The sequence below is a fragment of the Nelumbo nucifera genome, chromosome 8, assembly GCF_055504915.1.
Source record: "Nelumbo nucifera cultivar China Antique chromosome 8, China Antique-T2T, whole genome shotgun sequence".
Classification (NCBI taxonomy): domain Eukaryota; kingdom Viridiplantae; phylum Streptophyta; class Magnoliopsida; order Proteales; family Nelumbonaceae; genus Nelumbo; species Nelumbo nucifera.
The window spans coordinates 57,003,678-57,292,035 of record NC_142656.1 but is presented as its reverse complement, the minus strand read 5'-3'; the positions used below and the strand labels follow the sequence as shown (position 1 = coordinate 57,292,035).

The 288,358-nt window shown below is 38.9% G+C and overlaps 7 protein-coding genes, 1 long non-coding RNA gene and 1 pseudogene across 17 annotated transcripts; 1 reads left to right on the top strand and 8 right to left on the bottom strand.

Annotated features, from left to right (window-relative positions):
• Window positions 1-2,534: 2,534 nt before the first annotated feature.
• LOC148790051 (uncharacterized) lies at window positions 2,535-3,839 on the bottom strand. The gene is made up of 2 exons (XM_088893851.1): window positions 3,063-3,839; window positions 2,535-2,603 (listed from the first exon to the last, which is right to left on the bottom strand). The coding sequence occupies exons 1-2, from the start codon at window positions 3,837-3,839 to the stop codon at window positions 2,535-2,537; spliced, it is 846 nt and encodes a 281-aa protein (XP_088749977.1).
• Window positions 3,840-36,597: 32,758 nt separating this feature from the next.
• Window positions 36,598-37,422, bottom strand: LOC148790050 (uncharacterized). The gene is made up of 2 exons (XM_088893850.1): window positions 37,177-37,422; window positions 36,598-37,011 (listed from the first exon to the last, which is right to left on the bottom strand). Exons 1-2 carry the CDS (start codon window positions 37,420-37,422, stop codon window positions 36,598-36,600), a joined length of 660 nt encoding a protein of 219 aa, XP_088749976.1.
• Window positions 37,423-43,175: 5,753 nt separating this feature from the next.
• Window positions 43,176-47,972, bottom strand: LOC104612663 (small ribosomal subunit protein uS9c-like). Its single transcript, XM_010280185.3, has 2 exons — window positions 47,584-47,972; window positions 43,176-43,770 (listed from the first exon to the last, which is right to left on the bottom strand). Exons 1-2 carry the CDS (start codon window positions 47,926-47,928, stop codon window positions 43,483-43,485), a joined length of 633 nt encoding a protein of 210 aa, XP_010278487.1. The 5' UTR covers window positions 47,929-47,972; the 3' UTR covers window positions 43,176-43,482.
• Window positions 47,973-55,614: 7,642 nt separating this feature from the next.
• LOC148790049 (uncharacterized) lies at window positions 55,615-60,429 on the bottom strand. Of its 8 annotated transcripts, none has more exons than XR_016079219.1 (6): window positions 59,303-60,429; window positions 59,108-59,227; window positions 58,541-58,632; window positions 58,384-58,470; window positions 58,122-58,249; window positions 55,615-55,855 (listed from the first exon to the last, which is right to left on the bottom strand). It is a non-coding gene; the product is annotated as an uncharacterized LOC148790049 (long non-coding RNA). The 8 variants fall into 8 exon arrangements; XR_016079220.1 differs by having other exon boundaries at window positions 58,552-58,632; XR_016079216.1 differs by having other exon boundaries at window positions 58,552-59,227; window positions 59,303-59,673; window positions 60,103-60,429.
• A 13,407-nt stretch (window positions 60,430-73,836) lies between these two features.
• On the top strand, window positions 73,837-103,401 carry LOC104612664 (uncharacterized). Its single transcript, XM_010280186.3, has 10 exons — window positions 73,837-74,091; window positions 79,276-79,376; window positions 79,485-79,659; window positions 79,741-79,972; window positions 80,062-80,843; window positions 80,936-81,050; window positions 81,918-81,973; window positions 102,175-102,281; window positions 102,396-102,483; window positions 102,790-103,401. The coding sequence occupies exons 1-10, from the start codon at window positions 73,960-73,962 to the stop codon at window positions 103,057-103,059; spliced, it is 2,058 nt and encodes a 685-aa protein (XP_010278488.1). The 5' UTR covers window positions 73,837-73,959; the 3' UTR covers window positions 103,060-103,401.
• A 1,569-nt stretch (window positions 103,402-104,970) lies between these two features.
• On the bottom strand, window positions 104,971-235,733 carry LOC104612665 (uncharacterized). 3 transcript variants are annotated; one of them, XM_088893965.1, is made up of 17 exons: window positions 235,595-235,644; window positions 224,213-224,437; window positions 223,018-223,539; window positions 193,794-193,892; window positions 186,334-186,415; window positions 176,879-176,931; window positions 140,599-140,656; window positions 137,241-137,323; window positions 125,002-125,079; window positions 123,180-123,259; window positions 117,796-117,992; window positions 114,480-114,554; window positions 114,344-114,384; window positions 113,987-114,092; window positions 108,833-108,915; window positions 105,766-105,839; window positions 104,971-105,229 (listed from the first exon to the last, which is right to left on the bottom strand). In XM_088893965.1, exons 4-17 carry the CDS (start codon window positions 193,862-193,864, stop codon window positions 105,120-105,122), a joined length of 1,191 nt encoding a protein of 396 aa, XP_088750091.1. In that variant the 5' UTR covers window positions 193,865-193,892; window positions 223,018-223,539; window positions 224,213-224,437; window positions 235,595-235,644; the 3' UTR covers window positions 104,971-105,119. The 3 variants fall into 3 exon arrangements, 2 of the variants coding, with proteins under 2 accessions (XP_088750091.1, XP_088750090.1); XM_088893964.1 differs by lacking the exon at window positions 186,334-186,415 and having other exon boundaries at window positions 235,595-235,733; XR_016079833.1 differs by lacking the exons at window positions 108,833-108,915; window positions 186,334-186,415 and having other exon boundaries at window positions 235,595-235,733.
• Window positions 235,734-242,952: 7,219 nt separating this feature from the next.
• LOC104590294 (serine/threonine-protein kinase STY13) lies at window positions 242,953-250,998 on the bottom strand. The gene is made up of 3 exons (XM_010248901.3): window positions 250,803-250,998; window positions 249,275-250,379; window positions 242,953-243,654 (listed from the first exon to the last, which is right to left on the bottom strand). The coding sequence occupies exons 2-3, from the start codon at window positions 250,177-250,179 to the stop codon at window positions 243,315-243,317; spliced, it is 1,245 nt and encodes a 414-aa protein (XP_010247203.1). The 5' UTR covers window positions 250,180-250,379; window positions 250,803-250,998; the 3' UTR covers window positions 242,953-243,314.
• Window positions 250,999-263,253: 12,255 nt separating this feature from the next.
• LOC148790048 (small ribosomal subunit protein mL103 (rPPR7)-like) lies at window positions 263,254-264,025 on the bottom strand (annotated as a pseudogene).
• An 11,798-nt stretch (window positions 264,026-275,823) lies between these two features.
• On the bottom strand, window positions 275,824-277,675 carry LOC104590297 (anthocyanin 5-aromatic acyltransferase-like). The gene has a single exon (XM_010248904.2). It carries the CDS (start codon window positions 277,314-277,316, stop codon window positions 275,937-275,939), a length of 1,380 nt encoding a protein of 459 aa, XP_010247206.2. The 5' UTR covers window positions 277,317-277,675; the 3' UTR covers window positions 275,824-275,936.
• Window positions 277,676-288,358: the final 10,683 nt, after the last annotated feature.

Here is a 288,358-nt window from a genome sequence, read left to right as displayed (position 1 = left end):
ACCCCTCTCTTCTCATTTTTCTTGAAGAAGAGTCCATTTCCTGGTGTGCCTTTTAGATACTTAAGATTTCGATACACAACTTCAAGATGTTCTTCGTACGGGGAGTGCATAAATTGACTCACCATGCTCACAGCGATGGCAATGTCAGGATGTGTATGTGACAAGTAAATCAACCTTCCTACCAGCCTTTGGTACCTACCTGCATCTATTGGAACCCCATCTTTAACTTCTCCGAGTTTAGCCTTAACTTCTATCGGAGTGTCTGAAGGTTTGCATCCACTCATTCCAGTTTCTTTCAAGAGGTCTACAATATATTTTCGTTGCGAAACCACAATGCCCTTCTTTGATCTAGCCACTTCCATTCCAAGAAAGTACCTTAGCTGGCCTAAGTCTTCAATCTCGAATTCCTTGGCTAAGCTCTGCTTTAGTCTGCTCATCTCTTCAATATCATCTCCAGTCAAGATTATGTCATCAACATAGACAATCAGAATCGATACCTTGTCTTCGGTGGATCTTTTTGTGAAAATAGTATGATCAGATTGTCTATGACTATATCCTTGACTTTTAACGAACCTTGTGAATCTTTTAAACCAGGCTCTGGGAGACTGTTTAAGTCTATATAGAGACTTTTTTAGCTTGTATACCTTAGTTCCAAACTTCTCAGCGAAACCAGGTGGAGGCCCCATATATACTTCTTCCAAGTCTCCATTCAAAAAGGCATTCTTCACATCTAGCTGATTCAGTGGCCAGTCAAGGTTAGCTGCAACAGATAAGAGTACTCGAACTGTATTTAGTTTCGCCACTGGAGAAAAGGCCTCAGAGTTGTCCACTCCATACATCTGAGTAAAGCCTTTAGCTACTAGGCGAGCCTTATATCTCTCCAAGGATCCATTTGAGTTGTACTTCAGAGTGAACACCCATTTACAACCAACAACTGTCTTTCCATCCGGCAAATCCACTTTCTCCCAAGTAGCATTCTTTTCCAAAGCTCTCATCTCCTCAAAATCAACTTCTTTCCACTCAGGAACATTTAGAGCCTCATGGATACTGTTAGGAATGGAAACACTAGACACTTGTGAAATAAAGGCACAATATGAAGGTGAAATATTTTTGTAAGATACAAAATTTGACAGAGGATGTTTTGTACAAGACCTAACATCTTTCCTGAGGGCAATGGGAAGATCAAGTTGACTGGAAGAATTAGAATTACCTGGAAGAATATTTTCAGGTATTTTTGGAGAATTATCATGAATTTCATGATCCACCCTCAGATCAGATTCTTGTTGATGCTGTGGAATAGTGCCTCTCCTTTTCAGTGCTAGATGTTCCCTTGAATATACAAGGCCTTTATACTGTTTCGCACGCATCTCTGTTGTTTCAGCTTTTTTATTTTGAGATGGCATCACCGAAGGTTGTTCATTTTCAATATTTAATTCATTTGTTTCCACTGATTTTCTATTTTCTGCCTTACTTTCTTTCGGTGACTAGTTGTAAGGAACATCATTATGGACAAATTCAAACATTAATCCAAAACCATCTAAAAGACCATCTTCACTAGTGTTGCTCTCCCCCTGAAGATGGGAGTGTCTGTAGTAGGAGGTTCCTTCAAAGAATGTGACATCCATAGTCACAAACATCCATTTCAAAATTGGATCAAAGCATTTGTAACCTCTCTGATTAGTGGGATAGCCTACAAAAATATATTTATGTGCTTTTGGATCAAGTTTTCAACGTTTAGGATCGTGGTTATGAACAAAGGCCACACTTCCAAAAATTTTTAAGGGAATGTTTGTCACTAGCCGAGAGTTTGGAAAACAGTAAATGAAAACCTGTATGGGTGTTTTAAAATACAAAATTCGTGTAGGCAGTCTGTTAATCAAATAAGTGGCTGTTAAAACGGCTTCTCCCCAAAGATACTTAGGAACCTTAGTTTGAAAACTTAGGGCTCTAGCAACTTCAAGGAGATGTTTGTTTTTCCTTTTAGCCACCCCATTTTGTTGAGGTATATTATTACACGAACTTTGGTGTACAATTCCTTTCTCAGCAAAAAAATTCACTAACACATTGTTAAAAAATTCTTTTCCATTACCACTTCAAAAAATTTTAATCTGAGTCTGAAATTGTGTTTGAACCATTTTATAGAAAGTTTTAAACACAGTTTCAGCATCTAATTTCTCTTTTAAAAGGAAAACCCAAGTGACCCTAGTATGATCATCGATATAAGTAATGAATCAACGCTTTCCAGAAAGAGTTGTTACACTAGAAGGACCCCAAACATCACTATGAATCATAGTAATTGATTTTGATTTTTATATGGTTGGGACGGAAAAACAGGACGGTGATGTTTTACTAATTCACAAGATTCACACTTAAAACACGAATGATTTTTATTCATGAATAATTTGGGAAATAGATGTTTTAAATATTGAGAGCTAGGATGTCCTAACCGATAATGCCATAACAAAACTTCACTGTCACTAGAAACTGAGATAGAGCTGAAACAAGTCTGTCGTTCTTTGCCTTCCAAAGGTTGATCATTTATTAAAGAGGTAGAGGCCACCATCCAGTTTAGCACCCCCAATCATCTTCCCCGAGGTTAAATCCTGAAATTCACAACAAGAAGACCAAAAATTAACCCGACAATTATGATCAAGGGTTAGTTTGCTGACAGATAAGAGATTGTATGATAGATTAGGAACATGTAGAGCATCTTTAAGGTTTAGAGAAGGAGAAATAGACACAGTTCATTTTCCAGCAACGGTTGCAAAGGAACCATCGGAAATTTTAACCTTTTGATTCCCTACACAGGGTGTATATGAAGAGAAGAATTGTGAAGTGCTGGTCATATGATCAGTGGCACCTGAATCTAATATCCAGGAGCCATTAGATTTGGTACAAGCAATGGCTGCAGTGAACAAATTACCTGACTGGGCTAGAGAGTAGGATGGGTTAGAGTTTCTTAATGATTGAGATTGAAACATTTTATATAAGTGCTCTATTTGTTCCTTTGTGAAAGGAAGAGACTCTAAGGATGATTGTTGCCCTGGATCCGAATTGCTTACTTGAAGCACGCGGACATCTCCCCTTGACTTGTTGTCACTGTCTGATTTTTTCTTCCAACCTGCTGATTTCTTGTGCGGCTTCCAGCAGGTTTCCCAAGTATGCCATTGCTTTTTACAATGATCACACCAAGGCCTTTGCTTTCCTCCTCGTTTATCTCCGTCTATGTCTGCACCTCGGGCCACAAAAGTGGACCCTTCATTCTCAGTTTTTGTTTCATTAACATTCTTCAACATCACTTGCCGTCGTGCTTCTTCTCTACGCACTTCTGAAAAAACTCTTCTTATAGTAGGCAAGGGCTTTCGCCCTAAGATACGTCCCCGAACCTCATCGAGTTCTTTATTCAAACCAGCCAAGAAGACAAAGACCCGACCTCTTTCTATCTTCTTTTTGTACCGAGCACTGTCACTTGGACTTTCCCATTCTTCTTCTTCTTCAAATAAATCCAGCTCCTGCCAAACAGCCATCATCTCATTATAATAAGCAGTTACTTCACGCTTACCTTCCTGCATCTTCCACATTCGGGTATTCAGTTCGAACAGTTGTGAATGATTGTCCAGATTTGAATAGGTTTCCCTAACAGATTCCCACATATCACGAGTAGTCGGCAGGAACATGAATGGTTTTCCAACCACAGGATCAATAAAGTTGATCATCCAGGCAGTAACCATAGAATTTTCAGAACGCCACTGCCTGTACTTTGGATCATCAGTGGCTGGCGGTTTTACTTCGCCATTCAAATAGTTGAGTTTCCCTTTGCCATCGATCACCAACCACATGGACTGAGACCACTCAAGATAATTCTTTCCATTCAATTTGTGAATGGTAATTTGAAGAGAATTCTCAGAGAGAGATGGCCACTGACTGAATACCTCCCTCAAAAGATGTCACACCACTGGTAGCATCCAAAGAGGCTGAACCAGAGCCAAACATGGCGGCCTTAAAATTCATGATCGGACCCTAAAACTCTGATACCATGTGGAAAAATAAAGAAGAAAAGAAGAAGAAATGAAGAGGGAGAGAAGAAGAAATACTTCTGTATTGATAATGTGTTGATAAAACATGTTGAGCATACAACTTAAATAAGAAAAGATAGGAGAGACAAACTCCCAGGATCTCTCTCAATTACTCCTAGAATCTCTCTCAATTAGGGATTGATTAAATCTTTTCCTTAACCTAGGATATGACTTTCCTAATTTTGTTGAAATCTAATCTTTCCTAAATTTATTCAAATTTGTAATCAATCAAATCAAATCTTTCTAAATTTGCAGCAAATCATATCTTTCTTATTTTGCTGCAAATCATATCTTGTCGACAGAGTTCATAGAAGTTCCTCCATCTGCAACTCATGAGAGGCCAAGTTAGCCGAGATGAACCTTTTCTGATTTGGTTTCTTGTTATGTTCTTGTGCTGATTTCTTATTTAGGTCTTGTGCCCACTTCGGCTTGCCATGCAATTCCTAACATGTCTCCCGTGTGTGTCAGAATTTTTGACAATGAGAGCACCACAGTTTATCCTTATCATCAACCCTTTTCTGACCATCTCCCTTTTTTGCTGAATTGATATTACCTCTTGCGGCTAAGGCAATGGCCTCCCCTCGGGAGGATTCATGGCAGATTTCCTACTTTCCTCGGATTGAACCAGTGCATACGCCTCTTGGACAAAGGGAAGATCCTTGCTGCCCAAAATTTGAACTCAAGTGGGTTCATATATGGGATTAAGTCCTAACAGAAAAGAAAACACCCGCTGCTATGACACTAACTGTTTGTAGGCTTTGGCATCATTTTCACTATCCCAGTCAATATTTTGATAGTAATCTAACTCTTTCCAGATAGATGTGAGGGCAGAATAGTAGGTGGATAAGCTTCTTTCCCTTGTTTACACGTTGCAGACTTGGCTTGCAATTGATAGATTCTAGCATAGTGCCTCTGTTCGGAGTAAGTTGACCTTGCTTGTTCCCATATTTCCTTGGCTGTTTCAGCCCACATAAAGTTCTGCTTCACTGATGGTAGCATAGTAGTCAAGAGCCATGACATAATCATGCAGTTTTCCTGGTCCCACTTATCATATTCAGCCGTACCAGTCCTAAGTTCCTTCACTTTTCCATTGATATACCTTGCTTTACCCCGGGCTCTGATGTACAGCCGCATCTCCTTAGACCATGTTAAATAATTTCTGCCATCTAAGGGAGTAATAGTCGTTGGAAAGCTCATGGAGTCAATACTGTTGTTCATTCCTCCTTGGTTGAAAGAAGTTCCAGAGGTTGTTGAATCTTCAGAATTCATGACTGACACTTACTAAGACAACAACAATACCTTCACTTCAGTCAATACACACAAATGGACTACACAACCCTTACTTTAAGTGTTCTGACAGTTAGAACACAATTACAGCCCTTGCTGCAACACACTTTCACTGATCTAACAGGCCTCTCCAAGGCTAATATAAGCCACAAGCATTAGTACTCTGCTGCTGTACCAGCCATCTGAACAAGTTCACAGGTGTAACAGACTTCTCCAAGGCTAATATAAGCCACAAGCATCAGTACACTAATGCTGTAACAGTCAACCAAACCAGGTCACTCATGACCTACAACTAATTCCACAAGTTCACAAGTTTCTGGATCATCCGACCCACAAAGAAGGGGTTAAACTTCCCTTATACTATTCGGTCAAGGCAACCCTCAACCTGTTCTTGGTACCAGCACCAAGAACCAAAGAAAAAAAAGGTTTAAAAAACTGTCCGAGTTCAGTTCAAGTGGTTTCTGGATTTTCTAGTCCAATGATGATAAAAGAGAATAGAAAAAAGGAGCCGCCAACCTCTTGGAAGGACTCAACCAGTCATCAAGAATCTTCTGCAATCACTTCAATTGAGTTTCCGCCCAGAAGAGGAGAGGGAGATCCAGCCGATGAGTTCTTAGGTCCAGAACAATCTTCTGCAATCACTTCAGTTGAGTTTCCGCCCAGAACTGGAGAGGGAGATTCAGCTGGTCCAGAACTGACTTGGTTTCTTCGTTCTCAGTCAAGTGAACACAGAGGATGTCATCGACCAAAAAAAAAATTACAGAGCACCGACCTGTTCTGATACCATGATTTTGGCAAGGAAGAAAGATCTCGATCAATAGATGAGAGGAGGAGAAGAGAAGAAGGAAGAAGAAGAAGAGAGGAGAGAAGATTTCGACCAAAAACTAAAGCTGGCGGTGCCAGGATTTGCATTTATATGTTAGAGTGACTAAATAAGAATAAAAAGGCAAAAATGACAAAAGCACCCCTGCGGCACATAATTAAGATTACATCACAACTGAAAATATATTAAAAGAAACTCTAACTACTCAGAACAGAGCAGCAGAGCCCAAAATAGAATACAAAGGAGAATAATCGCTACTAAGAAACAACACCCCAGCACATACAATTTACAAATTACAACTCAGACCTGGGCAGACCCAAACTAAAGACTCTTTCCTCACCCCTGCTCTTGCTAAGGAGTCTGTCAATACATTTGTAGACCTAGGAACCCAATTGAATGAGGCATTCAACAAAGTTCCAATTGTTGTTGCCCCCCTCACCAGTTACCTAAATTCCCAGGGTAAATGATCTTGTGCTTTCATCCAACAAATTACAGTCTGACAGTCCCCTTCAACAATCACATCTCTCCCAACATTGTGGTTAAGCCGTGGCTCATTCCCAGAGATTCAAACAATGGGTCACATTGTATATGGGATTTTCTGATTACTGTGTCCCAAGCCTTTAAATTCATTCAAAGTTAAGTCAATATTCATAAAGAAACTGCAGAATTGATCCTAAAATCAACTAACTGGCATAAAAAAAGCATTTTGACAAAAAAAGTGGTTTGACTAACTAATCATAGTTGAGAACAACTACTTAGCCAAGTTTGCAACTTTCACAATAATAGATAAGAATGTTAGAGATGCATAAACATTTACCTATGAAAGCATATTTTTTGAATTACACATGCTGGTAAGAGAATCTGCTAGATTGTGAGCTTCATCTACAACCACAATTCTATTTTTCAAATTCAAGCCAAGTGATTCCTGAGAAGACTTCAAAAGAAGAGATTGTTAAGGAAGGACCACAATATTAGCTAATAGAGACCATGCTCCAGGAGCCATAGTATGGGCAAGTCCCAATCCTTTTGCCAAGATAGATCCCAATCCTTTTGTTGCCCCAAGATTAGCTAATAGAGATATCTTGCATCTACTAGTTCCCAAGGGGTGGTTCTCCTGGTGAAAGAAATATGGTGCAAGCCTACCCCACCAAAAATTCAAGCTTTCTATTGGACTCTTTTCCTTGGTAAGATAAATACATGTAATTTTCTGTAGAAAAGGAGGCCTTCCACCTGCCTCTCTCCTCATATGTGTTTTCTTTGTAGGGATAGTGGAGAGTCCCTCTCCCACTTATTGACCTCCTACTCCTTTGCGCTCCGTATTTGGGAATTTTTCTATTCTCTCTTTTGCTATAAGTGGGACCCTCTTCAAGAGGTGAAGGACACTTTAAATCCTAACTTCTTGAGGCAACAAAAGAAGAGAGGGAGAATAATGTGGAGAGCTACTAAGGTAGTTGTTGCTTGGGGAATATGGGAGGAAAGAAATAACAAAATTTTTGCTAGAAAATATGACTTTGGAAGAGGTCATCGACAACATAAAAGTGGAAGATTGCATTGTGGATAAAATCCTTAGACAGTCTTCAACTTTTCTCAGTAACTAATATCCTAAGGGCATGGAAGGAAATAACATAGTCTTGTAGAGAAAAGGAAATTCGAAGAGTTGAACTTTGCTTTTTGTAAGGCCAACAGTAAGTCTTGCTATCATTTATTAATCTCTTGCCTTTTTTTTTCAATTTGGGAATGGTTACTCTCTTTGTTTGGGTGTAGATGGAAACCCCCACCTATTGTTCAAAGCCTATTCTCCTCTACCTTCGTTAGATGATCAAATAAGAGGAGTAGAATTCTATGGCAATGCACAAGGACAGCAACTTGTTGGACACTATGGGACGAAAGGAATCAAAGAATATTCGTGGAAAAAGAAAGGAATAGGGAGGTGATGATAGAAGCCATATCCATCAAAGTGGTTCATTGGGTGAAGACCTTGAAGCTGTTTGAGGACATTCCAGCAAGTGGAAGGAAATTGTTGATTCTGCTCCTCTTAAGGTGGCTTATAGACTACACTGGTCCCCACCTTTAAGAGGTTTCACTAAGTTGAATTTTGATGGTAGCAGTGAAGGTAACCTGGGTCCATCTGGTATTGGATGTGTGTTTAGAAATGAGGAAGGAAAAACCGTTGCTTTGTTCTCTGGTCCAATAGGGATGGGTGATGCTCCAAGAGTTGAAATATTTGCTGTCATGGAAGGAATACAAAAAGCAAAAGACTGGAATATTCGTAAGCTTTCAATTGAGAGTGATTCAAAGTTGGTAATTAGATGGCTGCAAAAGAAAGGGGATAAGGGATGGTGGGAATATATTCATGAGAGGAGAATGATTAGAAGGCTGCTTCAAGGGATGGAGGTCACTTTACAATGGGTGAAAAGAGATGCTAATTCTTTTGCTGATTCTCTGGCAAAACAAGGGGTGGGAAGAAATCACTTATGGGCTTGTTTATCTCTCCCTTCTCTGCTATTTACCATTCTAACTTGTTTAATGAATATAATTTCTTATTGATAAAAAAAAAATCTAAGAGTTGAGTGCAAACCACCAAAGGCTAGCAAACTAAAACTGAATTTTGATGGAAGCTCTATGGGCAACCCAGGAATGACAGGAATAGGCAGAGAAATCGGGAATGTGGAATGTAAGATATTGGCTCTATATCCAAGGCCAATTGGCATTACAAATTCAACAAAGGCAAAGTTATTGGCTTTCCTATGGGGGCTCCAGCTGGCAAAACAATTGGGTTTTCAACAGGTGGAAATGGAAGGGGATTCAAAAATTGTTATATCTTGGGCAAGATGTAACAGACATATATCCCATGGCCTATTCAGGGAAGTGAAAAGATTAGCAAAGGATATAAATGCTGATTTCAGGTGGATCAAATGGATCAGGAGAAGTGCAAATGGATTAGTAGATACTTTAGCCAAACAAGAAGCCGCAAGGCAGCATCCATATTGGGCCTCTTTGTAACTCTGGTTGTAGTTCTTGGGGATGACATTTTGGTCATCAGGATGTACTTAATCCCATATATTTTTAATTAATGGATCAATCTTTGTTGAGGATTTTGTGCAGTTTTGTTAGTTACCTTTGTTTATTATTTGTTTATATAGGGAGTGGGGACCACAACACACTTGTTGGGACCCTTTGGAGTGGTGTTTTTTAAGTTTTTTTATTGAGTTTTTTTTTTGTGTTAGCCACCCTATAAGGGCATATTAGTCATTGTACTTATTTTTACTTAAAGTATAAATACCAACAGGAGAGGGCGGCCAGATCTGATTGCTCATTCTTTCTTAACCTCTTCTCGTCTCCTCTTCTTCCACAAGAAATGCTTCTTTCCTTTTCTTTCGTTACATATCTTTTTGGTTCAGCAAATTTCTACTTGGTATCAGTAGTCGATCAAGACTATCAGTCTTGAATCCCAACTGATTTCGGATTGAGAAAATAGAAGGAAGAGGAAGAAGAAAGGAGAAGCAGAAGTGCACAAGGGTTTTGAAAGGAGGGATAGATTGAATGAGTCTGCCATCGCCACTCTCTTAATATTTATAGGTTATGTTCACTACATGTAGGAAAGGACAGAACTGCCCTTAATACTTACATGGCAAATAAAACAAATAAAAGACTGAAATAAATAACAAACTGAAATAACAAGCTGTCTAAGATAACTACCAGCTAACACTGACATGACTAACAAAGGTTACACATATTGTCATACGAACACAACGGGGACCACAGCCGTGGGGCTTACATCAGTGTTCTCTACACTCCACCTCAAGTTGGGAATAAATATTTGTCATTCCCAACTTGAATAGGTCTGCCTCTAACTTCTTCCCTGGTATAGCCTTGGTGAGAAGATCTGCGAGCTGCATGTTGGAGGTGATATACGGGAGACACACTTCCTGTGATGAGACCCTCTCTCTGACAAAATGCCAATCAACTTTGATATGCTTAGTTCTGTCATGCTGCACCGGATTATGAGCTATATTAATAGCCGCCTGATTATCACAATACAGCATCAAGGGCTTCTCATAATCAATACCCAACTCTTCAAGTAGTGATTTCAGCCATAGGATTTCAGCAACTCCGTTAGCCATTGACCTGTATTCAGCTTCGGCACTAGAGCGGGAAACAACACTTTGTTTCTTACTCCTCCAAGAGACAAGGTTACCTCCCACAAGGGCACAATATCCAGAGGTAGACCTCCTGTCATTAGCACTCCCAGCCCAATCAGCATCTGTATAGACCTCCACCTTCATGTGATTATTGTTCTTGAACAGTATACCTCTACCTGGGCATCTCTTCAAGTATGCTAATATTCTCTCTGCTGCAAGAAGATGAGTAGTACAAGGGGAATGCATGTATTGGCTGACAACACTGACTGCATAACTGATATATGGCCGAGTGAGGCAGAGATATAGGAGTTTTCCAACCAACCGTTGGAACATAACTTTGTCTTCAAGAGACTCCCCACCCTCTGCATTGATCTTGTGATTTTGTTCAATGGGTGTATCGGCAGGCTTGACACCTAACATTCCAGTTTCCGCCAACAGATCTAGAACATTTTTCCTCTGGGAGATAAAAATCCCCTGTTTAGATCTAGCAACCTTAATACCCAAAAAATATCACAGTGCACCAAGATCTTTCACCTCAAACTCTTGATGAAGAAGCTGTTTGAGGGACTCAATCTCACTACTATTATTCCCTGTCACTACAATATCATCCACGTGTACAGCAAGCAGGGTCAAAGAAGAGTCCACCCTTTTAATGAACAGTGTATGATCTGACTGGGCCTGTACATAACCAAATTTTCCAAGGGCTAGTCTGAATCTGTCAAACCAAGCTCTAGGGGACTGCTTTAATCCATACAATGCCTTATTCAGTCGGCAAACCTTCTTACCTGTCTCTGTATCATAGAATCCAGGGGTAACTGCATGTAGATCTCTTCCTGTAATCTCCATTCAAAAAAGCATTTTTAACGTCCATATGGAACAAGGGCCAAAAATAACTTGCTGCAAGGGATAATAGTACTCGAATAGTGGTCATCTTGGCTAATGGGGCAAAGGTCACCAAGTAGTCTATACCATAAGTTTGAGTGAACCCTTCTGCAACCAACCGGGCTTTGTACCTTTCAATTGAGCCATCAGCATTATATTTCACAGTGAATACCCATCTACATCCAACTGGTTTCTTTCCTTTGGGTAGGTCAACTAGCTCCCAAGTATTATTTTTCAAAAGGGCATCCATTTCAACTTTCATTGCATCTTTCCACTCTGGAACAGATAAGGCTTCTTGCACTGTTCTGGGGATAGGGATATCAGCAATGAAAGTGAGATAGGACCTGTAAGAGGGAGACAGGCGATCATAGGATAGAAACTGGGAAATGCAGTGAGTTGTGGATGTGGTGCAGCGCTATTTTCCTTTACGCAATAGGGAGGTCAAGGTCATCCAAAAAAGGAGGGGAAGTAGCAACAGTGGAAGGTATCTCAGTGGGCCCTGGGACTGTAGTACCTGGATCTGGATCCGCAGAAGGAGCTGGGGCTGGTCTGGACTACTGATGACCGAGATCAACCTGCCTGCATCGCCTGTGATAGACTTTCAACTCCTGATCCCTCTGACAACCCTCACCAGTACAGCCTTCATCACTCAATGGAATGGGTAAAGGAACAACCTCAGATGAGTTAACCCCACTCTCATTGCACTCCCCCTGAAGAAAAAGACCCAAATTCTCATTCTCACTACTCTCCCCCTGAGGAGGAACCCTAGGATAATAGGGTGCCTCCTCAAAGAAGGTGACATCCATCGAGACAAATCTCCTCCTTGAAACAGGATCATAGCAGCAATAACCCTTTTGATTTGTGTATAACCGAGAAAAATGCATTTGGAGGCCTTAGGGTCAAATTTTGAATGATGAGCTCCAATAAGCTGAACAAAACAGGTGCACCCAAAGGTTTTAAAAGGAATAGGAAACTACTCCTCGTCTGGGTATAGAAGGGTAAACGGAGGGTTCATATCAAGAACCCGTGAAGGAACCCGATTAATGAGATACACTGCCATGAGGATAGCATCACCCCAGAAACGGATAGGCACATTGGAGGTAAACATAATGCTTCTAGCCACCTCCAAAATGTGTCTATTCTTCCTCTCGGCAACCCCATTCTGTTGTGGTGTATGAGGACAAGTGCTCTGGTGAATAACCCCATGATCAAAGAGATAAGAGGCCAGTGGCTTAGCAAAGTATTCTTTTGCATTATCAGATTTGAGGACTTTGATTTTGACCCCAAACTGGGTTAAAATCATTTGATGAAAGTTTTGGGTCAGAGCGGGAACCTCATCTCGAGAATGCATAAGGTAGACCCAAGAAAAACGGGTATGGTCATCAACAAACAACAGAAAATACCTGTACCCACCCATAGAAGGGATGTGATATGGCCCCCAAACATCGGTATGCACAATATCAAAAGAATCATTACTTCTTTTATTACTCAAGGAATAAGATGTTCTACAATGTTTGGCAAGCTCACAACTTTCACATTTCAAATTTGACATCTCAACAGACTCAAATAAAGTAGGAACCAGGCTCTTCAAAGACCGAAAAGATAAATGACCTAATCGATTATGCCAAAGCATAACCAGACTCACACACTGAGAAACAAAAGACTTCTTATCCACTGACTCTTTCCAATGAGGACTCTCTCTAAGCAGGTAGATCACATTCGTCTCACGGCCAGTCCCAATCACCTTCCTTGTCTCCAAGTCCTGAAAAACACATCGGTTAGGGAAAAAGGTTACTGAACAGTTTTGATGTTTGGTAATACTACTGACTGAAAGCAAATTAGTGTCAAGTTTAGGAACATGCAAGACAGAGGATAAAGAGATAGTATCAGATAACTTGATGTCACCCTTGCCAGAAATGGGAACAAGAGAGCCATCAGCAATGTATACTTTATCTCTACCAGAAGACAAGTGATAAGTAGTGAACAATGATGTCGAGCTAGTCATATGGTCAGATGCTCCTGAGTCTATTACCCAACAGTGTTCAGTATTACCTGGAGCTGAAGCATGGTAGGCTGAGGCCCGGGTACCTGAATGAGCAAATGCATATGTGGTAGAGGCTGATGGTGACTGAGATGACTGGGCCGAATTCTCAACCTCCTTTTCCAACTGTATCAGGGCAGCCTGAACAGCAACTAAGGTATCTAGGGGTGTGTCTTTTGTGCCTGACGAGGATGCAGAATTAGTACAGCCATATGAGCATTACCCCTTTTATTCCTCAGTTTTGCTGGGACTAAATGAGGGTGGAGCTTACAACATGCATCTTTCGTATGCTTGGGTTTCTTGCAATGTTCACATACCAGATCTCATTTGTCTTCCTTCTTCATGTCTCTTTCTGTATCACCCCTAGACTTAGGTTTAATTGCTGCCAGGGCTGGGGGAAAGGGCCGATGTTGCATCATAACCTTCCTCTTGGTCTCTTCACTATGCACCCAACGAGTATGCTTGAGAAAGGGTCACACTGTCTCTTGTCAGTATCACCCCTAGACTTAGGTTTAACTGCTGCTAGGGTTGTGGGAAAGGGCTGATGTTGCATCATAACCTTCCTCTTGGTCTCTTCACTATGCACCCAGAGAGTATGCTTGAGAAAGGGTCACACTGTCTCTTGTCAGTATCTGCTGTCTCACAATGTCATAATCTGAATTTAGGCCCGCCAGAAATTCAAACACCCTATTGGTCTCGACTTGCTTTCTATGGGTTTGTGCATCTTTTGGACTTTCCCACTCAAGAGTCTCAAGATGGTCAATTTCATGCCACAGTGATTTCAGTGTAGAGAAATACACAGAGACTGGTTTCTCTCATTGTTTAAGGTTATTCACTTCACACTTTAGTTCATAGGCCCTAGCAACATTAAGGGGTTGGGAGTAGGTCTCCTTCATGACATTCCATACCTCCTTGGCTGTCTTTGCCCACAAGTAATTTCGGCTGATATGTGGTTGCATCGAGTTGCACAGCCATGTCATAACCAAGTAGTTCTCTTGAACCCACTTGGGTTTTCCTTGGAAGTTTCTTTCACATCTCCCAATAGATAGCTAAGTTTTCCCCTTCCCCCAATAGCCATCATGGCTGATTGGGCCCATTCCAAGTAATTGGATCCATCAAATCTCACAGTTGTGATCTGAAACGCAGTCTCAGACATACTTTCAGAACTGTTGTTCCCAAACACACCTTCTCCCTGATTTTTGAACTCCATTCTTGGTCAAGAATCAGTAGTTAAGAACTATTAGGGTTTCCACACTAGAAAACAACACTGAAGCAATCGATGATAATCAGAAAACTATATGAAATCAGTTCAGATCTGATCTGAAACCAATCGGCAATCAGAATATATGCAGTATGATAACAATTCTCACTCTCAAACAGGCTCGGAAGCCAAAACCAGGTCTGAAACTCACTTAGAAAGCACTCTGTAGAGCTGAGGTAGAATTACGGTTTCAATCGTAGGGTTAGGAAGACCCTTGTGAGAACATAAACAGTGCTCTGCCGCACTTTCCAAGAGAATTCACAGTCAAGTCTAGCCGTAGGGTTAATGACAAACCCTAAAAAAAACTGATCACCTCTAAGTGAAAATAGGAGGGTTCGGCCGCTCTCCTCCTAGATAGGTCCAACCTATCTTGACTGACAGGAATCTCAAGGGAAAAATAAAGACTTACCCAGAGAATTCTGATCGCTACCTTCAATCGTGGCCTGAACCCTAACTTCCTTTGAATCTTCCTGATTACCAAAACACTCTGCAAGTCGCGACAAGTCTTCAAATAGCTGCTAAACTTTTCTGGTAACCTCCAAGAATCAGCCAACGAACAGTCCTTTGTAAACTTCCAGCCCTACATAGTTCTCATGTGGTCGGCTGGACTAGACTCACATGAGAAACCCTAGATAGGCTCTGATACCAAGTAGTCGATCAAGACTACAATCAGTCTTGAATCCTAACTGATTTCGGATTGAGAAAATAGAAGGAAGAGGAAGAAGAAAGGAGAAGAAGCAGAAATGCACAAGGGTTTTGAAAGGAGGGACAGATTGAATGAGTCTACCGCTGCCACTCTCTTAATATTTGTAGGTTATGTTCACTACATGTAGGAAAGGATAGAACTTTCCTTAATACTTACATGGCAAATAAAACAAATAAAAGACTGAAATAAATAACAAACTGAAATAACAAGCTGTCTAAGATAACTACCAACTAACACTGACATGACTAACAAAAGTTACACATGCTGTCATACGAACACTGTGGGGACCACAGCCGAGGGGCCCACATCAGTGTTCTCTACAGTATCAAAGCAAGGTTAGGGTTTCTTGGAGTTTGTTTATGCAGTCCTAGATCATCCAACTAAATGAGGAGGTAGAGGGCTGGTTGATCTACTTCAGATTGCCCAGTTCTTGGACTTTTTTTGGTGGGTTTCATTCATCAAGAAGGTGATCTCTAGTTTGGCATCAAAATCAGGAAGAACTGGAGTGTGGGGAAGAGTCCTAGTCAAGTTGGACTCTTCATTTTTACCTGGTGTTGGGTGCTCAGACTTTTTTGGACTTCTCTAAGTTTTTTATAAGGGGTGTGTTGGTTCGGCTGATATGTTGTTATTCTCTTGTCTGGGCTAGGTATTAGAGTCTCTAGTTAATGGGCCTTAGTAGCTGGGCCTAATTGTATCTTGTGTTTTATTAGACTGGGTGTCCCATCACTAATCAAGGGCATCCTGGTCCTTTCTTGTAAATTATGTATTGCTCTTATATTAGTGAACAGAGCCGACTGATGAACAGTGCCCATTCGAATACATCAAACTCTCCTCTCTTCTTCCTCTTCTTCTTCTTCTTAGTTGTCTCAACAGGTTCAGTTTGGCAAACATGGTATCAGAGCTCTAGGTCTGGTCGTAGAACACCTCTCTTGCCTGGTTACAGCAGCTGTCTCGCACTTCTCTCTCTATCTTGGTACTACAAAGAAACCCTAGGTCTTGTCATAGAACACAGCAGAATCTATACCTAGGGTTTCCCTTGGTTGTAGGGCCCAAGGGGAGTTAGCCCCAGTAGCTGATGCCCTAGGAGATACATAGAGCAAGGTGTAGCCATTCGGCTAAGTGAGATCTGTGTAAAATAGATCTAGAAGAGAGGACTGATTTCAGCAGTCCTAGAGCAGTTCGTGGGTGAAGGTTAACCTGCGATAGCAGTGATTGGTGTGTGGTAGAAGCCACAACAGCTAGGTCAGGGTTGCGGCAACAGTGGCCAAAGACAACAGAGTTTTTTTTTTTTTGGCTCGGCACTTCAACTGTAAGTGGCAGCTTGCGACAGCAGTGAGTGGAGCAGTACAACAGAGTGGGAAGGGTATTACAGCCCTAAAACAGACCCTCAGGTCTGAGATTACAGTGCTGCAAGGTCCGGAAGTCTGAAGAGGCTTCACATAACCTGTGTGACAGTTTTGGTACTCTTGCAAGTCGGAGAAGATGTCTTCCATATCTGGGGAAGTTTCTTCTAGAGATATTAGGACTAGTGGGAGGTCTCCTAATCTGGAGAACCCTAATTTGCACAGCCTACAGATAACAAGTGTGTTACTTGATGAATACAACTTTAGGGAATGGTTTGGTTTGGCCATGCTCTTTATCACATCCCAAGATCTTACAGGCTATTTGGACGGGCAGAAGAAAGAACCCGAAATAGGGAGTGCTGAATATGCTGTTTGGACAAGAGAGAATGCTATAGTCATGTCCTGGCTGCTTGCTTCAATGACTCCCAGGGTAGCTAGGACGGTTCAACACTTCTCCACAGCTGCCAAGATATGGGAGAAGGTGTCTAAGACCTATCGGCAGAAAAAGAATAATGCCCAAATCTATAGACTGAATCAAGATATTGCTGCCCTGAAGCAGGGAGACATGAGTGTTGCTACATACTTTGCTAGATTAGAAGGATTGTGGGAAGAGCTGGATCACCACCTCATCATAGACTGGGAGAATGCCAGAGATAAGGAGAAACACGACAAACAAGTTGAAGAGGGTAGAGCATTCAAATTTTTGGTTGGCCTAGATCCGGTATATGGGAACATAAGGTCCCAAATTCTGGGAAGAGATGAGATGCCTGATCTACATCATGTCTACTATCTTGTGAGAAATGAAGAGGTGAGAAGAAAGGAGATGCAAGTTGATGCCCAGACTAAACCAGTAGAGCAATCTATAGAACATTCAGCTCTCATTTCTACAAGCCAAAGGGGGAACAAGTTCTCTGACAAGAGACACCTGAGGTGTACTCACTGTGGGGGAGAAAAACATGTGAAAGAGAACTGTTGGGTTCTCTACCCTCATTTGAAACCAGCAGCATTGAGGAAAGAAAAGAAGCACCAGAAGGGCCATTCGGCAAGTGGGAACCTAGCAGCAAGTCACAGTGATGGAGGTTCCAAACACTCATCCACAGTTACTTCCTCTTCTTCGGGACAGACTACCAGTTCCCAAGGACATGGGCCTATGGATTTCACAGCTGATGAGGTAGAGGTACTTAGCCGGGCACTGGCCCGCCTAAGGAAAAATTCTCTTGCTTCCACCTCCCTTGCCAGATCAGGTATTGTTTCAGCCTTTAGTGCAACTAGTTCCATTGATCCAGCCTCCTGGATTATTGATTCCGGTGCAACTGACCACATGACTCACATGTCTTCCTTATGCTCTTCCTATCATTTAATGTCTGGTCAAGACAAGATGAAGGTTGTTGATGGTTCCCTCTACCATATCTGGGAAAGGAGTGGTTGACCTAAGCAAGGACATCTCCCTCAAATCTATCTTACATGTTCCCAATCTCCAAATCTTTTATCTGTTTCAAAACTTACCAAGAACTTGAATTGTAGCATAACCTTTTTTCCTACCCATTGTGTTTTTTAGGACAGTTTGACGAAGAGAACGATTGGGAGCGGTCATGAGCGAGGAGGCCTCTACTACCTAGGTGCAGACATCAGTTCAACCCTTCAAACATCTACTACTAGTGGTCAATCTAATGTGGAGTCATTATCTAAGATGCACCTGTGGCATGCTAGACTAGGTCATTAACAGTTCTTGTCATTGGAAATGTTGTTTCTGGAATTGTTTCAAGGTGTGTCAAGTCAAAAGTTAGTCTGTGAAGTCTGTCAATTATCAAAACATTGTGGAATTGTGTACTCAACTTCTAGTAATGAAATTCAAGCACCTTTTGACTTAGTGCATTCTGATGTTTGGGGTCCTTCTCCCATTGTTTCTGTGGATGGCTATCGATACTTTATCAGTTTTATTGACCACTATTCTCGATGCACATGGATCTACTTATTAAAGGCATGAGATGAAGTGTCGCGGGTAACCATGGCATTTTGCAAAATGATTGAAACACAATTTGGCAAGAAAATCAAGCAATTCAGGTCAGATAATGTTGCTTAATATTTCGAAAGATCCTTAAACTTGTTTATGGAGGATGCAGGAATGATTCATCAGTCATCTTGTGCTAGTACCCCCCAACAGAATGGGGTTGCTGAGCGCAAGAATAAACACTTATTGGAGACTACACGAGCTTTATTATTTCAGCACAAGGTTCCAAAAGGCTATTGGTCTCAGGCAATCCTTACTGCATCATATCTGATAAATCGAATGCCACCTAAGGTCTTGGGAATGAAGACTCCATTTTCGGTTCTTTGCCCTCATCTCCCTGTTTTTTCTCTTCCACCGAGGGTCTTTGGGTGTGTTTGTTTCGTACATGTCAAGGATCCAAAGAAGACAAAACTAGATCCTCGAGCTACAAAGGGAATCTTCTTGGGTTATTCTCCTACTCAGAAGGGATACAAGTGTTATGATCCAGTCACCAAGAAAAGATATGTCACAAAAGATGTGGTGTTCTTTGAGTCTCAATCCTACTTTCAATCTTCCTCGAATCCTCTTCGGGGGGAGACTAGTAGGATGGAAGAGGACCCTCCAGTTGATTCTTCTATTCCCCATTTCTTTGTGCCCCTCTCTGCCTCGGATCTTCCGTCTTCTCCTCTTGATCCTCCTAGTTGTGGTATCCCAGGTGAATCTAGTGAGGCTCCCATTGGCCCAGCTACTACTAGTGATGTGGAAAATGTTACTAAAGGCTCCAACAAGCAGCAGAAAGATATCAGAGTTACCTACAATAGAAGGAAGAAGAGCCCTCCAACTCATGACAGCAACCAATTTGACTCAGTTCAACCTGTCTCAGTAACTCAAGGTAATCCTATCAATTCCTCTGACTTGGATCTTCCAATTGCACTTCGTAAATCTACTCGTTCTTGTACTATCAGATACCCTATTGTGGATTTTGTGTCTTACTCACACTTGTCCCCTAGTTATTGTTCTTTTGTGTCTGCTCTCTCTTCTGTGCATATTCCTACTAGGTACTCTAAGGTTGTCTCTGACCCAAGGTGGAAAGAGGCTATGAATTAAGAAATGAAGGCCTTGATGAAAGCAGGGACTTGGGAACTAGTAGATCTACCATAAGGGAAAGGTACTGTTGGATGCAAGTGGGTGTTCACCGTGAAGCATATAGAGGACGGGTCCATTGAAAGATACAAGGCTAGACTCATGGCAAAGGGGTTTACTCAAAAGGAAGGAGTTGACTACAAAGAAACATTTGCTCCCGTAGCAAAACTCAACACTATTAGAGTCCTACTCTCATTAGCTGCAAACTTCTCGTGAGAGCTTCATCAGCTGGATGTGAAGAATGCTTTTTTAAATGGTGATCTACATGAGGAGGAGGTATTCATGGATCCTCCATCAGGTTATGAATTTGGCAGAAAAGTGTGTAGACTGAAAAAGGCACTATATGGCCTTAAACAGTCCCCTCGTGCCTAGTTTGAGAAGCTATGTGGAGCCATGAAGAAAGGTGGTTATACTCAAAGCGAGGCAGATCATACTCTATTTATAAAGAAGAGGAATGGGAAACTTACTGCTCTTATCGTCTATGTAGATGATATGGTAATTACTGGGGATGATAAGGAGGAGATCAACAGACTGAAGGAGGTCCTAGCTGCTGAATTTGAAATCAAAGACCTGCGTCAACTGAGGTACTTCCTAGGGATTGAAGTTGCTAGATCCAAAGAGGGCATCTATATATGTCAACGGAAATACATTCTTAACCTTCTACAAGAGACAGGCATGTTGGGGTGCAGGCCAGCAGATACTCCAATAGAACTGAATCATGGTCTACAGGAGTCAATGGGAGAGGGCTACCCTGATAAGGAGAGATTCCAGAAGTTAGTGGGGAAGTTAATTTACTTGTCCCTCACTCATCCCGACATTGCTTATGTCGTTCATGTTGTCAGTCAGTTTATGCACAATCCCAAAATTCCTCACATGAAGGTTGTAGAAAGAATTCTCAGATATTTGAAGTCTTGCCCTGGGAAAGGGATTCTGTTCAGAAAAAACAATAGAATTGAAGATGAAGGATATAATGATGCAGATTGGGTTGGTTCTGTGGGTGACAGAAAGTCGACTTCAGGTTACTGCACTTTTGTTGGGGGAAATCTAGTTACATGGAGAAGTAAAAAACAAAATGTTGTTGCAAGGTCTAGTGCAGAGGCAAAATATCGATCTATGGCTCATGGTGTTGCGGAACTGTTGTGGCTTAAAATTATTCTTGGTGAACTGGGAGTGAAGACTAAGTGTCCTCTCAAGTTGTACTACGACAACAAGGCTGCTATTGACATTGCAAATAACCCAGTGCAACATGATAGAACAAAACATATTGAGATAGAACACCATTTTGTTAGAGAAAGAATAGTCACAGGAGAACTCTGCATTCCTTACACTCCCTCAGAGATGCAAATTGCAGATGTTTTAACTAAAGGGCTAACCACAGTGAAATTTTTGGACTTACTGGGGAGTGTTGGTTCGGCTGATATGTTGTTATTCTCTTGTCTGGGTTGGGTATTAGAGTCTCTAGTTAATGGGCCTTAGTAACTGGGCCTAATTGTATCTTGTGTTTTATTAGACTAGGTGTCCCATCACTAATCAGGGGCATCCTGGTCCTTTCATGTAAATTATGCATTGCTCCTATTTTAGTGAACAGGGTCGGCTGATGAACAGTGCCCATTCGAATACATCAGACTCTCCTCTCTTCTTCTTCCTCTTCTTCTTCTCAGCTCTCTCAACAGGTTCAGTTCGGAAAACAGGGTGGTTCAATTTCTGGCCTTTTCTAAACTTCTTTGAGAGATCAATTCCTTTTTCTCTCTTCTCCCATAGCTTTCGGGAAGGAGTTTTCTCTTCGGGTAAGGTGTTCTCCCTCTGAAAAGGTTTTTCACCCTTGTTTATGAGATCGATCCGATCTTGGAGTATTTCTATGCAATTCTTTTTTTCTTAGACTGATTAAGTTGAAATGGAGGGTAGCAGAAGTCAACTGGTGACATAGGTCTAGGTGTAGGAAATATCAGTGATCCTTTTGGACCTGTCATTATTACCATAGTAAATTTGGATGGTAAAAATTATTTTGAATGGGCACAATCAGCTAAGATGGCTATTGGTGCTTGTGGTAAATTAGAGTATGTTAAGGATTTTGTATAGATTTTTTAGTTGTTTTTGTTTATTATTTCTTTAGATAGTAAGTGGGGACCACAACACTCTTGTTGGGACCCTTTGGAGTGATGTTGTTAAGTGTTTTATGCAGTATTATGAGTTAGCCACCCTATAAAGGCACATTAGTCATTGTACGTATTTTTTACTTAAAGTATAAATACCAATGGGAGAGGGCAGCGATCTGATTTGCTCTCTCTTTCTTTCTCAACTTCTTCTCTTCCCTTTCTCTTCTTTCACAAAATACTCTTATTTCCTTTGCAAGATTTTGATTCAGCAGATTTCTACTTGGTATTAGAGCAAGACTAGGGTTTCTTGGAGTTCGTCCATGCAGTCCTAGATCAACCGATTGCATGAGGAGATAAAGGGCTGATCGATCTACTTCAGACTGCCCAGTTCTTGGATTTTTTGATGGGTTTGAATCATCAAGAGGGTGATATGTGTTTTGGCATAAAAATCAGGAAGAACTAGAGTGTGGGGAAGAGTCCTAGTCAAGTTGGACTCTTCATTTTCAACCTGATACTAGGCAATCAGACTTTTCTGGACTTCTCTAAGTTTTCTATAGGGGGTGGTTCAGTTTCTAGTGATTTTAGAGCCCTTTGGAGAGACCAATTCACTTTTCTCTCTGGTGGGAGAAGGTGGGAAGAAAAAGACTTCTCTCTAGATATATTTTTCTTCCTCCGAAAAGTCCTTCTACCCTTGTGTGTGAGATCGATATATTTTTAGAAGATTTCTATCTGATTATTTCTTGTTTTTGACCTGATTGAAGTCAAAATGGAGAGTTAAAGTACTGAGCAGAAGTTCACTGATGACCTGGGTCTGGGTGTAGGAAGTACTAGTGACTCTTTTGGGTCTCAGTAAAATTGGATTGTACAAATTATTTAGATTGGGCACAATCAGCTAAGATGGCTATTGGTTCTCATGAGAAATTGGTACATCATTGGGGAGGAGAAGAAAACTGATACAGATTCCTCCCGGTGGATACATGAGAATTACATGGTGAAGTCCTGGCTTTGTAATTCTATGTTGTTAGAATGTTAGAGTGATGTTCAGCTGATAAGAGTTCTTATTAGCCCATTCTTATGTTTAACTTATCTTGTAACTGGGCTTGTGTTAATGGGCCTAATCCTGTTTAATGATTTAAGTCATCTGGGTGTCCCATCACTAATCAGGGGCATCCCAGTAATTTCTTGTACCTTGTACTATATTCATCTATAAATAAAGAACTGGTCGACTGGCTAGTACAGTTCGACATTTTCAGCATCTCTTCTTCTTCTCCTCTTCTCTGCTACTTCGACTACAGTGGTTCAGCTTTCATGGTATCAGAGCATTGAGCACTTTCCTGGTTACTGCTGACGCCATCTCATCTTTCTTGCTGTAGTTCACCTTTTTTTTATCTGGGTTGTTGCTGTGAAACCCTAGGGTTGCAGGAGAACAACACAAGGTTCGACCTAGGGTTTCCCTTGGTTGTAGGGCGCAAGGGAGGTAAGACCCTAAAGCTGGAGTCCTACTAGTTTCTAGTAGTTAGCAGCTATTCGGCTGCTAAGAAGAGGTCTGTATAGGACAGACCTAGTTGAGGACTGATTTCAGCAGTCCTAGTGTTGTCTGTAAGGAGGGGAACTCCCTTTACAGTAGCAGTACTCGAAGTGCAAAGTGGAGTCTACATAGCACAGGTCGGTTACCAGCCCAGAACACTTTTTGCTGCTGTAACAGAGCTGCTTCAGAACTGTGACAGTCTCGGCAAGTATGAAACTGTGTTGCGAGCTGTCAGGACCTGCTGAGGTTACTTTAGCTAATCAGAACCTGCATCAGAACTGGTTCAGAAAAACCTTTACAAGACTGTGGCGACTTCAGTTACTAATCATTTCCAGGTCGGTTACCAGCCCTACTCCAGCTCTGTGAACTGGTTCAGTTACAGAATTTTTTCTTGCTGCTGTACCCGAACTGGTTTAGTCCAAGTGAAGCCTATCCGGTGTGCTACCAGCACTGTGAACTCTGAGGTGAAGCCTATCTGTGTGCTATCAGCACTGTGAACTCTGTGACTACTTCGGCCAGCCCTAACCAGAACCACCAACAGTACTGTAAACAACTCCTTGACCGAAGTTAGGATGTCATCACTATCCAGTGAAGTTTCTTCTAAAGATAACAGACCTCTTATAAGGTCTTCAAACCTGGAGAACCCTAATCTGCATAGCTTGCAGATTACAAGTGTGCTATTGGATGAGTATAACTTTAGAGAGTGGTCTGTCTCAGCAAGACTGTTTATTACCTCTCGTGACCTCACTGGCTATTTGGATGGAGACAAGAAACAACCAGAAATTGGCAGTCCTGAATACACCGTGTGGCGTAAGGAAAATGCCACAGTCATGTCTTGGTTGCTGGCCTCTATGACTCCTAGGGTGGCTAGAACTGTTCATCACTTCCCCACAGCTGCTAAAATTTGGGAGAAAGTATCTAAGACATATGGCCAGAAAAAGAACAATGCTAGAATCTACAGGCTGAACCAAGACATTGCAGCCCTAAGGCAAGGAGACATGTCCGTGGCAACCTACTTTGCAACACTGGAAGGCCTCTGGGAAGAGCTTGACCACCATTTGATTTTGGATTGGGAAAATGCTAATGATAAGGGGAGGCATGATAAGCAGATTGAGGAGGGCAGAGCCTTCAAGTTTCTAGCGGGTCTTGACCCTGTATATGAAGGTATAAGGTCACAAATTCTAGGGAGAGATGAATTACCTGAGCTTCACCATGTCTACTACCTGGTGAGGAATGAAGAAGTAAGGAGAAAGGAGACGCAAGTTGACTCCCAGACACAGTCAACAGAACAACCCGGAGAGCATTCAGCCTTAGTCTCCACTAAGGGGAATAGATTTTCAGACAAGAAGTCCCTCAAGTGTACACATTGTGGTGGTGAGAAACACACAAAGGAGAAATGTTGGGTCCTGTACCCTCATCTGAAGCCAGCTGCTCTGAGAAAGGACAAAAGGCAACAGAAGGGCCACACAGCAAGTGGGAATCTTGCCACCAACAACAGTAGTGATAACTCACAGAGTATTCAGACAGTGTCATCTTCCACCGCAAGGCAGGCTGCCGACTCCTCTAGACCAAGTACTTTGGGCTTCACAGCTAGGGAGGTAGAGATTCTCAGTCGGGCATTAGCCCATCTGAAGAACAATTCTTTAGCTTCCACCTCTCTTGCCAAATTAGGTACAGCCTCTGCATTTAGTGCATCTAGTTCCATTAATTCTACCTCTTGGGTGATTGATTCCGGAGCCACTGACCATATGACACATATGTCCTCCTTATTCTCCACATATCATTTGTTGTCTGGCCAGGATAAGATGAGAGTAGCTGATGGGTCCCTCTCCACCATCTCTGGAAAGGGGGTGGTTGACCTAAGCAAGGATCTCTCTCTTAAATCAGTCCTACATGTTCCTAGTCTTACCTCAAATATGTTGTCTGTTTCAAAGCTTACAAAAAACTTGAACTGTAGTATAACTTTCTTTCCTTCTCATTGTGTCTTCCAGGACAGATTGACGAGGAGAACGATTGGGAGTGGTCATGAGTATGGGGGCCTCTACTACTTTGATGAAGATGTCAGCTCAGCCATGCAAGCTTCTACTACTAGTCCGGAGAGTGTGGAGTCAATAGCTAGGCTGCACTTGTAGCATGCTAGGCTAGGTCATTTGTCCTTTTCTTCCTTAGCAATGTTGTTTCCCGAATTATGTAAGGGCATTTCGAGTCAAAGTTTAATTTGTGATGTGTGTCAAATGTCAAAACAATGTAGATCAATGTATCCAATTTCTAGTAATGAAATTCAAGCCCCTTTTGACTTGGTTTATTCTGATGTTTGGGGTCCTTCACTCATTGTTTCCATTGATGGCTTCTGTTACTTCATCAGTTTTATTGACCATTATTCTCGGTGCACTTGGATTTATCTATTGAAAGGACATGAAGAAGTTCCCCGGATAACTATGATGTTTTGCAAGATGGTTGAAACACAATTTGATAAAAAGATCAAGCAATTCCGTTCAGACAATGCAGCTGAATACTTTGAAAGATCCCTGAACTCATTCATGGAAGATGCAGGCATGTTACATCAATCATCGTGTGCTTACACCCCTCAGCAAAATGGGGTCACTGAGCGCAAGAACAGACATCTATTGGAGACAGCTCGAGCCCTTCTTTTCCAGCACAATGTGCCCAAGCAATATTGGTCTCAAGCTGTTCTCACTGCATCATACCTGATAAATCGGATGCCATCTAAGGTACTGGGTATGAAGACCCCTTTCTCTGTTTTGTGTCTCACTCTTCCAGAATTTCCTCTTCCCCCGCGGGTTTTTGGTTGTACATGCTTCATACATGTGAAAGATCCAAAGAAGACCAAGCTGGATCCTAAGGCTACAAAGGGAATATTTTTGGGGTACTCTCCTACGCAGAAGGGGTGTAAGTGTTATGATCCTGTCTCCAAGAAAAAATATGTCACCAGGGATGTAGTCTTTTTTGAGTTTCAACCCTATTTCGAGTCTTCTCAGAATCCTCTTCAGGGGGAGAGTAGTGGGTTGGAAGAGGATTCTCATTCTCCCTTCCTTTTTGTTCCCATTTCAGCACCTTCCACTACTACTAGCTATAACATTCCGAGTCAACCTAGTTAGACTTCCACTGTGCCAGTTGCTTCTCCAGATTCGGCTGATACTTCTGAAGGTTCCAGTAAACAAGAGAAAGAGATACTTACATACAGTAGAAGGAAGAAGGCCCCTCAACCTCATGATTGCAACCAGTTGAACTCAGATCAATCTGTCTCTGCAATCCAAGGTAATTCTGATTCACTCAATTTAGATTTGGATCTTCCTATTGCTCTCCGTAAGCCTGTTCGTTCTTGTACCACTTGGCATCCCATAGCCGATTATGTTTTTTACTCACACTTATCCCCTGCCTATCATTCCTTTGTGTCTGCTCTTTCCTCTGTATGTGTCCCTTCCAGGTATTCAGAGGCGGCATCTGATCCAAGGTGGAAAGAAGCCATGAATGAGGAGATGAAAGCCCTAATGAAAGCAAGGACATGGGAATTGGTGGACCTGCCAGAAGGGAAAGGCACTGTTGGGTGCAAGTGGGTATTCACAGTAAAGCACAGGGAAGATGGGTCAGTTGAGAGGTACAAGGCCAGACTCGTGGCAAAGGGGTTTATACAAAAGGAAGGAATTGACTACAAGGAAACCTTTGCCCCAGTAGCAAAGCTCAACACAATCAGGGTTCTACTGTCACTAGCAGCAAAATTCTCTTGGGAACTTCATCAACTGGATGTGAAGAATGCCTTCCTAAATGGTGATCTTCATGAAGAGGTATTCATGGAACCCCCACCTGGATATGATGTTGGAAAGAAGGTATGTAAACTAAGGAAAGCATTATATGGTTTGAAGCAATCTCCCCGGGCATGGTTTGAGAGACTTTGTTTGGCCATGAAGAAAGTAGGGTACACTCAGAGCAGTGCAGATCATACATTGTTTACAAGGAGACAGGATGACAAACTTACAGCACTCATTGTGTATGTGGATGATATGGTGATTACTGAAAATGATGTGAGAGAGATGAAGAGGCTGAAGGAGTTCTTAGCTTCAGAGTTTGAGATCAAAGACCTGGGAAATCTGAGATACTTTCTTGGAATTGAAGTTGCTAGATCAAGAGAAGGAATCTACATATGTCAAAGAAAGTATGTGCTAGATCTCCTAGAGGAAACAGGCATGATGGGGTGTAGGCCAGCAGACACTCCAATAGAACCAAGCCATGGATTACAAGAATCAATGGGTGAGGAATACTGTGATAAGGAAAGGTACCAAAAGTTGGTAGGAAAACTGATATACTTATCCCTTACTCGGCCAGACATTGCCTATGCAGTGCATGTTGTCAGTCAATTCATGCACTCACCAAAGACCCCTCATATGAGAGCAGTGGAAAGAATCCTCAGATACTTGAAGACTTGCCCAGGGAAAGGAATTTTATTCAGAAAAAACAACAGACTTGAAATTGAAGCCTACACTGATGCTGATTGGGCTGGGTCTGTTGGAGACAGAAAATCAACCTCAGGTTACTGTACATTCTTGGGAGGAAACCTAGTCACATGGCGTAGTAAGAAGCAGAATGTTGTGGCTAGATCAAGTGCAGAAGCAGAATACCGGGCTATGGCACACGGGGTTGCTGAACTCTTATGGCTCAGGACTCTCCTTAATGAGCTTGGTATCAAGACAGAGGGTCCTCTCAAGCTGTATTGTGATAATAAAGCTGCTATCAACATTGCCAACAATCCTGTGTAGCATGACAGGACAAAACATATTGAAATTGATCAACACTTTGTCAGAGAGAGAATTATTTCAGGAGAACTCTGTGTGCCTTATACTCCATCAGAGATGTAGATTGCAGATGTATTAACTAAAGGGCTGGCATCAATGAAGTTCAGGGACATACTTGGCAAGCTAAACATGATTGATATCTATGCTTAGCTTGAGGGGGAGTGTTAGAATGTTAGAGTGATGTTCGGCTGATAAGAGTTCTTATTAGCCCATTCTTATGTTTAACTTATCTTGTAACTGGGCTTGTGTTAATGGGCCTAATCCTGTTTAATGATTTAAGTCATCTGGGTGTCCCATCACTAATCAGGGGCATCCCAGTAATTTCTTGTACCTTGTACTATATTCATCTATAAATAAAGAACTGGTCGACTGGCTAGTACAGTTCGACATTTTCAGCATCTCTTCTTCTTCTCCTCTTCTCTGCTACTTCGACTACAGTGGTTCAGCTTTCATATGTAACCTCACATTGGTAAAAATTTTTTGTGGGCTAATACTGCAAAGGAGATTTGGGATGGAGTGACTAAGACTTATTCCTAGAAACAAAGTGTAGCTAGAGCCTACCAGTTAAGGAATTAGGTGATTAATACAAAACAGGGAGATAAACCACTTGCTATGTATTTTTCCATGGGCAGAAAACTGGAGTCCTATACAAATGCAGATTTGGTAGGTTGTCTAAATGACAAGAGATTCACATCAAGGGTATGCACCTATGTGGGAGGAAATCTAGTTTCATGGAAGAGTAAGAAGTAGTCAATGGTGGCTAAGTCAAGTGCAAAGGCCAAATATAGATCTATGGCCCATGGTGTTTTCAGAATTACTTTGGGTTAGATCCTTGTTGAGTCAGATTAGGATAGATGCAGAGGAGCCCATTATGTTATATTATGACAATCAAGTTGCAATCAATTTTTCCCACAATCCAGTTCAGCACGATAGGACAAAGCACATTGAGGTAGATAGACACTTTATAAGAGAAAGGGTGACTACCGAAGATGTCTACTTGCCTTGTATCTCCTCTGAGTTATAGTTAGTTGATGTCTTCACCAAAGGGGTTACAAAGAACAAGCTTGAACATGACCTATACAATATGGACATGTGTGACATTTACTCCCAACTTGAGGGGGAGTATTGAGGATTTTGTGCAGATTTGTTAATTGTTTTTGTTTATTATTTGTCCAGATAGTAAGTGGGGGCTACAACGCTCTTGTAGGGACCCTTTGGGGTGACGTTTTTAAGTTTTTATGCAGTTTTTTGTGTCAACCGCCCTATAAGGGCATATTAGTCATCATACTTATTGTTTACTTAAAGTATAAATACTGGGAGAGAGTGGCCAGATCTGATTTGCTCTCTCTTTCTTTCTCAACTTCTTTTCTTCCCTTTCTCTTCTTCCACAAGAAACTCTTCTATTTTTTTGCAAGTTTTTGATTCAGTAGATTTCTACTAGGTACATCACTAGGTAGGAGAAGAAGCCTGATACAAATTTTTTTGGCTGTGTAATTCCATGTTACCTCACATTGGCAAAATTTTTTTGGACTAATACTGCAAAGGAGATTTTGGATAGAGTGACTAAGACCTATTCCAAAAAATAGAATGTAGCCAAAGCTTATAAGTTGAGGAATTAGGTGATTAATACAAAACAAGGAGATAAACCTCTTGCTATGTCTATGCTGAAAATACTTTGGCAGGAGATAGATCATTTAGAGATTGTGGTTTGGGAGAGTATGAAGGATGCAACAACCTATCAAAATTTGGTGGAGAAGAGTAGGGTCTTCGAGTTCTTAACTGGATCGAATTGTGAATTTGATATTGCCAAGCAACACATTCTTTCTAGAGAAAGTGTGACTCTCTCTCAAGCATATGCTTTTGTGTCTAGAGATAAGAGTAGGAGGAATGTCATGTTGAAACAATCCAGAGACATCTGTTGGAAGCTTCGCCCATATCTTATACAGCCCGGGTCAAGAATGAGAAGGGAAATGCAAATGTGGCAATTACTGGAGACTCATCAGGACCTCTTACCCAAGATGACTTAAAATCCATTGTAGTGGCAACAATCAAAACTAAATTGGAGAGGTATGGGCAACTTATGAGTAAGAAGGATTTGGCTGGTTCTAGTTCTTCAAGTGGGCAACAAAGTGCAAGAAATCCAAGAGTCAGTCACACTACTTCTTTTGCTTATATAGGTAGTTCCTATGTCATTGCAAATTATGCATCCATATCAAGTAAGGAGGGACCTCCTTGGACTATAGACTCAAGAGAATTTGAGCACATGACCAATATGTCTACCATTTTCACTTCTTATCAATTGGGTTCTGGTAGTGATAAAGTCTCTACAAAAGATGGTTCTTCTTTTCTTTCCAGAAAAGAGAGAAGAGAGAGAGGAGAGGAGAGAAGAGAGATATGAAGAGAAGAAGAAGAAAAAGTGTTTGAGAGTAAAAAACTAAAGCTTGTGGCTCCTAGCTTCCTATTTGTATTAACATGATGTAAAATAAAAGAAACAAAAATTACAAGTATGCCTCTGGTGGCCCACCCTAATAATAAGAACTTAAACAAAGAAAAGAACATGCTAACAACATCTTAGACTAATTAGCACCCTAACAGCAGAAATAAAAAAACTAATTCTAACAACACTCCCCCTCAAGTTGGGTTGAATATATCTATCATGCCCAACTTGTCACACAACTCATTATGCCACAAGTATGGAAGCCCTTTTGTGAGAACATCAGCTAGTTGCTCCTTGGAGTTGACATAAGGAGTACAAATTTCTCCCTTCTCCAGTTTTTCTCTTATGAAGTGCTTGTCCACTTCAATGTGCTTGTTCCTATTGTGTAGGACAGGATCGCTAGCAATATTTGTAGCAACCTTATTGTCACGGTAAAGAGACATAGGATTGTGAACAATTATCCCAAGTACTTCAGTGACCCCATGAGCCATTGCCCTATACTCCGCTTCAACACTTGACCTTGCAACTACACTTTGTTTTTTGCTTCTCCATGTCATTAGATTTCCTCCCACAAATGTGCAGTATCCACTTGTGGACTTTCTATCATCCACAACACTTGCCCAATCAGCATCTGTATAAACTTCCACCTTCAGATGATTATGTTTACTAAATAACAACCCTGTTCCTGGGTATTTCTTCAAATACCTAAGAATCCTCTCTGTTGCCTCCATGTGTGGTCTCTAAGGGGAATGCACAAACTGGCTTAGGACCCCAATTGAATAAGTAATGCTTGGATGTGTCATGGACAAATAGAGTAACCTTCCCACTAACCTTTGAAATTATTTCACATCTTTCAGAGGTTCACCATCACAATCACCCAATTTATGATCTACATCCATAGGAGTATCTGCTGGCTTTGCTCCTAACTTGCCTATGTCTTGTAACAAATTAAGAGTGTGAGACTATTTAGAATGGGCAACTTCAATTCTAAGAAAGTAGAAGAAAAACAGTCCTTGAGAGTGTGAGACTATTTAGAATAGATGCAGAAATCAAAAGAAATCGAAAAATAGCTGAAAATACTTTTTCTATGGAGTAGAAGGTGAAGAAGGAGATGGTGGCAATAAGGGTTTAGAGTATGAGAGTTTCAAACCTTACTCTCTCTCTAACACCCTAACACTATTTTATTAAGTTAAATTTGAATAATTACAAGGAGACCCTTAGTTGGGCAAGAAATTACAAAGAACATAACATAGAAATGATGGGCCTAGAATAAAGCCCATTACAGAAAGGAACATAAATAGTAAGAAAGGATAAACAACCTATGGGCCACAAGCTGAGCATAGATGTCAATCATGCCAAGCTTAAGAGTATCATGCTGAAGTTTTGCCTTGGGAGTGCCCTTGGTGAGAAAATCCGCTAATTGTCCTTCAGATGTGATGAAAGGAAGACATACTTCACCCGAAGAGACCCTTTCTCGAATAAAGTGTCTATCGACTTCAATATGCTAAGTTCTATCATGGTGCGCTGGGTTGTAAGCAATGTTGATGGCGGCCTGATTATCACAGTACAACATCATTGGCTTGTCATGCTCAACCCCTAGTTCCTCCATCAATGATTTTAGCCACAATAGTTCAAAAAGTCCATGTGCCATGGCCCTGTATTCTGCTTCTGCTGAAGATTGAACAACAACCGATTGTTTCTTGCTTCTCCAAGAAACAACATTACTAGCCATCAAGCTGCAATACCCAGAAGTAGATCTTCTGTCATCAATGTTTCCAGCCCAATCAGCATCAGTATAGGCTTCAAGTTTCATATGACCATGCCTTAAATTTTTCACATCACTTCTCAATTTATAGGCTCTAGCCACATTTAGTTTTTGAGAATAGGTTTCTGCAACACTGTCCCAAATTTCTTTTGTTGAATTCATCCATAGATAGTGTTGGCTAATTTGTGGCTGCATTGAGTTCACAAGCCACCCAATAACAGTGTAATTCTCTTGCATCCACTTCTCATAGGATGGATCATCCTCTAGGGAGCCTTCTTGCTCCTGGAGATAAAGCCCCACTTTCCTCTATTACATATATAAATCTTTACCGATTGTGACCATGCTAGATAATTAGTTCCATCCAGCCTGACTGTGGTCACAATCAATAAAGAATCAACTGGAGTCCCCTGAACTTGTCCAAATTCAGCAACATTCTTGTTTTCAATCTCTGAGGAGTCCATCATGTAAACACTTCAAATAGGATTTCAGCCAACTACTGAATGAGGATGGAGCAAGGACTGTGTTAAACTAGCCTCAAAACAGCAATACACAAAGCCAAACCACACTCGGAAGCTGTGAGAACCAAGTCTGAAGCAGCACCTTGTTGTCTACACGAGACACTAAACAGCTTGGTTCGGCCTTCAAGAAGTAATCAGAAAACCTCCAAGCACTGTGCACCCAGTCGAAGCTCCTTTTCTAATCAGAAATTCTAGGTACTCACCAAAAAGTACCCCAAAAAGAGAAAAGACCAGTCCGTATTGATGAAGAGGCCTTTTTACAAACACAGTGTGGGCAGCAGAGAAGACCCCACTGTCAAAGGTGAGAAACACCTCAGGAACAGTCCGTACAGGGCCCAAAAACAACCAAATAGAAGAAACAACTCGTAGCACTGAATCAAAGATGTTTCGGCAGTTTGAGAGTCTAGAAAAGGAATGAAAACAACCCAGAAATCTCTAGGTTAAACCAAATTAAAAACAGCCGAATAGCTGTACAGTTTTCAAAGAAACTTCGGACACTTCAACAGTCCAAAAACAGAAAAATAACCCAGAAATAACTGAGCACAACTTACAATCTCTGACTTAAGCTCCAAATCAGAAACCTAACTGTTCTTTTTCTCTGATTCTTCGTGGTCACTGAACCACTCTCCACGAGATTTGAGTCTTGGGCACCCTCCAATGGCCTCCAAGAATCAGACGACACAAGCTTAAGCTTCCAGCCCTAGAACACTCTCATGTAGTTGGCTGGACTACACCCACATGAGAGCCCAAGCCAAGTTCAGGCCTGCTCTGATACCAAGAATAAAAACAGTCCTTGAGAGTGTGGGACTGTTTAGAATAGATGCAGAAATCAAAAGAAATCGAACAACAGCAGAAAATACTTCTTCTATGGAGTAGAAGGTGAAGAAGGAGATGGTGGCAATAAGGGTTTAGAGTATGAGAGTTTCGAACCTTACTCTCTCTCTAACACCCTAACACTATTTTATTAAGTTAAATTTGAATAATTACAAGGAGACCCTTAGTTGGGCAAGAAATTACAAAGAACATAACATAGAAAGGATGGGCCCAAAATAAGGCCCATTACAGAAAGGAACATAAACAGTAAGAAAGGATAAACAGCCATAGCCTATGGGCCATTCGGCCCATCTTCTCTACAAAAGTACTTTAGTGGACCCAGATCTTTCATTTCAAATTTGGAGGCTAGGAACTTCTTCAACCTTTGTATTTCTGAGCACTAGTTTCCTGTAATGATGATATCATCCACATACACTATCAGTACAGCAACATGTTCCTGGCATCTCTTCACAAAGAGAGTGTGATTAGACTGACATTGTTTGAATCCTACTTACTGGACCACCATATGAAATTTCCTGAACCACGCCCTGGTAGATTGTTTTAAACCATAGAGAGACTTTCTTAGCTTGCACACCTTATTTTCACCATTTAAGAAGGCATTCTTTATATCCAACTAATGTAATTCCCAGTCAAGGTTTGCAGCCAATGATAGAAGAACCCGAATTGAGTTCATCTTACCTATTGGAGCAAACGTCTCATCATAATCAACACCATAGACTTGAGTGTACCCTTTTGCTACCAACCTTACTTTGTACCTTTCAACTGTCCCGTCCGCCTTGTGTTTCATTGTAAATACCCACTTGCACCCTACTAGGTCCTTCCCCCTTGGAAGATCCACCAACTCCCAAGTCTGATTCTTATGGAGGGCATTAATCTCCTCCTTCATAGCATCTATCCATTCAGGGTATTTTAAAGTCTCTGCAACATTTCTGGATATAGATATGTTATCAACTGCAGATAGGAAAGCACGATAAGAGGGGGGAAATGTGGTCATAGAAGACATATTGGGTAATGGGGTGTTTGGTAGTGCATGACCTGACTCCCTTTCTTTGAGCAATAGGAATGTCAAGGTCATCCACAACTAAAAAGGGAGATGAGGTATCAATTGGTGGGATAGTACCTAGTTCATTTGGACTTACCTCCTGGAAGTCTGAAGGTGTCGGTTGCTCAATGTTTGGTGGCTCCACATCTTTGTCACATTGCTGATCTCTACGACGTGTAGGTTGGAAGACACGAAAAGGAGTATGATCCAAAATAGAAGGAAGAAAGACTTGATGGACGTGGACTTGCTTCTCCTCTTCCACGCTACTCTCCCCCCAAGGGGAAGCAGGGAAGAATGGTTCAGACTCAAAAAAGGAGACATCCATAGAGACAAAGAACTTATGATCAATGGGATCAAAGCACCGGTAACCCTTTTGAGTAGAGGAGTACCCCAAAAAGATACATGGAATAAACCGAAGGTCTAACTTACCTTGAGATGGAGATAAATCATGGACAAAAGCACGACAATCAAATACTCTCATGGGAATGGAAAACAAAGGAGATTGGGGGAATAACAACTGATGAGGGGCCTTGTTGTCCAGCACTCTATAAGGCATGTGATTGATGACATAAGCAGCAATCAATACAACATCTATCCAAAAACGTTTTGGTACATTCATGTGTAACATCATCCCTCGTGCAACCTCAAGGAGGTGTCTACTTTTCCTCTCTACAACACTATTTTGTTGTAGTGTTCTTGCACATGAGCTCCTATGAATGGATCCATGGGAATCCAAGAACTCATTGAGTTCATCGTGGAAATACTCCTTTGCATTATCTAATTGAAAATTTTGAATTTCAACATGAAATTGTGTAAACACCATCCTCTGGAAATCCTGCACAACCTTTGGAACTTCGTCTCTATTACGCATGGGAAACACCTATGTATAACAGGAGAAGTCACCAATCAATGTGATAAAGTACTTATACCTGCCCTCCGAAGTTATAGTAATAGGCCCCCACACATCAAAATACACAATATGGAAAGGGAATTTTGATCTTTTATTACTTGAATGAAATGTTGTTCTACATTGCTTGCTCAACTGACATGTTTGACACTGGAAATCTGATACTGAACATGACTTAAATAAATGAGGAAACAAAGACTTCATTATTTCAAAAGACACATGACCTAACCGATTATGCCACAAAAAAATTTGACTCTTATTTGACTGACTATGTGACTCTGAAGATGACACTGAGAAACCAGCCTTATTGTCGAGAGTGTAGAGACCATCCACTAAGCTTCCTCTACCAATCACCCTCTCAGAAGTTAGATCCTAAAAAACACATGAACCAGGAAAAAAGGTGACACTGCAGTTTAAAGAGTTTGTGATACTACTAATGGAAAGCAGATTGATGGGAAGTTGAGGAACATACAAAACATTATTTAAGTACATAAGGAAGGGATATTGATCATTGGCCAGCAATGGAGGAGAACAATCCATCTGCAAGTCTCACCTTATCCCTTCCTGACAAAAAGGTTATAAGACTAAAAAAGATTTGGCTTACCGGTCATGTGGTTGGAGGCCCCTGATCTAGGGGGAATCAGGGGCAGTGGATACATGAAAGGCATAGGCTGCATTACCTGATGTAGACGCAAATGAAGTAGAAGGGTTACCAATGACTAAACTATCCATCTAGCGCAAGACCCTACCATATGATTCCAAGTGATTTAGGAAGGAATTCATGATATCTTCCTTGGGGTCAGAACTAGTGAAGTATTCACGAGCAGTACCAGTCAACACTCCACCAAACTGAATATCTTGGGTTGCCACATTTGCCACATTACGTGCTGTATTAGGCCTTTTCTGACCCTGCACCTTACCCTGTTCTTAGTTCTTTACAACCACTTTGGCCTCCCATGGAGCTCTTAATATGTGTCTCGTGTATGCCTTGAACGTCGGCAATGGCTACAGAACAACTTGTCCTTATCATCAACTTTCTTGGAGTCATTTTTCTTTCCCATATTATTACCACCCATTGCAGTTAATGCCACCTGTTGCTCCCCCTCGGTTGTAACCATCACACTCCTTCTTTCCTTAGATTGAACCAAGGCATAAACTTCTTGAACTGAAGGCAACTCCTTACTCCCTAAAATCTGAACTCTAAGAGGTTCATATACAGGGTTTAGTCCCAACAGGAAAGCAAAAACCCGTTGTTGAGAAACCAACTTCTTATAGGCATTAGTATCATCATCATGTTTCCATTCTATAGCTTGATAGTGGTCCAACTCCTTCCATACTAAAATAAGGTCTGAATAATAGGCCGATAAACTACGGTTCCCCTGTTTACAAGTTGAGGATTTAGCTTGTAACTGGTAAATCTTAGCATAGTGCCTCTTCTCAAAATAGGTGGTTTTGACTTGTTCTCATATTTCACTAGCAATGTCTACCCACATAAAGTTCTTCTTCACATCAGGTTCCATGGTTTCTAGAAGCTAGGACATCACCATATTGTTCTCTTGGTCCCATATATCATGTTTTGCTGTCCCATTCTCGGGTTCTTTCACTCTTCCATTTATGTACCCAGCTTTTCCCCTGGCTGTTATGTAAAATTTAACACCTTTAGCCCACTCTAGGTAGTTCAGGCCATTCAAAGGAATAATTGGCATAGGAAATATCATATTTTTAGCTCCCATACCAGTTGTACTATGGGTTGATGTAACCCCATATGAGGTAGAATCATAATTTGCCATTGACAGAAACAAAGACTACATGACAGAACTTAAACCACAGGTGCACAAGCCTAATCCCCAATCAACTACTAACTCTCACAGTTATAATTAAGGCACTAAACACTCAGAAATCTGCTTCTGAAACAAAGAACCAACAGCTGAAATCTAATGGCAGCCACTAAATAGTTCAAAAAACTGTCCAAAAACACTGTTGAAATCCTTTAGCAATAATCAAACCATCCAAAAACTGTTCAAACCATCCAGGAAATTGGACTTCAACCAAACAGTTCAAAAAACAGTCTAGAAATAACAAACTACACTACTGAAATCCTCTAGCAGCACTCAAACCGTCCAGGAATAGTCCAAAAAATTAGACTTTAGTTATCATTGGTCTATGCACAACACACATCAACCAATCACAGCACATACCTGTGACAAAAAAAAGGGAATCACGCATCCCTGTACAACACCTGTACGAAGGTGCAGTTCCAAGACTGAGTCTTCACAGCATCATCCAAAAGAAAGAGAGCCTTCACAGCATCGGCCCCCTCCTACTAGGGTTACCTTGGTGCTTCGACCAAGGAAGAACCCAAAAAAAAAACAGCAACAGTTGATGGTTCTGATCAGTCCCATTAGGGTTTCTGCCTTCACTATCCAAGAGTTAGAAAACTGGGTGGAAGATTTCTAGGTGAAAGAATGTGATTCGAAGGAGAAAAGAGATTCCTATCACCCAGAGTTATGCTCTGATACCATCTTTTCTTTCTAGAATAGAGAGAAGTGAGAGAGGAGAGGCGAGAAGAGAAGTGAGATACAAAGAGAAGATAAGAGGAAAAAGTGTTTGAGAGTCAAAAACTGACGCTGGTAGCTCCCAGCAATAAAAGAAACAAAAATTACAAGCATGCCCCTAGTAGCCCACCCTAATAATAAGAACTTAAATAAAGAAAAGAACATGCTGACAGCATCCTAGACTGACAATACCTTAACAGTAGAAATAAAAAAAAAAAAAAAAAAAAAAAAAAAAAAACTAATTCTAACAACAGTTCTCATATTCCCATTGCTAGGAGAGGGACGGTTAGGGTGACGGCATTACTTTGTCCTCTATTTTACATGTGTCCTAGACTTCACACTAATCTTTTTTCTATGAGTAGTCTGACAAAAAATTTGAACTCTTCAGTGACTTTTCTTTTAGGTACTTGTGTTTTGTAAGATCTAGAGTCAAAGAGGACAACTGGGAATGGTCGAGAGGTGAACGGTGTCTACCTTCTAGATGAACTTCCAAGACATCAGAGCCACCGTGTTAATAGCAGTAGTAGTGGGTCAGAGTTAGTGAGTTAGATTATGCTTTGGCATAATCATTTGGGTCATCTTTCCTTCAGTTCATTAAGATGTTTGTTTCTAAAATTGCTTGTCTGTTCGTTTATCTAGTCTTAAGTGTGAAAGTTGTCAGTTGGGAAAGTATTGTAAACATTCTTTTAAACCAAGTAATAAAAGAAGTTCTGCTTTTGATATTGTCGACACTAATGTATGGGGACCTTATCATATTTTTTCCCTAAATTCTATGTCTATACCTAAGGATGCTAGTGAGGCTCTCTCCAAACCTAAGTGGAGAACAACTATGCAAGAAGAGATGGAGGCTTTGATTAAGAATTAGACATGGGATATAGTTGATCATCTTGTAGAAAAAGAGACAGTTGGATGTAGATGGATGTTCACTATGAAGAACAGGGTTGAATGCAGCATAAAGAGGTACAAGGCAAGGTTGGCTGTAGAAGGGTATACACAAATCAATGGTATAGATTATCTGGAGACCTTTTGCACTAGTAGCTAAGATGAGTTCAATTTAGATCCTCTTGTCTCTAGCAGCTACTTACTCATGGCCACTCTTCTAGCTTGACGTTAAAAATGCTTTCCTTAATGGTGGTTTGCAGAAGGTGTATATGGATCTTCCAGTTATTTTCTATGATGATGTTGGTGAGGGAAAAACTTGCAAGTTGAAGAAATCATTATATGGTTTGAAACAGTCACCTAGGGCATGATTTGATAAGTTTAGATGGGCATTGATCCATTTTGGATACACAAAAACCCAATTAGAGATCACACTCTCTTTATGAAGAGGAGAAAATCACTTGTGTCAGTACTGATTGTGTATGTGAATGATATAGATGCTACCAAGGTTCAAAGTATCGATACGATACAAGTTTCGGTCGTATCGTATCGGTACTTAGAAACGGCCGAAACTATTTTTTTTTTAGGTTTTTTTTTCACATTTTGGTTTTTTGGGAAGCTTTTAGCATGCTTTTTATTATTAAAAAAATCGGGGGTCTAAAACCCTGGAAACAGGCATTTCGGACCGTATCAGGCGTATCGTATTGATACTTTGAAACCATGGTTGCTACCATGGTTTTAAAAGGCTATTGAGGCAAGGCCAAAGGCCTAAGCCTCAAAGAAAGGCTGACCAAAAAGGCCTAGCCTCAATAGCCTTTGTCTCCATTGCCAAGGCTTAGGCCTTGAGTTGTTAGAGGCCTGCGCCTTTAAGCCTTTAGCCTTGTGATGTGCAAGGCCCAAGGTTTAAATAAGGACATTTTTTTGGAAATATTGTTAACGGGAGTCACTATTAAATTATATATATATATATATATATATATATATATATATATATATATATATATATATATATATATATTGGTATTCCTTATTTTAAGGACTTATCTCCTTTTTGCAATTAAGTGCAAAAATGAGATAAGTCCTTAAAATAAGGAATGCCAAATGCAGCCATAGTAATCTACCAAACTTAAGTTTATGCCATTAAAGAGTCCACAACCTCCTTAAGAACTTATTCACTAAAAGACAAAGCAATAAGCTTTAACAATTCAACATATTGAACTATTATCAAATGACCCCTAAGTTACCTCATCCAAATAACTTCTTTGTGGACTATGTAGCTAAAATTAAAAGTCTAAAACAAACCAATGGAACTACAAATCAATTTATTTTATCTATAGTGGAGCTACAAAGAATAAACAAACCTCGGTGCTTTTAGACCACAATGAGAAAAAAACCAAGGAATAAAGTATTAGAGAAAATAATGAAAAAAGTAATAAGTTTGGCACTTTGTATATACTTCGTCCCTAGATCAAGTCAAATTCAGGTTGGGTTGGGTAATGTAAATCTAGAAAAAATAACTTATATTTCCTTCATTTGTTTTTTCTAATAATATAAATACATAGTTTTTATTTTTTTTTTCTTTTGTTCGAGGTTTACGCCTCAAAACGCCTTGAGGCTTAGGCCTCGCCCCTTTCACACCCAACCTCCTCGCCTCCGCCTTTAATCATTTAAAACCTTGGTTGTTACAAAGTGATCTGAGTGAGATTGATACACTCAAGAAGTCACTGCAGCAAGAATTTGAAATTAAGGATCTAGGTGAACAAAAATATTTTCTAGGGATTGAGGTTGCAAGATCCAAACATGAGATATTCATCTTTCAGAGGAAGTATGTATTGGACCTACTGTAGGAAACTTGGAAGCTATGAATTAAACTAACCGATACTCCTATTGATCCGAACCACAGGATTAATGCTTTATATGGCAAGTTGGTTAAGGATGTGAGGAGATATCAGAGGATGGTAGGTCAACTACTATATTTGTGCAACACGCCCAAACATTTCCTATGTTGTGAGTGTTGTGAGTCCGTATACGCATGCTCCTCAGGTTCAGCACTAGGAAGCCATTGATAGGATACTTGCATACCTAAAGAAACATTGCACCAAAGGAATTTTATTCACAAATAATGGGAATTTGAAACTAGAGTCCCATACAAATGCAGATCGGGTAGGTTGTCTAGATGATAGGATATCCACATCAGGGGTATGCACCTTTGTGGGAGGAAATCTAGTTTCATGAAAAAGTAAAAAATAGTTAGTGGTGGCATGATCAAGTGTAGAAGCCAAATATAGATCTATGGCCCATAGTGTTTCAGAATTACTTTGGGTTAGATCCTTGCTAAGTGAGATTGGGATAGATGCCGTTGAGTCCATGATGTTATATTGTGACAACCAAGTTGTAATCAATATTGCCCACAATTCAGTTTAGCATGACAGGACAAAGCACATTGAAGTTGATAAACACTTCATAAGAGTAAGGGTGATAGCCAGAGAGGTCTGTCTGCCTTATGTCTCCTCTGAATTATAGTTAGTTAATGTCTTCACCAAAGGGATTGCAAAGAACAAGCTTGAACATGACCTACGCAAGTTGGGAATGTGTGACTTTTACTCCCAACTTAAAGGGGAGTGTTGAGGATTTTGTGTAGTTTTGTGAGTTAATTTTGTTTACATAGGGAGTGGGGACCATAGCATACTTGTTGGAACCCTTTGGAGTGGTGTTTTTGAGTTTTTTTATTGAGCTTTTGCATTAGCTACCTTATAAGGGCATATTAGTCATTGTATTTATTTTTACTTATAACTCAACTATATTCTATAAGAACATAAGCACTGAAAATATATCAAAAGAAAATCCGAAAATATATTCAGACATTTTAAATTCAATCCCGTGAGCAAAAATTAAAAAAAAAAAAAAATATGCAAATATATCAAAAGAAAGTGAAAATAGTGATAATGGTGATGATAATCAGTCACATTAAGAGAGAGTGAGTGAGTGTGTGTGTGTGTGCACGTGCATGCGTTACCTGCTGCCAAGTGGTGAATAGGGTTTTTGTAAAGAGACTTCAAGAAGGAAAGTTTATAGAGTGTGTTACTTGCTACCGTAAGTGTGGAAAAGCAAAAGTTATAGAAGAAGAAGAGGCTACCCACATTAGATCAGGGGAGTTCACTTGCCGGCAGTGGACTTGCCTGTCAATGGAGGAGACCTCTCTTTCACCCCAAAACTCTTTTGTTTCCTTCCAGTGTGCGAGAGAAAGTAGCATCCGATGTTCGTTTTGTTTTTGGCTTCTCAAGACAATCGCAGAACAAATCCTAACCATTAATAATATTTTAATTCACCTTATTAAATATTATTTTATTTTTATTCTATGCAAGTGTCAGTAATCCATAGCGATGGATATAATTAACCGCTACCGCTGCTACAAGGACACATATAGAGGCATTTACTCAAGCACCGCTAAATCATTTGCTGCTATATGATACTTATAGCAACAAAATTGTATATCCACTGCAATTCCATTCTTAGCCAACTCATTGGCAATGGCATTCATCTTCCTCAAAATAGCCTCATCTAATTGAGCAAGTGGACTAACCTCCAAATCCCTCCCCAAGCTCCTCATCCATCAAATGCCATTGGTAGACAGGTGGAGATCCCTAGTTTCTACAGAGATGAGGTTTCTAGCAGTGGCATCTTCAACATAAACATGGAGCCCTAGACAGGTAGAGATCCAGCACACCAATTCAGCCTCCTCAAAGTCCTATTAGAATTCCCACACACCAATCATTTCTTCTGTAAATATTGAAAAATGTTGCTAAAGATGGCTTAAATCCATAACTCCGATTGGTGCAAATAGTAAACCATTTCTTGGATGGATTATAGCACCAGTCATTGTTTTCTGACTGATGCTTTTTTGGCTCTTCTAGTTTTTCTTGCTTACCATCCAAATAGTATAGCTCCACCAAGAAGCGGCCCAATGTTTGGATTTTCTGGATGAGTGAGCACTTTAGCCATGTCAACATAACAAGATTGAATGCAGTAAGGGGGGTGGTCTAGTAACCAACTAAAAGAGCAATTTTTTTTAATCAAGGTCTAACCGAAATGACAACAGAGAAGAAAAGTTGACAACCATTGCACATGATAATTTTATTTGATTCTACTATGCGTCCACATTAGTTTTTAATCCCATACCTGAGGCATGTTATGAGATTAAATAGAAAGTACCACAATTCTAGGTTTGAATCTTAAAATGAAAAAATTTTTACAGGTTGAACATAGAAAGAAGGTACATGGAAAGCCATGTTTCAATCTGAAACTACGAAAGCAAAAAAAAAAACTATGAATGATTAAAAATACATGCCTTCAAAGCCAAATAAACACAAGTAGGAGGGAAAATTCAAATAGCCTTGAATGTTCAAGGTTCTAAACTCAACGTTTTGAAAACTGTGGGGCTTTACGAGCCTTCTTGAGACCAGCTTTCTTCCTCTCAACAACTCTTGAGTCTCTGGTCAGAAGACCTTCTTTCCTAAGAGGCACCCTATGGTTCTCGCTCACTTTTAGCAAAGCACGAGCAATACCAAGAGAAATTGCTTGAGCCTGACCAGAGAGACCACCCCCATGAGCTTTAACAAACACATCATAGCTGCTTTCATAGCCTAAGGTTACCAAAGGGACTTTGACATATTGTAGCCATAAGGGATTCCCCTGAAGATATTCCTGCACAGCATCAGAAACCCAAGAATAAGTCTAAAGGAATACATTATCAAGTACATTTGATAAGCAAATGGCATATAGATTCCAGAAACCATGAAAGACAAATTCATTAACATGATTGTAAACGTAAATTCAAAAAGATGTTCAAATTTTAATCCTTAAAACATCAAATACTGGTTTAAAACCTGCCTCACTCACAATTTTATGATATAAGATTTGCCTCAATTCATTCAACACCAAATTTCCAACATAAAACATATAATGTGACATTAAGTGGGTAAAACCGAATCAGCACTTTAGTTACCTGGTTTGGTGATTTCAATTCAGGTTTGTGGTTCACAATTCATCAGTTTTTACAGAACCTAGTTCAATATTTTTTTATCAATAACAAAATTTTTCATTAAGAAAATAGGGAGTACAATGAAATCGGGGGAAAGGTAAACTTTCTTAACCCTCCCCTAGGAAAAACAAAAAACAAGATTACAACATAGCCCAAAACATTTGATCCCTTCCCACCCTTTGCTTAGCAAGAGTGTCCTCAAAGGAGTTCGCACTTCTCTTTACCCACTGCAACTGAATTTCCAACCCTTGTGCTAGCCGGTTGAACAATTTTTTTTTCATTAGCAAGCTTCCATAGACCATTCTCTTCTTTTTGCAACCAACCTATAACCATTTTTAAGTCCCCTTCAACAATGGGCTTACAACAGTTCAGCTCCTAAGCCTTTTCATCCCATCCATCACTGCCAAAATCACAGCCGGAGTGAGCCACCAACACCAATAGGATAGGAAAATAAAGCAATGACTCTCCCGCCTTCATCCCTAAAGGTTCCTCCAATGCCAAACGGCCCTGGATTACCTTCACTGCTGCCATCAAATTTCAGTTTGACAAAACTAGAAGTTGGTGGAGACCAAAGGGGGCTGATCTTGGTTATTGCAAGGTGTTGGGGGAAAACTTTTTAAGTATAATTTTTCACATAACATAATTCACCCAATTAGATTAATAACTGTTTTTTTTGTTATTTGGATAAGCCCCATTCAAAAAATCACGTAGATATTCCCTTAATTACATCTCTACTAGGGGCAGAGAAAACCTTTTGATTTTAATTCAGAAGTAAAGATGAATAGACTAAACTAAGTATCGTTTTTCTACAGAGGAAAATTCTGATATATGTTCCCTCTTTGTTTGAGAGAAAACCAACAAATATAAATAAACTTTCTGTACATAACAGGTAAATAGGTATCATAAATAGTCATGTTTCATAAATAAGGCTACAAATGGCCTTTAAATGGTGGTTATGTGCATTATCATGGTGTGAGAACCTTTTGATTGTAATTCAGAAGTACAAATGAATAGACTAAACTAAGTATCATTTTTCAACAGAGAAAAATTCTGGTATATGTCCCCTCTTTGTTTGAGAGAAAACTAACAAATATAAATAAACTTTCTATACATAACAAGTAAATAGGTATCATAAATAGTCATATTTCATAAATAAGGCTACAAATGGCCTTTAAATGGTGGTTATGTGCATTATCATGGTGTGAGGAACCATAATCAGCCAAGTTTCATGAACAAGGTTGTAGATGGTTTTCCCCCTCACACATAAGTTAATATGATGTAAGGAACCATAATCAGCCAAGTTTCATGAACAAGGTTGTAGATGGTTTTCCCCCTCACACATAAGTTAATATGATGTAAGGAACCATAATCAGCCAAGTTTCATGAACAAGGTTGTAGATGGTTTTCCCTATCACACATAGGTTAATATGCTGTGAGAAACCATAATCAGCCAAGTTTCATGAACAAGGTTGTAAATGGTTGTCTCCCTCACATATAATTAAAAGTGAGACAAGGAAAAAGAAAAATAATAATAACAATAAGGAAAGGAAGTGTGAAAGGAGTATAAGGAAAGACATAGGTCTAATAGAAGAAGTTGTAAGAGTATCAGAGGTGGAAGAGGAATACTGCAATCCCTACCTTCTTCTTTCTCCTCATTTTCCTTTTATTCCACACCCCAATCTTCTTTTCTTTCTCCTTTGGTTTGTCTCTTGTTGCTATAAATTCTATTAACTAAATAGCATTAGCCAACAAGATGGCATTAGCCCCTTCTCCTTGTAGGAGAGGGATTTATATAGAGGAGGGAGGTGATTAAGTAACTCCCCACCCCTCTCTTCTTAGGGTGTCAAGTGTCACCCCACTTAAAATAGGTTAAGGAGGGAAAAGAAAACTCCTCCTTCCTAACGGACAACTGTTGGTTAGAGGAGGAAAAATAACTCTCTCCCTTATGGTGACTTGTGTCCCTCTATTTCAAGTGGTTAAGGGAGGGAAAATAAATCCTTCTTCCTAGGGTGACATGTGTCCCCCCACTTAAAGTGGTTAGAGGAGGGAAAATAACTCTCTTCCCTAGGGTGACATGTGTCCACCCCCACTTCAAGTGGTTAAAGGAGGGAAAATAGCCCTCTTGTTAGAGTAGGACAAGTGGCATCCCCATTATAAATAAGTGGGACACCTCACAAAATTATTAATTAACAAAAATAATTTTTTTTAGGGCTTGTTGTCCCATTAAATGGGCTCTACTACAGGCCCATTAAATGCTTATTGCATTACAAATAAGACTCAATTAAGGCGGTGTTTTGTATGGCTTCTTTTTATTTGATAAACGGTGCCATGTCATCACCAAATCAGCATTTATCCCATCATGCCAATTCGTACTCATAGGTATTGATAAAAGTTGGCCTTGATTTATGTGTGCGCCAACCGTTAGGGGAAGCTTCATTTTAACGCTTCCCCCAACGGTTAAGCATTTATTCACTGTTCCACTAATGTGGTGCCTAGTTGTCAATAAACAGTTTATCAAGTACTTTTATTGGTTTTGAACACAAATCAAGTACAAACGTTTATTTAATAAATGGAAGATATACCAAACACATACTAACTTAGAGTCTATTGTTCACTAAACTAGATTGTAGGTCCCTTTCTTTCCTAAATTATTTCAGCTCATCCATAGGACTGATTGGCTTAAAAAGTTAGGTTGGAAAGAAAGCCCTTTTTTCTTTTTCTTTTTTTTTCTTTAAGCTATGACTAGGAGTAGCTCAATAACATGCTTCCGGTCCAGCAAAATTAAGGACTTAATAGAGGAGCTGAATCAGCCATTTCCTTCCAATTCCTTTTGGTCATCTCTTTAGAGATTCCTTCAAATATTTCCAGAGATTTCACCCACTGTACCACTCTAATAGTAATTGCTTCAATAATGGCATCCTTAATCCTTTCTTTGAAAAAAAAGAATCCTTGAGTTCCTTTCTTCCCAAATTGTCCAGCAAGTGGCAGCTCTCTCACATATGTTAGACATGATTAAAGTTGTTTGAGCTTAATTCTAAAAAAAAAAAAAAATAGGAAGCTATTTGACATCTTGAATAAGCATGCAGCTTCGCAGCTTCTTGTATTTTAGCATGATTCGGAGACTTTGAAGTCTCCAGACTTTAATTTAACCTTCGTAATAAGGGAACCCAAATGGGGAGTTGCATTTGAATTTATATTGAAGTCTTCCATTAACTCTCATGGTAAGAGAAGACAAATAAGGAGTGGTATTTACAAGGAGAAATTCATTTCGTGGGAGAAACAAATCCAATTGGCGATTAGAACTTGCTAACTGTTAGCCTCTTTAATAAACAAGCAGGAAAAAAAAAATACAAGAATGGCATTGATACAGAGAACACCACCACACGACTCTAATTTTCCGATAATACTATGAATTATAAGTCCAATGCCCAAACATTGGATCGACATCAAGCCTAATTTCGAGGAAGAGGTCGTACCTTGGCGTCGCGGTAGTTGATGAAAACTTTCCCGGTTCCTTCCTGGAGAACGACGCGAGCAATGGCACATTTTCGTCGACCAGTTCCAATGATCGTCTGTGCGGCGAAGCCACCGGGAAGTCTGGATTTGATGTACTTTTCAAGGTTTGTGGTCTCCAAATCGACTGGAGAAGTAACCGTAGCGGCCGATGCGGCAACAACCAGGGAATGGGGATTGACAAGGTAGGTGTTTGGAAAGGATTTTGCCCGAGAGAATGGTAGATTTTGAGATTTGGGAGCAATTTGGGAAGAAAACGAGAGAGAAGATAAGGCAGCCGTGAGAGAGGAAACTGAGATGGCCGCCATTTTCCTTTTTGCTGCTCCTCATGTGTCTCGTTGTGGGATATCATATAGCCTGTGTGGAATTTGAGCGGGTAAGAAACGGATAATGAATGTTGTTCAAATTACACAGATACCCCTTGATATTAGTAATATTATTAGTGTCATTTACTTAGACACCCCTGTAATTTTATGTATTTATTAAAATATATCCTTTAATTTGCATATTATTAAACTATGCATTGAACAAAACCTACTTCTTTTAGTTTGCATATGATTAAAACACCCCCTTTTGCAACCACTTTAGAAGTAGAAAAGTTAGTGCAAGATGCTAATAAGAGAAGTATTAGAGGTATTTTTGGAATATAAACCCCATGCCTTTCAATATTTGTTCCTTTGTTTGAGAGGTCACGTGATGAAAATACAAACCAGTTAACACACCAACGAGCCAGCTCTCGGTTGGTCTTCTTCTTGTAATGATAATGATAAAGATGTAAAAATAAAAGTTCCATGAATCCAAATTTCCTTCATAAAATCCTCCTCACACCCAATTCACAACACTAGGGAGATATTCCGATGTGCAACTGCAATTTGATGTGAGGGGAGTGTGAAGAGGATTTGTGAGTATGAAATCCAAACTCAAGTTTCTTTGAAAAATTAAGGCTCCGTTTAGGAATAGTGCAAATGCTGGTTCACTTTGGTTCTATTTTGCTAGTGTTTGGCAATAATGCATTTGTGTCCTTACAATAACAGAAAACATAGATTCCAAGACATAATTGCATTCAAAGTGAGAGTAAAGTTCGCATCCAAAAAATGGAATGGATGTAGAATTTTCATGTACAATCAGTTTGCAAGAAGAGAAAAGGGAGTTGACATAAACCCTCATAATTCAATAGTTTGGGACATTTATACTTTTCCAGACCTACCACTATGTTCTTAGAGGTTTAGTTTGACCTAGAGTCAAATCGGGCCCTAAGGTTATATTCTACTTCGACTTGGAATCTTTGACCTAAAGACCCACCTCGACCTGAAGCCTTCGGCCTAGGGGTCTAATTCAACCTGGTGACTTGGGCTCATATGCCCTAGACTTAGCCCACATAGGCCCACACATCATATACATATACATTCTTAGCTCGGTTACCCAATAAGCCCATGGAGAATACTCTACTCTAGACTTATTCATGGGTCGGGTCCCCGGACGGGCTTGAACAAAGATTTGAGCCCACAGGCTTCACCTCAGGCCTAAAAGCCTGGCTCGAATTCATTTTGGGTCAGGCTTAGGATTTGTCAAAATAGACCGGCCTGACCTTTAAGTTAAACTAAAAACCCTAACCCTAAAATCCTAACCCCTCTCTTCTCACTCGTCTCTTTCTTAGTCTTAGCTGAACCTCAGTTCTCTCTTCTCAGTTTTCAAAACCTCACATTCTCAGGTAGACAGAACCGGCGAACAATCACCGACACAACCAGTGAACTCCATGGACCGGCGGTGAGTCCTCTCTCTCTCTCTCTCTCTCTCTCTGACGCGAACTCACTTCTCCTTTTCACTGTCAAAATCTCAACTCAACTTTATCAACGCGAACTCAGCACCCACGACCATCTTTCTATTAGGTCGGGCTTCAGGCCCAAGTTGTAGGCCCATTGGTCGGGCTGGGCTCGGTTCTAACAAAATCCTGTTTATGAAGAGTAAAAGCCCAATCAGACCCATGAACAAGTCTACTCTACTCTTGTTGGTGAGGTTGAATCTACTTGTCTATCTTTTTACGTGAAAAAGTGGTGTGGAGGTCAAGGAGACATGCTCCAAAAATTAGTGCACATGATGATGAGAAGCTAGATGCATGCCAAGACGCCATGATGCCCCCATCTTATGTAAGTGCACAGGGTGACGAGATCTGCTCCTCACAAATGGGCACCTCACAAGCACATCCACTGTGCATTGGGAACATCTCCCGTGAATAATAACAAATAAGTACAAGAGATGTCCCCAATGCATGATAGGATATGCGTGTAAGGCACCAGTGTGAGGAGCAGATCCGGTCTCGTGCACAGGTTGGGGATCCCATCACTAATATGGCTGATATGGCAAGATGTTATTAGCCATGCAAATAATAAAATAATGGTTTTTACAGTATTTGTGATGCCCTAGAGGGTTAACATGACTCATGGGTAGTATGGGGCCTACAATGGGACATTCATTAGATATTGCATGAAAATATGTGTTGAAATGATCTCTTGAGTATTTCTTACTCTTCTTCAAAAACTCATTATGATCCATCACATCACATTTCATTTTATTTTCTAGAATATTATTTAATTTTATTTTTTTCTCCCCACACTATAAATGAGGGTGCATGGAAGGAGCACTTAGATTAGGATGTTGGCCATGTCTCTCTCACCACAAACCATTTTCTCATCTTTTCATTCCATTAAGGCCCTTTCATGGCCTAAGGTCCCTTCTTCTTCTTTTCCAACAACATTGTGAAGGCACTCAATAAACCATCCTATATCATGGCAACATCCACAAATTCCAAGTGGTGTGGTAGAAAAAGGACCCAGCAACTCTGATCAATGTTAAAAAGGTATATCCAGGATTAGTTTTTGCACCTATCACAACTAAAAATCATTTGGCAAGAAATCAAATTTATCAATGCAAAACTAAACCAACTTTGCATTTGCATGGACCAAAATGTACTCTACATGTTTGTATTTGCACTCTTCCCGAATGGAGCCTATGGCTCAATTTGAGAAGAGTACAAATATGGGCAATGCAAAACCTTGTATTTTGTATGCCTAGACCTTATATTTGAGCTATAGAATATATTTGTACTTGTATTTCCAAGACTAAGGCTCGGTTTGGGAAGAGTACAAATACAATTATGTAAAATGCAAATATAAGGTTTAAAAATACAATATATATAAGGTTGTACATGCATGCATATATAAATGTTTACATATATAGTACTTATACATACAAATATGAAGCTAAGTCAGGTTTTGGTTGGATTGTGTTGGCCAAGGCTTCAACCCTAAGTCCCTAACCCTAACTTAAACTTTATCATGACCCTCCCAGCAATAGGATTTGATCCCAAGTCTCCACTACAATCATCAAGAGACATTGTTTACATATTGTTTAAAGTACCGCCTAAGTTTTCTGATAAATGACATTATTGTTATATACTAATGAAATGCCAAATTTGTTTGCCACTATTCCTCAAATTTTCAAAATAGAACCTGGTAAAAAATGTGGTAAGAGCATTGAATTATCTTCGAGGGGCTCGAAACTTATTGGTAAAAGCTATTGGCACAAAAGTCTATATGGGACGAAGTATAAAATTGTGATTCTCTATAAACATCTTGTAATACCCTCGGCATCGCTTAGGTATCTATCCCTCTACTAGGTGTGTGGTTGGCGCATGATATACACCAGATGCTTTGCTATCACAACAAAACAAAACTACATAAAACAACTCTATGAATTTATTTCATCCACTTATCCTTGCCGCCACGGCACAAGATGGGTGGCTGACTTCGGGTTCTCTCTTCTTCGATTGTTGCATCCTGTGTGGTGAAAAAACAAATATTTACACCTCTTACATTCATATACTAATTGATGACGAAATTATTACTTACCATGAGAACATCCCCAAACTTAATCTTTTCCTCAAGGTGCATAGTGTGTGCATTAATAGTGGCTGCCGATACCTCACCTACAACAGTATGGTTTTTAAAAATGAATCAGTGACCGAACCGGTCAAGGGTTCTGATGAGGGTGGATTTGGCCCTCCAGTGACATTGTGACACCTGGTACCTCATGCCAACTAAGTGCAGCCTCTTGACCACCAGGCAGCTCGCCACAGGCTCACCCTCATGTAGCTTGGCACCTCAGAACAACTAGGTGACACCCGGGACCACTTTGGCAACAACTTGCCTTTGCTAAGTTGGTGGTGTCCCACCAGGCGTAGCCTAGCACAGGCGTGGCCTGGCATGAGCTGGCACAAGCTGCCAGCCTGGCCCTGGCACGAGCTGGCACAAGCTGCCAGCCTGGCCCTGATGCAACCTGGCCCTGGCCCTGGCACGAGCTGCCAACCTGGCCCTTGCACAACTTGGCAGCCTGGCCTTGGCACGAGCCGACAGCCTGGTCCTGGCATGAGCTGGCAGCCTGGCCTTGGCACGTGCTGGCGGCCTGGCCCTGGCACGAGCTGGCGGCCTGGCCCTGGCACGATCTGGCCCTGGCACGGGCTGGCGGCCTGGCCTAGGCACCGACCTGGCGGCCTGATGCAGGTGCCAACCTGACAACCTCGAGGAGCACACCTCCGTACTTTGTATCCCACAGGACCGTACTTTGTAACGGCTATATTAGTTCACCAACTCCCTAGTTCATATGGGAAGGGACAGCCTTACCAGTTGATGGCATTTTTCCCATCTAACACGAAAGCAGGTCCCATCACAACGGGAATCCAGGAACTGCTCCACCTAATCCACAAGGACTCCAGTATATAGAGAGGGATGAAAAGGATGGTAACCTCTGCTCTCTAGCTCTCTCATTCTCTAATATCATCTTCAAGCTCTCTACTATCAAAGTGCTAACTTAGCCATCGGAGTGACCTCGCCGGGTAAACACCCCCGGGTTCTCTGATTCAGTTCTTGCAAGTCCCTCAGCTCCCGCCGTCTACATGGATGAGCAAATCATATCCTGCAGGGAGGATGGGTCCCTCAGCTCCCATCATCTACAAAGATGATCTGATCATCTTCTGCGGGGAGCAGTCGGGTTTCACCACCAACCAGCTCATCAAGGTAGTTCGCCACCAGGTAGCTCACCACCAAGCAGCTCATCAAGGTAGCTCACCACAAGGCAGTTCGCCACCAAGTAGCTCACCACCAAGCAGCTCATCAAGGTAGTTCGCCACCAGATAGCTCACCACCAAGCAGCTCATCAAGGTAGCTTGCCACCAGGTAGCTCACCACCAAGCAGCTCATCAAGGTAGTTCGCCACCAAGCAGTCCACCACAAGGTAGCTCACCACCAGGCAGTTCGCCACTAGGTAGCTCGCCACTAGGGTGCTCCACTTCAGCCTCTGAGTCACAGGCCACTTGGGAGCAGACGTCATTGACGAGGTACTTAGCCAAAAAAATTGATACATCACGAAAAAACTGAGTCATAGGCCACATAAATGATGTAACCTATTCTGGTCACGTATCAGTTTTTTCGTGATGTATCAATTTTTTGGCTAAGTACCTCGTCAATGACGTCTGCTCCCAAGTGGCCTGTGACTCAGAGGCTGAAGTGGAGCTCTCTAGTGGCGAGCTACCTAGTGGCGAACTGCCTGGTGGTGAGCTACCTTGTGGTGGACTGCTTGGTGGCGAACTACCTTGATGAGCTGCTTGGTGGTAAGTTATCTGGTGGCGAACTACCTTGATGAGCTTCTTGGTGGTGAGCTACCTGGTAGCGAACTACCTTGATGAGCTTCTTGGTGGTGAGCTACCTGGTGGCGAACTGCCTTGTGGTGAGCTACCTTGATGAGCTGCTTGGTAGTGAGCTACCTTGATGAGCTGCTTGGTGGTGAGCTACCTGGTGGCGAACTACCTTGATGAGATGCTTGGTGATGAAACCCGACTGCTCCTTGCAGGAGATGATCAACTCATCTTTGTAGACGGCAAGAGCTGAGGGACCTATCCTCCCTACAGGAGATGATCTGCTTATCCATATAGACGGCGGGAGCTGAGGGACCTGCAAGAACTGAATCAGAGAACCCGGGGGTGTTTACCCGGCAAGGTCACTCCGATGGCTAAGTTAGCACTTTGATAGTAGAGAGCTTGAAGATGATATGGCTAAGTTAACTTTGCTAAGTTGATGGTCGTGCCAGGGCCAGGCTGGCAGCTCATGCTAGCTCGTGCCAGGCCATGCCTATGCCAGGCTACGCCTGGTGGGATACCATCAACTTAGCAAAGGCAAGTTGTTGCCAAAGTGGTCCCAGGTGTCACCTAGTTGTTCTGAGGTGCCAAGCTATATGAGGGTGAGCCTGTGGCGATCTGCCTGGTGGTCAAGAGGCTGCACTTAGTTGGCATGAGGTGCCAAGTGTCACAATGTCACTAGAGGGCCAAATCTGCCCTCATCAGAACCCCTGACCAGTTCGGTCACCGATTCGTTTTTAAAAACCATATTGTTGTAGGTGAGGTATCAGCAGCCACTATCAATGCACACACTATGCACCATGAGGACTTAGCTTTAAAAACCATACTGTTCAAGTAGACTCAGCTTCATAATACTTGGATCGAGCATCTCACAAACCTAATTGAAATTATAATAAAATATTTATTCTTCAATACATTGTTTTATTTATAAAATAAATAAATATTAATTTATCTGTAATATAAATAATATAATTAATAATCAAGCTTCATAATATATTTTTATTTATAATATTTTAAGTATTAATTTATTTATATTTTTTAATAGCAATTTATTTATAATTTGCTCAAGCCAAGTCGAGCTCAAGTAGCTCGCAAGTATCGAATTGAATTGAGTCGAGTTCAAGTATGAAACTCAAAACTTGATCGAGCTCGAATTGAGTTTCAAGCTCTGAGTTTTTTAGCCAAGCTCGAGCTCGAGCCACCTAGAACGTGACTCGACTTAGCTTGATTGCACTTTACACCCATATCTTGGACATAGATATCAAAAACTTCCAAATCCATCACTTCTCTCAAGAGTATGCCAAGGAAAACTTTATTACTAGTACCAATTGCATCTTATTGTACATTTCCACGACCCATCTTTTACATATTGTGTCCAAGTGGATTAGTTTCCATGCATTTGGGGTCTGTTGTCATTCTATACTATCATCATTACTAGTAAGTATAATAGTCAAAGTGTTAACCTATAAGTATTCATCCCAAACTTGTGATTCTACTTGTATATAGGTCATGTTTGGTTCAATTCTCATTTTTTCTCATTCTTACCCAAGTTGAATTCCAAAATGGACAAGAATGGGTAAAAATAGCTGAGAAAATATTGCTATGAGCCAAACGCTTTTTTCAAAAAAAAAATAATTCTTTTCAGACTAACAAGTGTCCTATGTAAAAGTACTTTTATAAAAGTGCCTGTAAAAATGTATTTTTAAAAGTAGTTTCATAAAAATACATTGATAAAAGTACTTTCATAAAAAATCTTTTATAAAAGTGCTTTCATATAAGTGTTTTTGTGTAAAATTACTTTTATAAAATTGCTTTCATAAAAGTATTTCCACAGTAGTGCGCTAGTAAACATCTATGGAATCAGTTTATAGGCATATTTTCCTCAATACAAGAAAATCCGGATTTAGCAATGGACAAAACCGTTGCTAAAACCCCAAAGGTATGGCTAAAACATTTAGCAACGGCTTTTTCACACCGTGGCTAAAAGTATGGATATAACCACGGTTGTGGCCGTTGCTAATTCCAAAAGTTTTTGCAACAGATCAACATGTACCGTTGCTATAGGTTTATATTAGCAACGGTTTATACCGTGGCTAAAAATCATATGAAGTTAATTGATTAATCGACAATACGGTTTTAAATAAACCGTTGCTAATATTGTATCATCAGCAATGTTGCCTTTTGTAACAACGGTTTTACAAAGCTGTTGCTAAAAGGTTTTTGTTCAAATTTGCATTTTATGTCATTCAGCATAATTATTTTGGAAACAAGCTTGTGAAACTGTAAAAATACTTGCCCTTACCTATACAAAGAAACATTGTGCCAATAATATATTTGAAATGATAAAACAATTCTCAAATAAACCTTGCCCCATCTTTTATATACAAAATATCCATATTTAATATGGTTCAATAATCAACATCAAATCTTTTTACTTGATTATTACAAAAGTAAAATAAAATATCTCCATCATTGCATCTGAAATCTACTCATATATATGTATAATGCGTCCCCAAGACCTTTGTTGTGGATCAGAAACTTCATATCTGTCAAAACCATCAAAAAAACTAAATAAGTATTGATTTCAAAAATTAATATATTAATTAATTAATATACAAATTCTATATACATTATACACATACCATTCAAATAATCCAAGCAATGTGAGATCCAAACCCCAAGGGTAATTATGTTTAATTACACTGATCTAACTCTATGCAAAGACTTATTTGTGAAAGAGTAATCATGTTATTGCATTTCCTCAATAACACTAACATGTGAAATTTTAACAGCATACTTGGGTGAGAGTGGGCTAGTTAGTTTAGGTTTCAAGGGGCCTAGAACTTGGGTTTAGGTTTCAAGTGTATAACTTAGGTAATTGTACAGAAAGACCTTTCCTACACCCCCACTAGGAACTATCAGCTTCAGAGTTGAGATCACCAGAAATCCAAAGCAAAAAAAAAAAAAAAAAAGGAAAGGAATTTAAAATGTCATTGATCTCATTTAGATAGTGCACAACATCGATGGCCCTAAATCCCTAAATTCTAGTGAGGATGTGATGGAGATATATAAACATCTTTAAGACTGTTGATTAGAGCAACAACCTTTTCTATCTTGATAATCCTAAATGTGCATTTTAAATGTAAATTCCAGTCCCACCACATTCAAGATTTTATTTTCTAACCATTTTACCCACCCCAAAATTAATCGAACAAGGTCAAAGTTTCCATCTCAACTTACCCATGTTAACAATTCACACTTTTACAAAAATATAAGTTACCACATGCCAATAAACCGATGTTAAGATATGTGAACTCAAGATATTGTTTAAGGAAGCATACAAAATGTAATTTTCATAGCTTCATAAGAGAGGAAGGCATTAAAAATTTGAAGGGAGAAACCAAATAATCAAATGAGCAATATAAACATATTTGATAAATTGTGTTTCATTTGATAAATCTACATCAGCTTTGGTGTAGAAAAAAAAAGGAAAATCAGGAAGAGAAATAATATCAGAAAAACTCAAAGCAATAATAAAAATTTTAATTATTTTCTAGAGAAACAAAGATGGGCCTTCTGAGAGCTTTGAGTCATCCATGTAACCAAAATAAGGCTGATGGGATAATGCTTTAGGTGCTAACTGCAATTCTAAGAGTTTCCTCTGAAGTTCAAGACCTTGTTCATGTTCTTCTATTATCTGCTTTCTGAGCATTCTGGAGTAATCAGGGTTTGGGCACTAGAAATATATGTATATCAGAATGACTGGAAAGGAATCGTGTAACCAACCCCAAATAGTTAGCTGTAAGTCCATTTGAGTTGAGTTGGGGTGAGACATAACCCTAAATGCTTCTAGTTTGAAGCAAACAGATGGGGGGAATAGACCATTTGATTTTGATTCCAATTCTAATTCTGATTCCAAATGCAAACCAAATGGACCATGCATCTCACTCATAAGTAGGGATGTCAATATGTTGGATTCAGCATAGGTTTGCCTCTACCCACCCTAACTGACCCTTCACTACCTCCACCTGAACCTACACCACCACAAGTTAAGAAGACACAAATTTTGAACCCACCCAACCCTATAAGGTTGAACCTGATACTGATCCACCTAACAGGTGCCAGATTTATTTAAACAAGATCATGAATACACAACAAGGAACAAAAAACCATAAACTTCGAACGTGAAAAGATATGAGATAACTGTGAGTATGATTCAATCATAGAAGTGCCTTAAGGGGCCATTTCTTGGTGCAATAATAAATTCCTAGGCTGACAAGCATGAGAACAGATGTTCAAGTCTGAGAGGGGCCACCTTGAACACACACAAAAAAAATGGCCAAAGGTTAGGTCCATATCCAGTCTATCCCTCCCATTACCCCAGGTGGCTGGGACTGTCATGGGTGTAATTTCCTTTTAGGAGTACAAATCTGCTACTGAAGCTTCAGCAGCAAAAATGGTGATGAAGCACCATGATTGATCGAGGCAGCTTTATGGGGCATTTCGGTAATCATCATCCGCAGGTTTATTGAACCACATTTTTAAATTTTCTTAGCTTCTATGCTGTGGAAAAGGGTTATTTAGAACTCCAATCTAACTTTGAATGCCAAGAGAATTATATTTGCATCAATTAAATCAGATATTTTCAGAATTCCATGAAATACTGTCATAAAAATTGTGCTGTGAGACAATAGGACTAAACCATTTTCAAAAACAGATCAGCCAAATGACCAGATGCCCTAATAAAGAATAAAGAAAGGAATTAAAAAGGAGTTACAAATCAAAGCATACAGTGAAGGGTGGATATCTCACTTTTGTACCTCTTGACCAATTTTGTAGAACAAAAGCAACTCCTAAGATGGAAATTTAAACAGTACCGGATTCCACATTGAAACATTGGGTTCTTCATCAGCTACAATAGGAGGGTACCAACAGCTGTCCTGTACAAAATAAGTCAATATGTTAAATCTGTAACAGAGTTACCATCCACTGCACTGTCCAAAAGTTCATTAAAAAAAGATCAGAATGAATGAGGAAAATAATGAATTTAGGAAGATCTGCGATTCTAATTAACCTTGTAAGTCTGCAGCCAAATTTTCATATCAGGGGCTCCCTCTACCGAACCACCAAAGTAAGCAACCAAAAAATGATCTCTTGCAACCTAAACAAATAAAATACATAAAAATCAAACAAAATTGATTGAAATTTAGAGAAGATAAGAATAAGGGCACCTGTTTATCACCACAACAATTGTAGAAGCATGGCAGCTACTGAAAGGAGCTGAATTAGTAGGAAAGGTGAACTCCAGTCTCAAGACCTGAACCTGCATTGTCACTCTTGTCAACCCAAGATTTTATAATTACACCAAGCAATGACCCCTATGGTCATTTTACAAACACTCTTACTAAGATCACATTTATCTCTCATCAATTCCACAACCATGTAGTTTCAACAGTCAACCTATACATGCTATCTTTCTACAAAAGAAATGATCAAAATAAGCTTGGTTTATTCCTACAGAATCGTATACATATAGCTTGGCAGTTTCAGCATTTAAATCCTTTTTAGGACCAATTTCCCACTTCTATTAAATCCAAATGCAATTATATTTCAAAGAGTCAACCACCCCAGCCACCAAAAAATGAAACAATGAAATGATAACTAGTAAATTTTGACATTTATTGCAATGAGGACTTTTGGGATTTTGGATACTTCTCAAAAAAATATCAATAGCCCATTACGGGATTTTGGATACTTCTCAAAAAAATATCAATAGCCCATTACGGGATTTTGGATACTTCTCAAAAAATAACTTCAGCTTAGCACTATGTCTTGTGTCCTCTGATGCTTCCATCTGATATGTGGACAATTTCTCATCCACCGCTTGTTGACTAGGGAGAATGCTTAGCCTTGCGTGCCTGCAAAGTAACGAGTATGGAGGGTTTTAGTTTCCACCCACTTTTCAAGTCTGAAATAGTTAAATTTAAACTCACTAATGTTTTCCCCGTGCAGCCCCACTAGCAGCACCGACCCTACCGAAAGCGGGAGGAGGGAGAGCCGGTTCAGCCTGATTGACAATGCTGGATAGGTCAGTCATTCCGAGGGCAACAAGTATGTTGATCGTCTCCTTGTCCGTCTCGATGACATCGGTCTTAATGGCAGATTCCCCTGGCACAAAATCCATACGCCACTTGTGTTATTCTTCTTGGAGCTTCAAAGATACTCCATGAACAGGGCCTCTCTGGATTCACTTCATGAGGTGGGTACAAAATCCGATGATCTTGTTGGGCAGGCGCTTCGAAGGAATAATGGCGACCTCCTCTAACATCTTCTTGTTGGTGTGGAAGTCGAAGGTCATCTGCCTCTAAACATTGAAATTCTAGTAGTGATTATATCAGGATCCTATAGTTGCTGAGCAAATCAACTTAACAAATGTTAGTCGATTGCTATTATGCATCCAGAAAACAAAAACCAAAACCCCTAGGAATGAATCCATCACACAAATAATAGCAAAACCACAAAAGCATAATCAAACCGTAATCAACTAAATAAACTTGTGAGGTGATGCTGGCATTGAAAAAAAAAATTGCAGAGAAACAGATTAATGGAAAGAATAGGACGATCGTAAGCCCTAGGTATTGTTGCTTTCGATTTGTAGAGAGATGGATCAGTGGTCTGGTCTTGCTGTTACAGATTTTCAACCATCTTCAATATGCACCCCTCTCATCGATTACTGAGCTCCCAACCCAAATCAAGGTCCATCAAATTTGTTTTATCAACAAAAAATTCTTACCGGTAGAGAAATCCACAAGGAAGAAGATCGACCTACTCTGATCCCACTCCTCCCAACCCAGATGACAATAGAACCCTGTATCCTACAAATCCTTGAACAACGAAACAACCAATATTTCAGAGCATGACAGCACACCAAAGAAGAAACAAGAAAGAGTCGGTGAACAAAAGAGAGACGCAGAAGAGAGAGAGAGATAGAATGGAAGATCAAAAGTACGAAGAGGAGAGCCAAGAGAGACGCAGGAGAAGTAAGGCATGCACGGGCAATTTGTTTTTTCACTTAGTTTCTAAGTGGCCAAAATTTTAGAAAATACCGCGCAATATAATAGTTACGGTTCCATTTCCAGGGATGATGTATTGCAACGGTTAACTTTATAACCGTCTTAATAAATTATATTTAAGCCACGGGGTATGAAGCCGTGGCAGGGCTGTATACGAGAAATGAATATATTGCCACGGATGACAAATTCCATTGCGGACAAAAACCGTGGCTAAAAATCATTTTTCTTGTAGTGAAACATGAAAATGAATAAGATGTGGTATGATTATTTTTCATGTTGCAAGCTATCTCAATTTTTATGTTATGAGTTGATTTTTCATTCTAAAAAGAATGTGGCTCATCATAACAATTTTCTAACCAAACACTAATGTTATTCATTATATCTTATTATTACCCAAAATGAATAAGAATTAAAAGAATGAGGCCCAAACAGCGAACCAAACATGGTCCTAATTTCTAGCCTCATTCCATCCAAATATAGAGGAGACTAAGCAATTCCTTTGCTTCCAAATAAAAGGGTTTCAGTATGTGTATCTTACTTCCAAATAGAAAATGCAAAAAATAAAATAAATTATAGAAAAAAAATTGCAAAAAGAATCATGGAATAAACATAGAAAATTAGGAAAATAACATAACTTACAATAAAACCAGATAAATACACGAAAAAATAACAAAAGTTACAAAAAATTAAAAAAACCATAAATTATAAAAAAAATTGAAATTGCATCATAATATAACAAAAATATATATAGAAGCATAGAAAATGAAGAAAAATAACATAAATTGCAAAAAAAACAAAGAAAACCATAATTACAAAAACAACAAAAATTGTAAAAGAATATAAAAAAGTATAAATGAAGAAATATAATAGAAATTACACAAAATATAAAAACACCAAAAAATGGAAGAGTGCAGAAAAAACAAAATTTGTAGAAAAAAGCACATAAATGAAAAAAAAGAACAACAAAATTACAAAAAAAAGAAATGCAATACATGAAGAAAAATAGCAAAGGTAACAAAAAAGTAGAAAAAAACTGAAAAATAGTATAAATTGCATTATATTATAGCAAAAATTATAGAAAACAAGAAAAACAAATTAGCTACAAAAATATCATATCATTGCATGCTTATATAAACAAAAATTAGTTTCAAAAGCATCTTTGGCTGCCAAACCATTGCAAAGGGATGGATAACGCAATTCTTCTTCCACAAATTAAAACTTTTAACAACTTTTCCCAACTCCCTTGCTTTGGTAATGGAAGTTTATAAAGGTTTTAAACTTTTCTACTATTGCATTTTCATCGTGTACTAAGGCTCTCCCTACTATTACCATTCCAAACTTTTTCTGTTGTTTCTTCTCATTAATTATGTCATTAACTCTCTCATCCAATAACTCATGCCACTAATTCTCTCTCCTCTCCATTAGTCCATTAAATTGCCTAAAATTTATTAATTTTTCTATATCCATATCCATTTCAACTTAACTATAATTTCATATACATTAGATATATTTATATTAAATTATAATTATTAAAAAAATAACTATATTGAAATAGAGATATTTAATGATATTATTATTAGGCTAAATAATTTACTTCCATTTAAAAGATAATTAATTATTAAGTTGAGTAATCAAGTAATTCGCATTTTACAATAAATAATTGTTACTTCACTCAACAAATAAAATCAATGTTTTTTAAAAAAATGACTTGGAGGTTAAATAATTTTTGCCTCTTGGTTATAGGTCAACGGTTAAACTGTATGTGTTAGATGAGACAAACCATGATACATCACCACTTGTATATGTATAATGTGATATAATATAAATACATCTTGTGTATATATATTATTTTAGGTCTAACTTTATTTTAGTTTATAATTTTTTATAACTAAAAAAGCCAAAAATTGAAATTTAAAGTTACAAAATAAGTTTTTCTGTATAATGGGGTTGCAAAGATCATGAAAAGTTATCCAAAATAAAACAAAGATCACCCCAATTAGACAACTAAGCAAAAAGTTAAGTACTCTAGAAATTTTCAATACATTATATATTGTACTCTGTAACCCAATGACTATGTTAGAAGGGTCAATAGTTCAACCACCTATGTCAAACGGGTTTTGACCAAATCAATGTTTTTTGACAAAATAGTAGGTTTTAGGAAGCCCATAACTAGAAATAAGTCCAAGTGATGGTTCGTATTGTTTAACTATTAAAGTCAATAGTGAGTTGAAAACATTGAAAATAATAAAAAATTAATTAATAGTAGTTAAAATAATTTATTAAATTACTTAAATAAAAATATTAATTATTATTTTTTGATACAAATATTTTATTACTATAATAAAAAATAAATACATTAATAAAAAGCAATAAGATAAATTAAAAACTAATATCCATTAAAAATTCATTTAAAATCAATATAAAACTAATAAAAAATTATCTAATAATTATTAGTTTTATGGTTAAACTTAATAAGGATTAATAAAATAAAAATTAATAAAAAATATTAATCTTATATATAATTTAATTAATTCAACAATACTATGAACCCCCCCCCCCGAAAAAACCTTCCATACTATTTTGAAAAAAGGTGCAATATCTTCCTTCTTAACATTTGAAATAGAAAATATTGATATAATGCATTAATTTTTTTAAAATACCAAATTTACTCTTAACCAAGTTCATTCAAATGTAAATTTACGAGAATACCTTGAAAAAAAAAAGATTTTCTTCCTTTTACTTCACTTCATCTTTTTTCATTATTTTGTCCAAGAAGAGTAGAGAGATTTATTCTTCCAAAGTTGTCAAGCAAAATAAAATAGTGGAGGGTAAAGTTAAAACTTTACCCATGGTAACACCTTAACAATGATAAAGGGTAATTCCGTAACTTCAGTGTCTTTGTTATTGAAAAGCTAATAGAAAGGATGTATTTGCATTTTTTTCCAAAACTATAGGGGTGAAAACATATGGATGGTTTATAGAATTGTTATAAGAGGAGGTTTTTATAACCAATAAATTTTAAAAATTAATAAAAAGATTAGCATTAAGATATAAAAAACAATACAAATTTATCTAGAGCATAGGAAGTTAACCACTCTCACTAAAGTGCAACTTGAATTGTGATCAAATAAATTAGATATACCCCCACCCCAGTGGAAAAAAATAATAATGCTTATAAGCAAAAATTTATCGTTGTTGGGATCAATACAACAAATGAGAGGTATCAAGACTTTGATGGCATTAGATTAACTTATTAGTGCTCCACCATTAGAGGAGGTGGAAGAGATGGTGGAGGATGAGATCAAAAGGTTGGCCTATTTCCTTTGATGGAAGAAGAAAGAAAATATTTACTTTGATTTTATTGAAGTAAACTTTCCTTTGATTGTCTATGCATTTGACAGGAATTCAGTTTTACCTTGACTTAGGGTATATTTTCACACTACAACCAAACAACTACAAAATCGAATGGATTGTACATTATAGCATCGATTTGGAATTTGCACCACAACCAAACATATTGCTATCTATTTGATTTTAGACAACATATAACCTAAAAAAAAACCTTATTTATTTTTTAATAACTAGGAAAATAATATAAATAAATATTTATTTTTTAGTTTTTATTCATAATTAATAAAATATTACAAACCGTTATGTTAACCGAGATGCCTCCCATCATCGCGGGGTGCGGACGACTACAGGGAGTGCCTTGTCAACTGGGCCACCTCTAACCACCACAGGGGCATAGACAAGCGTAGGGAGCACCACAACCCTTCCCAACAGAATAGGGCTGATTAACGCCCCATGCCACCTTCTCCACAAGTTTCTCTGACCTTTGTGAGCATTTAAACAATCGGCGAGCTAGTAGGGAGCATGGCTCGACCAACTTGGGATACTCCCAAAACCATTTGGACCTCTCCCAGGTAAGGGAGACACCCCACCAAGCCGAGGCCTTAGGACCAAAGAATGATCATTGTTTCCATGACATCCACATGGAGCTTGGTGCTATCTGAGTTGAGATTAGGCAGGTAAAAGAAGGTACGACCGATGCCTCCACTAGCCACTGCAACTCAACAAGCCACATGAAAGCTTCCGCCAATTCTATTACCGAGGAGCCACTTTCCCAAAACTTCATGGCTCCAACTTTGGAGACTTATGATGAGACCACTAACTTGGAGGATCATTTGGAGAGATTCCATGCCATCATGCTTCTCCATGGATTCTCTAACGGCCTCATGTGCAGAGAATTTTAGACCATGTTCGAGAGCATTGTTAGAAGGTGGTTTTCAAGTCTCACCCCGCAATCTATAAACTCATGGGCCAATTCCCGGACCTCTTCCTGTCACTTTAGAGTTACATCCAATGCTCCAACACCAAAGCCTTATAATTCAAGGACATTGACGAAGCGATGGTCATTGCAGCTGCCACAAATGGCCTCCTATCGTCCCTTTTCAGCTTTTCCCTTGCCAAGAAGCCACCTCGCAACATGGCTGAGTTCCTGATGAGGGACGATAAATACATCAATGCTGAGGAGAACGAGGCCAGAAAGCGTCCATCGGTCCATGAATAAACCAATAGGAAGAGAAAGGACAGAGATGAGTCGAAGCCGACTCCAATGGCAAGAAGGAAAAGAAGTCGACGCACCATCATATGACAGCTACACTCCTTTGAATGCTACATGAACCCACATCCTGATGCAAGTCGAGAAGCATGAGTACATGTGATGGCCACTCAAAATGAAGAAAATCCCTAGGAAGGGCAACCAAGACAAGTATTGCTAATACCACCATGGTGTTGGAAACAACATAGAAGAACACCACGAGCTTAAAAATGAAGACAATGATACCTAAAGGACTTTGTCTCGGGAGAGCCCCCAGTAGGGTTGGCCTTGGAGCCAAGCAGACCTTTTCACGAGCTACTCGAGCTTGGCTCGGCTCGATTTCAGCCGAACTCGAGCCCAATTCAGTGGGTCAATTATTAAGCGAGCCGAGCTCGAGCCTACTAGAGCTCGGCTTGTGAGGCTTACGAGCCGGCTCGAATATATATATATATATATATATTTATAATAAAGATATTATAATTATTAATTATTATAATTCTTATTTTTTAAAATATAAAATATTTTTTTATATATACTTTTTATTTTTATAATAAAATATAAAACGAGTCGAGTCGAGCTGAGCTTGAGCTCAAGGTTCTGGCTCGAACCGAGCTTAAGCCTAGTACTATTCGGCTCGGTTCGGCTCTAACCCACCCCTAGAGCCAACCGACCCCCAAGCTAATAGGTCTCTTGCAGGGGTCATCAATGTCAATTTATGAAGAACAACATTCGATGGAGGAAGCTCCTCTGCCCGAAAATCCTATACTCGGAAAATGCAAGTTGGACACAGGCCACCAAAGCAGAAGTTGGAGGACGTTATTAGGGGTGGAAATGGATCAGATCATGATCTAATCCAATCTGAGATCCTATCCTATTTGGTCGAATTTAGATCACCCCTATTCGGATCTTCGAATCAAATTGGATTCCGATCACCCCTATTGGATTTGAGAAGATTCGGTCCAATGGGAAAGAATTGCTATATATGATGAAAATAATTAAAAGATACTTATATTTTTTGTTTTTCCTTTATTTAAATTGCTATATTTTATTTTTCTTTTAATAATTTATTAATTTTTAAAGAAAACAAGTCGGATCAAATCAAATCCAAAAAATATGAAGATTCGATAGGATTCGAACTCATATCAAGGCATATCAGATCCAACCAGATCCAACATGAACAGTGTCAAGTCGGATTCGAATATACCCTGTTTCGAATCCGATCTGATCCGTTTGCATCCCTAGAGGTTATCACCTTCTCCGATGACAACTTGAGAGGGGTTGCCACACCCCATGATAATGCACCGGTGGTTGTGTTGACGATCGCCAACTTTGAAGTTAGAAGGGTCCTCGTAGACACGGTTCTTCAACTGACATCCTGTTATACGAAGACTTTGAAAAGATGAAGCTACCCTGTATCAACTCCAACCTACCGATGTCCCCTATTCAATTTATTCAAGGCAATCGTGAAACTAGAAGGGAAAATCACCCTACCACTCATGATAGGAATTGAACCTTGACACACTACCCTAATGCTTGAGTTCTTGATCGCCAAGGTCAGTTCACCATACAATGCCATCCTCGGTCAACCAACCTTACATGCACTAAAAGTCATGGTATCTTCATACCACCTAGTAATGAAATTCCCCATAGAACGCAACATCAAGGTGGTTCGAGGTGACCTATAGACAACAAGACAATGCTATGTGGTAGTATTAAAAGGAAAAAAACCAAGAAGCTTTGTCAGTGGAAGGGATCAACCATAAAGATAAACCAGTTAGACAAGGTCAACCAATGGAAGACATCATCACCATACCTCTAGATTAGGTCAATCCTAAAATACTATACAAGTCTGCTCTCTCATCCCTCACGATACACTTTCCGAACTAGTAAACTTCCTCAAATCCAATATTGATGTTTTTGCTTGGTATGTCGTTGATATCAGGGGCAAAGCTAGGATTTTTTATTGAGGGGGGGGGGGCAAAGCATAATAAACATGGATAGGGGGCCAAAAGATAGAAAACATGGGTAGGAGGGGAACATAAACATGGGATTTAAATTACTATTATGGGGATTTTCAAGGCATAGGGGGGTCATGGCTCCCCTCTGCCACCTCTAGCTCCGCCCCTGGTTGATATGCTAAGAATTAACCCTTCGATCATTACTCACAGACGGAATGTAGACCTGGTGTATAAGCCAGTTTGGCAACAAAAGAGGAACTTTGCATCAGAGCAATGGGAAGCGATCAGAGAGGAGGTGGATAAATTACTCAAGGTCGACTTCATAAGAGAGGTAAACTACCCTGATTGGTTAGATAATGTAGTTATGGTAAAGAAGGTTAGCGGAAAATGGCACATATGCATTGATTTCACAGATCTCAATAAGGCCTTCCCTAAAAACAACTTCCCCTTACTGTCTTGTCAATGCCACCTCTAGGTATGAACTCATCGGCTTTGTGGATGCTTTCTCTAGCTACGATAAGATCAAGATGCACCCCGATGATGAAGAAAAAACATCATTCATCACAAAAGCATGACACATACCGTTACAAGGTGATGATGTTCGGACTGAAGAACGTTGGTGCCACTTATCAAAGGCTAGTTAACAAAGTATTAGAGGATTGGATCAGCCGCAACATCAAAGCCTACATTAATGACATGGTAGTAAAGAGTCTTAAATCCAACCAACATATAACCAACCTCAACGAGGTCTTTGGTGTCTTACAAAAGTACTAGATGAAGTCGAACCCCACAAAGTGTGCCTTTAGGGTGACCTCGGACAAATTCCTTAGCTTTGTAGTCACATAATGAGGCATTTGAGGCAAATCCTGAGAAGATTTAGGCCACCACCGACATCGAAGCTTCGCGAATAGCCAAAGAAACAAATAACCTCATAGGTCGCATATCATCACTCAGTAGGTTCATGTCTCAGTCGACGACTGGTGCCTACCCTTCTTTCAGTAGAGGTGACAACGAGCCGAGCTTTTCACAAGATGCTCGAGCTCGACTCGACTCAGTTTCAACCAAGCTCGAGCTCGAACTCGAGCCCAATTCAATGGCTCGATTATTAAACGAGTCGAGCTCGAACCTATTAGTGCTCGGCTCGTGAGGCTCGCAAGCCGGCTCGAATATATATATATATATAATAAAATTATAGAAAATAATATATAATAAAAATATTATAATCATTAATTATTATAATTCTTAATTTTTTAAATTTAAAATAGATTTTTTATATATACTTTTATTTTTATAAAGTATTTTTTTCTAAAAATCGAGCTCGAGTGAAGCCGAGCTCGAGCTTATGAACTTTTGACTCGAGCTAAGCTTGAGCTCAAGGTTATGGCTTGAACCGAGCTTGAGCTCGAGCCTGATACTATTCGGCTCGGCTCGACTCGAATCCACCCCTATCTTTTAGGCCATTAAGAAGATAAAAGACTTCTAGTGGGAATAGAACTATCAGAAAGCCTTTGATGAGTTGAAGGCATACATGGTCTCTCTACGACTATTGAGTAGGCCAAATCCAGGAGAAGAGTTCTACCTATACCTGCCAGTATGTGATGAAGTAGTCAGTTTAGTACTGTTCTAAGAAGATGACGGGGTACAAAGACCGATGTAGTATGTTAGCAAAGTTCTTCATGATGTAGAGACTAGATACCATGATGTGGAGAAATTTCCTTTAAGCTGGTGACCTCGTCTAGGAAGCTAAGACCATACTTTCAAGCTAACACCATTCGTGTCCTAACCAACCAGCCTCTGAACTAGATCCTACAAAAGCTATAGACCTTAGGTCGGTTGACGAAGTGGGCAATCTAACTGTCAGCATTTGATATCACTTACTAGTTGAGGCTTGCAATCAAAGCCCATGTGCTAGTATACTTCTTGGTCAAATGTACTTTCAACAATAGCGACAACACCCAAATACTTGAAGAACTCCAACCCACTTAGACTTTGCATGTATATGGATCCTCCAACATGAAGGGGAGTGGAGTTGGCATCATCTAATTAACCTTGAACCATAACAAAGTGGAATATGCACTTTGGTTTGGTTTCCCCACCTCAAACAATGAGATTGATACGAAGCCTTACTAGTCAAACTACACTTGGCCAAGGATTTGGGAGAAGAACAAGTCAAGGCCTTCAATGACATACAACTAGTTGTAAATCAGGTGAATGGAGAATATGATGCTAGAGAACCTACCATGGCCAAGTACTTGAGCAAAGACTAAGAGCTAATTGGACAGTTTTAGTGTTTCACTCTACAATAAGTGCCACGGTCAGAGAATGCTTGAGTCGATGCCCTCTCTAAGTTCGCCAACTCCTTGGGGTTGAACCTCGACCACACTATGCATATTGAAGAGTGGCTTGCCTTAGTATTGAAGAGAAATTGGTGTGCCCAATCCAAACGGACCTATGCTAGATATACCCCATGCTCGCCTTCCTATGCTACAAATAGTTGCCCAAAAACAGGAATGGACACATGAGGATTACATGTAAATCGGTTTGGTACACACTACTCAAAGATAAGCTTTACCAAAGATCCTTCATACTGACCTACTTGAGATGCTTATGTATATACGAAGGGAATTACATCCTCAAGGAAATACATGAAGGCCTCTATGGCAATCATCTTGGGGACAAACCCCTAGTACAAAAGGCAGACAATGATACTTTTGGCCTAAGATGAAGGAGGATGCAGGCCAATATTGTCTAGAAATGTAACCAATGCCACCAACACTTGAATGTGCCCCCTTAGCCAACCAAAACACTCATCTCCATCAATGGTCCATGGCCTTTCCACATAGTGGGGGATAGATATACTCGGCCCCTTCCCTCTTGCAACGGGTTAGAGGAAACACTTGATTGTGACAATCGAGTAATCGACTATTTCACCAAGTGGGTGGAAGCTGAGCCTCTTGGAGTCATTACGACAAGGAATATACAAAACTTATTCTAGAATAACATCATTTTCAGCTTCAGCGTACTAGTCACCGATAATGACCAATAGTTCAATGGTTCCAAGTTTATGAAGTTTTGTAAAAACTTGGGGATAGTGCAATGGTTCACCTCGGTCATCTATCCTCAGAATGACAGCTTGGCCAAGGTGACCAATAGGATCTTCCTTTATGGCTTGAAAACCATACTAAACAGAGCTAAAGGTTTATGGGCAGATGTACTCCCCAGTGTGCTATGGGCTTACCAAACTACACATCAAACAACAACAGGTGAAACCCCTTTCAGCCTTGTCTTTGGCACAAAGGCAGTCATCCCAATAGAGATTGGTTAGTTGATGCTTTAGACTGAGGCTTATGACGAGGCTGAGAATAATGAAGAGATTCAGTGCAACCTTGACTTATTGGAAGGTGTCCAAGAACAAGCCTAGATCATAGTTGCACTAGTAGGTGGTAGTTTGATATTACAACTCCTAGGTTAAAAAATTCCAATTCAAGGAATGTGAAATCGTCTTCAAGAAAGTCACCGTTCCTGAACCTGGCACGGGAAAACCCAGGGTGATACTAGGAACGTATTGGCTCGAACACTTCAATGAAATATCAGTGCCTCATACTTGGAACTTAGAAAACCTCTGGATGTATAACCATTGATGTAAGCCAATGTACTCAAATTCAATAAAAATGCAAATGCTCCTTTTCACCATTCTTTTGTCTTTGTACTTTTAGTTACTTTGTAATTCCTATGGGTACTACATGACCTTAGCCTCGGCCATAGGTATACAACTTTAAGTGGTTACATGTCCAATGGGTCACCTCAACCGAGCAAAGGACTTTGGGACCTTTTTATTACTAAGGTGTTAAAATTATTAGGAGTTAAATAGTCCTCAACTATTAACGAGAACTAAGCAAGTAGGGAAGGGGCTCGGGAAGCCGATGCCATATACCCCTATGAGCAACATAAGTCTAATACTCACCACAATCAAATAACATTATACAACTATACTTATCCAAAAATTCAATTTCATTGAGTTCTTTGTGCTTTACAAGTGTAAAAAAAGGGCACCTCAGCCCCTAAAAAATCCAAAACAAAATTTAGAAAAAGACATAGGATAAGAACATGGGTGAAAAGAGCCCTCGACACAAGAAGAAGAAAATCAATATGGCACATGAGCCTAACAACATCCCTAAAGAAAAACTAAGACCGAGCATTAGCTAGCACTTGCCTCTGACACAGTCAGAACCCCTCTAAGAAAGACTTACCCGCGAAGTTAGCTAGATCCTTCTTGTATTCATTATTGTTACAATGCCCAACAAATGCCAAGGCCAGGTGCAACATGAACAAGTCAGGATGCAACAAGGGATTAAAACAAGCTAACTAGCCAAATAGGGAAAGTGAAGCACTCACTTCAATTATCTTGTCCAACAACATTCCTCGAATGGTTGAAGGTGAGTCCGAGTCAAAGTCTGACGGTCGTTAGGAAGCATGATCCCCATGGTTAGCTGCTGATTGATGCCTTCTATGGAGATTGTGTCCCTCTCCTTTACAAACCAAGTAGGGTGGAAGGGAGTTTGGTGAATCAGTGGTTCATTGTCTTCATATTTCAATGACGTGGTCAGAATTATAGAAATGGTTGCTTAATGACAGGCCGGAGGAAGGGTCGCAACCCCATGAGCTGGCAGTAACAACCACTTTCTTATAGGGCCTTTTGTTTCCTCCCCCATTGGTGGGCCTTTTCATCGCCACTACCTTCTTCTAAATGGTCTCGACCTCGGATCCCTTCTTCACGGCCTTCACCTTCTTGACCACAACTTCCTTCTTTGTTGCTTGAGCCAACATCTTCTTTTGGGAAACATCCATCTTTGCAAAAGAAAAAACAAGTTAGCAAGTAGACTTAACAAATATCAGTCAACAACTAGTAAAGGCCTCTTCCTGCCTGCCCTGAGGTGGTTCAATAGCACATCCCCTTCACTGGAGCAAGGTTGTTTTATCTTCTCCGCTAATGTGTCTCGGACACCCTAGCTTGAGTTGAAAAACCAACCATTGGGACAAGACAAGAAAAAAAAACCTTGGACTTCTAGTTATGAATGGACGACGGGAAGCCATCATCTTCCCCCATTGGCCTTGGGAATACCACCATCCCTCGCCATAAGGATGTTTCCTCAACATGAACATGTTTCTAAATATATTCACCATCAACGAGACCTCTCAGCGATGAGCCAACACGGGGGTGGTGATGATGGTCCTAACGGCATTTGGAGCAAACTGGCTGTGGGTGATCTTATAGTGTCTAAAGAGAGCTGGGATGAGGGGATGCAGAGGAAATTAGAGCCTAAAGGATGGTACCTTTGGTAGAGCCTCTCTATGTCTGCAAGATGAAGGATGCAGTTTAGCTCCGATTGCACTACTTTGATGCCCTCACCCTTGGCCTGGCTATTCTTAGCATCAGTCAATCCCTTTCCTTTTTGCCTTACAAGTCTACTACTAGAACTTGGCTGGGAGTGTCACCCCTCTTAGCGCTCAGGTGGTCGACCTTGTGCTCTCCTCAATTGACAAGCTAGATTGCTAGAAGTTTGGTCACCCTCCTCTGTAGGACCTCCACCTCTGGAGGCCGAGAGGAGCTCTCATAATCAGAGCTAGACTCACAGGTTATGGAATAATTGAATAAGATTGACTAGGTGGGATCATATCAAGAAGGTCATAAGGCTCCTAACCGGAATCGAAAGTAGACATGATCAAGGACAGGATCTTACCAAATGAGGTAGAAGAATGGTGACTTTGAGAATATGAATGCAAGAAGACTGGCTAAGGTGGTCTAGTAGCTCCAAAGCGATAATACAAACACAAATGATGGGTTTCCAGTCCCTTGACCCCTTCTTTTATAGGAAAACAGATGATCAAAATCTTTTGCATCCAACGGTCACCATTGCCTCAGTTCAACTGCCCGCGCCGTTTACCAACACGTGGCATCGGCCTTTATAACCGAAATGACCCATGATGTCTAACCGTGGTTCACCTCCACTCATTGGGTTAGATCCCCTCGAATTGGCACTTCTACTTGTGCCGGACTGCGACCTTTACTAACAAACGAAGATATGATGTAATGTCAGGCACAACCACCAACTCTCTCTACTCCCTTCGCCTGAATCGAGGTCTATACTAATCACCTTGGCCTAAGCCTTGGGAGTGGGGGCAAGTGATAGGAGTAATAATGACCACTCAACCAATGGATGAAACGTGGTACGCCTTAGGATAGTCTTGTTTGAGTGCCTTTTTGTGCTAAGGCCCTATTAGGGGGCACCATCGTCCTTTCCAGTCCTCATTAATGTGGAGCCCTCATTGCGTGTGTTACGGTCTTGGCCAAGCCCTTCCTAATGCATTTATGACGGGCACGTGGATCATGCCTTAATTAACTCTTACGATTATGGTGCCCAACATATAGAGGGCCCTTACGGTTTTGGCACTAGAGCGACACCAACTATATAAGGGACTCCATGGCCACAGGTACTTATTTTACACTATCTAAAATTCTAACAACTCTGACCTCAATCTCCTTGGGCCCTTAACTAGTTTGACGGTTGGAGTCTCCACCCTTGGGATCACATCTTAGAAACTTTGACATCTTTTAAATGATCACACGTGGGACCTTTGGTCTCATCACCTCCGAAGTGACAAAGTTGCCTTTGCCTCCATATTTGGCACATGATATACCAAATATACAAATGGTCATAGCTTTAAAAATAAAGGAAAATTAGTGCAATGACTTCGGTGACTTCACTCCACAATCTTTACTTTTATAGGAAATTAAAATTGTATGGTTTTAGTAATTTTCCAAAAAAAAAAAAAATGATTGTGAACTTTTCTAGTTTTCTAATAATCCCGCTCACGAGTCATGCCAATATTCCCTTTCGCCACATTTCTACCGGCGCAAGTTAGTAACAGTCTTTCTCTCCCGTTTATGTTTGGCCTCATATAATACCGGCACGGCCATACCTTGTTTATGTCAGAAGAGAACTCGCTCTATCTCTCTCATGGAAATCTTCTCTGCAAACCCTAGATCTTTTAAGATAGATAGGCGGTCTCCGCTGGCATCGAAGCTCAAAGTCTCTGTTTCAGAAAAGCTCCTTGAATTTCTCGGGAATTACACGGACGACGTCCTCGCTGTAAATTTCTTCGAAACCTGTTTGTCTGAATGCCTACAACAAGTTCTATCAACATTTTGATATATTCTTCGATTTTCCACTTGGGAGTTTATTTTTTTGCCTGGTTTTTATATATTTGTATGTTATCGATAAGTGATTGAATTCAGAAAGCAATAGTATATGCCGGAAATGTAATTTGGTCCATCGTTTCTCATTATTGTCTCTTTACTGAATGGCTAACTTCACCTGGTGGCTGTGAAGTATTGGCTCCCTATTAATACAGCTATATTATGGTATGGTTTAGAGATGCTTTGTGTGCACGAGTAACGCGTTCTCGTGTACTTCCTCGTTAAGTTGGATAAATTAATTCATTGTGAGCATCTTTAAGGAATTGCAAGTTTGAAGTAAAACCACACAAATAAAATGATGATGGGATTTAGTTCTGTTAGTCGGCATACATGTTGAAACTCAAATGACATGCCAAAGTATCAAGGTTTCCTATACTGATTAAAAAAAAATTCAAGGTTTGCTAATTTGAACTCCTAGCCTATGTTTCGTTTTATATGCATGGTTTTGTTTTATTTCATTTTTTTTTTTCTGGAGAAGAGAATGGCGTTATAAGTAAATGCCTTGGAGGTTTAATAAATATCCTTTCCTTATAAATAAAAAAAAATCCTTTCCTTACTATTCTGGAGATGGTGAACTTTCCAGTAAAGGTGCCAACCGGTATCAGAAATGTCACTAACAAATTTTAGGTGCTGGACTATCGATAGTACTCTTTCAACCTAATTAAACAGGGAGGCAATCATTCTCCATGATTTAAAGGGAGATTAACAGGGAAATGCCTTTATCAGTTTATCTATGGCCAATGTCTTTATAAAGGCTGGTTTATAGTCATGCAAAGAAGATAATTGTGGTTCCGAAGTAAAGGGTTCATACAGTAAGTTGCAATACTGGTCGAAATGAATCTAACTGTATATGAAATTCTATGAAAAAGGGTGCTTTAAAAAGCAGCTAGATGTTCCTAGTTTGTTAATTGGATATCATAATATAATAAAAATAGTGACCCAGACTGTATGAAGTTCATCCTCATTATCTTTGTTGGTGCACTGGTTAGTTATTCTTTTTTGTTTTTTGGTTGAACATTGACGTTCTTCTTGCTCTTACAAGATTTATGTTCATTTTAGTGTTAGTTGGTTTCAGTTCCTCATATGCTCTATCTTTATTCCGTGCCTGCTTATGCTTCCTATCTCAGTAGATGGAATGCAATCTCTTTGATGGTTGGATGATTACTTTTTGAAAAAAAGCAGCAAGTCTGCAGGTTTCAAAGTCCATGACCTGGCCCAGATACACAGGGCCTGAACTGAGACCATGTGCAACTGGTTCCAATAAATTGTGGATTGCAAATGGAAAAGGTTCCCTAATATATTATGTGTTTTCTTTCTTAGTTTTTCCATAAAACACTTGCTATTCATTTATGAATTTCATTTTTGTTACAAAGTCAGGGAGCGAAGAGTTTCTCTTTACATGTAAAATTGAGATGAGTTGCTGCTCCAGGTTTTTCAAGGCACTGAAACATTAGGAGTTTGGATGTTTACAATTAACACTAGCAATTGGAATGGATTGTAGTTACTGGCATTTGATTTAGGAGTTTGGATGTTTACAATTAACACTAGCAATTGGAATGGATTGTAGTTACTGGCATTTGATCGCTCTTTTCACTTTGAGAGAATGTGAGGGAATTTCCAGAAGAATATGAGAATCAAGACTACTTGTAGAATGTACAAGGATCTCGTTTTTTTCATCACAGGTTGGGCTTTGGGTCACAAAGGCATAAAGGAACGAGGACAAAAAATTGATTTAATGTGGGAGGATCTTGTGAGACATTAACTGGAGCTATCTGTGCATATTTTCCTTTCTTTTGCAATAAAAAAATTGTTTTCTTTGTTATACTTTTGGATTAGGATCCTCTCCTTTTCTAGAAGTATGCCTAACTTACATTCGGTATGCCTCTTATTTATATATTTAGCATAATTACCATTGCAGATAAAAGAAGCTCTGGAAGATTTGTAGAATAGGGTGACTCTAATCTTTGTGTTTTCTGGATGGGATTAGTTCTTCATGGGTTGCATCATTCATCTCCTTTTGAATATTTTTAATTGAATTTAAAAGATAAGAAAGATTGTTGTTCTATCTTGTATGGTATATTTTGATACTTTGACTATTTATTAGGTATTTTAATGAAGATGTGGACCTTAAAGAAAAAAAAAAGAAAGAAAAAAATAGTCACATGCCCTTTGTTTATGGTTTCTCTACTCTTGCTCTTAGATTGTTTTCGGAACTTTTTTTTTTTTTTCTGATCAGAAACGATAACTTTCATTAGAGATAAGTTAAACCGAAATATAGAAGTCAACCCTTATTAGAAAAGGTTGATCCAATAAACATCAAACATTACAACACTGCCCAATAAAGACTCTCCCTTACAGTCCCTTGTTTTGCTAGGGTGTCAGCAAAAAACCATTTACTGATCTCCTTACCCACTTGAACCAAACACCCACCTCCCTTGTTATGCTAAGAATTTCCCTTATCAGCTGTCTATATTGCCAATTTCCCAGCTGCCCTGATTGCATCCACCCAATTACCAACTTGGAGTCTCCCTTTATCTCAATCTGTTGTAGCCCCAATTGTTTGGTCAGTTTTAAACCTTGATGTAGTGCCAAGATTTCCGCTCTTAAGGAATCTCCAACTCCTATTGGACCTGAAAACAAAGCCATTATCTTGCCTTCACTATCTCTGAAAACACCTCCTATACCAGATGGGCTTGGATTACCTATAGTGCTTTCATCAAAATTCAGTTTCACCCTTTGTTGTGTCGGTTGGGACCAAACTTTCTGTATCATAGCTTTGGAAGTAGTAGTAGATGCCACGATACCCCAATTTCTATAAATGTCTTCAACTGAGAAATCCTGAAGATCACAGGATTTCGACCAATGGATAACCTTAGTAGTTATTCCTTCCACAACCTCTTCCTTGGATCTACAACTGCCTTTGAAGATCCTATTGTTTATTTCCTCCCACACTGACTACAATATAGTAGCTCTAGTGGCTCTCCATATAATCCTTCCACGAACTGTTGGTTGTCTGAAAAAGCTGGATCAAAGAGGTTCACCAAGCTTGAGGAGGGAGTCCACCTGCAGCCAAAGAGAGAAGAGAACCAAGACCAAATAAAGAACACAAAGGGACATGAGATTAGTAAATGTGAAATTGTTTCACCAGAACCCAAACAGAGGCAACAAACATGGGGGGAGAGGCACTTATTTGGCCTCTTTTTCTGCAATAAATTCAAGGTGTTGATTTTTTGGAGTGCCACTTCCCAGCAAAAGGCCTGAATTTTTGGGAGTACAGGGCTAGCCCATACCTCCTTTGAAGGAAAGTTCCCTACAAGGTTAGAGGTCTGAAGCAAAATGTTATAGAAAGAAGAGCAATTGAAAAAACCAGAAGGGAAAGGTTTCAAATTCTGCTATCTCTACAACACTGATCAAGAAAAACTTCCCCTAATTGAGTGATCAGATCATCAACCATCCCCATCTCAGAATCCCTTAGACCTCTTCTCAAGCCCAAATCCCAGGAGTTATCAACAAACACTGAAGATATCACTTTCTTTTGTTTTTAGACTAGGAGTAAATAGAAGGAAATCTATCTCTAAGGGAGTTTCCACCAACCCAAACATCTTCCCAAAACAAGACTTTATTTCTAGCGCAGACATCATATTTGAAATAAGGAAGCATAAAAGGCAAAATACCTTGAATAGCTTTCCAAGGAGAACACTGAGAAGCCCTAGGGTTGAGTCCTACATCCCAGTCGTTATCTGCCAATCCATGAATATTAACAATCACTCTAGACCAAAGTCTGTCCTGTTCCATCGGTAGTCTCCAAATCCATTTCCCCAGCAAAACCGTGTTTCTTAATCTTATATTTCCTAACCCAAGGCCTCCATCATCCCTACTCCTAGAAACCACCTCCCACTTCACTAAGTGATCCTTCTTAGTATCCCCTGGTTCCCACAAGAAGTCCCTCATTATCTTGTCTAACTGGTTAGCTACTTTCATTGGTACTCTAAAGGTAGACAGGAAATAAACTGGCAGGTTGGCCAAGGTTGACTTGATTAAGGTTATCCTACCCCCTAAAGAGATGTAATTCCTCTTCCAATTTGCTAACCTCTTGGAGAATCTTTTAATTACAGGGTACCAAAAACTCTCAACCATTAGGTTCCCTCCGAGTGGTAGCCCCAAATATTGTAAAGGCCAGCCCCCCACTTCACACCCCAAAATCCTAGCTAGGGAATCCACCTCCTCTCCCCCTAATTTGAGCCCTGCCACACAACTTTTTCCCTAGTTCACTTTAAGATTGGACTTCCTATCAAATTGAAGCACTAGACTCTTTAAATTCCGTAATTCCCCTTCTTCCCCATCACAAAACAAGATGATGTCATCTGCAAATTGTAAGTGTGTGGCCACCACCTCCTCCCTACCAATCCTCCAACCTCTTATCAAATTGTTAGCATCAACCCTCGAAATCATGGCACTCAACACATAAGCTACTAGGGTAAAGAGGAATGGGGACAATGGATCTCCTTGCCTAATACCCCTCTTTGCAGGAAAGAAACCCCTAGCTACACCATTTACCAATATTGAGAAGTGACATGAAGAAATGCATCCCTTTACCCAACTGCACCATCTCTCCCCAAACCCTCTCCGCTTGGGAACCTCTAGTAAAAAATCCCAGTCCACCATGTCATATGCCTTTTCAAGATCCAATTTGCAAACCAACCCCTTTTCCTTTCTCCTCCTCTTCACCTCAACACATTCATTGGCAATAAGTATTTGATCTACAATTTGTCTTCCTTCTACAAAGGCCCCTTGATACGGTGAGATTAGAAACATTGTTTTTGGAACTTTGACAAATTGGTTTTTGAATTTCTACTTTAAAAGACATGTTTTTCATATGTAGCATTCACCATTGCCAAATTCTAGGATGTGATATTTACAATAAATGCATCCGTTGGTGCTTTTCATTCTTGTTGGCAATAAATTTCTAGAAATGGGGGATTCATGAAGGTTGCTATATGATTACCTGCTGTTTGTTTCTTGTCATTCATTTTCTTTAGTGGTATTATAATACTTTGGCATTTCTTCCTATTTGCAGGAATATATCATAGTGCTTGTTTGTAATGGCAAGCATCAGATACAAGCAAGGGATGATTTGGAAGCTTTTCTTGGTGAAAGGAGTGGAGAATTTGTATCCTGGTATTTGGTTCTTGATGTTCTAAGTGGTTGTGGTTATTCTATCTTTTCTTCAGCAAGCTAACAAATTGAATGTTTCTGAATTTGGTATGAACTATGCTATTTGTATAGGCTATGGGGCGTTCTCTTAAAACATGTCCATCAATCAAGTGTACCTGTTGGTTCATCAGATCTAAAGTGTGCTAGTATTACGAGTATACCTGATGATAATGCTGATAAGGAGCATGAAATCAGCACTGTAGATGGCCTTCAGAATCATGCTACTATCGGTGTTGATAGACTACCAGTAATTTACCTTGGGCCTTTTTTGCATGTGGGTGATGTGAAATTTGGTGGAGGATGTTTTTGATATAATTAACCTTTGCAGGGCAAAGATAAGAAGTGTGAGCACAGTTCCTTGCATGACTTAGAAGTCCCTGAAGATCTTCAACATTCTTGTTCAAATGATGCTACTGTAAATGAGATCAAACCAAAGGCGCAGCAGGCTCAGACATGTTTAATTGAAGTTCCAAAAAAATATGGAGCAACCAAGAATCAAGCTTTGAAGTATGGTTCTTCCAGAGTGAGATGTCCTTCTGGAAATTTACACATTTCTATGGGTCTGTATCTAGCATGTATATTTAGGACTTCAACCACCTGTTTGCAAGTGAAGCACATTTAGAGATTTTATGATTGTTTCTTCATGCAGAAAGCCATTATTCAAAGCCTTCTATGACTGATGCTGCTGAAACAAGGCTTTCTTCAAGGTCTGTAGATGCTGTATGCCGTCGGAGTGCCAGACCACGGGGTAATGTTTGGGACAGATTGGGCAAGCCGTGTGAAGACAATACAATTGTGAGGGAAGAGAATATTGACATACGTGGTGTTGATTTTGTCAAAAGAGAAACATCAGAGCATAGTGAGGAAGGGCATTGCCAAGGTAGGGTGATGCCTTTTGTGCGTGGTGGAAGACTTGGTGGAAGGGCAACAAGGAAAGGCCCTCTGCTTGAGGGTAACCACGCAAACGTGATCTCTAACACCAGCCATGGTGACTATGGGATACCAGATGATGGTGTTAAAAAATATGCTCTTCATGATGGAACAAACTTACAGCGGAAGAGGCAGTTTGGCGAGATTAATCCTGCTTCTGGAAGCAATGCAGTTTCTTTCGTGGAAACTAATGAGAGACATCCTCAACACAAAGAAAAATTCAAAGAGTTTCAAAGGCCATCTTCTGTTTGTCAATCACAAATGTTAACTAATGCTCTTACTGAAACTAGGAAGCCAGACAGCCTGGAAAAATATCATGCACCTGTATCTGACACTGCACTAGATCCAAGGGCCAATAAAATATCTCAAGCAAAGCTGACTAGGGAGGGTTTGGAGGGCATTACTCAGACTCTGGCTTCAGTTAATTGTTTGTTGGCTTCTAAATCAGTACCTGCCAATAATGAAAACAGTGTGAATGCCAATACCCATCCCATGCAAGCTGTAAGAAGCAAAAATTTCTTAAAAATGATATTCACATTAATGAAGTATTCTTTTCTTTTTCTCCCCCTTCTTAATGAGTGTTCAACCTGCAGGAAATATTAGATGTGAAACTAAGATTGCGTGAAATTGAGGTGGAAATGTCTAAGCTTCGACAAATGCACGTGGACGTGAAAAATGATGGCAACCTCAATTTATCAATGAGTTCTGGTAAGACAATTCATTCTGGGGTATATTACTGAATGACAAGACTGCTGCTAGGGATGCCAGTGGATTGGATTAAGTCTTGATCTGACCCTATTTGGTCATGTTCATGTCATTTTTAATCAACTTTTGGTTGGGATTGGTCTGCACCAAACCTGACCTGTTGACATATTGACATTGAAAAATTGCAAGTATAGCCTTCAATAAAATTAGGAGTGCTGTTCATAGGATGGGACAGGTTGGTTTTGGTAATCTTATTTCATTTAGTTTGGTTGGGTTGGGTTCTATGATATCCAGGGTACTGGTATTGGATATCAGATACAATACCAGATACTGCATGGATACTTCCATAAGTACTTTTTTAACATTAACACTTTTGGAATATGTGAAAGCAAATTATACTATAATTTAGAACTTCAATTAAAATTGGAAAGATACTTATCCTTAAGAAATGTTTTTTAGCTTAAACTAGATACAAATGCATGATATAAGCATATTACATAGGACCTGTACTTGTATCCAGGATTTTAGGAAATGGAGAGTCACATCCCGCTTACCCATATCCGTGTCCTTGTCTGTATCTGTATCTGTATCTGTATCTGGGCATCACAAGTTGGGTTTGGTTTGAACAAATCCCTTACTGTACCTGATCTATTGACATCCCTAACTGCTGCCTATAATTTGCTGATACTTCATCTAAGGTTAAGCCATTATACTTCTTCATTTGGAGCATCTCCAGTTTTCTGTGTCCAACTTTTATTTTGTCTCAGATGACTATTGCAGTAAATATTATTAATGACCAAATTACTCACATCCATGTGATGCTATATGGGGCCATTAAATTGGGGAGTTCTATTAACTTGTTCTTTGCAGGTGGATCAAATCATCCTGAGGAAGATATTGAATCAAGAACTGTTTTTGTGACAAATGTAAGCGTGATGATATTTATATGCTCCTTTGCTTCTAACAAGAATGTGGTACTGCCTGCAATAGGAACATGTATGACATGCGCTGTACTTAATATTAAGGGTCATATCCATGCCATTTTATTTATGGGATACATTTTTTTTTGAAGAATCAAGAAGAAAGAAAAGGTTACATCCTATCACATTTGTTGTCTAGATGACACACCAACAACATCAAGTACATACTTCAATTACATGTCCAGAATATTAAACTGAGAATGCATCTACATTACAAGGCTGTAACTCAAGTAAATTCCAGAAATTTTCCAATAAATCAACTTTGGAGACTTGATCAAAATCTGGGAGCCTGAGGACCCACTCTGATATCAGATTGGACACCGAAGCTACCAGGTATTCTATGTTGTTGGCCCTATTCTCGAATACTCTTCTGGTTCTCTCCCTCCAAATAGACCAACATACTGCAAAAGGGATGCAGCTCCAAACAATACTGGCTTTCTTACTTCCTCTGAACTTTGGCAACAGAGCAAATATTTCTGCTGAATCTGAAGGCTGGAAGCTACACATACCAAATAAAAAGGAAAAGAACTTCCATATGAAGCTTGCTATGCTGCATGTGAAGAACAAGTGGAGCACAGTTTCTTCCTCCTCCTTGCATAAATAGCACCTGCTTGCCATATGAAATTCCCTAGATTTTTGATGATCAGTAGTGAGGATGCTGTTATGTGCCACCAACCATGCAAAGGCCTCTACCCTTGGGGGTATTGGATTCCCCCAAACTCCTTTTATCTGGACTGAGCCCCCCTCTTCTTTGACTAATGCTTTGTAGAATGACTTAACTGTGAACCTGTCCTCCGTACATTCCTTCCACTAGAGACCATCTTCTGTGCCTCTTGAAATGTTAGTTCCTTCTAGCTTTTCCAACAGTATACTGTGGAAAAATAAAGAGGAAGAGAAGAAGAAATGAAGAAGAAATACTTCTGTATTGATAATGTGTTGATAAAACATGTTGAGCATACAACTTAAATAAGAAAAGATAGGAGAGACAAACTCCTAGGATCTCTCTCAATTACTCCTAGAATCTCTCTCAATTAGGGATTGATTAAATCTTTCTCTTAATCCTAGGATATGACTTTCTTAATTTTATTCAAATCTGTAATCAATCAAATCAAATCTTTCTAAATTTGCAGCAAATCATATCTTTCTTAATTTGCCGCAAATCATATCCTGTCAACACTCCCCCTCAAGTTGGTGCAAAGATATCTATCATGCCCAACTTGCTAACTTGAAGTTCAAATGGCTGTCTCAACAAGCCCTTAGTCAAAACATCTGCAATTTGCTACGTGGTTGGTACAAACAGAGTGCAAATTATTCCTTCTTCAAGTTTTTCCTTTATAAAGTGTCTGTCAATCTCAATATGTTTAGTCCTGTCATGTAGAACCAGATTATGAGCAATGCTAATAGCTGCCTTGTTATCACAATATAGTTTCATAGGAAAACTCACCGGTCTCTTAAGATCTGCTAGCACCCTCTTTAGCCAAAGAACCTCACACACTCCTTGAGCCATTGATCTTAATTCATCCTCAGCACTACTTCTAGCAACTACACTTTGCTTCTTGCTTCTCCAAGTAACTAAATTGCCCCAAAGAAATGTGCAGTACCCCGAAGTTGACCTTCTATCAGTGATTGAGCCTGCCCAATCCGCATCTGTATACACTTCAACCCCTCTCTTCTCATTTTTCTTGAAGAAGAGTCCTTTTCCTGGTGTGCCTTTTAGATACTTAAGAATTCGATACACAACTTCAAGATGTTCTTCGTACGGGGAGTGCATAAATTGACTCACCATGCTCACAGCGAAGGCAATGTCAGGACGTGTATGTGACAAATAAATCAACCTTCCAACCAGCCTTTGGTATCTACCTGCATCTACTGGAACCCCATCTTTAACTTCTCCGAATTTAGCCTCAACTTCTATCGGAGTGTCTGAAGGTTTGCATCCACTCATTCCAGTTTCTTTCAAGAGGTCTAGAATATATTTTCGTTGTGAAACCACAATGCCCTTCTTTGATCTAGCCACTTCCATTCCAAGAAAGTACCTTAGCTGGCCTAAGTCTTTAATCTCGAATTCCTTGGCTAAGCTCTGCTTTAGTCTGCTCATCTCTTCAATATCATTTCCAGTCAAGATTATGTCATCAACATAGACAATTAGAATCGATATCTTGTCTTCGGTGGATCTTTTTGTGAAAAGAGTATGATCAGATTGTCTTTGACTATATCCTTGACTTTTAACGAACCTTGTGAATCTTTCATACCAGGCTCTGGGAGACTGTTTAAGTCTATATAGAGACTTTTTTAGCTTGCATACCTTAGTTCCAAACTTCTTAGCGAAACCAGGTGGAGGCTCCATATATACTTCTTCCTAGTCTCCATTCAAAAAGGCATTCTTCACATCCAGCTGATTTAATGGCCAGTCAAGGTTAGCTGCAACAGATAAGAGTACTCGAACTGTATTTAGTTTTGCCACTGGAGAAAAGGCCTCAGAGTAGTCCACTCCATACGTCAGAGTAAAGCCTTTAGCTACTAGGCGAGCCTTATATCTCTCCAAGGATCCATTTGAGTTGTACTTCAGAGTGAACACCCATTTACAACCAACAACTGTCTTTCCATCCGGCAAATCCACTTTCTCCCAAGTAGCATTCTTTTCCAAAGCTCTCATCTCCTCAAAAACAACTTCTTTCCACTCAAGAACATTTAGAGCCTCCTGGATACTGTTAGGAATGGAAACACTAGACACTTGTGCAATAAAGGCACAATATGAAGGTGAAATATTTTTGTAAGATACAAAATTTGACAGAGGATGTTTTGTACAAGACCTAACACCTTTTCTGAGGGCAATGGGAAGATCAAGTTGACTGGAAGAATTAGAATTACCTGGAGGAATATTTTCAGGTATTTTTGGAGAATTATCATGAATTTCATGATCCACCCTCAGATCAGATTCTTGTTGATGCTGCGGAATAGTGCCTCTCCTTTTCAAAATTGGATCAAAGCATTTGTAACCTCTCTGATTAGTGGGATAGTCTACAAAAATACATTTATGTGCTTTTGGATCAAATTTTGAACGTTTAGGATCATGGTTATGAACAAAGGCCACACTTCCAAAAATTTTTAAGGGAATGTTTGTCACTAGCCGAGAGTTTGGAAAACAGTCAATGAAAACTTGTATGGGTGTTTTAAAATACGTGTAGGCAGTCTGTTAATCAAATAAGTGGTTGTTAAAACGGCTTCTCCCTAAAGATACTTAGGAACCTTAGTTTGAAAACTTAGGGCTCTAGCAACTTCAAGGAGATGCTTGTTTTTCCTTTCAGCCACCCCATTTTGTTGAGGTATATTATTATACGAATTTTGGTGTACAATTCATTTCTCAGCAAAAAAATTCCCTAACACATTGTTAAAAATTTCCTTTCCATTATCACTTCGAAAAATTTTAATTTGAGTCTGAAATTGTGTTTGAACCATGTTATAGAAAGTTTTAAACACAGTTTCAACATCTGATTTCTCTTTTAAAAGGAAAACCCAAGTGACCCTAGTATGATCATCAATAAAAGTAATGAACCAACTCTTTCCAGAAAGAATTGTTACTCTAGAAGGACCCCAAACATCACTGTGAATCATGGTAAATGGTTTTGATTTTTTATATGGTTGGGACGGAAAAACAACACGATGATATTTTGCTAATTCACAAGATTCACACTTAAAACATGAATGATTTTTATTCATGAATAACTTGGGAAATAGATGCTTTAAATATTGAAAGCTAGGATGTCCTAACCGATAATGCCATAACAAAACTTGACTGTCACTAGAAACAGAGATAGAGCTGAAACAAGTCTGTCGGTCTTGCCTTCCAAAGGTTGATCCTTTATTAAAGAGGTAGAGGCCACCATCCAGTTTAGCACCCCCAATCATCTTCCCCGAGGTTAAATCCTGAAATTCACAACAAGAAGACCAAAAATAAACCCGACAATTATGATCAAGGGTTAGTTTGCTGACAGATAAGAGATTGTATGATAGGTTAGGAACTTGTAGAACATCTTTAAGGTTTAGAGAAGGAGAAATAGACACAGTTCCTTTCCCAACAACAGTAGCAAAGGAACCATCTGCAATTTTAACCTTTTGATTCCCTACACAGGGTGTATATGAAGAGAAGAATTGTGAAGTGTCGGTCATATGATCAGTGGCACCTGAATCTAATATGCAGGAGCCATTAGATTTGGTACAAGCAATGGCTGCAGTGAAAAAATTACCTAACTGGGCTAGAGAGCAGGATGGGTTAGAGTTTCTTAACGATTGAGATTGAAACATTTTATACAAGTGCTATATTTGTTCCTTTGTGAAAGGAAGAGACTGAGGATGATTGCTGCCTTGGATCCGAATTACTTATTTGAAGCGCGTGGACATCTCCCCCTGACTTGTTGTCACTGTCTGATTTTTTCTTCCAACCTGTTGGTTTATCGTGCAGCTTCGAGCAGGTTTCCCGAGTATGCCATTGCTTTTTACAATGATCACACCAAGGCCTTTTCTTTCCTCCTCGTTTATCTCCGTCTACGTCTGCACCTCGGGCCACAAGAGCGGACCCTTCATTCTCAGTTTTTGTTTCATTAACATTCTTTAACATCACTTGCCGCCGTGCTTCTTCTCTACGCACTTCTAAAAAAACTTCTCTTATAGTAGGCAAGGGCTTTCGCCCTAAGATATGTCCCCGAACCTCATCGAGTTCTTTATTCAAACCAGCCAAGAAGACAAAGACCCGACCTCTTTCTATCTTCTTTTTGTACCGAGCACTATCACTCGGACTTTCCCATTCTTCTTCTTCAAATAAATCCAGCTCCTGCCAAACAGTCATCATCTCATTATAATAAGCAGTTACTTCACGCTTACCTTGTTGCATCTTCCACATTCGGGTATTCAGTTCGAACAGTTGTGAATGATTGTCCAGATCTGAATAGGTTTCCCTAACAGCTTCCCACACATCACGAGCAGTCGACAGGAACATGAATGGTTTTCCACCACAGGATCCATAGAGTTGATTAGCCAGGTGGTAACCATAGAATTTTCAGAACGCCACTGCCTGTACTTTGGATCATCAGTGGCTGGCGGTTTTACTTCGCCATTCAAATAGCCGAGTTTCCCTTTGCCGTCGATCACCAACCGCACGGACTGCGACCACTCAAGATAATTCTTTCCATTCAATTTGTGAATGGTAATTTGAAGAGAATTCTCAGAGAGATAGATGGCCGCTGACTGAATACCTCTCTCCAAAGATGTCACACCATTGGTAGCATCCGAAGAGGCTGAACTAGAGCCAACCATGGCGGCCTTAAAATTCATGATCGGACCCTAAAGCTCTGATATCATGTGGAAAAATAAAGAGGAAGAGAAGAAGAAATGAAGAGGGAGAGAAGAAGAAATACTTCTGTATTGATAATGTGTTGATAAAACATGTTGAGCATACAACTTAAATAAGAAAAGATAGGAGAGACAAACTCCTAGGATCTCTCTCAATTACTCCTAGAATCTCTCTCAATTAGGGATTGATTAAATCTTTCCCTTAATCCTAGGATATGACTTTCCTAATTTTATTCAAATCTAACATTTCCTAAATTTATTCAAATCTGTAATCAATCAAATCAAATCTTTCTAAATTTGCCGCAAATCATATCTTTCTTAATTTGCTGCAAATCTTATCCTGTCGACATATACATTTTCCACTTCTTGATCTAGTAAAGGTCTTTTGAACTTTGGATTCCAGATCAATTGCTCCCCTCTCCACTCATAACATTGAGCTATTGAGACTTGTTGTTCTGTTAGTTTGTATAATCTTGGGCACACCTCACTTAACTTCTCTATTTGCAGCCACTCTTCTTCCCAAAACCTCACCCTCGAGCCTTCCCCCAATCTAAATTTGACAAAACTTCTGAATTCTTGGTTAAAGCTCATAATTCCTTTCCAGACACTCACCCCGTAGGATCTCCTCACTTTGATTCCCATCCAAATCTTATCACTGCATACTTCCCGACAATCACCCTTCTCCACAAAGCCTCCCTCTTTCTCTCCCTTGCCCAAACCTCCACAACCACTTCCCTATAAGTGCTTTGTTTATCAGATTTACCCTTCTCAGCCCCAAAGTCCCCTCCTTTGGTTTGCATACCTTTTCCCACTTGACTAAGTGGAATTTTTTAACTCCCCCTACTCCTTCCCATAGGAAGTCTCTTTGACAACTCACAAGACTCACAATGAAGACTGGACAAATTAATCCTCTTAAATAGTTCTGGGAATAAATGATTTAATGTAGTAAAAGAAAAATGATCCAAACGAAAATGACATAACATGACACGACTAACAAACTCTGAAGATGTAGATCCAAAGGCAACTTTCCCAGGTTGTCTTTGGCTCTGTCCAGGAGTTTCCAATAGATATATTCCATTCGCCTCATGGCCACTCCCAATCACTTTTTGAGACTCCATATCCTGAAAAACATAGTAGGGAGGAAAAAAAAGTTTACACTGCAATTCAAAGACTTAATTAGACTGCTTACAGATAACAAATTTGTATTTAGTTTGGGCACATCCAGAGCAGAAGGAAGTAACAGAGAGTCTGTAGCCTTAATGGTTCCCTTGCTAGAGATAGGAGCAAGAGAGCCATCGGCTATGGTGATTTTAACACGGCTAGGAAGCAAATCATAAGAAATAAACAAGGTGGAAAGGCTGGTCATATGGTTAAAAGCACTAGAATCAATAATTCAAGGGATCCTACGATTACCTGATATAGTTGCATGATTGGCAGAAGCCCATATACCTGAATGAGCAAATGCAAAAGAATTTGAATTTTCTGGAGGGTTGGAAGAAGTGGTAGCACCCTCTAGGTGACTGATCATCCTTCCATACTTCTCATACTCTGCTTTCATAACTGCTAACTGTTCACTAGCAGTCCTCTCTTCGGTTAGTCATATGTCATTATCTGGACCAGTAGCAATATTGGCACTTCCTATCTTCATATTATCAGTTTTCTTTTGGAAATGAAGGGGAAGAAGCTCCGGATGCAGTTTCCAACACTTGTCTTTTGTATGCTTTGGTTTCATACAGTACTCACAAATATCTTCCTTCCTACCTGAACCACCTGGACTTCCTGTAGTTCCCTTAGGTTTTAGCCCCATGTTAGCAAAGTGGTCATTTAGACCAGCCCCTTGAACCTGGACTAGTCTCATGCTTTCTTCACTACTCACCAAGGCATAGGCCTGAGACAACGAAACACTATCCTTGGATAAGATGTTCTATTTTGTGATGTCATACTCGGGATTCAGCCTTGTGAAGAATTCAAACACCTTGTTTCTCTCAACTAGTTTTCTGTGAGTTTTAGCATCATTAGTACTTTCCCAGGCAACAATTTCCATCAAGTCAATTTCTTGCCAAAGAGATTCCAGCATTGAGAAATAAACAGCCAAAGGTTTCTCTCCCTACCTTAAATTTTTCACATCACTCCTTAACTTATATGCTCTGGCTACATTCAGTTTCTGAGAATAGGTTTCACTGTCCCATATTTTCTTTGCTGAATTCATCCATAAATAGTGTTGACTGATATGAGGTTGCATTGAATTTACTAATCATCCGATTACAGTGTAATTTTCTTGCATCCATTTTTCATAGGATGGATCATCTTTCGAGGGAGCCTTCTTGCTCCTAGAGATATACCCCCACTTGCCTCTACTGCAGACATGAATTTTACTGATTGTGACCATGCCAGATAATTGGTTCTATCTAGCTTGACTATGGTCACAGCCAACAGAGAGTCAATAGAGGCCCCCGAAACCTGTCTGGATTTAGCAACATGTTTGTTTTCAACTTTTGAAGGATCCATCTTCTTAAAACACTCCAAAAATAACTTCTAACAACTTCAATTAACAATCAATGAAGACAGGAAAAAATACGTGTTGTGAATCAACCTCTATGCAGCCGTACTTGTTAATTGCGTCACACCTAGAACCCGAGAGAAACAAAAAAAACCTAGCCTCACCTTGTAGACTTCACAGAATACTGAGCAACTTAATCAATCTTCAAAATCTTTCAATCATTGAGTGCCATAGTCAAATTCCCTGTGGGGCCTGCAAGCAGATTTCTCTAGTTAATTAGGGTTTCGGGCAACACACTTGATACTGTCAAAGTGACGACAAGGATAGCCTCCTTCTCTCCAAAAACCACTAACAACTGGGCTGGAAAAATTTTCTTTAACTATTCATTCGATTCAGTTCTCCATACACACTGTGTATGGGAAGAAAGAGGAGAAAAAAGAGAAAAGGAGAGCCTGCTCTGAAATAAAAAAATTGTTTAAAAAGGTGCAGAAAAGTGATAGAGAACAGCATAAACAGAGGATCAAGAAGAGAGAAGAGGAAGAAGGTGGTGGCAATAAGGGTTCAGAGAGAGATTTTCGAATTCTAATCCTCTCTTACACCCTAATTCCTTTTCATTAACTTAATTTTAGTAATTACAGAGAGGCCCTTAACTGGGCGAATAATTTAAAAAAGACATAAGTAAGGCCCATGTTGAGGCCCATTACAACAAAGAACATAAAGAAAAGAAATAAGAAAACAGTCTATGGGCCATTCGGCCCATCTTCTCTACAAGTCTCCATCACTAACACAAACAACAATGGGGAAATTGGATCCCCTTGTCTAAGACCCCTAGAGGCTTGGAAGAACTCGGAGGATATCCCATTGATGAGCAAAGAAAAGGACATGGATGAAATACACCCATACATCCAGCCCCTCCAAATCTCCCTAAACCCCATCAACCTCATCATTTCCTCTAAAAGTTCCCATTCTACATGGTCATACGCTTTCTCTATGTCCAACTTACATACCAAACCTGGTTTTCCACTTCTAATCCTCGAATTATGCATTCACTAGCCACCGAAATCCCATCTAGGATCTGCCTTCCTTCTACAAAGGCCATCCGAGTTTCCCCCACCACCTCCTGGATCACTCTCTTCAGTCTATTTGCCAATACTTTTGCCAAGAGCTTGTACGGGCTGCTTATTAAACTTGTTGGCCTAAAATCTTTTATATTCACTACACCACTCTTTTTTTGTATTAGAGTTCTAAATGTTGTATTTATTCTTCTGTCTAAGCTTTTGGTTTCCTAGAAGTCTTTGTATAGTTGCAAGAAGTCCTCTTGAAGGAAATACCAACAACTAGAGGTGTAAATCGGGCCTTGCCCCAGAGCGACTTTGGACTGGCCTGGCACGACCAGGCACGATAGCATGCGAGCCGTGCCAGACCCGACATGATCATGTGGGCCGTGCTGGGCCTAGGGTTTTAGGTCCATGGGCTATGCTGCCCACGACCCGCATGTCGGCACGGCCCAGGCCGCGGCCCCACTTGGCACGGCCCTGCATGACCCATATATATTATATATATTTATAATATTTATAATATATTTATATAAATTATAATTATATAATAATATATAGTATATAATATATTAATAAAATAAACAATTGTTTTCAATTTTATTATATTAATTTATTTAATTATTGTATATATATGCAATTGTATACATCAAAATTCATATAAAATTAAAATTTTAAGTTTTTTTTTTTTCAAAATTTTTAAATAAATAGCTTTGGCCCAGTCCACGATCTGGCCTGGCCCAAGGCTTGGCCACGGACCAGCCCAGCCTGCAACACAGCACGGGCCCGCATGGGCTTGGGTCGTGGGCCGACCCCCAAGTTATCCTAGAGGAGGGCAGTACGGCCCGGGACGGCACGGCACGACCCGCACTTTACGCGGGCTGCCCGTGGGTACCAGCAACTCTTAATGAAATTGAAGTTGAAACCGTTTGGGCCTGGTGCTTTGTTGCCATTTATCTTCTTCAGTGCCTCTTTTACCTCTGCTTCAAGAGACCTCTCTAACCAGCTTGCTGAACTGTCACTTAAACGACTTGGCACCGAATTTCCTAATGACACCCAGCTCCAATTCCTTCCCGTATACAACTTCTTGTAATATGCCACCAATTTTTCCTGAATCTCTCCCCATGTTTCTACTGCCTCCTCCACCTGTATCCTAGTGATCACATTTTTTCTTCTCCTCCCATTTGCAAAGGCTTGAAAAAAGCGAGTGTTCTTATCCCCTTCTTTTAACCACAATGCTCTTGACTTCTGTCTCCATCTTACTTCCTCCCTCAGAATTATACCTTCCAACTCATTTTCCAAAGCAGCCAACTTGAATTGTGATTCTCTCATGAAATCCCCTACCTCTCTAATTCTGTCCAATGTGGCTAGCTTTTCTAAGACCTCCTTTTTTTTCTGCTTTCTTCCCCTTGAATCGAATTCTTTCTCCTTTCTCTCAGACCTTCCTTGATGGCCTGAAGCTTTTTGAACACCCTACAACCTGCTGACCCTTCCACCTGCATTTCTTTCCATCTGCCTTCTACCTATTCCGCAAAGTCCTGTTGCAGTAACCAGCCATTTTCAAATCTAAATGGCCTGAAACCTGTTACAGCTGTAAATTTCCTTAGCACGATAGGCTTATGGTCTGACATTTGAAGAGCTAATGGCTCTTGTATTACCTCCCCCACATATTCTGCCTAATCTCCGGAAAAAAAAATCTGTCTAGTCTAATATGGCTGGAATCTGGCCATTAGACCAAGTAAATATACCTCCATTTAGAGGTGGGTCAATCAATTCATTATTACTAATGAATTCCTCAAACCTTCTCATCCCTACAGATATCCTTCCTTCCCTCCCACCTCTCATTTCATTTCTCCTCACAATGTTAAATCCTCCCCCCTCCCACACATACACATACCAAGGCCCATCCAATTTTTGCCTCACCTTCTCTAATTCCTCCCAAAACTCCCCTCTCTCTCCCTCTTCGTTTGGACCATACACATTTGTTAGACCCCATCTCCATTCCCCACTTCTTGCAAACAAACTGAGATTGAGAATTTTCCAATTTCCTCCCCCACCTTTTTGAACACTTATGAACTCCAAATTATCACAATCCCTCCTGACAATCCCGAAGCTTGTAGATCCATCCATTCTCCACCCTCCTCTCCCCAAATAATCTTCACATACAAGTGGTGTGTGGATTATTTAAGGGCCTCTCCTGGCCATGACCCAAGGTACTAGTTTTGCTTGCTAGGGTTGAAAGGTCTCTATGAAGAGTAGGAAATAGGCGGGGACATGGAGTTTCAAACGATGAATAGATGGAAGTCTGAACTGGACAATAGGAGCAAAGAAGCTACTGCTCTAACGCAGGAAGGCCAGAGGCAAAAAATATCTTAAAGGTGAGAGAAGGTGGGAGGGCGACGATACATATTTTTGAGGAAGCAGTTCTCTGGTTGAAGGGATTTGTTGATGGAGTTCTTCGGTCGTTTAAATCCATTGGGTGGAGAAATGATTTGGAAATGGAGGGAAAGAAATATGAAGCTGAACTAAGATGCAATGGGAAAGGATGGTACATTACCATCACAAAGTTCTTTGGGGATCGGAAGCTGAACTAAGATGCAATGGAGGGAAAGAAATATGAAGCTGAACTAAGATGCAATGGGAACTTGAGGGGGAGTGTTGAGTTGGGCCGATTTCTAGTTATTGGGCCCAGTTGCTTTTGTTCTTATTTTAAGTTGTCAAGTTAGGAAGTTGTTGGGCTTTAGGTCCATTAGCTTATTTTTTTCCAAGTTGTGACTGTTCAGCTACTTTAGTAGCCACCCTACTAAGGGTATTCTTGTAATCTTTCATTCTTTTAAGTTAAGTATAAAATATAACGAGGGGTTGGCGGCCAGAACTAATTCAATTCTGGTTATCATCCCACTCTTTCTTTCCTTTCTTTTCTTCTCTACTGTTGAAACTCTTCATCTTCTTCTTTTTTCTCTTCACAAGGAATTCATCCTGATTTACACACAGTGATTTCTACTAACATGATTCACAAAGAGGAGGAGATGGATTCTAAGGAGGGATGGTAGAGGTTCAGGTAGGAAAAAGTCAGGAGGAAGAGGGTAGAGATGGGGACTTAGGTCAAGAGGAGAGAAAGGGAAGGACAGACAAAAGAGAGCTGGCAAGTGAAGACTGTGGCAGTATTTGTACAAAAGCTGGGGTGTAAACTGAAAGATCCAAACTATCTGAAGGGATTCATACAAAAAAAGAGAGAAGAAGTTCAGAGTAAAAGGAGTGAGGCTGAAAGACTAGTAAAGGATATGGAGGGAGGTAAAAGCTTTGGTGTTGTAGGGGAAAGAAGGAAATGGAAGAAGTGAGGGAAATAGGTGCAAGGGGCGGACAACAAATAATTATGCAGATTATTAGCTGGAATGTTAGGGGACTAGGGAGTGCAAGAAAGAGAGCAGTGATAAAAGAAGCCATCAAGAAAATAGATCCAGGTGTGGTACTGCTATAGGAAACCAAAAGAGTAGATTTTGACATCAAATGGGCAAGGAGTGTGTGGAGAGGTAGGGGGATCAGTTGGATGGCTTTACCTTCATGGGGATTCGCAGGGGGTGTTGTGACAATGTGGAAGAATGAGGTAGTTGTTGGGTTGGAGGAATTGATAGGACAATTTTCAGTCTCCTTGAAATTTAGGCAAGTGGAAGATGGCTTTGAATGGGTTCTCACCAATGTATATGGGCCAAATGATTAGAGAGAAAGAAGGAAATTTTGGGAAGAATTGGCTGACATTAGGGGTCTGTGGGATGGGCCATGGTGTCTAGGAGGTGATTTCAACGTAATCAGATTTCTGGCAGAAGCTAACAGTCCTAGGCAGAGGCCCAATACAAGTATGAGGAGATTTAACCAGTTTATTGATGCTTTTGAATTAAAGGAAATCCCATTGTCTCAAAGGTATTATACATGGTCCAATCTCCAAGTCAACCCAATTTGCTCTAAGTTAGACAAATTCCTGTTTTCAAATGATTGGGAAGAACATTGGGGAAATTTGAACTATAGAGCACTCTTGAGGATAACCTTTGATCATTGGCTTATCGTACTTTGTAAGGAGGTGAGAAATGCGGGCCCCACTCCTTTTAGATTTGAAAACATGTGGTTAGAGCACCCGGGGTTCATCAAGAAAGTAGAAGAGTGGTAGGCAGAGAGCAATCTAGCAGTGGAGTGGAATGGAATGAGGTTTCACAAAAAAACTTCAATATCCGAAGGCAAGGATCAAGGAATGGAATTTATTAGAGTTTGGGAGATTGGAGGAAAGGAAGCAGAGGGTGATCACACAAATTGAAGATCTAGATAGCAAAGAAGGGAATGTCAGCTTAACAGGAGAGGAAAAGGAGCAAAGATGGAATTTGCATAAACAACTATAGAACTATATTTATCAAGAGGAAATAAGCTGGAGGCAGAAGTCGAGATGCAAATGGTTGAAAGAGGGGGACAAGAATACTAAGTTCTTTCATGCTTTGGCAAATGGTAGAAGGAGAAGAAATTTTATATCTAGTTTGGAGATTGGAGGGGTAACAATCACAGGTCAAAGAGAAATTGTAGGAGCATTTGTAGATCATTTCAGGCATATATTTAGAAGGCCCCTAAATAACAGGGTGTGGCTAGAAGGTTTGGATTGGCCAACTTTGAGGAGAGAAGATAGGGAGTGGTTGTAAAAGAAATTTGAGTTGGAAGAAATTAAAGAGGCAGTCTTTTCAATGGATAGATCAAAGGCACCGGGCCCAGATGGTTTTACAATGGCTTTTTATCAGGATTGTTGGGTGATTCTAAAAGGTGATATGATGTCGGTGTTTGATGAATTCCATACCTGAGGAGTAATCAACCCTTGGCTAAACTCTATCTTCATTGCTCTGATTCCCAAGAAAAGTGATACAAGTCATCCAAAGGACTACAGGCCGATCAGTTTAGTCAATAGCCTCTATAAGATCATCACTAAGGTGTTGTCCTTTAGAATTAGGAAGGTGCTCCCAGCAATTATAGCAAATAACCAAGGAGCCTTTGCCAAGGGAAGGCAGATAACAAATCAGATTCTTGTAGCAAATGAGAGCCTAGAGGATTTCAAGAGATCTAGGAGAAGTGGGGTGGTCTGCAAATTAGACTTGGGAAAGGCTTTTGACATGGTTGTCTTTCCTATTAGAGGTGATGTTGAACTTTGGGTTTGGAGAAACTTGGTGCAAATGGGTGATGGGTTGCATTAGGGATTGTCATTATTCTATTTTGGTAAATGGGACAATGATGGTCTATTTCCCAGCTCTAAGAGGGATTAAGGGGACCCTCTCTCCCCTTTTTTGTTTACTTTGGTTGCAGAAGTGTTGGGGAGATTGATTTCCAAAGCAGACTTTAGGGAGCTAATAAGAGGATGGAGAGTGGAAGAGACAATATACCACTTACACACCTTCAATTTGCAGATGACACAATTCTGTTTTGTGAAGGAGGGGACATCAATAGGATTAGAAACCTGAAGCTCACTATACAACTCTTTGAGCAAATGTCAAACCTTAGAAGAAATTTTGAGAAGAGTTGTATAACTGGAGTCAATATGGGCGAGGGGGAGGTTTGCGAATGTGCAGACATTCTAGGGTGTGTAGTATCCAATTGGCCCTTAAACTACCTTGGTTTACCATTGGGAGATAATCCTCAGAAAGGTAAATTTTGGGCCCCTGTTATGGAGAGGTTTGAAAAAAGAGTTGCCAACTGGAAGAAGAATTATTTTTCTCTCGGTGGGACTGTGGGAGGATCACTTTGATAAGGTCTACTCTTGCCAACCTTCCTGTCTATTTCCTATCAGTTTTTAAGATTTCTGCTAAGGTGGCTAGGAGGCTGGAAAAACTAATGAGAGACTTTCTTTGGGAGCCGAGAGCGGAGAAGAAGGATCATAGGGTCAGATGGGATGTGGTATGTGGATGTAAGAAGGATGGGGGTTTGGGAATTGGGAATATAAGGGTTAGGAACTAAGCACTGTTGGGGAAATGGCTGTGGAGATTCTCATTGGAGAAAGAAAGACTGTGGGTTAAGATAGTGGGAAGTATACATGGGCTAGCAGGCAATGGATGGGACTCTGGGATCTTAGCAAGGACTACAAGAGCTTCTCCTTGGAAAACTATTCAAGCCATCTTGCCCTTGTTCTATCCATGGGTCAGGTATGACTTACACTTAGGTAACCTCATTAAATTCTGGGAACGTGTGTGGGTTGGGAACTCCTCTTTGAAAGATCAATGTCCAGGCCTCTTTGCTATCTCTACCCTTAAAAATGAACCAATTTCCTCCTTTCTTGTTCCTTCTAATTCACCTTCTGGATTCGGTTGGAATTTGAACTTGAGAAGAGATGTCAGGGACATAGAGTTAGCCTGCATTTCAGCCTTATTATCCATTCTTGAAGGGGTCTTCATGAGCCATCGAAGTCAGATAGTAGAATCTGGACATCACTCCCTCGGGTTCCTACTCCTGTGCCTCTTTCTTCAAGGCCCTTTTATCCCTTTCTCCTGTTGGACTATCTTTTCCTATTAAAGAAGTGTGGTGTCGACCTATTCCTCCAAAGGTTGGGTGCTTCTGTTGGGAAGCCTTTCTGGAAAGAGTTAATATAGGGGATCTACTTCAAAGAAAAAGACCCAATAGTTGCTTGTCTCCTCATTAGTGTGTTCTTTGTAAATCTAATGGTGAGTCCGGATATCACTCATTAATTTCTTGCCAGTTTGTTAAAGTCATTTGGGAATGGTTGGACTCCCCCTTCGGATGTGCAAAGCTTATTTACTTCCATGCCTAACTGGTCAACCAAAAGGGCCAAGATCATGTGGAGATGTGGTAGGGCTACAGTGTGTTGGACTATTTGCGGAGTTGGGCTCAATCAAGAAGACCTCAAATTCCTATTGGACACCTCCACCTCATGGGTTTACCAAACTGAATTTTAATGGCAGCAACATGGTAATCCAGGGCCCTCTGGAGTTGGGGGAGTGATAAGGGATGAAAATGGGAACCTGTTAGCTATGTATTCTGGTCCAATTGGGGTGGGAGATTCCTTGAGGGATGAGATCCTAGGAGCTCTTGAAGGGATTCAACGGGCCAAGGAAATGAACTTTAAAAAATTGATCATAGAAAGTGATTATGAAATTGTAGTAAATTGGCTAAAAGAGGACAGTTCTACGCTCTGGAAATACAGCAATGAAAAGAGGAAATTCAAGTGGCTCACCAAGGATATTGAAATCCGTTGTACATGGATAGCGAGAAGTGCTAATGCACTGGCAGATGGTCTAGCTAGGTGTTAGAGTCGGCTGTACAAGGGTAGTACAGTCCTTTTATGTTTAGTTATATATGTATTGCTCTGCTGATGTGGCCCTCACTCAATGGTAATCCTTGTATATCTTAGAAGAGTATAAATAAAAGAAGGGCCGACTAGAGGTTTCGAGATTTTTCTCTCTAGTTCGGCTGTGACTTTTCTCCTTTTTCTTCTCTTTCTCCTTCTTCTCTCTCTCTTTTCCTTCTCTTTCTTCTGATCTGAACATATACGAACATCTAATCTGAGTTTTATCATGGTATCAGAGCTTGGTTAATCAGTTCAAATCAGTTGTCTCCTTTTCTCTCTGTTCTGCACGTTCCTCTCTAGGGTTTTGCAAAATTCTCATTGATATTTAGAGAGTTTTCTAGAAAGGAAGAAAATGACTGGTCGTTTTCTCCTTTTGGGGGTTTCCATGCCTCTAATGAGTGCAGTCGTTGTGGTTTCGTGTGGTTGGTAGAAAACCCTCTACTCGCAATTCGAAGAGGTTTGATTTTGTGATGGTGATAGTGCAGACTTGGTACCCTCTACTCGACAGGTACATGATCTTCGAACTAAGTTGTGGTATGTAGCAAGTTTCTTTTATATGTTGCAGAACTGAAAATATTATTCGTGAGGTGTGCTGTGAGGGTTTCTAGTGCTGACAGTAAACGACAATAGTAGTGTTGTTGCTAAAAGTGGTGAACAGTTGTGAATATTATTGCTGAAACCTGGTACTTGGAACCCTAGTGGTGTTCAATCATTCGTGTGAAGTGTGGTGATTTATTAGGGCAGTAGAGTAACAATTTAGCGGTACAACCTCCCACTGTTTTTTTTTGTGCAGTCATGGGAGACAACAGTAAATACAAATCAAGTGTGATGGTGCCTTCTGATTATCTGAATGTGCAGATGACCTCTATAGAACTGAATGGTGAGAATTATGTCCCTTGGTCTAAGTCCGTTGAAGTTTTCTTGAAAGCCAAAAAGAAAGTGAAACATGTGAGGGAACATAAACCCTCAATTAATTCTCTGGGATATGATGAATGGGAGCAGGAGGATGCTCAAATTATGACTTGGCTATGGAACAACATGGAGTCCAAAATTAGTGTGAACTTCATGTTTTTAGATACAACCAAGGAAGTTTGGTCGTACTCATACGTGGGACCCGTATTAGATCACCATGGAGGGCTGAGAGTTCTTCTCTAGGTCGGATACTTCTTCTCCTCTGTTGCCATCACCCCCTCTTCCAGTTCCTATTGAGGATCCCGTTCCTCTTGTTCCGATCGTGACCCAGTCTTTGCCTCCAGTGCAGCTACCTGAGAGAGGACCACCTATCCGGCAAGTGTATACACATCGTCAGGCATCGACTCCTCCCCTAGCTTCGTCACCGTCGACAGATCCGGCAGTTGATCCCACCCCAGCCCCAACTCCCAGTTCTGACCTTGATCTTCTTATTGCTTTGCGGAAAGGTAAACGCAGTTGCACTTTCCATCCCATTTCCAATTTTGTTTCTGTATCTCACATTTCGGCTTCCCATCGACAGTTTGTTTCTATGTTATCCTTTATCTCTGTTCCCAAGGATGTACAGGAAGCCCTCAATTCTCCAGGGTGGCACCAAGCAATGGAAGAACTCTCGGCCCTGACTCATACTCATATGTGGAACCTCACTACTCTTCCTCCTGGTAAGCATGTGGTCGGCTGTAAGTGGGTGTACACGGTTAAATACTTACCTGATGGAAGTGTTGAACGGTTAAAAGCTCGGTTAGTTGCCAAAGGTTATTCACAACAGTATGGTATTGATTACATAGACACCTTCTCTCCGGTTGCCAAAATTGGGTCAGTTCGTGTTCTAGTTTCTCTTGCTGCTATGTTTGATTGGCCCTTGTTTCAACTTGACATCAAGAATGCCTTTTTACATGGTGATCTTCTTGAGGAGGTGTACATGGAGCAACCAGCAGGGTTTGTTGCTCAGGGGGAGGGTGAGAAGGTCTGTAGACTTAAGAAGGCTATTTATGGACTTAACAATCTCCCCGTGCATGGTTTGGGAGATTTAGTGAAGTGGTGAAGAAGTTTGGAATGAAACAGTGCCAGGTTGATCATTCCGTATTCAGTTATGAATCAAATGCCGGGAAGATTCTTTTGGTGGTATATGTAGATGACATTGTTATCACAGGCAGTGACAGACCAGGAATTGACAGGTTGAAGACTTACTTGCATGATCACTTCCAGACAAAGGATCTTGGCAAATTAAGATAGTTCCTAGGGATAGAGGTTGCAAGGTCCAAGAATGGTATTAATCTGTGCTAGAGGAAATATGTTCTTGATTTGCTAGAGGAAACAGGGTTGTTGGGTGCCAGACCAGTTGAAACACCTATGGAACTGAATGCTAGATTGGGTAGTGATACAGGTGAGGAGTTTGAGGATCCGGGAAGGTACAGAAGGCTAGTGGGTAAGCTTAATTACTTAACCATCACTTGACCTGATATCTCATTTGTGGTCAGTGTAGTGAGTCAATTTATGCAGAATCCGAGAATCCCACACTGGGAGGCAGTCCTAAGGATTGTGAGGTATTTGAAGGGTGCTCCAGGTCGTGGTTTGTTGTATAAGAGTGGATGAAGTCTTGAGATAGAGGGATACACGGATGCTGATTAGGCCGGGTCTATATCTGACAAAAGGTCCACTACAGGGTATTGCACTTTTCTTGGTGGGAACTTAGTGACATGGAAGAGTAAGAAGCAGACAATGATAGCAAGAAGCAGTGCAGAGGCTGAATATAGGGCTATGGCTTATACAACATGCGAACTGGTGTGGTTGAAGCATCTACTAGAGGAGGTGGGATACTCGATTAACACTCCTATGAAGCTATACTGTGATAACCAAGCTGTAGTTCATTTCTCCTCTAATCCAGTGTTTCACGAAAGGACGAAGCACATAGAAGTGGATTGCCACTTTGTATGTGAGAAGGTGCTTAGTGGGGTGATAAGTACAGCATATGTGAACACAGGAAATCAATGGGCAGATCTGTTTACCAAAGGGTTGAATCGGGGAAGAGTGGACTACATATGTAACAAGCTGGGACTATATGACATATACTCACCAGCTTGAGGGGGAGTGTTAGAGTCGGCTGTACAAGGGTAGTACAGCCCTTTTATGTTTAGTTATATATGTATTGCTCTACTGATGTGAGTGAGGGCACAATGGTAATCCTTGTATATCTTAGAAGAGTATAAATAAAAGAAGGGCCGACTAGAGGTTTTGAGATTTTTCTCTCTAGTTCGGCTGTGACTTTTCTCCTTTTTCTTCTCTTTCTCCTTCTCCTTCTCTCTCTCTTTTCCTTCTCTTTCTTCTGATCTGAACATATATGGACATCTAATCTGAGTTTTATCACTAGGCAAGGGGTTAACAGAAACTCAATGTTTTGGGCTGTTTTGTAATTGTTTCATGAATTCGGGTTTATGGGGTATTTGGGAGTTAAGATTTTTTAGCTCCTTACCTTGTAATTCAGCTTTTCCAACTTATTAATAAAATTCACTGTTATTGATAAAAAAAAAACTGATTGGTTACCACTTTTATGATATCAGTTGATTGGTTATAGGTCTTTTAGATATCATGCTTTTCCGGTATCATAGTTGGACCCCTCAGTAGCGCTAGTAGTATTGTAAGAATGTTAGGACTTGTACCTATTTCATTTGAGACAACTAGTGTATGATGTGCTTGATCTGATCTTTATGAATGGTGTACTCCATGTAGCAAATGTACAACAGAAAGAACCAGCTTGGTTGGATGTCTTGACCTGCCACATAAAGAAATACTTTTTAAAGAAAGAAAAAGAAACCTACAAATAAGGAGAAGAATCTGGCTTTTGATTATTTGATGTTATTTCAAAAGCTGTAGATTTTTTGGTATGTGCTAGTAAATCTAGGAATGATTATAAATCACTGATGCTTGTTCATTGGAAAAATTTCAGGTGCATTTCGCAGCAACAAAAGAAGCTTTGTCAATGCATTTTTCCAAGTGTGGTGTGGTTATCAAAGTTGTCATATTGGTTGACAGAGCGACTGGCCAACCAAAAGGGTTTAACTGCCTATCCATGAGCCTAATCTTTGCTGTTACTAGTTGATCTTTGCCATTCCTTATTAGATCAAGTCTGTGAACAGGTAGTTGATGCATTATCATGTTCCATTGTAGGTCTGCCTACATTAGTTTTGCTGACAAGGAGTCTGTCGATAGAGCATTGGCATTGAGTGGGACCTCATTTTTGTCCAGGAGTCTAAAGGTAAACAAACTCCTGGTGCATATTCTGAAGTAATAGATTGAAAAAATAAAAAGGGGGTTAAGAAGAAAGGACATAAATTTCGAACTTAAATAAACTTCTGAAAATGCTTAATCTTTGTGAAGTTGATTTGGTCACTGATCTTGTGGGAAGATCAGCAGATTTATTTACTGATAGTCGCATACCCATGTCATGCTTATTGATCAAGGGGCATTTTTTGTTAGAATAAAGAACACTCATCAACCGAGTTTGAGATTCATGCTTTTCGTTTTTGACTTCTGCTTTGTTATTCTATTTTCGTTTGTTCAGATTGTGAGAAAGACAGATATGCCTACGTTGCCATCAGTACCATCACAGATATCTGGAATGCCTTCACAGACATGGTTCCCTCAGAACAGAAAGGGCATGTTCCATAGACCATATCCCAGCTCCCATTTGCATTGGCAGCGGGACCTGCAAGCAAACGTGGAAGGTTCAATCTCTATCAGAGGGGGTGCCTCCGAAGCACCAGGAGCTGTTAAAGAGCAATTCGCTACAGATTCTTCCTCCCAGCCGTGTACTCATTCTCTTGTCACATGACTACATGACAATGCCGGGCCACACAAACAATCGCTTAATGTTTCTGGCTTTTGATTTATGGGACACGACAATTGGAGTTTTAATCTTGCTTAAATTCCCCCTAGTTCCATTGGCATCACTTCTCGTATTCTCTCACGCGCAGTGTTTGTTGCTTTGGATGTATTAATACTTAATATCTATAATCCCCTTTTGGATCGATATATTTGTAAAAAGTGAGGCAGTCTTGTTGCAGCATTTAGGAAAAAACAGTGTACATGTATCAGCTTAATGTTCTCTGAACTATGCTGCAGTACTGATTTGTCGTTATGATGATAAACTTCATGTGACTCATTTTTTGGGAAATCAACCTGAGCCACTTTGTTAACGTATCTAGGCACCAAAAGTAAATCCATTTTCCATTAATGCTTAGTTGTCTATTGAATGGGTTTACCATCGTGCCACACATCACACTGGGTTATTACTTGGTTTAAATATTTTGGGCTGAGACTTCTACACCTTAAAAGTATGATTTTTTTATTCGAGATCCCGTGGACGAGATGGTGAAACAGGATCCTTGCAAAAAGTTACAAACCATGGCCAAGGAATTAGAGGAGAAATCGGATACACTTCCATGTGACCATCGTGTAAGAGGAGGGCAGCAGCAAGTCACTCAAACCATTGTCGATCATTTCAAGGAATACCGTGGAACTTCTAATCCTATTTACCAGGTGGGTAGAGTAATTGAAGATGTTGAAAATGGCTTGATTCACAATGAGGTTAATGATGAGGAAATCAGAGGAGCTCTTTTTAAGATGCATCCTTTTAAGGCTCCTGTGCTTTATGTTTTTTTCAACTTTTTCCCCAAAAGCATTGAGGCACTGTTGGGAATGATGTCTGCAAAGCAGATGAGTAGAGGTCTAAACCTTACTTTTATACCTTAATTCTAAAATGCAGAAGTCCTAAATTTGCCACTCAATTTCGGCCAATAAGCCTTTGCAGCTTAGTTTATAAAATAATTACAAAACATTTGGGCAACCAATGATGTTAACAGGCCAGTGACATGTAACGGACTCTAACGAATCTTTTTTTGTTGGAAAACAAGGGCCCTGTTGTGCTTCTTCAGATAAATATGCAGAAATCAGAATATTTTCCTATTAGGGAATGTTACTTTTTGCCAAGGAGTTGGGTTTCTCAAACTTGGTTGCTGAATGTGATGCAAAAAATGCTGTCAATACCATTTCTGTAATCCTTTGATGCAAGTTCAGTGGTGTTGCTGATGTTGAATGATGATTTTAATCTTGTTAGTGAATATTAGCCTCTACTAAATCAGTAGGGATGGCAATAGCGTGGCTCATGAATTGGCTAAGAGGGGCATTAATAGCCCTGTTTGTACTTGGTTGCAGTCTCCTGTCTGGATCCAGGGCCTGTTGGAGATTGATCAAATATCTGCTTTCAGCAATAGATTGTCCACCTAGTGTAGATGGTTTGGGCACATGCAGAGACTGTTTACAAATGTGAAAATGAATGAGTGGAAAAACAAGGGATAGGGTCAGAAATTTGAAAAACCTATGAGTGGCTCCAATAAGTGATAAAATGAGGAAAAGTAGCCTAAAATGGTTTGGGCACATGCAGGGACCATTTACAAATGTGAAAGTGGATGAGTGGAAACACTAGAATGGATAAGGTCAGAAATGAACTTATTTGAAGAAACCTAGGAGTGGCTTCAATAGGTGATAAAGACCATTTACAACACTAGCAAGAATAAGTGATCTATTACAAGTTGAAGGGGGCTAAAAGGAGTAGGAGCAGACTAAAGGGAACATTGCTTAAGTAGTGAAGAAATGATTTAGTGACCCATAATTTAAAAACGGATATGGCAATGAACAGAATAGAATGGCAGAACTGGATTCATGTAGCCAACCTGGGACAAGCTTTAGATGATGATGATGGCCCTTAGATTGAATTTTGAGTGTTGCTTTAAAATAGAATTTACAACAGAAAAATACAACAATACTATGGCTATTTTTGCCATTTTTGTTGGGGGAGGGATTAACATAAATGATGAGGCTTTTAACAGATTACTATCTCACTCTTATGGAGTTGTAGACGCTGATGTACTTCCCAGCTGTATTATTCCAACTATTGTCTATCTTCAACAACTTCCGAACAATAGTGTTCCATCGATCTGGTTCTGCATTAATGCCAAAAAATAGATAGAAGTGAGAATTATTCCTGAAAGAATTTTGACTGACCGATGTATAGTGGAATTACACCTCACTTTTGTTTCCTTTTCTATTTTGTGGTTGTCAGGATAAAACAGAGGAGCTCAAGTTTGAAACAAGCATGGTTCAGTTGGTTCTACATCAGATGTGTTGACATGGATTTTTCTTTCTTTCCCTCAACTTGGATGCTTGAAGGTGATAAAAACAGACTGGGACATGTCTTGGGAAGGCCATGTTGCTTAACCAGTACAAATATATGATGGTATTGGACAATGTTCAGTTTACAGGAATTTATTTGATTGTTAGGAGCTACTAAAGATTAGACATTGAATTTAAAGTACCACTAAATCCTTGGAAGAATATCAATAACATATCTCCTTGATCAAACAATGCCAATTTAAAATTCCCAAGGTATTAGTTATTTTGAACAAATGCAGGGAGTTTCTCCAATCTACTACCCAAATTATGACAAAAGATACAAGTTTTAGAATAAACACGAACTCACCTTCTTTGTAATGATGAAATGCACGGTTTAGAGCTCCATTCAAGGATCCCTCATCAATACCTTCAAAGATGAAACTTGGAAAGAAAGAAGCACAAAGCACCGATTAAAATTGCATTCATAAATGAAGACGGTAGAATATTAGAGCATATTAGCTATAAAGGAAGCTTTTTACTGAACAATTAAGGCATCAAGATTTCTGTCATAAAATCTCAATGTAGTAGTTCTAATTCCTAATTTATGTCAAATGCTGTAACAGGACTCCTGTTATCCTGTAGTCAACCCAGCTAAGATAATTCTTTATTATTGCTGAATTATTTTTCTCACTCTTGGTGAATAGCATGCTCAGATGGTGTTAGTCTACATCCCCATTGATGGAGCACATGGATCAATACGATATATGGTGCTTTCATAATTTGAGAAAAGTGGAAGTTCCATGTGTAACATTAATATGGTTAAATGAAACACCGTGATGAGAGCCTGCTCACACAGGAGTCTTCTTCGAGGGAGACTCTGCCTCCTGAAATCAGAAGAGAGAGAGAGAGAGAGAGAGAGATTCTGGAAATGGCTTGATCCTTTCTCGTTATTTCATGGGCTATTTATAGATGCCGGTTACCCCCTTTTCAGCCAAAGTGGGCCATCTTGCGAGGTCCCCGGTTATACACTTGTTTAATGGGTCTAAATGGGCCATTCACAGTTCTGTTATTAACGACAGCTCCATCACACTGCCATTTAAGCTTGTATTATACTGAGAGGATTACATTGGTTGCTGACATAAAAACCTTTATCCAATCTAATATAAATATGAAGCCTGCATTCTTAGTGCAATGTTAGGGCATTCTGAATGACGATGTGCTGCATTGGTACCACTGTACCAGGTGCAATGGCAAATGAGTAAACAAATAAGTGATCAAGGATTTTTGCACTTTAATGGACAAGTGCAGGTAAAGAAATCAGTCCAAGAGAAAGATACTTTTAGCAACATTGAATGTTGAAACTTTGACTAGTAAGAGCATAGAATTAGTAGATACAATGAAAGAAAGATGAACTAATACAGTTTGTTTACAGATGATGGAATTGAAAGGAAAAAAGGCCAAGGAAATCAATGAATATAAACTGTGCTGTAGAGGAGGGGTTAATAACAAAAATGGGGTGAAGATGACAGTAAACAAAGATTTACAAAAGCTGAATTTTTAGATGTTAGAGAGAAAAGATGATGTATATATATATATATTTGATTAGCAAAAATTACTTTATTAAAGCATTTTAAATGAGGAAAGTACAACTCTATGACAACATGTCACCCCAAATATCAAAAGCCCATTTACAAAGAAGCCCAAAATAACTGCTGTCTTGTAGCCCTTGTTTAGCAAGGGAGTCAGCTAACCCATTTGCACTCCTTACCCACTTGACTTCAGCATTTACATCCCTTGCTATAACTTCCATTACCCTGAAAACATGTTTGAGAGTCCAAGGGATATTTCTATTACTGCTTGCCCACGAGACAATTACTTTTGAATCCTCTTCCACTTCTACCTGTCTAAAACCCAGTTGCTTTGCTAGGTGTAGACTTTGCAGCAGTGCCAACAATTCAGCTTTTGTAGAGTTTGCAGTACCAATTGGCCCAGGATACAAAGCAAAAATTCTACCCTCTGTATTTTTGATTGCACTACCTATTCCTGCCAAACCTGGGTTCCCCGATGAGCTTCTATCAAAGTTCAGTTTTACTTTGCTGCCTTCCGGTGCTTATTCTTTCTTTTTTTTTTCTAGAGGACCATGCTACCTCACTCCAAGCCTGTAGAATGTCAGTGACTGAGAAACTCTGAAAGCAATCCAGGGTCTTCGCCCAATAAGCAACCTTCACTTTTATGCCATTTCTGGGGAACATTTTAAGGATTGTAGACACACTGGTTAATCAGAACAAGTTGAATGCCATTTCTGGGGAACATTTTAGGGATAGAGGGATGTATCAAAGGTTTGTTGTGGGACTTAATAGTAAGGGCTTCAACCCATTTATGTTATGTATACTTTGTTCTGTTATGTATTACTATTATTAAGTGGTTAGTGGGCCTGGGCATTTCTTATTTTAAGTAATATTATTGTACACTAATGGGGGTAAGATGGTCATCTCATGTACTATTGTAACCCTAATATAAATATCAATTTTATGGATTGGTAAGAGTGTGCCACCCTATTCTCTTATTTTTGAATAATAAAGATAAAATTTATTAAAAACAAAAGAGAAACAACAGGGAGGTGATAAGACGTCACCGAGAGAAGACAATCAAGTCTCAAAGACCCATTGAGACCCCAAATTCAGACAGCTAAATGAAATCCAAAAAACCCCAAATCAAAACCTAACTGAGAAAACAGAGAGGAACCCCATCCTAACCCCTAAAAAAGAAAAGCCTGACACCCTTCAAATAAAACAGAAAAAAAAAGCAAACACAAACCAGCCCCTCCTTGGTGCACCGTGGCTTCAAAGAATCTCTGTGGACAAGTCTTCTCTAATTTCAGTCTCTTCATCCCATACCTTGTCTTTTTTTCGACGATCATCTTTATTCAACTTCTCTTCCTTTCTTCTCCTTTCAAACTCGTCAAAAGCCTTTTTAGCAAACCCCTCTCCACCCCAATAAAACAGACCTATGCTCTTCCCAATTGCAACCTCTCTATCCACTATTTTCTGGAGAGCCCCCTTCACTTGACTCCCCAACATTACTATTTTCCTTTTGCATTGACTGTCTCACCTCAGAATTGGGCTCACCTCCACGTGAAGTGTTTTTGCTGATGCTCTTTCAGCAATGGGGACAATGAAGACTGAGACTGTCTCAGAGTCCCCCATGCTCTAAAACATACGCCCCATTATCTCTTGATCTTTTTCTCCTATATACCCATCTAAAATGTTTTGTAGGTCCTGCTCCTGCCAGGCCCAATTTCAGTCTAGCAAAAATCTTGGTCACATGCACATTTCCTTTGTATGGTATAAAAATTGCAGTTAATAGGAAAACGAAAGAATCAATAAATGCAAATTTCATTTTCCATTAATGGAAATAAAGAATTCCAATAATACCCATTTGCCATATCCTGATTTGATTGATCATCTATGTCAAATATTGTGTCTGCAAGGCCACCTGTCTTCCTTACTATAGGTACCTGTAATGATAAATTGATAATGACACCTTCAGCATTATGCTGATTATACTTTTATAGATGATTCATATACATTTTGTCTTTTCAGTATTCATTTACCATGCTACATTACTGTGGTGATTACAGTTATATAATTGTGCATTTCTTTAATCCTAATGAAAACATTTTTTAGTCAATAAACATGTGTACATTTATTCCATTGTGTAGCAAACTAGAAATCATTCTTCCTAACTAGTACTAATAGGCTAAAATCTTATAAGCATAAGAAGTAGTTACCCAATTTGTCATACAAAAGTTTTTACATAAGAATTTAAAATCTATTAGAAATTCACAAGGTTCCTTTTGTTTACAGTGCAAACCTGAACTCGATAAAATTTTGTGCTAGGTTCAGTTTTGCATCCATTTGTATGTAACTATGGTTTGCACTTCTACCTGGTGTAAAATTTACATTTATTGTTTCATTTGTACTCATTGGTAGTGTGAATTTTGCATCTAAAAGACTCGTGCAAAATTTGCACCACCTCCCTCCTGCCTTTGTTCTCTCTCATAGAACGTGGGGACAACATCATTTTCCCTCCTACCTTATTCCTCTCCAAAAAATAACCTTCCCCTTGCTTCCATTCTCTTTCATGTAGGGACTACAATGTTGGATTGAAGTCTTTGTATGTATGAGTATTCGGCTGATAAGAGTTCTTATTAGCCTATACTTAAGTTTTAGTTGTCCTGTACTGGGCCTATGTTAATGGGCCTAATCCTGTTTAATGTTTTAAGTTGTCTGGGTGTCCCATCACTAATCAGGGGCATTCCAGTAACTTCCTGTATCATTGTACTACATCATAATATAAATGATAGTACTGTCGACTGAGCAGTTCAGTTCGACATTCACTGCATTTCAGAGTTTCTCTTCTCTCCTTTACTACTTCGAGTACAGCTCCTAAGATTACATGGTATCAGAGCAAGTTCGAACCTAGGGTTTCAGCAGGCGCACTCTCTTCTCTTGCTGTCTTTTCATCTTCTCTCTTCCTTTTCTGGGTTGCTGCAGTAAAGACCTAGGGGTGTAAGAGAGTAAAGCAAGTTGGAACCTAGGGTTTCTCTTGGTTGTAGGACTCAAGGGAAGTAAGACCCAGAAGTAGATGTCCTACTAGGTTGTTTCCAGTAAGTAGTAGCTATTTGGCTACTAAGAGAGGTCTGTATAGGACAGACCTAGTTGAGGACTGATTTCAGCAGTCCTAGCACTAGCTGAAAGGGGGAGAGCCTCTTCTACAGTTGCAGCTTCGGTGCTCCAGCAACTCTTACAGAACAGTGGTAAATAGCCCTATTTTCAGGTCGGTTACCAGCCTTACTTTAGCCCTGCACAGCACAGTGGTAAAGGCTTACACTGCACAGTTGCAGCCTCGAACTTTTACTTGCTACTATACCCGAACTGCTTCAGCTCAAGTGAAGATTACCTAGGGAGCTGCCAGCTCCAGATTGTCAAGCACTATGAACCCTAGCTGAGGACTGATGTCAGCAGTCCTAGTATTGGCCGGAAGGAGGGACACTCTCCTTACAGTTGCAGTACTCAAAGTTCAAGTGGAGTCTGCATAGCACAATAGTTGAGAACCCTTAGTTTCAGGTCGGTTACCAGCCCAGAACTCCTTGCTTGCTGCTGTAACCGAACTGCTTCAGAACTGTGACAGTCTCGGCAAGTCTGAAACTGTGTCGAGTGCTGTCAGAACCTGCTGTAATCACTTCGGCAAATCAAAACCTACTTCAGAACTGCTTCAGAACCTGCTGTGATCATTTCGGCTAATCAGAACCTGCTCCAGAACTGGTTCAGAACCTTCAGAACTGCTTCGGCTAGTCTTAATCAGTGTCGCCTTCACAGCGGCTGCAGTCAAGATGTCTCCAATATCCAGAGAAGTTTCTTCTAGGGATAACAGGCCTGCGGCAAGTGGGAACCTTGTCACCAGCAACAATGGTGACAACTCACAGAATACTCCAACAGGGTCTTCTTCTCCTATGGAACAGGTTGCTGATTCCTCTGGAACTGGTGCTTTGGGCTTCACTGCTAGTGAGATAGAGGACCTTAGCAGGGCATTAGCCCGTCTAAGGAATAATTCTTTTGCTTCTACATCTCTTGCCAGATCAGGTACAGCCTCTGCCTTCAGTGCCACTGGATCTATTGACTCTACTTCTTGGGTTATTGATTCCGGTGCAACTGACCACATGACACATATGTCTTCCTTATTCTCTTCATATCATTTGTTGTCTGGTCAGGATAAGATGAGAGTTGCTGATGGGTCTTTCTCCACTATCTCTGGAAAGGGAATGGTTGACCTAAGCAAGGACCTCTCTCTTAAATCAGTTTTACATGTTCCCAGTCTCACCTCAAATCTTGTCTGTTTCAAAACTTACAAAAAATTTGAACTGTAGTATAACCTTTTTTCCTACTCATTGTTTCTTCCAGGACAGATTGACAAGGAGAACGATTGGGTGCAGTCATGAGTATGGAGGACTCTACTATCTTGATGCAGACATTGGTTCAGCCTTACAAGCATCTGCTGGTAGTAGTCCGGAGAGTGTGGAGTCAAAAGCTAAGTTGCATCTTTGGCATGCTAGGCTAGGTCATGTGTCTTTCTCTTCATTAGAAATGTTGTTTCCCGAACTGTTTAAGGGCATTTCAAGTCAGAGTTTAACCTGTGAAGTATGTCAAGTGTCAAAACAATGTAGAACTGTGTATCCAATTTCCAGTAATGAAATTTGTGCTCCTTTTGATTTGGTTCATTCTGATGTTTGGGGCCCTTCACCCATTGTTTCTTTTGATGGCTTCTGGTACTTTATCAGTTTTATTGACCACTACTCTCGATGCACATGGATTTACTTGTTAAAAGGACGGGATGAAGTACCACAGATAACTATGGCATTTTGCAAGATGATTGAAACTCAGTTTAATAAGAAGATTAAGCAATTCAGGTCAGACAATGCTGCTAAATACTTTGAAAAATCCTTGAACTTATTCATGGAAGATGTTGGCATACTACATCAGTCATCTTGTGCTTATACCCCTCAGTAGAATGGGGTTGCTGAGCGCAAGAATAGACATCTATTGGAGACAGCTCGAGGCTTACTATTCCAACACAAAGTAAGCAAAAACTTGGGAATTAGTGGATCTGCCAGAGGGGAAGAGCACTGTTGGGTGCAAGTGGGTGTTTACTATAAAGCACAGGGAGGACGGGTCTATTGAAAGGTACAAGGCCAGACTTGTGGCAAAGGGGTTTACTCAAAAAGAAGGGATTGACTACAAAGAAACCTTTGCCCCAGTAGCAAAGCTCAACACAATTCGGGTTCTTTTGTCACTAGCAGCAAATTTTTCATGGGAACTTCATCAGCTGGATGTGAAGAATGCCTTCTTAAATGGTGACCTTCACGAAGAGGTATTTATGGAACCTCCACCAGGCTATGATTTTGGTAGAAAGGTGTGCAAACTGAGGAAAGCATTATATGGGTTGAAGCAATCTCCCCGTGCATGGTTTGAGAGGCTTTGTGGGGCCATGAAAAAAGTGGGGTACACTCAGAGTGGTGCAGACCATACCTTGTTCATAAGGAGACAGGATAGCAAACTTACTGCACTCATTGTTTATGTGGATGATATGGTAATTACCGGGAATGACTTGGAAGAGATAAAAAGACTGAAGGAGTTTCTAGCTTCGGAATTTGAGATCAAAGACTTGGGTCATTTGAGATATTTTCTTGGGATTGAAGTTGCTAGGTCAAGAGAGGGAATCTACATATGTCAGCGGAAGTATGTTCTTGACCTCATAGAGGAAACAGGCATGATGGGGTGTAGGCCAGCAGATACTTCAATAGAACAGAATCATGGCCTGCAGGAATCAGTAGGGGAGGACTACTGTGATAGAGAGAGATACCAAAAATTGGTAGGGAAGCTGATATACTTATCCCTCACTCGGCTAGATATTGCTTATGCTGTGCATGTTGTCAGTCAATTTATGCACTCTCCAAAGATCCCTCATATGAAAGCAGTTGAAAGGATTCTCAGGTACTTGAAGACTTGCCCAGGGAAGGGAATTCACTTCAGGAAAAACAATAGAATTGAAATTGAAGTCTACACTGATGCAGATTGGGCTGGGTCTGTTGGAGACAGGAAGTCAACCTCGGGTTACTGTATATTTGTGGGAGGAAACCTGGTCACATGACGCAGTAAGAAGCAGAATGTAGTGGCTAGATCAAGTGCAGAAGCAGAATATCGAGCTATGGCTCACGGGGTTGCTGAACTCTTATGGCTCAGAACTCTTCTTAATGAACTTGGCATTAAGGCTGAAGGTCCTCTCAAGCTGTATTGTGACAATAAAAGCTGCCATCAACATTGCCAACAATCCCGTGCAGCATGACAGGACAAAACATATTGAGATTGATCGACACTTTGTTAGAGAAAGAATTGTCTCAGGTGAACTCTGTGTGCCTTATACACCATCTGAGATGCAAATTGCAGATGTACTGACTAAAGGGCTGGCAGCAGCAAAGTTTAGGGACATGCTTGGCAAGCTAAACATGATTGATATCCATGCTTAGCTTGAGGGGGAGTGTTGGATTGAAGTCTTTGTATGTATGAGTACTCGGCTGATAAGAGTTCTTATTAGCCTATACTTAAGTTTAGTTGTCTTGTACTGGGCCTATGTTAATGGGCCTAATCCTATTTAATGTTTTAAGTTGTCTAGGTGTCCCATCACTATCAGGGGCATTCCAGTAACTTCTTGTATCATTGTACTACATCATAATATAAATAATAGTACTGTCGACTGAGCAGTTCAGTTCGACATTCACTGCATTTCAGAGTTTCTCTTCTCTCCTTTACTACTTCGAGTACAGCTCCTAAGATTACATACAAAATTTTAATTCTCACAAACAAACAATATAAGTCAAATCTGAAGCAAAAGCAAACCAAAATTTAGTTCCAGTCCATTTGTTCTCCCTTGTATTTACATTTTAATCCAGTGCAAATGAAATCTGCACTGCAAACAAATGGAGTGTAAATGTCAGAATTTAGAATGGGTTAAAAAGGACTTGAAGATACCGCTCCATAACGCATGCCGATCATTTGAGAAAGCCCACAAGGCTCATATATGGAAGGAACCAAGACCATATCAGCTGCAGCATAGAGCATGTGAGACAGCTCCTCACTACATTACAAAGGCAACCAAAAACAGGAATCAGGCATTTGGTCATTGAATGATAGAAACAATTAAGGTTACTTCAAGAAAGAGAAGCAGCACTTGATGCTTTTTGACAAAGTATCCATTGGCTTTATTAAAACAGAATTTCACAAGGAGACAGAAGCGGGAGGCGTAATGCACCTTCCATCACCAAAAGCTAAGGATTGTCTCAAATATTTTAGATAAATAGTTAAAATAGTTTCACCATCATGTCTTACCTATATGTCAGAAGGATCCTTACACTGGTACCCTGGTTATGCTACAAAAGTGCAAAAAATAAACATTTAGTCATCTCATGTTGCTTGCATTTCCATCACAAAAGTCTCATATTAGTTTTTCTTCTTAATCCATTACCAAATTAGTAAGGCTCTCAAATTCTCTTTCAACTCGGCTATCTGAAGCTTTTCCCAGTATAACCATCTGCCCACCCTAAAATATAATCCAGAGGTTAGTCTGCCAAATGTACAATAATAACATAACAATGTGGGCATGTGTGGAGTCTGGTGTAATGAATGTATTCGGGCTTGGATGAATTTATTTTCTTTGATTGATGACAAGGATTCTATTAATACTAATAATAATAGAAGAAACAAAAAAAGGAAAAGAAATCACCATACAAAATTAACAAAAAAGTCAAAACAGACTACTATCTCATATTACACACGAAAACAACTATTTTTTTTTTCAGAATTTGCTTCCATTTTCTACTAATATGTAGCCAATCCATATCTTTGAATTCCTTCAAACCAAAAGCCGTTTTTTGAAAGTCCAACCTAAAGGCAATTGAAAACCAGTGAGCTAGCATCTTTTGCACATTTGATTATAGGGCTGCAAAGGGATTGGATTGAATCAGGAGGGTGGTATATGCAAATTTGATATGCTAAGAAAATAATTATATCTGAGATTCTGAATTCAATTTGAATAAAAAATACATGTTTCTCTCTTCAAATTTGATTAGATTTGAAATTTTTTGTCTCAAAAATATATGGATTGAAAATATATTTACAATATTACATTATATCATACACATATATTTTGTATTTGTATTTATATTATAGGATCAAATTGGGGTCCATCTGAATTTGGTCCAATAACTAAACCAATCCTATTTGTCAATTTGAATTCTGTCCATTTACTGTTATTGGATATCTGAATCTGGTTTAAACAAATAGGACTTGGAATGGATCAGATCGATATCCAATTCATTTTCAGCCCTATTTGATGAAGGGGTGCTTGGATGTTTTATTCAACAAGGCTTTGTTTATGACTGTGTAGTAGAATTGAGAATTTTATAATAGTATTGTGTAATCTGTGCACTTACAGGGCCAAATTTTCATTCAAGGAATATAAAAAACCTTAAAACACATAATTTCCATTTGTCTCTTCTGATCCTATTCCATATTCTTCACATTCATTTCTAGTTTTTCTTTCTATATAAGTCAGCACATTGCACACTTTGAGCTGTAAAAAGGAGGATTTGAATTCTTTCAAAATATTAAATGCCACTTTATCTATTATTTTTAATTGAAGCCAAAATAATGTTCATACTAATGAAAAAGAATTCCACCAATCATGAACTTGGGATCTGAACTCATTTGGTTGGTAAAATCCAGCCTTGTCTAGTGTCTGTGGGTTTGACAAATTTCATCTTTCATGTTTTGAACTTAGCAAGAGTCCGTCTCATCTCAGACTTAGTAAGATATTCATCATGGATAGCAAGGTTCTAACTCTATGATGTAAAAACATAGAAACCAGGTGATGTAGAGTTGCATGTTCTGATGCTAAATCCTTGCATGACCACCTTCTTTGTACCAATTGATGTAGGATAACTTCTCTGATTGATGTAGGATGAATATAACCCAAGGGTGAGCATAGGAAGGTACTAATTAGCTAGATTGCTAGAATAGGGTTTAGGATGATTTTAAGACTAAGTATAGAGATTTGGTTAGGTAAGGGTCTTGGGGCTTTACTGTGACCATTGTAGATTTGTCCCATAAGTGTGAAAAGTTTCATAATGGAGAAAATAGGTCTAGGATTGGAATTTTTCAATGATTTTTTATGTAGATTTAGCTTGGATAGATGTAGGGGAAGACCAAGTTTGGTAATGTTCAGAGTACATGTGTTCTATGAAGAAAACCCAAAAATTTTGAAGTTTGGGGTTTAGGTGGCTATTTGAGATGAAACTTAGTGTGATGAAAGGTGACGAAGATCAATGGTGGGCATCCAAATCATTGTTTAGAAACTGACCCAGAAATGGAACCACTTTTTTGTCTGGGTGGCAGGTCAGAAGTTCAACCTTTTGGGTGAAATTGGTCAAACCCATGATGCTATAAATAAAATATAAAATAGATAAAATTAAAGAAAATTTGCCGAAAAATTGGGCATGTCTCTAATATTATATATTCATCATATTAGACAAAAAAGTACAATAAATAGGTTTTTTATTATTAATGATGGAAATAACTAAAAATATGAAAAAAATAGTGAAAGAGAATTAATGTCTGAGACTGACCCGACCTTCTGACCGGTGAAACAGTTCAGAAGTTCAACCGACCAGGAATTGGGTTGTTGATCGAGTCAACAATTTTTTTTATTCCAAATAAGAGATTTGGGGTGAAATAGACCCAAAAATTTGGCAAGTGACGGGTGGACAGGTCCAATTGGTTGGTTTGATTCTATGTTGAAAATTAGTCCAAATACAAGAGCAACCCAAGATGATTTTGACATAGAAGGAAAAAGTGGAAAAATGAGAAAATTACGATTTTTATGTAAGTTGAAAAAAATTGTATTTCGATTAGTATAAGATCTTTAAGGATGTTAGCTGGATTCTTTTAATGAAGAGCTTCTGAGCTTTTGAGGCTAAATGGCTGATTGCAGAATTTGAGACAAAGATTGAGAAAGAAGAGAGAGAAAACCTAGAATCACTCAATGTCAGTGGGGACCTAGAAATCACTCTAGGGTTTATTGGAATCACTCACCATAAGAACAATGTGCAGAAAAACTATTCAAATATCATTAGAACATCACTCACTACGTTTTACTCAAAAAACATACAGGGGTGGTCAATCCTATTAGAACTAAGAAAAATACAAAGTACAGAATTGCCGCTATCTTAGAAAACTCCATAAATCCTAGCCTACTTAATCACTGAAACTTTAAAAGGAACTAAACCATAACTAAGAAAATTAAACCAATAGGCTGGACCCCATTGACAATATGTAAAATGACCAAAACACCCCATTGTCTAAAAATACCCAGAATTGCCGCTCTGCTTAACTGATGAATATTTAGAAATACCTTCAACACATTCTCAAAACCTAGGAAGTGCATCAATTTAAATCCCTAAACAATTCCAATGTTTACTCATGGAGAGATCAATTATTGTCCTCCCTATACATAGTTTCCAAGTCTAATGATATATAATATTCAAATCTGTTCAAAATTATTAGCAGTCGTTGATGTTATTGAACTAATGTCATCAATAAACAATAACCATGATAGATTACATAGTTAAAAGAAATTTAACTTATATCATATTAATTATCTCTCTTAACTTTCATCTTTTAAGTTGGTTATAGAGTATTAAATATTTAGAGAACAATAGCATCTTACAACCAAATTAAACCAATCTCTGCCACCAGAAATGTCACAAGAGAGAGAGAAGACTTACAAGTTCTTCAATATGCTTGATTGCGTGAGAAATCAGATGAAGACCCTTTTGAGCAACCAATCTTGTAATGCAGATAACTAGTGGTACTCTGTTTGTATCATTGGAAAGACAGGAACCAACTAAACTGCCATTTGGAGCCAAACCAAGTCCTCGTTGAACGTAATGCTTACATATCCTTTTCCCCTCAATATTTTCAGCTGCAAGAAATAATTTGGTATTATTGATAGAACAAACATGCTCCTTTCTTTACAGGTCACATTTCTGATACCATTGAGTTAAATGCATAACTTATATGTACAAATGAGACTTTGTTTTCTTAATTTTATGAGTTTCTTGCTACCAAAATCTATATAATACATATGTGGGAATTTCCAACCTTTACCCTATAGGCTCAGTTTGGAAAGAGTATAAATGCAAATATGTACAGTGCAAATACATACAAAATAATACAAAATATAAGGTTTTGCACTCTACATTTTTGTATTTGTACTCCTTCCAAACTGAGCCATGGGTGAATATGCTAATTTTCCATAGGATCTGCCTAACTCAATCAGTCAAATACCATACCACATGTAAGTTAATTTCCCTCAGATAAGGATGTAGAGATTGTCGAGAGAATGAGGGTATATGTAGAGAACAAACTTTAAGTATAAGGGTATTTTGGATCTATACCTTTACGAGGGTAATTTAGTAATTTATTCTTCTTCTTTGTCTTCCCTGCTTTTTCCTTTTCTTTCTTCTTTTTTCTGATATATGATATGATAACAATGCATCAGAACATAGGTAAATTGTCAAATCAAATGCTTCTTTTCTTTTTCTTCTTTTTCCTTGTTTCCTTGTCTTGCTAGGTCAGAAATGAAACTTCAACTGATACATCACACCATAAACCATTATTTATTTATTTTATACTTTTTGATGTTTTAGTTTTCTTTTTCTTGGTTAAAATGACCAAGACCCGTTTTTTCTGAGAGGCCTGAACTTCTATGAAGATATAAAGGTTTCTACTGTTCGGATATGTGGGAGCAGACTGTGATGTTCAGTTTTCCATTTCAGATATGAGCATACAGATCTGAACATACCAGACATACCAGATCTGTGTCTGGCTGGCATACCAGATCTATGGAGCAATCGAAGTTTGAATTTTGTGTTTTAGATCTCTGAATACCCGATACGAAGGCATACCAGACCTAGACAATAGTCCAGAAATCAGATCTGTACATGTCATTCCAGATTTGCATATACCAGATACTTTTTTTTCTTTTTCTGGACTGTTTATGAAGCAAAAACAAGGTTTATTCAAACAGAAAAAGGCTATGTTTGGTAAGAATATTATTAGAGATTGCAAGCAACATTATGATCCACTCAAATCAAGGATCCATTCATTTCTTGGCATGCTACATTTGGTAAGAATTGTTGGATAGTGTATGCCCTCAACCTCAAGATCCAATTGCTTAAATTTATAAAAGTTAGTTTAAAATGTGCTATCACTTGTGCTGTGGGCGTTGATGTGGATTTTGCGATATATCGATGAACTATTTTAGGATGATGTTAGGCTACTGGTTAAGCACCACTAGCATGAGACATTGCATTATCAGTATGTAGTCCTAAATTTTTTTCTCAACCAATGGTCAGTTTTGGATGGCTGACACGAGCAGATTGACACATATGTGGTATTGCCTTGCGAGGAGCAACATGTCTCTGTCACTAGGTATTGACTCAAAGTATATATGTGCGCATCTGTAGAGACAGATACTAAACAAGACCCCTCTCTAGATTATCCTTGGACTTTATGATTGGTAGGATGTCCAGTTGTTACAGAAAACCCTCAGACCAGATAATGTTACTAAATCTCATCCAGGACACAGGTGACCTTGATAGAGAGAACAAGAGCATTTGTTGAGCATAAACTTCAAGTGTAAGGGTATTTGGGCCCCTTACCTTTATGAGGATAATTTAATAATTTTGTAACTCATTTTCACATTATAAAACACCAGGCTCTCTCCAGTTGGCCATCCCATTTGCAGTCCTCCTGATCCATGTAAAAGAAGCATTGAGTTCCCTTGCTAGGCTTTCAATCTCCCTTAGGGAATGTCTATCCCCCCTTTCTTTCCTTTTCTTTCTTCTTTCTTTCTTCTTTGTTTTTAATCTATGACAGAAAATAAAGGATGTAGTGAACTAGCATTGAGATGGTTATTTTTTATCAAGTTGTGCAAATTAGTCATAGAAACGACCTGTCCATAGTAAGCAAATTGACATATAATATAGGTATTGACATTTGATTTTGAAGAAAAGACCCTACATTTCATATTTTTCAAAAATACGGAAAATGCATGAATAATTTGGGAAAATATATAATATACAAATAATATGAATTTTCAAAAAATATGGAAAATTTTATGTTTTTATATATTTTAAAATTTAAAAAATACATTTATATGTTGACATATAGGGGCATAGCTTAGTGCAATGATAAAATCTAGGTCTAATAAGTGAGTGAACAAGGGTTTGAGTTTAAGAGTTTCCACCTAATGCAAGAAAAAGCTTAACATTAGATTTGTCATCAATATGCCCTTCAAAAGAGTTAAGACCAACTTTGGGTAATGGCCTTTTATTTATATACATATGCATATATTTGATATATAATACATATTTGTAAAAAAATATCCAGATTTTTTCACTCTGATCTTACATGAGTGTTAGACAGTTTTGTATGCCCTTAGCTTCAATCAGTTTTGATGTACTTTTGATATTTAATGTAAATAAATAAAGTACATGTTTGATTCATGTTGTGTAGTATGCTTCTGTGTAAGACCCTAAAACTGGACACTTAATGAGACATGTGTTGGTTTTAAATGTTCACAGCCGTTGGATAAGTCTGGGGAGATTTATCCTGCCAAGGCTGACACTGGTGTATTGCCAACTGTTGGGGTGGCTTGTCTCAGCCGCCAGGGTGAGACCCAAGGCACACGCAGTGTAGGATTACTTGAACCCTTGAACCGGACCAGATTTCTAGTATTGCCCTGGACCTTGGAGATTGATGGGCAAAACTGGAAAGTTACACCTGACCCCTAGACCCGATTATGGTACTACACTAGGTGTCAGATTGGGCTGTCTTTGATGTGCCAATCAGTGAGATCCTTAGCGGGGGTCAAAACCTGGGTATGTTGGGACAGTCTGAGAATTCATCTGAGTGGGTGATCATAGTGACGGGATCAGCCCCTTTGTCGGACAAAGGTAATGGTCGGGGATGCACTCTCTCTGATGGAAACCAAACTGCCGGCAGTTGATTTCATTCGTTGGAATTTTGTTTTGCAAAATTTATATATATGATATATACTTACATATGGTTTCAAAACGTTTGCAAATGGTTTTAATTCCCGGGCAGTGCTTGATCATTATGGGCTGAGAGGTTAAGTGTAAGGCCATTTAGTATAATACATGATGGGATAATCTTGCATCTGCCCACAGTCCTTGGGTTTTTATAAGATGGCTTGGCCCAGGGACCACTTAGTGTAAGTGTTGGGCCCATGGGGTCCATGTGATGGGCTCAGGGGGTTCACTGGGATTTCCAGTGAATTCGGCTAGGCCTTGTAACAGAGGCTGGGTCGAACCCATGTGGCTGGTGTGTAGATCAATGCTTGGATCCCACGCCATACATAGAAGCCCAACTAGGCAGCAGTTTGGAAGACTATTGAGCACTTAATACATATTGGGCCTAAAGCCCATTTCGATCTGGGCTGATTTGATCAATCACTTAAAGGGGGCGGATCTGAGATTAGGTTAAGCCCAAAAGTTGATCTAATCTGCAGATAAGATTAAGAGGAGTCCTAATCCAAATACAGATTTGGATAAGGGCAGCTCCTGATATGATTAAGAGGTTTTCTTAATCATTAAGAAAGAGGAGGAAAACCCTAATTCGAATTACTTGAATTCGAACCCTAGGAGTTTTCAACAGACCACCCTGCATTCTTGAGATAGGATCTCAGATAACCCTAGAGAAGAAAATAGCAGTTCGCCACCTTATTCTCTAGCATTCTCCTCCAGTAGCCGCCGCCACCTTTTCTGCCAGTTCGAGTTCTCAGTTAGAGAAGATCAAGAAAGGTTCTTGATTGTTCGTGTGGTGCTCACAGTTTACCATCGAGTTCTTCAGAAGAACCTGGTTCATGGGACGAACACTGCTGGTTCGACTCCATCATCACTGTGTCATCTTCAGTGGGAGCTGATCTTGGGATCTTCTTTGGGCGTGAACACCAACATTGGGAGATACTGCTTCTCTGGATCAGGTATAATCATTCCCTTTTTCTTCTGGTTCAAATCTGGTCTGGTTTGGTTCAAGTGGGATCCTTGAATTTTGATTCTAAAATCAGGGAATGCGATTCCCAGTTGGAAGGAAGGTAGGAAATTTTTGAAATTTGTCCACCCATTCCGCAACAGTTTTGGCGTCCATATGATGGATCCTGCCATTCCTTTCAATGAGAACATAGTAAACAAGAAAACATATTTGGCTTAACTTTTATTGCATTGCATTTATCTGACCGGTTTTTTTTTTTATGATTTTCTTTGTTCTTGGTTCCAAATCGCAAGAATATTTCTCATGCCATATTTATGCCGTAAACATATTTACTATGACCCTGCAATGTGTCAGGTAGTTACAACTAACTAATGAACCATTTTCATTGATTTTGTTATTTTCTTCTGATGTGTGGGTCAGGTAGTTCTTCATATGAGGTTTCTATATCCTTTTCTTCTCTTGTTAGTTGTTAATACATTAACCTTATATTGCTTTTCCTTCGAAGCCACAAGGTAGTGCTCTAATATTTTCTCTTACCTTTCTATGAAGCAAAAACAAAATACATAATAAAAAATAATAATAGTTTCCAAATAAGGCTTATTCTAACTGACATTGGTTAGGAAAGAAATGTTTTGGGGATTAGTTGTGGTGGGAATTGTAGTTGGAAACTTGGAATGATTGGAGTGTCTTTTGTTTCTTCTTTCCTTTCTGGGTGGTTTTGTATCACCTATTTTTTTCCTCTTTGTTTTCTAATGGATATCTTTATTTACTATAAAACTCTGCCATGAGCTTGTCTTACACTGCTGGTCCCAAGTTTGGAATAAACAAGGACAGTTGCATCAGGTTGTCAGCCAGCACTAAAACATTTGCCAATCTCTCATGGCCATGGATCCTGATTTGTCTTTATTTACCAGAAAACAAGAATAATCCACAACTCCACATAAAGTTGCCACCTTGCTTAATTGGTAGACTCAGAGTGGTAGTACTGACAGACGTCCAAAACCAACTCCATACAAACAAGCTCACCCCTCACCTTCCCTGTAGCTGGGCAGAGAGGAAAGAGAAAGTTTACATATTAAATCTGGATAGTTACCATGGAACTTAGCTGGCAAGAAAACATCTGTTGCAGGGTTCCACATGGCAGTATCTACTCCATTTAAAATACCATGGTACCTTTATAGAAATAAAAGTAAGTTAACAAATAGAGGAAGCATAAATGAATCTGCAAAAAGAATTATATGCAACAATAGATTCCACATACAAAGAAGAAAATATAAATTATGAAAATAAATGAACCTTTGAAGTAGCAGTGAATAGGACTAATAAAAATAAGTAGTAAAAGAGTCATATCCCGACCATATACTGTCAACTAAATGAACCAATTAAAGAAAAGGTTGACGGTCTACAACAGTATGTTGTATCATATATTATTGCCCTTGTTGGTCCAGAGGGGAATTTCTATAATTGTATACATTTTGCCTCTCTTTGATAATGATAAGACTGTTTGGGTAGGGGTTGACTACTATAGACACCTCGTTAGCTCTCGCCTGGTTCCTAGTTCTTTCTTCTGTGTGAGATTTTCAGTTTTCAGTTTTGAACTCAAAATGTTCAATCTCCATGAGTGATGTAGGATGGGTAGGTCCTACAGGACCTAGGTGGGATAAGAGCTGAGGGGATAGATGTGGAGGATAGACTACAAGATCAAGGAGGACAAGACACTTCATCCGATGGATCACCAAAAGATGCAGATCAAGGAGGTGGAACTTAGAGAGAAGAGTGAAGTCAATATTCAATAATTGTACACAATTTCTTATATTATTGGAAATTCTGATTTTCAATTTTACTTGTAAGTCATTTATGAATTTTTTTTTTCAATTTCATTTTATTATTTCATATATGAGATTATGAACAATTGCATGCATTAAAATTCATATGGAATAAAATGTTAAGGTTTTTTTTTTCAATTTGTTGTCTATCTTGTATTCTTATTAATATATAGAATGAACATGACTAAAATCACAAAAACCAACCTCTTCATATATACTGGCAACAAATTTAGGTTGGGGGTGCTGTCCCAAGCCTCCACATGGATTTGTTTGGGCTTGCCTCAAGGGTCCTTTCCAAAGGCAGGATGATCTCCAAGGATTAAGAATGCAAGATGTTTAACATTACACTAGCTACTTGAAGTAGTGCATTTGCAGATAAATAAACAGATTGAACTATTGAGTGAAACACTTTAATATGATCAACATTTGTATTTGTTTTCACTTCCACATTTTTCACTTTGAATATGTTTTATATGTTGTACTCATATTTTTCATTTGAGCCAATATGCTTTTCAAATCATTTAATTTCTTTCGAAATTCATGTTTGCATTTTTTGTATATTTTTGGATTTTTTTTTTCAAGAATTTGCATCTTACATAAAGTAGGCATGCACTTTGCCTTGTGCTTTTCTTGACCCTTGCACTTTTAAAACACTGTTTTTTGCTTATCATTAATACATTCTCATGCTTTACCCATCAAAATACTTAAACACAATCAAGTGTACACCAAGGCAGGATTCTGTTGATTCTAACACTGTTCATACACAAAATCACTTGAAGTATGATAGAAAAAGTAACATAAACACAAGATCCATCTAAGCCTTGTCCCAACTATATGGGGAACATAAATATAAGATGTTCAGAAAAATAAAAGAAATTGTAGGGTACAAAGTTAAAAATAAGATGCTTTAGACACAATAATAGCTTATCACTTGAAACTCAAGATTCTCTGCAGTGTAAATGCAGAAAATATTTGATGAATGTAATTGTTGACATGTAAAGAAATGCCTCAATATATATATTTGTGTGTGCACGTATGTGTGTGTGTGTGTCTGTATTATGTATAACTGCAACAAATGGGAAAGCATACTTATCACGATTTCTTATCAGCGTGCTTGCAAGCCATCCAGAACACAGTGTCTCCTTAAGGTATGTTGGAGAGACTGTACTGAAAATAAAAACAAAGATATCAAATGTTTGTTCAAAATGGTGCTTCAGATAAATTATATATCAATAATCCCCCAAAAATTCCAAGCGGTATGAGAATATTATTACCATAATTTGTCACAAGAAACTAAACATAGAGAACCATAATCAATGGCATCAACATTTTAAATAAAGTAACTTTTGCGGTGAAAGCAATTATGAAATAATTCTGCTTTAGTCGATTGTATCTGCAATTATGACACAAAATAGGACCTTAGCCAGAAATTTCAAGAAAAAATTGCTACAACAAATTTCCTCTTATTTATATTGCTGTGATGAGTGATTAAATGTAAGTGGGCCGGCTTAACATTCTATGTTTTAGTGTTATATTCTGTTATTGAGCCAGTAGAAATCTGCTGAATTAAAAAATATGAAGGTAAAATAGTTTCTTGAAGAGAGAAGGAGAAGAAGACACGAAGAGAAGTTGAAAAGAAAAGAGAGCTATGTCTGGTCGCCCCCTTCACTTATTATTTATACTAAAAATAATAGAGCAGTACAAAAACAACTATGCCCTTATAGGGCGGCAAAACTTAAAACAACATATATAACACTCAAAAACATAATAAAATTTGGACTCACATAATTACTGTGGTCCCCACCTCCTATCTAACAACTAACATAAAACATCTACTCAGAAAAACATCATAAAATTGATTAATCTTCAACACTCCCCGTCAAGTTGGGAGTAAATGTCACACATTTCCATCTTGCATAGGTCATGTTCAAGATTGTTCTTTGCCACCCCTTTAGTGAGAACATCAGCCAGCTGCAACTCTAAAGAGACATAAGGCAAACAAACTTCTCCAGTTGTTACCCTTTCTCTTATAAAGTGTCTATCAACTTCAATGTGTTTTGTCCTATCATGCTGAATTGGATTGTGGGCAATATTGATTGCAGCCTGATTGTCACAGTATAACATCATAGGTTCCTCTGCTTTCACCCCAATCTCACTCAAAAGAGATCTAACCCAAAGAAGTTCTAAGACACCACGAGCCATGGATCTATAGTCAGCCTCTGCACTTGACCTTGCCACAACCGCTTGCTTCTTACTCTTCTAGGAGATCAAGTTTCCACCTACAAAGGTACACACTCCTGATGTAGACCTCTTGTCATCTAAGCATCCTACCCAGTCTGCATCTGTATAGGATTCTAGCTTCTGATTCTCATGATTTGAGAAAAGAATGCCTCTGCCAGGGTGCCTTTTCAGATATGCAAGTATCCTCTCAATAGCTTCCCAGTGCTGAACCCGAGGTGCATGCTTGTACTGGCTCACAACACTGACAACATAAGAAATATCTGGTTGTGTCATACACAAATACAGCAATCGGCCCACCATTCTTTGATATCTCCCCACATCCTTTACCAACTCACCATCACACCATTAATTCAGTGATTTGGATCAATAGGAGCACACTGGTTTGGTCCCTAGCTTCTCAGTCTTCTGCAGTAGGTCAAGTACATACTTTCTCTGTGAAATGAAGATCCCATGCTTGGATCTTGCAACTTCAATCCCCAAGAAGTATTTGAGCTCACCAAGATCTTTGATCTCAAATTCTTGCTGCAATGATTTTTGAGATCATCAATCTCCTCCAAATCATTTCCTGTCACCACTATATCATCCACATACACAATCAGGATTGACACCAGAGCATCTCTCCTCTTCACAAAGAGGGTGTGGTCAGACTGTGTCTGTGTGTATCCAAAATGGATGAGTGCTCCTCTGAACCTGTCAAACCAACCCCTAGGTGACTATTTCAGTCCATACAAAGATTTTCCGAGTTTGCAAACCTTTCCTTTACCAACATTTTTATAAAAGTCTACTGGAATGTCCATATATACCTCTTGTAAATCACCTTTGAGGAAGACATTTTTGACATCAAGCTGGAACAAGGGTCATGAATAGGTGGCTGCTAGAGATAAAAGGATACGAACTGAACTCAACTTAGCTACAGGTGCAAAGGTTTCCAGATGATCAACACCATAGGTCTGAGTATACCCTTTTGCTACCAACCTTGCCTTGTACCTCTCTATCTTGCCATCGACCCTATACTTCACTGTGAATACCCATCTACATCCGTCTGCCTCCTTGTCTGGGGGGAGATCAACTATTTCCCAAGTTTGGTTTTTAACCAAAGCATCCATCTCATCTTGCATGGCTGTTTTCCACTCAGGTTTGGAGAGAGCCTTAGTAACATTCTTGGGTATAGACACAGAATCTATGGAAGAAAGAAATGCACGGTAGGAGGGTGATAAGGCACTGTAGGAAAGATGGTGTGAAATGCAATGGGCTATACACCTTCTCTTCCCCTTACGAAGTGCAATGGGAAGATCAAGGTCAGTGGGATCAGTTGCAACAATGGTGTTAGGGGTAGGAACATTATCATCAGAAAACATAACATGCTCAGGCTCAAGAGGAATACCTGGAACTGTATCTGCCGAATCTAGAGTTTTAGAAGGACTAATAGAGAGTGGTGTGGGTTGAGGATGTGTGGAGTCAACCATCATCTACCGGCATTGATATTTCTGTGAGGCTGCTCGTAGTGGCTCAGGTAATGAAACTGGAGGTGCAGGTGCTGGCTAAACTGATGGAGGTGCTGGCTGAACTGATGGAGGCACCAAAGAAATAGGAAGAGGAATAGATTGTGAATTCTCCTCCCCAAAACTCTCCCCCCCCGAGGAGAACCACTCGAGAAGAAGGTAGATTCAAAGAAGGTAACATCCATAGTGACAAATTTGCTCCTCGACACTGGGTCATAACAACAATACCCCTTTTGGTACTGAGCATACCCAAGAAAAACACATTTCTTGGCCTTAGGATCCAATTTCTTGCGATGAGGGCCAAGAATGTGAACAAAGGAAACACAACCAAAAACCCTCAGAGGTATATGAAATATCTCCCCATCTGGAAAAAAAAGACTAAATGGCACCTTAAACCCCAAAGTCCGTGAAGGAACACGGTTAATCAAATGCACAACTGTAAAAACTGCATCTCCCCAGAACTGCACAGGAATCGAAGCACACGACATAAGGCTCCTTGCCACCTCCACAATGTGTCTGTTTTTCCTCTCAGCAACTCCATTCTGTTGCGTGTATATGCACAACTACTTTGATGAATTGCGCCATGTTCTAAGAGATACGTGGTCAGGTCCTTCTCAAAGTACTCTCTGGCATTACCTAATCTAAAAGCCTTAGTTCTCACTCCAAATTGTGTGAGAACCATCTGGTGGAACTGCCGTACCAAGTTAGGAACCTTATCACGTGATCTCATCAAATATATCCAAGAATATCGTGTATAATCATCCACAAACAAGAGAAAGTAACGAAATCCTCCCATGGAAGGGATATGATATGGCCCCCATACATCAGTGTGAACAATATTTAAAGCAAAAGTACTCCTTTTATTACTTGGTTTAAAAGACTGTATACAATGCTTTCCTAATTGACAACTCTCATACTCCAAAGTAGATAACTGAACAGACTCAAACAACTTTGGGAAAAGACATTTCAAAGAACTAAAAGAAAGATGTCCCAAACGATTGTGCCAAAGCATAATCTAGTTCACCGACTCTGACCCACTACTACTGCTGTTGCTAACATGATGGCCCTGATGTCTCGGAATCTCTTGCAGAAGGTAGACTTCATTCACCTCACGACCATTCCCAATCATCTTCTTTGACTCCAGATCCTGCAAAACACAATTACTAGGAAGAAAGGTCACGGAACAATTCAATTTTTTTGCTAAAGAACTAACAGATAGTAGGTTGGTATGAAGTCTAGGGACATGTAAAACAGAAAACTGAGTATATCATTGGTCACTCTAACTGTCCCCTTCCCAGCAATGGGAATATGTGAACCATCTGCTGTAGAGACTCTATCTCTACCAAAGCACAATTGATAGGAACTAAAAAGGGTAGGGACATTAGTCATTTGCTCAGATGCTCCTGAGTCTATAATCCAAGGAGGTCCCTGCTTACCTGAAGTGGATGCAAGATTTGCAGTTGCATATGAACTACCTGTATGTGCAAAGGAAATGGTGTAGTTGGCTCATGCATTCTGTTATCCATCTGAAAGGCTAGAGCTAGGTGAACCTTTCTTACTCATAATCTGTCCAAACCTCTCCAATTATGTTCTCACTGCTGCTACTGCAATAGATTCCCAATCAGTTTGGGAAAGAGGGGCCAAAGAGTCTCTTGTAGTGGCTACATTTGCATTTCCCTTCTTCTTTCTTATCTGGGTAGGCATAATATTTGGATGAAGCTTCCAACAAGTGTCCCTGGTATGCTTAGGCTTCTTGCAATAATCACACACCAAGTCCTTATTTTCCCTTCTAGTCTCACTACTCCCCCTGTCTCCATTCGGCTTAGGTTTTGTTGTACCAACCATAGCCGACTGGTCAATCCCAAGCTGTCTCAGCATTACATTCCTTCTACTCTTCTCTCCAGAGACAAAGTCATAGGCTTGAGAGAGTCACACCCTCCCTAGAAAGAATATGCTGCCTAGCAATGTCAAATTCAGGGTTCAGCCCTGCCAAGAACTCAAAAACCCTATTCCTCTCTACCAGTTTGTGATAGGTTTCTACATCATTTACACTTTCCCATACCACAGTTTTTAAGTGATCTATTTCCTATCATAGGGTTTTCAGCATGGAGAAATACACAACAAGAGGTTTTTCTCCCTGTTTCATACTTATCACCTAATTTCTTAACTGATAGGCTCTGGCTTCATTTTGCTTTTGAGAGTAGGTTTCAGTCACTCCATCTCAAATCTCCTTAGAAGTATTAGCCCATAGGAAATTTTTTGCAATATGAGGTAACATAGAATTACACAGCCAGGACATTACCATGTAATTCTCTTGCACCCATCGGGAAGAGTCTGGTATCAGGTTTCTTCTCCTCCCCAGTGAGATACCCTAATTTTCCACGGGCACCAATAGCCATCTTAGCTGATTGTGCCCGCTCCAAATAATTTGTACCATCAAGTTTTAATGTAGTAATGATCCCATGCTCAAAAATACCGGTAGATTTCATCTCGGTATTCCAACTCTCCATCTTACTTCAAACAGTTCAATAGTAAGAAAAAATAGATTGGAAATCTTCCAAAAATAATTAATATCACATACACAGAAACCAACCCTTCCGGAAGAAGAAAACCATATCTGGAGAGAAATCTCTCTCCTCCCCACGCCTCCCAACAGAGAGAAGAGTGAATCAATCACTTCAGGAGGCTTAAGAAAATTCCAGAAACCAAACCACCCTCTTCAGAATATCAAAAGAAAACTAACAATACCTGGGTGCCCAAGATCAGATAAAAAACAAAGAGTCCAACTTTTTTGGGACTCTTCCCCGTACTCCAGTTCTTCTTGATTTTGATGCCGTACAGTAGATCACCTTCCTGCTGACTAGATCCCACCAAAAAATCCAAGAATTGGGCAATCTATAGAAGATCGATCAGCCCTTTATTACTTCATGAAGTCGGCTGATCTAGGGCTGCATGAGAATGCTTCAAGAAACCCTAGCCGATGCTCTGATACCAAGTAGAAATCTGCTGAATTAAAAAATATGAAAGAAAAGTAGTTTCTTGAAGAGAGGAGAAGAAGAGAAGAAGAGAAGTTGAAAAGAAAAGAGAGCTATGTCTGGCTGCCCCCTTCACTTATTATTTATACTAAAAATAATAGAGCAGTACAAAGACAACTATGCCCTTATAGGGCGGCAAAACATAAAACAGCATATATAAGACCCAAAAACATAATAAAATTTGGACTCACATAACTACTGTGGTCCCCACCTCCTATCTAACAACTAACATAAAACATCTACTCAAAAAAACATCATAAAACTGATTAATCTTCAAAAGAGCCTAAATTGGTTTTATTCTTGTACTGTGTAGGTGTCCTTCACTAATCAGGGGCATTCTAGTCCTTTCATTGTATCTTACTAATGTTAATATATATACTAGTTTATAGGGCTGGCTGGACATAGATTGCTGTCTGTACACAGCTCTCTTCTCTTCTCTCATCTCTTCTTGCTCTTCTACTTCACCATTTCAGCTCACATGGTATCAGAGCATCAATCAGCCTGATTGACTGGTTCTAGTTTTCCTTCTTTTTCTTCCCTCTTCTATTCTCCTTTTTTTCTTTTTTTTCTTTGGCTACTGTGAAGAAGCCCTAGGTCTGATCGCAGACTACAGAAAGGTCTGTGTCTAGGGTTCTCTTTGAGTGTAGGGATCAAAGAGAGTTCCCCCAGCCTGTATATACCCTGCTAGCTTTTCTACAACAATGGCTACCAGAGAGATCTGTATAGAATAGATCTAGGAGGACTGAGTGGACAGTTACTAGTTTCAGCCTGAGAGCAAGAACTGATTACAGAAACTGTTCACAGTCCAGATTCAACTACAGAAGTTGCTTTTAGTCCAGATCTGATTTCAGGAAGTGTTCTCAGTCCAGCTGCAGGAGTTTTTTTTTTTTTTCCTTCTTTTTTTTTCAGTTCAGGAAGTGTTCTCATTCCAGATTTAGTTGCAGGGGTTGTCCTCAGTTCAGTTGTAACTTGTAAGGTTTCCCAGTCTGTGAAGCTTCTTCTAACATCCGGTGGGTGTGGGAAGGGTACAGGACTACAGGAGTTACAGTCAACAGGACTTTTGTCAGTTCAGCAGGGTATTAGCTGCTATCAGTTCAGTCACAGCTCCAGCAGGTTATAAACCTTGTTTTTTTTGAAGACAACAGTTGTGGGTTGCTGTTAGGAGCCGAACATTTCCACAATATCAGGAGAGGTGTCCTCTAAGGACAATAGGACTGGTGGGAGATCCTCAAACCTAGAAAATCTAAATCTGCATCGTCTGCAAATCACCAGTGTGTTGTTGGATGAATACAAATTCAAAGAATGGTCTGTTTCAACCAAACTCTTCATTACTTCCAGGGAGCTTATGGGTTATATAAATGGAAAGAAGAAGGAACCTAAAGCGGATGATGCTGAGTACTCAATTTGGTGCAAAGAGAATGCTACTGTTATGTCCTGGCTACTTGTTTCAATGACTCCAAGGGTTGTAAGGACTGTTCAACACTTCCCTACAGTGTCTTAACTCTTGGGTTATTGATTCCGGTGCTATCGACCATATGACACATGTCTTCTTCATTTTCTTCTTATCGTTTGATGTTTGGCCAAGATAAGATGAGAGTAGCTGATGTTTCATTCTCCATCATCTTTAGAAAGGGGGAGGTTAACCTAGGCAAGGATTTCTCTCTTAAATCTGTACTCTATGTTCACAATCTTGTTTCAAACCTATTATCTATTTCTAAGCTTACAAAAAACTTAATCTGTAGCATAACATTCTTTCCTACTCATTGTGTTTTTTAGGACAAATTGATGAAGAGAATGATTGGGAGTGGTCATGAGTCTAGAGGTCTCTATTACTTTGATGCAGACATCAGTTCAGCCTTACAGTTATCTATAATCAGTGGTTGGGAAAACGAGGAGTTGTTAGAGTCGACACTCCAGGGGGTATTTAAGTCATTTCATAGTGCTTTACTTAAAGATGTTTTGTCTATTGTGTCTGAGGTTGAGTAGAGTGTCCCATACATAAAGAGGGGCACAAAAGTATTTGTACTTAATATTAGAAATCTATAAATATTGATTCTGGTTGGCTGGGAGACTGATTTTCTCTTCTGGAGACCAGCTGAACACAAGGAGTTTCCAATCATATGATTGGGAATCTAGGTTTGTATTCCTCTCTTTCTCCATCTTCTACATCACAAATAGTTACTGTGAAAACCCTATTCAGTTCTAGGTTAAAGTGGAGAAGAAGAGGAAGAAGAAGAAGAAGAAGGAGAAGAAGGGTTCGGCCAGTAGAGGAAAATCTGTCCTCTCTAGTCGATCCACTTGCATTTATCTTACATAAACTTAGTTACAAGAAAGCCAAATGACCTTTCACTCATAAGTGATGGGACACACAACTTAAACTTGAATAAAACAGACCTTTCACTCTCAAATAGATAAAGTCAAATGACCAAAATACCTCTATTCTGTAAACTCTAACACTCTCCCTCAAGCTGGAGAGTACATGTCATATAGTCCCAGCTTGTTACAAATATAATCTACTCTGCCCCGAGACAATCCCTTTGTAAAGAGACCTGCCCATTGATTTCTCGAGCTCACATGAGATGTGGTTATCACTCCACTGATCACTTTCTCTCTTACAAAGTGACAATCGACCCCAATATGCTTGGTTCTCTCATGGAAGACTGGATTGGAAGAGATGTGAACAGCTGCTTGATTATCACAGTATAGTCTCATGGGTTTGTCAACTGAGAACCCCATCTCTTGTAGCAAGTTCTTTAGCCATACTAATTCACATGTGGTATGAGCCATAGCCTTGTACTCAGCTTTTGCACTACTCCTTGCCACCACTGTTTGTTTCTTACTCTTCCAAGTTACAAGATTGCCACCAAAGAAGGTACAATACCTTGTAGTTGATCTCCTGTCTGATACAGAACCAGCCCAATTAGCATTTGTATACCCTACTATCTCAAGAGTACCTCCAATATTGTATAGCAAATCACGAACTGGAACACCCTTTAGGTACCTAACAATCCTCAGAACTGCTTCCCAATGAGGAACCCGAGGATGTTGCATAAACTGCTCACCATACTCACAGCAAATGATATATTGGCCGGTAGACCCACTTCAGGTACCTAACAAATGATATATCTGTAGTTCTGAGAATTGTATGGTATTTGAAAGGGGCTCCAGGTTGTATATTATTATACAAATCAGGAGGAAGTCTTGAAATAGAGGGTTATGCAGATGCAGATTGGGTAGGCTCAGTGTCCGATAGAAGGTCTATTATAGGGTATTGTACTTTTCTTGTGTGTGCCATGGCACACACAGCATGTGAGTTTAGTGTGGTTAAAGAACCTCCTCTAGGAGATTGGGTATACACTCAACAATCCTATGAAGTTGTACTGTGACAACAAAGCTGTAGTTCACATTGCATCTAATCCAGTCTTCCACGAGAGAACAAAACACATAGAAATTGATTGTCATTTGTAAGAGAAAAAGTGCTTAGTGGAGTGATAAATACAATACATGTGAACATAGGGAACCAGTGGGCTGATTTGTTTACAAAAGGGTTGAGTCGGGGAAAAGTGGATTATATATGTAACAAGCTAGGATTATATGATATATACTCACTAGATTGAAGGGGTGTGTTAGAGTCGATAGTCCAGGGGTATTTGAGTCATTTCATAGTGCTTTACTTAAAGATGTTTTGTCTATTGTGTCTGAGGTTGAGTAGAGTGTCCCATACATAAAGAGGGGCACAAAGGCCTTTGTACTTAATATTATATATATAGATTCCGATTGGCGCTAGGAGACTAATTTTCTCTTTTGGAAACCAGCCAAACCATCTCTTCATCTTTTATTCTCTTTTTCTCTTCTTCTTCTTCCTCCCTTCTTCTCCCTTTCTTTTTTATTTCAGGAATCAAAGCTGATCGAACCACTAACAGGAGTCAATAGCTAGGTTACAGTTGTGGCATGCTAGGCTAGGCCATTTGTCTTTTCTTTGATACAAGGATTATTTCCTAAATTGTTTAAGTTTGTTTTGAGTTAGAGTTTGATTTGTGAAGTGTGTTAGTTGTTAAAACAATGTAGAACTCTTTATCCAACTCCTGTAGAGGAGGGGACCAACTCTCCTGAACTATAGGAGAAGGGGAAGAGAAGTCCTTGAATAGTTGCAAAACTTTCAACCAATGTATAATTTTGACGGTAATACCCTCAACAAGTGCTTCCTTGGATTTTTCTTGCCCTTGGAAGATCCTATTATTTCTCTTTTCTCAAACTGACCAAATGATAGCTACTCTTGTTATTTTCCACATCATTCTACCCCTTTTCTTTTGTTTATGGAAAAATCTAGGGTTAAAAGGCTTAGCACACATGAGGGGGGAATTCACTTGCAACCAAAGAGAGAAGAGAACCAGTCCCACAGGTAAGAAACAAAAGGATAGGATATAAATAGACGAGTAACTGTCTCACCAATCCAAAAGAAAAGGCTACAGATATTAGGGGATACGCACCAGTCTGGCCTTTTTCTTTGAAGCAGGTCCAAGGTATTGATCTTTTGTACAACATAATCTTTTAATAATAAATACTTAGATAGGGGGCAGCAATACGATCTTTTGCCCCCTTAATATCAAACACATGGAATGCCTCTCTCTCTCTCTCTCTGTATATATATGTATATATGTATATATATATATATATAACGTTCAGCCAAACGTGCAGATCCTAAGCTGCAAGTCACCGCAACCACCGAGGGGGCTAATGCTGGTCAGACAAGACCCTGACATTTGGAAGAAAGGTCAAGCTAAATCTTGTTAGGGGCCCCTCCTTTGGAATCAGTTGAGAATGATCAAATGACGAGGAAAGAATCGAAAAAGCATATTGATGCAACATCAATTTAGACGACTGAGTCGACACGGAATCGACTCGAGGGACATTGAAGCTAGGGGTCAGTTCGATCAAAGTCTCTTTCCCTATGTCAATTGTCGATTTCGTTCGGTCGGGAAACTCTCTCAACTCTTTTTGAAAGGAGGGCGAAAATCGTAGGCAATCCGACTCACTGCTCCGGGGCGGGAGCCTTGCGCATCAAGCCCGTCATTAGGCACCAAGCGAAAAGTGATGGTCACGAGAAGCCATCTACGGTTAAGGGAGAAAGGGCCCCTAATAACCAAGCTTCAAAACAGATGCACGCGCTAGCGCGCTAGATCGAGCGGCGCGAGAAAATGGAAGTGCGCGCGTTAGCACTCCGGCTTTTGGTTTGAGAAGTGAAATATATATATATATATAGTATAGGATTCTGTCAGAAAAAAATCAATCTATTATTAATGGAAAGGATATAAAATAGAGCGTAACGATGGAAAATGAAACCAGGTTCTTTGAGACAAATAAAATGTAACATTTCATTTTAATAATATGTATAGATAGGATTTAAGCACAAGATTTCCCTTCTGCCTACTCTAATACAAAAAATACCACTTCTAATAGGTCATATGATCAAGGATCATCTTTGCAATATTGTGGCGGATTATGAGGACCTATTGGCAAGGAGATTTAACAAGAGCTACGGGTGCAAGTTGAGTGGGTTGGGCTGGGTTTATGGTCAACCAAGGCCCGACCCTAAAATTTGGGCTTAAGGCTCACGCCCAAGGTCAAGCCCGATGTTCCCAACCCAAGCCCAACCCATACTGTAATTTGATGCACTCGGGTTGGGCTCGGGCTCGGGTTGGTCAATGAACTCACTCTAAAATTATACATATATATGTATTTATGCAAATATGTATACATATATTTATGTATATATGTAAATATGTATGTATATAACTAAATATGTATACAAATGTGTATGTATGAAAATGTATAGTTGGGCTGGGCTTAAGCCGGATTCGGGCTACCTAATGGCTAGGCCCGGGCACATCCCGAAAAATAAAAAAGCCCAACTTCTTGGGCCCGAGCCCAGCCTGAGGACCGAAAATCCAAGCCCAGCCCGTAAAAAATTTCGGGCTGGGCCCACCCAAGTTGCACCCCTAACAAGAGCAGAGCTGATGACAATGCTTCAAGAGTTAAAGTCGGGAAAAGTTAAAATTACTGGTATATTATTGTGAAAGGGCACTCAAGGTTCATAATTATTTGGCTTAGAAATACAGTCTAGATACATGGCAGCATAAACACATACTGAGAGAAGCAAAAGTCTAGCTAGGGAGCAAAGAGTGAGTAGAAATCAGTTTGACTAAAAGCTTGGCAAACAGTTGGAGATGCTTTGGCCAAGAAAGGAGTGAATAAAAAACAGTTGTATTGGAGGGTTACAATACCCAGGGGGTGGACTCACATAAATGTAAGGGGGGGGGGGTGTGTGAGTGGAAAGAAAGTACTCGCCTAAACTAAGAGGGGTGCTAGGTACATTGTTTTTTAGCATTATACTCCATATCCTCATACAAATTTATAAAACTGAACAGATAGCAATACAAGAAAGGATGTACGCATGTAATATCCACAACAAGAAGCAATAGAACTGCTTGAACCAGACATACATATGGTAGGAAACTAGACATTTCGATAAAATCTTTGATGTACTTACACAACTGCATTACTATAAACAATGCCACCTTTCAGTAAACTTAACCTCTCTGGATTGTGACCAATAGTTCGATCATCAACTGCCTATAATGAATAAAACGTTTATACAAAATGTTCAGAAGAAACCATCAAAAATGACATTACTTCCAAAACAAGTATAGCATGTTATCCATGAAAAAGGGAACACAACGTTTAAATAAATCTATTTCCAAGATGCAACTCAACTATGCCTTGTCCCAACTATATAGGGTTGGTTGCATGAATCTTGTTCTGACATTCCACTCTGTTCAGTTCCATATCCATTGTTAGATAATGGGCCCTTAAATAATTCCTAACTATTTCAATCCATTTCCCTTTTGTTCTCTGTAGCTCTTTGTAATCCTTCAACAAATCTATTTACAGGATAGGAAAGATAATTTTACCAATTACAAAAGATAGGAAAGGTAAATTTTGATAGTTACAGCCTTGGAAAACCTGGGACATCAACTATTGGAGGGTTATGCAAACATGGAAACAAAGAATGAAATTGAAGAAAAGAGGTCAGATAGCAGGACTGCAGAATGCACTATTGACAACAACAAAAAAAGTGACTGTTTGGCCTGTCAAACCTTGGTCAATTTGGTTAAATTCTGGTGGAAGTAAAAGTATAATGCTTAAATAACATACATTTTCAGCTTAACCAGATATATGGAAGTGTCCCAAGTAAAGGCTTCAAAATGACTGATCTTTGGGTTATGCAGGTCATAGTCAACGTCAAAGTAAACATGTTGACCAGTTGGTTTAAACATTAACAGTCTTTGTGTTAAGTGTGGTCATGTTGGTTTAGAAATTAGAGAGTTAAGTTTCAATCTTCCAGAAAATTACCATTTATTTTAATTTTTATAATTAATATTTATAGTATTTTCCTGTTTCTTTAATTATTATAGAATTAATTGAGCTATAAAAGTTTCTTAGTTTGAATAGGAAATTTTTATTTTCTAATAAAGTTCAAATCTAAACAGTAAGATATTGCTTTGTTTCTTATTATTATTAGCCTATAAATGGAGGTTGATAGGTCTTGTAAACCCTGTTTCACCATTCCGTTTTGTTCAGTGCAATATCCATTGTTAAATTGTGGGAACTTAAATCATTCATTATTACTTCCACTCAAGTCCTTTTTGGTCTTCCCCTAGCTCTTCTAGCCCTTTCAACTTATAATAGATTACTTTTTCTAACAGGTGTTGTAGATTGTTTTCTATCCACATGAGTAAACCATCTCAATCTACTTTCTCTCATTTTATCGCTTATTAGAGCTACTCCTAGGTTTCTTGATACGACTTCATTTCTAATAATCTTTTCCTTCATACAACTCCATCTAAGAATTCACATTTCTGCCACATTCATTTTCTGGACATGCTGTTTATTAACTGCTCAACACTCTGCTTCATAGAATTTTCTTTTGAAGTGGTATTTGCCTATGATATAAGATTCTAGATGCATCCTTCCACAGACTAATTCTATGGGTGGCATCCTCCTCAATCCCTCCTTTGTTATGAACTATTGAACCAAGACAGCAGAAGAGATTATGTTGAGTAAGTTGTTGGAATCCAGTCAAAAGTACACCCTGGTTCACACTCCTATTATTATTAAATTTACATTGCATATATTTTGTTTTAGTACTACTTATTTTAAAACCTTTAGCTCCTGTTTCTAATGAAGTTGTCCATAAACCTAAATTTGCATTTAATCCTTTGCTAGTTTCATCAATTAATACTATGTCATCAGCTAGACAGCAAACATCAGCCACCATGGGACAAGCTCTTAAATATGTTTAGTCAATTCTTCTATGACTCATCATCATAATCATCTAAGCCTTGTTCTAACCATATGAGGTCAGCTACATGAATGCTACTTTGCCATTCCGTTCTATTCAGTGCCATATCCATACGGGCGCTTAAATTCATTTCTTATTACTTCTATCAAGTCCTTTTTGGTCTGCATCTAGCTCTTCTAGCCCCTTCAATTTGTAACAAATCACTTTTTCTAACAGGTGCTGTAGATGCTCTTTTATGCATATAAGAAACCATCTACTTTCTCTCGTTTTATCACCTATCGGAACTACTCTTAGGTTCCTTTGTATCACTTCATTTCTAACCCAGTCCTAGCTACTCCCAGGTTTCTTCATTTCTAACCATCTCAGTCTACTTTCTGCTGTATGGAGCGGAATGTTTGGCAATTAAAAAACAGCATGTCCAAAAAATGAGTGGCAGAAACGTGAATGCGATTGATGGCTAGAAATGAAATCATACAAAGGAACCTAGGAGTATCTCCAATAGGTGTCAAAATGAGAGAAAGTAGATTGAGATAGTTTAGTCATGTGCATAGAAGATCATCTACAGCACTTGTTAGAAAAAGTGATCTGTTACAAGTTGAAGGGGATATAAGTTCTAGGGACAGACCGAAAAGGACATGGGTGGAAGTAATGAGTAATGATTTAAACACCCATAATTCATGTAGCCAACCCCATATAGATGGGACAAGGCTTAGATGATGATGATATATATTTTTTCCTGCTAAGGCATCATTATAGAATTCTTTTCTGTTTCTACCCTAGTCAACAGCTACAGTAGAAATGTTTTTTTTTGATAATTAGCTAGAGTAGAAAATTATTGCCTCTTACTATTTGTCTTCTGTTACATGTAAAAAGTTCTTATTTTAGAGGGACCTTTTAAAATTCCTTGAGGTGAGGTTCCACAATTAGTTCTAGCCCTTTCAGTAATGGCAACTCATTCAAGCTGAACTACTTTCAGTGATACAAAGGCTGAGATTGGCTGTCATTGTGCTTCTGAGGAAGAAATTGATGCCAAGAAAAGAAATAAAAAACAGACAAAAAGATGGAAATAACTTAAACCCCACACTCCCTCTAACATTCTCACTTAATCTGTAATGTACAAATCATATAACCCCAGTTTGTTAGGAATAGCTGGTTTTGGAGAAGAGGCCTGCTGACTGAGGAGAAAAAAATCAAGTCTCCCAATTGGCTTTTAGAACAGCAGTGGGATGCTTTTGATATCTTGATTGGTTCAATTCTTTCTTATGTTTAATTGGTAGATTTTAGAAGTGGGGAGCCTTTGTACAGAGGGCAGTATATTTGTTGCAAGGGGCTGATCTTTTTATATTTCACTCCAGCTTTGTCTTCTTATCTTTTTGGGGCTCTAATGCCCATAAATTTCTTATATACTTCTTTTTCTTTTCTTTTATATTTTCATTTTACTATAAAATATACCTTTCTGCAAGTCAACAACAATTTATTGCAACAATATCTTACAACGTTTATTAGAATTACAGATTGTAGATAGTCATGCAAATAGATAGCTTACCTTGTCAATAGTTGCATACAAAGATCCATCAAGACCACACTTGCTTAGCTGATCTTTGCTGCCAAATAAGTAAAGATAATTCAATAAAACATGCAAAAAGATGCCTTCCTAGGTCTGACTAACTTGAAAGAAATAATGGACCCATTTTTATCCTTTGTATAAGTAACTTCTTACATGGCACTTGCACCAGTTTAGGGAAGATTTTATGGTCAACTGAAAAAGATCAATACATTGCAAATCTGGAAACATGCATTACCTTTTTTGGGTGTTTGCAATTACTATCAATAAAATTTAACTATTTAAGTAGATTGTAACCTGACATTAGACAATACCATCTCATGTGAAGGCCCCTTCGTTGAATCAAAACCCTATCCTATCTGTAATATTGTGATAATTTTGTCCAGGGGATTTATTTATAGTAAAGTAAAATTTTGTTGAGGAATAAAAAGTTCACAAGAATGGGAGGAGATTTCAACTACAATACATCGGTTACAAGGGACTAGAACAACCAAAAGCAACTATTCATCAGATAATACAATGTCCAAGGACATATGACCTAAGATATTATCTAGATAAATTTTCAAACTTCAGAGTTGCACATATGGAAGATTTTTTCAAGAATTCTAAATGTTTTTTTATCAGCAACAACAATCGTAACTAATGCAACAGTGGATAATGACAACCTTCCTAGTCATAACAGTAAACAGCAGAAGAGCACAAAACTGAATTAAGGGTGTCAAGAAAAAATCGACCACCTCAAAGAGTCTCTTTTATAATATAATATATCTACAGTTATAAGAATGCCCTTATAGGGCTGAAGAGAAAGTGAAATAAAGAATAAAGAGACTAGATACAACAAGGACTATAATAATACAGTATACAAAGTGTTATTAAGTCCTAAAATCTCCACACTCCCCCTCAAACGAATGCGTAGACATAAGCATTAGTTTGCCAACAAGAGATGTATGGATCCAGTCATTGCATTTATGAATATGTCAGCAATCTGCATGTCCAAGGCTACATGTGGAAGAGTGATAAAGTCAGCAAGAAATATGTCCTAAATGAAGTGCAATCCACCTCAATGTGTTTACTCCTCTCATTAAAAATGAGATTAGAAGCTATTTTTGTAATACTTGTATTACCTGTTATGAGACATAATATGTTAGTGGGCTTAAGTGTTGTTTTGGTTAGTAGTGGGCCTGGGCCTTGTACATTATGTGTTTCTTTTGTTTTTCTCAGCCCACCTAATAAGGGGCTTTTATGTATTTCTTTTCTTTTAAACCTTAATGTAAATTTCTGGGTAGAGCAGGAGAGAAAGCCGCCCCATTCTCAAAACATCTTAGGCTGTTCCATTCTTCTCTTCTTCTTCATTCTTCCTCAACAGACTACATGGTATCAGAGCACTAGAAGCTTTCTCTTGAAGAATCAGAGCCTCTTCTCTTGTTTCTTGATATTTTTCTTTGTCTTCACGTCCAACCCAGGAGAGCTGAAGTTCTAGACTGTTCATGGACTCCTAGAGCACCTGTTTGTCTTCCTCTAACCCTAAGAAATTTTGTTTATGCCCTGTTAGGGTAAGAAAAGGAGCAGTTAAGACCTGAGTTCAGGTCTAGGGTTTTACAGCAAAGGGGAACTAGCTGAAAGTCTGTTACAACAAGAAGTATAATCTTCCAGAGGTTACTGCTTCAGAAAACTATTACTGTGCAACGTTTTCCTCTTTTTGAATCTTGAGGAACTGTTTTTCCTTGGCCTATTCCTAGTTTTAGGTTTTCCAGAAGGTAAACTGTATTCTCCCTTGCTATATTTGTTTCTTTGGTATTTTTCCCTTGTGTTGTTGGGTGTGACATTTGGTACCTACTGTCAAGAATGTCTACAACCAGTGAGGTTTCGTTAGAGGAAAACAAGGAGAGATGCTTCCTATTTTTGACAGCCCTACCTTTCAAATTACCAAATAGTAAGTTGGATGAATTCAACTATGCTGAATGGGATATTTTGGCTAAGCTTGCTATTATCACTAGAGGAATGCAAGGACACATTAATAGACAGGTCACTGAGCCAAAGGCTGGTAAACCAGAGTATAAATTTTGGTGTAGGGAGAATCCACTGTGATTTCTTGGCTTCTCCAATCTATGACACCCAAGATTGCAAGAACCGTACAGAATTATAGCACAACATATAAAATATGAGACAAGCTTCAAAAAACAAATGGACAGAGAAAGAATTTTGCTCGGGTGTATAGGCTGAACCAGGACAGTGCAGCTATGAACCAAGGAGACCTCTCTGTGGCAACCTACTTTGCAACACTGGAGGGTCTTTGGGAGGAACTTGATCACCACCTGATTTTAGACTGGGAGAGCACCAAAGATAAAGAAAATCATGATAAACAGATTGAGGAAGGTCGGATATTTAAGTTTCTTGTAGGGCTAATTCTCTCCTTTGAGGGATGAGTTACCTAATCTGCAGCATGTTTTCTATTTAATAAGAAATGAAGAACTGAGAAGAAAAGTGATGAGTGAAACTCGTTTTCAGCCTACTAAACAATCAGCACTGGTAAAGGAAATAAAAATGGTGGCAAAAGAAACTTTAAGTGTAGTCATTGTGGAGGAGAAAAACGTACCAAGGACACATTCTGGATTCTGTATCCCCACCTCAAATCAGCTGCGTTAAATAAAGAACGGAAGCCATATAAAAACTGCAGTGGTGTTGGATATGTGGCTAGCTCAAATGTGGCTCATAGTGGAAAGAAGAGTGGCCCTTCATGTGCTTCTATGCATTCGGGACAGACCACTACTCCCAACTCTAGCTTTCCAGACTTTACTGCTGAGGAGGTAGACATTCTTAACCGAGTTATAGTTTGACTGAAACAATCCTCATTTGCTAAGTCAGGTATAGCTTCTGCTTTGAATGCCACTCAACCCCCTCCACCATATTCATGGGTTACATGTTCCTAGCTTTACTACAAATTTGTTATTAGTTTCTAAGATTACCAAAGATTTAGATTGATGTGCGACTTTCTTCCCTACTCATTGTGTTTTCAGGACCAGTTGACGAGACGAGTGACTGGGAGTGGTTGTGAAGCTGGGGGTCTCTACTACCTGAATGAAGATATTGGTGCTACTCTACAGGCATCTAGTGGGGATGGTTGCAATAGTCAAGAGCTGATCTCTAGAGTTTTTTGGCATACTAGACATGTCCATTTCTCTTTTTCATCATTGAAAACTTTGTTTCCTGAATTGTTTGATAAAGTATTCTTGAAGACAAAGGAATCATACATCAATAATCTTGCACTTACACCTCACAACAAAATGGGGTAGCTGAGAGAAAGAATTGCCATTTACTTGAGACTACTTGTGCATTATTGTTTCAGCATAAAATTCCAAAAAAATTTTGGTCACATGATGTTCTCGCAACCTCGTACCTCATAAATAAGATGCCATCCAAGGTACTCGGTATGAAGATCACCTTCTCTGTTCTTTGTCCTAATCAAGTTATTTCTTCTCTACCTCCGAAGGTTTTTGGTTGTGTATGTTTTATTCATGTCACTGACCAAAAAATGACTAAACTTGACCCCAAAGCCACCCGTGGAAATTTCCTTGGCTACTCTCTCACTCAAAAGGGTTATAAGTGTCAATAAGAAAAGAGAAAATAAAAGCAGAGAATAGAAGAGAAGAAGAGAGGAGAAGAAGAGAAGAGAAAAAGGGCACAGTTAGTTATGGACCTGCCGTTCCATCCATCTATTTATATGTTTGCAAATTAAAACATGTGTAACTCCACTAATACCCCTACCACTGATATGAGAAATGTTAGAATGCTCGAGTCAGGGGTATTTTGGTCATTCTGGTTTATCTGCTTGAGAGTGAAGGGTCTATTGTATCTGAGTTTAAGTTGTGTCCCATCTACTATGAGGGACAAAATGGTCTTTCTTGTAACTCTATGATTTTGAATAAATACAAGTGGGTCGGCTAGGGGAGTTGGAATTTTTTACTCTCTTCTAGTCTGGCCGAACTTTCTTCTTCTTTCTCCTTTCTTTCTTCTTCTCTACTTCGACCTAGAATCTACTAGGGTTTACTTACATGGTATCAGAGCAGTAAGGTCATATTCTCCTTTCTCTTACTTTCATTCTTTCTTGCTGCTGTTCTCTTTCTGGGTTCGCCGCCAACTCTCACAGTAATCTTCATTTTTCGGCTGACCTGAGTGGAGGTTCGATAGGGGCTGAAAAGGAGCTGTCGTTTTGTGGGCCTGGAGGTGAGAATGCCTCCGGTCGCTGTCGTGGTGGTCGTTGAAGTGGTATACTAAACCCTCTATACAATGTACGAAGAGGGCTGAATGTGGACAGGTATGAACACTGCTGTCGTGTGTTCAAGTAAGGGACTGTGAATGTTTTTTTTTGTTTTGCTTCAAAAGTTGGTTGTTGTGGAGCTTGGTGTGACTGATATGCATATCAGTCGTGTTCCTCTGCATTTTTCCTCATATGTGTGCTGAAAGAAGAGTTGTCGACTGCTGAAGTTCACGACAGCAGTGGTGTGGTGGTGATTATGTCGTGGTGATTGGTGTGTCTATAAAGAAGAGACAGAAAGATATGAAGAATGGGATATCTTATTGTGCTTCTGTACATCAGAATTTATAGCTCTCTCTAGGATACAAACTAGGCAACAAATCTCCCTAATTAAAGGATACAAACTAGGTAACAAATCTCCCTAATTAAAGGAAAGATAAAACTGATTCCTAAAAATTTGTACAGCTCACAAATCTCTCAACTACCTAAAATAGCACATAATCAAATATAATACATAATTACAGAAATCTTCCAACACTCCCCCTCAAGCTGGCATGAATATATCACTCAAGGCAAGCTTGCTAACTAAGTTCTCATACTGCGCCCTAGGAAGCCCTTTGGTGAGAATGTCTGCTACTTGGCTCGTGGTGGGTATGTAGGACATGCATATCACACCACTGTCTATCTTCTCCTTGATGAAATGTTTATCCACTTCTACATGCTTTGTTCTGTCATGTAGAACTGGATTATGAGCTATGGAAATAGCTGCCTTGTTATCACAATAGACTTTAATAGGTGTTGGTGTAGGAACCTTCAACTCTTCTAGGAGCCTTTTGATCCATAACACTTCACAAAAGCCATGTGCAACAGAGCGGAATTCTGCCTCTGCACTACTCCTTGCTACAACACTCTGTTTTTTGCTTCTCCAGGTGACCAAATTCCCTCCTACCAAAGTGCAGTAACCTGAAGTAGATCTTCTATCATTTTTATCACCTGCCCAATCTACATCTGTGTAGGCTTCGACTTGGAGATGATCCCTATTTTTGAACAAGAGTCCGTTCCCCAGAGTTCCTTTCAGTTATCTCAAAATCCTGAACACAGCTTCAAAGTGAGTAGGTCCAGGTGAATGCATAAACTGACTTACTACACTTACTGCAAATGCTATGTCAGGTCTTGTGTGTGACAAATAGATTAGTCTTCCAACTAATCTTTGCTATTGCTGCTTTTAACTTCATATTTGGGTCCATTGGAGTTTCTATGCCTTTACAACCTGTCATCCCTGTCTCCTTGAGCAAATCAAGAATGTATTTGCGTTGATTGATAAAGATTCCCTCCTTGGACCTTGCAAACTCCATTCCGAGAAAATATTTAAGTTTTCCCAGATCTTTAATGTCAAATTCAGCCTCAAGCTTATTCTTCAACTTGTTGATTTCAAATAAATCATCCCCAGTCATGATAATATCGTCTATATACACTATCAAAATAGCTATTTTACCTTCGGTGGAGTGCTTGAAAAATAAAGTATGATCAGCTTGACTCTGTGAGAAGTGCCGCCTTACTGCACCCCCAAATCGTTCAAACCAAGCTCTTGGTGATTGCTTTAGCCCATATAGGGATTTTTTTAACCTGCAAACTTTGCCTCTTCCAAGACTTTCTTCAAATCCTGGTGGTAGGTCCATATATACTTCTTCCTTTAGGTCTCCATTCAAGAATGCATTTTTGACATCGAACTGACGAATTGGCCAGTTAAAATTAACTGCAAGAGAAAGAAGTATTATGATAGAGTTAATTTTAGCAACAGGAGCAAAAGTCTCTTGGTAGTCTATACCATGAGTTTGGGTAAATCCTTTTGCTACGAGTCTTGCTTTGTATCTCTCCACACTTCCGTCAGCCTTGCACTTCACTGTAAACACCCATTTGCACCTGACTGTCTTCTTGTCATGGGGTAGATCAGTAATACTCCACGTATTACTTTTCCTAAGAGCATTCATCTCTTCCATCATAGCTAACCTCCACTACGGATCATCTAATGCTTCCTGAATAGTTCTTGGCACATACAGATTAGAAATCCTAGACACAAAAGCTTTATGAGTATGTGATAATTTCTCATATGACAAGTATTTTGCAATAGGATGTTTTGTGCAAGCTCGGGTACCTTTTCTTAATGCAATTGGAATGTCAAGATCTGAAGAGGACAGGTTAGGAAAATCATTGGATAAAGACGGAATAGGAGTAGAAGAAGGATTACTCTAAGTTGTAGGACCTTCACTCGACAAATTAGATTGGACTTCTTCTGTAGGAACAACTGGAACAGTAGTACTTTTGTGAAACCTCTTCCTGGTATAAAACTGAAGCTTAGGATGAGGATTGTGATCCATTTGAAGTACTTCTCCCCTTGTCTCTGATAATGTAGTATCTGGAAAATTTAGATTAAGAGTACTATCACTAGGTTCCATTCTTTCAACAATTGTTTTCAAAACTTGCTTATCAAAATTAATCAAAGGTATAAATTCTTCTAGAATAGGTAAAGTTTCCCAAAAATTATCTTCCTTACTTATGTTCTCCCCCTGAAGAGATTTTTTTTTGAAAGAAAGGTTGGTCCTCAACAAAGTGTACATCCATACTCTCAAAAAATTTCTTTGTAACTGGATTAAAGCATTTGTACCCTTTTTTATTAGATGCATAACCAAGAAACACACATTTTTCAGCTTTTGGATCCAGTTTTGATCGAAAAACATTTGGTATATACACATAACAAACACAACCAAACACTTTTAAAGGAAGATCCGTGGTTATTCGAGATGTGGGAAAACGGTTTTTCAGATTCTGTAAAGGAGTTTCATATTTTAAAACTCGAGATGGCATTCTATTTATCAGGTAACATGCAGTTAGGAGAGCATTTCCCCAGAGATATTCAGGTACATTCATAGAAAACATGATGGCTCTAACTACCTCAAGAAGGTGCCTATTTTTTCTTTCAGCAATTCCATTCTGTTGTGGTGTGTCACGACAAGTTGATTGATGGATAATACATTTTTCGGTCAGAAATGTTCCTAAGTATTTGTTAAAGTATTCAGTCCCATTATCTGATCTTAGAATAACAATTTTGGTTTGAAATTGATTTTCAATCATTAGGAAAAATTCTTTAAATCTTTGTTCAACCTCTGATTTCCTCTCCAACAAGTAAACCCAACATACCCTTGTATGGTCATCAATAAAAGTCACAAACAATTTTTTTCCAGAAAGTGTGTTAACCTTAGATGGGCCCCAAACATCACTATGTACCAAATAAAATGGTTTTGAGGCAAAATAAGGTTTTATTGGAAATAAAACATGATGATCTTTAGCCAAATGACAAGCCTCACAATGAAGTTTTGACCAATCAATTCCTTTAAACAATTTAGGAAACAAATGTGAGATATGGAAAACTAGGATGCCCTAATCTTCTATGCCATAATATAACTTGATCACAGACAGTGATTAAACTCGTACTACTTAAACCATGAACTTTTTTATTACCAATAGCGGTTTCATCAAAGTAGTAGAGTCCATTTATCTCTCTAGCAGTTCCAATCGTCTTCCCCGAGTTCTGGTCCTGAAAAATACAAGTGGAAGGAAGAAAAAGAATGGAGCAGTTAGTATCTTTCGACAATCTACTGACAGAAAGAAGATTGCAGGCAAGTTTTGGAACATGTAAAACAGATTTCAGAGTAATTTTTTTCTGAAATTTTAATGTTTCCTTTGCCTGCAATAGATGAAAGACTACCATAAGCTGTTCTCACTTTTTCAATACCAGAACAAGGATAATAAAAACTAAATAAGTTAGAGCAGCTTGTCATATGATCGGAGGCCCCTGAATCTATGATCCAAGGACCGGATTTTCCTAGAATTGAGAGTGCCAAAGAATTGCTACCTGTTTGTGCCATAGACCCGATAGGAGTATTAGGTGACGGATAGGATTTTAGAAGTTTAAGAAGATGACTATTTGCTCTTTACTGAATGGAGATGATTCAACATCGTTTGTTGTAGGTATATTCTGTTCACCAGGTTTGTTCGCCCTGCCATTGGATGGTCTCCTGTGCAGTTTGTAGCAATTCTCTCGGGTATGGCGAGGTTTCCCATAGTAATCACAACGTAGGTTATTCTTGTCTCCAACCTGCTGATTTTGGGCTGACTTTCGACTGACTTGGGCCTCGGAAATAATCAAGGCAGACTCTTCCACAGGTCCGGTTGTACCTGCAGCCTTCTTTCCAAGCATCACTTGTCTCTGGCTTTCTTCTCTACGTACTTCTGCAAATACCTCACCGATTGGGAGCAGAGGGTTTCTTCCAATAATTTGGCCACGAACCTCATCGAATTCAACGTTTAAATCTGCAAGAAACTTGAAGACTCGCCCAACATTCACCATCTTCTTGTAATAATTGCAGTCATCAGGTGACTTCCACTCGTAATCGTTGAATAAGTCTAGGTCCTGCCAAATTCTCTTAAGAGAATTAAAATACTTAGTCATAGAATTCTCACCTTGGCGAATATCTCCGAGTTGTAGAGTTAATTTGTACACTTGGGATTGATTCCCTAAATCAGAGTACATCTGTGAGACATTGTCCCATAATTCCTTGGCTGTAGAATAGCAGAGATAATTTGCCCCTATCTCTTCAGTCATGGAGTTAACCAACCATGTCATCACCATGGGATTTTCAGCATCCCAAACAGCATAGGCTGGATCCTTCACATCAGGCTTCTTCGTGTCTCCTATGATATAGCCAATTTTCCCTCTCCCTCTGAGATACATGCGAACAGATTGTGACCACTGGAGAAAGTTGTCACCATTCAGTCTGATTGTAGTGATTTGAATAGGGTGATTTTCAGGTAGATTCCGGACAATCTGGGGCTTAGGTTGAGAAGGCTGAGGAGGCTGAAAACTGGACGTGACTTCGGACATTTTTTAGGGACAGAAACGCAGAAACAAACCCTAGGTCTTTTCTGCTCTGATACCCTAAAGAAGAGACAGAAAGATATGAAGAATGGGATATCTTATTGTGCTTCTGTACATCGGAATTTATAGCTCTCTCTAGGATACAAACTAGGTAACAAATCTCCCTAATTAAAGGATACAAACTAGGTAACAAATCTCCCTAATTGAAGGATACAAACTAGGTAACAAATCTCCCTAATTAAAGGAAAGATAAAACTGATTCCCAAAAATTTGTACAACTCACAAATCTCTCAACTACCTAAAATAGCACATAATCAAATATAATACATAATTACAGAAATCTTCCAACAGTCTATGATTCTAAATACTTAAAAGTGGAATCCTAGACCTTGTGTGTAATCAGTTCTGCAGAATGAAGAACAAGTGTTCGATGTAATGACTGAGTGATTTCAGCCTTAGTGTGTTGATGGTGAATGGTTCTGCAGTGTGCAGTCCAGGTGTTTGATGTGATGACTGAGTGATTTCAGCCTTAGTGTGTGGTGTGTAATTTGCATTTGAAGAATTTGGAGTTGGTGGTGTTATAAGTGAGATAAGTCTTGTGAAAGTGTGTGAGGTTGTGTTGTATATTTGAAGGTGAAATAATTAAAATGGCTTCATTTGAAGACGGGAATGACAACAAAACAGGTGTCATGCTTTCTCTAGACTATCCAAGTGTTCAAATGACATCCATCAAGTTGAATGGTGAGAATTATGTACCATGGGCAAAATCTGTGGAGGTGTTCTTGAAGGCCAAGAGGAAGGTAAAACATGTGAGAGAGGAGAAACCTCTCTCTGATTCCCCTGGGTTCAGTGATTGGGAACAAGAAGATGCATAGATAATGACATGGCTCTGGAACAGCATGGAACCAAAGATTAGTGTGAACTTCATGTTCCTAGATACAGTTAAGGAAATCTGGGATCATGCTAAGAAGCTGTACTTTGGATAAGACAATACAACTAGGGTGTATCAGTTGTACCAAGAGTACTTCAATTTGAAGCAAGGGAGTCAAAGCTTAGAAGAGTACTATAAAAGTTTGAGGAACATCCGTAATGAGCTCAATGTGTATCACCCCCTAACATCAGATGTTCAGATCCAACAACAACAACGTGAGCAACTTGATGTGATAAGATTTCTTGTGGGTTTGAAGGCTGAGTATGAGCCTGTCAGAGCACAAATATTGGGGGGATCTGCTCTCCCCTCACTTGAAGAAGTTTTTGCCCGTCTTAAGAGGACATCCATTGAGTCGGTAGAACATTCTTCTCTCTCTGAAAGATCTGGTTTGGTAGTGCTAAAGGGGGTGGTCGTGGGAATAGAAGTGGTGGTGGTAGTAGTGGACTCCCAAGCAACCGTGGTGGTCACATGTTTAGCCGGGCTGGTGGCCGGATTGGAGGCCGTGGAAAAGGAAGGAGTAGTGCCCAAAGAAAGTGTACACATTGTGGTTTAGAGGGGCACACAGTTAATTTCTACTATGATTTGCATGGTCCACCCAACACTTGGGCTAACCATGCTATGACTAAGAGTAGTGGCACAATTACTGAAAGCCAGCAAACTGACCCAATCCCCTCCACATATGCTTGTGCTTCTGGGAAGGAAATGGTGAGTGTACCGCGTGCAGTATATGAGCAGTTCCTTCAAACATCTCAACAGAACACCGCTACACTGGCCCATTCAGGTATGGCTTGCTTAGCTTCCAAAGCCTCTCACTGGATTATTGACTCCGGAGCCTCGGACCATATGTCTGGGACTCTTGATGTATTTTCTTCCCTTTCTCGCTCCTCCACATCTCAAACAGTTACACTTGCTAATGGTTCTACATCTCCTATCTGTGGTGTTGGTGATGTTGATATCTCCTCCTTGTCTTTATCATCTGTTTTATTTGTCCCTAAGTTCCCTTTTAACCTTATGTCTGTTAGTAGATTAACCAAGTCTCTTAATTGTTCTATAACCTTCTATCCTTCTTCTTGTGTGTTTCAGGATCTCAAGACGGGGAGGAAGATTGGTGGAGGGCATGAAGCAGGTGGATTGTATTACCTTGATGGTGGTGGCCCTCCAGTAGCCTTTCAATCATCTCTTACTCCTCTTCAATGGCACTGCAGACTTGGTCATCCTTCTCTCAAGACTCTGAAGTTGCTGGTTCCTTCCTTGAGTCATCTTTCATCGTTAGATTGTGAGTCATGCCAATTGGGAAAACATCAGAATCTCATTTAGTCCAAGAGTTGATAGTCGTGTCTCAAGTCCTTTTTCTTTAGTTCATTCTGATGTATGGGGTCTAATTAAAGTGGTGTCATACAATGGGTATAAGTACTTTGTAATCTTTGTTGATGACTTTTCAAGGATGACATGGATTTATCTTATGAAAGACCGTAGTGAATTGTTCTCTATTTTTCAAAAATTTTATGCTGAAATATGCACTCAATTTGGTGTTCATATTAAAATTCTTCGCTCCGATAATGCCAAAGAATACAACTCCTCACCATTTCAGCAATACCTAGAACATCATGGGATAATTCATCAAACTTCTTGTGCCTACACCCCACAACAGAACGGTGTAGCTGAACGGAAAAATCGACATCTTCTTGAAACTGCTCGATCCTTGATGATCAATATGAATGTCCCAAAGCCTTTTTGGAGTGATGCTGTTCTCACATCCTGTTTTCTGATCAATCGGATACCCATGTCAATCCTTGGAAGTCAATACCCTTTCTCCGTATTGTTTCCCACTTTGTCTCCATTTCCTCTCATCCCAAGAGTCTTTGGCTGTGTTTGTTTTGTTCAACACTTGGGGCCTAGGGTAGACAGGCTAGATGCTCGAGCTACTAAGTGTATCTTTCTTGGCTACTCGAGGACTCAGAAAGGGTATAACTGTTATAACCCTAAATCCCATAAATCGTTTGTGTGCTCTGATGTCACCTTCTTTGAATCAGTTCCGTTTTTCTCAGATGCTGGGGCCTCTTCCTCTCCTTCTGTGGTTCCTCTTCCTGTACTTGTTGTGGACACCCTTCCCGTAGCTCCTATTTCTACTGCAGATGCACATCCTATGCCTGTTACTACTAAGAGGTCGCCAATCACTCAAGTGTATACCCGCAGAAGTGCATTGGACCCTCCTCCACTTCAGCCCCTGTCGACAGATCCTGCTACTACTCCTTCTCCCTCAGATCTTGATCTTCCTATTGCTCTGCGGAAACGTACTTGTACTTCTCATCCCATTTCACACTATGTTTCTACTGCTCACCTTTCTGCTTTACATTGCAATTTTATATCATTACTCTCATCTGTTTCCATCCCCAAGACTGTCCAGGAAGCTCTTACCTCCCCAGGGTGGCGGCAAGCCATGGAAGAAGAACTCTCTGCTCTACAACATAATCACACGTGGGAACTCACCGCTCTTCCTCCCGGAAAGCACACTGTTGGGTGTAAATGGGTCTACACAGTGAAGTATCTTCCTAATGGCAGTGTGGAACGATTGAAGGCGATATTAGTGGCCAAGGGTTATTCTCAGTTGTATGGTGTGGAGTATATGGAGACATTTTCTCCTGTGGCTAAGATTGGTTCAGTTCGGGTGTTGATTTCATTAGCTGCTATGTATGATTGGCCTCTTGTACAACTTGACATAAAAAATGCCTTCCTACATGGTGATCTCGTTGAGGAAGTGTATATGGAGCAACCACCAGGGTTTGTTGCTCAGGGGGAGGCTGGTAAGGTGTGTAGGCTCAAGAAGGCAATTTATGGACTGAAACAATCTCCACGTGCTTGGTTTGGCAGGTTCAGTGAAGTGGTGAAAGCCTTTGGGATGAAACAGTGTCAGGTTGATCATTCTGTGTTCAACTATAACTCAAAGGATGGGAAAATCTTGCTAGTCGTGTATGTGGATGATATTGTCATAACTGGGAGTGACAACAATGGAATTGACAGGTTGAAGAAATTCTTATAGGACCACTTCAATACGAAAGATCTGGGGAAGCTGAAGTATTTCCTGGGAATAGAGGTTGCGAGGTCAAAACATGGGATCAACCTATGTCAAAGAAAATATGTTCTTGATCTACTTGAAGAAACAGGGTTGTTAGATGCTAAACCAGCAGAGACTTCTATGGAACTCAATGCCAAGTTGAGTGTTGATGCGGGTGAAGAGTTTGATGATCCTAGAAGATATAGAAGGTTGAACTACTTGACCATTACCCGACTAGATATATCATTTGCTGTGTGTGGTGAGTCAGTTTATGCAACATCCTCGGGTTCCTCACTGGGAAGCTGTTATGAGAATTGTTAGGTACCTAAAGGGTGCTCCAGGTCGTGGTTTGTTATACCAAAATGGAGGAACTCTAAAGATAGTAGGGTACACAGATGCTGACTGGGCTGGCTCTATATTAGACAGGGGATCAACTACGGGGTATTGTACCTTCCTTGGTGGCAATCTTGTAACTTGGAAGAGCAAGAAACAAACAGTGGTGGCAAGAAGTAGTGCAGAAGCAGAGTATAGGGCTATGGCCCATACCACATGTGAACTAGTACGGCTGAAGAACTTGCTACAAGAGATGAGATTCTCAGTTGACAAACCCATGAAACTATACTGTGATAACCAAGCTTCTGTTCACATCTCTTCCAATCCCGTCTTCCATGAGAGAACTAAGCATATTGAGGTTGATTGTCACTTTGTAAGAGAGAAAGTGATTAGTGGGGTGATAACCACATCTCATGTGAGCTCAGGAAATCAGTGGGCAGATCTCTTCACAAAGGGATTGTCTCGGAGAAGAATAGATTACATTTGTAACAAGCTGGGACTATATGATATATACTCTCCAGCTTGAGGGGGAGTGTTAGAATGCTCAAGTCAGGGGTATTTTGGTCATTTTGGTTTATCTGCTTAAGAGTGAAGGGTCTATTGTATCTGAGTTTAAGTTATGTGTCCCATCTACAATGAGGGACAAAATGGTCTTTCTTGTAACTCTATGATTTTGAATAAATACAAGTGGGTTGGCTAGGGGAGTTGGAATTTTTTACTCTCTTCTAGTTTGGCCGAACTTTCTTCTTCTTCTTCTCTACTTCGACCTAGAATCTACTAGGGTTTACTTACAAGAAAGAAATAACATATACAAACTAATAGAAATAACATAAAAAGCATAAAAAATAAGTGGGACCACACTAAAAACTACTGCTCTATATCTCTACACTCCCCCTCAAGATGGGAATAGATATTAGTCATTCCTAGCTTGCGTAAATCTGCCTCCAACTTCATCTTCGTGACTGCTTTAGTGAAGAGATCAGCAAACTGCATATCAGAGGTGATATAGGGAAGACACACTTCTTGAGAAGTAACCCTCTCTCTGATAGAATGTCGGTCCACTTCAATATGTTTAGTTCTGTCATACTGAACCGGATCATGAGCGATGCTAATGGTGGCCTAATTGTTGTAGTACAACATCAAGGGATTCTCATATTCAATGCCTAACTCCTCAAGTAAGGATCTCAACCATAATACTTCAACCACACCATTAGTCATGGATCTGTATTCAACTTTTGCATTGGAGCGAGCAACAACATTTTGTTTCTTACTTCTCCAAGAAACAAGATTTCCCCCCACAAAAGCAATACACCTAGAGGTAGATCTCTTGTCATCAACACATCCAGTCAATCAGCATTTGCGTATACCTCTACCTTCATGTGACCATTATTCTTGAACAGTATGCCTCTACTTGGGCATCTCTTCAAATAGGAAATGATCCTTTCAAATACAAGAAGATGAGTGGTTTTGGGAGAATGCATAGACTGACTGACAACACTGGCGGCATAAGAAATGTCTTTTTGTGTTAGGCAAAAGTAAAGAAGTTTCCCAACCAACCACTGAAACATAACTTTGTCTTTTAGGGGCTCACCACCTTTTACACTTATCTTATGATTCTGCTCAATAGGTGTGTCAACAGGTTTAATTCCTAACTCCCCAAGAAACAACGTAACTCTCCCAAGTCTTTCACTTCAAACTCATGGTGAAGTAGTTGCTTAAGAGAATCAATCTCACTAGTATCATTCCCTATCACCACAATATCATCTACATCATATACAACAAGTAGTGTCAAAGAAGAGTCCATTTCCTTAATAAAAAGGGTGTGATCTGATTGAGCTTGCACATATCCAAACTTTTCCAAAGCAAGTATATATCTATCAAACCAAGCTCTTGGAGATTATTTCAGCCCATATAAATTCTTTAGCTAGCAAACCTTCTTTCCTACTTCAGTACCATAAAACCCAGGGGATAACTCCATGTAAACCTCCTCTTGCAAATCACCATTGAAGAAGGCATTCTTAACATCCATTTGGAACAATGGCCATGAGAAATTTGCAGCAATAGACAATAGGACTTTGATAGTGTTCATCTTGGTTATTGGTGCAAGAGTTTCTAAATAATTTACGCCATAAGTTTGTGTAAATCCCTTTGCGATCAATTTGGCCTTATATATTTCAACGGAGCCATCAGCATTATACTTTACTGTAAACACCCAACAAGCTTCTTCCCTTCAGGCCGATCAACCAACTCCCATGTATTGTTTTTTTAATCAGTCACAACATATTCTAGGAGAGAAGAGAAGGAAGGGAGAGAGGAGAAAAAGAAGAGAACGAACAAAAATGAGGGAAACATGAATGAAAGAAAAATCCCAAGAAACCCCCTTGTGCCTAAAACACTCATAAAAACGCCCCTAACAACAGTTTTTAATGAGAGCATCCATTTCTACCTTTATTGCATCCTTCCACTCAGGCACTAACAAGGCTTCTTGTATTGTTTTGGGAATAGAAATAGCAACAATAGATGCCAAAAAAGATTTATAGGATGGTGAAAGATGATCATAAGAAAGGAACTGGGAGATACAGTGAGAATTGGATGAGGTACAATGGCATTTCTCTTTGCGAAGTGCAATTAAAAGATCAAGGTCATCTGAAGGAGGCTGAGGTAGTTATTTAAAAGACATGCTTGAAGCGTGCCTAGGTGCATAGGCAAGGCACGTTTTAGGATATGTGCCTAGCCTAGGTCCTAGGCATAGCATTTTCAAAAGGTACATGCTTGGTGTGCTTGATGTGCCTTGGGCCCCAACCTAGGCACCCGCCCCCAAACCCCCGACCACACCCCTCAAGGGAAGTCGAGAACCCCCTATTTACTAATGTTGTTCATTCATTTATCCTAATAGAATATCTTCTTAAAAGGCAATTAAAATTATAAAATCGTTATTTCTTGTGTGAGAATTAAGAATTTCAAACCCTAACATAGACTTGTTTCGGCTTGCCTCGAGGGGAATAGTACAAAGGTGGCTCGTAGAATTAGGAATGCAATATTGTTTTACATCAAATTAGATACTTGAAATAATGCAATTGAGGGAAAAAGAGATCGTGGGTTTTACATGCTTGAAAATGTTTTATATGTTTGATTTTATTTTTAAATTTCCATTTGAATACACTTCACATGTTATGTTTATGTATTTTATTTTAGATAATAGGTTTTTTAAAACATTTATTTTAAAATTTAAGTTTGTATTTTTTATTAAAGTTATGTTTAATATTTTTTTTTGCATTTGTTTGAGTTTTTCTGGCATTTTTTGACTTTTTTTATTTTTTTATTTTTTTGGCATTTTTTGTATTTTTGCACCTTGCTTCAAAAAGGCGTGTGCCTTGCTTTGCGCCTCGGTCACAAATTGTCCCTTGCGCTTTTAAAAGACTGGGTTGAAGTACACTTGACTACTAGGGGTAAGCTGAAGTATATTAAGGATAATAAACCTGAACCAAAGACTACAAAGTACAATGAATGGGTACAAGAGAATGCACAAATCATGAGTTGCCTTTGGGATAACATGGAACCACATATTAGTGTGAACTTGATGTTTCTTGACACTACTAAAGAAATATGGGATCATGCTAAACAATTATACTCTGGACAAGATAATGTCATGAGGATTTATAGCTTTGTCAAGATTACGTTCAATTGTAGCAAGGTAACAAGATAGTTGACGAATATTATGCTAGACCTTAAGAGTCCGCATAATGTGTTAAACTCCTACCAACCACTACCAAATGACTTTTTGAAAGTGTTCAGCCGAACAGAGAAGAGAAGAAAGAAGAAGAAGAGGAAGAAGGAGAGAAAGTGTTAGACTCTTCATCTAACCCAGTCGACCATATTCTTTGCATTTGAAATTATAAGATACAAAAGACTGAAATGCCCCTGCATGTGAGGAGACATACAGCCAATATAATACATAAAGAGAAAAGACGAAAATACCCTTTTCTAACTGACTCTAACAATCCCCCTCAAGCTGGAAAATATATATTATATAATCCCAGCTTGTTACATATGTAGCTCACTCTCCTTGAATTCAACCCTTTTGTGAACAAATCTGCTCATTGATCACCTGTTCTCACATGCTCTGTCTTTATCACACCATTGATGACCTTTTCCCTTACAAAGTGACAATCTACCTCTATGTGTTTAGTTCTCTCATGGAAAACTGGGTTGGATAAGATGTGAATTGCAGCCTGATTGTCACAATATAGCTTCATGGGTTTGCTTACTGAGAACCCGATTTCCTGCAATAGATTCTTCAACCACACTAGTTCACATGCAGTGTGTGCCATGGCCCTGTATTTTGCTTCTGCACTGCTTCTTGCTACCACCGTCTACTTCTTGCTCTTCCAAGTCACAAGATTTCCTCCGAGAAAGGTGCAATAACCTTTGGTGGATCTTCTGTCTGATACAAATCCAGCCCAGTTTGCGTCAATGTATCCAACTATTTCAAGATTATCCCTGGCTTATACAGTAACCCACGACCTGGAGCCCCTTTCAAATACTGCATGTTGGTTCGGCTGATATTTTGTTATCCTCTTGTCTGGGTTGGGTATTAAGTCTCTAGTTAATGGGCCTTAGTTACTGGGCCTATTTTTATTTAGTGTCTTATTTGACTGGGTGTCCCATCACTAATCAGGGGCATCCTGGTCATTTTATGTCACTTTATGTACTGTTATTATATAAGTGAACAGGGCCGGCTAATGAATAGGGCCCATTCGAACAGTTCTTCCTTTCTCCTCTTCTTCTTCCTCTTCTTCTTCTCTGCTCACTTGACAGGTTCAGTTCGGCAAACATGGTATCAGAGCACTAAAACTAGCCTGGTTGCAGCAGCTGCCTCGCACCTCTCTCTCTCTCTCTCACCTTTCTCTCTATCTTGGTACTGCAAAGAAACCCTAGGTCTGGTCGTAGAACCCAGCAGAACCTATATCTAGGGTTTCCCTTGGTTATAGGGCCCAAGGGAAGTTAGTCCCAGTAGCTGATGCCCTAAGAGACACACACAACAAGTTGTAGCCATTCGGCTAAGTGAGATCTGTGTAGAACAGATCTGGAAGAGAGGACTGATCTCAGCAGTCCTAGAACAGTTTGTCGGTGAGGGTTCAGCCTGCGATGGCAGTGGTTAGCACGTGGTAGAAGCCACAACAGCAAGGTCTAGGCTGCGGCAACAGTGGCTAAACACAGCAGAAGGGTTTCAGTTTGGTGCTTCGGCAGTTTGGTGGTAGCTTGCAACAGCAGTAGTTAGAGCAGTACAGCAGAGTGGAACTTGGTATTTCTGCCCTGATACGGACCCTCCGGTCCGAGTTTACAGTGCTGCAAGCTCCGTAAGTCTGAAGTGGTTTCATATAACTTGTGTGACAGTTTTTGGTACTCTTGCAAGTCGGAGAAGATGTCTTCCATATCAGGGGAAGTGTCTTCTAGACATGTTAAGGCTAGTGGGAGGTCTCCTAATCTGGAGAACCCAAATTTGCACAGCCTACAGATAACAAATGTGTTGCCCGAATCTATAGACTGAATCAAGATATTGCAACATACTTTGCTACATTAGAAGGACTATGGGAAGAGCTGGATCACCACCTCATCATTGACTGGGAGAATGCCAGAGACAAGGAGAAACATGACAAACAAGTTGAAGAGGGTAGAGCATTCAAATTTTTGGCTGGCCTAGATCCAATATATAAGAACATAAGGTCCCAAATTCTGGGAAGAGATGAGATGCCCGACTTACATCATGTCTACTACCTTGTGAGAAATGAAGAGGTGAACAGTTTATAGAACATTCAGCCCTAATTTCTACAAATCAAAGGGGGAACAAGTTCTATGACAAGAGACACCTGAAGTGTACTCACTGTGGGGGAGAAAAGTATGTGAAAGAGACCTGTTGGGTTCTCTATCCTCATCTGAAACCAGCTGCATTGAGGAAAGATAAGAAGCACCAGAAGGGCCAATCTGCAAGTGGGAACCTAGTAGCAAGTCACAGTGATGGAGGTTCCAAACACTCATCCACAGTTGCTTCCTCTTCCATGAGACAGACTACTAGTTCCCAAGGACATGGGTCTCTGGATTTCATAGCTGATGAGGTAGAGGTACTTAGCCGGGCATTGGCCCGCCTAAGGACAAATTCCCTTGCTTCCACCTCCCTTGCCAGATCAGGTATTGTCTCCGCCTTTAGTGTAACTAGTTCCATTGATCCAGCCTCCTGGATTATTGATTCTGGTGCGACTGACCACATGACTCACATGTCTTCTTTATTTTCTTTCTATCATTTAATGTCTGGCCAAGACAAGATGAAGGTTGCTGATGGTTCCCTCTCTACCATATCTGGGAAAGGAGTGGTTGACCTAAGCAAGGACCTCTCACTCAAAGCTGTCTTGCATGTTCCCAATCTCTCTTCAAACCTTTTATCTGTTTCAAAACTTACCAAGAACTTGAACTGTAGCATAACCTTTTTTCCTACTCTTTGTGTTTTTCAAGACAGTTTGACGAAGAGAACGATTGGGAGCGGTCATGAGCGTGGAGGCCTCTACTACCTTGATGCAGACATCAGTTCGGCCCTACAAACATCTACTACTAGTGGTCAATCTAATGTGGAGTCATTAACTAAGCTACACCTATGGCATGCTAGGCTAGGTCATTTACAGTTTTCGTCATTGGAAATGTTGTTTCCGGAATTGTTCCAAGGTGTTTCAAGTCAAAAGTTAGTCTGTGAAGTCTGCCAATTATCAAAACAGTGTAGAACTGTGTATTCAACTTCTAATAATGAAATTCAAGCACCTTTTGACTTAATCCACTCTGATGTTTGGGGTCCTTCTCCCATTGTTTCTATTGATGGCTATCGATACTTTATTAGTTTTATTGATCACTATTCTCGATGCACATGGATCTACTTATTAAAGACACGAGATGAAGTGCCACGGGTAACCATGGCATTTTGCAAAATGATTGAAACACAAATTGGCAAGAAAATCAAGCAATTCAGGTCAGATAATGTTGCTGAATATTTCGAAAGATCCTTAAACTTGTTTATGGAGGATGCGGGAATGATTCAGCACAAGGTTCCAAAAGCCTATTGGTTTCAAGCAATCCTTACTGCATCGTATCTGATAAACCGAATGCCATCTAAGGTCTTGGGGATGAAGACTCCATTTTTTGTTCTTTGCCCTCACCTTCTTGTTTTTTCTCTTCCACCGAGGGTCTTTGGGTGTGTATGTTTCATACATGTCAAGGATCCAAAGAAGACCAAATTGGATCCTCGAGCTACGAAGGGAATTTTCTTGGGGTACTCTCCTACTCAGAAGGGATACAAGTGTTATGATCCAGTCACCAAGAAAAAATATGTCACAAAAGATGTGATGTTCTTTGAGTCTCAATCCTACTTTCAATCTTCCCCGGATCCTCTTCAGGGGGACACTAATGGGATGGAAGAGGACCCTCCTGTTGATCCTTCTATTCCCTCCTTCTTTGTGCCCCTCTCTGCCTCGGATCTTCCATCCTCTCCTCTTGATCCTCCTAGTTGTAGTATCCCAGGTGAATCTAGTGAGGCTCCCATTGGCCCAACTACTACTAGTGATGTTGCAAATGTTACTAAAGACTCCAACAGGCAGCAGAAAGATATCAGAATCACCTACAATAGAAGGAAGAAGAGTCCTCCAACTCATGACAACAACCAATTGGACTCGTATCAACCTGTCTCAGTAACTCAAGGTAATCCTATCAATTCCTCTGACTTGGATCTTCCGATTGCCCTTCATAAGTCTACCCGTTCTTGTACTATCAGACACCCCATTGCTGATTTTGTGTCTTACTCACATTTGTCCCCTCGTTATTGTTCTTTTGTGTCTGCTCTCTCTTCTGTGCATGTTCCTACTAGGTACTCAGAGGCAGTGTCTGACCCAAAGTGGAAAGAGGCTATGAATGAAGAAATGAAGGCCTTAATGAAAGAAGGGACTTGGGAATTAGTAGATCTACCAGAAGGGAAAGGCACTGTTGGATGCAAGTGGGTGTTCACTGTGAAGTATAGGGAGGATGGGTCCATTGAAAGATACAAGGCTAGACTCGTAGCAAAGGGATTTACTCAAAAGGAAGGAATTGACTACAAAGAAACATTTGCTCCGGTAGCAAAACTCAACACTATCAGAGTTCTACTATCATTAGCTGCAAATTTCTCGTGGGAGCTTCATCGGCTGGATGTGACGAATGCCTTTTTAAATGGTGATCTACATGAGGAGGTATTCATGGACCCTCCACCAAGTTATGAATTTGGCAGGAAAGTGTGTAGACTGAGAAAGCACTATATGGCCTTAAACAGTCCCCTCGAGCTTGGTTTGAGAAGCTATGTGGAGCCATGAAGAAAGGTGGTTATACTCAAAGCGGGGCAGATCATACCCTACATATCGTCTATGTAGATGATATGGTAATTACTGGGGATGATAAGGAAGAGATTAAAAGGCTGAAGGAGGTCCTAGCTGCTGAATTTGAAATCAAAGACCTGGGTCAACTGAGATACTTTCTAGGGATTGAAGTTGCTAGATCCAAAGAGGGCATCTATATATGTCAACGATAATACATCCTTGATCTTCTACAAGAGATAGGCATGTTGGGGTGCAGGCCAGCAGATACTCCAATAGAACCAAACCATGGTCTACAGGAGTCGGTAGGAGAGGACTACCCAGATAAGGAAAGATACCAAAAGCTAGTGGGGAAGTTAATTTAACTGTCCCTCACTCGTCCTGACATTGCTTATGCTGTTCATGTTCTCAGTCAGTTCATGCACAATCCAAAAATTCCTCACATGAAAGCTGTAGAAAGGATTCTCAGATATTTGAAGTCTTGCCCTGGGAAAGGGATTATGTTCAGAAAAAACAATAAAATTGAATGTTGAAGGATTTCGGTAATTATGTATTATATTTGATTATGTGCTATTTTAGATAGTTGAGAGGTTTGTGAGCTGTACAAATATTTTTAGAAATCAGTTTTATTTTTCCTTATTTAGGGAGATTTGTTACCTAGTTTGTATCCTAGAGAGAGCTATAAATTTTGATGTACAGAATCATAAAAGATCATCCCATGCTTATTATCTTTCTGTCTCTTCTTTATGGTATAAGAGCAGAAAAGACCTAGGGTTTGTTTCTGCGTTTCTATCCCTAAAAAATGTCCGAAGTCACGTCCAGTTCTCAGCCTCCTCAGCCTTCTCAGCCTGAGCCCCAGATTGTCCGGAATCTGCTTGAAAATCACCCTATTCAGATCACTACAATCCGACTAAATGGTGACAACTTTCTCCGGTGGTCACAATCTGTTCGCATGTATCTCAGAGGGAGAGGGAAAATTGGCTATATCACAGGAGACACGAAGAAGCCTGATGTGAAGGATCCAGCCTATGCGGTTTGGGATGCTGAAAATTCCATGGTGATGACGTGGTTGGTTAACTCCATGATTGAAGAGACAGGGGCAAATTATCTCTGCTATTCTACAGCCAAGGAATTATGGGACAATGTCTCACAAATGTACTATGATTTAGGGAATCAATCCCAAGTGTACGAGTTAACTCTACAACTCGGAGATATTCACCAAGGTGAGAACTCTGCGACTAAGTATTTTGATTCTCTTAAGAGAATTTGGCAGGACTTGGACTTATTAAACGATTATGAGTGGAAGTCACCCGATGACTGCAATTATTACAAGAAGATGGTGAATGTTGGCCGAGTCTTCAAGTTTCTTGTAGGTTTAAACGTTGAATTCGATGAAGTTCGTGGCTGAATTATCGAAGAAACCCTCTGCCCCCAATCGGTGAGGTATTTGCAGAAGTACGTAGAGAAGAAAGCCGGAGACAAGTGATGCTTGGAAAGAAGGCTGCAGGTACAAACGGATGTGTGGAAGGGTCAGCCCTGATTATTTCCGAGGCCCAAGTCAGTCGAAGGCCATCCCAAAATCAACGGGTTGGAGACAAGAATAACCTGCGCTGTGATTACTGTGGCAATTGCTACAAACTGCACGGGAGACCATCCAATGGCAGGGCGAACAAACCTGGTGAACAGAATATACCTACAGCAAACGAGGCTGAATCATCTCCATTCAGTAAAGAGCAAATAGATCATCTTCTTAAACTTCTAAAATCCTATTCGTCACCTAATACTCCTGTCGGGTCTATGGCACAAACAGGTAGCAATTCTTTGGCACTCTCAATTCTAGGAAAATCCGGTCCTTGGATCATAGATTCAGGGGCCTCCGATCATATGACAAGCTGCTCTAACTTATTTAGTTCCTATTATCCTTGTTCTGGTATTGAAAAAGTGAGAATAGCTGATGGTAGTCTTTCATCTATAGCAAGCAAAGGAAACATTAAAATTTCAGAAAAAATTACTCTGAAATCTGTTTTACATGTTCCAAAACTTGCTTGCAATCTTCTTTCTGTCAGCAGATTGTCGAAAGATACTAACTGCTCCATTCTTTTTCTTCCTTCCACTTGTATTTTTCAGGACCAGAACTCGGGGAAGACGATTGGAACTGCTAGAGAGATAAATGGACTCTACTACTTTGATGAAACCACTATTGGTAATAAAAAAGTTCATGGTTTAAGTAGTACGAGTTCAATCTCTATTTGTGATCAAGTTATCTTATGGCATAGAAGATTAGGGCATCCTAGTTTTCCATATCTCAAACATTTGTTTCCTAAATTGTTTAAAGGAATTGATTGGTCAAAACTTCATTGTGAGGCTTGTCATTTGGCTAAAGATCATCGTGTTTTATCTCCAATAAAACCTTATTTTGCTTCAAAACCATTTTATTTGTTACATAGTGATGTTTGGGGCCCATCTAAGGTTAATACACTTTTTGGAAAAAAATGGTTTGTGACTTTTATTGATGACCATACAAGGGTATGTTGGGTTTACTTGTTGGAAAGGAAATCAGAGGTTGAACAAAGATTTAAAGAATTTTTCCTAATGATTGAAAATCAATTTCAAACCAAAATTGGTATTCTAAGATCAGATAATGGGACTAAATACTTTAACAAGTACTTAGGAGCATTTCTGACCGAAAAAGGTATTATCCATCAATCAACTTGTCGTGACACACCACAACAGAATGGGATTGCTGAAAGAAAAAATAGGCACCTTCTTGAGGTAGCTAGAGCCATCATGTTTGTACCTAAATATCTCTGGGGAAATGCTCTCCTAACTGCGTATTACCTGATAAATAGAATGCCATCTCGAGTTTTAAAATATGAAACTCCTTTACAGAATCTGAAAAATTGATTTCCCACATCTCGAATAACCACGAATCTTCCTTTAAAAGTGTTTGGTTGTGTCTGTTATGTGTATATACCAAATGTCTTTCGATCAAAACTGTATCCAAAAGCTGAAAAATGTGTGTTTCTTGGTTATGCATCCAATAAAAAAGGGTACAAATGCTTTAATCCAGTTACAAAGAAATTTTTTGAGAGTATGGACGTACACTTTGTTGAGGACCAACCTTTCTTTCAAAAAAATTCTCTTCAGGGGGAGAACATAAGTAAGGAAGATAATTTTTGGGAAACTTTACCTATTCTAAGAATTTATACCTTTGATTAATTATGATAAGCAAGTTTCAGAAACAATTGTTGAAAGAATGGAACCTAGTGATAGTACTCTTAATCTAAATTTGCCAGATACTACATTATCAGAGACAGGGGGAGAAGTACTTCAAACAGATCACAATCCTCATCCCGAGCTTCAGTTTTATACCAGGAAGAGGTTTCACAAAAGTACTATTGTTCCAGTTGTTCCTATAGTAGAAGTCCAATCCAATTTACCGAGTGAAGGTCCTACAACTCAGAGTAATCCTTCTTCTACTCCTATTCCGTCTTTATCCAAGGATTTGCCTAATCTGTCCTCTTCAGATCTTGACATTCCAATTGCATTAAGAAAAGGTACCCGAGCTTGCACAAAACATCCTATTGCAAAATACTTGTCATATGAGAAATTATCACATACTCATAAAGCTTTTGTGTCTAGGATTTCTAATCTGTATGTGCCAAGAATTGTTCAGGAAGCATTAGATGATCCGAAGTGGAGGTTAGCTGTGATGGAAGAGATGAATGCTCTTAGGAAAAGTAATACGTGGAGTATTACTGATCTACCCCATGACAAGAAGACAGTCGGGTGCAAATGGGTGTTTACAGTGAAGTGCAAGGCTGACGGAAGTGTGGAGAGATACAAAGCAAGACTCGTAGCAAATGGATTTACCCAAACTCATGGTATAGACTACTAAGATACTTTTGCTCCCGTTGCTAAAATTAACTCTATCAGAATACTTATTTCTCTTGCAGTTTATTTTAACTGGCCACATTGTCAGTTCGATTTCAAGAATGCCTTCTTGAATGGATACCTAAAGGAAGAAGTATATATGGACCTACCACCAGGATTTGAAGAAAGTCTTGGAAGAGGCAAAGTTTGCAGGTTAAAAAAATCCCTATATGGGCTAAAGCAATCACCAAGAGCTTGGTTTGAACGATTTGGGGATGTATTAAGGCGGCACGACTTCTCACAAAGTCAAGCTGATCATACTTTATTTTTCAAGCACTCCACCGAAGGTAAAATAGCTATTTTGATAGTGTATGTAGACGATATTATCATGACTGGAGATGATTTATTTGAAATCAACAAGTTGAAAAATAAGCTTGAGGCTGAATTTGACATTAAAGACCTGGGAAAACTTAAATATTTTCTCGGAATGGAGTTGGCAAGGTTCAAGGAGGGAATCTTTATCAACCAACGCAAATACATTCTTGATTTGCTCAAGGAGACAGGGATGATAGGTTGTAAAGCCGCAAAAACTCCAATGGACCCAAATATGAAGTTAAAAGCAGCAACATCAAATGAGGTGGTTGATCGAGAACGTTATCAAAGATTAGTTGGAAGACTAATCTATTTGTCGCACACAAGACTTGACATAGCCTTTGCAGTAAGTGTAGTAAGTCAGTTTATGCATTCACCTGGATCTACTCACTTTGAAGCTGTGCTCAGGATTTTGGGATACCTGAAAGGAACTCCGGGGAAAGGACTCTTGTTCAAAAATAGTGGTCATCTCCAAGTCGAAGCCTACACAGATGCAGATTGAGCAGGTAATATAAATGATAGAAGATCTACTTCAGGTTACTGCACTTTGGTAGTAGGGAATTTGGTCACCTGGAGGAGCAAAAAACAGAGTGTTGTAGCAAGGAGTAGTGCAGAGGCAGAATTCCGCTCTGTTGTACATGGCTTTTGTGAAGTGTTATGAATCAAAAGGCTCCGAGAAGAATTGAAGGTTCCTACACCAACACCTATTAAAGTCTATTGTGATAACAAGGCAGCTATTTCCATAGCTCATAATCCAGTTCTACATGACAGAACAAAGCATGTAGAAGTGGATAAACATTTCATCAAGGAGAAGATAGATAGTGGTGTGATATGCATGTCCTCAATACCCACCACGAGCCAAGTAGCAGACATTCTCACCAAAGGGCTTCCTAGGGCATAGTATGAGAACTTAGTTAGCAAGTTTGCCATGAGTGATATATTCATGCCAGCTTGAGGGGGAGTGTTGGATGATTTCGGTAATTATGTATTATATTTGATTATGTGCTATTTTAGATAGTTGAGAGGTTTGTGAGTTGTACAAATATATTTAGAAATCAGTTTTATTTTTCCTTATTTAGGGAGATTTGTTACCTAGTTTGTATCCTAGAGAGAGCTATAAATTTTGATGTACAGAATCATAAAAGATCATCCCATTCTTATTATCTTTCTGTCTCTTCCTTATTGAAGTTGAAGGATATACTGATGCAGATTGGGCTGGTTCTGTGGGTGACAGAAAGTCGACTTCAGGATACTGCACCTTTGTTGGAGGAAATTTAGTTACATGGAGAAGTAAAAAACTGAATGTGGTTGTCAGGTCTAGCGCAGAGGCTGAATATCGGGCTATGGCTCATGGTGTTGCGGAACTGTTGTGGCTTAAGATTCTTCTTGATGAACTGGGAGTGAAGATTGAGTGTCCTCTCAAGTTGTACTGTGACAACAAGGATGCCATCAACATTGCAAATAACCCAGTGCAACATGATAGAACAAAACATGTTGAGATAGACCGTCACTTTGTTAGAGAAAGAATAGTCTCAGGAGAACTCTACATTCCTTACACTCCCTCAGAGATGCAGATTGCAGATGTCTTAACTAAAGGGATAACCACAGTGAAATTCTTGGACTTACTTGGCAAGCTAAACATGATTGACATCCATGCTTAGCTTGAGGGGGAGTGTTGGTTCGGCTGATATTTTGTTATCCTCTTGTCTGGGTTGGGTATTAAGTCTCTAGTTAATGGGCCTTAGTTACTGGGCCTATTTTTATTTAGTGTCTTATTTGATTGGGTGTCCCATCACTAATCAGGGGCATCTTGGTCATTTTATGTAACTTTATGTACTGTTATTATATAAGTGAACAGGGTCGGCTGATGAACAGGGCCCATTCGAACAGTTCTTCCTTTCTCCTCTTCTTCTTCCTCTTCTTCTTCTCTGCTCACTTGACAAGTTCAGTTCGGCAAACACTGCACAATCCTAAAAACTGCATCCCAGTAAGGTACCCGAGGACTTTGCATAAATTGACTTACCATACTGACAACAAATGAGATATCAGGCCTAGTGATAGTTAGATAATTCAGTTTTCCCACTAGCCTTCTATACCTTCCAGGATTATCAAACAATTCACTTGTGTCACTTCCCAACTTTACATTCATCTCCATGGGGGTTTCAACTAGTTTAGCACCTACTAACCCTGTTTCTTCCAACAGATCAAGTACATATTTCCGTTGACAAAGGTTTATGCCCTGCTTTGATCTAGCAACTTTACATTCACTTTTGTCTGAAAGTGATCTTGTAGGAAGATCTTCAATCTGTCAATCCCAACTTTATCACTGCCAGTTATGACTATGTCATCCACATAAACTACCAGCAAGATCTTCCCAACCACAGAGTCATAGTTAAATACTAAATGATCAACTTGACATTGTCTCATTCCAAACTCCTTCACCACCTCACTAAATTTTCCAAACCAAGCACAAGGAGACTGTTTAAGCCCATAAGTTGCTTTCTTGAGCTTACACACCTTACCATCCTCCCTCTGAGCAACAAACCCCGGTGGTTGCTCCATGTACATGTTAGACAGTTTTTGTATGCCCTTAGCTTCAATCAGAATGATGTACATTATGAGTTTATTGTAAATGAATAAAGTACATATTTGATTCATGTTCCTGTGGTGTGTTTCTGTGTAATCCCCTTAAACTAGACACTTATTGAGACTCGTGTTAGTTTAGAATGTTCACAGCCAGTGGGTCAGTCTGGGGAGACCTATCCTGATAAGGCTGACACTGATGTGCCACCAAGTCGGTTGGGGTGGCCTGTCTCAGCCGCCAAGGTGAGACCCTAGGCACATACAGTGTAGGATTAATTGAATCTTTGAACCGGACCGGATTTCCAGTATTGCCCTGGACCTTGGAGATTAATGGGCAAAACTGGAAAGTTACATCCGACCCCTAGACTCGATTATGATACTGCACTAGGTGTCGGATTGGGCTGTCTTTGATGTACCAATCAGTGAGATCCTTAGCGGGGGTCAAAACCTGGGTATGTTGGGACAGTCTGAGAATTCATCTGAGTGGGTGATCATAGTGACAGGATCAGCCCCTTTGTCGGACAACGGTAATGATCGGGGATGCACTCTCACTGATGGAAACCAAGACTATCGGCAGTCGATTTCAATCTTTGAGATTTGTTTTGCAAAATATATTTTATATGAGATATAAAAGTATATATATTATGGTTTCCAAAATGTTTGCAAAAAGGTTTTAATTCCCGGGATCCATATAAGCAGAGAGTGCAACACTGTTCCTTGCAGCCGAGGGAGAGGTCCTCTCTTGTCGGGCAGTGTTTGATCATTATGGGCTGAGAAGCTAAGTGTAAGATCATTGAGGATAATACCTGATGGGCTAATCTTACATCTGCCCACAGTCCCTGGGTGTTACAAGGTGGCTTAGCCCAGGGACCACTTAGGGTAAGTGTTGGGCCCATAGAGCCCATGTGTAGATCAATCTACAAGGTGGCTGATGTGTAGATCAATGTTTGGGTCCCATGCCATACATGGAAGCCCAACTGGGCAGCAGTTAGGAAGGCTAAGTGAGCACATAACTTAATGGGCCTAAAGCCCATTTCAAACTGGGCTAATTTAATTAGTTAAATATGGGGCAAATTCTGGGAATGGATTAGCAGATAGGATAGGGTCTTAATAGGAGAAGGCTGATCTAATCTGCAGATAAGATAAGGGTTTACCCTTATCACCTAAAGGGATGTCTGATCCATATATGATTTGGATCAGCAACTCCTAATGGGATTAGGAGCTGATCCCTTTAAGGTTACAAAAGAAGGAAGGGGCGGCAGCCTTTAGAAGACACATAATCACATCCTCTTCAGAGTTGAAAATCACAGAAGGAAGAATTAAGCAACCCTGCGAAATTCTTTCTTGCCGCCTCCTTCCTGTTGCCGCCTCACCTGCCAGTTCGATATCCAGTTCAGTGGGAGAAATCAAGATTCGATATTGACATCAGTTCCTTGTGAAGGGACTGATAGGAAGCTGTGCTCACGTGCCCTCCTGCTACTTCTTGCGAAGGATTAGGTTCTTGGAGAGAACACTGCTGATTCTACTCCATCCTACATTGCGCCATCTTCAGTGGGAGCAGTCTTTGGATCCTTCCTTGGGCGTGAACACCTTCGTTGGGAGATATTGTTTCTCCGTATCAGGTATAATCCTCTCCTACTGCTTTTGTTCAGATCTGGTTCAGTTTATGGTTCAAGATTGATCCTTGAAAATATGATTTTCTAAAATAGGGAATGCGATTCCTAGTTGAAGGGAGAGAAATTTTTTGAAATTCGCCCATCTTATTCCGCAAGATTTGGGCGTCCATACGATGGATCTCTCATCCCTTTAGTACACCTCCTCTAGAAGATCGCCATGAAGAAAAGCATTTTTAATATCAAGCTGAAATAGAGGTCAATCATGCATGATAACTAAGGAAATTAACACACGGACAGAGCCAATCTTTGCAACTGGAGAGAAGGTTTCAACATAGTCTACACCATAAAGTTGAGAATACCCTTTTGCAACTAAGTGAGCTTTCAGGCGTTCCACTCTTCCATCCGATAGATACTTAACAGCATACACCCATTTACAACCAACAACATGCTTACCTGGAGGGAGAGTGGTGAGTTCCCATGTCTGATTGTGATGAAGAGTAGAGAGTTCTTTTTCCATGGAATGGATACAGAGGACAAAAAACATAATTGGATATGGGGTGAAGTGTGCAACTACGTTTACCTTTCTGCAATGCAATAGGAAGGTCAAGATCAGAAGCCAAGTCAGATGTGGAAGAGGCTGGATCTTCCGCCAGAGTAGAAGGTGGTGGAGGTGCTGCTCTCTATCGATGAGTATACACTTGACAAATTGGTGGTCGTTCGGGACGCTCCTGTAATGGGACCGGGGGAGACTCAGGCACAAGAGGAACCATTGGAATGGAATCATCAACTGGAAGAGGAAGAGGAAGAGGAAGAGGAACCTCTGTAGGCAAAGGATTTGTACCAGGACCAGAGAAGTAAGGCACTGATTAAAAAATGTAACATCAGGACAAACAAAGGATTTCCGGGTAATAGGATTTGTAGCATTTATACCCTTCCTGGGTTCTAGAGTAGCCAAGGAAGATACATTTAATGGAGTGAGCATCCAACTTGTCTAAACCAGGACCAAGATTCTGAACAAAGCACATACACCCAAAGATTCTGGGTGCCAAGGGAAATGGAGACAAAGTAGGAAACAAGATAGAGAACGAACGTGGACATGCGAATAATGAGAAAACAAGCAGTAAGGACTGCATCACTCTAGAACCGTTTAGGAACATTCATATGATGAAGAAGAGACCAAGTTGTTTCAAGTAGATGTCTATTCTTCCTCTCAGCTACCCCATTTTGCTGAGGAGTGTGAGCACAAGAGGTCTGATGAATTATATCATGTTGTTCCAGGTATTGCTGAAAGTAAGAAAGAAAATACTCTCTACCATTGTCAGAATGAAGAATTTTAAGTGGAACACCAAATTGTATATGCACTTCAGCATGAAATTTTTGGAAAATAAAAAATAATTCACTTCTTTCTTTTATTAAATAAAGCCATGTCAGTCTGGAAAGTCATCAACAAAAATTACAAAATATCTGTAACCATTATATGATTCAATTCTAATTGGACCCCAAACATCCGAATGAACTAACTCAAAAGGACTCAACATACGAACGACTATCAACTCTAGGATTGAAGGAAACCTGGTGGTGTTTCCCATACTGGCAAGGGTAACATTATTTGATGTAGAGGTTGGAGAAGGTAGGAAAACACACCTGGAGTCCCGGTCATGTGATCAGAGGCTCCAGAGTCAATTATCCAGGGTGAGGGTTTGGATGCTAGGCAAGCTATACCTGAATGAGCAAGGGTGGCAGTGTTCTGATGTGCAGTGGCCTGAAGAAATCTCTCATACTCCTCTCTGGGAATACTCATCATTTCCTTCCCAGAAGTAGTTGTGATTGTAGAAGATATTGGATCAACTGGTTGAGTATCACTGACTTCACTACCTCCAACAGCTACATGATTAGCCCATGTGGATGGTAGGCCATGTAAATCATAACAAAATTAATTGTCCTTCTCTTCCACAGTGTGTGCACTTCCTTGTTGTGCTCCCCCTTCCTCTGCCATGACCTCTCCCTGAATCACGACCTCCTTCACTGGTACAACCACCCATAGGATTACTATGGCCTCCCTTAACTGTACGACCACCTCCTCTCTGACCATAAGAACCACCTCGAGTACTAACTAGTGCTGATCTTTTGGAAGTTGTGTTACTCTCTGAGGGGCTAAGAGATATCCTACGGAGTCGGGCAAACACTTCTTCGAGAGTCGGGAGAGCAGATCCTCCCAATATCTTTGCCCTGATCGGTTCATACTCTGCTTTCAATCCCACCAAGAACCGCATAACATCAAGTTGTTTTGTTGCTGAATTTTAACGTCTGAGGTTAAGGGATGATAGACGTTAAGTTCATTCCGAAGATTTTTCATGCTGGCATAATATTCTTCAAGAGTCTGATTTCCATGTTGCAAACTGAAGTATTCTCGATAAAGCTGATAAACCCTTGTAGTGTTGTCTTGTCCTGAATAGAGTTTCTTCGCATGTTCCCAAATATCCCTCGCTGTATCTAAAAACATGAAGTTAACACTGATTTTTGGATCCATACTGTTCCACAACCATGTCATGATTTGAGCATTCTCTTGCTCCCAATCACTAAACCCCGAGGATTCAGCACTCGGATTCTCCTTCAATACATGTTTCGCTTTCTTCTTGGCCTTCAGAAACACTTCCACTGACTTGGCCCACGGAACATAGTTTTCACCGTTGAGTTTGATGGATGTCATTTGTACACTTAAAAAATCAGGAGATATCATCACACTCAATTTCTGGTCACCACTTGAATCACCCACTGATGCCATATCACTCTATGAAGCTGGTCACAAAAACAAATTTCGGCTACTGCACTACTGTCCTACTTCCACACCAACACACTTAAAAGTCACCACTAGCTTTCCCTAACATGCATTCGGCCACTGTGAACACCACTAATATGCGCACCAGCAGATTTAAAAACACCCAGAATCCCTCTTGAAACTGCTCATTAGAGGGCAGACCACAACCACTACACCCATTCGACCACCACAGCTGTCACATATAGTGACAGCAGTCCACACACAGACAAAACCTTGGATTTCTTGTTCACTTGAACTGCTGTAGTTGCCTACTGTCACCAGACCCAGAAATCTGGGTTACTTCACAGTCCTCTAACCCAGATTTCTCACACCATAAAAAAAAAGGTTGCTGCAGAACCCTTACTGTTGTGAAACCTTAGGTATTGCTGCAGAAATAGAAACCCTACTATCACGAACTACTAGATGTTGCCGCAGAGACCTGGGTTTCTTCTTCTCTAACCCAGATTTCTCACACCCAGAAAAAAAGTCGAAAATAAAGAAGGAGAAGACAGAAGGTTGCAGTCAGCTTCTAAAACTGGCGCTCTAATACCATAAGTGTTCAGCCGAACAGAGAAGAGAAGAGAGAGAAAGAAGAAAGAAGAAGAAGAGGGAGAGAAAGTGTTTAACTGGTTAGACCATATACTTTGCATTTGAAATTATAAGATAAGAAAGACTGAAATGCCCCTGCATGTGAGGAGACATACAGCCAACATAATACATAAAGAGAAAAGACAAAAATACCCTTTTCTAACTGACTCTAGCAGACTTGAAGGTACAAAACAACAAAGAGATCAGTTGGATGTTACCTGGTTTCTTTTAGGATTGAGATATGAATGAGTCTGTTTGCGCACACATTTTGGGTAGTAGTGAGATACCTACACTATTAGAAACTTTCTCCAGAGTTATGAGGGTTTCAAACCCACAAATTGATAGTTCTCCCCTACTTGAAAAATCTACTCTAGCTACAACTATAGGAGGTAGAGGCATACAAGGTAGAGGTGGCAATGTTAGAGGCGGTGGTCATAGAATGAGAGCTGACTGTGAAAGTATTAGAGATGGAGGTGTTGTTAGAGGATAAGGTGTTGGAGGACATGGATTGGTATGTGAATGCAGCCACTATGGGTGTGAATAGGGCTGTAATTGGATCGGATGAAGCAAAGTCCACATCCGATCCGATTAGTAATAGCATACATCGGAATCCGATCCAAAGTCCGATCAGATTTAAAGACTTGGATTCGAATCTGAATCCACTATAAATTTTTTAAAATACCAGAAAAATTAAAAATTTATTTATTTTTTAACCTTTATATATAATAAATTAATATAAATATAACACACTAAATTTATTATATATATAAATTCACATATAATATAATATATAGAATATATTTTTATAATTCTAAATATAATTATATAAAACTTATATATTAAAATTAATAAATATTATATTATAATTGGATTCGGATTTTAATCGGATTGGATGGGTTGAAATCCGAATCTGATCCAATTATTTATTGAATGTAGAGTGTAACATCTGAATCTGATCCGATTACATATATACACCATCCGAATCCGAGATAATCAGATCAGGTGTTGGATCGGGCTTCAGGTTTTCGAGTATCGTTGACAAGCCTAGGTGTGAAGGACACACTGTCTACTTTTCCTATGATCTACACGGTACACCATCCACATGGGCTAATCATGCTTTTGTTGGAGAGGATAATGGTATCACTAGTGATGATTCACCTGCCTTATGTACTGGAAAAGAAAAAGAGGTGGTGTCCATAACCCGTCAAGCGTATGAAAAACTTCACCTATCATCTTCTTCTGGTAACACCGCTACCCTTGCTAAATTAGGTACAACTTACTGGTGTTGTCACTTTCAGTTCTAATTTGACTTTACCATCTGTGTTATATGTTCCTAAGTTTCTGTTTCATCTATAACCTGTCATTGAACTTACTAAAACTCTTAATTGCTCTGTCTCATTCTATCATTCTGTGTTCCAGGATTTCAAAACGAGGAAGATGATTGGTGGTGGGTATGAAGCTGGAGGATTATGCTATCTGGATGTTGGTGGTTTGCAGAAAGCCTTACATTCTATGGTTCCCCTCCAACTGCAAGAACCAGAAGAATATTTCCATCTGTAGTCAGATTATTTAATCTGGATAATCATGGTTTACTGAAAAGAAAAGAGATGAAAAGGAAACTTGTAATCTAGGAAGTGTTTGTACCAAGTATTATATTTGTAGAGAAAAGAGAGACATGACATTGTAAAGCTTCTTGATTATATTTCTCATTTCTGTAAAATTTAGATACGAAAAGAAATGCAACCGGAATTCTCATAAAAATAGTTCTATAATTGTTTGTGTTATGGTAAATAGTTTCTGTTCACTTATTTCTCCAATACAGAATCAAAAGATTTTCTCTACCCTTTGCAAAGATGAAAATTAAGAGGACCATCTATATATGATACTGAGAATGGATAAAAAGGGCAGCCAAGTGCACGAGTCTCCTGCCAATGCAGGGTCTAGGGAGGGACAGATCACAGATGTACGCCGCCTTACCCCCGCACATACAGAGAGGCTGTTTCCAAGATTTGAACCCTGGTCACCCAAGTTGCAATGGTGCAACCCAATCACTGCGCCAAGGAATGGATCTTAGCTAAAATAATAGAAACTCGATTATTTAATTTAGTAAACTAGGTTGTATGAGAAATTCTTCAAGTTTTCACCCGAAGACCTATCTAAAGGAATTTCAACAAGGTTTTGTACAAGAATACAAAATATACATATATATTCTTGGGGATTCCAAATTTCTACCAGGAATTGAAGTTCATATAGATCTCCCAAAATCATGCAGAAAAAGAAAATCCTTTTATAGCTGTAAAAGCAAGAAGCTTAACACTGAATCAAATAATGATAATGCCTGATAACATACTACAGCATAAAATACTTAGCACATTTCTTTGAGTTGATACATATTGGTAGATGATGGTTGTGTTTGAGAAACTAAAGGTAAACGTGAAGACTATGGTTGGCATAAATTGAAAGAAAAAAAAAAACATAGCAGCAGTTCCAAATGCAAAAAGAAACATTAGCAGTTTACCTGCACTCCCCATAGTGTTCCATATTATGGACTGTCAACAGCAGTCTTGGTTTCTGCAAATTACAATAGTGGAGATTAAGATGATATCCAGGATATGTTCTCTATGCCACTTCACCAATATTCAGAAAAGCATACCTGCATTGCAAATCCTCAAGGGAACTTAACCGAATTAAATCATGAATCTTATAAGAACTAGTAGGGCAATTTCTACTCTTTCAGAAATTTATGAAGATTTTGTTATATTAAAGATTAAAAGATTAAAACATTGATTTAACAGACTTTCAGGCCATGCCCACAGTAAGTAGTTGATGGTAGAAGTATCAATACAACACTTTCAATACAAGGCATACCGTATCCATATCCATGACCACGGATATGGGATACACCATGATTGAGTTTGTATCATACGAGTTGTGCGTATCGGTGGATATGGTCTGATATGCACTGATACGGAAGTGTATCGGTGTCTAGTTTCACGACTCTGTATATTAACCGCTATTGGACTTTCATAAGAACTGAAAATTATAAAAATAATTTATTTTATTTACCGTAAATGATTTATATGTTTACATGTTTTATTTTACAATATAAATTATATGTTAAAAATTAAAATATATTTATTATTTGAAAAAATAGAATTATTATTTATATTAAATTAATAAATAAATAAAATATCCCAAAACATTTAATAAAATTCAAAATTATAATTATAAGAAATAAAGTACAACGATAATTATTGTATGGTGTACATATTCTAGAGTCCTAGTATTGTTGATTGTAATGTTTCTCTTCATATAACCTATTAAAGTGTGCATTTCTCATGTGTTTATACCTTATTCATAAATAACTCGAATTTAGATTTAGTGTTATTAATGTATTTATGTGATTTGTATGCATTTCCCTAGCATACCCAAGCATTTCCATATCTTTCGTCCATATCCATGTGTTTCCAAAGCATATCTGAGCTATCTGATATCGATACTTTGATCCTTGATTGCTACCAACAACCTCACCACATATGTACTATAACAAGTCCAACTTAAAGATCAAGCCAAAACAGTTCTTTTTAATTGGTAACTATTAAATATTATTAGATCATGAAAAGAAGGAAATAGGTACAAGATGCTGAACAATACCAGGCGTTGGCAAGCGTCATCTATCCATTTTTTTATGGTTAACAAAAATTATTTATTAATTGTAATTGTAAAATATATACTATCAAATAAGTACACATTTGATAGTTAACAAATATGTGCAGACCCTCTCTGTATCTGCAGGGGTAAGGCTGTGTACAAATAAAGATGGTAACTTTATTAATGGAACAGGAGGTACATAAGAAGATGTACATAGAATGACAGAAATTACAACTCAAAGGTTAAGTAGGAAGATATTTATCACTAAACAATAAATCCCTGTGAGTACCAGCTTTTTCTAGGCCATCCGCAGTAGAGTTTAGCTCCCTAGGGATCCAACCCAACTGTGCATTTAAGTTAGAGAGGATATCTCTAGCTTCAGCCAAGAAATGAGCTAAAGCCCATGGACCACTGCCAGGGTTAGCTAGCCACTTGATGGTATTTTCCGATCTCCTTTTATGAGAATGTTCTGATAGCCCAGATCTCTTGCAATCCTGATTCCAGTCAGTGTTGCCATGATTTCAGCCTTTGTTGAAGAGGCTATCCCAATCGGTTCACTGAAAACCCAATTAACTGTACCATCTCTTCTTCCGAAAATTCCACCAATTCCTGCTGCACCTGGGTTTCCAAACGCACCTCCTTCAAAGTACATGGTTATCTTCCCTTCCACAACAGAAGAGTGGGGGAGGGGGTGATTAAGGGCTGATGTTTAGAAAACAAAAAATCTGCAACATTTCTTTGAAGATCAGAAAAGGAAACTCCTTTAAAAAACTCTGAGTTTGAAGTCCAAAGGAAACTTCTATAGGAAATGATAGACAAGAGCACCTCATAGTCTCTTTTTCTGTTGTTGAAAATGCAGTTATTTCTCTCTTCCCAGATGCTCCAAAGGATAGCATGTGCTACAGAAAATGCTACAGAAGATGCTCCAAAGGATAGCATGTGTTGTAGAGGTACAGAACCTCAGTTTTCTCAGTTCTGTTGAGGTAGTAGTCGACTACTAAGAAATCTCTTCATGTAGTAGTCGACTACTAGCAACAGGGTATTGAAGATTCAGCAATAATATAGTGAACCCAATGTCCACTGAAGATTCAACATCTTCTGGTATTACCTCTCCCCAAAGAAATCTGAATGGAGGGATGGACAACATAAATTTCTCTATGTCTATCGCTCTCTTTGATGGTATCAATTACTTGGAATGGTCCAAAGGCATCGAACTGTATGTGACGGCTAAGGGAAAGGTTGGTTATATAAATGGGAAAATTAAAGAACCAAAATCTTGTACAACTGAACATGATAGATGGAATCAATAGAGCAGTATGGTTATGTCATGGCTCTTGGGTTCTATGCTGCCACATGTAAATAAGAACTTCATATGGGCTGATACAGCTTGTGAGATTTGGGAACGGGCCAAGGTAACCTACTCAGAACAGAGACATTATGCTAAGATATACCAACTTCAAGCGGAATCATCTACTTGCAAGCAGGGAGACCATAGCCTATTTACCTACTATTCAGCCTTTACCTCTGTGTGGAAGGAGCTAAACCATTATCAAACCATTGAATGGAAAATTGATGAGGATGCTAAAGCTTATAAGAAACTTGTCTCTCAACAATGTATGTTTGCCTTCTTGTTTGGGCTGAACCCAGTTTATGAACCACTTTGGGTGCAGATTTTGGGAAGTAGTGAACTTCCCTCTGTACAGGAGCTCTATGACTTGATTCAATCTGAAGAGAGCAGAAGAAATCTGACGAATGCTTCTGAGGGGGAACAGCCAGTTGCCCTAGCTTCAAGGGGAGGCAACACTGGAATGAAAAAGGTGACTCGAGAGAAACGATGATAAGGATAAACTGTGGTGTTACCTGCCCATTCTCAAAGTGGTACAGCCAAGGTATGCTTAGGCTTTCCTATGCTGGTTGAGAAGAAAGAATAAAAAGGTGGTGAAAGATTGGATTGCTTTGAGGGAATCCAGGCATCCAGATAACTACAAGTTTTAATTGAAAATAGAAAGTATTCTCTTTATTTCTGGATGCCAAGTTTAAGTATAACTCAAATACAATGATGTGGAGTGATAATAGGATCCACAGCTAACTACATCCACTACTTGACAAACTCTTAAGTAATGCTACCCAACAAAGTAAACAAATCAAATAACAAAATAATAACAAACTCCTATGACTCGGTCACCATGCAAGCACATGTGTAACAGCCCCCCCTCCCTTAACTGAATCCCTTGTCCTCATGGGAGAAATCTGGGAATTGCTTCTTGATAAATTCAACCCTTGCCCGCGAATAAGAACTTGTTGATTCATCTTTTGATGTAGGTCAAGGATATCTTGAGAAGTGGGCAGAATGTGGTCTTGCTCCAGGTGAGACTAAGGTAGCTGAGGTTGAACAATGGTGTTGGGCTTCAACATAGAAATACGGAAAACAGGGTAAATCTTGGAGTGGGCTGGCAAGTCCAACTTGTAAGCAATAGGCCTAATACACTGTAGTATCTTGAATGGCCTGTCAAATTTTGGTAAAAGCTTCAAGTTATGACACATAGAAACTGAGTGCTGCCTGTATGGACGGAGCTTGAGGTAAAACCATGTATCCACTGAAAGCTCAAATTCTCGGTGCTTAGAGTTGTAAACTTGTTTCATCATGTTTTAGCTTCATGTATACAGTCCTTCAGCTCCATGAGAATTCTATCTCGTTGCAATAATTCAACTTTGACAGCTACTACCTTGTTTGTTCTAGACACATCAGTCAAGAATATCAGAAGTGGGCAGCCATAAACTACTTCAAAGGGGTTCTTTGAGTGGTGAAATACCAGCTCGTGTTATAATAATATTCCGCCCAAGCAAGCCAATGGGCCCAACTTCTGGGCATTGAACTGGTGAAGCAACACAGATACATCTCAATGGTTCTATTCACCACCTCACTTTGACCGTCAGTTTGGGGGTAATAGGTGGAGATGAAGTTAAAATGAGTGATGTTAAGTTGAATGGTTCCTACCAAAAAAAGCTTGTAAAAGTGGGGGTCCTAGTCACATACAATAGACCTTGGAATTCCATGCAATCATACAATGTGATCAAAGAAAATATTTACAATGCTTACTATTGTATATGGATGAGATAGAGAAATAAAATGGGCATACTTCAACAAAATCATAGCCCATTAATTTATATAAACATTTTGGCTGGGATAGGGTAGTGATTTTCTGGGCCCATAAATGCATCAAGCTTTCATGGTCAATGTGGACTTCAAATTGGCACCCAAGCAAGTAGTGACGCCAGTTTTGCACAGCCAAGATGGGTGCCAAAATTTCTATAGCAATAGGTGTCTCCCATGAAGTGCATGAGCATGACTGGACAAATTCTATGGGCCTTTCTTGCTTCAAGGCTGCACCATCATCTGATCTGAATCCATCACATTCAATGATGAATAAATTGGAGAAATCTGGGACTGCTAGCATCAGTGCCTGAGTCAACACCTCCTTAAGACATTGGAAGGATTCTTCAGCTGGTGGATTCTATGGGAAAGAGTTCTTCAGTAGCTATTTAAGTGGGTTGGAAATAAGCCCAAAGTTCCTTATGAACTTTCTGTAGTGTCCTACTAGGCCCAGTAACCTGTGCAGATCTTTGGTGGTTGTGGGCTTGAGCCATTCTTGGATGGCAACTACCTTGCTAGGGTCGATAACAACTCCTACATTAGAGATAACTTGGCTGAGGTATTGGACCTCTTTTTTGGCCGAACTGACAATTGGACAATTTCACATACAAGTGGTGAGTTTCAAGGTTGAAATAAACAATATCCAAGTGCTCTAAATGAGCTTCCACAATTTATTATAAATGAGGATGTCATCAAAATACAAGAATGAACTTGTGCAAATTGTTCTTAAATACCTCATTCATGAGCTTAGAAGGTGATATTGCATTGGTGAGGCCAATTACAAGGAACTTGTAATGCCTATGATGAATTCTGAACAATGTCTTCTTAATGTCTTATGAGTGCATTCTGATCTGGTGGTACTCAGATCGCAAGTCCAATTTTGAAAAAAAAAAAATTGTGCTCTGTGCACCTTGTCCAACAGCTCATCAATTACTGGAATGCGGATCTTGTCGTTGATTATGATCTTATTAAAAGCCTTGTAGTTTATAAACATCCTTTCTAGAGCCATTATGTTTCTTCACCAAAAGGACAGGTGAAGATTATGGACTAGTACTTGGGTGAATAACTCCAACAATTAATAATTCTGAGACCAACTTTTCTATCTCCAACTTTTGATAATAAGGGTACCTGTATGGTTAACACTAACCAAGCCATAGCTTGGTTGAAGTAAAACTTGGTTATCATGGGCTCTTAGAGGGAGCAGCCCAATAGCCTCATTAGTTACCTCCCTATTTTGACTCAAGATATGTTGAATTTTAGAAGGTAGAGTGGGCCCAATTGGACCTGTATAGGTTGGCTGATTACATACGATTGCAAGAACACCTGCTCTTTTTTTCTTTCGGGCTTCATTTTCCATCTAGGCCCTACTAACAAGTTTACTCAGGCTTGGAGAGGTCTTGCATGACAACCTCTCATACTATCAACATTGAATTTCATTTGCATCATAGGAAAAGTCCCATACAATGGGACCTAAGGTGGTCAACCATTGTGTGCCTAGCACTGCATGTCATAGCCCACAAAAGGCAAGATGTAGTTGTAAAACTAGGGTTTTGTTGTGAGAGAAAGAACAAGAACAAGAAAAGAGAGAAGAGAAGAGAAGAGAAGAGAAGAGAAGAGAGAGTTATGAATATGAGAGTGTGTTATTGTTCACACCCTCAAAAATGAAATTTATATTCTGGGGAAAATTATAAGAATGCCCTTACTTGTGCACCCAAATAGAAATAGATAAAATGACCAAAAAACCATTGCCTAATGCATTCTCAACACTCCCCCTAACAAAGGGTAGGCATATATCTCCACTAGCAATCCTAACAAAGGGTAGGCATCTTCACTAGCAATCCTAACAAAGGCATATATCTCCACTAGCGATCTTAACAAACTTTGCATGGTGAACACCTTTAGTGAGACAATCAGCAAGTTAGTCTTCCAACCAAACAAAGGGTAGGCATATATCTCCACTAGCAATCCTCCCTCTAATAAAGTGTCTATCCACTTCAATATGTTTTGTAGGGGTGCAAGGTGGGCCCATCCCAAAATTTTACACGGGCTAGGCTTGGATTTTCGGTCCTTGGGCTGGGCTCAGGCCCAAGAATTCGGGATTTTTTATTTTTTGGGCTGGGCCCGAGCCTAGCCCGAGGGGAGCCCGAACCCGACCAACTATACGCATTCATACATATATGTAAATATTTGCATACATATTTACATATATACATACATATTTGCATAAATGCATGCATGCATACATATATAATTTTAGAGTGGGTTCATTGACCAACCCAAGCCCGGCCTAGGCCCGAACCCAACCCGAGTGCATCAAATTACAATGTGGGCTGGAATCGGGTTGGGAAGATCGGGCTTAACCTCAGGCCCGATTTGGGCTTGGGCCTTAAGCACAAATTTTAGGGTTGGGCCTAGGTTGACCATAAACCCAGCCCAACCCACCCAACTTGCACCCCTAATGTTTTGTACGAACATGCTGAACAAGATTCTAATCAATGTTTATGGTGGCATGGTTGTCACAATAGAATGAGAATAACTACTTGGATGCCTATCTCAGCCAACAAGGTCTTCAACAAAAGTAGTTTAGACACTCATAAGCCATTGCCCCTACATTCTACCTCAGCACTGGAACAAGAAACAGTTGATTGTTTCTTGCTTCTCCATGAAACCACATTACCTCCAATTAAGGCACAGTAACCAAATGTAGATCTTCTATCATCAACAAACCCTGTCCAATCTGCATCTATGTAAGCCTCAATCTTTAAATGTCCATGATTGGAGTCCGACATTTCTTTACCAGACCACCCTTTTGATAGGCTAGGATTCCAACACAAAAAGTAATTTTAATACAAACTTCACCCAATTCCTAAAAGCACCTTGATTTCGCATAAAGATGTCTTTCTCCAAATCTAAACATCACACCCAATCCTTCAATCCACACCTGAAGCATCATCCCCTATCTCACTCTTAAAGAAACAATCTTATTTCTAATCCCCTCCTTAATCTCCAAGTTCACATGCCTTGACCTCCAACTCCATGAATGTTTTCCTTATAAACTCTTTCCCACCCAAGAAAAAAAAAAGACCCAAAATTTTACTTATTTGAATTTCCTCATCAACAACTTCCAACTCAATTTTCTTCTCAGCCAAACTCAATTCATCAAGAATCTGGTCACCATCACTTTCATACACCTTTGGTCCTTCCTCCTTCTGATCAAACTCTTTCCCATCATGTTCTAAATCTGGTTCCTTCAATTGTATTGTAATAGAAGCAGATGCTCCGATTTTCAATATTTCTTGATCCTACTATAATTGGTAAGCCTTCATCCACCCCTTTTTATTTCTTTTCCTTTCACTCTTCCTCTTGTACATCCTCTTAAATTTATTAAATGGACCTGCTCTACAGGTACCTTCTTTCTACTGAGAGAAAATCTTCGTAACATGAACCGACTGACCATTATTTGATCCCTTCAGTCTTTTTGGATTCAATGGAATTTTTCTTTAGGTTCTATCCTCTTTTACCAATTCATCCTACCTACTTCCAATCTCTTCATTCCCAAGTCTCTATCCAGTCTCCCTACTATAACTTCAATATAGTTTCCTGCATCAGGTATTTCATCACTCCCATCCAACTCTGCAACTCTTTCACGACTCTTCTCTCCACATGCAACATCCAGTTCTGAATGAGCAATTTCATCTTCCGATGTTGTCATCTTTTCTTGCTTATCTGATTTCTTCTCCCCCCCCCCCACCTAACTTAGAATCTTAGTTATTCTTCACCCCCAAAGTTTATTTCTCTCTCCCTTTCATCACTTTTGTTCTGTTCACATCCAACCAACTCAGCCTTTCTCCCTACCATGATACCATTGCCTATGCTTCCATCACTTCAAGCAAACAGGTAGCAGACTTCCCTTCCCTTTCAATAACTCTAACATTGCACCCATCATTTCAATGTTCCTCCAAAACACATTCTCTATTTTGATATTGACTAGAGACTCCCTTAGGTCTAGGTGAGCTCAAGAGAGCTTCTAAAACTGCAGCTGAAGAATAAAGTGGCTCTCAGGTCTAGGAGAAGGGAAGATTGAGCTAAGAATTAAAGGGAGAAGAGTCAAGGATTTCCAGCAGATCTCAGGCCAAGTCCTCATAGCTGACAGCTGAGAAGGCTTTATTGGTCAGCTTCCAAGAGCAGTATCACACGTTTTCAGACCTTTCCATTGGAGGATGAAATCACTTAGGTGGCAGGGGAACCAATAGAAACTGCAATCACAAGCCAGGTCAAGGGAAAATTGCCACAAGCAACAAGCTACCTTGAAGTTTCCGAGAAGGTTACCAATAGATTTAATTGTTTTCTTTCCCCTTTACCAGCCAATTATCTACCACCAGTGAATTAGTACAATTTCTCGGATAACATAATTCACCTAATTAAACTAATAATTGGGCTTTTTGATATTTAGGTAAGTCCCATTTAGGAAATCATGTACATATTCCTTTAGGTTGTGTTTGGTTTGAAGGAAAAGGTAGGGAAACCTTTACAAACCTAGTATACATTTCCCTGTCTTTCCCTTCCTTTTCCTCCCTTTTCCTTCAAACCAAACATAGCCTTAGTTACATCTCTACTAAGGGCAGAGAAAACCTTTTGATTTTGGTTTAGAAGTGCAAATGAACAAAATAAACTAAGTAGATTTCACTACAAAATTTTCCTTTGAAAATTCCAATGCATATTCTCTCTTATTTGAGAGAAAACCAATAAATATAAATAAACAAAAAATTTTCTCCATGCATTAACAAGTAAATAGGGACCATGCCATATTTCATAAATAAGGTTGTAGGTGGTCTTTAAATAATGATTTTATGTATTATCATGGTGTGAGTAACCATAATCAGCCAAGTTTCATGGACAAGGTTGTAGATAGTTGTCTCCTTACTTATAAAATAGCAATTTTATGGGTTAAGATGGAGTAAAGAACCATAACCAAAAAAGTTTCATGGACAAGGCTGTAGATAGTTATCTCCTTTCATGTATTCAAACGTGAGACAAAAAAAGAAAAGGAAATAAATAAAGAAAGAATGGGGTGAAAGGAGTAGGAATAGATATAGTCCTCCTCCTCAAAAAGAAGGCTATAGGAATATCAAAGTGAAGAGGTGTAGGAGAAAAACAAAATTCCTTACCTTCCTCTCCTTTCTTCTATACTCTTCATGTACCAATCTTCTTCTATTTTCACCTTTCACTCGTCTCTTGTTGCTGGAAATCCTAGAAGCAAAATAGTATTAGTCAACAGAATGGCATTAGCCTTCTCTCCTAGAATGGCTAAAGGAGAGAAAAGAAAACTCTTTTTCTTAGGGTGACATGTGTTCCCCTACTTAAAGTGGCTAGAGGAGGGAAAATAACTCTCTCTTCCTAAGGTGAAGTGTTTCCCCACTTAAAGTGTCTAGAGGAGGGAAAATAACTCTTTTCCTAAGGTGACATATTGACATGTGTCACCCAATTAAAGTGGTTAGAGGGAAAATAACTCTAATTATGCTAGGACAGGGCGCATTCCTTTTATAAATAAATGGGACACCTTATAAGATTAAGTTAGTTTTATTAATTAATATAAATTTAATTCTTTTAGAACCTGCAGCCCCATTAAATGGGCTCTATTACAGGCCCATTAGATGCTTGATGAATCATTATTAAGGCCCAAATTAATTCAAGGCCTGTTGTTAACTAAAATGGACTGCAGACCCATTTCTTTCTTAAATAAATTACTTCAGCTCACTCACAGGACTGGGCTTAGAAAATCAACTTGGAAAGAAAAGCCCCTTTTTCTTTTTTCAAGCTGTGATTGGGACTTAACAATCTGAAGAAATAATTGGTTAGCCATGAGTGTGGGGTTCCATACTCACACTCAGGCTCTAGTGTGTGTGGTTTCATACCCACACCTAATTGTTTCTAATTCCTTTTATTAGTAGTTTCTAATTTCTTTTATTAGAAGTTTCTAATTTCTTTTATGTTGGACCGGCTGGCCTTATTGTTTCTAATTTTTGTTTATTTCCTATTCTTGTAAGGAACCTAAAGTAATAAATAAAGAAGTGTACGGGGCGGCAGATCATTAACCACCGAACCCCTTCTTTCTTTTCTCCTCCTCTTCTCTCTCTCTCTCTCTCTCTCTCTCTTTTCTTCTCTTCAAACCTGTATTACTTCTCTAATACAATAAACAGTTCTTCTTCTTCTTCTTTCAAGTTCGTATCAGAACCTTCGGTCTAGGGTTTTTCATGTGGATTTAATTCAGCCAACCACATGAGAATTGTTTAGGGCTGAAAGTTCAGAAACATCCTTACTTTGGCCGATTCTTGGAGGTTGCAAGAAGGCTTTAGCAGCTGTCCTAAGATCGGAGAGAGCTTCTTGTAATCAGGAAGAATCAAGCAGGAATTGAGTGATCAAGATCGATTCTTGATCAAGATTGGAGGTGCCGATCAGCTTTTTCTTGGTTCTTTGATCAAGATTCAAGGTTCTTTGATCAGCTTTTTCTTGCTTCTGTCCCAAGTAATACTAGACCTTCCTGGGTAATAGGTTTAGGTGCTTCGGATCATATGACCAGCATATCTACTCTATTTAGCACCTATTGTTTATCCTCTGGGAGAGAGAGTTTCTATTGCTGATGGCTCTCTTGTACCAATTTCTGGCAAGGGAGACATCAGATTATCAGATACCATCACCCTATCCTCAGTTTTGCATGTTCCCAAGCTTAGTGCTAACTTACTTTCAATTAGTAGTATTACTAAAAGTCAAACTATTCGGTAACTTTTTTCCCTGATCGGTGTATTTTTTAGGATCTGGAAATGAAGAAGGTGATTGGGATTGGCCATGAGATGAATGGAGTCTACTTGCTGGAACATTCACAGGGGGAGTAGAGTGAAGTAGGGAAATTGTTTGTTTCTCAGTCTCATAGTAAGATTATGCTTTGGCACAACCGCTTAGGTCATTTATCTTTTGGGTCTTTAAAGAGTCTTTTTCCAAACTTGTTTGAGTCAGTACAAGTGTCTGGGTTAAAATGTGAAAGTTGTGAACTTGCAAAACATAGTAGATCATCTTGTCCTTTAAGTAATAAAAGAAGCAACCTTCCTTTTGAGATTGTGCATACCGATGTTTGGGGGACCTACCATACTCCCACCATGGGGGGGTACAGATATTTCTTATTATTTGTTGATGACTATACCCATTTTTCATGGGTCTATCTTATGCACTCTCGAGATGAGGTCCCCTCTCTGACCCAATCTTTCCATTAGATGATCCTAACTCAATTTGAAACCAACATCAAGATTCTTAGATCTGATAATGTCAAGAAATACTTTGCAAAACCCTTAGCATCCTATCTCCTTGATCATGGGATCATTCATCAGAGCACCTGTCCTCACACACCTCTGCAAAACGGGGTTGCTGAGAGAAAAAACAGGCATATTTTAGAGGTAGCCAGAAGCATCATGCTCAACTCCAATGTTCGCATACGCTTCTAGGGAGATGCAATCCGTACAGCCATATACCTCATTAACAGGGTTCCTTCACGGGTCCTAAACATGCAAACCCTGTTCAATCTTCTATATCCAGATAAGGACCTATACACTATTCCCCTCAAAACTTTTGGGTGTACTTGTTTTGTTCAAATCCTTGGACTTCATCGCTCTAAGTTTGATCCCAAAGCCACTAAGTGTATTTTCCTTGGGTATGCACAAAATCAAAATGGATATTGCTGTTATGAGCCAGTTTCAGGGAAGTGCTTTGTGTCCATGAATGTCACCTTCTTTGAGGATATGCCCTACTATCATAAGGCTTCTCCTCAGGGGGAGAATAGTGAGGACGGGATTTCAATTTCACCTCCAAGAGTTCCTTTACTTGTCCTGGTTACTGGGGGGGGAGTTGCGAAGAAGGTTGTCAAAAATGCGGGGAGTTGAGAGTGTATCACAAAAAGTGGTGGAGGCAAGTTGATTCTCGTACTCAGCAGCAATCCAGGCCAGTTCCAACATCTTCTATAGCTCTAGATCCAGACACTACTATTGCTCCCACTGTTGATCCCACTGTTATAGATGTTCAACCTTCATCGACAGATGACCTTTATCTTCCAATTGCTATTCGTAAAGGGATGCATCGTTGCACCTCATCCACTGCCCATTGCATCTCCAAGTTCCTTTCCTATAAGTGTCTCTCAGAATCCTACAAATCTTACTTGGCATCTATTTTTGCTATTCCTATACCTAGAAAAGTGCAAGAATCTCTTTTGATACCTAAATGGAAGGAAGCAATGCAGGTAGAGATGGATGCTCTTGTCAAGAACAACACATGTGAACTAGTTAACCAACCTGAAGGGAAGAAACCTGTTGGATGCAGATGAGTGTTTACTGTGAAATATAATGCTAATGGTACTATAGATAGGTATAAGACCAAATTGCTTGCAAAGGGATTCACACAAACTTATGGCATAGACTATATAGAAACCTTTGCACCTGTTGCAAAAATGAACACTATCAGAGTTCTTCTATCCATTGCTGCAAACTTCTCATGGCCACTATTTTAGCTGGATGTTAAGAATGCCTTCCTCAACGGAGACTTGCAAGAGGAAGTATACATGGAGTTACCCCTTGGTTTTTATAGTACAAAAGTAGGAAAGAAAGTTTGCCTTTTGAAGGCGGCCTTGTATGGGCTGAAACAATCCCCAAAATCTTGGTTTGATAGGTTTAGACTAGCATTGGACAAATTCGGATACATACGGGCTCAGTCAGATCACACTCTCTTCTTTAAGAAGACAGGTCATTCCCTGACTCTACTTGCAATCTATGTAGATAACATTGTGATAACAGGAAGTGATACTAGTGAAATTGAAACCCTTAAACAACACCTTCACAAGGAATTTGAAGTGAAAGACCTAGGAAAGTTACACTATTTCCTAGGAATTGAGGTATGGAGAACTCCTTGAGGATAGGGCTATGTACCAAAGGCTGGTTGGGAAACTTCTGTATCTCTGTCTAACCCGACCAGATATTTCTTATGCCATCAGTGTTGTTAGTCAATACATGCACTCTCCTAGGACCGCCCATCTCCTTGCAGTAGAAAGGATCCTTGCCTACTTAAAGAGATGTCCAGGGAGAGGTATACTCTTCAAGAATAATGGTCATATGAAAATAGAAGTGTATACAGATGCAAATTGGGCTGGATGTGTTGATGAAAGGGGGTTCACCTCTGGATATTGTGCATTTGTAGGGGGAAATCTTGTTTCCTAGAGAAGCAAGAAACAAAATATTGTTGCTCGCTTTAGTGCAGAAGCAGAATACAGATCCATGGCCAATGGTGTTGCAGAAGTGTTATGGCTGAGATCCTTGCTTAATGAGTTGGAGGTTGATTATGAGAAGCCTCTGATGTTGTATTGTGATAATCAAGCTGCAATTAATATTGCCCACAACCCAATACAGCATGATAGGACTAAGCATAGCGAGGTTGATAGACATTTTATCTGAGAGCGAGTCGCATCTCAAGAAGTATGCCTTCCTTACATTGCCTCGGACATGCAGTTAGCTGATCTCTTCACCAAAGCAGTCACAAAAAGCAAATTGGATATAGATCTACGCAAGTTGGGCATGACAAATATCTACTCCCAACTTGAGGGGGAGTGAAGAAATAGTTGGTTAGCCATGAGTGTGGGGTTCCATACCCACATTCAGGCTCTAGTGTGTGTGGTTTCATACCCACACCTAGTTGTTTCTAATTCCTTTTATTAGTAGTTTCTAATTTCTTTTATTAGTAGTTTCTAATTTCTTTATTAGAAGTTTCTAATTTCTTTAAGTTGGGTCGGCTGGCCTTATTATTTCTAATTTTTGTTTATTTCCTATTCTTGTAAGGAACCTAAATCTATAAATAAAGAAGTGTATGGGGCAGCAGATCATTAACCACCGAACCCCTTCTTTCTTTTCTCCCCCCCCCTCTCTCTCTCTCTTTCTCTCTCTCTCTCTCTCTCTCTCTCTCTCTCTCTCTCTCTCTCTCTCTCTCTCTCGCTTTTCTTCTCTTTGAACCTATATTACTTCTCTAATACAGTAAACAGTTCTTCTTCTTCTTCTTTCAAGTCAATCCATCATTTAAAACACCTGTCTATAAAGGATACAACTTGGGAAGCGATCGCAAACTTCTCAACTATAAAGGGCACAATTATAATGGAGTGGAAACCCTCTTCACACAACAGGGTAAAGTTAAACTTTGATGAAAGCTCCTTGGGTAACTCTAGACCCCCAGAAGTGGGGGTGTCTTTAGGAATAAAGATGGTTTGGTCGTGGCAATGTACTTAGGGCCAACTGGGCATAAATTCATTACTGAAATTATGTCTCTCTTTACAAGGGATGAGGCTTCCAAAACAGCTTGGAGTGAAGCAGGTGGAGGTGGAAGGGGACTCAAAATTAGTCATCTCATGGATGTATTGTAACAACCTTGGAGCCAAGATGTATAGGCAAGCTTTAAGGGAAATTGGTAACCTAGCTACAGAAATGGGAGCAAGATTAACATGGGTTAAAGAACTGCAAATGGTCTGGTTGATGTTCTAGCAAAGCCAGGGGTTAATAGAGAACAGTTGTTTGGGGCTAAATTGTAATATCAGATAGACTGTAAGCTGTTGGGAGATGGAATGCTGTCCAACAGGAATTTGTAATATCAAAATAATTTAATTGAATCAAGTAATGAAATCTTTGTTGCTGATAAAAAAACACTAGGAATAGAAAATGTATCACGATTTTTGTAACATAAGAATTTCCATCCTATGAAAGAAATTTGGAGTGGACCTGTTCCACCTAAAATAATGGCCTTTTGTTGGGAAGTGTTTCTTGGAAAAATGAATACTTGTGATGTGCTCCAAAAATGAAGGCCAAATAAATGCATTTCATCTCATATTTGTATTCTCTGTAAGGCTAGTGGTAAGAACCTTCACAATTTACTAATCTCTTGCCCTTTTGTAAATTGTGCTTGGAGATATTTTTGTCCTCTCTTTGGTTGTTTGTATAGGTTTCCTATCTTTCCCTACCTTTTCTTTCAAACTAAACACAGCTAAGAGAAATGAGCAATCTAGCAAATGAGTTGGAAGCTACACTCCTATGGGTAAAAAGGTCCGCAAATGGAATGGAAGACACTTTAGTTAAGCAAGGAATTCATAGAGAATATTTTCTGTGCAAAACTGTAATGGGGGCTGGTATTATGTAAGCAGGCAAAGTTATAATAAGGGAGAGTAAAATGACAATGGGTTGCTGTTTTTTTTTTCAAAGAATCAAGAAAAGGTTTCATTAGAAAAGGACTACATCCTAACACCATTGGTTGTCTAGATGACATACCAAACACATTTTTACAGCTTGAAAATGAAAAGGAATCCGCATTACAGGCTGTAGATCAAGGAAATTCCAGAAATTTGCAATCAAAAACAGCTTTTGAGACTTAATCAATTACCCATTCTCACTATCAGAAGCCCAATGCTCTACACATTCTCCTCCCTCCTTCCTTCTCTCATACCCCTCACAGTCCAACAAAGAAGCCTCATCTTCCTCCTCATCTCCCTATCTTCACCCCCCCCAATATCACTCAATCTCATCCAGTCCCTCCTCTTTTCCCCTTTCCTCATCCCACCCCTTAATTTTTTCTAAGTATTCTTCCTTCTTGTTTTTCTCTTCTATTTTCTTTTTTTTTTCAAAATTCTCAAATGCAATTTTCGCGAAGCCTTCCCCTCCCCAAAAAGCTAAACCAAGAGATTTTCCTATCTCGACCTCCCTCTCCACCAATTTATTGAGATTTACCTTCCCATTTTGTACTAATTCCTTGACTTCTTGATCCTTGTGAAACTGTTCTGCTCTTTCTCTCTCTCCATTTCTGTCCCCAGTCTTTGAAACTTCTTGTTTTTCTTCTTCTGTTCTCCTGATCACAGTCTTTCCCTCCACTGATCTCTGAAGAACTACACCACCTGATTCTCCATCAATAAAACCATTACTTTGCAGCAACCTATTCACACTAGAATCAAGCTCAACTCTACTTATTTCACTTTCCTGATGTTCCTTCGTCTGAAGGGGGACCAAAGGCTGGTTGTTACCAGCTCTGCTATGTATTTCTTATCTTATCTTAATTAATGAAAGTAACTTCTCTTTGCTGATCAAAATAAAGCCCCAATCTTCAGTCTCTTCAAATATGTTTAAAAATGGCCCAATCAAAATTCTAGTTTTGTATTTCTAAGAAGTTTTTAAACAAACAAAAAAAAAATCCTTCAAACAGTTCTAAATGAAAAGAATAGAGCATTTTTAAGGTAATTGTAGCCAATTCAAATAAAATCACATGGATCATTAAATTATATGATTTAAATGTCAAGTTGTAAGATTTGACCAATAATTAATAGATTATTTCATTAAAAAATCAGGATTTAATAGTAAGGCTCAACTGAAACCATAGGATTTTAACAGCATTATCATAAAGTAAGAATTATGAATCTTATCATAAATCATAGGGTTATAAATATTAACCTTTCTCAAAATAAATAAATTAGAGGATGAAAGAAAAATATTCTATGACACTTTAGAAACTGCTAAATCAAGTCAAAGCGGCAATTGTTTGACAGTGAATTTTGAGCAGAAGCTTATACCTTGATTGAGAGGCATTGATACATATCCCAGTACAGTAGAGGTAAAGCACCAGTTTGCCATTCATGGACATGAATGATATCAGGTTCTGTCCCTGTCACCTGCCATTATGTGATAGTCTATTAGAGGTCATAAAGAAGTGGTTCAAAGGGGATAATAATCAAGAGTTGTCAGACTACCTTACAGTTACTAATCTCCTGTCCATTTGTCTCTACAATTTAGGATTTTTTTTTCTTTTGGTTTAGGTGGAACCCACCATCCTACTTGGGAAGCCTATTCTAGACATCTTTCTTCTCTCCAGAAGGAAGAGAGGTAAAACATTATGAAAACATATGACAGATGTTTTACTTTGGAGTTTGGACCATATGGGAAGAGTGCAACATGAGGATATTTCAGCATAAAATCCAAATCTAGGAAGCATCAATAGAAACCATCATGGTGAGGGTAGTGGGATGGGTAAAAACCTTGCCCATATTTGCAGATTAATCTACTGATGATATCATGAGTAATTGGCAAACTATAGCTGTAACTTCCACGACTAGGACAAGAAGGATTGCCCAATGGTTGCCCCCTAAAAAAACCAACTCAACTTCAATTGCTGCAGCCTAGGAAATCCTGGAAATTCCAGGATTGGGGATGTATTAGAGGGCATGATAGGACCATAATGGCAATGTTCTCAGGGCCTAGTGAGTTCGGTGATTCCACGTGGCTAGAACTCTTGGCAGCATTACAAGGACTTAGTGCCTGTTTGGGAGTGGCTTCTGGTGTTACCATTACATGAGCTAAGAATTCCAGAATGCTGTGAAGCCATGTTTTGTAAGAAATCAGAAAGCCGAAAATAGGCTTACATGAGTAAAAAAATCAACTTTCCAATGAAGCTTAGGTAGCTTCTCCGAAGCAGCTAAGACAATGCAGATCAATCAACACAGAAGCCCTCCCAACCAGGCGTTTGTGCTTGTTTGGAAGGGCTTTCATGCAGCGGTTTCTGGCTTTGCAAGGTGGGGCCCACATAGAAAGCTTAGAAGCTATGTTTGGTGAAAACCCCAGAAAGCCTTTAAATATGCTTTCATTGAGCTAACAAATCAGCTTTCCAATGAAACTAATTTCAGTATCTTCTTCAAAGCACATCAGTCAACACAGCTCAATAACTCAGATGTATAAACTTTGGGGTTGAAGAGGACCCCAGGCATAGTTTTCAAGGCGCCAAGGTGAGGCTAGGCAATAGGGGGGGTGCCTTGTTGCCTAGGCGATGGATTTTTTTAAGTAAAAACATGTATCCTAGGGTAGTTCCCTAGGTTCCATAATCATATTTCCTTAATAAATATCCATAATTTTCATAAGAAAAGTATAAACTTCATGTTAAAGTATAGAAAATAAAAAATATAGGGGTTGAACCCCTATTTCTGTTATAGGAAAAGAAGAAAAGTAAAGGAAGAAGAAGAAGAAAATGTGTTGATTGGACAACATTTTATGTTCTTCCTTTCTTATTGGTTCAGGTTTTGAAGTCTTTGAGGGTTCAATACAGCATTTAGCAATGCTTGTGTTGATTAAACCCTAACAAATAAAAAAATAATAAAATAACCTCAAAAAATTAAGAATATAAAGGTTTTTTATAACACGCTATAGAAAACTGCTTGGTGATTAGGTGAGGCGAGCCTCCAAGGGCGCCTTGGAGCCTAGGCGTCACCTTGACAACTATGACCCCAGGGTAGTAATGTATTGGTTAAGAAACAATAATGCAGTTGTTATCAGGCCTGTATTTAGTTAAATAAATAAAGGAAAAGGTTCTAGAGTAAGTCTGGACTGAAAAGTGAAGGAGAAGAAGAGAAGATGGAGACAAACAGAATAGGGCAAACCAGTCTCCGTCGAGAGAGACACAACTTCCGCCCAATATGTTATTATTATGATTCGGCCTGCCCTTGAGTTCTGTTAGTCTGATAACAGCCAAGAAGAGAGAAGAAGAAAGAAGAAAGAAAGAGAGAGAGAAAAGAGGAGAAAAGGAGAGAAGAAAAATCTGGTTCGAATAAGAGAAAAATTACCTCTCCCATTTGGCCAGACATGTTTTATATTACTAACATAATGGAAAAGACACATGTGCCCTTACTTAAGTGAGGGACACTAGTTCTAATATAATATTACAGATCAACAACCTCAACATAAGTATAAAGACAGAAATACCCCTACATACTCGACACTAACACTCCCCCTCAAGCTAGTGAGTATATATCATATAACCCCAGCTTGTTACATATGTAGTCCACTCTTCCCCGACTCAACCCTTTAGTAAATAAGTCTTCCCACTGGTTCCCTGTGTTAACATATGCAGTGTCTATCACTCCATTCAGCACCTTCTCTCTCACAAAGTGACAGTCAACCTCTATGTGCTTGGTTCTTTCATGAAACACCGGATTAGAAGAAATATGAACTGCAGCCTAATTGTCACAGTAGAGCTTCATTGGAGTGTTAACATTGTATCCTATGTCCTGTAAAAGGTTCCTTAGCCACACTAATTCACAAGTAGTATGTGTCATAGCTCTATATTCTGCCTCTGCATTGCCTCTCGCCACGACTGTCTGCTTCTTACTTTTCCATGTCACCAAATTACCCCCAAGAAAAGTGCAATAGCTAGTAGTAGACCTCCGATCAGACATAGAACCGGCCCAGTCAACATCAGTATATCCTTCTATTTCAAGTTTTCCACCACTTTTGTATATCAAACCACAACCAGGAGCCCCTTTTAAATACCTCACAATTCTTAGAATCGCATCCCAATGAGGAACCAGAGGTTTCTGCATGAACTGACTTACCACACTAACCGCAAATGAAATATCTGGCCAAGTAATGGTTAGGTAGTTCAGTTTACCTACAAGTCGTCGGTATCTGCCAGGGTCTTCAAACACTTCACCCATATCACTGCTCAGCTTAGTATTTGTTTCCATAGGTGTTTCAGCTGGTTTAGCACCTAACAAACTTGTTTCCTCCAGCAAATCAAGCACATATTTCCTCTGACACAAATTAATACCATTCTTAGACCTTGCTACTTCTATCCCCAAGAAATATTTCAATTTACCAAGGTCCTTTGTTTGAAAATGTTCTTGTAGAAAAGTCTTCAACCTGTCAATGCCCATTTTATCATTCCCGGTAATAACAATAGCACCTAACAAACTTCTTTACCACCTCACTGACCTACCAAACCATGCTCGAGGAGACTGTTTAAGCCCATAAATAGCCTTCTTTAGTTTGCATACCTTACCATCCTCCCGCTGAGCAACAAACCCCGATGGTTGCTTCATATAGACCTCCTCGAGCAAATAACCATGCAAGAAAGCATTCTTGATATCAAGCTGATAGAGGGGACAATCATACATAGCAGCAAGAGAGATCACAACACGAACCGAACCTATCTTAGCAACTAGGGAGAAGGTCCCTGTGTAGTCAATACCATAGGTTTGGGAGTACCCTTTTGCAACTAATCTAGCTTTCAGGCGCTCTACACTACCATCAGGTAAATACTAAACAGTATAAACCCACTTACAATCGACAGCCTGCTTCCTAGGAGGAAGAGTGGTGAGGTCCCAAGTATGATTATGAGTTAGAGTTGAGAGTTCTTCCATTGCATGACACCACCCTAGAGAGGCAAGGGCTTCCTGGACATCCTTAGGGACAACAACTGAGGAAAACAAAGAGATAAACTGGCGATGGGAAGCAGAAAGATTAGTGAGAGAAACATAATTAGAAATATGATGAAGGGTACAAGTGCGTTTACCTTTCTGTAAGGCAATGGGAAGATCAAGATCAGATATTGGGTTTGGGGCTGGTGTGGAGACAACTGCTGGATCTGTCGACGCTAATGGAGCTGGAGGAGTAGCAGCCGGTACATGTGGGCGATGTGTATACACTTGACGGATAGGTGGCCGTTCAACAGGTGGTGGCACTGGAGGCGAGGACTTGGTCACAGCTAGAACAAGGGGAACAGAATATGCAACTAGAAGTGGAAGAGGAGGAGGTGATGAGGAGGAAGAAGCATCACCGGACCCCAAGAAAAACGGAGTAGAATCAAAGAATGTAACATTAGCACACACAAAGGAACGTCGAGAACTAGGATGATAACACTTATACCCTTTCTGGGTCCGGGAATAGTCAAGGAAGATGCACTTAATGGATCGTGCATCTAACTTGTCCTTCCCGGGGCCCAGATTATGGACGAAGCAGACACACCCAAAAACCCGAGGAGAAAGAGGAAACGGAGATAAGGTGGGAAACAAGGTAGTGAATGGGGAATTAACCACCAAGGATAGACGTGGGCATCTGATTAATCAAGAAGCAAGAAGTAAGCACCGCATCACTCCAAAAGGGTTTGGGAACATTCATGTGATGCATGAGAGATCGACCTGTTTCCAGAAGATGATGATTCTTTCTCTCAGCCACCCCATTTTGTTGTGGGGTGTAGGTACATGAGGTCTGATGTATAATGCCATGTTGGTCCAAGTATTCTTGAAATGATGAAGAGAAATATTCACGGCCATTATCAGAATGAAAAATTTTAATGTGAACACCAAATTGGTTGCGAATCTCAGCATAAAATTTTTGGAAGATGGTAAAAAATTCACTCCTTTCTTTCATTAAATAGAGTCATGTCATCCTTGAATAATCATCAACAAAGATGACAAAATATCTATATCCATTGTATGACATCACTTTATAAAGACCCCAAACATCTGAATGAACCAAAGATGTTTCCCCAGCTGACACGGTTATCAACCCTAGGACTAAAGGGAACGTGATGATGTTTCCCCAACTGACACGACTCACAATCTAAAACAGAAAGTTGACTCAATGAAGGAACCAAAGACTTCAAAACTTTCAGCAAAGGATGACCAAATCGATAGTGCCACTGGAGAGGAGTGAGAGATGACTGGAGAGCTGTTGATGTTCTTCCACCACCGTCAAGATAATACAACCCACCAGCTTCATGCCCTCCACCAATCTTCATCCCCGTCTTGAGATCCTGAAAAACACACGAAGAAGGGTAAAAAGTAATAGAGCAATTGAGTGACTTGGTCAACTTACTAACATACATAAGGTTAAACGGAAATTTAGGGACATACAAAACTGAGGATAAAGATAAGGGGGTCATGTTAACATTGCCAACACCACAAATGGAGAATGTGGAACCATTAGCAAGGGTAACAGATTGTGATGTTGAGCAATGAGAGAGGGAAGAAAACACACCTGGAGTTCCAGTCATGTGATCGGAGGCTCCAGAGTCAATAATCCAGGGATTGGGTGTGGATACCAAACAAGCCATACCTGAGTGTGCGAAAGTAATCGTGTTCTGCTGAGATGTGGATTGGACAAACCTTTCATACTCATCACGGGGAACACTTACCATCTCCTTCCCGGGAACATCTGTGGATGTAGGAGGCATCTGATCAGCTGAACGACTCTCCTGTTTGAAACTGGTGTCACTAGTCATGGCAAGATTGGCCCAAGTTGAGGGTGGACCATGCAAGTCATAGCAATAATTAATGGTATATCCATCCATACCATAATGACTACATCTCCTCAAACCCGAGCCACGTCCTCTGCCACGGGCTCCCCCTGAATCCTCTACATCCAGTACGACCACCACCACTCCGGCCATATACCGGACCACTGCTACCACCACGGCCAGACTGAGCTCCCCGAGCTCCACCTCTAACACCACGGCCCCTTGATATTGCAAAGGCTGATCTATCAGAAACATTAGAGTTCTTAGTAGATCCAACGGAAGTCCTCCGAAGTCGAGCAAACACCTCTTCTAAGGAAGGGAGTGCTGACCCTCCTAGTATCTGAGCCCGCACTAGTTCATACTCAGATTTCAGCCCCACCAAAAATCGAGTCACATCAAGCTGTTATCTCTGTTGTTGCTGAATTTTGACATCAGAAGTGAGGGGGTGATAAACATTCAACTCATTACGAATGTTTGTCATACTAGCATAGTACTCCTCAAGACTCTGATTGCCCTGTTGCAAATTAAAGTATTCCTGATACAGCTGATATACTCTGGTTGTATTGTCTTGACCAGAATACAACTTCTTAGCATGGTCCCACACATCTTTGGTAGTGTCAAGAAACATGAAATTTACACTAATCTTGGTTTCCATAATGTTCTATAACCACGTGATAATCTGTGCATCCTCTTATTCCCAGTCATCATACTCATGAGAATCAGTGGAGGGTTTCTCCTCCCTTATGTGATTCACTTTCTTCTTTGCCTTCAGAAAAACTTCTACAGATTTAGCCCAAGGTACATAATTCTCTCCATTCAGTTTAATGGAGGTCATTTGAACATTAGGTAGTCAGTAGGTATCATCACATTAAATTTGCTATCACTGCTATCTTCCAATGCTAAATTCTGTTTTACTGAATTCGGCACACTGCACACTACTTGATCACACTGATCACGTTGGTTTCATCACTTGTTATTGCTGAAGATTGCACTCTTTACACCACAAACCCTACCCCACGACTACCAGAAATCTCACCACACTATATGAGGACCACTCCCCCTTCGAATCTGTAGAGAACACTGATGTAGGCCCCACGGCTGTGGTCCCCACTGTGTTCGTATGACAGCATGTGTAACCTTTGTTAGTCATGTCAGTGTTAGTTGGTAGTTATCTTAGACAGCTTGTTATTTCAGTTTGTTATTTATTTCAGTCTTTTATTTGTTTTATTTGCCATGTAAGTATTAAGGGCAGTTCTGTCCTTTCCTACATGTAGTGAACATAACCTATAAATATTAAGAGAGTGGCGGCGGCAGACTCATTCAATCTGTCCCTCCTTTCAAAACCCTTGTGCACTTCTGCTTCTCCTTTCTTCTCCTTTCTTCTTCCTCTTCCTTCTATTTTCTCAATCCGAAATCAGTTGCGATTCAAGACTGATTGTAGTCTTGATCGACTACTTGGTATCAGAGCCAATCTAGGGTTTCTCATGTAAGTCTAGTCCAGCCGACCACATGAGAACTATCTAGGGCTGGAAGCTTTCAAAGGACTATTCGTTGGCTGATTCTTGGAGGTTACCAGAAAAGTTTAGCAGTTGTTCGAAGACTTGTCGCGGCTTGCAGAGTGTTTTGGTAATCAGGAAGAATCAGAGGAAGTTAGGGTTCAGGCCACGATTGAAGTTAGCGATCAGAATTCTCTGGGTAAGTCTTTATTTTTCCCTTGAGATTGCTGTCAGTCAAGATAGGTTCGACCTATCTAGGAAGAGAGCGGTCAAACCCTCCCATTTTCTCTCAGAGGTGATCAGTTTTTTTTTAGGGTTTGTCATTAACCCTACGGCTAGACTTGACTGTGAATTCTCTTGGAAAGTACGGCTGAGCACTGTTTATGTTCTCACAAGGGTTTTCCTAACCCTACGATTGAAACCCTAATTCTGCCTCAGCTCTACAAAGTGCTTTCTAAGTGAGTTTCAGACCTGGTTTTGGATTCCAAGCCTGTTTTGAGAGTGAGAACTGTTATCAGACTGCATATATTCTGATTGCCGGCAGCAGTTAAACCCAAGTCTGGGGGTGATACAAAAAGAGACATGAAAAAGGAAGACAAACGGGATCTAGTATGTGAACATTGCAATAAACCCAAGCATACGAAAGATACATGTTGGAAGCTCCACCCTCATTTAGTCCCAGCAAACTGAGGAATAAAAGGGGTAATGCTCATATGCCTGTAAATATTGATTCTACATCCTCGTCAGGCACAAAAGGCACACCCCTAGATACCTTAGTTGCTGTTCGGGCTGCCCTGATACAGTTGGAAAAGGAGATTGGGAATTCGGCCCAGTCATCTCAGTCACCATCAGCCTCTGCCACATCTGCATTTGCTCATTCAGGTACCCGGGCCTCAGCCTACCATGCTTCAGCTCCAGGTAATACTGAACACTGTTGGGTAATAGACTCAGGAGCATCTGACCATATGACTAGCTTGCCATCATTGTTCACTACTTATCACTTGTCTTTTGGTAGAGATAAAGTATCCATTGCTGATGGCTCTCTTGTTCCCATTTCTGGCAAGGGTGACATCAAGTTATCTGATACTATCTCTTTATCCTTTGTCTTGCATGTTCATAAACTTGACACTAATTTGCTTTCAGTCAGTAGTATTACCAAACATCCAAACTGTTCAGTAACCTTTTTCCCTGACCGATGTGTTTTTCAGGACTTGAAGATTAGGAAGGTGATTGGGACTGGCCGTGAGACAAATGGGATCTACCTGCTTGGAGAGAGTCCTCATTGGAAAGAGCCAGTGGATAAGAAGTCTTTTGTTTCTCAGTGTGTGAGTCCGGTTATGCTTTGGCATAATCGATTAGGTCATTTATCTTTTCGGTCTTTGAAGAGTTAGTTTCCTACTTTATTTGAGTCTGTTGAGATGTCAAATTTGAGATGTGAGAGTTGTGACCTTGCCAAACATTGTAGAACATCTTATTCCTTGAGTAATAAAAGAAGTAATAATTCTTTGTAAGTAAACCCTATTCGATTCTAGGTTAAAGTAGAGAAGAAGAAAGGAAAGAGAAAGAAGAAGAATAAGGGTTCGGCCAAACTAGAAGAAAGGAAAAGTCTCCTCTCCCTAGCCGACCCACTTGTATTTATTCCAAATAATAGAGTTACAAGAAAGACCATATTGTCCCTCATAAGAGATGGGACACATAACTTAAACTTAGATAAAATAGACCTTTCACTCTCAAACAGATAAACCAAAATGACCAAAATACCCCTGATTCGAGTATTCTAACACTTCTGATATTGTGCATACCGATGTTTGGGGGCCATATCACATCCCTTCTATGGGTGGGTACAGGTATTTTCTGTTGTTTGTTGATGACCATACCCGTTTTTCTTGGGTCTACCTTATGCGTTCTCGAGATGAGGTTGCCGCTCTGACCCAAAACTTTCATCAGATGATTTTAACCCAATTTGGGGTCAAAATCAAAGTCCTCAGATCTGATAATGCAAAAGAATACTTTGCTAAGCCACTGGTCTCTTATCTACTTGATCATGGGGTTACTCACCAGAGCACTTGTCCTCATACACCACAGCAGAATGGGGTTGCCAAGAGGAAGAATAGGCACATTTTGGAGGTGGCTAGAAGCATTATGTTTACCTCCAATGTGCCTATCCGTTTCTGGGGTGATGCTATCCTCACGGCAGTGTATCTCATTAATCGGGTTCCTTCACGGGTTCTTGATATGAAGCCTCCGTTTACCCTTCTATACCCAGACGAGGAGTTGTTTACTGTTCCTCTTAAAACCTTTGGGTGCACCTGTTTTGTTCAGCCTTTGCTCATTTAGGTATTCGGGCCTCAGCTTATCATGCTTCAGCTCCAGGTAACACTGAACATTGTTGGGTAATAGACTCAAGTGCATCTGACCATATGACTGGCTTGCCATTAGACCTGTTCATGGGCCGGGCCGGGCCGGGCTCAGGCCGGGCTTTTACTCTTCATTAATGGAAATATGTTAGGCCCGACCCGAGCCCGGCCCTGATAAAAAGCCCGAAGCCCGAGACCGAGCTCGAAGCCCGACCTAATAAAAAAAATTAGAATTTTTCCCTATTCAATAATCAATATAAATCAGAATTTATTTACATTAAAAAAAGAGTATAAATTCTGAATTCAATAATCAATATAAATCAGAATTTATTTACATTAAAAAAGAATATAAATTCAATATAAATTCTGAATTCAATAATCAATATAAATCAGAATTTATTTACATTAAAAAAAGAATATAAAGAAGGGAAAGAGGATGTGGAGAAGAAGGATTCGGCTAGAAAAAAGAAGGGAAAGAGGCAAAGAGATGAAAAAAAGAGGGGTATTTGACTAGGGTTTTTAGGTTTAATTATAGTTCGGGCCGGGCTATTTTGGCAAATCCCGAGCCCGGCTCGAATTTATTGCGGGCCGGGCTTTTTGGCCCGAGGTTAAGCCCGCGGGCCCATATACCTGTTCAAGCCCGTCCAGGGGCCGGGCCGATCCGTCAGGCCACCCGGCCCATGAACAGGTCTACTTGCCATCACTGTTCACTACCTATCACTTATCTTCTAGCAGAGATAAAGTGTCAATTGCTGATGGTTCCCTTGTTCCCATTTCTGGCAAGGGAGACGTCACATTGTCTAATACTATTTCTTTATCTTCAGTTCTGCAAGTCCTAAGCTTAATACTAACTTGCTTTCAGTCAGTAGCATTACAAAACATCAGAATTGTTCAGTAACTTTTTTCCTTGACCGATGTGTTTTTCAGGACTTGGAGACAAGGAAGGTGATTGGGACTGGTCATGAGACGAATGGGATCTATCTACTTGGAGAGAGTTCTCATTGGGAAGATAGTGAAGATAGAAAGTCTTTTGTTTCTCAGTCTGTTAGTCAGGTTATGCTTTGGCATAATCAGTGGGGTCATTTATCCTTTCGGTCTTTGAAGAGTTTGTTTCCAAATTTATTTGAGTCTGCTCAGATGTCCAATTTGAGATGTGAGAGTTGTGAGCTTGCAAAGCATTGTAGAACATCTTATTCATTGAGTAATAAAAGAGGTAGTAATTCTTTTGATATTGTGCATACCGATGTTTGGGGCCCATATCACATCACTGCTATGGGGGGATACAAATATTTCTTGTTGTTTGTTGATGACTATACCGGTTTTTCTTGAGTTTACCTTATACGTTTTCGATATGAGGTTCCTACTTTGACCCAGATCTTTCATCAGATGATTTTAACCAAGTTTGGGGTTGTTAAGATGTGTCGAATAGGGGTAGTTTAGTCTTCTTCTGTTTATTAAGTAACTTGCTTATGTGGCAGTGTTATTAGAGTTACTCTGCCCCACACTTAAGTAAGGGAATTTCTGTCTTTGTAAACATTATTAGAATCTAATATAGATTAAGGGGGTCGACTGGATGGGTTAACCATTAGATTTTTGACTGACCCTTCTTCTCTTCTTCTCTTCTTCTCTTCTTCTTCTTCTTCTTCTTCTTCTTCTTCTTCTTCTCCTCTTCCTGTTCGGACTACTGTAGTAGCAGTCGAAACATGGTATCAGAGCCATGCTCCTGATTTACGTCAGTTGGTAAAGCACCTCAGCATTGTTCATGACTCTTCACCTTCATTTCTGGTCAGTCAATGGAGAGAACTGGTTCGCCCTAGGTCAAAAACATTACAGCTTGTCTCTCTGCTGCACATAAACTTCTTCAACAAGGAAAGTGACTTCAGCAGTGAATGGTTGATTGATATTCTCAAAGGAAAGTCGGTTCTCTCTTCTTCTAGTGTTACTTATATTTCTGGGTAGAAACCCTACAAGAAGCTGTTAGTATTGATTAGAACCTAGAGAACTAGGTTCATTGTTGCCCTAGGAAGGGTTGTGTGTGTAGTAGCCAAATGGTGTAGGGCTGCTGTAAGTTGTTGAATGGGGTAGGGCTGTTGTAAGTTGTTAAGTGGTGTTAGGGCTGCTGTAAGTGGCCAAGTGGTGTAAGGTAGAATGCAGTGACCTTAACGAGCTCCTTGTGGTTGTGTAATGCCCTCTTAAGTGTGTTAAACAAGTCTGAACTGGGTGCAGTAGATTTGACTGTGTTGTGGTGCTTGTGATGCACAATTTGTTTTGAGTGGTTGTAAGAGGGCCTACTTGTGATTAGTGAATGGTAAAATGATGCTTATGTGGGACGTAAGTGTGTGAAGTCAGCAGTAGTGTGAATAAGAACAAGTGTGTACTTCCACTGTTGTGTTTAGAGGCTGCAATAGGTGCTGAAATATCAAACTGTGAACAACATCAATCAGCTTGTAGTTGAGAAGTAAAGTTAGAGGCAACTGTGAAAGAGTACAATGGCAGCAATAGGAGATGGCTACAATGATCAGAAACCTAGTGTAGTAATTTCCTCCGACTACCTAGGGGTACAAATGACCTCAATTAAGTTAAATGGGGAGAACTATGTTCCATGGGCTAAATCAATGGAAGTTTTTCTCAAGGCAAAGAAGAAAGTAAAGCATGTAAGAGATGAGAAGCCACCGGTTGACTCTCCAGGGTTTGATGATTGGGAACAAGAAGATGCTCAAATCATGACTTGGCTGTGGAATAGTATGGAGTCCAAAATCAGTGCCAATTTCATGTTTCTTGATACGGCTAAGGATATATGGGAGCATGATAAGAAGCTATATTCTGGACAAGATAACACAACAAGAGTATATCAACTGTATCAGGAGTACTTTGATTTACAACAGGAACCAAAACACTAGAAGAGTACTATGCCTGCATGAAGAATATAAGGAATGAACTCAATGTCTATCATCCCCTTACTCCAGATATTCAAGTTCAGCAACAGCAAAGGGAGCAGCTAGATGTTACAAGATTTTTAGTGGGGCTGAAGTCGGAATATGAACCAGTTAGAGCAAAAAATATTGGAGGGCTCTACTCTCCCTACACTTTAGGAAGTATTCTCAAGACTTCGTAGAATTTCTTTGGGACAGACAGAGAACCCCACACAGTCTGATAGATCAGCACTTGTGACAGCTAGAGGTGGTGGACATAGTACAAGAGGGGGAGGTCATCTCAGAGGGGGCCGTGGCAATTCCATGATTGGTCGAGGTGGCCGTGACTCAGGGGGAGGCCGTGGCAGAGGAAAAAATAACTCTACAAGGAAGTGTACTCATTGTGGTAGGGAAGGACACACAGTGAATTTCTGTTATGACCTACATGGCCCTCCCTCTAAATGGGCTAATCATGCTGTAGCAGGTGAAGTTGCTATTAGTGATAGTAAACTGGCAAACCGAACACCTCCAACATCTACATCTACTTCTGGGAGGGAGATGGTGAGTGTTCCGCGTGATGAGTATGAACGGTTCCTTCAAACTACTTCACAGCATACCACTGCCACATATGCCCAATTAGGTATTGCTTGCATGTCATCTAAAACTCCTTCCCGGATTATTGACTCTGGAGTCTCAAATCATATGACCGGGACTCCAGGTGTGTTCTCTTCTCTTTCTGAAACCTCCACATCACAAACTGTTACACTTGCCAATGGGTCCTCATCTCCCATCTGTGGTGTTGGTAATGTTGACATGGCTTCTGTCCCCTTATCATCTGTTTTATATGTACCTAAGTTTCCATTCAATCTTATGTCTGTTAGTAAAATAACCAAAGCTCTTAACTGTTCTGTTACCTTCTTTCCTTCCACTTGTGTTTTTCAAGATCTCAAGACGGGGAAGAAGATTGGTGGGAGGCATGAAGCTGGTGGATTATATTACCTTGACGGTGGTGGATCTTCAATTGCACTTCAGACTTCCCTTACTCCTCTACAATGGCATTGTCGACTGGGACATCCATCTCTCAAGGTTCTCAAGATGTTGGTTCCATCATTGAGTCAGTTGTCAGTTTTACAATGTGAGTCATGTCAGTTTGGTAAACACCGTCGTGTGTCCTTCAGTCCAAGAGTTGAGAGTCGTATGTTGAGTCATTTTTCTTTGGTTCATTCAGATGTTTGGGGTTCAATCAAAATAGAGTCTTATAATGGGTACAAGTATTTTGTCTCCTTTATTGATGATTGTTCAAGAATGACATGGATTTACTTAATGAAAGAAAGAAGTGAATTATTTTCCATTTTTCAAAAACTCCATACTGAAATACGCACACAATTTGGTGTTCCAATCAAAGTTCTCTGTTCAGATAATGGTCGTGAATACTTTCTTACTTCATTTCAACAGTATTTAGAACAGCATGGCATTATTCATCAGACCTCATGTGCTTTCTCCCCTCAACAAAATGGGGTGGCTGAACGGAAGAATCGTCATCTTCTTGAAATTGGTCGGTCTATGCTTCACCACATGAATGTTCCTAAACAGTTTTGGAGTGATGTTGTATTCACTGCATGTTTTCTCATTAATCGGATGCCCTCTTTTATTCTTCATGGTCGGTCCCCCTTCTCCATCTTGTTTCCCACTTTATCTCCGTTTCCATTAACTCCTCGTGTCTTTGGTTGTGTGTGCTTTGTTCATAATCTGAGTCCTGGAATAGACAAGCTAGATGCACGCTCAATTAAATGTGTCTTCCTTGGCTACTCTCGGACTCAAAAAGGGTACAAGTGTTATAATCCCATTGCCCGAAAGTGCTATGTCTGCCCTGATGTCACCTTTTTTGAGTCTGTCCCCTTCTTCTCCAGTCATGAAGCACCCTTGTCCTCACCCTTACCTCCTCTTCCTCTTCTTGTCTGTGATTCAGTTCCAGAGGCTGTTGTTGGAGTAGACTCATCTCCTCATCCAGTGCAGGTCACCACTAAACGACCACCGATCCGACAAGTGTATACACGTCGAACGACACCGGCCCCTCCTCCTGCTTCTACCTCACCTGCGGATCCTCTCATGGCTCCTATTGCTGAACCTTCAGACCTTGACCTACCCATTGCCTTACGGAAAGGTAAACGTAGTTCTACACTCCATCCCATTTCCAATTTTGTTTCATTATCTCATCTTTCTACCTCACATCGCCAGTTTGTTTCACTTTTGTCTTCTATTTCCATACCTAACAATGTTCAAGAAGCTCTTAGTTCACCTAGATGGCGGCGGGCAATGGAGGAGGAACTTTCTACTCTTCAACATACTCAAACGTGGGAACTTACTACTCTTCCACCTGGTAAGCATGTTGTGGGCTGTAAATGGGTGTATACTGTGAAATACTTGCCAGATGGTAGTGTGGAGCGTCTGAAGGCCAGACTTGTTGCTAAAGGTTACTCACAGTTGTATGGTGTGGACTACATGGAGACATTCTCTCCGGTGGCTAAAATTGGTTCCGTTCGTATCCTAATTTCCTTGGCAGTTATGTATGATTGGCCTCTCCTTCAACTTGACATAAGGAATGCCTTCCTCCATGGTGATCTAGTGGAGGAGGTATATATGGAGCAACCACATGGATTTGTTGCTCAGGGAGAGGGTGGTAAGGTGTGCAAGCTGAAAAAGCAATTTATGGGTTGAAGCAATCTCCACGTGCTTGGTTTGGGAAGTTCAGCGAAGTGGTGAGGAGTTTTGGAATGAAGCAATGCCAGGTTGATCACTCAGTGTTTAGCTATGACTCAGAAGCTGGGAAGATTTTATTAGTGATCTATGTGGATGTCACTGGTAGTGATAAATTGGGGATTGGCAAACTAAAGGTATTTCTGCAAAATCATTTTCAAACAAAGGACCTTGGAACATTAAAGTTCTTGGGAATAGAGGTTGCCAGGTCAAAACAAGGTGTGAATCTGTGCCAAAGGAAATATGTCCTTGATCTATTGGAAGAAACAGGACTGTTAGGTGCAAAACCGGCTAAGACCCCTATGGAACCAAATGTTAAGTTGAGTAGTGATACAGGAGAAGTATTTGAAGATCCTGGAAGGTATAGACGACTAGTGGGAAAGCTGAACTATCTGACTATCACGAGACCCGACATCTCCTTTGCAGTCAGTGTGGTGAGCCAATTCATGCAGAACCCTCGTATACCTCACTGGGATGCAGTCCTTAGAATTGTGAGGTATCTGAAAGGAGCTCCAGGTTGTGGGCTATTGTATAAACCAGGAGGAAAACTTAAAGTAGTTGGGTATACAGATGCAGACTGGGTAGGCTCAGTGAGTGACAGAAGATCTACTACAAGCTATTGCACATTTCTGGGAGGAAATCTTGTGACATGGAAGAGTAAAAAGCAGACGGTTGTGGCCAGAAGCAGTGCTGAAGCCAAATATAGGGTCATGGCTCACACTACCTGTGAATTAGTGTGGCAGAGGAATCTCCTACAAGAAATTGGGTTTCACATGGATAAACCTATGAGATTGTACTTTGACAACCAAGCTGCACTCCAAATCTCATCCAATCCTGTCTTTCATGAGAGAACAAAGCACATAGAGGTTGATTGCCACTTTGTGAGAGAGAAGGTTCTTGCTGGAGAGATAAATACAGAACATGTGGGCTCCAATGACCAGTAGGCAGATTTGTTTACAAAAGCTCTAAGCTTAGGGAAAGTGAACTATCTATGTAACAAGCTGGGATTATATGACATATATTCTCCGGCTTGAGGGGGAGTGTTAAGATGTGCCGAATAGGGGTAGTTTAGTCTTCTTTTGTTTATTAAGTAACTTGCTTATGTGGCAGTGTTATTAGAGTTACTCTGCCCCACACTTAAGTAAGGGCATTTCTGTCTTTGTAAACATTATTAGAATCTAATATAGATTAAGGGGGTCGACTGGATGGTTAACAGACCCTTCTTCTTCTTCTTCTTCTTCTTCTTCTTCTCCTCTTCCTGTTCGGACTACTGTAGCAGTAGTCGAAACAAGGGTCAAAATCAAAATCTTCACATCCGATAATGCGAAAGAATACTTTACCAACTCATTAGCATCTTATTTGCTTGATCATGGGATTATTCACCAGAGTACTTGTCCTTATACACCACAGCAGAATGGGGTTGTTGAGTGTAAGAATAGGCACATATTGGAGGTGGCTAGAAGCATTATGTTTACCTCCAATGTGCCTATCCGTTTCCGAGGATATGCTATTCTTACAGCAGTGTATCTCATTAATCGAGTTCCTTCACGAGTTCTTGACATGAAGCCTCCATTTACCCTTCTATACCCCAATAAAGAACTGTTTATTGTTCCCCTTAAAACCTTTGGTTGCACTTTGCTTAGATTCTTGGACCTCATCGTTCCAAATTTGATCCAAAGGCGTCCAAATGTATTTTTCTCGGTTATGCACAAACTCAAAAGGGTTATTGCTGCTATGAACAAAGAAAATACCCGACCAGCAACTGCATGATTTGCCCATGTAGAAGGTGGGCCATGGAGATCTTAACAAAAATTCACTGAATGTCCTTCCCTGCCACAGTGGATACACTTCCTAGTAGAGGTACCTTTTCCTTTACCACGGCCTCCCCCTGAGTCTCGACCACCACCACAACCAAATATGGAACCACCACAACCTCCTCGAGATCCATGTCCTCCCCCTCTATTACTACCTCCACCTCCTCTAGCTGCCATAAATGCTAATCTGTCAGATGGTGTGGTACTCTTTGTAGAACCCAAGGAGATCTTGCGAAGCCTTGCAAATACTTCCTCAAGGGTAGGAAGAGTAGAGCTTCCCAAAATTTGGGCTCTAACTGGTTCGTGCTCTGATTTCAGCCCCACTAAGAACCTAGTGACATCCAGTTGCTCCCTTTGTTGTTGTTGAACCTTAACATCTGTAGTTAGGGGATGATAGACATTTAGTTCATTTCTGATGTTTTTCATGCTGACATAATACTCTTCTAGGGTTTTACTCTCTTGTTATAGATCAAAATACTCCAGATAGAGCTGATATACCCTCGTAGTGTTATCCTGCCTAGAATAAAGCTTCTTGGTATGTTCCCATATGTCCTTAGTTGTATCTAAGAACATAAAGTTGGCACTTATTTTAGGTTCCATACTATTCCATAACCATGTCATGATTTGGGCATCTTCTTGTTCCCAGTTATCAAACCCTGAAGAGCCAGCTGATGGTTTATCTTCCTTCACATGCTTCGCTTTCCGCTTTGCCTTGAGAAAAACTTCCACTGACTTCACCCATGGTACATAATTCTCACCATTAAGTTTAATTGAAGTCATCTGCACACCTAGATAGTTAAAGGGAATCACCACACTAGGTTTCTAATCACTATGACCATTTCCAGTTGCTGCCATGATGCCCTCCCAATGCTACTTCTAATCTGAATTCCTAGTCGCCAACTGAGTATTGTTGTCCAGAGTTTGATGTTTCAAACATTGCAGCAGTCCCCTAACACAGATGATAGGCTCACAACCAGTCACAATCAATCACCACTGTTCACAACTAGTCACAATCAATCAGTCCCCAAACACACAAATGTCCTAGACACTACAGCAGTCCCCAAACACAGTTGAGAGGTACACAAACTTTTGTTCTTGTTCACACCACTACTGATTTCACAAAACCATAAATCACACTAACATTAACTCAGCAACTCACTAACAACATACAAGCCCTCTTGAAGCTGCTCAATAGAGGTTGAGCATCACAAGCACCACCACACAACCATAGCTGTCACACATGGTACAGATCTGTCTGACCTTTTCAGAGGGCACTACAAGTCCAAAAAAAAAACATCAACACTACCACTGCAGTAACCTGTCATTCAATTCAGGTCACTTGTCACCAACAAAGGCTTCAAAACAAACTACAGACCCACACAAAAAGGGTCAAACATAACCTTACACCATTTGGCCACTATAAACACAGCCTGCTCTTGGACCTTTTTCCCAAGAACCAAGGCTACAAACAACCTAGTTCTCAAGGTTCTGATCAGTCCAAGCAGACTTTGAAGGCTTTCAACCCAAAAATACCAACACAAGAAAAAAGGTAACCAACCTCTAATGGAGAGTTTCAATCGACCATCCACTTACTTCTGGAGTTGTTTTTTCTTGAAAAACAGTCAAGTTCTGAGCAGAGGAAGGACTGAAGTGTTCTCAGACCTAGGTCGAATCTGTGTTCTCCATTTTCAGCCCAGAAAGAAGAAGAGGTTACGACCAAAGAGGAGCAAGGGAGGAGATTTAGAGAGAAACGTCTTGCTCTGATACCATGTTTGTCCCTATCCACTCAGAGAGCCCAAATCCAAATAGAGATTTAGATCTGGAAACTCCTAATTAGATTAGGAGGGCCGATCTTTATCTGCAGATAAGATAAGGGATTATCCTTATCTCTTAATGAGAGTCCAGATCCAAATACAAGATTTGGATTAGGAAACTCCTAATGGGATTAGGAGAACCTCTCTTTAAGGCTATAAATATAGGAGAAGGGAGAACCCCAGATCATCCTTCAGTCTTACTGATTCAAGAGAGAAGACAGCATACAGTAGGACTGACGCCATCTTTTGCTCTTGCCTTCTCCTGCTATTGCCGCCATTACCAGTTTGATCTCCACCTATAGGAGCGATCAAGAAAGGGTTCTTGATATCACCTTTTGGCAGAAAAGGTGATCTGAAGTCGTGCTCACTCGCCCTCCATCGAATTCTTGCTGAAGAATTCGGTTCTTGCTGAAGAACCACCTTGCTGATTCTACTCCACCCTACGCTGTGTCATCTTCAGTGGGAGCAGTCTTTGGTATTCTCCTTGGGCGTGAACACCTTCGTTGGGGGTTACTAATACTCCGTATCAGGTATATCCCTCTCCTACCTTTTGGTTTCAGATCTGGTTCGGTTTGGGTTCAAGATTGATCCTTGAAAATGCAGTTTTCTAAAATAGGGAATGCGATTCCCACATGGGAGAGAGAAATTTTTGAAATTTCACCCAACCTTCCTGCAGGGTTCGGCCATCCATATGATGGATCTCTCATCCCTTCAGTGGTATCAAAGCCAGGTTCAAATCTTGAACCGAAATTGGCCAAATCTGAAACTGCGCAAATGGGCAGAAGGCGTTCTACCCGATTTGCGCAAATTGTTGATTTTCTGGGAAATCGGTTCCTAGATTAAGGGCAATTGATCTGAAATTAAATATTTTTAAATCTGATTTATATTTAGAATTGTTCTTTATATTTATCTTGATTTATGGGTTGTTCGTATAGTGGAGATCGAAGTCTTGATTGGCACAAGAAAATTGCGCACCTGCTATTCTATTCATTCTTGTCTGTAATTATTTTTTTAATTTTTTAGACAGAATGTAGAGGAATTCTTTTTCATATAATATTAATAGAAAATTAGGGTTTTCTATTTTATTTCATTCAAATTCGAAGCAGATCGCGCAGAAGGAAGGAATTTCGCAGATTAGGGTTCAGCTATCTACGATTTGCAGTTTGAGAAACTGCGAACTAACCTCTGTTTTGCAGGTAGCAGATATACAAACAGCCCTTGTACTGATTCTTGAATGTCTTTTATCAGTAACTTAATTTTAGATCATAATCTTGAATTAAAAATCAAACCCTAAACCCATTCGAACCAAATTGGACCAAACTGGTTGGACCGAATCTGTGGTTCGATGGGGGCTGTTCTCAGCCGTAATTTTTCATTCTTGGGTCCAGGAGTTGATGGTTAATTGCAAGTTGTAATTCGACCCACACCTGTAAAACCCAGTTTTAATGTGTTAAAACTGCTTTAGCCCATTAACTGCATAAAAGCTATATGGGTCGAACTGCTCTTTGCAATTCAGCCCATATACCTAAATAATATTAATCAGTAATATTATGGATAACTATGGGTTTTATAGATATTAATTGATTGGATCAATTCGGTTTTTCATGCATGTGATGTATGGATGTGTGATGTGCAACGTTCATGGGCCATAAGTACTTGGCCCATGCTGATACGATAGTGGCTCTTACGCACACCATGGCTGAATGCACATCATTGCCATGGTGTCCTTAAGATCATTGGACGATCTCCCTTCGTGGAGGGCCCCACACCAACTTCCTCTTCAAGAGGAACCGTGCGGAACCCTAGCCGTTTAGGGCCCACCTAAATCTGGCTTTATGAAAGTCAGTGGGAGCCACTTTGGTTTGACCTAAATTAAACTAGGGCGTAATTTTTGTTCCCTCCGCTGAAATATGAGTGCATGTGATAGGGAGATTCATATGATGAACTCTCTAAAGGCCTTCCATCATTAGCATGAAGATGGGTCCTTCAGTAATGAGGAAACGCATCATAAAATTGGGCTATCCATTTGCTGTTGGATCTGTTGGAATGTTTCATAAGATGATAGGGGCGTCATAGACCGATGTGGGAGGGGCCTATCCTAAAATGGAACTCTCTCACGGTACCTTGGCGTTCACGAATATGATGGGTGAGCACTCATTGGACAGAAAGGTTTTACCTAAAATGGCAATGAACCTTGTCTGACAGAGGCCAAAGGGAAAGCTCATAAGATGAGTGGATATGATCCTTTACAGAAAGGTGGTGGGGTTATGCAGCTGAAACAGTTGGCTCCATGCACCCTATGTGATTTCCCACATTTCCAGAGACATAATTCGTAGTCTCCGTCACTGAGATGGGAGGGAAATCTCGGAGATCAATAAATGGAAATGGAACATAGATTAAAAGCCATATCTATGTAGATAACATGAATCAAATAAGGTTGTGGACTAATATTTGCTTTTTATCAAAAATGGCAAACGGACAATTCGCAAAATTGTTGGATGACAACAAACTTAAGGGCCCAAACTATGTTGACTGGTACCGTAACCTTATGTTGGTCCTGACATCAGAAAAGTTGGACAAAGTAGCTAAAAAGCCTGCCCCGGAGTGTCCGGGTGATAGGGCTTCTGAGGCCCGTAAGAGGGACTACCAAGAATGGGAAGAGAAAAATTCCCTTGCCCGCTGCTACATCATAGCATCCTTAGACAATCTGATACAGTGACAGTTCGATTAAATCGAATTGTCCAAGGAATCGTTCCACTCGATAGAAGGTCTTGAAACAGTTCATGACCGCGCAGATGTCCAAGAACCAACAAGTTCATGACCATTGTCTTAAGATGATGGGATACATCAATGAACTTGAAGCTCTTGGATCCGGGCTTGACCATGTCAGTAAGGTGGATGCTATCCTAAATTCTTTGCTTCCTTCCTTCAATCAGTTCATCATGAACTATAATATAAATAAGCTAAATGTTAGCATCTAGGAACTCAGCAATATGTTGTAGAGGGTCGAGGAAATGATCAAGAAGGATGAGCCCATTGCCATGCTTGTTGAAGCTAGTAAATTGGGTAAGAAGAATAGGAAGGCAAAGAAAAAGCCTCAGAAGAAAGCTACTAAGTCCAAAAGGCAAAGGAAAGACAAAGCATCAGATGCTTGTCACTTCTGCAAGCAGGCCGGCCACTGGAAGAGGAACTGTCCTCAATATCTGGAGTCCAAGAAACAAGGTAATTTCGAATCCTTTGTCATAGAAACCAATTTGTTGGTAACTTCTGCTTCCTAGTGTATTGACTCCGGGACTTCGACTCATGCGTGTAACTCACTGCAGGGGTTCAGGACAAGCAGAAGATTGAGTGACGGAGAGGTGACTCTTTACTTGGGGACTTCTGCAAGTGTTGCAGCTACAGCCATAGGAACTGTAGAGTTAATTTTCAGAGAAGGAATCATTGTACTGAAAGATTGTCTTTATGTACAGAATTTGAGATGAAATTTGATTTCTATTTCAAAACTGTGTGCGGATGGATATTCTGTTCTCTTTAGTAATAAGATTACTATCAAAAGAAATAACAAATTCCTCGCATACGGAGAACTTGAGAATGGTCTCTATGTTCTTCATAATTCTCTAAAAACTAACATAACCGAAACTACGTCGGATGATATCCCCAAGAAAAGAACCCGTGATATAGTCAATCCCACATGCCTGTGGCATTACCGACTTGGCCATATTAACATAGATCGTATCACAAGGTTGGTAAATGATGGTCCTTTGGATTTTCTAACTGTAGAAGATCTTCCAACCTGTGAACCTTGCCTTCAGGGTAAGATGACGAAACGGCCATTTAACGGTAAGCCTGAAAGATGTACAGGCACGCTTGACCTTATACATACTGATGTATGTGGTCCCAGGAGTATTAGGACACATAACCAACACGTTTATTTCATAACATTTACCGATGATTACTCACGGTATGGTTATGTGTACCTAATGAGACACAAGTCTGAATCCTTAGAAAAGTTCAAAGAGTTCAGACAAGAGGTCGAGAAGCAGTTAGGGAGAGAAATTAAGACCCTTCGATCGGATAAAGGTGGCGAGTATCTCTTTGACGAATTCAGGGACTACTTAAAGGACAATGGGATAGTATCACAACTAGCTCCTCCTGCTACACCACAGCTAAACGGTGTGTCAGAGAGGAGGAACCGAACTTTATTGGATATGGTCCGATCACTTCTCATACACTCAGAGTTACCCACATCCTTTTGGGGTTACGCATTAGAAACTGCGATATACGTGCTGGATCGGGTTCCAACCAAATCAATTCCGAAGACTCCCTATGAGCTTTGGACCGGTAAGAAACCAAGTGTAAGACACTTGAAGATTTGGGGTTGTCCGACACATGTTAAAAGAACGAGTGCGGACAAATTGGAATCCAAGACCAGTCGTTGCCTATTCGTAGGCTACCCCAAAGGCTCTATGGGTTACCTATTCTATGACCCAGGAGAACAGAAAGTGTTTTGTAGTCAAAATAACCATTTCTTGGAAGATGATTACATCTTGAACAATCATCGCCAAGAAGTTGTTCTTGATGATGAGAGCTCAAGGGTAGTGGGAGATGTCCCACAAGCTCTAGGTAATGGCCAACCTAGAAGATCTACCCGGGTTTCCAGGCCTCCAGTTCGTTTCGGCTACGACCAGGATAGTTACTTGGTGGAAGCCATGACCAGTGAGGAGGATCCCGTGACTTATACAGAAGCTATGTTGGACATAGATTCCTTGAAGTGGGTAGATGCCATGAGAGTTGAGATGGACTCAATGGAGACCAATGGAGTCTAGACTCTGGTAGATCCGCCCCCTGGGGTAAAAGCAATTGGTTGCAAATGGATCTATAAGAGGAAGAAGGGCCCCGATGGTAAGGTTGAGACCTACAAGGCTCGTCTTGTGGCGAAAGGGTACACTCAAAAAGAAGGAATCGATTATGAGGAAACCTTTTAGTCGTGGCCATGCTTAAATTCATTAGGATCCTGCTAGCTGTAGCAGCGTACCATGATTACGAGATATCTATATGCAATAATCACAAGGTTTTATAGTTGCGTGTCAGGAACACATGGTATGTAAATTAAACCGATCCATATATGGTCTTAAGCAAGCTTCTAGGAGTTTGAACATCCGGTTTGACTCCACCGTCAAAAGGTTTGACTTTGAGCAAAATCCAAATGAGCCCTGTGTTTACAGGAAATCTAGTGAGGATAAGGTTATGTTCCTGGTTCTATATGTAGATGACATTCTACTCATTGGGAATGATGTAGGAATGTTGACTACAGTGAAAGTATGGCTTTCACAGCAATTCTCCATGAAAGATCTTGGAGAAGCCTCCTACATACTAGGTCTTCGGCTCTATAGAGATAGATCGAAGAGGATAATAGGATTCTCCCAATCTGCTTACATTGACAAGATAGTCAAGAGATACAGCATGGAGAACTCCAAGAAAGGAAATGTTCCTTTCAGGCATGGAGTCACTCTCTCCAAGGGAATGTCTCCCAAGACTCCCGAAGAGATTGAGGGCATGAAGGACGTTCCCTATGCCTCAGCCATAGGGAGCATCATGTATGCCATATTGTGCACTCGTCCTGACATCGCTCAAGCAGTGAGTGTGGTAAGCAGATTCCAGTCAAACCCAGGACAAGAGCATTGAACTGCCGTAAAAAACATACTAAAATACCTTCGAAGGACAAAAGAGTTTTGTTTGGTATTCGATGGTAGTTCACTACAAATCCAGGGGTAATACTGATGCCGATTTCCAGTCAGATCCAGATGATAGAAAGTCTACATCTACTAGGAGAAGAGCAAAAGAAGAAGAGTGAATTCGGCCAGGCCTTGTAACAGAGGCTGGGCTGAACCCATGTCGCTGATGTGTAGATCAATGTTTGGGTCCCACGCCATACAAGGACATCCAAATGGGCAGCAGTTTGGAGGATAAGTGAGCACATAGACTTAAAGGGCCTAAAGCCCAATTCGAACTGGCTTAACTAGATTAAGGGGCGGTTCTGGAATTTAGATCAGCAGATAGGATAAGGGATTGTCCCAATCCAGTCAGAGAGTCCAAATCCAAATAGAGATTTAGATCTGGAAACTCCTAATTAGATTAGGAGGGCTGATCTTTATCTGTAGATAAGATAAGGGATTATCCTTATCTCTTAAAGAGAGTCCAGATCCAAATACAAGATTTGGATTAGGAAACTCCTAATGGGATTAGGAGAACCTCTCTTTAAGGCTATAAATAGAGGAGAAGGGAGAACCCCAGATCATCCTTCAGTCTTACTAATTCAAGAGAGAAGACAACAAATAGTAGGACTGACGCCATCTTTTACTCTTGCCTTCTCCTGCTATTGCCGCCATTACCAGTTCGATCTCCACCTGTAGGGGCGATCAAGAAAGGGTTCTTGATATCACCTTTTGGCAGAAAAGGTGATCTGAAGTCGTGCTCACTCGCCCTCCATCGAATTCGGTTCTTGCTGAAGAACCACCCTGATGATTCTGCTCCACCTTACGCTGTGTCATCTTCAGTGGGAGCAGTCTTTGGTGTTCTCCTTGGGCGTGAACACCTTCATTGGGGGTTACTACTACTCCGTATCAGGTATACCCCTCTCCTACCTTTTGGTTTCAAATCTGGTTCGGTTTGGGTTCAAGATTGATCCTTGAAAATGCAGTTTTCTAAAATAGGGAATGCGATTCCCACATGGGAGAGAGAGAAATTTTTGAAATTTCGCCCAACCTTCCTGCAGGGTTTGGCCATCCATATGATGGATCTCTCATCCCTTCAATTAGAACTGCCACATAAGCACATAACTTAAAGTGGCTGGAAAAGACTAATCTACCCCTCCTTTGGCTAACTCTAACACCATCAATTTCCTAAAAGTCTCTGCATCATTAGTACTCTCCCAAACAACTGTCTCCATAACATTAATTTCTTGCCATAGTGATTTCAGCATGTAGTAGATCGCTACACTCTTCTCCCCCTGTCTCAGATTTTTCACATCACTCTTCAGCTTATAGACTTTTGCCACATTCAACTTCTGTGAATATGTTTCCATAACACTGTCCCAAATTTCCTTTGCCGAAGATATCCAGAGATAATGCTGATATATGGGGCTGCATAGAATTAACCAACCATCCGATTACTGTGTAGTTCTCCTACATCCATTTCTCATATGCCAGGTCTGTCTTTACGGGTTTCACCTTACTGCCTATGAGATATCCTAGTTTACCTCTACTGCAGACATGAATCCGACTGTGCCCAGGCTAGATAATTGGTGCCATCTAGTTTGATTGTGGTCACTCCAATCAAAAGGGAATCTACCAAGCCAACCCCGGATACCAGCATCTACTTCGATACACTTCTAGATTTCTCCATTGATCAAACGAGAAAAAAAAAAAAAAACAGTTTTTCAATCTATATAAACTTAATTGAGGTCAATACAATACTTGGAGACTTGAAAACTAGGGTTTCACTACACCCAGCTGTCGGGGAGGAAGAAAGAATAAGTAGTCGCTCCTACTAGAGCTTCCAAACCACCTACAAGTCTAGGGATCAAAATACATCTCCCAAGTCCTGAGCGCCACATCCAAATCTTCTCCTTGACCTGTACCAACTTGGCAAAATATTCTCTGATCTATCAGGAACTTATCTTTCCGTACACTCTCGTAATCGAAGGGTGTATGGGAAAAACGAAAAAAGAAAAGAGAAGGGGAAAACCTGCTCTGATACCAAGAAGTAAATCTGACTTCTAAATCTGATATAAAACTTGATTAAAGTAAGAAAAGAATGAGAAAGGAAGAAGAAAACAGCAGAATAGAAGGGGATGGAGAAGAAGAAGAGGGTTTGATAAAATCCTCTCTCCCCTCACTAATCTTTTCATTAATCTTCACTAATTAGGTTAATTACAAATCTGCCCTAAAGTGGGTAAGCATGAACTTAAAATAACTTATAAAAAGAAGTTAACAGGCCCATTAACATACAAGATAAATAACCTACTACTTAAACATAAAATAGACACTAGGGCCCATTCGGCCTAGTCTCTCAACACAAAGTACCCTACAAAGACACTATATTTTAACAACAATAAAGTGGAAATATAGATAATATGATAAGGGAAGCCAGATTATTGGAAGATGAGCTGAATGTCACATTTAATTGGACACCAAGAAGTGGTAAGAGTCTATCCAATGCATTGGCTACTAGACCTGTTCATGGGTCGAGCCGGGTCGGGCTTTCACTAGTTATTAACAGAATTTGATAAAGCCCGAGCCCAGCACGACCATCGGACCTGTAATTGGGGCCCAAGCCCGGCCCTCATAAAATCCCGAAGCCCGAGCCCGAGCTTGAAGCCCAACCTATTGTTCCCAAATTGCAACCTTTTTCTAAATTGTTCCCAAATTTTCTGAAGTTTTGATTAGGTCTAAAAGATTTTTGAAGTTTTGTTTAAGACCAATGGTGTTGTGGATGCTTTTATTGGGAAGAAATACAGCTGCAAACAGAAGCAGTAATGGGCGCAACTTTCAGTGTTCCTATCCTATCCGTTAGCTAGATACAGTGTCCCTATCCTATCTTATCTGTTAGCAAGATTCAGTGTTCTTATCTTATCTGTTAGCTAGATTCAGTGTTCTTATCTTATCTGTTTCTATCTTAGCTAAATTCAGTGTTCCTATTAATTAGGCAGTAGTATAGATAAAGGTTATTAGGAAGTCTTCCTAAAGTAGGACTCTTATCTTCTTGTAATCTCCTATTTAAAGGAGCAGATGATATTCAATGAAATTATCGAAATTTTCAGTCAAGAAAGAGCAGAGGAGAGTTGGTGATCTCTTTAACAAATCACCATTAAGGCACCAAGATAGGTTCCTCAAGAAAAAGGAGGAACAAGGGAAAACAAGAGGTTTTCCCCATTGACCGACCTGTGACAAGATCCTATTTGCGGGCCCTTAACAAATGGTGTGGTGGACTTGGACTGTTTGGGTGGAGGCGGTGGAAGGGTAACAAGTGTGTGACCGAGTGAGAAGAATAGGAAGTTTGAAGGTTGAAGAAAGAAAGTGTGAAAAGCGATTCGAAATAGAGAGAAAAGGCCAAAAGAGGGAAAAGTTGGGTTAGGGTTTTGGGTTAATAATAAAAATATTTAAATATATATAAAATATATTATTTAATATATATAAATATTTATATATTTTTTATTATATAAAATAATGTCGGGCTGGGATTTTATGATAAATCCCAAGGCCGGCATGAAAAAAAAAAAGTGGGCTTAGTGTTTTGGGCCCGACTTCAGGTCCATGGACCTAAGAGCATGTCCAAGACCGGGCCGGGAGCAGGTCGAGCTGTCGGGCTACCCAACCCATGAACAGGTCTATTGGCTACACAGGGGAAACAAATTGAGTTATTTTGGGGGCAGGTTGGGGAAGAACCTAATGTATCAGTAAAAGGAGGTAGGTAGTGTATACTAGCCTATCAAAATGCTCTAAATTGTATTGGTTATAAATCATTCTTTCAGATATATAATAATAAATTGCTTTCTTATTACCCATTAAAAAATACAAAGAGATAATAATCAAAATAAACACAGTCAAGTACAGTCCATCCAAGTTTCCAACCAGATTCCTTTTTTCTCTTTCTTTTGTGCCTTTACAAATAAACCTGAAGGTAGAGGAGGAGGAAGCTAACAAAGAAATGGCTTAAATTTTTGTAAAGAGAGGGCATAAACAAATGGAAACTGGTTTTTCAAGGGTCTTTCGCCCCACCATAAGTCCTCCTAGAAGAAAACCATATTACCCATAGTAACATCAAATACCGAATATGCTAAAAAGGAGAAAGGGAAGAAACAGCATTCCAAGGAGAAGCATAATTAACTCTGTTAGCCACTCTAGCATCCCAGCCATTTAGCAAGAAAGGATAAATTCCTATGCACCAGATTTCCAAAACCTAAACCACCCTATCTCATAGTCCTTACATGCCACATCTCAACAAACAAGATTATCTCATTTTATCTCCCCAGGTTCCCACAAGAAATCCTTCATTAGCTTCTCTAACCTCTTAGCAGCCACCCCTAGAATCCTAAAGACAGGCATGAAAAGATGAGAAACTTATCTAAAATTGATTTGATCAATGTGATTCTACCTCCTAATCATGTGTAGTTCCTTTCCCATGTTTCTTTGTTATCCATTACCCTACCTACCACTGTCCACTGGGTTCCAAAAACTACTAGCCTTAGGGTTTCTGCTAAAAGGGAGACCCAAGTATCTCAATTACCAAGGTGCTTTAAGACACCCAATAAACTCATTTAAGCCTCCCTCTCTCCCTCCTCTATATTGACCATTGTCATACAGCTCTTGTCTAAATTAATTTTCTGATTTGAAATCTTCTATTGAAAGCTGAAAATTCTATATTTATGTAACTAGGAATTATAGATATGCACATGCATATGACTAAGTCAACAACTTCTCAGCTTACCTCCAACCAGAATCAAGTTCCCTTGTATTTGAACATTGTGGAGAAATTATGGTAATAATTAAAGAGGTCAAGAGAAGATAGATGTAATCAACTTAACCTGCATCCACTCAAGGCAAGCACGGCTAAAGAACAGATATGCCTCCAGTTCATTGTAACAACCTCCATATACAGCAGGACCCTTGAAGAAATGGTTGGATGGTTCAATTAATATCAATGGGATACCCGAAACTACCCCACGATATGCATTAGTAGGGACCCATTGTCCATCGTGATAGGAATTATATGTTGTCATTAACTCCAATCCATTAATTTGCTGCTTCTGAATGCACTCATAGAAAGGAAGCATTATATCCACTTTATGTCCACGCAATAAACAGGCCCGGGCAAGACCAGTTACAACATCTCCAAGCCCACCAACTTTTGCTATTGGTGCCATTTCAGCTGTGGCATGAATTATGTGCATAAGATCAGGATCTTTCTCTGTGTCATCAAAAACTTCTTGGCTAACATCCCATAAAGGAAAATCCTTCTTCCAAAATGGGATTTCATCATTTGGAGAGGGCCAACTAAATTCTTCAAGGCCACAATCAATAGCACTGCTTTCTTTCTCAGTATTTGTCTGCAAAAAAAAAAAAAAAAAAAAAAAAAAAAACACACACACAAAGATGAGCAATAAATACCACAAAAAAATCCACCACCAAAACATTCCCCTTTTTCATGAAAGTAACTAAGTTTAATGGCTAATAACATTGCAAATTTTAGAACAAAATAAAGCAACATGTTATAGAGTTTCATAGGCAAATTTCAGTCACCAAACTATTAATTAAAAATAAAAAATTTAGTCATCAGGCTTGGTTTAGTTTGCTCTACCTGGCACTTATACAAAACATTCAAATTTATTTTTTTGAGGATACCATAACAAGGAAATTTATGCCATATTTTAAGATTGTGCACACTTGGCACCTTCCTCATGCATTGTGTAGATTTTTCAATCAAACAGAAGCTGCTTGAATGAAAAGTAATAATACAGATTCATTCTGACAAAACAATTTCCCAAATCCCAATCCCAATTAATGGATCTATTTTACATGCAATTTGCCCCTATGTTTCTTTAGAAGGCTCATCTTCAGCTAAAACAGCCTTGATGGACAGCATAAGTTACAGAACATTTATAATCTGTGGGATAACAGCCAGCTCACAATTATGATGCTTATAGGTTAATAGTTAAGGAAACATGGTGTATTAGCAATTAATATTCCAATAATCAATGCAAGCCTTGGAGAAGGAAGTACCCCTGTGGAGAGATAAGAATTGGCAGTTGGATGAGGACCAGCAGAACAAGCCACGAGAATCTTGAACCCATTTTGCTTGCGTTTCCAAGTACTCAGAAGCATATGCCTATTATCCACTTCATGGGGGCTTGACAAGCAGGTATAAAGCTTTATAAAGGATTTCTTCTGAACCAAGCAAATAAAAGCATCCACCCTTAACATTGTAGTTAATGTGCCTCAGACAACCTGCAGGGGAAAACAAAAGAAGAAAAAAGAAACGTTAAAAAATAACTTGCAGGAACATACAATGTCCAATAAAAGTGTCCCTGTAACAATCATAGACAACTCAATCATCTAATATGTTCCATCCCAAATAGATTTTCACCCAAAACACCAGTTCAATCAGAAGCAGGTGAGCTATGCTGCTTATGCAAAAAAGCTCGGAAAAACCAGGGTCTCAATGTTGTAATGCATAAGCATATATGAACTACAATGGAAAAGAATTCACCAGGGCAACCACAACCCATACAAAGGCAGCAACAGGAACTCGAATCAGGTCCGACATTGTCATTTTATTTTCTTTATCAGTGGAGAAGAAACATTACAGATACAAGAATAGGGGTAATCAGGAAAAAACTTAAGGTGACATCCAACAACAAATACATCAAGAGGATAAAATAAAATGAGTGCCTCTCACACAGGAAGAGTAGCTCCCTAATACTGTAAAGAGACTAGGCCAAATGGGCCCCAGTATCTATTCTTGTAGTTTGTTTTTATTTATTTGTTGCTAATGGGCCTGTTATTTCTTTTTTTTTTCTAGTTCTCTTTATGTTACTGCTGTAGTTGTTCAAGACTGCCATCAGTCTTGAACACTAGGAGATTTCAGGTTCGAAAAGAAGAGAAAGTGAGGAGGAAAGAGGAGAAAGAGTAGAGAGAGAGCAGTAGAACACAAACTTTGAAAGGAAGGACAGAATCTTAAATAATTCTGCCGCCGCCACTTCTATTAATATTTATAGGTTATGCTAGTTACATGAAAGGACACATCTGCCCTTGGTATTTACATAACACACAATAATATAAAACTGAAAAATAAATAACTAGAATAACAGTAGCTAACCCTAGGATGACTAGGAACATTCTGCCCTACAGACAGAGTGGGACCACAGCTGTGGGGCCCACATCAGTGTTCTCTACACTCCCCCTCAAGTTGGGAGTAAATGTTTATCATTCCCAACTTGGATAGATCCGCCTCGAGCTTCTTTCTTGACACAACTTTAGTGAGGATATCTGCTAGTTGCATACTGGATGTGATGTAAGGGAGGCATACTTCTTGAGATGAGACCCTCTCTCGTACAAAATGTCGGTCAACTTCAATGTGTTTGGTTCTGTCATGCTGCACTGGATTATGTGCTATGTTAATAGCTGCTTGATTATCACAATACAACATCAGGGGCTTCTCATACTCAATACCCAACTCCTCAAGTAGAGATCTTAGCCATAGGATTTCAGCCACTCTGTGAGCCATGGACCTGCATTCTGCTTCAGCACTAGACCGGGAGACAACACTTTGTTTCTTACTTCTCCAGGAGACAAGGTTACCTCCCACAAGGGCACAATATCCTGAGGTAGACCGTTTGTCATCAACACTCCCAGCCCAATCGGCATCCGTATAGACCTCCACCTTCATGTGGTTATTGTTCTTGAACAGTATACCCCTACCCGGGCATCTCTTCAAGTAGGATAAAATTCTTTATGCCGCAAGAAGATGTGTGGTTCTAGGAGAATGCATGTACTGGCTGACAACACTAACACCATAAGTAATATATGGCCAAGTGAGGCAGAGATATAGGAGCTTTCCTACCAATCGCTAGAACATAACCTTGTCTTCAAGAAGCTCCCCACTCTCTGCACTAATCCTGTGGTTCTGTTCAATGGGTGTATCTGCAGGCTTGACACCTAACTTTCCAGTTTCTGCCAACAGGTCTAGGACATATTTTCTCTAAGAGATAAAGATCCCCTGTTTGGATCTAGCAACATCAATACCCAAAAAATACCGGAGTACACCAAGGTCTTTCACCTCAAATTCCTGATGAAGGAGTTGTTTAAGGGACTCAATCTCATGGCTATCATTCCCTGTCACCACAATATCATCAACATATACTGCCAATAGTGTCAAGGAGGACTCTACCCTCTTGATAAATAGAGTATGATCTGACTGAGCCTGTACGAAACCAAACTTCACAAGGGCTAGTCTGAATCTATCGAACCAAGCCCTAGGTGACTACTTCAAACCATACAAAGCCTTGTTGAGCCGGCAGACCTTCTTAGTTTCTGCATCATAGAATCTAGGAGGCAAACGCATGTAAACCTCTTCCTGCATGTCTCCATTCAGAAAAGCATTTTTCACGTCCATTTGGTATAAAGGCCAAGTGTGACTCGCTGCAAGGGATAATAGGACCCGAATGGTAGTCATCTTGGCTACCGGGGCAAAGGTCTCCAAGTAATCTATGCCATAAGTCTGTGTGAACCCTTTTGCAACTAACCGAGCCTTATACCTCTCAATGGAGCCATCTACATTATGCTTCACCGTAAATACCCATCTGCATCCAACTGGTTTCTTTCCTTTGGGCAGATCAACTACCTCCCAGGTGTTATTTTTCAATAGGGCATCCATCTCAACCTGCATTGCATCTTTCCATTCCGAGACGGATAGGGCTTCTTGCACTGTTCTTGGAGTAGGGACATTGGAAATGGAACTAAGGTAGGACCTGTAGGTGGGGGATAGGCGATCATAGGATAAGAACTGGGAAATACAATGGGTTGTAGATGTGGTACAATGTCGTTTCCCTTTACGAACGGCAATCGGAAGGTCAAGGTCATCTGTAGGAGGTGAAATGGTAACAATAGAGGAAGTCTCTGTGGGCCCCGGGACTGTAATACCCGGACTTGGAGTTGCAGATGAGATTGGAGCTGGCCTAGACTGCTGATGATCGGGATCAACCTGCCTGCACCACCTGTGATAGACCCTCAACTCCTGATCCCTCTGACCACCCTCACCATTGCAGCTCTCCCTCAACTCTTGATCCCTCTGACCGCCCTCACCATTGCAGTTCTCATCACCCAATGGAATAGGTAAAGGAACTGCCCCACTCTCACTGCTCTCCCCCTGAAGACAAGGACTCAAACCCCCACTCTCACTGCTCTCCCCCTGAGGAGAAACCCGAGGATAATAGGGTGTCCCCTCAAAGAAAGTGACATCCATGGAGACAAACTTCCTCCCGGAGACAGGATCATAGCAGCAATAACCCTTTTGAGTTTGTGCATAACCAAGGAAAATGCATTTGGAGGCCTTGGATTCGAACTTGGAGTGATGGGGTCCTAGAAGCTGAACAAAGCAGGTACAACCGAATGTTTTAAGGGGAATAGAAAACAATTCCTCACTTGGGTATAGAAGGGAAAAAGGAGATCTCATATCAAGGACCCGGGAAGGGACCCGATTAATAAGATATACCGCCGTGAGGATGGCATCACCCCAGAAGCGAATAGGAACATTGGAAGTAACATGAGACTTCTAGCCACTTCCAAGATGTGCCTATTCTTCCTTTCTACAACTCCATTCTGTTGAGGTGTATGAGGGCAAGAGCTCTGGTGGATAACCCCATGATTGAGAAGGTAAGATGTCAATGGTTTAGCAAAGTATTCCTTTGCGTTATCAGATCTGAGAACTTTAATCTTGGCATCAAATTGGGTTAGGATCATTTGGTGAAAGTTTTGGGTCAGGGCAGGTACCTTATCTCGTGAACGCATGAGATAAACCCAAGAAAAACGGGTATGGTCATCAACAAATAACAAGAAATATTTGTACCCACCCATGGAAGGGATGTGATAAGGCCCCCAAACATTAGTATGCACAATATCAAAAAAATTATTACTCCTTTTATTGCTCAATAAGTAAGGCTTTCTACAATGCTTAGCAAACTCACAACTTTCACACTGCAACTGAGACAATTCAACAGATTCAAATAAAACTGGAAACAGACTCTTTAGAGATCGAAAGGATAAATGACCTAATCGGTTATGCCAAAGCATAACCGGACTCACACTCTGAGAAACAAAAGACACCTTCTCTATTGACTCTTCCTGACGGAACCTCTCCCCGAGCAGATAGATCCCATTCGTCTCACGGCCAGTCCCAATCACCTTCTTCGTCTCCAAGTCCTGAAAAACACATCGGTTAGGGAAGAAGGTTACTAAGTAGTTCATATGCTTGGTAATACTACTGACTGAAAGAAGATTAGTGTCAAGCTTAGGAACATGCAAAACATATGACAGGGAGATAGTATCTGATAACTTGATGTCACCCTTCCCAGAAATAAGAACCAGGGAGCCATCAGCAATAGACACTTTATCCCTACCAGAAAACAAATGGTAAGTGGTGAACAGTGAAGGCAAGCTAGTCATCTGGTCAGATGCACCTGAATCTATTACCCAACAAGGTTCAATAGTACCTGGAGCTGAGGCATGGTTGGATGAAGCTCGAGTACCTGAATGTGCGAAGGCAAATGTGGCAGGAACTGATGGTGACTACGGTGGCTGAGTTGAATTTCCAACTTCCTTTTCTAACTGTATTAGGGCAGCCCGAACTGCAGCTAAGGTCTCTAAAGGTGTTCCTCTTGTGCCAGAGGAGGATGCTGAATCAGTGTTCACGGCCACATGAGCAGTGCCCTTCTTGCTTCTCAACTTCGCAGGAACCAAGTGAGGATGCAGTTTCCAACATGTTTCTTGTGTATGTTTGGGTTTCTTACAATGTTCACATACCACATCCTTCTTGTCTTCCTTCCTCCTGTCCTTCTCTGAATCACCTCCTGATTTGGGTGTGACCGCTACAAAGGCTGGTGTGAGGGGCTAAGGCTGCATCATAACTTTCCTTCTGGTCTCTTCACTGTGTACAAATGAGTATGCCTGAGAGAGAGTCACACTGTCTCTAGTCAAAATCTGTTGCCGCACAATATCATACTCTGAATTTAGGCCCGCCAGAAACTCAAACACCCGGTTTGTCTCGACCTGCTTTCTATATATCTGTGCATCTTTGGGACTCTCCCACTCAATAGTCTCTAAGTGATCAATTTCACGCCACAGGGACTGCAAGGTAGAGAAATATACTGAAACCAGTTTCTCTCCTTGTTTAAGATTTTTCACTTCACATTTCAATTCATATGCTCTGGCAACATTAAGGGGTTGGGAATAAGTTTCTTTCATCACATCCCATATCTCCTTAGCTGTCTTTGCCCACAAGTAATTGCGGCTAATATGAGGCTGCATAGAATTACACAGCCATGTCATAACCAAGTAGTTTTCTTGGATCCACTTGGTATACGTAGGGTCTCCCTTGGGGGGTTCTTTCACCTCCCAAGAGGTACCCTAATTTACCTCTTCCCCCAATAGCCATCATGGCTGATTGGGCCCATCCCAAATAGTTTGATCCATCAAACTTTACGGTAGTAATCTGACCACCCGTCTCAGAAACACCACCATAACTGATGTTCCCAAAGCTGCCTTCTGCCTGATTTTTAAACTCCATCTCGGTCAAGTCTCAAAAACAGCACTTGGACTACCAACCACAATCAACAACAGTGTAGAACCGATCTATATTCACAGTGTATGTGCACAAAACTGAGATAACTCTGATCTGAAACCAACTAGCAAACACAACAACAACTGTCCGTAGGGTTCTCACCCCTTAAGAGAGTTCGAAAACCCCAAAAAACTCTGAAAACAGCTTAGAAGTAAGTCTGGTATGCTTGGCAGAATTAGGGTTTTAATCAGTCCTTAGAGTGAACAGTTCCATTGCACAATCCAATCAGTACCGTATAGATAGACTTGCAGTAGGGTTAATATGAAACCCTAGAATCTGATCAATGATAACAATAAACTTGAGGACAGCTCTAGGTAGATCGCAAGGTTCAGTCTAACACTAGGCTTGCCGCAAGATCACTTTCAAACCCTAGAGCAGAGAGAAACAAGGCTGAGATAGTTCGGCCCAACAGTAGGGTTTGTTGTAAAACCCTAGAGAATCGAAGGGAGAAAACACTAGAATGGTTCGGCCTCCCTCTCCAAATAGGTCCAACCTATCTTCTCTGATAGAACTTCTCTTAGAAAATAAATAACTTACAAGGAAAAATTGTTCGCTGCCTTCTAAGGTTACCCAAACCCTAGTCTTCTCTGATCCTTCCTGACCACCAACACTCTGCAACCATAATAAGCTTCTAACAGTTGCTAGCACTTCTGGCGATCTCCAAGAATCAGTCTGCGAACTCCACCTTTTCAGCTTTCAGTCCTAGGAGATTCTCATGTGATCGGCTGGTATTAGACTCACATGAGAAACCCTAACTTGGCTCTGATACCATGTAGTTGTTCAAGACTGCTATCAGTCTTGAACACTAAGAGATTTCAGGTTCGAAAAGAAGAGAAAGTGAAGAGGAAAGAGGAGAAAGAGTAGAGAGAGAGCAGTAGAACACAAACTTTGAAAGGAAGGACAGAATCTTAATAATTTTGCCACCGCCACTTCTATTAATATTTATAGGTTATGCTAGTTACATGAAAGGACACATCTGCCCTTGGTATTTACATAACACACAATAATATAAAACTGAAAAATAAATAACTAGAATAACAGTAGCTAACCCTACGATGACTAGGAACATTCTGCCCTACGGACAGAGTGGGACCACAGCTGTGGGGCCCACATCAGTGTTCTCTACAACTGTCTAGCTGGCCGACCACTTAAGGGTATACTTGTAATTATGTTAAGACTGAAGTTTAGTAAAAGGATTAGAGAAGGGAGGGAAGAGACATTCGAACTCTTCTTCTTCTTCCTCCTCTTTTCTCCATCTTCTTTCTCTTGTACTGCTGTTCTCTTCTTTTCTTCCTCTTTTCTCTCTCATTTTCCAAGTTTACATCTGTTTTAGAGGACTGATTTACATCTAAACTGCCCCTCTCAAACTCCACTTCTAGCCAATGAGTCAGCAAGAATGTTTGCCAATCTACTACTCCATTGAAGCAAGATGTTCACATTGACTGCAAAAGACCTAGACTCCCTGAAATGAGGACAAAACTATAAGGAGAATCACTTCCATTTTTCATCCATCCTATTACTATAGGTCTATGGGGATTGGCCCTGAGAAGGTCTTTGCCAGGACAGCCAAATGGCTCCCAAGATGGGTCGCTGGGGGTGACAGAGAAAGGGGATCTCAGATCTAAGATCTAAGAGATAACTGAAGTGAGAAGAGTCTCTGGAGGCGGTAACCTCCCAGGGACTCACGAGGGAAGTATGGGAATTCTGTTAGAGAGGTCCTCTCTTTGGGGGATCCCCCCTATTTATAGCTTCCAGAAGACTTTTTCCTTCTAGAAAGTTCCTTTTGGATTTCCTTCTAGAAGATTACTCCTGAAGAGTTGGGATCAGCATGATCTGCACCATCTGGACTAGTTGGGAAGCAGCCACGTGTCCTCGTGGGCTTTGGTACTCGGGCACTCGCCACTTCTCCCTTTCCTGACACACAAGCACAAACACACAAGTTAAAGCATCATTTCCTCAGTCTTTGGTGCTCACGTGTTTTAATTGTCTGCCATCTAGCTAGTCGTTGGCATTGAGACTTCCAATTTGGGTTTTTGATGAAATGCTTTGACGTATAGCTATGGTGTTGCAATACGACACACTTGGCTCACACCGCACTCCGGGTCGCATGTTGTGATTCCTTGAGCCTTGCTTGTAATTCCATGTTGCTGGCCTGTATTGCACTCTTTGCAATTTTCTATTGCCAACCCCATGTTCTTATAATTACAACCTAAGAATTGACTCCACTTCTGCTCTCATGTAATCCAATGAGCGTGAACCAGTGTCGTTCCCTGAGGAAAGAGACATTAACTCTGCTCTAATGGCATTTGTTCCAAAATGTCCCCTAATGATTATCTAAAAATTCCCCATCCATCCTCCCTGTAGAGAACACTGATGTGGTCCCCACTACTGTACTCAATAGTCAGCAGTTAGTTGTTAGTTGCTAGCTATTTGAGTCAGAGTCTTTAAGTTTTACTTTTGCCATGTAAGCAGTAAGGGTATTTCAGCCCTTTTATCTTTATTTGAAAATTAATATAAATAGTAAGAGAGGGGCGGCAGATCTATTATTCCTCTCTTTTTCTAATCTCCCCTACGAACTCTTCTTCTCCTCCTCTCCTCTCTTCTCTTATCCTCTTCTTCTTTCTCTGTTTTCTTTCTTTCTTAATTGAACACTAAAACTAGGCCTGATTGTAGTCTTATTCGACTACATGGTATCAGAGTCAACCTAGGAATTCTTGTGGTAGTCTAATATGGCCGACCACATGAGAACTTCCTAGGATTGGAAGCTTTCAGCAAAGCAAGACCATTGGCTGGGTCTTGGAGATTGTTGGCAGTGTGCGGCTAGCATTGGAGGATGACCAGCAATCAGGAAGAGTCAGACAACAGGAAGAACTTTCAAGATTAGGGTTCAGACTTGATTTTGAAGGTGGCGAGAGTTTCACTGAAGTAAGTTGAGTTTTTTGATATTGATCCATTAAAAGAACACCTTTTCTGGTTATTTTAAGAGGTGTGGCTGAGAGATTTCTTTTCTTGGACTGTTCTTTGTGATTGATCTATTAAAAGAATACTTTTTCTGGTTACTTTAAGAGGTGTGGCTGAGAGATCTCACCTTTTCTGGTTATTGATCTAGTTCTTTGCTTGTTTCTTGACCTACGACTGGTTCTAGGTTTAAGACCCTAGTTTCTTGACTGTCACCAATTCTAGGGCAGCAGATAGTTCAGTTTCAGCCTTGCACTCTAAGGTGTTTTGGTTCTCTGGAAGATTATCAGAGTTGTTTTTTTTTTCTAGGTGGATTGCCGACCTATAAGGGTAAAGTAGGTTAGGCTGTTAGAAAATTCTGGGTGAGATTACCCACTCTTAGTGATAAAAGAATTATTTTTTTGAACTTAGGTTCAGCTGTTAGCAAATTTTGGGTGTAATTACCCAGTCTCAGTGATAAAAGAGGTACTCTTTGACCTTTCTCTTGACAAAGAATGGAGTTTAAGAGCCAAGGGGAAAGTTTTTTGGGGGCTGGTGGTGTTGGTAGCATACCTGAGAACAGTTTTCAGATTACCACTATCAAGTTCGATGGATCAAACTACTTGGAGTGGGCCCAATCAGCCATGATGACTATTGGAGGTAGAGGAAAGCTAAGTTATCTGCTGGGTGATGTGAAGGAACCAGCCAAGGAGGACCAAATATATGCCAAATGGGTTTAAGAGAACTATTTGGTTATGACATGGCTGTGTAACTCCATGCAGCCGCATATCATCCGAAACTATTTATTGGCAAAAATAGCTAAGAAAATTTGAGATATCATGAAAGAGACCTACTCCTAACCCCTCAATGTTGCTAGGGCTTATGAGCTGAAATATAAGGTAAATAACCTTAAACAATGAGAGAAACCAGTCTCGGTTTATTTTTCAACCTTGAAATCGTTGTGGCATGAAATTGATCACTTAGAAACAATTGAGTGGGAAAGTCAGAAGGATGCACAAACTTACAGAAAGCAGGTTGAAACCAATAGGGTGTTTGAGTTTCTAGTTGGTCTGAATTCTGAGTATGACATTTTGAGACAACAACTTCTAACAAGAGATAGTGTGACCTTATCACAAGCTTACTCTTTAGTGCACAGTGAAGAGAGTAAAAGGAAGGTTATGTTGCAGCATCCGCCTCTTGAATCAGCCTTGGTAGCAACTAAACCCAGGTTTGTGGGGGGGGGATAAGGAGAGAGATATGAAGAAGGAAGACAAGAGGGACTTAATATGTGAACATTGCAAGAAACCTAAGCATACCAAAGAAACCTGTTAGAAGTCACATCGTCATCTAGTTCTAGCAAAACTCATAAATAAAAAAAAGAATGCTAATATGGCTGTTACTACTGATTGTGCAACCTCATCAGGCACAAAGGCAACACCATTAGACACACTAGTAGTTGCCCGAACTGCTTTGACCCAATTGGAAAATGAAGTTGGTAATTCAGCATCATCATCTTAGCCACCAGTCACAACATCAACTCCTCCCACCTCAGCTTTTGCTCATTCAGGTACACGGGCCTCAACTTATCATGCTTCAGCTCCAGGTAACACTAAACATTGTTGGGTGATAGATTCAGGTGCATCTGATCATATGACTGGCTTACCCTCACCGTTTACTATCTATCATCAATGTTTTAAAACGCAAAGGCATGACGCAAGGCATTCCTCTACCTAGAGGCATGAGGCGTAGTTCAAAACGCAAGAGGCGTAAGCCTCCCGAACACAAGGAGGCATAAGCCTCCTTAATAGGAAGGGGGTTAGGAGGAGGATGAAGAGGAAGGGGGGATCTCATTTTTTATTTAATTTTAATAAAAACCTTTTATATTAAGAAGAATAAAATGCATAACATTAGTTCAAGGGGGGGTCTGACAAGGCCTAAATGAAATGATCCTCTGGATAACCGCTCTACATATAGTAAGCAGCACGACAGGACCTGCCATCCAATTCTGGATAGCATAACAGCATAGTTTCTTTTATAATGAACGAAATACATTCTGTTGATTATCAAAAATATAGTGAATTGTCCCATGTTCACCCTAACATCAAAGTGCATCTTAAGGACTACATCGACTAGAATCACCATTATAATATAATGATGTACGTCATAGATACATGGCAATAAAAGCATGAAAACACCCATTAACAATTTTAATCACAGTTAGACTCCAGCATGCTCCTTCAAATCTTATTTGATTACTACAACTGAGATTGGAATAGACGAAAAAGAATGCATACCATCTTTCAACCACTTTATGCTATAGCGATGCATTTCAAAGCTTAAGAGAAGCACAGAGAACATTGCATAACACCAGGCATACTAAACAAAACCGATAACTTAAGAACAAGCAACAAATGCTACATAGCATTTGCATCAAGTAGTCCATCCACTGTTGAACCCCAGTAGAAAATTCCTGTATCCGCCCCATGACTACGAGTTTGCCAGAAATGGAAAAATAAGTAGAACAAAAATCAGCATTACCATTTCAATGCCACTACCAGTTGCTCTTTCCATCAGAGAGCAAATTGAAACAAGAAAATCCAAACTAATACTAATTTGATTCCCATAGATTTCTCATTCTCAAAGTTGGATGAAATAACAACGAAAACCAGGATCAGTACTATTACTAGTAACTCATTCCCGATAACGACTGAAGTAATCAGACACTTTCGATTTCAATTCTTCATTGTAGGTTCCTGTGTTTAAACTTTGGCGATCCGATCCAAATTAGTTGCTTACTATATGAAAGTTTGGAATTTGAGAAAGAAAAGTACCTTCAACCGAGAAATTTTCCAGCTGACGAGCTCTCACTCCGTCGATGTTCAAGCAGGAATCTCGGGCGGAGAGAATATGGCCTTTGTATACCGAACCCTTTTTGGACTTATGTTTTGAATTTTTGTCCTTTTTACGGCCCCACAGAAGATAAACTATGAAATATCAGATTGGAATCTCTTTAAATAGTTCAACCATTTCCGGAAGAAAAGATGTACTAATCTGACGGTGATATGTTAATATATCAATGCGCCACTCCTATTGGATCACGAAGATTACGTACAATACAATTACGACGAAAAACAATTTTTTTTGGTAGAGCAACGATATATAATTGACAAAGTTGGAAGTTTCATGTGTTATCTTGAACCAATAGGAAGTGTACACGTCGCACAATCGGATAAGTTTAACGATGATTTAAAAAGAAGATTCTCGTTGCAGAAGTAAAAATTCCTGGCTTATTAGTCACGTGGAGGATAACATGGACAAGTGTCGAGGAGGGTATAATTACTAAAACACCCTCAACCCATCACGCGTGTGCAAGGGCCAAAGTATATTATTTTCCTTTTTCTCTAGCGGCCTACCGGGGCCCGTGCGATATGCGGAAAAACCTGAGTCGAATACGATGATAAAAAGTAGGGATGGCAATTTCTTTTATTAAAAAGGATTTTACGGTTCCCTCTATAAGTGGTTTGAACACTTAAACCGAAAAAAAAAAAAAGTTAAGTGCACTGTAACCCAATGTAAAATTTTGAATTACAATCTCTGATATTCTATTAGTAACCCTCATATAAATCACATCCTATCTATGAATTTGGCATTAATTCGTGGTCAGGATTTATCCTCCTCTACAACGAGGCTAGAATTTCTGACTTGGACTGACAGTCATTCTCTCAAAAAAAAAGTAAGGATGTTAATTTCTACCCTATCTGGTGGATAATCACCTTTACCCCTTTCTGATAGGATGGGTTTTTTTGCTTAAAGGATGGATTTTGGGGCGGGAATGAATTTTGAGAGATTCTACGATGCATATAAGTATGGTTAGGATATGCTATTAGGCTAAACCCGATTCTCTCTAACCTGTATATAGCTGGAAAGCATATGTACTAGGTATTGAAATTAATAATATTTTGAACTTTATGTTAAGGATAATTGATAGTTTATGTGTATTTAACATATCTTAATCAAATAATTGAAAATTTTGTTGTTCATTTGTACTATTTTACTTATTTATTACGTATATATAACAAGAAATAATTAAAAATTATATGCGAGTTTTAAACCCAACCTGCCTCTACCCTTGAATGTGGAGAGTATAGGGTCGGAGAGGATTTGGATTCTCAAAATCTACATACTACAAATTTTGGAGTGAATACGAGTTAGGAGATTAAGGAGGCAAGTAGGATCGAGAATTTACAAAGCCCGCTTTGCCATCCCTAACAAAAAGGATTGAAAAATGAAAACATCATTTGTCTAGCATTATAGCACAAACTATTATATGTGCAAAATATGGGTGAAATGTTCTCCATTGCAACATATATAATGGATAAGTGATTAGGTCAATTAAGTTATTACTAGTCAGGACCTATGTGTTGCATGGGCTTTGTTAACTAAAACTGGAAAAAAGGAGTCTTATGATATTTTCAATTGAGTCAAGTAAATCCAAGTCCAATCATAATTTCCTATGATCATATATTTTTCTGATGGAGAATCGTTTCTTAGGATTAGGAACCTCCAATACCTACTGAGAACATACAAAGAATTGTTTCTCAAGACAATGCATTTCTTTTTTAAATGTGATCTCTGTCTTTTGAGTAAGTTTGTTATAATCCTCTGGCACCGTTGGAAAGATAGATGCAAGAAGGACATGGAAAATAAAGATTTTAACCCAGTTGAAATTCTTATATCGGTCACACTGAAAAGGGTGTGGAGCACTCTTGATTCTGAAAACAGCTTACCCAATAGTAATCCTTTAATGATCTCCTCCCTCACACCCGTTTTTAAAGATTAATATTGATGGTGCAAATAGAGATTCTTGTTCTGTATTGGATATTATTTTGAAAGACCACTTTGGAAACTTGGTGTTTAATAGAGTCATTTGCTTGGAAAGGGCAGAACTTGACATTGCTGAGGTTCGAGCATTCAGAGATGGACTCCAAATGGCAAAGGATCTCCACCTCTTCAAACCAGCCCCCTACAACGTCTCATAGTACATTTTCACCATGTAACAAGAGCATTTCCTAATAATGATATCATTTATGAAATTATCATCGGGAGATGTTCCCAATACATCACGGGAATGTGCTGTGGGATATTATGGGGGGCTGATTTGATCTCCCCATATCCTTATTAAAGGAGATGCTTAGAAGATTATAGATATCCTGTTGTATGCCTCTCTTGCCTGCAGCAATCTTCTGCAACAGTTTCAAGCTGTTTCAATCTCCTTTACCCCTCGTACAAGAAATAAGGCTGCCCGTGGAATTGCAAAGTTTTTTTGTCATGTTAGTAGGATCATTACTTAATTCTCGCCTCCTAATTACTGGAGAATGATTTATTGTTGCAATGAATTTAGCTTTAAGGGCTGTTTTAAAAAAAAATTAAAGAATTCAAATCCACAAATCGAATATAATAAATCTTAATGGATTCGATTCGATCCATTTGCAGCCGTAAATTTTCTTTGGGGCATTAGGTCATTTGATTTGAAGCCAGACTCTCTGAAATCCAAATGAACAAGTTATTTCTCAAGGCGGACAAGGTTTTTTCTTTTATAAATGGTAATGCATACACTACTAGCGCCACAAACGGATTGGATTTAATCCATTTGAATTCGAATACGATTCATTAAGCCCACCCTAAGTCCCTGACCCAATAAGATTGAGTCAATGCAATGCAGCAGGTTTGCCAGTTTGCCACTCAAATCGACCCACTGACACTCCTAAACGGAACCCAATTATGCTATCCGGTCCACCTTATTTCTACAGTTAGGGGTATGTTTGGAAACTTAGAATTTAAGATGTCTTGCTTTTGATTTTCACTAAACTTTCATTTTATTCTGCCATCAGATTGCTCGTCCCTCTACATTGCCGACACTCCTCCCATGAATCATAGCGCTTTCATTTCAATTATTTTTACTTTTTTAACCATCCATTGAAGAAAGTAAGACAAGAAAAAAATAAAAGAAAATTCATTATATGACAAAATCTTTTTTGAGAGAAGTACTCAGCAGCCTAATGCAGAATTCTGAAATTACAGTCCCTATAATTTACTAGTAGCCCCCTAGAATCCACATCCTGCCCGTGAACATCAATCTACGGTTAGGATTCGTCCCTGTAAAGTGGGGCTAAGAATTCTGAGCAGGGCTGATCTGTCATTCTCTTTTTTTTTTTTTCATTTTATGATAAGACTTCAATTATGGATGGCAATTTTTCCCATCCCCGATGGAGACCCAACTTTCCTGACCTGATGGGGCCAGGGACGAGGATTGTTTTGTTTTGGTGGGGCAAGAACGGGGACAGGGATTAATAAAAATCCCCAGTCGGGTCAGGGTCAGGAATAGGGATTGAGGTCCCCGCCCCACCCCAACCCAACCCCGATTATATATTATTTATATATTAAATGTTATTTATATTAAGTATACTATTATATTATTTATATAATATTATATATATATATATATATATATATATATATATTTAAAACATTATTTATAATTTAAAATTTTTATTTATTTTAAGTAAATTCATTAAAAAAATACTGTTATCTGAAAATATTTCAGGGATTCGGGTTTCCATAGGGAACCCATCCCCGTCGAGGATTAGGGACGGGGATGAAGGTTAATTTCAGAATCGAGATCGGGGATGAAGAATACGATCCCCGCCCCAAACCCACCCCTTTGCCATTCCTAACTTCAATTTTAAATTATTTTTTTTTTCCACATGGCATGTGGTTATTGGGAGTTCTGATTTTCTGCAATCAAAAGCTTTGCATACATCACATTCACTAATACATTAGGAATATCTTGGATACATGTATATTAAATTCATAGAAAGATGTTTCTAATATGTAGCTGAATGCCTGTATATGCAGAGTACGTGTAGAGTTTTTGCTTCCCAGGAACGGTGATTTGGGCTAAAGACGATCTGAGTCTTTGACCAAAAATTGCTCTTTCAACATTCCATAACAGCCTCCTGAAATGATCTCACAACATGGAGGAATTGAGGAATTAAACTCTTTGTTTTAAGCTCTAGGTTGCAAAATAAGAGCAACAAGACCCAAAAAACAAAGGATACAAAACAGGTAGAGACATTAAACAATACCCAGGAAAAGACCAAATGGCTGAGCAAGTAAGCTAGGAACTAAGAGTAGACCAGACCAGACCAGAACTAAACTCATTTCGGTCATATATGCATATCCCGTGCGTATATGTGTATGTTATTATATTGGTGAATTCATGATGCCGGAAAAGTATGATATCAGAATATACAAATAAAAAATCCTATGAATTTTGATGAATATCATTTGATTGGTACATCACCTGATTGGTTATTGTTTTTATGATACCGATTGATTAGTTATATATTTTTTTGGATATCTCTATGATTCCTTAAATAAGAGTTTTGACCAATCAACCACCCCTGGTTGAATTTGATGAATACCATTTTATTTGTTATCACTTTTATGATACTTGTACACTTGTTGGCTGATTATGAATTTTTCTTGTACTATGTCTTTCCCGTATCATAATGGAACTGAACTTGGCCTAAGGTTATGCCACTTAACATAGGTTTTAAGTCTGGTCACATCCGAACAATTAAAGTCAAAATAAATTGTAAGATGTAAATCTTTATGGCTCCATTTGGGACGAGTGGAAATATAAATATATTCGGTGCAATTATAAATGTTGTCATTTTCATGAACCTTACAAATACAAATGCTCTATACATTGTATTATGTCCTGTTCTTTGTGGTTTCAGGCATATTGAGCAAGCATAGGCTATGCTTGTTTTTTAAGGATAAATTGTATATTAGTATCTTGCACTTGGGGTAGTCTCCTTTGGTGACTCCCAAAAACTGTTACTTTAGTCTAACATAGTTAACAATTGTTACAATGAATAATGAAATTGCCAAATTACCCTTTGTTGTCATAAACAATCAACTACATTTAAAGAACTGATGAATTAGCCTCTTTCATATGCCGGCAGCTGAGAAACATGGAATACTGTCATACATGGTAGGTCATTGATGACTTGATCTCTTCCGTATGCTGCATATATCGAGGGAAACTTGTTCCATTCATCCAAGATTGTTAAGTGCCAAGTAGGGGTGTCAATTGGACTGGATTTTGTCCAATGTGAGTCCATTATAAATGGACCAGGTCCAATTCAATCCAATGAATGTTTTGTAGCAATTTGGACCACCTCAATTTAATGTCTGAATTGTCCAATCTGTTCAAATTCATTTTGATTTATATTGGTTTCAACCCAAACCCGGTCCATTTACACATATATTCTTATCTTTTATCAATGGACCAGATATTAGCTTAATCCAATCCAATCCAATATAAATTTGTTACGAACGGGCCAGATCCAATCCAATCTAATAAATATTTTGGACTAGATTCGTCCAATCCAATATGTCTTGTTGGTCTGTCCAAATTGATTTTGGACTGGACGGATCCAATCCAAAACCGGTCCATTGACACCTTAGTGCCAAGTTAAGAAACTCTTGATCATGACTCGAGGGATGACTTTAAGATAGCATTGGGGCATCTTGAGGGGAAGTATATTGGTGGTGGGTATGGGATTTTGCTTACCGCTGTTTTGGTTTAGTCTCAAGGAAGAAGATGATTAACAATGTCCTCTTCTGAAAGGTAACTTTGGAATTTTGAACATATGACATCATGTGTGTTAGATTATTGACAGAATGCTAATGAGGGGGCTACAGGGCTGAAGTGGCAGTTTTTAAGAGTTCAAGTACTGTAGTGAAGGTATTAATCTATAATTTACCCATTTTAAAGAGTTTTTTATAGATATTTTAAACAATCATTAAAGCCATATAATTCTTTTATTCATCAAATCTCATATTCAAAATGCATTTCATTATGTTGAATGGGCCCAGTGGCCGAAAGGAATCCATCCTCTTACACCTAACCACAGCACATTGTGAGATCTTAAATATGTTGAAGAAAAGTAGCAGCCTTAGTTTTGCCAAGGACACAAACTGCATTTGGCATTCCTTATTTTAAGGATTTATCTTCTTTTTGCATTTAAAATCTTAATTTTCTTATGGGCATTTTAACAGCACAGAAGAAATAAAGTCCTTAAAATAAGGAACGCCAAATGCAACGTAAGTGTTCATTTAGGAGGGCTGAAATACAGTGGCTTTTGACTTTGTGGATCCAACATGAGCAGCCTACAAGCTATGTTTGGTGAAAATTCCAAAAAAAAACCAAATTGACTGCCAGTCTATCTGCTCAAGTCTTTTCGAATATAGCTTATTTTAACTGAATTCTCAACTCAGCCCTCCCAGGCTCCGAAAGAGGCCCGACCTGGAGAATTTCAGTCTCAAGGACTTAAGACAAATTGGCAAAAGACTTATCGATCCAAAATGTCCACCAGATGGGTCAGGGTGGGCACTGGGCAGCACTTGTACGGATCAAAAGAATTTGGATGGGTTATCCGAATCTGATCATGTAAATGTCTGGAATCTAGATGATCTGATTTGACTATGGGTTTGTATGTGATACTGGAAAGACATGGTTTCTGAAAAATTTATGACCAATCAACCGATATCATAAACGTGGTAACCAATCGAGTGGTATTTATCAAAATTCATGGGTATATAAATTCAATCTGATATATATATATTAATGGATTGGATGAAGCCATATCTAAATTCAATCTGATATATCAGATTTTTAAATATGATTCAATCTAATTATGATGTTCAAGCAATTTGGCGATCAAGGCCGTTGATTGAAAACTATTCAACTTGGGTTTATAACCATCTAGGATCCTTCTTTTATATTTTCCCATAAAGAACGGACAAAGGTTAAAATCATAGCTAATGCAATGATATTCTGGATCCATACAGATATAACCCGATCTAGACAACAACATGCAAGGTCATTTTCTGGAATGCTTTGAAAACCGTAACATGGCTAAGGACATAAATGCATGAACGAAAAGCATTATGTGGAAGGGCTTGTTCTTGGTAAACTCTTTCCACTGACTTGATGTTTCAAATAATGGTCCAATGTATGACAGAGCAAAAAAAGAAGATAAATTGTAAATTGCGAATTACTTCGTAAAGGAGAGAGTATTAGCAACCAACAATGAACAAAAATAAGGGGAGGAGTAGATCCAGTAAAGAACCTGCTTCTGTTAAGCAAAGCAAAAAAGAGAAGGCATGCCAGCATATACCAAGAAGGGAAGAATACACATCAATCTCCTCTACTACTACTTCAGCAACAGCAGTTCAGTAAAATAAAACCAGAAACCAGAAACTGGTAGATACCAGAGGAAAGCCCGGTAAATACCAGAACCCAGAGGCTGGCAGTCCTTTAGTAACATTTCGTTTTTGTTTTCCTATCTTAGACAAAAAAATAAAAATAAATAAAAAAAAAAAAATCTGAAAAGACTAGTAGATACACAAGACTCGGATAAAATCACCTGCTTTTTATGCTTTCCTCTGTTTTCTTTGTTGTATCTTTTGCTTGCTGGATCAGTCAGCTGTCATTGGTTGTACCATGCAACACCGGAAACGGGCCTTGCGGACAGTCATCATGATCTCTGTCTCAGCATTCTCAAGCATCCTAACCACTTCGGTGAATGGTGGGCGGACCTCAGGGTTGGCATCCCAGCAGCGGGTCATGATCTCACTAAGAACAGGAAGGCAATCATTGGGGATGATAGGCCGGACACCCTTGTTCACAACAGCAAATGCTGCCTGTACAGCTGTCATATTCTGGAACGGAAGCATGCCAGTGATCAGTTCCCACAAGACAATTCCGAAGCTGTACACATCGACCTTCTGTGTGTAGGGCCTGTGCTGGATCATCTCTCTGCAATACCAGGGAACGGAGCATTCAAGTAACCTCAATTGGAAGAATGCTCATAATCAACCAAATAAAACGAATGAAGAAACATCACATATTTGACATGGAAGAAAAATAATAATAAGTGAAATGTTCCAGAAGAAAATAACCTATCCACAAAGCAATAATACCAAAAAAGCACATATCAATTACTATATAAAGTGTATATAGAAGTTCTAAACACCAATTTCAATGCATATAGTATCTCATTCATCATGGACTGAGAACTAGCTTTAAAAGATTTCAAAGAAGGGGAACATAAAAGATTTTGAACAAATGTGAGATCTTGTAACTTGTAAGACAGTAAGGGAAGACACTTGAACATCTTTCTGTGTCTTCTTTTCCTTGTTACTCTCTTATTTACTTATAATGAGATCGTTTACTGAAGGATTGCAATCTCCTTTGGTACATCTTTTATAATTTTATTACCATATTTAATATTACTGTTAATGGGTCACGACCCAATATTATATTAGCCCCGACTATCCAGGATCGTAGGAGGGGTGGATGGGATATGGACCTAAACTTCTGCGTTTTTTTTGCCCAAGTTGCCATTCCCCGACTCTTAACTCACATTTTCATGTTTGTCAGCCTAAAGTTTTACCATTGTACCAAGCAATGGACCAATTTAATATGGTTACTGTTACTGTTCAAAAAAAACTCTTGACGTAATATCTGATCCATGTGGTAATGGAATTAAGGTCCTGTTTGGTTTGTGGCAATAGGGGTCTGGAAAATGGGAATGTGAATGGGCCATTCTGATTCCAGTTGTTTGGTTGGGCAGAATTGGAGCCCCTTTCCCATTCCTAGTGGAATGACATTCCCTCCCCCTCCCTTGGGAATGAAATCCCATTCCAATTGCTGGCTGGACCAAACAGACTATGGGGATAGACCATTACATTCAGATTCCAAGGGATTCCGACTGTGAACCAAATGGGCCCTAATTTGTGGAAGTTATATGAAGCTTATAGAAGCACTCAATAATTATGAAACATCACATTTTAAGTTCTTGACATCCAGCAGAAACTTGCAACACGGTAGAATAAGAACCAGAACACGCTTAAATAGGAAAGAAATAAACAAAACAGTTATTTAAAAAGGAAAGAAATGCTGTGAATTTAAAGCAGATGAGAGATCCTGATGAAAATATGTATATCCATCTGTACTTTCGGATAATTATTTTTGACTTTACAGGAGCATTCTTGTAGTTCCACCATATTTGTCCTTATATGTATTATATTGACAGCAACGTTCTAAAGATAGAACTTTAGAAAATGGAAGAATAAGAATCAATACACACTTCGGACTTATAACTAAAAGTGCTATCCATTTAAAATAAGAAACATAGTATGTACCAATTTGCATATGGCATTTTAAAGGTAGAACTGTTCACGAATAAATGATTTTTAGCCACAATTTGCCTTATATTCTAGAGGCATAAAACAAACAGATTCTTTTTTTGTTGGTAATGTAAGAATAGGAATTCATTAGATGATGAAAAAGTAGGCTTCCATAATGGGAGATCCGATAACACCATTAGGCAGCCACTAGCCCAAAGCATTCTCAAGCAAGTGCTACAACATGACCTCAGCCTCGAGATATGGAGCTGAGGCCTGGATTCCAATTTGAATTTCCTCAACCAATCCCTTCACTTCAACAAGTCAATCTTCCAGTAGGTGGTTTTAGGACCTAGTTAAATGAGGAATTCACTCTAAAGACTAAGGACCTAGTTTCTTTAACGATGAGGTACACAATCCACAGGCCTTATCCAATAAAGCAATCGTACCTTCATTTTGACAATTTAGTCATAGGAGTATAGGACCTAGTTGAATGAGGGATTTACTCTAAAGACCAAGGACCTAGCTTCTTTAACGATGAGATACACAATCCACAGGCCTTATCCAATAAAGCAATCGTATCTTCATTTTGACAATTTAGTTATTATCATGATTTTCTCCTAATATTTTAAATTAAATATTGATAAATCAATAGCAAAAAATATGATTGAGACATCAGACATACATTTGTTTTGTTTTTGGTCTTCGAAAGTTCCTGTCATATGGATTCTTGCAACTAAACTGATAAAAATAGCATATTTTTCATGTTTTTAGAGTTTTAATGAGACAACTCCTTTTTATGGTGCCAAAAGAAAAAGAAAAAAAAAATCTATTGCAAGGAGAAAAGGAAGAATTAAAAGACCCAAAAAAGTGATCTCAGAACATGGGCTTTGTCAAACTTGCAACACCAATTGGAACGTATGGCAGTGAAGTAACCCAATACAAAACTTGTCTACCCGCTCTCTCTGATCAACATATTGCCTGTTGCACTGACAGATCTAGTTTCATATTCTTTTTCATTCTTTTAACATATAGCCACTTTCTCCCTAAAGTTCCATTTCCCCTTAAATCATCTAAAAGCTTCAGTTCAGTCTATATGTTTCCATGTTCCAACCAACATTTTGCATTTCTTATGGTTTTGATGTAATTCTTCAGTTGAAACCATCAAAACCTGTTACAAGACTGAAACTGCATATGACAGCAAACATTTTTCACATTTTCTGAAATAGATTTTGAATAGTAAAATGACATAGAAATAACAAAAATAGGTAACAGTGAAACCATAAAACAGAGAAAACAATGAAAAGGCAAAAAGGATGGAGTTTTTTTTTTTTTTTTTTTTGGGGGGGGGGGGGGGGGGGTGGATGGGGGGACAGAGCAGAAGTGTTGGAATTTTTTTGATGAATAAAAATAATTTAATCCAGAAATTAAGGCAATACAGGAAGCCCATGAAGAGGCACGAGCTGTTACCTCTTCCAACAAAGTATTACATCAATTAAGAACAAGGATAAACAGAAATGTTACAATTATGCCACATCCATATAACGGAACCAACTTTATCTTAGATCAAGACATCGAAAGTTAAAATTTGAACTACCTTGTTTACAAAATTCTGGTGGTATATTAAATATGGATCTCACAAAATGGTTTGTTTGTACATCCCCGCCCCTTTTGCCCCTTTTGCATAATAGTTACCTTTTCTCAAAAAAACCAGAATCATCAGGATGATCTTTGGCTATTTCTACAAGAAGAAAATGTTGAAATTATGAATGTTCATATATCTATTTGCCAGTTGCCATGCACTTAGATCTCTATGATTTCAAATTTATGAATAGTTTGAAACTTTTGCCATATGTTTAAAGGTAGGGTAAACCAAAAATGAAATCCCTTCACATGAAAAAATAAATCTACTTAAAAAACATAAATTCCAGAAAACTAAAAGTGTATTGCAAGGGAAAAACAGAAATGCTCTTAATGAAAGCACCCTTACGGAGAGTTGAGAAAATATTTTGTTACTGCTCATGCTACCATGAATAAGTTGAAAACTGATCTGAACAACTTACAAGACAAACCATTTACCTTGAACTCCTCACTTTAAACCAACTTTTAATTGACTTTACATTTTGGTATTTAACATCTACGAACCTGTGCACCTTCAAAACTCCTATTCCTATTTCTATTACTAAGAAAATGAGAATGTTGCATACTTGCATTTTGTTTGGTCAAAAGACCCTGATTTCCCTTTCCATGTTTGCCCTCTATTTATATGGCTATTCAACATATATTGTCTATCTATAGATTTTTATCTGACAGCATTCTCTACTACTTTTTGTGCATGATTCCGACCAGCCACTGACACTTGTTTGCATCATGAACTCTTTGAGGCACAACTTGTTGTGGATGAGAATCTACAAACAGATATAACAAAACAATGCAACATGGCAAAAACCCAATTAAGAAAATAAAAGGCTAAGACTAAACAAATGCAGATTTCTTTAGAGAGAGAGTGTTTTTTCTCTTAGATTTTTTTTTTTTTTTGATGAATTGTTTCTCTTAGTTTGGTCAGTATATCCTGATTTGTAATAACAACTCTACCCCTCTTTTTATTCGTAATTCCAAGCTCTGCGAATGTTCTCTTTAAAGTTTAGTGAAGGCTTGAGTGATGATAACTAATCTAAATTTGTAATTCTAATATATAATTAAAACCTTAAATTAAAAGTAGGAGACCATGTAACTGCAACTAGCAACATTCTTGGATAAAAATATCTTATGGAACTCCATACACATGGACACCCATTAGATTACTCCAATTCCATAGGGCATAACAACTAAAAAGTTCAAATTAACTTCTACTAATATCGAATGCCATAATAAATTAAACTAAAAATTATCAAAATGTATTACTAATAAAATGGACTAAGAATGATAATGGTTTGTTTCACAAGTGGCACAATCTGGATCAAGGAAAGGGTTTGGGCCCATGTATTATGGTGTTAAATTAGTGATGGATCCAGAAAATTGTAACTCTTAACATCCTCTAGAAGAGATATGATAGGCGTTCTTTATAAAAAAAAAAAAAAAAAAAAAAAACTTACTAATTTAGTATTAGAACTAAAATATGATGATTTAGTCATTGCAAGTGAAGGAAAGGCATTGGTATGGTTGTTATTTTGAAGTGTTGGGTAGAAATCTCTTTTCATATTGTAAGCTCTCTTAGGAGCATAATAAATTGAATACTTGAATTCTAACGACCTCTATGATAGACTTGGTAGAGAAGCCAAAACAGATGGTAAATAAGCTATGCTATCAATAAATAACCAGCTAAGGTGATTGGTAAAGTTTGAACTCATGAACAGTTGATTGTTGAGAGCTATACTGATTTCTTCCATAACCTGAAATGCTACCATTTCATTTTTTTATATACTCTATTGAGATGAGTCATGTTTTTTATTAGATGAGTTTGTGATGTTTTCAGTGAAAAGCTTGGCTGGAAAAGGGGATTGGTTTCTCAGATTTGATACTGGTTTTGCAATTTTGTGAGACAATTAAAACTTGATGTGCCCCATCCTTATTTTGAACATGTTGAGTTTTCAAGTCAAGGGTGGGCCTTGGCGCAATGGTTAGGTTGCTCAATTGCGACCTGAGTGACCAAAGTTCAAATCTTGGAAACAGCCTCTCTATGTATATCTGCAGGGGTAAGGCTGTGTACATCTATCCCTCCCCAGACCCCACATTGGCGGGAGCTTCATGCACTGGGCTGCCTTTTTTTTTTTTTTGAGTTTTCAAGTCATAGAATGCAGTTATGCTTGTAAACTAATCTATTACAGAGGTGGGTGCCCTTTCTATTAATATTACTTAAACAAGTGTTAAACATGAGGTGGATTTTTCCCAAAACCCTAAAAACAGTATATCACACCGTGCCAATACAATACATATTGGCCGATACAGGCCAATATGTTGCAAAATTTTGATCCTTGTTTGCAACAAGCCAGCCCAAAATAAAAGATAGAGCAATATTCCTGACAACACTTGGCACCAAGGAAGGAACGCAGTATGCCATTCAAAACGTTGGAGATTCTTGATTGATAAGGTAGCATAAAGTGTCCATGTTTAATTGTATTTTCACACATTGAAGCATTGTAAACTTAGTTGAACCCGTAACCAATTATATGAGTAAAACAAAAAAAGAACTGAAGGAATCATTCAATAATTAAGAAAAAGATATCTTAATAAAGAGAGAGGAATCTTACGGGGCCATCCAACGGTATGTTCCTGTCTCTGGTGTCATTCCCTCCGTCTGAACCTCAATCCGAGCTACTCCAAAATCTGCAATCTTGATCGACTTGTCTGTAAAGATCAAGAGGTTGTCGGACTTTAGATCCCTATGTATGAAACCAAGTCCATGCACATAAGCCATTCCCCTTGCAACATCCAAGGCCTGCTTGACTGCTAATTTTAAAGGTACTGATCGATTATGCCGCCTCATCAAGAACTGTCTGACTGACCCACCCTTTGCATACTCTGTCACAATGCACCAAACCATTGGCTTACGGCATGCCCCAATAAAGCGGACTATGTTTGGGTGCTTCAGCGTAGCAAGCATCATGACTTCTTGCTGGAATTGTTGTTCCATCAATTGTGCCCTTTCTGCATTGTTCTCTGGCCTTTCCAATATCTTGATCGCAACATCTTCACCATTATAAGTCCCCTTGTAGAGTTTCCCAAAAGCCCCCTGTGCGAAAGCAGTCCCCATGTTAAGCTTCCTCAAATCAATTGTCCACTCATCATAATTTTCAAGGCCTTCCGTGGGGTATCTGCTGTCCATTAGGGCCTGGGCCAGGGCATCGTCACTTAAAGCATGCGATACTCTTCCTGGACGGACGCTGTAGCCTACAGAATTGTTATTCATGTTCACTGGACGCAAGCCAGGGTGACCCAAAATATGAGTGTGGGAATCATTTGACCCAACACTGCTGTTATCTACAGACATGGAGACAGATCCCCCTCCGTTGGTTGTCTGTAAACTCCCAACACTGTCTATGGACATATTGGACCCCTCACCAATTTTATGGTAAAACCCTGATGTGAAATCATAATAATTGTTTTCATTATGGTTATTGCCTATAATTCCAGTGAATTTTGGGCCCTCCACCATCTTCTCAATCAACTAACACAATTTTCCTCAACTCTTCTTATTTCTTCAGCATCTAGCTCTCCACGATCAAACCCCTGTAGAGAAAAAAAAAACCCTAGTATATAACAATTTTCTTTTTTATCTCGAGTTCCTTCTTAAGTCACTTGATGCCGCAGCTTCCTCAGCATCGGTTACACCGAACCAAAACCTCCGAAAGAACCCTAAAATCAACAAAAAAGAAACATTTAAGAATCAAACTCTAAACTTTCATTTCTTTTAATCTACAGGGTTTTCCTAGCATCAGATACCAAACCTTTGTCAACCTGGGTTTTCCAAACCAACCCCCCCCCCATAAACAAAGACAAAAACAAAAGCAGAAAACCCGATGAAAACCTTGAAACGGATGCAAAAACGAAATCCCTGGTAAGCACGAATCAAACAGACAAAAATCCGATATTTTATCTCAGTCAGTAGAAAAATAAACTTCCATTACATCTACATCAAATTCTATCAAACCAAAGCAAACACGGAAAAAAAAACTACAGAATCAAAATCCAAAAACCATGAAACCACAGTCAAGAACCCTAAGAACAAGCAAATTAGGTGATTTAAACCTCAAATTCACATATTCTAACAATACGCACCTCGATCAATAGGATTCACCCTCTACGGTTCTCCTAATTCGAACTCCATACAAGATTCCGAGGGACGAACGAGGAGATTCGAGCTTCACACACGAGAGAAATGACGTTTACGAGGAACGATTACCACCTGTTAAAAGACGGAGACGACCGGTAGAAGAAGAAGAGTAATAAGTCATCGCTATACATTTCCTTTTGGCCTAGTTTTGATTTATTGCATTACATATATTTTTTCAATTTTTTTAATCATTCGTTATTGTTTTTGTTTTATTTATTTAATCACTAGGATGGACCCGTGCGATGCACGGAAAATATGAAAGATTTAATAATTTTATTTTCCATTTAATGTTGATCTATAAAAAATAATAATTATTAATTGAATATGAATAAATATTTTTAATAAATTTAGTTTTATTAATAATTTTTATTCTTTTTATTATTTTTAAATGAAATTTTTATTACTTTTAAAATAAATAAAATTAATATTTTTATTAATTTCATTAATAATTAATAATTATATAGGAATGACAATGGGGTGGATTCAGGGCAGAGCACTCCATCCCCACCCCGTCACTAGTGTCACACGGGTTCAGGGCAAGGTAACCACTCCTCAATGACGAGCGAGTTCAGGGGCAAATTTCCTTGCCTTGTCCCCAGTATTGGGCGGGTTCAAGTAGAGGTGTAAATTGGGTCGTGTTAGGTCGGCACAACACAACCCGCATGTGGCTTGCACAAAGTGCGAGTCGTGCCGTGCTGGACCACGAGGCGTCCCAAGCCATGCCTCCCTCCTCTAGGATAATTTGGGGGGTCGATTTAGCATGGCCCATGGCTTGAGCCCACATAGCCCCATCCCATGCCATGGGTCGGGTTGGTCCATGCCACACACCAAACCAGTCTCAAGGCAAGGCACCCACTCCCCATCCAAGGTTTTTAAAATTGGACCGAATAGGGAACCATTATGGGGTCGAAACGGTCTGCTTGTCAAATGGATGACCTACTCTGACAAAAATAAAAAATGAAAATTTCAAAAAACAAAAAAAGGCCAAAAACTATTGTCCGGGTTGATGGTTCGACCGCCTAGGTCAGCGGTTCGCTAACCAAATAAACAGTTTTTAGAAAAAAAGAGATTTTGAGGAGAAACGATGTTCGGTTCCCAATTTTTCGGTCTAACCATCTGGTTTGATCCAATTTTGAAAACACTGTCCCCGTCAACCCAATATTCAATTTGATGATAGAAATGATCAAAAGTATATATTGAGTATCAACGACTTGGTAAATTTATAAAAGTACACTAAATTGTCTTTAATATTCAAAAATGTAATTTTATGAAAATTTATTGTACTTGTGTAATTTTGAAAGTTCATTTAAATTTATTTAAATTTTTATTAAATAAACTATTTTCTTTTTAAATGGTTTACTTACAGAATTATACTAATTTATCTTAATAATTTGTGTAATTATTTGTTCAAATTATAGTTTTTCATTTCCCATAGTCATTTATCTTTAATAATTTTCAATAATTTGCAATGAAAATTACATAATTTTTTCAATAATTTTCCAAAGTCTATCAAATGTAATAAATTTTCCTAAAATTTTTAAAATATTCTAATAATTTTCAATAATTATTTAATGCATTTTAAATAAACTTTCAAATACTTTATATCTTTACTTTCAAAAATGTTATTTTATGAAAATGTAGTTTTATGAAAATTTTATTACATTTGTGTAAATATGGGGATTTATTGAACTTTTTTAAATTGTTATTAAATATATATTTTTTATTTGGTAGTTTACTAACAAAATTACACTAATTTATCTTTTATTTTTCAATATAAATTAATTAATAGTTTCGTTTTCTAACATTATATATTTTGTTCCCCCATTTGTATTTGGTTATTAAATATAATAATAACAATAACTAAAATTTTATACTTTTTTATAATTGTTAAATATAATTCTCAATTTTATAGAAATTAGTTAAATAGTTTTCAATTTCTATAAAATGTTGTTAATGAGTTAATTAATAACAATATTTATTAATTTTTGGTAATTTACTAACCGTATTTATTAACTTTTGGTAATAACACTATTTAATACTCATTGAATATGGGTGGGATTAAATATTAAACGAATATTTTTAAGTAGTTGGGTGACATGGCTTAATAGGAGTGGTGGGAAGGGGAGAGGAGAGAATGTAGGGGGGATAATGGAGCAAGGAGAGGCATGGTGATGGGGCCCGTGCTTTTTTAAGCGAAAGTTAAAACAATAGAAATACATAAGAGTATATAATTGTTTTATATTTGAACTTTTTAATAAACAATCCGATCAAACTCAACCCGAGTTAGTCGGTTTTCTAGTATTTCAGATTGGCTTTGGTTTAATAAATATATATTAATATTTTATATTTTAAATTTAATTTTTTAATACGGGAAAGTAGGAAAATTCCCATATTTGTTAGTCTAAAATATTTTATATCATAGATTTAATTTTTGTAATTTATTTTTTAATAATATCATTGTAATTTATGAAATTTAAATTTAATTTTTTAAGTTTAAATCTTTTGAACAAACAAACTAAACCGAAAATAGACCCAAATCGGTACAACCCGAGTTGGTTGGTTTTCGCTAATGGTCAATTGGTTTCGAGTGACAAACTACAGACTTGACCTGATCGATTTGGTTGGCAAAACAACCTGCAACTGAATTGAACCAATCATTGAACACCTAATTTCAACTAAATTTACAGTCTAATCTCTAATAAATTACAATAGTTTAATCTCCAATAATTATTGAAAATTTATAGCAAACGTACACAATCTTTGAAAATAAGTTTATAATAAAAATATAATAGATATATAAAAAAATACAATAATTACAAAAATATAATAAATACTAAAAAAACACTAAATTAGTCAATAAATATTGTAATCTTAAATAGTAGTTTAATCTCTAATAAGTATTAATCTATAAATTATAAAAAATATATAATTAATAAAAATAAATTTCTAACAAAAATACAATAAATATGATAAGTTAAATTTCAAAAGTTAAATAATAGTTTTTTAATCTCTAATAGTTATTGATAATTTTCTATTAAATAACAAAATAAAAATACATTTAAAAATAATTATTGAAAGCATATTTATTAAAAACAATAAATAATTACTGAAAAATAAATATTAACTATAGTAAATATAAATATATAATGAATATACACTATTATTGTAAAATTATTACTAATAAATATAATTTTGTTGATAGTTATTTTCTATAACTATTAATTGATATAACTGAAATTAGTTATTTACAATATTATTTACTTATTTAAATAATATTGTTATTTAAGTTCTTAAAATATTAATTATTTATTGAATTTAGTAATCCATAAAATTATAATTGTACTATTATTACATAATTCGTTATTAATTTTGTAAAATATTAAATTATTATTAATATGAATATTATGAATTCTATTATAATTATTATTTTTTACTTTTAAGATTTTTTTTAAAATTTATTACATCATTTCGTTATTTTAACTATTTAAAATTTTGTCATGTTAAATATTTTTGTTATTTAAATATTTAAATAATATGTAAAATATTTAAAAATTTTCATTATTTGAATTTTATTTATTTTAATGTTATTACCTAATATTAAATATTTTTTATATTATTTAGCTATTTTTAACGTTTTTATTTAAGATTTTTAGTTATTGAAATATTTAAATTATGTTTTATTTTTTAATGTTAAATTCTTATTATTTGAATAACATTTAAATTGAATTGTTCATAAAATTATAATTTTTGTTGTTACTACATAATTTCATGATGAATTTTGTAAAAATATTGAATTATTAATAATATGAATATTATTAAATCTATTATTTTTTTGTGTTTTGAATAAATATTTTAAATTTAGTATATAATTTCGTTATAACATTTAAATAGTTCTGATTTTTTTTAATTGAATATTTCTTTAGATAGATGTAGATAAAAGTGGGGGAGAGGATAAATAGGAATTAGAGATAGTTTATGAGAGAATCTCTATTAAATTAGATATAGTTTAAGAGATAAATAGGAGTTAGAGATAATTTAGGAGATAAATAGGAATTAGAGACAATTTAGGAGGAAGTAGGGGAAAGTGGTGCCACATGGTTAAACATCAAGGAAAGCTTTATGGTTGTTAGAAATAGTTAGGTATATGTGATTTCTTTATTGGTTTAATGGGTAATTATGTGGAATTAAAAATAAATAAAAAATTAAAAAAAATAGAAAATTAGGAAGGGGGGTTTCCTGTAAGGAGAGCTATGCTGACATGGCAGGACCATTTTTAATATAGATAGATAGATAGTTAGATAGATAGATTTATTTATTTTTTACGAAAAATTTCACTTTGGTATCCTAAACTTTTGGGTAGTGTAAGGTTAGTACCCGAACTTTCAAATGTGTCATTACAGTACCTAAACTTTAAAAAAGTGTCAAGTTGATCCCTACTGTTAACCGACCGTTAGTTATCTATTGAGAATGTCAAAAGTACCCTTCAAAAGGACATTGTTCATTGTCTTCCACCTTGAGATTGAACCAGTTGAGGTGTTTGAAGGGTAGTTTTGACACTTTTCAGTCCCTGGGTAGAAGATAATGAATAGTGTCTTCTTTCGAATAGTAGTTTTGACATTTTTAATATATAATTAACGGTCGGTTAATGACAGGGACCAACTTGACACATTTTGAAAGTTTAGGCACTGTAGTGACATATTTAAAAGTTCAGGTACTAACTTGACACTACCCCCAAATTTTAGGGTACTAAAATGGAATTTTTCCATAGGAATTTGCATCAATGCCCCATAGAGCATTCCCCATAGGCCATCCCAACTACAAGCCATCCCAGCCAACCTTGTATTGTGAACATCTCCCTATGACACGCATAGAAGATGTTCCCAATGCTTGCTGAGATGTGCATGTGGGGCACTGTTTGTGCAACGCTAATCTAAAGTCTCAAAAGAGGGTGGCAAGAAGAGCAAAACTTACTGGATTTGTTTGAGCACTTAGTATTCTTTCCGGTGAAAAGACTACTTGATCATTCAACAACTAAGGCCTTGTTCGACAATGTCCAACGAGAGAGTTTCTATTGTTCCCAATGTTCCCGTGGAACAAAAACATGTTTCCGTTCTTTGGGAGTGACAAATTGACGTTCTCAAAGAATACGTCCTTTGGGAACGTGTGGTTACCACAATGTCCATGTCTAATAGCAAACACATGTGGGACGTTCCCTCGTGAGAGAAGGGGTGCTATTGTCATTTTGCCCAAAAATATAAACTCAAGCTCTATACAGCAGTCCTCATTCATTCGACCTCACTACCTCTGCACAACCTAGAAGAGATCTTAAATCCTGTTAAGTCAAGAACTAGATGGCTATCGGCTGAAACACATCTATAATGAGGCAACAAAAGGGGTTGCTTGAGCTAAAACAGAGAGTAGGGGTGCCAATTTGACTGGATTTGGTCCAATCCGGTCCAGTCCAATGTGAGTCCATTACAAATGGACCTAGTCCAATCCAGTCTAGTGAATATTTTGGACCAGTCCAGAAACTGTCCAATCTGTTCAAATTCATATTAGATTAGATTGGTTCCAACTCAAACTTGGTCCATTGACACCTATGTTCTTATCTTCTATCAATGGACCAGATATTGGCTCAATCCAATATAATTTCATGATGGACAGACCAGTCCAATCCAATATTTCATATTGATCCATCTAGTCCGTCCAAATTCAAAATGTCTTATTGGTCCGTCCAATCTGTTCAAATAGATTTTGATTTGGATGAAGTCCAACCCAAAACCGGTCCATTGACACCCATACCAGAGATTAGGGGTGGAAAATGGGTGGATTGGGTGTGGATTGAGTACTAACCTGCCTATATTGACCCACTAACCCATTTGTCACCCATGTTATAGGGTTAGAGTTGGTTGTGACTCACTTTGACTTTGACCCTCCCTAACCCACCCATGTGACCCTCTAATTCAAATTAAACATTTTTTTTATTTTTTTTTCTTTGACTTAATTGCATAAATACATATAGCTATACATTTCATCTAAAAAACATAAAGAGGTCAATTTTTTCAAATAAAAATAAACATCCATAAAAACAAAAAAGAAGGTAAAAAAATATATATATTTCTTGTAAAACATCAAAAATTGTAGAAAAAATATAGGAAATAATAACATGTTAAATTAAGTATGCAAGAGAAATTGTAAAAAACATAGCAATTTGCAAAAAATACAAGAAATTGTAGAAAAAGCATATGGAATAATAAATAAATAAAATTATAAAATATGGAATGTACAAAAAATATAGAAAAGTGTAGTAAAATACAATAACAAAATGCAAGAAATTACAGGACAATCCAGAAAACCACAAAAAAGTTGTAGAGAAAATACAAAATTTGCAAAAAAAGAAATTGCATAAAAACAAGAAGAATATAGAAAATGAATAAATAACCAAAAAATACAAGACAATGTAGAAATTGTAGAGAAAAGAATAAAAGTATAAAAAAGTGGGAAAGTTATAGAAAAACTAACAAAACAAAGCATGGAGACATGGTAAATGGTAAAAAATGTATATTTTATGTATTAGTAGAAATTGTAGAAAAAACATAGAAAGTTATTCGAAATTTGAATAATGTTATATTTAGAAATCATAAAAACATAAAAAAATAATAAAAATTTCAAAAGAAATTACAATTAATTTAACAACATAGAAAATATTCAAAAAATACATAGATTTTAGCCAACAAACAAGAAATTACATAAATTATAAAGATGATTAAAAAATAAAAATATGGGAAAATTCCCAATTAGTACCTTGTACTTTGGGCCTAGTGCCACTTTGATCCCCAAACTTTAAAATGCGACAACTCAGTACCCGAACTTTCAAAACATGACAATCCAGTACCTGTTGTTAACTAGTTGTTAGCGAGTCGCTAAGCATTTGAAAAAGACACAAATGCCCTTTGAGTGTCATCTAATTTTCTTTATCAATCATCCAAGCATCGACAAAAAATTAATAGTCTCAAATCCTTGTCTCTTCTATTCAAGAAAGTTGGGGTCACCAAAATGTCCACTCAAACGTGGCTTCAACTGTCTTGAATGGAAAAGGTAAAGATTTGGGACTGTTAATTTTTTGTTAACGTTTAGATAGTTGATAAAGAAAATTAAATAACACTTAAAGGACATTTATATCTTTTTAAAATTCCACTTAACGGTTGGTTAACAGCTTAGTTAATGGCAGGTACTAGATTGCCACATTTTAAAAGTTTGGGTATTGAATTGTTGCAATTTAAAGTTCGGGGACCACAAAGTGGCTTTAGATCCAAAGTACAGGGTACTAATCGGGAATTTTCCCTAAAAATATAGATTTTAACAAAAAACACAGAACTTGGAAAGGGAAGTGCTTGTTGTAAAAGCTACAGGCTTCAATGGTTGTATTGGGTAATTGTCTCTAAAAGTTGCATCCTTCAATGACTCGAGCTCAGGGACTTCATGGTATCAAGTTGATAATTTGGGGTTTTTCTTCATATCAAAAGGGAAAAGTCTTGGATGTTGATTATCATTGTGATTTGTCTCCAAAAGCAGACGTTCCTCTAGGTAAAATTGTTTATATATTTTTGAAAGAGGTGAAATCCTCAATGAGATGTTGTTGTATGAGATTCAGGCTTGAAGCTTTGTCCAATGTTGCCATGATGACAGAGCTCGCTTTAAAGGTTGATGGAGCTTTCGAAGGAGGAAAAAATCATAAGAGCATAAGTTTCCTTTTTCGTTTGAACAAGAGAAGACCAGGGGTTGAGAGTGAGAGATTCCTTTTTCTCTTTTGGTGAAGGTGAAGAAATTTGCCCTTAATAAAATTGTAGTTTATGGTGTGTAATTGGAGGTTCTTTAGGTAAAAAATTATATAAATATTTTTATTGTTATACAAATGTTTATATTTATTTATATGATTTTTAGTTAATGTGTATTGTTTTTTTTTATAAAATGCAAGTTAAATTTATGTTAACTCGACTACATAAAATTTTATTTTGGTATTTAACACAACACACTAACTCACACAGGTAAGTGATAGTAGTGGGATTTGAATCCACATATCCACTGGGACTACCTAGTTAATGTACCAATTGACCACCACTTAGTTGTTGATGTTTATTTTTCATTCTTTTTTGTAAAATTTGTTATAAATTATTAAAAAGTTGACATGTGAACAATATTTAAAGATATTTGATTATTATTACTTTTTATAATATTCTTAACATTATATTTTATAAGAGTAAATTATAAGTGTGAAAATTTAAATAGGAGTCGTGCACATCAATCTTTTTAAACTAACCCCATTTTAATGCCTCAATAAGTAACTGTAGATAATATTAGCAGGGAAGAATAAGGAGAAAAAGAAGAAGTGTAAACTAAAATCAAAAGATCGAATTTATCTTTGTGCATGTTTGGAAAATCCTTTACAGAAAATCTATTACAAGATCTGATGGTTAAAAGACAAGGTGAGCTTTTGCAAATAGATCTTGGAAGACCAAAGACTGTTCGGTTGAAATATTTTACATAGATCTCACAAAAGACCATAAAAGCTAGAAGACCGTTTGGTAATGTGAATGTCTTGTGTGTGGGCCAAACAAACATTTCATTTAACACGTGTGACCCACATACATTTTCTAAGGTGAAACCCATTGGTGGACATGTATGTGGGGCCCACGTGCATTTTACAAGGTGGGCCTAACATACCATTGGTGGCCATGCATGTGGGGTCCATGTGTCAACATGTATGTGGGGCCTATGAACATTTTACAAGGTGGACCCGACATACCATTGGTGGCCATGCTTGTGGGGTCCATGTGTGAATGTGTATGTGGGGCCCACATACATTTTACAAGGTGGGCCCCACATGCCATTGGTACACATGGATGTGGGTCCATGTGTGGACATGTATGTGGGGCCCACATACATTTTGCAAGGTGGGCCCCACATACAATTGGTAGACATGTATGTAGGGTCCATGTGTGGACATGTATGTGGTGCCCACGTACATTTTGCAAGGTGGGCCCCACATACCATTGGTGGACATGCATGTAGGGTCCATGTATGGGCAAGTATGTGGGGCCACATACATTTTACAAGGTGGGCTCCACATGCCATTGGTGGATGTGCATGTGGGTCCATGTGTGAACATGTATGTGGGGCCCACATACATTTTACAAGGTGGGTCCCACATAATACCTAATGTGAGCCCACATGTATTTCCAAGATGAGCCCCACATACCATTGGTAGGTCCCAATTACACATTCAAATAGTTTTTGTGGAAAGATAATCCATTTTCTCCCAAGCGTGTGCATCGTACCACACGTTTAAAGAAGATCGGGCGTGAAAAGATTATAAAAACTTCATTTGAAGCTTCTTGAAAAAGCCTAAATTCAAACTTCTGGTGTCTTTTATGGGTTGGAGCTTTTATTGCCAAACGGGAAAAGCCCAGAATTCAGACTTTCGAACTTCTAAACAGCACGAAGTCCGCACGAAAAGACTTGCCGAACGTGGCTTTTGTTCTTTCGTACATCAAAAGTTATTTGTAAAATTGACATCAAGAATTATAAGTTGAAATCCATCAATATTATCTTTGCTTTCTTACATCAAGATTATTCATACAAATTGAAATCAAGAAATATAATCTGAAAGCAAAACATCAAAATTATTTTCATGTAAATTGAATTCAAAACATTAAAATTAGTTTTGTTGTTCGTATAAGAAAATATCAATGACAACGTTTTTCCCATGTCTCGTGATTCTGTAAATATAAAAGAACAAGTAGACTAGTTTTGTATATAAAGTTTAACTAAATTAAAGAAATAAATAATCAATTACCTTTTCAATTACATGTCTCGAAAGATTAGCTGTAATGTAAAACGAGTTCCCGCATTGTTGAGAGTATAAGTTGTTCTTCCATGTATCGTAAGAATAACTATAGTGTAAAAGGAGTTCCTGCATTTTTAACAACTTCTTTTGTTAAGAATGCAGAAAACCTTTTTATACTATAGCTATTCTTGCAATATATGGATGAACTACTTATACTATCAACAATGCAAGAATTTTTTTATATTGCAATTATTTTTGTGATACATGGAATTGAAAAGGTAATTTATTATTTATTTCTTTAATTTAGTTACATTTTTGTATAAAAAAACTAGACAAAGTTTCATAATTCAAGACACGTTTTGGAATTGAATGCATTGAACCAATCCTCAACTAGATAAAAAAGTTATACGTGGATGCCATTAAAACTATCTCAACATATATCTATTTGACATTTTACATGGAAAGTATCTACCCTCTATCAATCTAACAAAAGGGTTATTAGTGAGAAATTTTTCCCACATCCAATCTATACTATGTATAAAAGTACGAATAGATGAGTTTGGCTTCTAGAATTTTCATTAGACTGAAATATTCCATTTCTAAGGTTTGAATCAAAGGAGGATCAATAGTAAATATGTACTTTTGTTTTCTCATTTAATGTTTATCATGAAATGACTCTTTTTTCTCATTTAATGCTTATTACAAAAAAGACACAAAACTCCATTCTTTTTGTTCATAACTGTAAAGCAAGTTGGTGGCAAAAAATGTTATTTAACATTCCTATTTAACGCTTATTAGGTAAAATATACATAAATCTCTCTTTTTGTTTAATAATTGAAAAATAAACTATGGTAATTGTTGAAACCTCCCTTGAAAATTTTGACCATTGCCCAAACCTCCCCTGAAGTTTGGTAATTGCAATCAACTCCCCTAAACTTCTTAATACAGTTGAAAGTAGACCCCCTTTGTAAAATCCTCTAATAAGAGGCATGAAAATGTCCAAAATACCCATGTAATTATTATTGAGTCTGGTTTATACATAAAAAATAATATAAATATTATGAACAACAATAAAAAAAAGAGTTTCAAGTTGCAATTTTACCTTTGAGCAATTGATATGAGGGGCAAATTTGGAAATTAAACATTTTGGTTAAAAGTAACAACATGGGTATTTTGGAATTTTTTGTGCTTTTTGTTAGAAGGTTCTAACAGAGGGTCCACTTGCATGTTGCATCTGTGTCAAAAAGTTCTTGGGAAGTGATTGCATTTACCAAACTTTAGAGGGGGGGGGGTCAACAATGATAAAAAATTTTATTGGAGGTTTTAGCAATTTATCCTTTCATTTATTTAAATTAAAAAAAACCTGAAAGTACATCTTATGTTCTCAATAGCCAATGTTGGGCCATGTTAACCACCATGAAGAGATTTCCAAATTGCAAATAGATGAGCAACTTATTCTTTAAACTATTTTCTTGTTTTTTAAAAATATTTTTAACCTATTTTCATTGGTTTAGTTCTTGATCATTAAGGTATAGATGGTTTTCTCTTCTTTATTCCCACCATATGGTGGATTAATTTTTCATTTCTATTACCTTAAAGACTACATCATTAAATGACAAGATATTTGCAAGAGCAAGTGATATTTTTATAGCAATTTATTATAAGATTTTCAGCGGTTGAGGGAGCTGAAATTGGATTTATCATATAGAAGTTAATTCGTGCAAAGGTAATGAGAATTCAAATAAAATTCTGACAAGGTAACTGATAAAAATTATTAATTTTATTAATGAACCATAATAAATAAGAACAATAAGAGTTTTATTAATGATAAATAAGAATAATTTTTATAGATGTAGAAATATAAAAAATTGCAAAAATATTTGGAAATATATTATATACTATCACCCCCACAAAAGCTTAAGTATTGAGTATAGCCCAGTTTTTTACAAAAGCTTGCTTTACACTGTTTATCATCAAAACATACTCTTTGGTCTTCGTGGCTTTATAAAATGATGAGCAAGATTTCCCATTCCTTACCAAATATGTTTATGTTTGGCCAGTGTTATTGGTGGCCCTTGGTCCAGAAATCCCAAAAGGCATGCGGGATAAAACTCCCAAATCCCAAATGGGTAACAATTCAACAAGTTTTATTCTATATAGTTCAACGCCAATTGATCATTAAAACTCTGGCAAGGTTCATTTCTTTAATCTATTTTTGTCTCATTCATGGTTCGTTTATGTTTTAAGTTAGACAAGTGAGTCACAACACCAATTAGTTGCAATGATTCTATGATAGAATTGATTTCGTCAAACATATATATTCTCGTAGAAAATGATTTCTTGCAATGTTAGTTACAAAAAGAATGGATAAATTACAAAGGCCCTCTGTACTATGGGCTCAATGAAAAAAACCCCTATACTTTTTTTTGCGACAAAGACCCCTTCAACCTTTACATTGGGACAAACACCCCCTCGACCGTTAGTGGGGGACAAACACCCCCTCCACTAAACCTTTTCTATTTTCCTTTTTTGTCATTCTCTCTTAAAACCTAAGTGGCCCAAAATCTTATTTGCACTTTGAAGCTGATAAACCCTTTGAAAACCATCTCATCTAAAATTGATGTTGCTTCTTTTAATTCCATCCTGTCACAAAGACCATCAAAAAGTATCCTGTAAGACACAACATCAGGATTTAGGAGCACATTTCTGTCTTGGTACATCTTCAAACAACTCAAACATGTTTATTTCTCGAACATTAATAAATAACAGTTTATAGCTATTAACATTCGGATTACATCCTTTCTTTGCTGTTTCATTTAGGAGAGCACAGGCTGAATCAAATTTCTCCTCATTACAAAATCCAGATATCGTAGCATTTGCAAGTAATATTATCAAGTTTGCATCCAAATCTGGTCATCTCCTCTAAAATCCCAGAAACCTCTCCTTTCTGATCAGTCCTAAAAAGTGCACTTATCAAAGTAGTATAAACTACTTAATCCAACCCTACAATCTTCTCCGACAATATCTCATCTTTTAGCTTAAAGGCTAACAAAGGCCTCTGATCAATGAAGCATAAACAAAAGTATTAGGTTTCAAACCAAAGATCCTCAGCATATCTTCTTTCAATGTAAAAGCTTCACCCAACTTCGAATTGGCACAGAGGACAAAAATCAATGTTCCAAAAGTAATTGCATTCGATTTAATGCCCTTCCTTCGCATTTCATCAAACAACTTACAAGCATCATCCAACGAGTTATTCAAACGGCAAGCATTTATCAGGATATTGTAAGCACAAGCATTGGGAGACGCATATGGATCCCATTACTATTACCAACAACTGATATTATGGGGGGAAGTCGATCATAAATTCGAATTGACAAGTTTAATATTTCTTGAACATTAATGGATGACTGTTCAAATCATTGGTTTCTGGAACATTAATGAATAATAGTTCAGATATTTGATGTTGCAACAGACACCCCAACAACTGATATTGAAGGGTTTTACCATGGTTTTCAAAACCAAATCGGATCGGATGGTCGGACCGAAAAATCGGAAACCGATAAGGTGATCGGTTCTATTTTTCCAGAAAATCAAACTTTTCCCAAAAAACATTGATTTTGGTCAGCAAAACGTCGACCCAGGTAGTTAACAGTTCAAATAGTTCGAACGGTTTTGACAGTTTTTTATTTATTTTTATTTTTTTAATTTTTTTGTTAGAAAAGGCCAACTATTCGGTTTGAACAGTTGGACCGTTCGACCTTGGAATCGGACCCCTGATCGGTTCATTCTCCGGGTTGGTTTTAAAAACTTTGAGTTTTACCATTCTTTGGCAATGAAAAGCAGAAATTCAATTGTAAGTTCAAAGAGCTTGTTCGGCCACGCGAGAGTGGCTATATATAGAAGGAGATGACATTGCAGAAAATGACCTCTTTGGGGATGAATCGAATCTTTGGGCTCATCTGAGCAAGTATTTGCTTCTTCTTGTTGAACACTTTAGCCCATCTAAGCTTCATGATGATGATATCATAAGAGAGGAGGCTGTAACGAAAGAGGCGAAGAGCTTTAGAGGATTGTTTGAGTTAGGGTTTCATCGACAAAAAACTTATGAAAGCCATATGGGGAATAAGGGGTAGAAAATGGATAGCTGTTCTAGCTGAGGGTTCCACTGAAGGTATCATCCTAGCATGGAAGGAAGATGAAATTTTAGGCTTGGATATTGACAGAGGTGAATTCTCAATCTCGGTTCTATTCATTAATATTAAAGATGGTTTTAGCTGGACCCTCATTGGTGTGCATGGTCCTAACTCTCCCTCTGATAGAGAGAGGTTTTGGGCTGACCTAGAGTCCCTGCATGAGGGGGAGGACATACCATGGTGTTTAGTGGGTGATTTCAATGTCACCAGGTTTAGTTCGAAACATTCTAATGGTAGAATCCCAATCAGAAGCATGAGAAATTTCTCTAATTTTATTGACAGACACAATCTATGTGATCTCCCTCTTACCAATGGATTATTCACTTGGTCAAACATGCAAGAAAATGCCATAAGCTGCAGACTTGACATTTTTTTGCTATCTTGGGACTAGTTGGAGAGATTCCCAAACCTGTGCCAAGAACTTCGTCCAAGATGTACCTCAGACCATTGGCCCATATTGTTGAACACCAAAAGAATCATCAAAAGAAAGACCCCATTTAGATTGGAAAAATTCTGGCTACAACACAAAGACTTCAGTAAAAAAGTTGCAACATGGCGGGAAGACTGCAAAGTAGAGGGTTGGGTTGGGTTTAGACTTCTTCAGAAATTAAAAGCTTTAAAGAAAAATCTTAAAGCTTGGGGGAGAGAAGAATTTAAAGCTGTTGAAGAAGACAAAAAAAGAATTCTTTCGGAATTAGATGACTTGGATAATAGAGAGCAAAATGGGACTCTTAATGCCTTAAACAGAAATAACTGAGTAGAATTAAGAAAGGAATGGGAACAACTAGTTAGAAGGGAAGAGATCTATTGGAGACAAAGATCAAAAGTGAGATGGTTGAAAGGAGACAATAATTCCAGATTTTTTCACACCTATTCCTCAGGAAGAAGTAGGAAGAACTTTATCTCTAAGTTCAATCTTAATCAGAGAGAAGTGGAGAATCCTGAGGAAATTTCTGAAGCTTTCCTTTCTTTCTTTAAAAACCTTTACTCCAAGGATAGTTAAAACCAATTTACATTATATAATTGGGATGGCACTACCCTATCAGCTGAAAAGAGGGATTGGTTGGAAAGAAGCTTTGAAGAGGAAGAAGTCAAGAATACTATTTTCAGCATGGACAGAGACAGAGCTCTAGGGCCGGACGGCTTCCCTATTCTTTTCTTTCAAAAGAGTTGGGAAATTGTAAAGTCAGATCTCATGGAGTTTTTTAGGTACTTCCATTCATTTGCCATTGTTAACAAGGGCCTTAACTCTACCTTTATTTGCCTCAATTTCTAGAGACCAGTGATGGAGAAATGCGAGAAGAAGCTATCGATTTGGAAAAAGTGTAATCTCTCAAAAGGGGGCAAGCTTACTCTCTTAAAGGCCTCCTTATCAAATCTACTAGTCTACTTTCTTTCTATCTTCTAGATTCCGACTAAAGTCAGAAATCTGATTAAGAAGCTTCAAAGGAACTTTCTTTGGGAAGGTGGTGGAGATAAGAGAAACCATTTAGTTAGCTGGAAACAATTTTGCAGATCAAAAGAGGAAGGCGGTTTGGGTATTGGACAGCTTAAAGAGAAAACTTCTTCTCTCCTAGGCAAATATCTCTAGAGATTTTTGAAAGAATATAATGCTCTTTGGACGACTATCATCTTAAGTAAATATGGACAAAATACAAACGGGTGGGATTGCAATCTCCATTTGAACAGGATAATGGCCACAAATCATTGGAAAGGTATATGTTCCATTCATACTTCTTTCTTTCCTTTTATAAGGCATAAAGTGGGAAATGGTTCTAAAATTAAATTTTGGAAAGATCTTTGGTGGGGGGAATCTACCTTAGAAACCTCTTTCCCTAGGCTGTTTAACCTCACCCTTGACCAAGAAGCCTCTATTTCTTCTTGCCTCCCAAACTAGACCATCGAGAATTCTTTAAACCTCCACCTCAGAAGACCACTAAGGGACTCTGAGATTTATGATTTAATAGCCTTAATAACTCTCAAAGATGCTTACATATCCCCCTCTCATTCTGACACCTGAATATGGACCCTTCACCCAAATGGTGAATTCCCTTCTAAGTCTATGTTAAGGGCTTTGATTGTAGATGATTAGCATTCCTCTTTTCCTTACAAGAAAATCTAGTGCAGTCACATCCCCTCAAGAATTTCCTTCTTTGTATGGGAAGCTTGTCTCCAGAAAGTTAATACTTGTGATTTCCTACAGAAAAAAATTTTGGGAAGACGCTCCATTTATCCTCCTGTTTGTATTTTATGTCTCAGCGAGGGTGAATCTGCAGACCACATTCTTCTTCATTGCAATTTCACTCAAAGGATATGGTCTCACTTCTTGAATATGGTAGGGTACAACTAGGCTTTTCCAGAACACATTATGGACATCTTGAATCAATAGCAAGGAACATGGCTTAGCAAAAGGGGTAAAGTCTTTTGGCAATCAGTGCCACGTGCAGTGATGTGGGGTGTTTGGGATGAAAGAAACAACCGTATCTTCGACAATAAAAGCAGAACCTTGGAGGAGTTAATCTCAGATATTACCTATCTTTGCATCCTTTGGTTGGTGAATTCAGCTCTGTTTAAAGGACTTTCAGTTAATGATCTTATCAGAGATATTCACCCCTTTCTATTTCTGCCTCATCCCCAGCAAACATCCTTGAGGCATCCCGTATCCATCAGTGAAGGTGTGATAACTCTTAATTTTGACGGTTGTGCCTTAGGTAATCCGGGCCTTGCAGGTATTGGTGGTATAGTAAGGGATGAAAGGGGCAATATTTGTTGGACTTTTAGTGGTCCAATCGGTTGGGCTAACTCCACAAAGGCTGAAGTGATGGCTACTCTCACCAGAATTAGGATAATAAAGAATTTGGGAATTTGGAATATGATCATTATAGGTGATTCAGCAAATACGATAGAATAGTTAAGAGACAAAAAATGGGGCCCTTGGAGACTGTATCACCATCTGACTAAAGCTTGGGATTCTTTGGTTAGTTTGAATGTTAATTTAGTTTGGATTCCTAGGGAACACAATCATACTGCAGATGGCCTAGCTAAATTTGGTGTGTATTTGGAGCATTTGTATAGCGACAAGCTTCCTCCTTTGTAACTTGTAGGGGTTTCCCCCTACTTTGTATATCTCCTCTTGTTCCCCCCTTTTTTCTTAATAAATTCTGGTTAAATTTTCTCAAAAAAAAAGTTGCAGAGCAAGTTTTGGGATTCTTCTCATAACGAAGGACAAAAGGGTAACTTGAACATTTAGAAAACTTTAAATAGTTAGATGACAATCTTTTTTCAAGTTAATTGACAGGATGCTAACGGAGGAGGGGTCTTTGTCTAATGGTCAAAGCTTTGGGAGGTTACAAAAAAAGTATAGGGGGTCTTTGTCACTGACCCCACAGTACAAGGGGTCTCCTTATAATTTACCCAAAAAGAATTGAACTGTGTTGATCAAAAATAGAAAAAAAAAGAATTTAATTATACATCCATTGCTCTACCACTGAACCAATGCTTCCAAAAAAAGCTGAAATTAATCACTTGGAAAGTTAATGAGTTAATTAAATTTCTATATTGTTTACTTTCGAAAATTACTTGCTTTTCATAGCTTACAGCTGAATAAGGCTAAACTAAAAAGACACACTAATTAAATCATTCAGCCATCATCAACTTGCCCTACACTTAAACTTTACATCTTTGCAATCATGATGATCTATCAATTGAACAATGAAGAAACGTTTCAACATTAGTAAGCCGGAGATAAGATAAAGATTGGCATGTTTGGTGTAGGCCCCTATAGAAACTTTAATACAAAGGCGGAGCTCTGATTTTTTATTGATGGGGACCAAAGTGTAATAAACATGGATAGGGGGACAAAAGATAAAAAACATGGGTAGGAGGGGCAAAATATATGTGAGATTTAAATGACTATTATGGGGATTTTCAAAGCATAGGGGGGCCATGGCTCCCCTCTGTCTGTCTCTCCTCCCACGGGGCGAAACCTGACTCCTAAGAGGAATCGGTACTTGTGAGGTCTCTTTGCCCCGATGGGAAGATCGACTGATATTCTAGTTAGTTCCAAGCCGATTCGGGTTCTTACCCTGATGGGGCCCTGGGTGCCGAGGTGGAATCGGCTACTGGTTTGAGTGTAGTGGAGGGAACTGGTGTTGATACTGCTAGTATAAATAGTACTGTTGGTACTGCTGGAACTGTTGGATCTGCTGCATCTGGATTTGAATAGCCCGGATGCACTGAACGAAGTCGTGAAATTGGAAATGCTCGATTCCGAGAGGAACCACGGATGGCTCAGAGAAAGTTGCGCCTACCACTAGGGGAAGTGGGGCGCTCACTTGTGTGGTGCTCGGTGGTGCGGATAGTGATGGAACTCCGGACACTGTGAGCGGAACAGTGAACTGGCCGGTGCACACCGTAGGAGCTTGGGGGAAGGTTGATTGCTGGGCTTGCTCCCCGGTGACGTTCATCTCGACACTTTTTCCGGTGTGGCTGCAGGATGCCATTGATGTTGAGATTAAGTTTGGAACTGCAAAGAGATAAGGATGACCTTTCGATCGTTTCCCCCATACTACGCCAATTGATGGTGCGCAATCTGGCTACTCCTAGTTGGAGGGCGATCCGAACTCCAAATGGGCGGTGAGCTGGACCGATCTGCAAAACAGTGGATCAGAGAACCCGGGGTAGCTAACCCGGCGAGGTTGCTCTGATGCTTAAGTCAGTATTTATACTATGAATGCGAGCTGAATGCTTGAGAGCTAGAGTGCTAGTGAGTAGAAAAATCACGCATAAGGTTGGTTCTTTATATACTGGAGTAGTCGTGGGCCTTACAAAAGAGCTCCAGGATCTCCGGGCTGTGGAGATAAGGTTGGTTCCGTTTCTGAAGGAGAGCAGTACGTTGATAAGGTTTATCGTCTACCTTCGATTCAGTCAGAACCGGGATGAGTTCTTATCGTGATCTTCTGGAAATTCGGGATCTGTTGGCTCATCGTGACCTCAAGAGATTCGGGACCTGTTGGGGAGGCCTTTGGAGTCGGTTATGCGACGTTTCGGCTCATTAGCTCCGAGCTGGAACTTCGATTCTTTAGTCCCGAACTGGATTGGGTGTCGAGGTGCCTCTACACCGAGGTGGATTTCGAGGCAAGGTGGCTGAATACCCGAACTCCGAATGTTGCGAATTGGGCTTGCCTGGCTAAGTTGTCATCCTTCGATCAGATCACCCCTACGTGTCCCCTTCTTGCTAGGTCGTGCCAAATCACCCTTCATCACTATTATTGCTTCATTGTTCGTTAGCAGTTTAAAATCAGGCCATTTTAAAGTGATTCAACAAAGATTTTTTGGACAAGTTAGAAGGGGAGTTAGAATTGAGCTTAAATCATTTTTTCTTCTTGCAGGTCATATTGCCTCTTCGATTTAATGTTTGTCAGTTTTTAAAAGTAGCATTTCGGTAAGGTTTTTAGCTATATTACAATTGTTTTATCTACCTGTTTAATGTACTTTCCTACTACTAAAGTAGAATAATACAATTGCCCGATTTGGCATCTTTTAGCCCAGAAATTGTTTTCAAGTATTTAGCTTCTCTCTTTTAATTTATTCAAATAGATAGTATTTGATGCATACACTACTGAATAAGAAGTGATAGAGGGTGGATCCATTAAAATCTCCAGGAAATATCACAATATAGTCCCATATTATATGACAAACTGAAACTCTAGATGAAAAAAATAATAAAATCCCCATAAAACCCAAAAGTAAACCCAAAACCCAAAAGCAAACACCTCAACAACCACAACAGCTAGAGGTGTAATATGGGTTGTGTCGGGTTGCATGACCCACACAGCCTGAGATCCAGAATCAGTGGTTATTGTTTAGAAATAAAAATGCTTCAATTTTTTAAATTAAATAACAAATCTATATGATAGGGAATATAAACAAAAATATTAAACTTACAACACAAAATTGGTCCATAACTTAGTAATAGTAAATCTTCTATTGCTGATTTTTTCCAAACTTTCAATTGCATATGACATTGTGGTCCCACCTTGCATTTTCGTGCCAATTGCCATTGAGACCTGGTGAGATTCACCTAAATGGTGGAAACAGTTATCTTAATTTCAATAGGTGGTGGTCATATATGGATTATAAAATTGTTTTTTTAAGCTTATTTATGGTTTAAGTTCTCATGGACCTGTTTTAACAAGTCAAGCTCAGAAAATGAGTAAAACAGTTTGGCACAAAAAATAGATATATACATATTATACCATATTGCACACACACACATATATTATTTATATGTACATAACTTTCAAGCCAATGGTTTTCTTGGCTAGAGCCCATATTGCATTATGTTTGGAACTTGGTTGAGGTCCAATCCAACCCAATGCCTAAAAGAAAAATAGTTACCCAAGTTGGGTCATAAATGATCATATATAGACTTAATATATCTGCAATATTGCAAGGTCATTAGGGTCGGGGAAAGCATATCTAAATTAATAATAAATTACTACAGATATGTTTATTAATGAAAAACTTTATAAATTAAATAATTAATATAAATTAATTATCTTAAATTAATTGTGCAACTTTTCTCAATATGAATTACCTTAATGTTCAAAGATAATTATTCACCCTATTGACCTAAAAATTCTATCTAATTAGAAAACTTGGCAAGTTTTGTATGTGTTTATCAAACTTCATGCATAAGAGTAAATTTCTCATACTAAATATAGGATCATGTCAAATGTGGGATATCAAATTTAGCAGGGTTATATGTTAAAATTTAATCTTTATTCATAAGAGTGAATTTCTTTGTTTTCAATATGAGGTCATTCATTAGAGAGCCTTCAGACATATATACAACATTCTACTTTTTTCTAGAAATAGTTTACAAAAAATGGGTACCTTCCACTTTTAAATAGAAGCTTCATTCCTCATACATCCATGTGTCTATCCACACTAAAAAAAATGAGAATAGTTAAGTACACTTTTAACACAAAATACTAACTTTAAACAAATAGCTATCATAAAAAAGTTTCTATTCCAAAATGTATGGGGTCAAATAAATCTTTATAGTTCAATTTCCTAATTCAAATAAAAGTCATTATGAAGGCTTTTAAATTATAAATTCAACTTGATTTAATTATTTAAATTAAATATAATTATTAAAAAATAGTGAATCTCAAATAAAATAATATTATTATAAAAACAAAAAAAGTAAAAAAAAAAACCAAGATGACACATTCGTGTAGCTTCCCCGTACTTAATACGGAGTCATTTGCTAGTTTGCACTTCAAAAAGGAGTGGCCCCTCATGGCTTCATAGTTGGATCAAATAAAGAGCTTTCTTAGCCGGGTCAAATAAAAGTCTTAAAATTTTATTAGTTATGCGTGTATACAATTCTATAAAGTGAGAGAGAGTTTAACCGTGATTAGAGTTTAGAAGCGATATAAATTGAATATTTACATATAAATATAATCACCCTTTATCTTAAATTTTAAAATTTTTTGTTTGGAATAAATGGGTAATGTCACATAGGCTATTATATGAGAAAACAGTGTTGGCAACAACGTATTCAACATTGGTCTATTTATCCAACGTCTAAGATGATGCCACATTATTATACCATTGGCACGGATACAGAATTTTCTCAAAAACATTGAATTTGATGTTATTCCAAGCCACACTTTTTGGATTTCTAAGATATGGTTTAGAGCAACGTTTTTCTGAAAAAATGATATCAAACAAGAGAGTGTTGTTTGAATCACTGCTTTCTATGATATGGTACCTGCATGATGTCATTTTATCAAAAAACGGTATCGATGCCATACATCACCTTAATCAACTGACGTGAGATGCATTGAAAGCAATGTAATTACTATATTCACCAACGCTGTGAGTGAGATGAAGGATTCTATCTATCAACTCCAATAGATGCTAATTTCGGTGCTTTTGAACTCTTTGGGTCTCTGGAATTAACAGACCATTTTCTTGGCATATAATTAAAGTACTTGGAAAATCCTTTGGTAGAGACTACAAATGCGAACTGCAAAGCTTTATAAAGCCTACAGAGGTAGAAGAAATTATCTTTACCGCTAAGATCATTAAGGCTGAGTTTGGAAACAGTACAAGTGCAAATATGTATGAGATAAATATATACAAAATAATACAAAATATAAAGTTTTGCACTCTAGTATTTGAATTTATACTCCTTCAAACTCAGCCTAAAAGAACATGGAGGCAAAGAGATCCATTTCGTACTTATTGAGTGTCAAATTGATCTCAGCCTCACCACGATCGTTGGGATTCTCTGCAATAAAAAATGGCTCCTAATCTGTCAATGGATACCAACTCCACCTTCTTAGGTCACCCCCATCCAAAATCTGCCTCATAAAAACCCATATGGTTTGACCCAGCAGCTAAAGTTGGGGTGAGTTCCTAAAGATCACAAGTCCGAAAGCCAGAACTCTGCACTATCGAAAACTCCCTTCTCCAACTGCTTAGTTTTCTCAATTAATTAATTAAATTAATAATAGACATGAGTCGGTCCAATGCAGATCAGATCAGGTTAGGTTAACGATTAAGCTCAAAACCTCCACCTAAGGGTGTCAATGGACCCGTTTTGGATTTGACTCCATTCAGTTAAAAATCAATTTGGATGGATTGGACAGACCAATAAAATATATTGGATTGGACCTGATCCATCCGTAACAAATTTATATTGGATTAGGTTAGATAAATCAATATCTGGTCTATTAAATATAAGATAAAAATATGTATCAATGGACCAGATTTAGGTTGAACCAATCTAAATCAAAAACAGACTGGACGGTTCAAACATTGAATTGGACCGGTCCAATTCATTGGATTAGACCTGATCTATTTATAATGGACTCACATTGAACTGGATCGGATTGGACCAAATCCAGTCCAATTGACACCCCTACCACTATCATCCTAATCCCTTCAAAGCTGTGAGAGAGAGAGAATTACATGACCATCAAACCAAATTTTATATATAAAGATAACCGCCCTTCATCTTATTCTTACTAACGAACCCGGATTTCCTGCACTTGGTATGGTGTGGGACGTGGTACACTTCCAATGAGATTCAGCCACGTCCCACTCCACATGCATTCTCAATTTACATGTGCAGATGTGTTCTAACGGTAAGGTTAGGGGTGTTAGTCTCCAATTTCCTTTTTTTGATATCTTAAAAATAAGAAAAAAGTGGAGAAAAAATAGGAAAGTTGACTGCCCAGTCGAAATAAGAAAGAGGCTAAACAAAAAAAAGAAAACTAAAGCTTTTTCAAATCCAGACGCCATTAACAACCAATTTTCAGAAAAGTGAAGTGTTTCTTCTTTGTGCAGCATTGGGAGAAGAGATTTGCTAAGAACGGTGGAGAGTGGTTAACATGCATGGTTTTTAAAACTTAATCTGCTTGAGTGAACTGTTATATGCATGGTTTTTAAAACCGATCCGGAGACCGAAACAGTCAGAGGTCTCTAATTATCGAGTACGATCGGCCCGTTTTGACAAAAAAAAAAGCTTAAAAAAATGAAAACCGATCAAAACTGTTTGTACGGTTAACTGCCCGGGTCAGCAGTTTGCTGACCAAAATCAATCGTTTTTATGGAAAATCCAGTTTTGGAAAAAACCGGAACTGGTCACCTGACTGATTCTTGGTTTTTCCGGTCCAACTGTCTGGTCCAGTCTGATTTTGAAAACCATGGTTATGACCCATTTTACCATCCATTAAATGATCGTTACAAAACATGCTTCTTCAATGCACAGTTTAAGAGCATTGGATGTTTTAACGGTGATAGTGACAGAGAGACATGCATGTAACAAACAAAGATTTCTTTGACAATTAAGAGCATGGATGCTTTGCAACATAGTTACTATTTACCAAGGTTTTCAAACCGCTGTTGACCCCGACGATCAGACTGTTTGGCTCGGGAACCGTCTAAGCAAACGGTTCTGTTTTACCCTAAACCCGATTTTTTGTCAAAAAATATTGAAAAAGCCAACCCGTTGACCTAAACGGTCGAATGATCGACCCATCGACCCCTTCAATGGTTTTGACCATTGTTTATTTTTAATTATTTTTTTATTTTATTTGTTAGAACGGGCCATTTGTTCGAATTGAACGATTAAACCGACCACCCGAAAACCAGTGGCTGGTTCCATTTCCAGGTCATTTTTTAAAACATTGCTATTGACAAATCTTTATTCCTGGGTTGAGTTTTTTTTTTTTTTTTTGTAAAAAGACTTCCAAATGATAGTAGCCATAAAGTTGTAACTATTTAATACAAAATTGATTCTAAACATGTCCATCAAATAGTTAAGAATATGGGCTGAGATTTCAACTCTCTAAACTATTTATCACACTAACATAGATTTAGTGTGGTTAAAATAATTCAAACTTAATAGCAGTGGTTCGGTGGGATTAAAGTACAGATGTATACAGAATCAATCTATAAACAGTACAGATGTACTGTTCAAACAACTGCAAATTCCTTGTTAATGCTCCCCAAAAAACCACTTTCCACCGTTCTTAGCAAATCTCTTCTCTCAATGCCACCCAAAGAAGAAACACTTTTCACTTTTCTAAAAATTGGCGTCTGGATTTAAAAAAGCTTCACTTTCCTTTTTTTGTTTAGCCTCTTTCCTATTTTGACTAGGCAGTCAATTTTCCTATTTTTTCTTCACCTTTTTCTTATTTTTAAGATATCAAAAAAAGTAATTGAAGACTAACACCCTTAACCTTACCGTTAGCCACATCTACACGTGTGAATTGGGAATGCATGTGGAGTGGGACGTGGCTGAATCTCATTGAAAGTGTACCACGTCCCACACCATACCAAGTGCAGGAAACCCGGGTTCGTTAACACGGATCAATTAAATATTCACCAACCTGAGAAGCATCATGTCTATCAACTCTAAGAACCGGTAAATTTTGTGTTTTTCAACTCTTTGAGTTTCTGAAATACAGTACGGATACAAAGGACACAAGCGAAGTTGCGTGTGCAAATTGTAAGCTTCAAAGCCTAGAGTATTTCGAGGTATTACCTCCAGCGCTAAGACCATTACAAAACATGGAAGAGAAGACATCCATTTCGTGCTTCTCGAGTGTCAAACTGATCTCAGCCCCACCGCGATCGTTGGGATTCTCTGCAATAAAAAGGAGTCCTGATCTGTCAATGGATACCAACTCCACCTTCTTAGGTCTCCCCCATCCAAAATCTGCCTCATAGAAACCTAGATGGTTTGATCCTGCAGCTCCAAACTTGGGATCAGCGCCTGCGGATAAGATGTGTGAAAGCCAGAATTCTGCACCATCAAAGATTCCCTTCTCCAGCTGCTTAGTTTTCTCCTCTATCAACTTCGCAGCCTTAGCAATTGCATCATGTTCTAGTAGATCATCTCTTTCTGCTTTCACTACCCGATTTCCGATGCAGTTACCAAAGTACGTCCAAGGAACTGAAGGATCCAGACGAGATCTGCAATCCACGTTAATCAGAAAATGAATCCTTTCGTCCCCCGACTGAACCAAACAAACCCAGACATAAGCGCAGACCACCGTGAAGGTGGACAGACGAGGTGGTTGTGATCGCTTGTCCTTCTTGTGCTGTGCCAAGATACGTTCCTTTAGTCGTGCAACGTCAGCTCTGCTCAGCTGGAATGTGGTTCGGACTGCATTGGATGCGCGTGAATAATTCGCCACCTTTGATAATCTTCTTTCTCCGGACTCGGACCGGAAAAAAATTGCTAACTGGTTCATGAATATCTTCTCGATGCCTTTTGGATCCTTAATCAGAGTCCTGTCATAGAGTGGGAGAGATTCAGTTGACAAAGATGGCTTTCCAAGCTTACAGATTGAAGCCCATGAGTTGATAAAATGGGTAAGCGTTCTGGCGTCGGCAATCGAATGGTGAAAGGAAAATCCAAAGCTTATACCAGAATTTGGGAACACAGTGATTTGTAATGCCAGAACCGGGATAGCTGATCCAGACACTGATAACTGAGGATGCAAAGAATGCGATTCCTTCGACTCTCTCGCCTGGTTGCCGGAGAAACGGTGGAAGCCACCTTCAAACTGGGCGACAGTTAACGAGACTGAGTCCCCATCCTTGTAGTGGACCATGGGGTTGGGGGATTCTTCTGGCCATGAGAGATTTCCGGCGAATGGGTAGAAGTGCAAGAGGGTGAGGGAGAGAGAGTGCTTGATGCGGGGAAGGAGGGTGTGTGTGAAGTGAGTGAGTGGATGGGGGAATTCGTAGAAGTAGAGGAATTGTTGGGGTGGGTAGGGTAACCAAATTAAGTCGAAGAAGGTGAGAGGGAGTGATGCTGGAGCGACTGAGTGAGGTGGTGGAGCGATTTTGCAGAACTCTATCACCTCCACCTGGTTGGATGGTGCCATGAGATTAGGTTAGGGATGGATGGGAAGCTGATGATCAATGAACAATTAAAAACAAATGCAAATTAAGGCACCGTCCCCCATCCCGAGTGTTAGATGAGTGATTTGGGAGTTTTTATATCAACCTATACGCTGAGGAGTGAGGAGTTCTCTGAATCTACGCTGAGTAAGCACGGCACCACCTCAGCGTGACATGTGTATTTTCTTGTATTTTCAGAATCGCTCCTTCACTTTTAACATTTTCTTAATGCTCAATTTGGAGAAAGAGTACAAATACAAATATAAAATATAAGATTTTGTACTCTATATATTTGTACTTCTTGCAAAGGGAGCCTAAACTTTTTTATTGAGATATTAAGTGTCCCAATTAAGTGTCCGTTTGGGAGGGTTTTCACGTAATGGCTTAAAGCGTTAAGCTCAAAACCTAGACCATAGGGGTGTTCGTATTAAATATCAAACCAACCAAACCAGCCCGACCCAATTTGAGTTGGTCAATTTTTCAAAACCATTGGTTGGTTTCGATTTGTATGAGAAAATAAACAAACAATTCAGTTTGGTTGAAATCAAACCGAACCGAACCGATTTTATATGTTTAATTAATTAGTCCCTACCCTATATGTTAAATGTTGATATATTTTATTTGTGTTTTGTTTGAACTTTGAAAAAAAATTGGTTATTTATGATAAAAACTAAAAAATAAAATCAATATAAATATAATACAATGGTACAATATTTAATTCAGTTTTGTATAAATTTAAATATATATTGACAAAAAAATCAGTTTTACATAAAAAACTAATTGATTTAAATATTTATTTTGATTTTGCATAAAAACTAAAAAGAAATAAACTTAAATATAAATAGATATTTTAGTTTAAAAAATATATAAAAACCAATTAAACTGATAAACTGGCCCAAACTGACCTTTGCTTCAGGGTTGGTCGATTTTGGTTTAGTCAATAAGTAAACCAACTAGGTTGAATTAGTTGAAGAAAATGACTCAAACCGACCCAATCCGACCTGTGAACACCCCTACTAGACCAAGCTGGTAAGCCATATTCGTATAAAAATTGGGGAAATCGAAAATAGAGAAAATACTTTTGATTTTTTTAAATTGTAAGTACAATTGATTTATAAGGTGGATGGTGAAGCCACACTTCCATGTTTCTTTAAAATGTTTTTAATATATGGTGAATTGGCTTTAATATCCACCAAGAATATGTGATTCACCTACAATTTAGAAGCCAAAGTTTTCTCCAAAAGAAACTTATATGAACCCCAAATTCAGAGTCCATTTAGTATGACTTCTGCATTCGAAGTGAATTGCAATGATAGAGCTGTGGTGATCGAGGACCTGTGTTTTGGAATTGGCATGCTTAGTAGATTTTCATCAAATATAGCTTCTGGCATTCTCCTAGTAAACCTAGCTCGAAACGTTAAAATCGTGTCCCAAAAGACTTTCCAAACAGATACTCATTTTTTCTAAACATTTGAACATATCATATTTGCATGCCATTAGAATTTAGAAAATGAATTACAATATATATGATTCTAGTGAAGTCTTCAACTACTCATCATAACTTCATGGTTAGTAGTGTTTGGACTATCCAACCTATTAATCGGAAGAGAAGTCCATCTAACCTCAAATCCTTGAAGTATCTGCTACGCCCAAAATATTAGCATTCGGCTAAAAAATATGAATTACAAGTGCTCGGATCTCCTGCGGACAAGAAATTTACCCACCTCTACCTACATAAAAACTACACTTGTATATAAGAAACATTTTCAGTATTTATATATTATTATTCATGGAGAGATATATAGGATTCGATCCGGCCTGTGTGTAAAAGTCAAAGGCTATCATTTGACTGTTTTAAGCGAGCGTTACTCTAGGATAGCTGATTTTTCCTTCGATGAACATCCAAAGGCCCTGATTTCAGATTTTAGCTTAAGGTTACACCATTAGGCGTAGTGGAAATCGCGTCAGCAAAGGAATACCCTTTACGAGGAGGGTGACTCGTTGGAGGGCGTGATCTCCTTCAGGATGGGGTTAACTTTGGCTGTGGGGGCCCAACAGCATAGGCTGTTGAGACAATTTCTGGATTGGGCACGTTCTGGGCAGTTTATCAATTCACGCCCATGCTTTGGTTTTTAATGAAAATAAATTAAGATGTAATTATTACTTTATCCATTCTCATAATAACATGTCATTTCCAGAAATTCACTCAATAGCATAAGCTGTTGACCCCCAATAGCTAAAGTTTTTTCTCACTAGGGCTGCCAGTTAGGGGTGCTCACGGTTCGGTTGAGGTGATTTTCTGGACTGAATTGAATTGTTTGGTTTTTCAATTTAGCCAAATTGAAACTAAACCGATGCAACTGGCTGACCGGTTAACCAGTTAACCGCAGTTCGGTTTTTCAGGCTTTTTATGCCCTCAATATGAAAAAAAAAGGGGAAAACCTTCCCTGCCGATGGTCTAAAGAGAGTGAATGAACTGTGAATTGAGAGTGAGAGAGATGAGAGAGAGAGAGAGAGAGAGAGAAGAGATTGAGAAAGATGAGTGACTGAGATTGAGAGAGAAGGGACTCAGAGAGAAGAGATTGAAAGAGATTAGTGAGTCTGAGTATCGAATGAGAGAGAGAGACTTAGAGATGAGAAATTTAGATTTCAATTTTGAGAGAACAGAGAAGACGCCAGATACTGGTCCGAGAGAGTGGAGGCTGAATCTGAGAGGAGATGCCAATCGTCGATGATTCAGTCGGAGGGTGGAGCACCAAAGGCCGTCGGTCTATTGGGGAAGAAATTGAGAGTCTGAGAGATTGAGAGTGATTCGAAGAAACTGCTAGTGGAAAGAAAACCACCGAGACAAAAGAGAAGAAAGGGCTAAAGCTTAAAACTTTTTGATTTTCAAGACTGAAAGACTAACGATCTCCAGTCTGGCACTTTGGCAAGGCCAAAAATTTCTCTTTCTCTTTGAAACTTTCAAAGTTTCTCTTTGAAACTTTTCATTTTTGATTTTCAAAGCTCCTTTTGAAACTTTCAAAGAGAAAGTCTGAAAGGTCTACTGCTGAAAGTGTATATTCGATTTTCAAAAAAAAAATAATAATAATTTATATAAATATAGATTACTTTATATATATCGGTCGATTCGGTTAATCACTGGTTTTATTAAATGGTTAACCAAAACCGAACCAACCGGTTCGATTAACCGATTTTTTGATTTGGTTTTGGTCGGTTTTTTTGGCTTTTTTGCTCACCCCTACTGCCAGCTTCCACACCCCTTGTATGTCTTCTTCGAGATTGGCTTCGGAGAGCAATGCTGGAAGATAGGAGCTATAGATAATGTGACGAGATCTGCTCCTCACAAATGGGCGCTTCACATGCAGATCCACCATGTATTGGGAACATCTCCCATGAATAATAAATAAGTACGACAGATGTTCCCAATGCATGATAGGATGTGCGTGTAAGGAGATCCAGTCTCATACATAATTGCTGGACGATAGCTGACAACAAGACACGTCAGTAATTACCAAAAAAGACGTCAGTAATTGGAACTCAACGTGTCAATATTACTGACACACTCCAACTAAATACCTAACTTCCTACTCATAGGGAAACGGAATCTCGGCCCAAGTGATACCGACGGGCCCATTCCTAAATTTTCGATTCCTCTCCCATTTCTTATGGTGCCCACTTTTGCGGATTAAGCACCCAACCGCGTTGTAATAAGCTGACACATTAATTTTTGAGTTCATTTAAAAGTAACGAGAGAGAGTCCGGGTCACCTTTCAATAAAACACGTTCTAACACTCTACCAATAACACCACATATGGTTGAAATGTATTTTATTGGCAGGGAATTCCAATTCAACGGAAGAAGGATTAAATTCTCTGTCATAGAGAAGTTGAAGCCGCGAGAATCATGGTTGGGACTTTGCTTAATTCTCCTCAATGCAAATATATGCCAACATCAAATCTATAACCTGGTAAATTATCAAAAGTTATTGTTTGATATTACTTTTGCCATGTTTATTTATGAGAAATCGGCTTTGAATGTGTTTGGTATTAATTTTCAAGGACAATTATTTTTGTATTAGAGTTATTATTTAATGCTTTGTTGAATGTTATATCATCCTCAATAAATCGGAATCAATTAAAAAATCATCAAAACACGTAATTCTAAAAAAGGACTGATTTCAATAATCCATTTTTGACTGATTTAAAATCATCGATCCTATGTGAGGCCAATTTATGAGAAATCATCTTTCGGCATCAAGCCTGTAAGTTGGGTTTTTTGGTAAGGTGTTTAAATATTAAAATTTTTACGGAGGGGAAACTGACGTCAGAACTCGAAAGTCTGTTAGCGGGACGAAGCCTGTGTGAAGCAAGTGAATACCCACCTTAAGTTAAACGTATCGTTCTCAACCGGACTGCTTCAATCTAGCAAGTTTCAAGCACGTCGAAAAGGTATGGTCATTGTTAGCAGTTAAGGCACGAGTGAGTCCAACTCGGTAAGACAAACTCACTCGACTCGGAAGATGAACAGTTCTCTTGCACCTGCAGCTACGTCTATTATAACACTTGCATGGTATGACACATAACAGATCTTCTCGTTTATTGACATGTCTCAATCTCCTTCAATTCATTAATACGAGGGCATATAGAAGTAAGGTTTTCGTACTATTGTTGATTCGGATGGTCAAACTGTTCGGCCCAAAAACCGTTTAGGCAATTGATTTCGTTTTACCTTAAATCTGAATTTTACTAAAAAATCGTTGAAAAAATCAACAACCCATTGATCCAAATAGTCAAACCGTCAATCTATTGACAAATTCAATAGTTTTGACTTTTTTTATTTTATTTTTTATTTTTTAATTAATTTATTAAAACAGACCATCCGTTCAAACCAAATAATCAGACCATTTGATCCATATTAGTATTGATTTAGTCATAAAATTTTTTCTCAGTTTTTGAAAACTTGGAGAAGTCATTGGCCCCATATGTAGTGAATGGGTGATATTACAAAGTTGGTGATATTTGATTATTAACTAAAATATTTACAGGGACGATTTAAGATTGTCATTACTTGCATTTTTGCACTTAGTTTCTTTACTAACCAACATAATATTCCTATTATTGATTATTTTGTCCTCTATTGGAGACACCCTATGTGTGATAATTATTTTGACACTTGGCATACTAAGTCTTATAATGTATATTAAGACACTCATGATTGGATTGGCCAAGGATGGACATAAGTTAACATTTCTTTGTTATTAATAACTCCAAAAAAACTATTGAGCTTAAATCACTAGCCATAGGGGTTAGGTGTTCATGTCCTTCTTTATACTTGGCATATTTAACCCTTAATAGTTGTGAATGTCCTAATATACATTATAAGGATTAATACATCAAATATAAATAGATAATGGTCACTTGATCCCAACAACATTTCCTAACCTTTTTAGGATTTTTAAAAATCAAAAAAAGTATTTAAAACCATATGTAGTCAAATTAGGATCATCCTTGATCGATCTAATCATGAGTATCCTAATGCACATTATAAGGGTTAATAAATCATATACAAATAGATACATGGCTTCACTTCGGTGATTGTGATTAGGGCTAATGAATGTTCTTGATTTTAGAAAACAAAGAAAAGTTATCAAACCAACATATGGCCAAAATATCCTCCATCCTTGGGTGATTTGATCATGAGTGTCCTAATGTACATTTATAGGGATTAGTAGATTAAATACAAATAGATGCTTGTTCACTTGACCCCAATGACCTGTGATTTAGGGTAGAAACTATTATTTGTTTTTGAAAACCAAGACAAAATAGCTATTATTAGGTCCAACTTTAATTATTTTTGACCATGAGTGTCCTAATATAAATTATAATAGTTATATGAGTGTCCTAATACAAATGTAGGTCGGAATAGAAGTTGTGGAGTCAATAATTCTTTTGTTTTGCCCCATCTAATGAGTCAGCTTTTTGAAAGCCATTTGTTTGCAACAATTTCAGTGTTTGTTGTTAACCTTGGTAAATTAGTATGTTTATCCCTAAATTTTTAATCTCCTTAAATTAATAAGTCAGTAGTAAGGTTTTACTCCTATGGTATTCAACCTAGGTAACTTTCAGATCTAATGTTAGTTAGTTGTTTCTAGAACCGTCGTTGTTGTAACTGACTACCATACATTTATTATAGTTAATCTCTGATTTCCTCTAGCTAGTGAGTCTTAGAACTATTGAATTAGTTGATTAGAAATAGACTTTTGTTTGAGTTTAATTTGAAGACATAGTTGAACTCTATTTATGCTTAATTTGGTTAATTTTGTGGGATTTTGCGCTGCCCTGCTCAAAACAAGATGCAATGTTATTATGATTGTGGGTTGGAAATTTGTTGGTGTTCTTGAAAATACTTTTTACTTGCTTTTGGGAAAACCAAACTTTTGGATTTTTAGAGTGTAGATGACAACATGTCTTTGTTTTTTGATCAAATTAATTACTTGGTTCTTGGCATACATTGTGCATACATTGTAAATGCAAGGGACCCTTCAAAGCTCATTGGCTTGCATTGGGTTCATTAGTAGGTGCCCTTTACGATAGGAATTGAAGGTTGGCCTAGTAATTTGGTTTATGCTTTGTGTCTCTGGATTAGAATGAGGCCACTCCCCACTTTTTGTAGCCCACCTATTGTTCTTCCATCAAAGAAGAAAAGGAATGTGACTGCTCCTAGCTTACTTCTGATTGAGTGGGACATAGGTTGCTAAACTCTAGTCATGCTCATTGAGGAGTACAAGTGTTGACATAGGCTGTTGATGCTTTCTCTTCATGGGGGTGGTTTAAAATTAGAGAAGATGTGTGGTGCTCATCTATCTTCTTTGAGAAACTTTAAGAACCTTTCTGTTTTGAGCATATTAATTTCCTCAATGGGTTTTAATTATAGTGCAACTGTCAACTAGTTCTAGTTTGATTTTCTTGTAACTTTGAATTTTATGTAGTTGTGGCATTGTATATTTACACACGAACTCTCCTATTTATTTGCTTATATCATTTTCAATAAACAAAATAACTGGATTTGCTCTTTGAATGTAGGTATTTTTGGCTTAATTATACAGATTTATAGCCGCAACAGCCTTTCACATCTTTTGGAATTTATACATGGTCTTAAACTTGATACCCACAATAACATCATTGAAGTATTGTTATGAACCCCAATATACCATATTATCCACATGCCCGATGTGATAAATGACAAGGCATTATTAAATGAGTTTGTTCGTAGATGGGACATGAAGACAAGTTCATTCATACTGGGAAACAAGAATGTGTCCACTTCATAGTGACAGATGTGGCATTAATATTAGGATTGCCAGCCAGGGGAGAATTTGTTGATTTGTACATGCCACAGATATCCACCATGTTGCAAGAGGAACACAATTGGATTGTCACATACCCAATATATTGGTGTTTAACATTTTAGGCCAATTCCTCTTTACTCAAAGCACACTATCAATCGAGTCCAAGTGGTTTAGATTTTCAGAGAAGTTTGATGAGTTAGAAAAATATGACTGGGTTAGAAATAGAAATATGGGCACTTGACTCGGTAATTTACAGTAGATATCATTTCTTAGTTTTTGAAAACCAAGAAAAGTTATCAAACACATATTTATAAAATTAGTCTCATTCTTGACCAATTTGATCATGAGTGTTGTTAATAAATGTTATAAAGGTTAGTAGATCATATACAAAGAGATACATAACCACTTGTCCTTAACAACTTAAGATTTAGTGTACATAATGTTTCCTAGTTTTTGAAAACCAAGAAAATATATCGAACACATATGTAGCCAAAATACACTCATTCTTGACCAATTTGATCATGAGAGTCAAAATATATGTTATTAGGGTTAATAGATCATAAACAAAGAGATACATAGCCACTTGACCCTACAACTTGTGATTTAGGGTAGATGCTTTAATTTATTAAACTTTTAAATATCAAAAAAAGTTAGCAAACCCATAGTGGCAAAATCAGGTTCATCTTTCTCCGATTCGATGATGAGTGTTTTAATATATGTTATAAAGCTTAACAGATCATATGCAAAGCGATAGATAGCCATTTGACCCTGATAATTGGTGATTTAGGGTAGATAATTTTTTTTCAGTTTTTCAAAACCAAGAAAGTAAATCAATCACATATGTAGCCCAATTAGACTCATTCTTAACCATTTTGATCATCAGTGTCATCATATATGTTATAAGGGTTAATAGATCATATATAAATAGATACACAACCACTTGACCTCAGTAAGTTGTTCAAGTTTAGGGTTGATAACTTTCTTGAATTTTGAAAACCATGAAAAGTAATCAATACCATATGGTGTGAACTTAAGTTTAACCTTGACCGATTTGATCGTTAGTGTCAATATATGTTATAAGAGTTAATAAAACATATAGCATACATGGTCACTTGACCCTAGCAAGTTGTGATTTAGGGTTGATAACTTCGCAAATTGTGATTTAGGATAACTTTGAAAATAAAGAAAAGTTATCGAATCCATATGTGGCAAATTAGGCCCAATCTTGACTAATTTGTTCATAAGTGTTCCAATGTGTGTTACAAGTATTAATAGATCAACTACAAAGTCACATGGTCACTTGACCTTAGCAACTTGTGAATTAGAGTTGATATGTGCCCCAATTAGGCATATCCCCTACCATGGCCTATAATATCAAAAGTATCCCAATTTACATCATAAGAGTTATTAGATTAAACACAAAGAAAGTCTAGGCCACATGACATATATGACAATTGCTTTAAGGTTGATAACTTTTTCTTGGTTTTCAAAAAGAAAGAAAAGTTATTAGGTGCATGCATGGCCAAATTAGGCCTATATTTGGTCCATGAGTGTTTTGATATACACCATAAAGGTTAAAATAAAAAGTATGAAAGGATACATGACCAAATGAGTTATATGATCATTATTTTAGAGTTTATAATTATTCTTGGTTTTTCCAAACTTATAAAAGTTATTGACCACATGGATGCCCCAATTAGGCATATCCCATGACTATCTGACCTTTGAGTGTGCTAGTATGCATTATAAGAGCTATCAAACCAAGTTTGAAGAGAAGCATGACCACTTTCCCCTATAGAAATTATTGTAGAGTCAATTATACCACAAGTAATTGGTACATCCATAGACCTACCTATTCATATTGCCTCTTTAATCCTTAGTGAATTGTTCTAATAATCAACCATGTGCTTAAAATCATCACTTTTCTATTGTTGATATGTAAGAAAAAATTGTGTTGTTAGGGCATTGTACATCCACAAAGTTTCTTAGAATGATTGTTGCAATTAAGTGTACATTTGATTAACTTGTGGTTAATGTACTATTTTCTTTCTCACCAAAGAACAGTCATAATATCCATTGGAAAAAATCTTAGGCATCATAAAATTATGATAAAAACTGAATACCATTAAAAGCCCTTTGTACACTTAAACAATAACACAGATAACCTATAACTTTGTTCTTGACTGAATTTACAACATTATACGTATCAACAAAAATCCGATTGTTCCTTTCCCTTGGAAAAGCCCATAGGATAGCAACTGAAAAAATCCTCCAAAGCACCTTACCCCTAACATTAAAACCCTTGGAGAAGTTGAAGGACTGAAACAAGCATGCAAGAATAGATATCAAAACAAGACCAAGCTATTTCCCAAAGTTGATGGCAAAATCTGCAATGGATGAAGATTTGATTAGAGGATTTAGGAACTTCATTGCAAAAACATTGTAGTTATACAACTGAACTACACTATTTCAATTTCATGAACTTTCATGTAAATCCATATATCTTGGTTTTTCAAGTGGTGCATTAGATATTAAAGGAAAATTTTCTATGAACTCCATTAATGCTCTTCATTGCCATTGTAAATGTTGAAAATTTTCACCGAAATGTATATGGCAATGAAGAAAATTATTTATTTTATATATATATAGATAGATAGATAGATAGATAGATAGATAGATAGATAGATATCAATGAGTTAGTATTACAAACAAAAGTAATGTACCAAAATATGTCTTTGCATATCTACCACATCATTAATCAAGTCTTTTGTGGATGATACATAAACATAGGTAGAACCATCATTAAACATCATTAAATTCTTTAACTCAATTGGTCCATATAAATGAAGCAATTGTGTGTGATCCATTTGTACTGTTTACTTGATTTATACATGGGCTTCATCTATTTCCATCATTGAGAAATTTGGGAGGCTTAGATATTTCATCAATTGAAATCAAATTGGGATTTCGAACCGATAGATCGAGTAAGTGGTAATTAATTTTTAATTTTGTAGGTTTTTAATATTTCAATTTTTTTTAAAATGACCGATTCCTCTCAAATCCTTTTCCTTACAACTTTGGCTTCAATGATGTCCAGTCATACTACAATAGGACTGATATGGGTGTTGGTGGCATTGTTGTTGCTGAAGCCACTTCTACTACAAGTGCTAGAGGTGGCAAGAGAAGACTAGCAAAGTATGTGATATGTTTAATATAGAAAATGTTGAGGGAAAGGAAAAAAAGAGTTGCTTGCATAAAATATAGGAGTGATTTTAGTTAAGGTAGAAAAAGTGGTACTAACCATTTAGCTAGATGCATGGCCAGTCATTTGAGAAAAAAATAACGAAAATCAAACACAAATTAGGTGTGAGCTTTTTGATAATTTTGAATATTTGAAAGAAAAAATGAGGCAAGAATTAGCAAAATATATTATACATGCTAAAAAACCCCTTTTTATTAGCTGAAGAACCTAGGTTTGAAAAATTTTTACAACAATTTATAAATCCTTAATTTTAAAACATTTATAGAAATACTATTAGAAAATATGCTTTAAAAGTTTTTTATACATATAAACAAAATTTAATTTCTACTATGTCAAATTAAATGTTAAAAATTCACTTATGATATTTCGACTTTCAAATATAATATTAGTTATATTAGTGTCACAAGGCATTT

Excerpts from the sequence above, each read along its gene's own strand:
- LOC148790051 (XM_088893851.1), bottom strand. The coding sequence starts at position 3,839 with ATGTGGTTGGTGATCGATGGCAAAGGGAAACTCAACTATTTGAATGGC. Across the intron at positions 2,604-3,062 it reads GAGATGTCCGCGTGCTTCAA|GATTTAACCTCGGGGAAGAT; the intron begins GTAAGCAATTCG and ends TGTGAATTTCAG.
- LOC148790050 (XM_088893850.1), bottom strand. The coding sequence starts at position 37,422 with ATGGCAAATTATGATTCTACCTCATATGGGGTTACATCAACCCATAGT. Across the intron at positions 37,012-37,176 it reads GGGACCAAGAGAACAATATG|GGGAACCGTAGTTTATCGGC; the intron begins GTGATGTCCTAG and ends ACTTGTAAACAG.
- LOC104612663 (XM_010280185.3), bottom strand. The coding sequence starts at position 47,928 with ATGGCGGCCATCTCAGTTTCCTCTCTCACGGCTGCCTTATCTTCTCTC. Across the intron at positions 43,771-47,583 it reads TCAACTACCGCGACGCCAAG|GAATATCTTCAGGGGAATCC; the intron begins GTACGACCTCTT and ends GATGCTGTGCAG.
- LOC104612664 (XM_010280186.3), top strand. The coding sequence starts at position 73,960 with ATGGAAATCTTCTCTGCAAACCCTAGATCTTTTAAGATAGATAGGCGG. Across the intron at positions 79,660-79,740 it reads TCGGTGTTGATAGACTACCA|GGCAAAGATAAGAAGTGTGA; the intron begins GTAATTTACCTT and ends TAACCTTTGCAG. Across the intron at positions 80,844-80,935 it reads ATACCCATCCCATGCAAGCT|GAAATATTAGATGTGAAACT; the intron begins GTAAGAAGCAAA and ends TTCAACCTGCAG.
- LOC104612665 (XM_088893964.1), bottom strand. The coding sequence starts at position 224,413 with ATGTTAAGGGTGGATGCTTTTATTTGCTTGGTTCAGAAGAAATCCTTT. Across the intron at positions 137,324-140,598 it reads TGTATGCAACTATTGACAAG|GCAGTTGATGATCGAACTAT; the intron begins GTAAGCTATCTA and ends TATTCATTATAG. Across the intron at positions 123,260-125,001 it reads CTGATAAGAAATCGTGATAA|GTACCATGGTATTTTAAATG; the intron begins GTATGCTTTCCC and ends ATTTCTATAAAG.
- LOC104590294 (XM_010248901.3), bottom strand. The coding sequence starts at position 250,179 with ATGGTGGAGGGCCCAAAATTCACTGGAATTATAGGCAATAACCATAAT. Across the intron at positions 243,655-249,274 it reads ACATACCGTTGGATGGCCCC|AGAGATGATCCAGCACAGGC; the intron begins GTAAGATTCCTC and ends CTGGTATTGCAG.
- LOC104590297 (XM_010248904.2), bottom strand. The coding sequence starts at position 277,316 with ATGGCACCATCCAACCAGGTGGAGGTGATAGAGTTCTGCAAAATCGCT.